Source organism: Ovis aries, chromosome 2 (assembly GCF_016772045.2).
Source record: "Ovis aries strain OAR_USU_Benz2616 breed Rambouillet chromosome 2, ARS-UI_Ramb_v3.0, whole genome shotgun sequence".
NCBI classification, from domain to species: domain Eukaryota; kingdom Metazoa; phylum Chordata; class Mammalia; order Artiodactyla; family Bovidae; genus Ovis; species Ovis aries.
The window spans coordinates 30,156,168-30,444,525 of NC_056055.1; the positions used below are offsets into that span (position 1 = coordinate 30,156,168).

Consider the following 288,358-nt stretch of genomic DNA (forward strand, 5'->3'; position numbering starts at 1 on the left):
TATTTCTCCTGACAATCTTGATTCCAGTTTGTGCTTTATACAGCCTAGCATTTCACATGATGTACTCTGCATAAAAATTAAAGAAGCAGGGTGACAATATACAGCCTTGACGTACTCCTTTTCCTATTTGGAACCAGTCTGTTGTTCCACGTCCAGTTCTAACTGTTGCTTCCTGACCTGCATACAGATTTCTCAGGAGGCAGGTAAGGTGGTCTGGTATTCCCATCTCTTTAAGAATATTCCAGGGTGTTGTGACCCACACAGTCAAAGGCTTTGGTCAAATCAATAAAGCAGAAGTAGATGTTTTTCTGGAACTCTCTTGCTTTTTTGATAATCCAATGGATGTTGGCAATTTGATCTCTAGTTCCTCTGCCTTTTCTAATTCCAGCTTGAAAATCTGGAAGGCCATGGTTCATGTACTATTGAAGCCTGGCTTGGAGAATTTTGAGCATTACTTTGCTGGCATGTGAGCAAAGTGTTCAGTGATGTGGTAGTTTGCACATTCTTTTTGGCACTGCCCTTCTTTGGGATTGGAATGAAAACTGACCTTTTAAAATCCTGTGGCCACTGCTGAGTTTTCCAAATTTGCTGGCATATTGAGTGCAGCACTTTCACAGCATCATCTTTTAGGATTTGAAATAGCTCAGCTGGAATTCCATCACCTCCATTAGTTTTGTTCATAGTAATGCTTGCTAAGGCCCACTTGACTTTGCATTCCAGGATGTCTGGCTCTCGGTAAGTGATCACACCATCATGGTTATCTGGGTCATAAAGATCTTTTTTGTACAGTTCTTCTGTGTATTCAGCTATTTAGGCCTCCTCGGACAACCACTTTGCCTTTTTGCATTTCTTTTTCTTGGGGATGGTCTTGATCCCTGCCTCCTGTACAATGTCACGAACCTCCATCCATAATTCTTCTGGCACTCTGTCTGTCAGATCTAATCCCTTGAATCTATTTGTCGCTTCCATTGTATAATCATAAGGAATTTGATTTAGGTCATACCTAAATGGTCTAGTGGTTTTCCCTACTTTCTTCAATTTAAGTGTGAATTTGGCAATAAGGCGTTCATGATCTGAGTCACAGTCAGCTTCTGGTCTTGTTTTTGCTGACTGTATAGAGCTTCTCTATCTTTGGCTGCAAAGAATATAATCAATCTGATTTCAGTATTGACCATCTGGTGATGTCCATGTGTAGAGACTTCCCTTGTGTTGTTGCAAGAGGGTGTTTGCTATGACCAGTGAGTTCTCTTGGCAAAACTTGGTTAGCCTTTGACCTGCGTTGTTTTGTACTCCAAGGCCAAATTTGCCTGTTGCTCCAGGTATCTCTTGATTTTCTACTTTTGCATTCCAGTCTCCTATAATGAAAAGGACCTCTTTTTGGGGTGTTAGTTCTGAAAGGTCTTGTAGGTCTTTATAGAACCATTCAGCTTCAGCTTCTTCAGCATTATTGGTCGGAGCATTGACTTGGATTACCGTGATATTGAATGGTTTGCCTTGGAAATGAACAGAGATCATTCTGTCCTTTTTGAAATTGCATCCAAGTACTGCATTTCGGACTCTTTTGTTGACTATGATGGTTACTCCATTTCTTCTAAGGGATTCCTGCCAACAGTAGTAGATATAATGGTCATCTGAGTTAAATTCACCCATTCCAGTCCATTTTAGTTCGTTGATTCCTAGAATGTCAACGTTCGCTCTTGCCATCTCCTATTTGACCACTTCCAATTCACCTTGAATCATGGACCTGACATTCCAGGTTCCTATGCAATATTGTTCTTTACAGCATTGGACCTTGCTTCTATCACCGGTCACATCCACAACTGGGTGTTGTTTTTGCTTTGGCTCCATCCCCTCATTCTTTCTGGAGTTATTTCTCCACTGATCTCCAGTAGCATATTGAGCACCTACTGACCTGGGGAGCTCCTCTTTCAGTGTCCTATCTTTCTGCCTTTTCATACTGTTCACGGGGTTCTCAAGGCAAGAATACCGAAGTGGTTTGTCATTCCCTTCTCCAGTGGACCATGTTTTGTCAGAACTTTCCTGCTGACTTGACTACAGTCAGAGCCAAGTTGTGAGATCTTAACTGGAACCAGTCTTGTCATCCACCTTCTCCTCTGCACATGGGTAACTGAGCCCTGATGGAGAAAACCCCACAAATGGGCAATAGGGTTTATGCAGACGTGTTTTCTTCCCGCTTCTGGTGCATCTTCTCTGTGGCCCTAGGTGACTCTCACTGCTGTTTCTTGGTGGCACAACCAGAGTTCACCTCCCTCCTCTGTGCCTCCTCTGGACACACACACCACACACGGTCAGCAGGCAGCTGCCTCCAGCTTCACTGATGGCAGCACTTCCTCCCCTCTCTCCAAATGACTTTGTGTCATAAACTACTTTCCCTCCTTTCTTAGGGCAAAGGGGTCTTCCCTCCTTTATACAAGCTTGATTTTCTCTGATTCAATCCCTGTTCCTCTAGCAATCAGCCCAGGTTCCTCTTTATCTTTCACCTTTCTGGTGGGTTCCCATGTCCCCCTGTGACCCCTAAACTAAGAGCAAACTCATGTTTGTTCCAACTTTTTACTTTAAGGCAAAACAAAATAACAATCCATCCTCAGCCACACAAGACACCCACAGCTATCTTTCATGGATGGTCTTGTGTCTCCTCTACTTCAAAGCTGAGGTTCTAGAATGAGTGGTCTGCACTCTTGGGCTCTTTTTCTACCCTACCACCACCATCCAGCTCTCAATCCTTGGCAGTCTAGCCTCCCCTCCCTGGCTTCCTTGATATTCTAGGGGCCACCACACAGCTGGCTCCACAGATTATCTGGTCTTGTGTGGCTCCCTGTAGCCCTGGACTCTCTGTCAATACCTCCTTCCCTTTGACACTCTCTCCTCATTCCTGTTTGTCTCCTCAGCCCCTTCTGGCTCCCCTACTTCTTCCTATGTGTTCTTGGTCTTTCTGAGGAATCTCACCAACTCATATTACTCGCCCTGGCTTTCTGCAGCTGCGCTTCCAGCCCTGTCCTTGTTAAGCAGCTCACAGCTATTGCTCGTGGCTCTGCTCCCCCTGCATGTCACATGCGAAACTTAACCTTGACACAGTCACGTCTAGACTGATCACATTTCCTCCCAAACTTGGTATCCCTAGGCACTCAAATCAGGACCTAGAAGCCTTCCATCTTACATACATATGACCAATCTATTAAGTAATCTTGGGAAAGAAAACAACAATAATAACAAAAATGTGCTTAGTCATTCAGTCATGTTTGACTCTTTGCAACACCATGGACTATAGCCCGCCAGGCTCCTCTGTCCATGGGATTCTCCAGGCAAGGATATTGGAATGGGTTGCTGTGCCCTCCTCCAGGGGATCTTCCCAACCCAGTGAATGAACCCAGCTCTCCCATATTGCAGGTGGATTCTTTATCATATGAGCCACCAGGACAGCCCAGCTTCCCTTCACAGCTATCTTGGCCAGCTCCTTTCCTACTGGCATGAGCCTCTGCTTCCTCATCAGTAAACTGGGCATAATAACAATATTTACTTGTGCTGGCTTTGTGATGATCCATGTAGTGCCAGAGAGTAAGATCTCAGTAAAGGTTGGCTCTGACCATCGCTGCTTTTCATCCCCAGGGACAGACATGAGCTACTCAAGTTCTGGCCCACAGACTGGGGCCAGTTTGGGAAATATCTGTCATCAGTTTGCAATGGGATAAATTCAGAAGTTGAGAGTAAGCAGTTTAAACTCTTTTAAATTGTTATAACCCTGAAGCATTCTAAACTGTTACAGGGTCTGATGGGTAATTTTATACAGATTGAATCTAAAGAGAAAAAAGGGGCTTCTCCTCACGCTCATAAGGATGTGTGACCAGAAGACCAGGAGATACCAAATGCTGGTGAGGATGTGGAGACACTGGAACACTGTGCTGGTGGGAATGTAAATGGTGCCAGCACTGCAGAAGAGTATTGCAGTTCCTAAAAAATTTTTTAAATTACCATATACTTGGCAATTCTACTTCTGGGTATAAACCCCAAAGAACTGAAAGCAGAGAGTTAAACAGATATTTGCACACCCATATTAATAGCATGGGCTTCCCAGGTGGCAGTCGTTGTAAAGAACCTGCCTGCCAATGCATGAGACATAAAAGATGCAGGTTCGATCCCTGGGTCAGGAAAATTACCCTAGAGGAGGGCGTGGCAACCTACTCCCGTATTCTTGGAGAATACCATGGACAGAGGAGCCGGGCAGACGACATAGTCCATGGAGGTCACAAAAAGTCGGACACAACTGAGGCAACTTAGCCCACATTCATTCATAGCATCATTATTCATTAGCTAAAAGATGGATGAAACACAAGTGCCCACCGTAGGATGAAAGGATAAACAAAATGTGGAATATTATTCAGTCTGGAAAAGGAAGGAAATTCTGCCTTCCTGAGGGCATTATGCTGGGTGAAATAAGCCAGACCACACACAAAAGGACAGATACAGTATCATCTCACTTGAATTAGATTCCTAGAGAAGTGGAGTTCAGAGACAGAAAGTAGAAGGGTGGTTGCCAGGGACTGGGGCAAGAGAGAATAGATAGTTCTGGAGATTGGTTACATAGCAGTGTGATTGTACTTAACACTACTGAACTGTACACGATAAAAAATGGTTAGGATGGTAAATTTTATATTATGTACGTTTGATCCCAAGTTTAAAAACTATTTTGATAAAAAATTAGATCTAGAAGACCTCCTAGAACTAACACCAAAAATAGATGTCCTATTCATCTTAGGGGATTGGAATGCCAAAGTAGGAAGTCAAGAGATCCCTAGAGTAACAGGCAAGTTTGGCTTTGGAGTACAAAATGAAGCAGGGCAAAAGCTAACAGAATTCTGCCAAAAGAACACACTGGTCATAGCAAACACCCTTTTTCAACAACACAAGAGATGACTTTACACATAAACATCACCAAATGGTCAATACTGAAATCAGATTGATTACATTCTTTGTAGCCAAAGATGGAGAAGCTGTATACAGTCAGCAAAAACAAGATCTGAAGCTGACTGTGGTTCAGACCATCAGCTTCTCATAGCAAAATTCAGGCTTAAACTAAAGAAGGCGGGGAAAACCATGAGGCCAGCCAGGTATGACTTAAATCAAATTCCTTATGAATATACAATGGAGGTGATGAATAGATTCAAGGGATTAGATCTAGTGAACAGTGCACCTGAAGAACTGTGGACAGAGGTCCATAATATTGTAAGGAGGCAGCGAACAAAACCATCCCAAAGGGAAAGAAAAGCAAGAAGGCACAGGGATTGTATGAGGAGGCTTTACAAACAGCTGAAGAAAGAAGAGAAGCAAAAAGCAAGGGCGAAAGGGAAAGGTACATGCAACTAAACGCAGAGTTTCAGAGAACGATAAGGGGAGACAAGAAGGCCTTCAATGAACAATGCAAATAGAGGAAAACAATAGAAGGGGAAAGACTGTAGATTTCTTCAAGAAAATTGGAAATATCAAAGGATGGGCACAATAACTGTGGATGTCAAATATCCAAAGATGGGCAAAATAAAGGACAGAAATGGTAAAGACCTAATAGAAGCAGAAAAGATCAAGACAAGAATGTACAGAAGAAGTGTACCAAAAAGAGTTTAATGAACCAGGTAACTACGATGGTGTGGTCAGTCACCCAGAGCCAGACGTTCTGGAGTGTGAAGTCAATTGGGCCTTAGGAAGCACTGCTGTCAATAAAGCTAGTGGAGTGATGGAACTCCAGCAGAGCTATTTAAAATTCTAAAAGATGGTGCTATCAAAGTACTGCACTCAATATGTCAGCAGATCTGGAAGACTCAGTAGTGGCCACAGCACTGGGAAAGGTCAATCCTCATTCCAAACTCCAAGAAGGGTAGTACTAAAGAATGTTCAAACCATTGGGTAATTGCACTCATCTCCCATGCTAGTAAGGTTATGCTCAAAATCCTTCAAGCTAGGCTTCAGCATTACGTGAATCAAGAATTTCCTGATGTCCAAGCTGCATTTAGAAAAGGCAGAGGAACCAGAGAGCAAATTACCAACATTCACTGAATCACAGAGAAAGTAAGGGAATTCCAGAAAACATCTACCTCTGTTTCATTGACTATGCTAAAGCCTTTGACTGTGTGGATCACAATAAACTGTGGAAAATTCTTAAAGAGATGGAAACACCAGACCACTTGACCTGCCTCTTGAGAAACCTATATGCAGATCAGGAAGCAACAGTTAGAACTGGACATGGAACAACAGACTGGTTCCAAATAGGAAAAGGAGTACATCAAGGCTGTATATTGTCACCCTGCTTATTTAACTTCTATGCAGAGTACATCATGAGAAACATTGGACTGGAAGAAACAGACCATCTTACCTGTCTCCTGAGAAACCTGTACGTCAGTCAAGAGCAACAGTTAGAACCCTGTGTGGAACAACCGACTGGTTTAGGATTGATAAAGGAGTACGACAAGGCTGTTCATTGTCACCCTGTCTATTGAACTTATATGCAAAGCACATCATGAGAAATGCTAGGCTGGATGAGTTACAAGCTGGAATCAAGATTGCCAGGAGAAACATCAACAACTTCAGATATGCAGATGATACCACTGTAATGGCAGAAAGCAAAGAGGAACTAAAGAATGATGAGAGTGAAGGACGAGAGTGAAAAAGCCAGCTTAAAATGCACATTCAAAAAACTAAGATCATGGCATCCGGCCCCATCACTTCATGGCAAAAAGAAAGGGAAAAGGTGGAAGCAGTGACAGATTTTCTCTTCTTGGGCTCTAAAATCACTGTGGCTTGTGACTGCAGTCATGAAATTAGAAGAGGGTTACTTCTTGGATTGAAAGCTGTGACAAACCTAGATAGGTTTTTTCTTTTTTTCTTTCCAGTAGTCACATATGATTGTGGGATCATAAAGAAGACTGAGCGCCAAAGAATTGAGGCTTTTGAACTGTGGTGTTGAGAAGACTCTTGAGAGTTCCTTGGACTGCAAAGAAATCAAACTAGTCAATCTTAAAGGAAATCAACCCTGAATATTCATTGGAAGAACTGGTGCTGAAGTTGGAGCTCCAATACTTTGGCCACTTGATGCAAAGAATTGACTCATTGGAAAAGATCCTGATGTTAGGAAAGACTGAAGGCAGAAGGAGAAGCAGATGACAGAGGATGAGATGGTTAGATGGCATCACTGAATGCAATGGACATGAATTTGGGCAAACTCTGGGAGATGGTGAGGGACAGTGAAACCTGGCATGCTGCAGACCAAGGGGTCACAAAGAGTCAGACATGCCTTGGTGACAACAACAATGACATGTGGTACCAATTTTAAAACAACTTTGATAAAAAGTTAGGGTTTATATTTTGTATGTTCTTTTAAATTTTCATTTTTTTTCTGATAACATGTTTTTACAAAAGTATCTGCCCAAGGAGTATTGGAAACAAAATGGGTCCTTCACTGCACACTATATATGCTTTCATAAGCTCTGCCTGGGGTCAGGCTCCTGACCAATCCTACTGGTTTGCCTGCCTGCACTGCCTCACCCCTCTCCAATCCATTTCTCACCCTGAGGCCACAGTAATCTTTCTAAAGGGCAAGTCTAACTTCAGGTCTTTCATGGGGAAAGTTCTTAGTTGCTTTTTGCTTGCTTTGAGAAAACCTTCCAACTCCTCAGCTGACACTCCTCTGAGCTCCAGTCTGTGCCCCTGCCCAGCCTCATGGCTCCTCGCTTGTGGATGGACCTCAGAGCCCCAGGGCCTCTGAATCTCCTGGTGGGGCACTGGCTACCCTTTTGCTCGTAATGCCTTTGCCCTTGTGTCCCACCCACCTAACTGGCTTATCTGTAAAAGACCACCTTTTCCCAAAAGCCTTCTCTGAAAGTCTAGGAAGCCACTAGGAGTATGATTAACCATGGGAAAATGAGCTTCCTTGGCATGGACTCAAATATGAGAAGCTGGAAAGTAAGAGGTCAGGCACTCTGATGTGCCATAGGAGGGAAGCTGCTCCTTTGCACTCCCCAAGTGATGCCTGGAGGGTCCTCTGCCACTTGCTATGCTTTTCTGTGTCTCTGTTTCCTCCTCCAGATACTTTAGCAAATCAGAGTTTCTTCACAGCTGGTGGGATGGTGTCAGACAAAGGGGCCCTGAGGGTGTGAACATCTAGGGCACTCCGAGCCAGGACTCACCCTGTTGCCACTCTGCACCACATGGAGAAGGCAGGTGGTACAGAGTCCCTGGGCCTCTCAGGCCCCCAAAGATTGCTGTCTCTCCTTTCAACTTGGGACGTGAAAGAGAGACTTCAGGCCAGGTTTCCGACGTGCTTCTCAGTGAGCGGGGAACAGCCAGGCAGAGCTGGCGCCCTAACCCAGCAGTTGGGCTGTGTGGACAGCAGGCCCTTCCAAGCCTGCTTCCTGCCTGTGGTCCTGCAGTGGCCTTGACCTCCCAGCCCCATCCTGAGGGGTCAGCGGGGTGGAACCCTACTTCCTGCCAGCAATGGCCCACATCCTGCTTGGGGCACCTGGATTCATATGATGTGCCCAAACCTCCAAATACATTTGTAAGATCTGCCCAAATGACCACTGCAGGCATCTCTTTTATTTCAAGATGACTACAAGAAGGGGCAGTGCTGTCCCGGCCAGACTTCTTTCCTAGCTACCTGGTTCCCAGCCTCCTCTTGTGGGTGGGGAATTTAAAAAAAAAAATCATTATTATATGTAGACCCAATGTAGAAATTAAGAATTATTTATGGTTTCCTGCAATCCTCTCAGGTATAATATGTCAGATTCAAACTGGAAACTATGTCTGGGATGAAATCCTGCTTGAAACAGTTTTTTGTGGTTCATATTAATGACTGGTTTCTGGCAGGTTTACACAAACAAAATGAATATTATAATTTGGTGGGTAAGCAAATAAATTACTTTTATAGGATTTAGGCACTTTCCATGGAAGCTTTGATTTATCCAAAGGCACCTATGCATGCAGGTTGCTAAATAGCCAACTTGTGACCCTTGAAATCTGGTTCTTAGATTAAACAGGAGGCAGGGCCCATGCCTCTGCAGGCTTTCTGCTTAAATAGAGAAATACAGGATGCTTGATAAGTAGAAAGATGCTAAGTTGAATTTTAAGCCAGCTGGGAGCCTTGAGACTTGACCTACATACAAGGGAATGGACATTTTCACAGGCCATCAAGTGCCTGGTAGAGTTTGTGGAGGACAATGACATTTTAGAGATGGCCAGCATTATTTCTTGGCCACACAGAAGCTCTCTTGGGCTCTGCTAGCCCTGGGCTTCCATGAGATCTCTGCTGGTTTTAAATTGCTGCAAGGTATAAGAGGGTCCTTTAGAGTTTTCATGGCTCTGAAGCATGATATTACTGACAGATAAAAAGGCTCCCACAGGACAGCTATCAAAGCTGAAGGGCTGTGTTTGTATAAATACCCAAACAAACCCTCCAGGGAGATATATGACGAGAGACAAACTCTTGGAATCTGAGGCAAAGATAAACAAGCCAGTTGTAGCGACAGAGCCAGAGCACCACCGAGTTCTTAGGGAATGTTCTGTGAGGAGCTGTTGCTGGCGCAGATCCCCAAGGAGAGAGCTGTGGAAAAAGAGCCTGAGTAAGATGCTGTGTAGCTTCCACATAGCAGGCCTCGCTTGGCCCAGCTCCAGTGGCCCCAGGTGAAATGGACCTGCTCTTCCCTGGAGCCTCCAGGGGGAGCCATGCTCTGCTCCCAGTGCCTAGTCCTTCTTTGATGGAGGCAGGTGTATGGAGCAATGGTCTTGGGGCCCAGGGCATGCGTGGAAGGATCCCAAGTGCGGAAGGGCTCAGGCCCAGCCCAGGAGCTCTGAGGAAGGGGAATGTGGGAGCTGCCAGCCCTCCCCACCCTCAGGCAGATATATCCCTCAGCCGCAGGCCTCCAGACAGACAGACCTGCGCCTTGTTGATAATCTGCTGTACCATGCCATTCACGAGTTGAGCGCCTGAGATTTAGTTTTTCTACCCTTCTTTGATTGAAACCTACTTTGATTGTCCAAAGTAAGTTGAATCTTTAAAAAAAAATGGAGGAATGTTGTGTGCTTTTAATGGGGATGGAGGATGGCTAGCGTGCCCTTCCTGGGGTGTGTCTAGGGCAGGGGGCAGGCAGGGAGGCAGTTAGGTCTGCAGTGACCAGGGAAGCCTTCTGTTGCTGCTGAGCTGAACCAGGCAGTGGGTCCTCAGTAACGGGGAGTGAAGAGGGCTCGGGGCTCCACACACTTACTTTTTATTTGCAAACAGTTATGTAAACACATATGCAGGCTGGTTGCTGCCTTGGGGGATCTGGCATGTAACCAACCCATCCCCTGGGTCCTGGTGCTTGGGCGCCTCCACTTTACAGCATTTGGAAGGCAACTTGATTGGAGCAGGCTGTGGACTTTGCTGATGTGGGGAAATAATTTTCTCTTGGAGTCAAGCCCTCCTTTGCTTGTTGAGAAAGGGAGAAGGTTTGCTCTGGATGAGTATTGGCAGGAGATATGTCATTCTTGTTATTTTAGATGCCTTCAGGCACCCAACACCAACCTCCAAGGGTACCCTTGGTGTACAAGCAACTATTGAGGCCAAATGTTTGACCCATTTGCCTGGGTCAAATGTCACCTCCTTAAGGAGAACTTTCCTGACCAGTCTTACTGAAAAACAAACCAAAAAATCCCAAACAACATAAAATGTCTCATCCTGGCCTATTTCATTCATACCATCTTAACTCTATCTGGAAATATTTATTTCTTTGCTTGTTTATTTTCTCTGTCCTATTAGACATGAGCTCTGTGAGAAAATGGATCTTGTTTGTATGATCTCTGATCTATCCTTGGCATGTAAAACTGTTCCTGAAATAGTAGGTGCTTAAAAAAATTGTGAAATGAATGAAGGGGCTTTCAAAAGTACACAAGATTTGTTTTTATCAGGTTGGTAAGACTATGCAGAAATGACTGCCATTGAAGAAGTCTATACTCACAGATCCCTGGAAACCGAAGGCACAACATACCATGCAAGGCCCTGTAGGGAAGCACAAGGGCCCACCAGGAGGCAGAAAGAGAGTAAAGCACGAGCCAAAAGGCTTTACTGTGGCTTCTGTGGGAAGGGATGGATGAATCTGAGTGAACAGCTGAACAGGTTCAAGATTGGCTGGTTTGAATAATTTCCACAGCTCTGGGCTCTAGGGGTGGTCCCTCACTGTCTAGTAGTTGGTTATTAAGGCAGAGGATATTGCCTCCAAGAGTGTAAAAACTAGATAGAGGAGGTGGTTTGGAGTGTAGTCTCTGGATGTGTTTGCATATGAAAGAAACATAAGCAAGTAGTTTGCTGCCTGGAGATATTAGCTAACCCTGGGAGGGGCAGTCCTTCACTGGGTCCCCAAAGTCCCTAGATGGCAAAGTATCATAAAATATAGGAAATAAAAAACATGATTAATGCAGAATGACTCTTTGACATGCATAGAAATGTAAAAGTTGTGGGTATAGATGTTTAGACAAATGTGATGACCAAACACACTTAGAGTGAGCTAAGGCAGGTGGAGCTATCATTCCATTTCTGTTGGTCCTGTAATCAGCATATTTCCCCTGGGTGGTTTTGCTAATAGGATTGTCAGTGGGGAATGATCTTTTCTGACACCAGCCCTCTAAAACAATTTATTGGAGTGTAACATACATACTGCTGCTGCTGCTAAGTCGCTTCAGTCGTGTCTGACTCTGTGCGACCCCATAGACAGCAGCCCACCAGGCTCCCTCGTCCCTGGGATTCTCCAGGCAAGAACACTGGAGTGGATTGCCACTTCCTTCTCCAATGCATGAAAGTGAAAAGTGAAAGTGAAGCCGCTCAGTCGTGTCTGACTCTTAGCAACCCCATGGACTGCAGCCTACCAGGCTCCTCTGTCCATGGGATTTTCCAGGCAAGAGTACCGGAGTGGGTTGCCATTGCCTTGATTGCATCTAACATAAGGTCTGACTCATGAATATTTACAAACTGAACACACCCAGGAAGCCAGCCCTCTTGTACCCTGTTCATTTCCTGTGGTGACCACCATCTTGACCTTTAATAGCATAGGTTAGTTTTGCCTGTTTTTACCTACATATAAGTGGATTAATATGGTGCTTCACTTTTTTTTTCTAATTATATTTGTGAAATTCACACATATTATTGCCCTTGTAGAAAATAGTCCATTCTCATCACTATAAGGTATCCCATTTTGTGTGGTTACACCACAATTTGCTTATTCATTCAAATGTAAGGAGCATTTGGGAAACTTCCAGTTTGGGTCTCTGGCCCCTCCACTGACTTTTTGCCCACTGGTGTGTCAGTCAATAGAGCTGTTACCAATAGAACTTACTGTGGATGGATTGGTTCAGAAGGCAGATTTATTGGAACCATTCTAAGGCGCTCACAGAAAACTATAAAAGGAAGAGAGGGAACAGCCAGGCTTTGAAAAGGATGTGAGTCAAGGCTCCCCCTACTAGGGGATCTTGGTGCCCACAACTTGTGGATGACCTTTTAAGGTGGAACAGTAAGTTAAGTTGCCCCACCTGCATAGAGCAATGTTGCTTATCTGTTGTGTAAACACTAGTGGCTCACAGGAATTTTATAAGTGACATTGAAAAACAAAACAAAACAAAACTAGTGGCTAAGGTAGTTGAGAAACTGGTTTAAAAAGGTTATACTTCTCATGACCTTTAATATAAAAAAATATATTTTAACTTTCCAGGAGGACAATGTTTTCCAAACTTGACTTTTTTTCATGGAGCATCAACTTCTATTATAAGGGGCCCTAGTGTTCCAAGGAAGACAGTTTTGGGAAAGAGCAGAGTGTGAATGAAAGGGGGTAGTGGAAAATACACTTTGGGCTGAATTTTTAATGCAAAGACAGGATTTTTTTTTTTCCCCTCTAGAAAATAAGGAACTTTGGAAATAGATGATCAGTGTTATACTTCAGGAATAACAGTCTGGCTAGTGTTACACTAACAACATTATGTGAGTTTTGCAGTCTGCAAAGTATCTCCAAGTACATTACCCCAGTCAGCTCTGAGGGTGGGAGTTACTAGCCCAGTGTGCTCTTAGAAAGCTGAAGCTCAGAGGGACAGAGGAGGATTCAGATGTGAAACACTGAATCAGGCTGTCTATTGACTCTCTGATAGATGCCAATTTAAGACTTGGTTCTAGATTGCCTTTGTGATTAAGCCATGGGTGTGGATGCGATCACCTGGGAGAATGTGGAGCAGAAGACCCAAGAGTAAGACTTGGACAATACTCATGCATAAAGGCCACGTGGATGAAGATGAACCTGCAAAAAACTGTCAGAAAGAACATCCAGCAACATCTGAGGGAAACCAGGAAAATACCGAGATACAGAAGCCAAGACAAGATCAGGAGAAGGGACCAGTCAACAGTCTCAGTGTTCAGAGAAGTCAGGTGAGACCAAGGCTGGAGGAGGACGCTGGGTTTGTTGGAGCAGTGGCCGTGGCCGTGTGGCAGTGCACCACCCAGATCTCCCTCCCAGAGAGGACCTGGCCCAAGGAGGAGTTTCCTTCTCTTTTTTCTTTTTTTTAGCTGCACCACATGTAGTATCTTAGTTCCCTGACTAGGGATCAAACTTGCGCTCCCTGCATTGGAAGTGCAGTGTCTTAACCACTGGATCACTTAACCAGGGAAGTCCACAAGGAGTGAAGTTTCTGATAGCCCCCAGCTCTGTGTGCTCAGGATCTGCCTCAGTGTTGGAGCAAGACCATGTTTCTTCAGGGCAGCCCTCAGCCAGTGAATGAGCAGACTGGTCATGCTAGGGCTCACATTCCTGGCCAATGTAGTTAAACTTCACGCTACAGCTCCACAGGGGCTGCTCCAGACTGCCCGAAACCCAGTGTCCTTCCTACCCTCTCCCTTTCCTGCCCTCTTTTCTTCACAGCAGTCAGATCCACATCACGGTCTCCTCACTGCTTTATCTTTCACAGGGGTCACCCCTAATGAAGCTCCTGCAACTCTCTTAGAGTCTGCTTCTATTAATAGAAGGACCTGAATTGACACAGTGGTCATTGGTGACTTTAGTGAAGGATGTTTGGATAGAATTATGAGGCTGGAAGCCAAACAAGGGTGAATTCAGAGTGAGTAGAAAATGATAAAACAGAACTAGAGTGTATAAACAAATTTGAGGAGGCTTAGATGAGGATAGAAACTTCTGGTGAGTATCCGGTAGTCCATGAATCATTTTCTCTTTTGTAGGCACATTTTTCTCAAAGTGATATATTTTTTTATGTCTTTGCACAAAGGATCATCCAAAGAAAAATTGGTTGATTTAGCATTGCCTTCTCTCTTCCATTTATTGAAAAGCCATTAACTTCTCAGTTTCTTTACCACCTTTACCAGATGATACAAAGGCTATTCAAAAGCTCTTTAGGATATGAAAGAACCAATACTCCAGTGTCACCTTCCTCTCTGTTGGATGCCGTGAGTTACACTGAATTAAATTTATTTTTAATTAGAGGATAATTGCTTTACAGGTTTCCCAGGTGGCTCAATGGTAAAGAATCCACCTTCCAATCCACCAATCCAGGAAGAAATGAGTTCGATCCCTGGGTTGGGAATATCCCTGGAGAAGGAAGTGGCAACCCATTCCAATATTCTTGCCTAGAAAATCCTATAGATGCGGGGGTGGGGTGTGCTGACTGGTTATAGTCCATGGGATCGCAAAGAGTTGGTCATGACTTAGTGACTCAATAAGAACAACTTTGTTTTACAATGTTGTGTTGGTTTCTGCTGTACAGCAGTGTGAATCAGCCATAAGTATACATATATCCCCTTCCTGTTAAACCTCCCTCCAACCTTGCACTCCCCCTTCTCACCCCTGTAGGTCATCGTAGAGCACTGGGCTGAGCTCCCTGTGTTACAAAGAAACTTCCCACTAGCTATTTATTTTGCACATGGTAATGTATACATTTAAGTGCTACTCACTCAATTCACCCCATCTTCTCCTTCCCTCCCTGTGTCCACAAGTCCATTTTCTACATCTGGATCTCTGTTCTTGCCCTGAAAATAGGCTTTCTCTGCGTAACAGGTTCTAGGTTCACTCACCTCAGTTCCAGTGACTCAAATTTGTTCCTTTAAATGGCTGGGTAATATTCCATAGTGTATATGTACCACAACTTCCTTATCTATTCATCTGTCAATGGATATCTCAGTTGCTTTCATGTCCTGGCTATTGTAAATATAGCTGCAATGAACACTGGGGTGCATGTGTCTTTTTGAATTGTTTTCTCAGGGTATATGCCCAGTAGTGGGATTTCTGGGTTACATGGTAGTGTTAGGATTTGATTTAGGTCATACCTGAATGGTCTAGTGGTTTTCCCTATTTTCTTCAATTTAAGTCTGAATTTGGCAATAAGGAGTTCATGATCTGAGCCACAGTCAGCTCCTGGTCTTGTTTTTGTTGACTGTATAGAGCTTCTCCATCTTTGGCTGCAAAGAATATAATCAATCTGATTTCGGTGTTGACCATCTGGTGATGTCCATGTGTAGAGTCTTCTCTTGTGTTGTTGGAAGAGAGTGTTTGCTATGACCGGTGCATTTTCTTGGCAAAACTCTGTTAGTCTTTGCCCTGCTTCATTCTGCATTCCAAGGCCAAATCTGCCTGTTACTCCAGGTGTTTCTTGACTTCCTACTTTTGCATTCCAGTCCCCTATAATGAAAAGGACATCTCTTTTGGGTATTAGTTCTAAAAGGTCTTGTAGGTCTTCATAGAACCGTTCAACTTCAGCTTTTTCAGCATTACTGTTGGGGTATCAACTTGGATTACTATGATATTGAATGGTTTGCCTTGGAAATGAACAGAGATCATTCTGTCATTTTTGAGATTGCATCCAAGTACTGCATTTCAGACTCTTTTGTTGACCATGATGGCTACCCCATTTCTTCTGAGGGATTCCTGCCTGCAGTAGTAGATGTAATGGTCATCTGAGTTAAATTCACCCATTCCAGTCCATTTTAGTTCACTGGTTCCTAGAATGTTGACGTTCACTCTTGCCATCTCTTGTTTGACTGCTTCCATTTTGCCTTGACTCATGGACCTGACATTCCAGGTTCCTATGCAGTATTGCTCTTTACAGCATCGGACCCTGTCTCTATCACCAGTCACATCTGCAACTGGGTATTGTTTTTGCTTTGGCTCCATCCCTTCATTCTTTCTGGAGTCATTTCTCCACTGATCTCCAGTAGCATATTGGGCACCTAATGACCTGGGGAGTTCCTCTTTTTGTATCCTATCATTTTGGCTTTTCATACTGTTCATGGGGTTCTCAAGGCAAGAATACTGATGTGGCTTGCCATTCCCTTCTCCAGTGGACCACATTCTGTAAAAATAGGGAAAACCGCTAGACCATTCAGGTATGACCTAAATCAAATCCCTTATGATTATCCAGTGGAAGTGAGAAATAGATTTAAGGGCCTAGATCTGATAGATAGAGTGCCTGATGAACTATGGAATGAGGTTTGTGACATTGTACAGAAGACAGGGATCAAGACCATCCCCATGGAAAAGAAATGCAAAAAAGCAAAATGACTGTCTGGGGAGGACTTACAAATAGCTGTGAAAAGAAGAGAGGCAAAAGCAAAGGAGAAAAGGAAAGATATAAGCATCTGAATGCAGAGTTCCAAAGAATAGCAAGAAGAGATAAGAAAGCCTTCCTCAGCAATCAATGCAAAGAAATAGAGGCAAACAACAGAATGGGAAAGACTAGCAATCTCTTCAGGAAAATTAGAAATACCAAGGGAACATTTCATGTAAAGATGGGCTCAATAAAGGACAGAAATGGTATGGACCTAACAGAAGCAGAACATATTAAGAAGAGGTGGCAAGAATACACAGAAGAACTGTACAAAAAAGATCTTCACGACCCAGATAATCATGATGATATGATCACTAATCTAGAGCCAGACATCTTGGAATGTGAAGTCTAGTGGGCCTTAGAAAGCATCACTATGGACAAAGCTAGTGGAGGTGATGGAATTCCAGTTGAGCTATTTCAAATCCTGAAAGATGATGCTGTGAAAGTGCTGCACTCAATATGCCAGTAAATTTGGAATACTCAGCAGTGGCCACAGGATTGGAAAAGGTCAGTTTTCATTCCAATTCCAAAGAAAGGCAATGCAAAAGAATGCTCAAACTACCACACAATTGCACTCATCTCACATGCTAGTAAAGTAATGCTCAAAATACTCCAAGCCAGGCTTCAGCAATACATGAACCGTGAACTCCCTGATGTTCAAGCTGGTTTCAGAAAAGGCAGAGGAACCAGAGATCCAATTGCCAACATCCGCTGGATCATGGAAAAAGCAAGAGAGTTCCAGAAAAACATCTATTTCTGCTTTATTGACTATGCCAAAGCCTTTGACTGTGTGGATCACAATAAACTGTGGAAAATTCTGAACGAGATTGGAATACCAGACCACCTAACTTACCTCTTGAGAAATCTGTATGCAGGTCAGCAAACAACAGTTAGAACTGGACATGGAACAACAGACTGGTTCCAAATAGGAGAAGGAGTACGTCAAGGCTGTATATTGTCACCCTGCTTATTTAACTTCTATGCAGAGTACATCATGAGAAACGCTGGACTGGAAGAAACACAAGCTGGAATCAAGATTGCTGGGAGAAATATCAATAACCTCAGATATGCAGATGACACCACCCTTATGGCAGAAAGTGAAGAGGAGCTAAAAAGCCTCTTGATGAAAGTGAAAGAGAAGAGTGAAAAAGTTGGCTTAAAGCTCAACATTCAGAAAACGAAGATCATGGCATGAGGTCCCATCACTTCATGGGAAATAGATGGGGAAACAGTAGAGACAGTGTCAGACTTCATTTTTTTGGGCTCCAAAATCACTGCAGAGGGTGACTGCAGCCATGAAATTAAAAGACGCTTACTCCTTGGAAGAAAAGTTATGTCCAACCTAGATAGCATATTCAAAAGCAGAGACATTACTTTGCCGACTAAGGTCCGTCTAGTCAAGGCTATGGTGTTTCCTGTGGTCATGTATGGATGTGAGAGTTGGACTGTGAAGAAGGCTGAGCACCGAAGAATTGATGCGTTTGAACTGTGGTGTTGGAGAAGACTCTTGAGGGTCCCTTGGACTGCAAGGAGATCCAACCAGTCCATTCTGAAGGAGATCAGCCCTGGGATTTCTTTGGAAGGAATGATGCTAAAGCTGAAACTCCAGTACTTTGGCCACCTCATGTGAAGAGTTGACTCATTGGAAAAGACCCTAATGCTGGGAGAGATTGGGGGCAGGAGGAGAAGGGGACGACAGAGGATGAGATGGCTGGATCGCATCACGGACTTGATGGATGTGAGTCTGAGTGAACTCCGGGAGATGGTGATGGACAGGGAGGTCTGGCGTGCTGTGATTCATGGGGTCGCAAAGAGTCGGACATGACTGAGCGACTGAACTGAACTGAACTGAACTGAACTGATGGTAGTTTTATTCCTGGCTTTTTAAGGAATCTTCATACTGTTCTTCATAGTGGTTGCATCAATTCACATTACCACCAATAATGCACCAGGGTTCCCTTTTCTCCACATCTTCTCCAGAATTTATTTTTTGTAGATTTTTTTTGGTGATGGCTATTTAAATTATCTTAAGTACATTAATTTAAATTTATAAAACTAAATAAACACAATGAGGATATATTTGATATAATATTATAAAAAATATTACCATGAGATATTTTGAATAAAAAAAGCAAAGGTTCATATGTATATAGTATGGTACCACCTGTGTAAAAGGAGAAGGAAATAAAATGCAGTTGTATTTATTTCCATTTGCATAAAATACCTCTGAAATATGCATTTTCATTTGGGTGATATGACCCACAAAGGGGTAAAAATTGTTTTTGTGTGGGAGGAATCTTAAATTTTATGTATAGAACATTTTTCTATACATATAAGGAGATACACAATACAAAAGGAGATACTCAATATACTTGGGTATGCAAATTAAAAGGGGAGCCAGTAATCAGAAAAAATGTCTCCAAAGACTTCTTAGGAGAGTGGTGATAAAAAAAAAGTTTGAGAAACACTTTTCTAGAAGGATGTAAATAAATGAATCCATATGGTGCCTGAGAGAGCTGAAATGAATTACCAGGAGAAGGAAGTGATGAGAATTAAGACTGTTCAGTGTGTGCTCTTTCATATTTTGGTATTAGAACCATTATTGGAAGATCAGTTCAGTCACTTAGTCGTGTCTGACTCTTTGCGACCCCATGAATTATAGCACGCCAGGCCTCCCTGTCCATCATCAACTCCTGGAGTTCACTCAAACTCATGTCCATCAAGTCGGTGATGGTGATGCCATCCAGCCATCTCACCCTCTGTTGTCCCCTTCTCCTCCTGCCCCCAATCCCTCCCAGCATTAGGGTCTTTTCCAATGAGTCAACTCTTTGCACGAGGTGGCCAAAGTATTGGAGTTTCAGCTTCAGCATCAGTCCTTCCAATGAACACTCAGGACTGATCTCCTTTAGGATGGACTGGTTGGATCTCCTTGCAGTCCAAGGGACTCTCAAGAGTCTTCTCCAACACCACAGTTCAAAAGCATCAATTCCTTAGCACTCAGCTTTCTTTACAGTCCAACTCTCACATCCATACACGACCACTGGAAAAACCATAGCCTTGACTAGATGGACCTTTGTTGGCAAAGTAATATCTCTGCTTTTCAATATGCTATCTAGGTTGGTCATAACTTTCCTTCCAAGGAGTAAGTGTCTTTTAATTTCATGGCTGCAGTCACCATCTGCAGTGATTTTGGAATCCCCCAAAATAAAGTCTGACACTGTTTCCACTGTTTCCCCATCTATCCACCATGAAGTGATGGGACCTGATGCCATGATCTTCATTTTCTGAATGTTGAGCTTTAAGCCAACTTTTTCACTCTCCTCTTTCACTTTCATCAACAGGTATAGTATCTATTAAAATTTAAATTAAAAACAAACCTTAAAAAGGAATACAAGAAATATTTAAGAGGTAAAATTTGGAAGACTTGATTACTGAATGAGAGAAATGGACTCATCCAATGAAAAAGATGGTGCTGAGATTTAGGTAATAAGGTCAAGGATTGACAGTAAAATCACTGATTTGGGAGAAGAACGAGTAGAGCGGTAAAGAATTTCATTCTGGATATGTGTGTGAGGTGCCCATAGATCACCCAAGGCAGTGCACTTACACCAAAGCAATTGGATGTGAGTCTGAAACTCAGAAGAGAAGTCAGAGTTGTGCTGAAGACTTACAATCACCTCCAAATAGATTAATTAGAAGCCTAAAAATGAATGGGGATTGTGTGGTGTGAGACTAACCCTACTCTGAAGGCAGCAGCCTAGGAAACAAAAGGGCAGCTGAGAAGTGGGGGCCCACCAAGGAGACTAAGAAGAGATTGATAGAGAGGTACAGGATATCCAGGAGCACAGCCTTCAAGTTAAGGGAGCTCTGCTGTGTGATGTCATGCCACCTTGACCATGTAGGAAAGCAAAATGTGTACTTTCCTAATGACATTGGGACTGATCAGGCAGATTTTAAACAATCTGATGTCTGACTTCCCTTCATGCACTCTGGTTACACCTTCTCCTCTTCCTGATCACCACTGCCTCCCCCAAAGGATGGAGGAAAAAGTAACGAGACAGGGACTTTGACCAGGGAATGCAAATCTTTGGGATGGCATGAGGTATGCTGCATGGCCTCTCTTTATGAAGTCACTGGACTAGAAGAGCTGAATCAGACTAGTCTCTGCAGCAATAGTTAGTATCGACTTTATAGGTGGTTGCCTCAGTTCATTTCTGGGAAGCAATTAATGTTCAGGACACCTGAGACTCAGATAGTCTCTGGCAGATAAAACTGATATTAAAACACCCCTCCCCAGAAAAAAAATTTAAGCCTATCTTCAGAAAGAGAAGGCCACTCTTGCTTGATTATGTTGCCTGGTTAGTCCTTCATCTGATCAACAGCCAGGTTGTTCGAACATGTGGTTACTGCAGTGATAGATTCTAGCACCCAGCAACTCCTCCCATCACGATTAAGTCTAATCTTGCACATTTCACATTCTCCTGCATTTCTTGTTCTGCAACCAGAGATTATTAAGGAAATCTTTCAGTCTCTATCTGAGGCAGATGCCTCCTCATTCTTGCCATTTGCCATTTGATTAACAGTTTGAACCATGGGCATGTTGAGAATCTCAGCCCTTCATTCTGAAACTCTGTTGATTTTTTTTTTTTCAAAGCATCAATTACTATATGTTGTGGCTCAGACGGTAAAGTGTCTGCCTACAATGCGGAAGACCTGGGTTCAGTCCCTGGATCGGGAAGATCTCCTGGAGAAAGAAATGGTAACCCACTCCAGTATTCTTGCGTGGAAAATCCCATGGATGGAGGAGCCTGGTAGGCTACAGTCCATGGGGTTGCAAAGAGTTGGGTACAACTGAGCGACTTCACTTTCTCTTTCAGTGGGAACACGGAGGTATCCAGGTAAAAAGAAATGAGGCATGGTTATAAATATGTGGACTATTTCCAAAAGAGACCCACAATAGTGATAACAGTGCCAGGTAAGAGTAAAGATGGCAGAGCTTGCCCCTGGGTGATGAGGGAAATTACTCTTTTTTACCCTTTTAATTTCATATTATGAACCTATACAGAAAAATAATTTTAAATTATATAAAAAAGCAATAAAGCCACTAGTAGGACATGTATTACAGAAACTGGAATACATATATTTCCAAAAAGAAAGCAAAAGTATTACATAACAGGCAAATTCACAGAAATTAAAATTGGGGATTCACATGAGCAAATGCTAATATTTACTATCTCTGAATGTCTGTCCATCTTATCTAGGTTATAGAAGGACCGGTGGGGAGGAATCACCTTAATTCCTAGATAAGAAGTGGAGGCTAGGGACACTTGTGGTGCCAGTGTGGCTCTTGGAAAGGGAAGCGGTGCTGACACTTGTATTCCTAGTCACTAATTAATGATAGAATTCCCACCCTCTCCCAGGACAAAGGGCTTCCCTGGTGGCTCAGATGGTCAAGAATCTACCTGCAAAGCGGGAGACCTGGGTTTGATCTCTAGGTTGTGAAAATCCCCTGGAGAAGGGTAGGGCTGGCTACCCACTCCAGTATTCTTGCCTGGAGAATTCCACAGACAGAGAAGTCTGGCAGGGCTACAGTCCATGGGGTTGCAAAGAATTCTACACAATTGAGCCACTTTCGCTAGGAGTCGGACATGACTGAGCGACTTCACTTTCACTTTTCACTTTCATGCATTGGAGAGGTAAATAGCAACCCACTCCAGTGTTCTTGCCTGGAGAATCCCAGGGACGGGGGAGCCTCGTGGGCTGCCGTCTCTGGGGTTGCACAGAGTGGGACATGACTGAAGTGACTTAGCAGCAGCAGCAGAGCCACTTGGAGCTTCCCAGAGCTGGTCTCATTCACTGTGCAAAGGAACTGGCTAGAGGCTGATGCTTGCCTGGTCTGGGATGAGAAGGGGTGGAGGGTGGAAGATAGGGTGTGAAGTGGATTGTGCGGTGGAGGGGTGTGTGTTGGAGATGGAGGGTTCTCGAGCCTGTGTTTGTGGAGAGTGAGGAGAATGGCAGAAGTCTGCTTTGGGGATTGGATTCGACACCTGTGTTGTCTCCAGCATGCTGCCAGGTAAGAGGAGCAGCCTAAGGATGGTAGGTGAGTGTGAGGAAGAGGAGTCAAAAGTGGAGACTCCTCTGAGAAACTGAGTTTCTTCCAGAAACTCAGATCCCTAAGCCACTAACATCTGCCTGCCCTAGCCACTTAGTACTGCTTCCACCCAGCCTCTAGGACACAGCTGGTGCTGCGGGTCACTCCATCCCTGTTAGGAGGGTCAGGGTTTTCTGCAGTGGTGGGGGGTGGGGGCAGTGCAGGACCGCCTGGCTCCAAGTGCCTCTGCTACCCACAAGCTGTGTGATCCTCTGTAATACAGTTTCTTCCTTCATAATAATAGATGATGATGATGATGATAATAATAATAATAGATAATAATACTTAATAATTCCTACCCAGAAGGGTTCTTGGACAGTCAAATGAGAATATGCACTTGAAATGCCTAACGAATGACATAGTAAGTGCTCAATGAATGAGAACCGAAGCCCTCAGAACCTTCATTCCTCAGCCCAAGCACCCTTAGCTTGCTTAACAGAGGAAATACGAGGTTCACCTCCACCGGGGTAACACGCTCTTGGAAGCAGTGTGGAAAGTGGATTAGGGAGGGAGGAGAAGCAAGACTAGAAATCCAAAAAGAAGTCTGCAGGCATCCAGATGGGAGGTGGAGGGGCGGGACCTCGGACCCTTGGCAGTGAGAGACATTATTTCGGAGAAAATTTCTCTAGGACTCTAGGCTGGGAAGGGCCCTTGGCCAAAGGCCGGGCTTGGATGGCGGGAGGAAGATGGAAGGGAGGGAAAGCAGCAGCAGGGAAGATCTTGGGCGGGAGGCGGGGGGTACAGGGGTGCGATACGTGCGGTCTGGGGCTGGAGACAGAAGCTGCAGGGGGAGGCGGCTGTGAGTGCCGCGGTGGAGTTAGAGTAGGAGGTGGAGGAGCAGTTTTGCACGTGGGGGGCCCGTTTCCTGGCGCAGCTGGCCGGGATCTAGGTGCTGTGCGAAGAGGTGCTAAGCCCGATTTCCTTCCTGGACCGTCGGCTCCGCCGCCGTCGGGTGTGCCCCGCCGAGCCGCCCAGGGGCGCTCGCAGGCACCGAGCTCGGGCCCTGCCAGGAGGAGTTCCATCTGGCCGGCTGGCTTCCTTCCTAGCGCCCTCCATACCTCGCGGTCTTCAGTCTGAGCTCGCATTCCGCCCACCTACCCGGCGCCCGCGTCCTCCTGCTTCTCGTGACCTCCGTTAGAGGCGCTGGGGATCAAGTTGAGGCTGATTTTCCAGCCGGCCGCCGGCCAGACCGCAGAAACCTTCGCCGTTCACACCCGGCGGCCTCGCACCCTCCACGGCCAGGGCGGGACGCGCGCGAGCGGCGGGAAGGGGGCCCCCTCTCGGCGAGATTCCCCCAGTCTCCGCGCGGCCCACGGGTGGGCGGATGTCTAACTTTTCACTGCTCACCGAGTTCTGATCCCGCAGGTGTGTGTTCTGAGCCAGGCAGTGTCTGCTTGAGGGGCGATAGCGGGTTGTGCGCACCGAGGGGACCTCCCCCTCCGTCTGTCCCCGGCTGGATCGCAAGCTCCTGCGGGTTCCCCAACCCAGGGTTGGGGATTTTCACGCCTCGCGGCGCCCGTAATCTAGAGGGGAAGCAGGATATCCCCCCCACCACCCCAAAGGGCACCGTCTCCACCTTCCTTGCTTCACTTTTCACGGTGGACGAGATCCCAGGGCCCGGTGGAGATCGGCAACCCAATGCTTGCTGCTCACAGAGGGGCTCGCGGACTTTCTTGAGGTTTGCAGCTAACGGGACATCAGGTGCCCTCGAGGCACGAGGCCCCGGAGTTTGCTTTTCATGTTTTCCATCAATACAGCCAAAGCATAATTTAATTCGCTTTCTTTTTTTTCCCCAAAGGGAGAAGGTAAACCTAATTTGGCGGATGACTCCCCCTTCTTGGAGGTGGTGAATCCTCTCTCCGGTTGTGTGGCACCGCAGCAAGGGCTTCTAGTAACGACCCTCAGCAGCGGCGGGTGGCCTGGAGACTCGCTGAGGAAAATTCAAATGAGCTTTACTTTACTTAGAGCGATTTCTCCATACAGTGTCTAATATATGCCTGCCACGAGGGAGAGAGAGGTAGGCGGAACCAGGAGCGACGTGGATTCCCCTGATGGTGCTCTGGGGGAAGAGGCGTGCAGCGCCCGAGAGAAGCGAGGGAGGCGGTGGTGGTGGGGCGGCGGGGGTCTTCCCTGTTTTGTAGTTAGGAAGCTTACCTTTTCCACCACTCAAGAGAGCACCCTTCATTTGTGCTTTCGTTCCTTGGTGGGTCTTCTTCCTTTACTCACACACCTCCCTAGGGGACACTTCAAGCTTCTCGAGACCTGCCTGCCCTCCCCCAAACGTTTCCCACACACCGGCTGTGCCCTGTGGGGTCTTTTAGGACTACAGGAGTTGTTATGCCTTTCAGGGGAATGTGGCAGCTCTGGGACATTTCAGGCAGTAAATGGCACCTCTGCAAAAGCCCCACTAACTGGTCAGTTTTGCCTTTTTCCTGGCTGGTCAGTGAATTGCTGCCTCTGGGTATGACTTGCCTGGTGATATGACCTCTGCAGTCTCCCAAGTATGACATTCAGAGCTCATTCACTGGTGGCACTTCCCAATAGGTGACGCAGGAGGATGAAGTACCTACTAACCAGGGAACTTGGGGAGTTAAGAAGTCTGAGATGCAGTTGGATGAAGTGTTTGGGGAGGCTGGGGAAAACTGATTGAGGTGGGGAAGATACTAGGTTGCTGGGCACCACACTGGGGGCTCCATTGATACTGGTGAACAGGATGCTTGGTGGGGGCAGATAGGAACTGACCTGGGAAAACCCTGTGGCTTTGCTGCTGCTGCTGCTAAGTTACTTCAGTCGTGTCCAACTCTGTGCAACCCCATAGACGGCAGCCCACCAGGCTCCCCCGTCCCTGGGATTCTCCAGGCAAGAACATTGGAGTGGGTTGCCATCTCCTTCTCCACTGCATGAAAGTGAAAAGTGAAAAGGAAGTCGCTAGGCAGTGCTAAAGGGAGACCATTTAGGGCACTGGCGCTGGGTCTGGAAGGCAGTGAGTGCGCCTTCAGTGAGACGGATGAGAGTGTGACACAGTTGAGTGTGGGAAGCACAGTGAGGGCACTGGCAGGTGAGCAACGTGGGTGGACTCTGATCATGTAAGATCAGAAGTTCTCATGACTACATGTTGACATTTATGTTTTGAAAAATTAAGATTTTGTTCTGTTGTTTTTATCAATACTTTCATAATAGTTTTAGGAAAGAAGAAAATATATACAGATTAGCTTAATGAGGCCTCCTTTGAAGTCCATCTTTCAGTCTAGAGGAATGTCTCACTTTACAAAAACTAAAGAAAAATCCAAAGTTTAAAAGATATCAGTTCTGTTCAGTTCAGTCACTCAGTTGTGTCTGACTCAGCTATCTCACAAACCACAGCACGCCAGGCCCTGTCCATCATCAACTCCCGGTGTTCACTCAGACTCACGTCCATCGAGTCAGTGATGCCATCCAGCCATCTCATCCTCTGTCATCCCCTTCTCCTCCTGCCCCCAATCCCTCCCAGCATCAGAGTCTTTTCAAATGAGTCAGCTCTTCGCATCAGGTGGTCAAAGTATTGGAGTTTCAGCTTCAGCATCAGTCCTTCCAATGAACACTCAGGACTGATCTCCTTTAGGATAGACTGGTTGGATCTCCTTGCAGTCCAAGGGACTCTCAAGAGTTGTCTCCAACATCACAGTTCAAAAGCATCAATTCTTCGGTGCTCAGCTTTCTTTATAGTCCAACTCTCACATCCATACATGACCACTGGAAAAACCAGTCTTGACTAGATGGACCTTTGTTGGCAAAGTAATGTCTGCTTTTGAATATGCTGTCTATGTTGGTCATAACTTTCTATCCAAGCAGTATCTTTTAATTTCATGGCTGCAATCATTTAAGACTGCAAGATCATGTAAGGCAAGATCCTATGGTTGATCTTTAACAGAGAAAAAGTGCAGTGTCCTTTCTACCTGCCACAAGCACTGGGAGAGGGGTGAGGCAAAGGCAGTGTATGGGGCTGTCACCCAGGGCAAACGCAGTGTCACCAGGGCTAAGACCGGTTCCTGAGCTTACGAGCCTTTCCTTTAAGGCCTTTCAGAAAGTTCTGGGTAAAGCATGTTTTGCAAAAGAAGGTGGGATAGAACTGGGAAAGGTCACATCAATGAGGATTAAATCAGAATTAGGTGAGGAGCCTAAAAAGTGCTTTGCATTCTGGGCTCTTTGATGGCAGATGCATCTTATAGTATCTCAGGTTCACTGACATCTTTGAAGATGCCCAATCCACTGCTAACTGGATTTATGACATAGTGACTGTGGAGCTCAGTTGCTTCACATGTGAAAACCGACATTCGAGGGAGGCATTGAATCCATTCTTTCAGATTTGAAGATCAGTTCAGTTCAGTTCAGCTCAGTTCAGTCGCTCAGTCGTGTCCGACTCTGCGACCCCATGAATCGCAGCGTGCCAGACCTCCCAGTCCATCACCAACTCCTGGAGTTCACTCAGACTCACGTCCATCGAGTCCGTGATCTCATCCTCTGTCGTCCCCTTCTCCTACTGCTCCCAAACCCTCTCAGCATCAGAGTCTTTTCCAATGAGTCAACTCTTCGCATGAGGTGGCCAAACTACTGGAGTTTCAGCTTCAGCATCATTCCTTCCAAAGAAATCCCAGGGCTGATCTCCTTCAGAATGGACTGGTTGGATCTCCTTGCAGTCCAAGGGACTCTCAAGAGTCTTCTCCAACACCACAGTTCAAAAGCATCAATTCTTCGGAGCTCAACTTTCTTCACAGTCCGACTCTCACATCCATACATGACCACAGGAAAAACCATAGCCTTGACTAGATGGACCTTAGTTGGCAAAGTAATGTCTCTGCTTTTGAATATGCTATCTAGGTTGGTCCTAACTTTTCTTCCAAGGAGTAAGTGTCTTTTAATTTCATTGCTGCAGTCACCATCTGCAGTGATTTTGGAGCCTCCCAAAATAAAGTCTGACACTGTTTCCACTGTTTCCCCATCTATTTCCCATGAAGTGATGGGACTGGATGCCATGATTTTAGTTTTCTGAATGTTGAGCTTTAAGCCAACTTTTTCTCTCTCCTCTTTCACTTTCATCAAGAGGCTTTTTAGTTTCTCTTCACTTTCCACCATAACGGTGGTGTCATCTGCATATCTGAGGTTATTGATATTTCTCCCAGCAATCTTGATTCCAGCTTGTGCTTCTTCCAACCCAGCGTTTCTCATGATGTACTCTGCATGGAAGTTAAATAGGGTGACAATATACAGCCTTGACACACTCCTTTTCCTATTTGGAACCAGTCTGTTGTTCCATGTCCAATTCTAACTGTTGCTTCCTGATCTGCATATAGGTTTCTCAAGAGGCAGGTCAAGTGGTCTGGTGTTTCCATCTCTTTAAGAATTTTCCACAGTTTATTGTGATCCACACAGTCAAAGGCTTTGGCACAGTCAATAAAACAGAAATAGATGTTTTTCTGGAACTCTTGCTTTTCCATGATCCAGTGGATGTTGGCAATTTGATCTCTGGTTCCTCTGCCTTTTCTAAAACCAGCTTGAACATCTGGAAGTTCAAGGTTCACGTATTGCTGAGGCTTGGCTTGGCGAATTTTGAGCATTACTTTACTAGCATGTGAGATGAGTGCAATTGTGCAGTAGTTTGAGCCTTCTTTGGCATTGCCTTTCTTTGGGATTGGAATGAAAACTGACTTTTCCAGTCCTGTGGCCACTGCTGAGTATTCCAAATTTGCTGGCATATTGAGTGCAGCACTTTCACAGCATCATCTTTCAGGATTTGAAATAGCTCAACTGGAATTCCATCACCTCCACTAGCTTTGTTTGTAGTGATGCTTTCTAAGACCCAGTTGACTTCACATTCCAGGATGTCTGGCTCTAGGTGAGTGATCACACCATTGTGATTATCTGGGTCGTGAAGATCTTTTTCGTAAAGTTCTTCTGTGTATTCTTGCCTCCTCTTCTTAATATCTTCTGCTTCTGTTAGGTCCATACCATTTCTCTCTTTTATCGAGCCCATCTTTGCATGAAATGTTCCCTTGGTATCTCTAACTTTCTTGAAGAGATCTCTAGTCTTTCCCATTTTGTTGTTCTTGAAGAAATCTCTAGTCTTTCCCATTCTGTTGTTTTCCTCTATTTCTTTGCATTGATCGCTGAAGAAGGCTTTCTTATCTCTTCTTGCTATTCTTTGAAACTCTGCATTCAGGTGCTTTTATCTTTCCTTTTCTCCTTTGCTTTTTGCCTCTCTTCTTTTCACAGCTATTTGTAAGCCCTCCCCAGACAGCCATTTTGCTTTTTTGCATTTCTTTTCCATGGGGATGGTCTTGATCCCTATCTCCTGTATAATGTCACGAACCTCAGACCATAGTTCATCAGGCACTCTATCTATCAGATCTAGACCCTTAAATCTATTTCTCACTTCCATTGTATAACCATAAGGGATTTGATTTAGGTCATACCTGAATGGTCTAGTGGTTTTCCCTACTTTCTTCAATTTAAGTCTGAATTTGGCAATAAGGAGTTCATGATCTGAGCCACAGTCAGCTCCTGGTCTTGTTTTTGTTGACTGTATAGAGCTTCTCCATCTTTGGCTGCAAAGAATATAATCAATCTGATTTTGGTGTTTACCACCTGGTGATGTCCATGTGTAGAGTCTTCTCTTGTGTTGTTGGAAGTGGGTGTTTGCTATGCCCAGTGCATTTTCTTGGGAAAACTCTATTAGTCTTTGCCCTGCTTCATTCTGCATTCCAAGGCCAAATTTGCCTGTTACTCCAGGTGTTTCTTGACTTCCTACTTTTGCATTCCAGTCTCCTATAATGAAAAGGACATCTTTTTTGGGTGGTAGTTCTAAAAGGTCTTGTAGGTCTTCATAGAACCGTTCAACTTCAGCTTTTTCAGCATTACTGTTGGGGTATCAACTTGGATTACTATGATATTGAATGGTTTGCCTTGGAAATGAACAGAGATCATTCTGTCATTTTTGAGATTGCATCCAAGTACTGCATTTCAGACTCTTTTGTTGACTATGATGGCTACCCCATTTCTTCTGAGGGATTCCTGCCCGCAGTAGTAGATACAATGGTCGTCTGAGTTCAATTCACCCATTCCAGTCCATTTTAGTTCACTGGTTCCTAGAATGTTGACGTTCACTCTTGCCATCTCTTGTTTGACTACTTCCATTTTGCCTTGACTCATGGACCTGACATTCTAGGTTCCTATGCAGTATTGCTCTTTACAGCATCAGACCCTGTTTCTATCACCAGTCACATCCACAACTGGGTATTGTTTTTGCTTTGGCTCCATCCCTTCATTCTTTCTGGAGTTATTTCTCCACTGATCTCCAGTAGCATATTGGGCACCTCATGACCTGGGGAGTTCCTCTTTTGGTATCCTATCATTTAGGCTTTTCATACCATTCATGGGGTTCTCAAGGCAAGAATACTGAAGTGGCTTGCCATTCCCTTCTCCAGTGGACCACATTCTGTCAGACCTCTCCACCATGACCCGCCCGTCTTGGGTGGCCCCACAGGCATGGCTTAGTTTCTTTGAGTTAGACAAGGCTGTGGTCCTAGTGTGATTAGATTGACTAGTTTTCTGCGAGTACGGCTTCAGTGTGTCTGCCCTCTGATGTCCTCTTGCAATACCTACTGTCTTACTTGGGTTTCTCTTACCTTGGACGTGGGGTATCTCTTCACGGCTGCTCCAGCAAAGCGCAGCCTCTGCTCCTTACCTTGGACGAGGGGTATAGATCAGTAAATGTGAAAATTTGGGGGAACTGAGATATGGTTAGCAACTTTTACATAAAGGATGATGAAATAGGTGAGAATACTATATCATTTTGTAAGATTATTTTATACCATAAAGGAAGAATAACTTCAGAATCTTAAAACTGCATAATCAATGTTAAAAACAACTATACTTCCCTTGGCTTTCTCATATTCTATGGATTGATGAAGTTTATCACCAACTCATCTCTGAAAACTAAGGTTCTGTCACCTTGAACACATGAGGGCAGCTGCACTGCTTGTAGAAGATGTTAATTTACCCAACTAAGTGGTTTCAGGGCTTGCAGGGACCTCTGAGGAATTCAAGTGCAAAGATTTCACAGTATCTTGCCTCAGTTTCCAATAATGACAACTGTGTGTTGAGTGCTAGCAGCCAGAAACTGTCATTGCTTTGAAAAGTAAAAAAATACAGATTGTGGCAAATAGAATCATGGAAACTTGAAGTTGGAAGGTTTTTTAGCAATGATCTTATTCCTTTTCAAACTAATACTCCACGGAGGCACAGTAGTGCTCCTTGAATCAATGGACCTCCATTTTAATTGTTATAATTGAGCCTCTACTTACAGTGGACTTCAATTGCTTAAAAAAACTGCTTGACCCACCACTGATTCAGTCCATCTTCCAATTTAAAGAGGAAACTGAGGCTGAAAGAAGCCCTGTGATTTGCCTGTGGTCACCTACTTAGTTGGCAGAACTTGGTAGCACATCACCAGTGGAGTAGGAAGGAAGGACTGTTGTTATAGTGTCTGTTCCCATACGCATCAATGGTTGAACCAAATTTTCTCATTGCTCCATGGCAAGGAGAGTCAACCTTTACAGTTACCCTTCTGGAATGTTCTGACTGGCTCCTTTCCACACTGATCCTCATCCTCTGCTTGGCATACCATTCCTACGTGATAATTATGACAAAACATTTCACTGACAACTGCTGGAAACTAATTTCTTAACTCCAAGTCTGTATTTTTACTCCCATTTTGACCATGATTGATAAAAATCTCGTTTAATAGCATTTCACTATATTTGAAGAGTACAGAGCTAATAGTTGTATGAACATCATTTTATGTTCCTAAGGTCAAGTCTATGTACAAAAATTAAAAAGTACCTGATTTTATGAAAAATATACTTTTATTAAAATGACTGAACTCTACTGTCTGATATGTAAGCTGAGTTGAAGAGGTAGCTACTTTCTTTCTGAGGTCCTGGTAGAGCTGATCCCACATCAGTCTAACAACATTTATATATTAAGTCTACCACAGACTGAACAGCACATTCATTTTGCAGCAAGCTCTTGGTGGTGAAATGTAGCATCTATTAAGTCTGGATACAATTCTGCTGCCAGTAGGAAAAAAGAAAAAAACCCCAACTAAGTCTATATAACCTAAAACTGAATTTTTTAACTGTGGTTACCAATCATTAATGATCATGAAATCAATTTAGTGGGTTATGAAAACATTAAAAAAAAACATACATATACAAGAGCCAAAATTACAACAGAAGAGAAAATATCGAAGTATGTTGCATGCCTTAAGGGTAAATATTTCATAAACATTTTATTTCAGTCACATATATATAACACATATGTACTGGGTCATGAAGTAAAATATATTTCATAGCTCTCAACACTGCCCTAGAGAGTTAGGCCATTCACTGGCTATTCGGTCCCCTGAGAAAAGAGTTTTCTTTCTTTCTTTTTGTCATTTCTGAGCAACAGCTTGACACTACAATGGCTGGGTACTCCAAAGGGCCTCTCCCCCCCAATACAGTAACAATTCAGTGTTCTCTGAGCACCACCATTTGCTGGTTCACTGCTATTTTCTGGACACTTCCTCCCATCATAGCCCTGCAAGTTCAACTGACGGAAAGTTGCCACAGAGCATCTGTGCGTGGGTCAGTAGAAGGCTCGGGTCTGCTACCATGTGCCAGGGGCTTTATAGACATGACTCTTTATAGACATGGTTTCGTTTGTTTTACTGGTAGCAGTGCCTCACCTGTACATCTAGTGCTCACAGCACAGTACCCACACAGTGAATATTTCCAAACAAGTGAACTCAACAACAAGCACATTTTACTGGTTATAAAGCATATGTTAAATTCAACAAAATATAAAAGTTTTAAATAAAATCAAATGTTTACTCATTTATTCATACTTAAGAGAAATACAAAAATACTATACGAAGTTTTATATACTTTTATAAAAAGTTGAGGCACTGATGTTCTGTGGCTAATGATAATAATTATATTACTTTAGCATCATATATCATATATTGATAGTAAAATTATACAACATTAACTCTTTGCTTTTGAGCAGTTATGAGCTTACTATTTTAATATACATCATATATTTAGTACTCATTATTACTTTTGTATAAATAATTTCATAATGGTAGCACATGATACTGAGGGAAAAGGAAAACAGTTACTAATCTTACAAATGCTAGTAAGAAAGAAACTCATTAATGTACACTTGATTTGAGGGGGTAAGCATAATTTGGTTCTATGACTTAATGGAATCTAGGAAAATGAAACAAAGTGTTTTTAAACTGGAAGATACTCATGTTCATCAATTTCAAGCCCTTCATCTTTCATATGAGGAAATGGCTGCACACTAGCCTAAATGACTTATCTAAGGTCACATAATTATACAATGAGAGATGCCCCAGGTCTCCCAGTAACAAATCTAGGATCTTTTCCATTTCATAATAACAGGTTTATACTATAATATGATCATATTTTTTTTTAAAGATCAAATCAGCTATCAAGGAAAACCAACACATGGTAACATTTGAGACTAAAAAAGAATCCAGAGCAAGGGTTTATTAAAAATATATATTGACAACTTTGTAACATAATTAGTGTGGAACACAGAGTTCTTAACATTGATAGCAGAAATTCATTGGTTGTAGTAATTCATCTATATGTTTATGTATCACTCTTGTGTATTAGCTGTGCTTTCATCTGTATCACTTAAGTTAAATTTTTTCCACAAAAATTTCTCGTTTGATTTCCAAAGAGAAGCTTCGAGATCCTCCTTCCTTTTGGAAGATGCCGCAAAAGGCACTTTTTCACAGAGAGTCTCTATTACTGCCAAGTCGGTGAGTTTACTAAGACTGTCGTCATTTTGGTCATTCAAGATGTCCCAGAAATCTTTTGGTCTCTGTTTTGCTTTTTCTATGGACCCAGAAAGAACCTTCTTTGGCAGTTGTGTGGGACTATTCTCATGACTTTTAAAGAGGTCATCAAGAACAGAGGTGTCACCAAGTAAGCCTACCACAGAAGTGTCTTCTAACACTGGATTTTCTATTGTTTTGTTTTCCACTTTGAAGATGGGTCCATTTCTTGAAATACCCAAACCAGTGAGATCCTGTTGGTCTTTCCTGGCAGTTCTCAACTTTTCCAACTCATCTGCTCCAGACTTACTGTTCAGGGAATAGGATGCTGCAGTGTCTTTGGACGCTTGGCTGCTTTCCCCACTGTCAGTCTCTTGGGTACAGCTTATAGGTAATTTCTTAGTTTCCACATCATTGGAAAGCACCTTTTCTTTATAGGAACTATGATTTTGAAACTTAATTGATTTTTTTTTACATATGTTGGGGCTGAAAATTGGAGAAATTTTTTTGGTAGAATTTTTAAATGACAAAGTTTCAGAATCTGATAGCCGCTCTTTCATAAGAGATTCTCTTTTTTCAGACTTATTCTTGACTCTCTCTCCTTTCTCATAGGCAGACTTAGTGCATTCTGAGGGAGAATCCACAAAAAATTCTCTTACCTCTGGATACTGGGAAGTATAAAAGTCTCTTAGCATTTTCTGTCGTTCTTCTGATGTGGCATTAGTTACATGTTTAGCAAATTCCTTTACAGAAGACAACTTAAAATAAGAAGCCATTTCTTCAAATTGTTTTCTGAAAATTTAATGAACAAATCCAATGGTTATTTTTACTATATTTTATTTTTAAAGAACTTGTCATCAGTGTTATGCTATGTAGCAACAAAGCTATGTAAATGTATTCATTAGCATATATTATCTTAATATCACAATGAACATACATTTTGTACTTAAGAGAATGTGAACTCTTCCCTTACACTACTTTAGTTCATGAAATTACCAACTTTTTAAGTTATTCTGACTTTAAATCAGGTATTTCCTGGGAATTGTATGATCCCAGCATGCTGCTCTTCCATTCAGACAATTTATGACTTACAGCACAATTATAATTTATATAATCTGTGTTTGAAAATCTATATTGCACACAAGATACATGAAATAAAATTGTCAAAGAGGGTATCAATAAATAGAAAAGAGAAAATGCTCAAAAATTAATAGTTTTAAAGAATTTTTCTCTTCTATATCCTTTTTTCTCTTTCTTCCACAAATACAATATAGAAATTTCACATGCCTTTTTGATGAGCCTAAAGGGAAGTTCTAGGAGACCAGGGTTTGATCCCTGGGTTGGGAAGTTCCTCTGGAGAAGGGAATGGCAATCCACTCCAATATTCTTGCCTGGAGAATCCCATAGTAAGAGAAGCCTGGTGAGCCACAGTCCGTGGGTTCACAAAGAGTCAGACATGACTGAGCGACTAACATACGCACACACATACACTCACACACACACACACACACACACACACACACACACACACACACACACACTCTCACACACAAAGGGAAGTTCTAAACTGATAAGTCTAGATTCTTTCTCAGTTTTGATCTGATGGATCTGACTTTCAGTATAGGTAACTAAACTAATGTCAGATGGTATTTGAAGAAATGAGTTTCAGAGTTAGCATCAGATATTAATAAAAGCCACTGAAGAACTGCACCTTCTGAAACCCTAATAAGATGGAGGTGGAAAGCTCGTTTAGGAACCCTGGGCACTAGACTCTGGTCCCTTTCCCCAAGTAAGGGTTCTATAGACTGAACTGTGCCACCCACCCCAAATCCATATGTTGAAGCCCTAAACCCCAATGTGACTATATTTGGAGATGGGGGCCTTTAGGAGGTAATTAAGTTTAAAAGAGGTCATAAAAAGCCACCAGAAGACTTTTCTGGTGGTCCACTGGTAAAGAATCTGCTGCCAATGCAGGAGTCACAGGTTCAATCCCTGGCCTGGGAAGATTCCACATGCTGTGGAGCAACTAAACGTGTGTGCCATTAACTACTGAGGCTGTGCTCTAGAGCCTGGGCTCCGCAACAAGAGATGCCCCCGCCATGAGAAGCCTGTGTACCGCAACTAGAGAAAGCCTGCACGCAGCAACAAAGACTCAGTACAGCCAAAAATTAATAAATAGATGAAATTTTAGGGGGAAAAAAGTCACCAGTGAGCTCTCTCTCTGCCATAGGAGGACACAGTGAAAAGGTGGCCATCTGTGAGCCAGGAAGAAAGCTCTTACCAGGAATCCAATCAGCTGGCACCCTGATCGTGGGACTTCCCAGGCTTCAGTACCGTGAGAAACATATTTCTGTCTTTTAAGCTGCAGCCTGTGGAATTCAGGCCAGGCAGACTAAGAGGGTTTTCCTTTGCTGATGCTGAGTTTAGGCCATGAATCAGGAAAGCTCACTGCTTACAAATGTTTTTATAAACAAAAGCTACAGATGACACTGCAGCAAATGATTAAAAGTCCCCAAATTGAAGACTTACATCCATTTTTATATAATATTTCCTTAAAACTTTGATTTATTGACTGAAAAAATATTTATAGAGCTCTCTTATCTGCAAGGCACTGCAAGAGAAACTATACAACACTCAACAAATCCCAGTTCCCCGTCTTCAAGGAGTTTATAGTCTGGTTGGCAGAGACAGATACGTGAAGATGAAACCAGAAGGGAGGGATACATCCTATGATGGAGGTAAATATGGTACCCTGTTGGTACCCACAAAAGGGGTGTCTAAGCCAGTGACTGGTAGTGGGCTGAATAGCAGGGAAGGCTTCGCTGCTGTCACCTCAAGCCAGTCAGGTAAAGATGAGCCAAGAAGCCCCCTAGAGAGGGAAGATGCACAGGCCCACTTCCAAGAAGACGTGGTGGACAGAGGGACAGGAGGAACTCCAAGGAAGAGGATGAAAATCATGAGGGGTCTGAATGCCAACTTCAGAAGTTTGAATTTCATTCTGTACACAACAGAGAATCCTGAGGGTAAAAAAAAGTGATTTTTTAAATGTACATAAACAGGAGCTTTACTTAAAGCCACTCTTATTTTTGCCACTGAGACCAGGTTGTATAAAGTTTGCGTTTCCTTTGATTTTAGTGGCAATCCATACCATATACTCAGGACTTTTTTTTGTAGTTTCAGATGAGCACCCTGGCTTCTAGTCCTCACCACACTGGTCCTGTTACTTGTTTCCAAATCCAGGTCCTAGCTATGCCTGATCAACAGTCACTCTCACTGCCAAGAGAATATTTAAAGTAACACAAAAACAAGTTTCCAAATTTCTGTCCTGGGTATGGCCAATGTCCTTGTTGTAAAGCATCAAGTATGTTTTTAAGAGGTTCCAGTTTCAACCTCACAGGAAGTAATGACGTATCATTATTTTATTAATCACTTCTGAATCCATTTTCATGGCCTTTCTAATAAATATCTGTGCTGTGAAGATTAAGTTATTAGCAAAGTTACAGGCTAATGTCTTTTATTTATCCGAGACTTGGTGGTATATCAGCAGTTGCCAAAGTACTTTCCCCTTTGCTGTGTTGACCTCACCTATGACCCTGTGCTTCTGTCAGCTCTGGGAGGAGAGGTGCTTCTGATCTTATTCTGTCTGAATATTATACCAGGATCCCAGGCTGTGTGATTTCCCTTTACAGGATGACTTATGATTACAATTAATTTTATTTTCGCTTTCTAAACTTGCTTTCATAATTCTTGGTCTTTAAAAGAGTTTTCTTTAAATACTTAATGACTGCAAGGTACAACCAAGGGATATAAGCTAGCCCCTTTGTGGGGAAAATTTTGTAGACACTCATAAGCCACTTAGGGAAAGGGGTGTGGGTGGGGGAAGAAATCAAAGTTGGGTATCTTTGTCTTTCAGTAAGTAGATGAAGAGCAGCTGTGGAAAAATTCAATTCCTCTCCCTTGTTCTTGAGGAACTGAAGGAGAAGGGGTGGAAACACAGCTAAAAACCATGCTGTTTCTGCCTGAACTTTCTGAAGAGAAGGTAGGACTGAAACTTCCTTCAGATGACCCATGGGACTGCATCATGGTATAAATTCTTGATCCACACAGATTAGGATGGTTAACAGGAAAGAGGTGCTAGCAGTTCGGGCACTGTTCCCTAGCGCACATGTTGGCATTCCAATATTAGACACCCTTCACCTTTTTATGTAGCATGAGACATTTATCCTGAGGCTAAGATAGAGAAAAAAAAAAAAACACGTAAAAAAATAATCATTGTTAATTCTTTCTTTCTTCCTTCCTTTCTTTAATGTTTTGGCCATGTTGCGAGGCATACAGGATCTTAGTTCCCCCACCAGGGTTTGAACCCAGGCCCTCTGCAGTGCAAGTGTGGAGTCTTAACTACTAGACTACCAGGGCAGTCCCAGTACTTTTATTTTTATATACAGTGCCAAAGGGGTAAGATGCTTTTGCTTCTCAAAGATTGGTAAAAATGTATACAGTTGGCCTTCTAGCAAAATAATTGCCCATACAAAACTGCCCCAACTTTACTCCAAATCACTGCTGTAAATATATCTGTAAGGAGCTGCAATGCTATAGTAGTGTGGGATGTTCACTTTTCTGGGCAATGGTGGGCAGCTCAGGGGTGTGATCCAATCTGCCACACCAGGACCTGAGGGGCTAAGGGGCCAGTTGCCTGGGAGTTGCCAAAACCCTGAGGGAAGCATCTGGAACACAAAGAGCAACCAGCACTTTCCCACTGTCTGTAGAAGCCATCAGGACCAACTGGAGCTTGCCTCCTCTCCCTGCTTACCTCAGTCACTACACCACAGTTACCCTGAACACTGGCTTCTCATCCTCCTCCTGGCCTCTACAGCCTTGATCTAATCCAATCCCTCAACCTTCCAGACCATTCCTTGGTGCCCCTGGAATCAGGCTATGATCTACCATCTCTCCCGTATCTTCTACCCAAGGAGTCCCTCTGTCTCCTCCGGATACTGCCTCCTCCTATGCAGCCTTCACAAGTCAAAATTCTTATACCTCCCATCCTTAAGCCTCAGAGTTCAAGCTTCCCACTGCTGTTTCCAGATTATTTTTTCTTAAAAACTCCTCCTACTCTTTAAGGCGCATGCTATCCAGCTTTCCATTCTCACTCCCACCCCATCTTATTAACTGACTTCCTAGTTGCTCCCTGCTGGAGACTGACACTCAAGATCCTGGATTAACGTTGCTTCCTTTCCCATTTTCTGCCATCATTCTTGGTAATGTCAGTTTCCGTGTGGATGTTCCACCCAACTCCTGGCCCACTAGTTTCTTTACCTCACCTCCAAAGACTCAGTTTCACGCAGGTCCCTATTGCCAAGATCATACCACTAATGTCATTACCATTAACTGCACAACTTCCAAATTCCTGAATTCAGTCATATCATGCTTCAGTTCAACTACTCAATTATCCCCATGACAACTATGTTGGATTGTACTTTTCATCTCATCAAGTCCTCCAATTTGCTGATTCTTCTGCTTTCTCACTATCATCAACATCCCTTTGTTGAGTTTAGGTTCAACTTTATAATCACTTCTTTGCAAACATCCTTCATCTTCCTTTCTTTCCTTTCCTTCTCCTTGTAAAGCTCAGCTGTTTGCCTATTCTGTGTCTGCAGCTGAGCAACTGGAACTTGAATGAAGTCTGTACAACTGCACAGAAGGTTTCACTGTAATTACTCTCAAAAAGGGACTTAACATCACTCAGGAATTCTAGCCCCACAAGCGTGCTCTACTACTTTATAAATTACTTCTTTCATAATTTCTCTTTCCCTCAATTTTTCTCCCTCAATACGATGCTTTAATTCTCAACTAATTAAGGAAATACCCACTGTATCTGTGCCTTTCTTTACGCCTCTCTCTTGTTGTCGCTCAGTTGTTCAGTCATATCCGACTCTTTGCAACCCCGTGGACTGCAGCATGCCAGTTTTTCCTGTCCTTCACCATGACCCGGAGCTTGCTCAAACTCGTGTCCATTGAGTTGGTGATGCCATCCAATCATCTCATCCTCTGTTGTCCCCTTCTCCTCCTGCCTTCAATCTTTCCCAGCATCCGGGTCTTATTTTCCAATGTACTGAAGCTTCAGCTTCAGCATCAGTCCTTCCAATGAATATTCAGGATTGATTTCTTTTAGGATTGACTGGCTGGATCTCCTTGCAGTCCAAGAGACTCTCAAGAGTCTTCTCCAACACCACAGTTCAAAAGCGTCAATTCTTCAGCACCCACCCTTCCTTATGGTCCAACTCTCACATCCATACGTGACTATTGGAAAAACCACAGCTTTGACTATACCAACATAGTCATAATATCATCTCTATTGTAATGTCTCTGCTTTTTACTATGCTGTTTAGGTTGTCCCTTTCTCTTAATACCTCTCAAAGGCTAGGCCTTCACCTGTGGTCTGGATCCCACCTTTTTCTGCCTTCAGGACTTCACTCTTTCTGTTGTCACCTCCCTGGCAAAATCTCTTTTTCCTCTATTAGTCTTTTTCCTTGATACACAAACAGGTTCTCGTACGTTGGCAATCTTATAGAAAAACATGAATGAACTTTTTGGCCAACCCAATATTATCTTCTCAACCTAAAAACAAACTACCCTTGATCCCACAATGCCCTTCAGCTACTGCCAGTTTCCCCATCCAGATTTAAGGAGCAGTCCCAGGGGCTTGCCCTCTCACTGCCTGCCCACCTCACCTTGGCATTTGCCTACTTAGAGTGCTCACATGAAAGCAACCGAAGAGTCCTTCAGCTCCAGGGGCTTTCCCGTTCTGCTTCTGGTCCTCAGCAGTAGTCAATAAAGTCAGTGTTCCCTCCTTTCTGAAACTCTCACTTCTCTTGGACTTCAGGGTCTCGCACAGGGCCTCCTACCCAGCAGGAGTACATAGTCACCCTCCAGGCTCAGTCCTGGGGCTTCTCCTTTCCTCTCTGTGTTCTGTTCCTAAGCTGCTCACACAGTCTATGGCTGTAAAGACTATTTGTAATCTATTTCTAATCTCTATGCTGATAACTTCCAAATTTAGATCTCCAGTCCCCAAATCTCAGGGTAGCACTATCCACTGCCTATGTGACATTTCCCCACATCCTCAAATTTAATATGAGTGAAAGAGAACTCTTGATTTTTTTTTTCACTCCAACCTTTTGTCTCTCCTACTTTTCCCTATTCAGTGAGTCCAATCTGTTGTTTAAAATTGGGAGTAAACCTGTCTTCTCCCTTTTCCAACAACCAGTTCAACACCGAACTGAATTTATCCAATTGGCTCTGTCTCCCCGGCAACTACTCTACTCTAGCAAAACACCATCACCTAGTTCCTTATGGTTTCCCCTAGTCTGCTCTGCCCTCTTCCAGGCAGAAGCTGGAAAAGCCTTTTAGAAACATTAACACATCAAATCATGTCATGCTTCAACAATTTCTACTGCGGTTGGAACAAAATCCAAATTCTTTTCTACAATCTACAAGGCTTTGCATGCTCCAGCCTCATATATGTCTCTCCCTTCATCTCATGCCATTCTCTCCTTGATTTATTATGCACTAAGTATACTAGCCTTCTCTCAAAAGCCCCTCCCTCTTCAGAAAGTTCTTACTCTGTTCTTTGCCTGATTATCCTTTAAGTCTTAACTCACATGTCACTTGTGTAGAGAGGTCTTCCCTGACTACCCGCTAGAAAGGAAGTGGTGCCCTTCCTGATCCCACTCTTCTCTATAAACTGTCCACTTCTTTCCTATAACACACTATTTCATAATTACTTATAAGTTTTTTTACTTTTGAAAATTTTATGGTTTGATGCCAAACCTCATCTCACTGTACTGTAAGCTCTTTGTCTCTTTTTTGACACTGTATATCCAGCACTTAGCCCAATGCCTGAGTGCGTATCAGGTGCTCAATAAATATTCAATGACTAAATGAATAGAATGCACTCAAGTATTTCATTTACCTATATAAAATTTACCTATTTCATTTACCTGTATTTCATCTTTTATCAATTCAGGGATTAACCTTCTTAGAACACTAAAACATTTCAGATTTTTTTTTTTTTTTTTGGCCATGCTGCAAAGCTTGTGGAATCTTAGTTCCCCAACCAGTGACTGAACCCAGGCCACCACAGTGCAAGTGCTGAGTCCCAACCACTGGATTATGAGGGAATTTGGGGATTTATTTTTTAAAGTGTACAAATTTAGATTTTTCTGAAATATTCAGATGCTAAATGTAGTTAAAATTCAAATAATTTGTGTATTTAACTAGGTAGTTATATTTCTTTTGAGAACTATTCACAAAGCCAGGTGTTATTATAGATGACATACCTGCGGATCCCCTTCGGTGTTTCTCCAATTATGAAGGTGGTCTGGTCTATTCGGCAGACTTTTTTCTTCTTCTGGCTTACAGGGTGTGAAATGTAAAGAGGAAATGAAATGCTGCCTTCACTTGGTGGCTGGCATTCCTTTGTACGTGTTGATACATCACCCTTCATTTTTTCCTTATGTGTCTGAAACAAGGGATGAGAGCAAAAACTGAAAAAATATTCATTTTTACTCAAATAAGAAGTCTGTCTTACTTTTTCCCAATATTCTTTACAAGCTTGTATATCATATTCATGGGCTTCCCTCGTAGCTCTGTTGGTAAAGCATCTGCCTGCAGTGCAGGAGACCTGGGTTTGATTCTTGGGGTGGGAAGATCCCCTGGAGAAGGAAATGGCAGCCCACTCCAGTATTATTGCCTGGAGAATCCCATGGATAGAGGAGCCTGGCAAGCTACAGCCCATGGGGTCGCAAGAGTCAGACACAACTTAGCAACTAAACCAACAAACCATATCATATTCTCCAAGTGATAATCATTGCCAGATCTTGTTAGATCTTTAAAAAGATACTACATTTAGCAGTAATGTGATGCTTCTATTTTCATAAAGATATATGCTAAAGATATATCTTTCTTAAAGATATACTAAAGGTAATGGTAATATGATGTTTCTACTGTCAAGACTGTGGGTATACTGATACACATGCTGGCATCTACTTTCCTAAATAAGGATACAAATTAGTCATGTAAATAATGGTATAAAATGAGATATTTAAAAACTTTTAATTTAGTAATTTTTCTCAATATTACTAAGCAGACTTTCAGTTATTTAATCTTATATAAGTAGTCAAACTTTTAAAAATAATAATCTTTAATGATAATGAAATAAACTAGTTTCATAAATCCTACTTCAATCTCTATTGAGTTGCAAGAAGTAATTGTTAAGATGTTTAACAATTGAACCTGGGATGGAACCTGGGTCTCTGGCCTCTCCTGTATTGGCAGGTGGATTCTTTACCACTGAGCCACCTGGGAAATATTGGATGTAATTTGACAACAATAAAGTTATATTTGAGCTCAAAAATAAAAAGGAAAATCTCTAGATGCCCAAATTAAAGTAACATAGCAGCAGGTGGGAGCTGAAGCTCAGAAGCCCCCAAGGATGGGTCCTAAGTTCTGGACTGCAGGACTCCATGTGTAGAGGGAAAATGGAAAAGATTTAACTCTCTGAGTTAAAACAATCAACAAACCAAAAACACAGTAGGAATTAAAAGGATATCCAATTTTCAAATTAAAGCTAGGAAAGCCCAAACTGGGGCACAGCATAGAAATAGGCTACTTTTTTGGTCTTGATAGAATCACTGGTGGAAACATGGAATGTCCAGCCTGTGCGATTTGTGGAACACACTTGCATTGTAAGGAAAATCTAAGCTAAAAACCAACATAAAAAACTAGCCCAGAATCAGCGAAAACCATATATCTCAATGGGGGGTAAATACAAAAACATAACATAGGAACACTTTTTAAGTTTAGGGAATGCTTGTGATTCTAAGGGGGAGTGCAGGGGGAAGAGCTCAGGTAAAATTATAAAGAACATACAAAACCCACTACCATGAAAGTGGGCAGATACAACAAATGTGAGAATTTGTATCTGAGGAATTACAGGTTACAAAGCAATGTGAAAGAGACTTTAAATCATTAGCATGTCCAGAAAAATAAAGGAAGTACTAGGTAGTATAAAATATCAGATCTGAGAAAGAACAAGACACAAACTCTAGAAGGGAAATATAGGTTTGGAAAAAAGGATATAGAAACAAACTTAAAATATGTGTTAAGAAGCAGGCTAAATAGCCTTACAATGACAGTTTATAAACTGGTAGAATAAATTACTCAGAATGCTGTGCAGAGATTAAAAAAGAAAAATAAGAAAGAAAAATTAAGAGACAGAAGGCCTGTCAGAAGATAAACCAAATTTATAAAATTTTAGAAGGACAGAATAGAGAAAATAGAAGAGATAACGCCAAAGATATAATGGCAGAGAACTGAAGAAGGCATGAATCTTCAAAGTAAAGAAGGAGAATCTCTAGTGTGAAAAATGAAAATAAATCTATACCTTGTTATATCACAGAAGAGAGAATATCTTATAAACAGAGAAAAAAGATAAGCTCTCCCACAAAGAAGTAATAATCAAACTAAAGGGAGACTTCTCATTACTACTACTAGTATCACCATTGCTGCCAGCAGAAGATAGTGAGTGAGGTTATCTTCAACATGCAGGGAGGGAAAAAACCTACCAACCTAGAATTCTACACCCAGTTAACTACCATTTAAGAAATTTGCAGGCATACAAATACTGCAAAACACAGATTAGTATCAGTAAGACAATTACTCTTTCTTTCATAGGTATGCAATGGGATTGAAGCAGTACATATCATTGAATGTGGCTGGGGAATGGCTTTCATTCCACACATATTTACAAAGCACCTATTATGTTCCTGCCACTATGCAATGTAGTTGAGAACCAAAATATTTACATACAGAAAGAGGCTTGTACTCTTAAGGGACTTAAAAATGCTGAGTTACCCCTCCCTTTTTAAAATGGCGCATTTAGTTTATTCCTTTTTAAAATTAAATCATTTATCTCTTTAATTTATATTCATTTCACTGAAATAAACTGAACAAGAGAAATAACTGTATTATTTTTTTAAAAAGCAAACCATTCCTAATGAAAAGAAACAGACTTCTTCAAAATCTACTGTGATTCAGATGGGCATCACAAAATGCCAGGTTGTCAGATGAACTAGGGCTTTGCATCAGTCAGTAATGCTGAAAGTACTTTCCTCAAATACAGCATTTCCTATATCTTAAAACATTATTAATAAAGAGAGAAACATGTTCATCACTAAAGATAAATTTGAAAGAGAGTTGATGCATTTACTTCACATCACAAGAAAATGAGATGAATTTTAAAAGTTCCTAATAAAAAGGCTCATTATCTTTGATAATTCTCAAGAAATAATTGTCCATTATTATAAGGAGGGATGGTAATGTCTATGTGGGGATAAAGGGAATAAGCCAAAAGAGAAGGAACTGGGCCAACCAGAAACATGCCCTCCTCATATACCGTAATTTCTGAAGTCATGGAGAAATCATGCCAAGCAATGGCAATCTTCAATTATTTACATGATTACTCTGAGTCTTTCTGACTCTGGAAGTATTATAAAACTCATATTTCAAACCCCAGATATATTTTTTCTTAAATTAGTTTTATATATTCTTCAGGAAAATTCAACTTTTCCAATCATAGCTATCAGACATGTGAATTTTAAATTTTAAACTTATGATAAATATTCTATACTTTAAAATCTGATTATTTTAGATAAAAATGAAAAGAGAAAAGTATTTTTCTCTCACATGGGCTCAATATTCCATCTTTTATTTAAAAAAAAGTCTAGGTTCAGATTTCCATTTTAGTAGGGTAGTTTAACACTTACTGAAACAAGGCTGTGAAACAAAATTTCATTTACTAATTTGTTTAATAAACACTTTGATGCCCTGGTTATAAAAGCTGGTGTCACTATTTTGTAGGAAAATAGTATCTATTACAATAGATAATATAAGGAAAGCAGTGACATAACGCAGTTGCAATTCCAGGGGCAGTTATAATTTATTATAAAGCAAAGTACAAGGCCTGCGACCAAGATGATAAGATTCCAAATAATGTGAAATTAGATGCAAACTCGTTTACTACCACTTATGTCAAAGCTGGGAAGTCATGTGACACTGGGGCAACAGTATGAAGTAGCAACAGTAATGAAAGGTCAAGAAATGAAAAATTCAGTAAAATGAGCTGGATTAAGAATTTAAAAGATAATATTATTGCTTTTCAACATTATGGTAGAAGGTAAGACTGCCAGCTCTGGAAAGCAAAATAAATCCACTCTTCTTTCCACCAGAGAACAGAATGGCCAGCAGCTGGAACTCTATGTCTGTATTCAATGGGAAATTTTGAGGTCATTTAACATGAAGGAAGCAGAAAGCCCAGTTTCCATAAAAGCCACTAATTGATAGTAACGTTTCCCTAAAGAGTTTCTTCAAAATTGTCCAAGATTTGCTTTGAGGAATTATCTCTATACTCCATGATGCTGATGTAGGTTTCCTTCCTCTTAAGATTTATGGTTATAATGTCAAGGAGGAAATTATGAAGACAAGAACTTTGCACGGTATTTGTATAATAAAAACATGTCTGCTAATAAGTATTTTACAAAGCTTGACACTGAGTTTAATTTATAGCAGTAACCGCTATGTTCATGATTATTTCCATAAATTATTGGATATTGTTAGGTATTTCTACTATGGTACTTTTTCAAAAATAATCAAATTTAACTTCAGAATATTTATTAAAAATAAAATTCAGTAAGTATAAAGAGTATAGTAATTATTTCTAAATAATGTAAATATATAGTTAAAAAATCCATTTGATGATGAGATTAACTGAATGGAAATGTGGGGTTACTTGTGCTGTGCTGCGCTGTCACTTTAGTCATGTCCAAATCCTTGCAATCCTGTGGACTGTAGTCCACCAGGCTCCTCTGTCCATGGGATTCTCCAGGCAAGAATACTGGAGTGGGCTGCCATGCCCTCCTCCAGGGGATCTTCCCAACCAGGGATCAAACCCAGGTCTCCCGCATTGCAGGTGGATTCTTTACCAGCCGCGCTACCAGGGAAGCTCCATGGGTTACTTAAGAAAGCTAAATCTATTAGAAAATATTGAAAAAATTCCAATTTATGAGTAGTAATATATCTTTCTCCTTTGGCTGTTTCCTATGTGGAGCAGCCAATTGAAAGTTGAAAAAGTAGAGGAAAAATTCTCTCCCTTCAGAATTAAACACATCTAAAAAGGTAAAAGGTGGGCCATGGCTAATTGTGTTAAATCCTAATCTGATTTATATAATTAAAATTTTTTTAATGTTATTGTCACAAAAAGAAATGTTATTAAAAACAAAATTCAGAATATAAAAATTATTTAATTAAGCCAAAAACACTAAATATATATTATTTCTACAAGTGGTAATTATTTTAATATATTTTGGCCAAAATAATCTCCTTATCTATCCACAATTAAGTGTTTACTGTGGAAATGGCTCACTTCAAAGACTTCATAAGTATCTACTTCTTAAAAAATTGAAGCATAGTTTATTTACAATATTATATTAGTTTTAGGTATAAAACATAGTAATTCATTATTTTTTATAGATTATACTCTATTTAAAATTATTATAAAACACAATAATATGCTATGCTGTACAATATATCATGAATATCTGCTTTGACTTAATTTTGATAAAAATATAAAATCAAAACTCATGTCTCTATAAAATACATTTGAAAATACATCATTAAAATTACTACTGAAACACGTATAAAGTATACATTCTGTAAAATAAAAGCTATAATTTTAAGTTGTAAAAGATATACATTAGGATTATAACAAATAAGAGGGTACTTTTACAGGGAAGCATTTCTTCTTTTAGAGTAGCCAAAATGAATATACACTAGACCTAGTCAACTATATACAACCCTGGACAACTTATTTATTTCTTATTGTAAAGTTTCAGATTTATATTGATTCTAGGAGGAAAGTTTATCTTTAGATTAATAGTATGAGACATTCAAAAGACTTCTGATAGTAAGTACTTTTTTCTTTTAATCCCAAAGTGTACTGTCTGTATTACAAGGCATTAGACCTAAGCAGATGGTGATTGCAGCCATGAAATTAAAAGATGCTTACTCCTTGGAAGGAAAGTTATGACCAACCTAGATAGCATATTCAAAAGCAGAGACATTACTTTGCCAACAAAAATCTGTCTAGTCAAGGCTATGGTTTTTCCAGTGGTCATGTATGGATGTGAGAGTTGGACTGTGAAGAAAGCTGAGTGCCGAAGAATTGATGCTTTTGAACTGTGGTGTTGGAGAAGACTCTTGAGAGTCCCTTGGACTGCAAGGAGATCCAACCAGTCCATTCTAAAGGAGATCAGTCCTGGGTGATCTTTGGAAGGAATGATGCTGAAGCTGAAACTCCAGTACTTTGGCCACCTCCTGCGAAGAGCTGACTCACTGGAAAAGACTCTGATGCTGGGAGGGATTGGGGGCAGGAGGAGAAGGGGACAACAGAGGATGAGATGGCTGGATGGCATCACCGACTCGATGGACATGAGTTTGAGTGAACTCCAGGAGTTGGTGATAGACAGGGAGGCTTGGCGTGCTGCAATTCATGGGGTCGCAGAGTCGGACATGACTGAGTGACTGAACTGAACTGAACTGAGACCTAAGCCAACAGCATTATTTTAATTGAACCAGCAGTTATTTTTTGAAAGGCATAACTGAAAAAAGAAGATAAGGTATACATAGATTTTCAATTGAAAGAGTAAGAAGAAATAAAAAATGAAAAAGTTTGCAAATAATCTTTGTTGCCAGTGTACTGAAAAAAGGAAAAAGGAATATTCTCCCTACCTCACAGCCATATGACTACATTAGCATTTTTCTATTTACTCTGCTACATATTAAATTTATCTTTACATAATAGAAAACTTCCCAGGTGGCTTCCCAGGTGACTCAGTGGTAAAGAATCTGCCTGCAATGCAGGAGACACAGGTTGGATCCCTGGGTTAGGGAGATCCCCTGGAGAAGGAATTGGCAACCCACTCCAGTATTCTTGCCTGGGAAATCCCATGAACAGAGGAGCCTGGCAGGCTACAGTCTATGGGGTAGCAAAAGAGTTGGACACGACTTGGCGACTAGACAACAATAACAACAACAAATAGAAAACTTCACTGGAATAGTGCAGAGAATGTGGTCTTTTAAATATATTTTTGTAAAAATTTAAAAAATAAATTAAAAAAATTTTATCTATTAATTAATTTTTGTCTGTGCTTGGTCTTCGTTGCTGCTTAAACTTTTCTCTAGCTGCAACGTGAGACCTTCTCACTGCGGTGGCTTCTCTTGTTGCAGAGAAAAGGCTCTAAGCATGTAGGCTTCAGCAGTTGCAGCGCGTGGGCTCAACAGTTGTGGACCCTAGGCTCTAGAGCAGAGTCTCTAGTTGTGGTGTACACAAGCTTAGTTACTCTGAGGCCTGTGGGATCTTCCTGGATCAGGGATCAAACCTATGTCTCCTGCACCGGCCGGTGGGTTTTTACCACTGACTCATCAGGAAAGCTTCAGTGCAGAGAACGTTTAAGGAAAAAAAAAACCCTCTTTCTTTGAAGTAAAAAATAATTTTGGAGGCAAATTACTAAAGAACTATAGAGTGCATCTAGGTAGGAATAGCAAGGAAAAGGGAAAAGTTGATAGGGATCAGTATTCCCATACACACCCACCCGTGGGCAACAAAGGGGGCAGGAAGCATTACAATCCAGGAGATTGAGTTTCAAAAACAACCATGAACGGCCTCTAGTTTCCATTTTGGCAGGAGAAATACTATTGTAATCTGTGCCATCTTTCTTAATCTCTTTGAGGCTAATTACTGGAGACACATTCATAGCTGGTGCAGATAATGCCGATTCCTATTCTGATCATTGGTACCCCTCATAAGTAGAGGAAGCTTTGAAGGGGATAATGTACGATGAAAAACAGCCTGATAGGATGCGTAGCCTGTCTGTGGTAGGCTACCAGGAGGTAGTGAAATTTTTATTAAGCAATTTTGGAACGGATCTGTCTGCTGAGCTGGTTTTTCTCACCTTAGAAAACGTATTACAGAGCATACATCAGAACAAAGAGCAATATATATTTAACAGCCACATTCACCATTTTTTTTCCATAATCAGATGATTAGCCTTGATTTTTTGCTGTTGTTGTTTAGTTGCTAAGTCATGTCTGACTCTTTTATGACCCCATGGACTGTAGCCCACCAGGCTCCTCTGTCCATGGGATTTCCCAAGCAAGAATACTGGAGTGGGTTGCCATTTCCTTCTCCAGGGGATCTTCCCAACGCAGGGATCCAATCTGCATCTCCCGCTGAGCAGGTGGATTCTTTACCACTGAGCCACCCGGGAAGTCCTTAGCCTTGATTAGTCATTGAGAAAACGGGAATCAGGGAGGACATTTTCAAAGGCAATGGAAGGTCCCAATGGCTCTGACCCACTGAGAACCCTGAGTGTGGATCCTAAGAATCACCAGAGGATCTGCCCCTTCCAGGAAGGTTCACCTGTTCCTGAGAACAGCACAGAGTTTCACAAGGCAGCCTATGCTCACTGTCAGAGCTGGGCACGTTGTGTAGCCAAAGTCCCTCGCATTGGTCTGCTCACACTAACTTTGCCACAAAGACTGTTTTTTTAAGTGATCTTTCACTTTTTTTCTTCATTAAACCTTAAATAGTTAAGTCTGAGAGGCAGCAATGCTTTTGTTTACACATCTGTTCAAACAAAAGATTAAAAAAGAAATCTCTCTTTGGGTAAAGGCCAATCCCTGTAAACACATAAAAAAAAAAAGTCATAAACTTGCTTGTCTTTGCAAAGCAGGGAATCAGGAGTTCTATAAAAACATATAGCACATGTAAATAAATTCATTCAAATGGCATCCGAGAGTCCAAAATGACAAAGAACTTCAAGAATCTTTGCACAATTGTGAAAAAGTCCTTATCCTTCAAGTGATCATTCAAGATTTCTGCCTGGAGGTGGAAAATATTACTGTAAATGCAGTTTTCCAATACTCAACAAAAACCTAAGGCAACTGTGAGATACCCCTGAACTGCCTTCCCTCAGACTCTGGAGAAAAGCCAGCTGGTTAGAGGACCCACCACAAATATACAATGAAGTATAATTTTCTGCATATGTTTAAAAATGTCATTCAAATCTGAAAAAACAAACTTAGATTCAAATCCAAACCTTCCCTCCCTCCCCTTTTTTTAGGTGGTAAAGGGAGATTAAAGTTTGTAATTATGGGTCTGTTTTCCTCCTGGAAGGAGTAACAGTTACAATTCAGTTATATATATATATATAGATAGATATGTATGTACTTTCTTTTTTGGTAGTACTTTGCTTTCAGAGTGAGCCACAAAAGGACAGGCTGTCCTGAGCCTAGCTTCCCTTTTTTTGTGCACAATATCCATTGCTCACTGTCCAAGAAACTCATCTATCTGAAAGAACAAAGTGATGGCCTCGGGAGTACAGCTGACTACTGTGGGCACACACTACAGGCAGAAATGCAGAAGCCCTGTCTCCCTGGGACCTGGGAAGCTGGAGGGACTGCCACAGCAGTCAGCCTGTAGGAAAGGGCCAGGTGAGCTGGTGGCAATCACCTTCAAAAAAGCCTGTGGGCCAGCAACGGGGAGTTTCTGCTAATATAATCTCAGACCTTCATGAGAGGATGGTCAGGCAGTAGATTCCCCTCCATACCTACACACAAAGGCTAGAGCAAGATCTAGGGCCTTTTCGGGTAGCTGTCTGAGCAAGACTCAGCACTACAAGCCCTGGTGTCCAGGCCCTCCTTGGTCATTTACTGTGTAAATTTGGGGAAAGTCTTTTTTCTTTTTTTTAAAATCTTTTTGAGCCTTATTATCCTAAGGAGTAAAAACGGATTTGGAGATCAGGATCTAAGGGATAAAAATTTGGATCCGGGACCCCCATCAGTCTCTTCCATATTTAAAGTTCACAATTCTACTAGTCTTTTTAGGATCTCCAGTAAGTTGTAATGAATAAGTTCCTTAGCATCTTATAATCCTGACTAAATTTTAAACCTTTACATATAATATTTATGTTAATATAAAAATGTCTGTAAAGATTACTTGAAGGTTCTACACTAAATAATACTCGTTAGTGAAAAGACCACGGAAAGGTGGTGCTGATGGAAAAACTTTAAAGTCTTTTCTTGGCAGGCACTCGCCCCTGCTTGCCTTTCCAGTGGCTGGCACTTCCCACAGGGAGCTTAGGCTCTCACTTCCTTCCTCTAGGCCTCCAACTAGAGTAAGCATAGGCTTCTATGTAGGCTGATTCAGTTACAAGGCTATGGCTGGCTCTCCAATGTCTAGGAAAGAACATTTCAAGCACCGTGCCACAAATGACACAGGGACACTGTTACCAGTTGTGAAGTTGGATGCAGATTACTGTTTATAATCAAGTACTGAAAACTGTGAATAATTCTCCTTTTTAGTGAATTAGAGTCGGACACGATTGAGCGACTTCACTTGGTGAATTAGAGTAGGTTTCATATAACCGCTTCATTTTCACTCTCTTCTACTCTGATATGCTTTCAGGAGCCATGTAGCAGAGGAAGTAAAGCGTTCACACAGAGAAAGGCCAACTGAAAGTATGTTCCACTAGAACTGAATTTAATAATCAAGTGACCCTGTCCACATGGTCTAAGGTGGCAATTCTGAAACTTTTTGGTCTTGGGACTGTTGTTTAGTTTAAAAATTAATGAGGACCCCAAAGGGATTTTGTTTATGTGGGTTTTATCTACTGAAAGTTTAAAACAATTAATTTATTAACAATAAAAATAATTACATGTTAACTTAAATAACTCTTTTTACCAACAGAAAGTTAGTATTTTCCAAGGCAAACAAACAAAAAACTAACCAGAAGACTGACTATATTTTACATTTTTACAAATGTCTTTAGTAGCTGGCTTAATAAAAGACAGCTGGGTTCTCATATCTGCTTCTACATTCAGTCTGCTGCAACAATACTGTCTTAGTTGGAGTATATGAAGAAAATCAGCTTCATATAGATATGTAATTGAAAAAGGGAAGAATATTTTCATAGCCTTTTCAGATAACTATAGGTATTCTTTTTTGATACTTTAGATCAAAATTCAATCAAGGTTAGTTTCATGTAATATTTGAAACCACATCAGCATTTTTTACATTATTAAAATTAAAACTCATTGGTATATTTTGTACTTTGGCTGAATTTTTTCCCCATGCATGATTTTGTAATATAATTCACTGTTCATCTGGAAAACAGTCAGTCAGTTATGCATATCTTCAAAATGTTGACACATTCAAATCATACAACATCAAAAAAGCATATTTGTTGTTAAATATTTAAATATTGGGAATGGGTTATGGTCATGTGCTCACGAAAGGCTGATTGCCCTCTCAGTTCTTAGCGGATGAACTGAGATTAATCAAGCCAATTACGTCCTGCCAGAAAGATTTTCCTCCAGAACAAAGAGAGAGACACACAAAGAGAAGCACAGCTTCCTGTCCTTGCATACATCTGTATGAGGAAACCATTTCTTGAGATGTAGCAGTCCTCTTGTAACATGAGGAAAAAGGCCTCATGGAACTAAAAATTAACTCGCTAAGGACAGTGGAGAAGAGAATCAGAGAGGCTGATATCTTATGATGTCACTGGACTGTAGCATTACACCTGGAAATATTTCCCTCCAGACTTGCTGTTATATGAATTAGTGAACAGCCTATTGCATAAATTATTTTCAGATGGTTATTCTATTCTATGCTATTGAATGCATCCTGTGAAGTGAAGTGAAAGTCGCTCAGTCATGTCCGACTCTTTGTGATCCCATGGACTATATAGTCCATGGAATTCTCCAGGCCAGGATACTGGAGTGGGTAGCCTTTCCCCTCTGCAGATATATATAAGGTGTCACATAATATAGGAAGTGCCATAGCATACATACATGCATATACACACACAAGTAAGGATGAATTTGAGGAAAATATTTATATAGCTTTGGAGAAGATAGAGAAGAACTGTCACTAATGATACAAGGAGTTGGAGTTCAACAGGCAGACACAGGTAAAATGGAATTTTAAACAAAAGAAACACAAGAGCAAAGACATGGAAGGGTAAAAATCCATGGTGTGCTTGAAGACTGATTCATAAACTGAAGGATGACTAGGAAGAACCTGTGCAGCTTGCTTATTCTCAGGGTCTAGTACAGTGCCTGGCACTGTCAGCAATTCTGAGTGTCTCAGAATGAGACTGGAAAAGCAGGCTAGCACCAAATTGAGATTGGAACACAGAAAACTACTCCAGAGTGACTGCTTGGATTTGTTACTGCTAGATGAGGAAAGTTCACAAAGGCACACATGGGTGTGGATATCCTTCTGACACCATTCTCCACGTTCTCCCTTCTTGGGCGGGTTTCCTATACTAGAACTATGGTCAGTAGATGACAGACAGTGAGTGAAGATGAAAATACCAGCATTTATGCTGCTCCAAAATGACTAACATCTTCACATCATCTGCTAGAATACCCCTTTTAACATTTAATTTGTGGAGCCTATACTCACAGTGAAAACTGTTGTGGGTATCTGCGTTATGTAGTAATGTCTTGCAGGAATTACTAATAACAAACGTTTTCTGAACTTCCACTCTGTATTGCCTGTTGCTAAGTGGTGATGCTAATGGACATGTACGCTGTGGTCCTGATCCTTAAGAAATGTGTAACATACATGAGAAGAGAGCAAACACTAACATGGTGTCCACCACGTCTACAGTGATGATAGGCACAGAGAATGGGTGTGGAAGGAGCTTGGAAGAGAGTGATCTCCGAAGACTGAGCTTTTATGGAGGGAGTGAAACTTGAATTGGGAGTGAAGGAGCAGCCAGTAGATGATCTGGTTGGAGGTGTAGACTAAGTTTACTGAAGACCATGAATGACAGGCAAACCTGAGAGTACTTCTAATTCAGATAGGGAGGGATTGTTTCCCTTGGCTGATTATAAATACAGTTAGTAGCTCTGAACAATCCCAAGTCATTGCCAGAGGATTTTTAGGAAAATCCTGAGATTTGTTTATAGAAAAGATAGTTTAAACTATTTAATTTTCAGAACATAGGGATGGGGTTCATTATACCCTGACAACAACTGAAAACCTAAATTATTCAAAAAGTATCAAATATACAAGATACTATTTTAGGTCTCCAGAGTTATCAAATGAGAATCAGAGATATATTCTGCCATTTTTAAAGTCCAGAGTTTACTACAAAAGAAGAGGTGTACTTACCTAACTGATAAAAATTTGTAAGTCATATGTTAGAATAACTAGGCCAAAGTACTATTACATGAAGCAGAAAAAGCATAGGAAGGACAGCTTACCTACAGCTTATGCTGGAACTGGGGCAGGCTTTGTGAAAGAGTGGAACATCTGAGTTACATGCTGAGTGGTAAAGAGGTTTGGAGATTTGGGAGTTAGGACAACTAAGGCTGAGTAGATACTGCCAAGTCTTACGGTATTTCTTGAGTCCAGATAGTTTTAACTATCTAAAAGGAAGATTTTTAAAGGGAAAGATACATTCAGTCCACCCAAATTTTTTGTTAATTGCTAAAGTGAGGGAAATTCTTAATAGACAAGTTATCTTGAAAAATTAGACTGATTTGTCATGTTGGAAAAGCAAAATAGAATTAAAAAAAAAAAGGAAAATCTCCAAAGCAAAATAGAAAGTAAAGGAACTGGGGGAAAAACCAGGAGGATTGAAAGACTACAGGGATTTAAGCTGACTGCCACTGTTGAGCCTGAGGGAAGTCATATACCATTTCATTAAAAAAAAAAAAAAATCAGTAAAATAGTATTGTTTGCATTAGTCTCCAAGAATCCTTCAAGTTCTGAAATACTATGATTCCCTATCCTTATAATTTTACTTTATTCATCCTATACAACTCAGAATTCATATGTGTAGAGGCAGGATTCTCAGCCGATAAGGTGATAGGTGTTTCCATTAAGTGGGCATGTCCAAGTGATACCATGGTTTTCATAGAGGGATAAAATATACATTTGAAAAGGGCTGTTAAGTGCTTAACATTCTCTTAAGTCACTAGGTAAAGTCAATCAGAGTTCAATGAGGCTTTATATCTCTAAGCCTTTATATTGTTACTTATGCTCAGATGCTAAGTCATGTCAGACTCTCTGTGACCTCATGAATTATAGCCCACCAGGCTCCTCTGACTATGGGATTCTCCTAGCAAGGATACTGGAGTGGGGTGCCATTTTCTCCTCCAGGGTATCTTACTGACCCAGGAATTGAACCAGTGTCTCTTGCATTTCCTACATTGGCAGGTGGATTCTTTTAGAAAGCACTATTTGAAGAAATACTATTTTTAAACTATTTATAATCTTCCAACCATTCTAAACAGAGAAACTGTTCAAAGACGCCTTATCAATCTTCTAAGCAATTGGAACAATGGCCAGCTAGGAGAAGAATTAGAATCAAGCTATTTCCTAATGAGCAAAGAATATTTTAATTAGCCCAGGCCATTGTCACATTAGCTTCTAATTACTGTCAAATATAATTTTTTTCTATAGTATTCTTTATGATAAACCAGGTACAGTTCAAGGTGGGTCCTTTATTTATAAAATTTGAGGACTGAACTGGATATCTTTTATGGTATTCTAACATATTTTATTATTGGTGCTACTAACAGAGCCTGGCAGGCTATAGGGTCCATGGAGTTGCAAACAGTCGGACAAAACTGAGCAACTAACACACACACTAATAACAAAACTAATAACAGGTCATTGCATAGAATAAGAGAAAGAGCTTCACTCATCACCCCTACTAGTAAGTAATAAGCAATAACCATAAATACAATAATAAACATGTATGCCTTTCTGGAAAAGGAGTATGTCAAGGCTGTATACTGTCACCTGCTTATTTAACTTACATGCAGAGTACATCATGAGAAATGCTGGGCTGGAGGAAGCACAAGCTGGAATCAAGATTGCTGGGAGAAATATCAATAACCTCAGATATGCAGATGACACCACCCTTATGACAGAAAGTGAAGATGAACTAAAGAGCCTCTTGATGAAAGCGAAGGAGGAGAGTGAAAAAGTTGGCTTAAAGCTCAACATTCAGAAAATGAAGATCATGGCATCTGTTCCCATCACTTCATGGCAAATAGATGGGGAAACAGTGGCTGACTTTATTTTTCTGGGGCTCCAAAATCACTTCACATAGTGACTGCAGCCATGAAATTAAATGATGCTTACTCCCTGAAAGAAAAGTTATGACCAACCTAGATAGCATATTCAAAAGCAGAGACATTACTTTGCCAACAAAGGTCTGTCTAGTTAAGGCTATGATTTTTCCAGTAGTCATTATGGATGTGAGAGTTGGACTGTGAAGAAAGATGGGTGCTGAAGAATTGGTGCTTTTGAACTGTGGTGTTGGAGAAGACTCTTGAGAGTCCCTTGGACTGCAAGGAGATCCAACCAGTCCATCCTAAAGGAGACCAGTCCTGGGTGTTCACTGGAGGGACTCATGTTGAAGCTGAAGCTCCAATACTTTGGCCACCTGATGTGAAGAGCTGACTCATCTGAAAAGACCCTGATGCTGGGAAAGATTGAGGGCAGGAGGAGAAGGGGACGACAGAGGATGAGATGGCTGGATGGCATCACCGACTCGATGGACATGGATTTGGGTGAACTCCCGGAGTTGGTGATGAACAGGGAGGCCTGGTGTGCTGCGGTTCATGGGGTCTCAAAGAGTCAGAACACGACTGAGCGACTGAACTGAACTGATGCCTTTCTGGCAAGAACTGAATGTGGTTTTGTCCTCATTAGCTCATCAGTGACATTACTCCAGCAATCCTGGTGACCTCACCTTGAGAAAGGATGACCCAGCTCCTCGTCGCCACCAGCTGGAAGTGGAATATGTGTTTACAGGTAACACCAGATTCTCATTTCTGTGACTAGGTAACAGGTGATTTTCACAAATGACACTGTCTATCTCTCTGAATCAATCCTAGTTCTAAGGATAGAAATACCAAAGCCTTCTTCATGCCAACACTGGTCCCATAATTTTATACATATATACACACAACTTTAAAAATCTGATCTTTACTAAAATCACTTGAAAGAAAAACTTTCTGATGCAAATACTATAAAATTAACATCTCAAGACAGAACAATGATAAGACCATGAAAAATCCCACCCAGCAAGAGTTAATTCCACTGCATGGTGAAACCATACACTTTACTTACTGGACTAGCTCATAAACCAGTCGTTTGTGAACAATTACTTTAAACCATTATGCCATTCACTATCCTGAAAAATAGGCTAATGGAATGCTGTATCTCCCCAAAGTCTGCTTACTGTAAATAGCCTATCTCTCCTTGCTGACTCCAAAAGCTGTATAAACATACTGCAATCAAATCCACCATAGCTCATAAAAATCCTTTCTTTAAGTAACCTACAAAATGCCAATCTAATACAAATACGAGAAAGAGAAGTTCTTACTAAGACAACATTTTGTATTTACAGTATTCTGAACAGTGCTTAAACCTGCACTGGTTATATAAAAGACTCTCTCCCCCATGCCACCTCCGCCCCCAGGCTGACAGCATGCTTAGTTCTCTCATTTACACCACACTGCAGTAACATAAAGAAGGGTTTACTATTAATCCAGGTTTTACTACAAAGCAACCCGTTATTTCTCTGTCAAACACTGGCAAGAGTGCCAAGTGTCTGTCATCCCATTCAGGGGATTAAGTCTTCTTTTATAGTCTGATACTTGTACCAATTTATAAAAATACAGATATAGTTTCTTCGAGTTGGTCACAGTCTATATTTTGGCTTGGATTCAGGCAACAGAGGTTGACTATGACAGCTGGCAGGAAACTGAGGGGAGAATACATCCTCCCCCTTTCCGTCACCACATCTCAGTTGCCATAGTGATTAATCCTTAATTGAATGCTGTCTTTGTATAATCTTTTCAGAAAACTTTAAGTAAGCTTAAGTTGAAAACATAACAGTTGACTGAAAAAATGAGGTACCACATTACACAGGTATAGCTAAGTTTTATGACAAACTTCCATACAGTAGAAGAACAAGTTAACTTTAATAAAGGCACTATCCATTCCTTCCAGTGCTTAAACATTCCTGTTTGGTCTAAGCTTAAACCTAAATCACACAGGTTTTCCCTCTTGTTATCAGACATCTTATCTTTTAAAATAAGCTGGTCTCAGAAATGGTTCTGAAATATCCAAGCACAACTGAACGTAAAGCAAGTTCTTATTTTACATAGTTTTGTACTGCTACACTAAACAGGCACAATTAGAAATTTAAGGTTTTAATTCAACACATCAAATATGTTCTGTAAGTAGAAATTAATTTATAAAAGTATACACTGTAAGAAACCAAAGGAAATATGGGAAAGACAGTATACTTTAGAACTTTTCTTAATATATGGTTGAATTTGATTTGATTCATAGCTTTTGCCATTTTGGTTTCTAATCATTCCATCAAAGGACTGAGAAACTCTGAAAAACTACAATATGTTATTTATAATTGCAATGTACATTATTTCCCCTTTGTAAGTTTTTCACTTAGTATATTCCTTTGCAATTTAGTTAAAGGTTCCCACTTAGACTCAATTACAGTATTCCTTGGAAAGTAAAATACTTGCATATTGTGGCCACTGTCAATCTTGTGTGGCCTTCATACAAATAAATAGGACTTATTTTGTTTTCTCAGGAACTGAGGCAGCACATCTGCATCTGATGCAGACACAAACACATACACCGAGAGACCACACACAGACATAACACACACATACACACACACACAAACTCTTTTCAAACACAAAGGTCTCTAATAAATCTTTGATGACAGACATGAAGCACTCAAAAGAATTCTCAGTAAATCAAAAAGATTCTGGCTGGAAACCCTAGAAGAAAGATACTGTACTGGAGCTGGGAGGTCTAGGGATATTTGGAGATTTCAGAAAGAACAGGGTTGTCAGTACTTCTAATATGATGGCTGAGCCTTTTTGCCTTCATCTTTTTTATTTACCTTTAGTTTATTCTCTTTTCCTTCCATAATGGTTTAAAAGTTTTTTTTTCTAGACTGCAACTCCATCATTGCCACCTATCACCACACAGCAAGCTGCAAAACCTCTCAGTGAGTGACATACACATCTCTAACCAAAGATGGTGGTGTGTTTCAATGATTTACTCATTAAAGGCGTTGAAGTATCATCAACCAGATATGATAAAATCAGTGGCTGTGAACAGTTTTTTCCTTAGAAATTCCATGAATGACTTTGAAATGTCATCAATATTTCAAATCATCTTTACAAATAGTTTTAGTAAAGAGATACTACCATCATTCCATCTCACTGACTTTATTAGTTTCTAGTTTCCAGAAGAATTATAATGAAGAAAACCCAGAGTACTACATAGAGACACAAAACAACTAGTTTGATGGCAGCGTGCAGTCTCACTCATTTGAATGAATGTTGGCAGCCATGGAGATATCATGAATTAGAAGCAATCACTTAAACTGATGAACCTAAGCAGAAACTAGATCTATCAGCTCTAACAGAAAAGTCACTAATAATTTTCATTCTAATACAGAAAAGCCTAAAATAAAATATAAATTATAAAGCACTGAGTGACTTTGTTTTCATAAACAAAAACTAAGTCACATATAAAAATTTGAAAAATACTATATTAATAGCATAAGCATTCTTAGTTTTTTATTTAAAAGGAAGTTCAAAGCCCCAAACGGACTAGCACCACTCATTCTTTTACTTATAGTTAAATATGATTGCAGGGCTTCCCCTGTGGCTCAGTGGTCAAGAATCTGCCTGCAATGCAGGAGATGCAGGTTTGATCCTTGGGTCAGGGAGATCCCCTAGGGGAGGGCATGCAAACCAATCCACTATTCTTGCCTGGAGAATCCCATGCACAGAGGAGGCTGGCAGGCCGCAGTCCATGAGGCTGCAAAGAGTCAGATATGACTAAAGCGACTGGGCATGCAGGGCACGCAGGACTGTTTATAGATTATTTGTCCTTGTTGATTTTCACCTTCTAGGGAAGTTAAAGACCTGACATCAGTCTTATCCACTGGTTGCAATGACAATACTTACTATTCATTAACTGCTTACTTTGTGTCAGATACCGTTCAGAGCATTTTATAGGCATTACCTCATTTAGTCTTCACAAGAACCTTTTGAAGTAAGAACTATAATTACTTGTATTTTAAGCATAAGAAAATTGAGGCAGAGAAGGTAACTAACTTTTTCATGGTCACAAAGGAAGTATGTATCAGGTAGAGTTATAATTCAGACAGACATCTGAATAGATTCCATCTCATAGACCAGTTATAACCATCAAAATTCCTCTGCCTTGAGAAGATTACAGAGCTCAACAAATTGTAGATGTCTCATTATATGAATTCTTTTATTTACTTCTAAATAAACTAAAAGGAGAAAAGCATGAGGTACGTCCAGGGTCTGGGTTTCATGTAAAAAATACAATAGGTTTAGTTTTCAACACTGGTGAAAAACTTAGAACATCCTAAGTATGTATGATCATTATCTATTTTGAAAATGGATTTTCATATACCAAGACCTTTCTTTTTATGAATCTATCTATTCATTTATTTAAATTTTTACTGGAGTATAGTTGATTCATAATGCTGTGTTAGTTTCAGATGTACAGCAAAATTCACTGCTGATTCATCAATTATACATATACACATATCCCTTCTTTTTTAGATTCTTATCCCATACAAGTCATTACGGAGTACTGAGAGAAGTTCCCTGTGCTATACACTAGGTCCTAATTAGTTATCTATTTTATATATAGTAGTATATACCCAAGATCTTTCTTTTTTGATGGTAAGTTTATAATACTGTCCTCAAGTGGTTGTTGTACATAAATAATACAATACAGCTTTCAAGATGCTGAAGTACAATGATACTATTAACTTGATGTATTAAATGATATAGGTCAAATCTGAGGGATTAAATCTTATTGTCAGAATTTTATTGTATCAAGTATTGATTTAAAGAAGTCAGCTGATGAAATGAGTATGCTTATATAGACTGTCCTTGCCCTGCTAGCACTGGTGGCGTGGGATTGGCCTTCCAGCTTAATGGCTTTAAAACTTCCCTGCATATTTTTTATACCCACCATGAATCAGTCATTAAACACTAGATTTCTTCATATTCCTTGAAAAAGTTCTGCTAAATTGGTCTATGTGTGATGAGGGAGATATATGGCCTCAAAAGGCAAATCAGAAACTCCAGGGGCAGGCTATTCCAATTTGTTTCTCCTGGCAAGAAATGCCCCTCACTCTGAACATCACTGTGAAGAAACAAGGTTTCTGATGAGATTGTACTGTCCATCTCAAGAATGTTGAGGCTAAAAAAGGTTGAAAACTATTTGTATTGCTAATGTAAAGATGAAACTCCCTTCCCACCATTCCCAATATAAAAGCAAACTATATTTCCATCAGTGGTTTCCTGGTGGCTCAGTGGTAAAGAATCTACCTGCAATGCAGGAGACATGGGTTCGGTCCCTGGGTTGGGAAGATCCCCTGGAGAAGGAAAGAGCAACCGACTCCAATATATTTGACTGGAAAATCCCATGGAGAGTGGAGCCTGGCAGGCTACAGTCTATGGGGTCGCAAAAAGGTCGGACATGACTTAACAACTAAACAGCAACAACAAAATATATTTCTATCCTGTTTGATTTTACAACTTTCCTTATGAAGGTTCCAAAGGGACTTTTTACTGCTTCTTGGTCCATTTTGGGAGGTATTATATGGCTATAAATTTCTTCCCTGAGAAACATTTAAATAAGCTAGTGACCAATAACCAGTTAAATCACTGTATTAACATGTACTATAGAATTTGCCAAGTTTTCTGACCTTTCACATTAAAGTCTGTTTGGAAAAGAGCATGGTTTTAATAAAAGGCATGGTTTAAAAGAAAACAAAAAACTAATAAAAAAATTAGCTGTCTGTTTAAAAGATTCTGATATGCTCCTCATTTTAATACAGCAAATTTCTGGCAAACCCAGCACATTTCTGCCTTTTTCATATAGCTTCTACAAAGTAGTACAACTGTAGAAATGCTATTTATACTACTGCTTGAGATATGGTATACTCCTAGGTAAAGTGAGAATATAAAAAAGTAGCATACTTGGGTCATGAAAGTGCTTTTATATGATTTGCATTTTGGATTACATCAAAAAATGCTAAAAGCACAGCCTTTCAAAGCCCAATATTACAATAACTCTAAGATATTACAAGACAATGTGGTCAGTCATTTCAGTTGTGTCCGACTCTTTGCGACTCCATGGACTGTACCTTGCCTATGGCTGACACAACTGAGCGACTGAACTGAACTGAACTGAACTGATGGCTGATTCATGTTGAGGTTTGACAGAAAACAGCAAAATTCTATAAAGCAATTATCCTTCAATAGAAAATAAATTAATTTTAAAAATCCTTTTGTTAAAAGTACAAATTCTATATGTAGTTTTTTTTGTGTGTCTTCATTTTAGATGAAAAATTATAGAAGAAATCTAATGATACTCTTTCCTTTTTCCATATGAGCAGGAGTAGTTTTGGTTCTGATTAAAATGATTCCCTCAGAGTCCTCATTTTTGGCAAACATTCACTAAAGAAACTATTAAGCAACTCAACAGTATTAGGCATTTAGATACAGATTTGTCTTTTAATATAAAACATTTTGTGAATACAATGCCCCAAACAGTATTTTGCTTTTTACACTTATTTGTAAGTCATTTATAATCCTGTTGGTACTTTTGAGGGGGTACTTAGAGAAGATCCTATTGAGGAACTTCTGTGAAAATGATATAAAAACTAGAGGTATATTATCTTCTTACCTTAGAAGTGCAAACAGCTATGTTAGCAGGAAGCTGAGAAAACTGCTTCAGTTCAAATACATCATGTGCTGCCCACCGACTCATGTGATTTTCAGCTTTGCTTGATCCAATCACATTCTGGTTTGAGTGAATGTAAGCCACTTCCTGAACACCATCTAAGAAAGAATTGATGTTTATTAACTGATGTCTTATGATGAAACAACATAGTTCAAGATATACTTTAAAAATTATCAGCAACACATTTAAAATAGGTTATGCTTATTTTATTTTTAATCCTCAAGAAAAACACTGAGTTTATATGTCAATATCTCAATATTCTTTTTAAAAAATTGAAAAGAGTTCAAATATATTTTTAAACTCTTAGGTTAACTTAGAAATGACTTTTCCCTCTCATACAAGAATTTCTGATATCAGGTAACAATTTTTAGATTTAAGCGTGAAATGAGGAAAGTCATTGTAGAAGGTTGTTTCTATGAATTTGTCATCTCTGTTGATGTAAAAAGAATGTTTACTACTTTAAAAGCAGTGCTAACCTCATTTGTTCCTTTAAACACGTACTTGATTACAGTTATGAAGTAGGAGCATGGGGTTTATGACCAGGGAGTTTTGTTTGGTCAGCTTTGTTCAGTTTTATTGTTTGTAAATTGTCTTTTTTGTACATATGCCCAGAGATTGTCAAGATTTGGAGGTTTTTAGGAAATGAAAAAAATTAACTTACAGCTTTTATCTAAAAGAAGTTTAAAAATGGCTTTTTTTTTAAATTGCTTTGCTTCTAGGCACCTATAATTTACTTTTAAATTGTGGTCATTAAAAGAGAAGGCTAGAATTGAAGTCTATAAAAGCTCCCTCAAACACCTCTGACAGTGAACCTCAATTATGCGCTTCAACACTTGTGCTTTTTCAGCCCTGAAACTCTCTCAGTCAGAATTGCCAATCATGAGAAAACAAGATGTTGTTAAATGACTAAAAGAGCAACCAAGATAATTTTCTCCTTAAATTTTGAAATATCAGTTAGGGGGTATATAGCAACAGTTTAAAACCATCCAAAGAATTCTTCTGGTAAAAAATTGACTCAGATAGTATTCTTAATTTTAATGACATATTTCATACATTCAAAACAGGTTCCATACAAACTATTACATCTTTTATATAGTAAAAAAGAAAAAAAGACCCAGCTTGGCTGCTCTTTAAAACAGAAGTTCATGTAATAATTCTTCAAACCTAAAATCTAATTGTTGCACACAAACCAAAGGGTAGTCCAGTGTTGGTATCCCCTACTTCTTGAACGTTTCCTTTTTACCACTTAGCTTTTCTGGAAGACTTACATTAGTACCTGTTTTCACTCTAACAGAAAGAAATCCAAAGAGGATTTTCACTTTTATGAAAAAGGGCAAAAAGCAAAACAGTGTTTGTAGCCAGACCTTCAATAGGCAGCATACTCCTTGGCAGCAAGCATGGCACTGCGAAGCTCCTTTACCAGGAACAACACTCAGTATCTCAGCATTAAGCCATCAGAACTTTGAATTGTGTTGGTGAGTATCTGTGCTTTACCTGGATTTACCTCGTGCAGCCATTAACAAGATTTATCCTAAGGTAAAGCTTCTTTGCTTTACGCCATTTCAGTTTATGAAAAATTACATAAGGCGGCTCTACTTTTCCATAGCAGGGCAAAATATGTATGTATCATAATGAACTTTTAAATGAAGACTACTAAAAACCACAAAAGAAAGCTTGTTTTGTCAAACACAATTATTAAGGTTTCTACATCAAAATATCAGATTCTTTCTGGTGACTTTTTTGGGGGAAAAAATCAAGACACTTCTGAAAGCAATGCTAACTCAAAAATCACTGATCTGACTGTCAGCAGATGATGGTAAGGGGAAGCAGTTTTTCCAGCTTTCTAAAACATGACAGCAACTAGACTGCAAAACCAAAAGCCAAGGACAACACTTCCAACAAAATTAGATGACAAGATATTCCTACTAGCTCTGAAATATAAGAAGCTAGGTTCAGCTCACTAGTAGCTACACACTCTGTAGGCATCAGGGCTTGTGTGAAGGAAAAAGGAAGGGGCAGGGTGGCATCTGATGGATTTGAGAACAGGAGATTCTAGCACAATAGGCTACCTGGAGATCAGCAGCTATATTTGGGAAGATGTTCCATTCTCTAAAGCTGAGTACAGAGTACACGGGGCTTGCCTAAGGGGCTAGGGCAGGCTAGCCCTAAGGAACTCCCCAAACTGACTCCCTAGGGCTCCCAGGCCAGGGTTAAATAAGAAGGAAAACTGCTGGGGTGAAGTAAAAGTGAACACAATAGGAAGAACAGGAATGAGGAAAAGAGATGGTCAAGAGCAAAGCAGGAGAAATGGTTAGAAACAAGAAATCCCAATACTGTTTTGAACACTATGCAAAAATTACAAATATGAATCTCTGTGAAATTAGAAAAGATTTCCTAAATTCTGCCTCATTTTAAAAAATTCAGGGGAAAGAATCTGTATAAAAATGAGCAAAGGGTCAAACCTCATAAAACTTATAATAGAAAAGAGAATAAGCAGCAGAATAACATCCCTAAATGCCAGAAAGACAAGCTTACAAAACAAAATTGTAACTAATTTCAAAATTAGGTAAAAGACTTCAAGAAAATGGTAAAACATAGGGATCAGCAATAAAAATCAGACTTTTAACTACAAAGGGCACAAACTGTTATTAACAAGAATCTCAGAGAATATTACTCTCATGAGTACTTTATGGGATCTACTAGAAATAAAGAGACCTATTAGAATATAAGCTTTAGACAATCAAAATGACTAGACAGACACTGACATGAAGACTAATGAGAAGCATTACATTTATAGTTACCTGCAAACCAAGAATAGAAGTCTAAGAGGAGAGAGTATAATGCAGTGTATTCTGACAATGAACACATAACATATCCATTATAAAATCAGGGAGAAATGGGAGAGCATATGGATAGTCTGCCCCAAACATTAATGGTTCCAGGAATCACACTACAATAGTATTGATATTGTTATTATTTGACTTTTGTGTAACATGGATACAAAATGAGTAATTATGGGATATTATAATTAAATCATTCCCTGTATGCTTAAGAACCAGGATTATCAGTAGAGAAGAAAAAGTATGTAAATATGATAGAGAAGAGATTAAGTAAAAGCTCTAGGTGTACTTAGTCACTCAGTTGTGTCCAACTATTTGCGACCTCATGTAGCCCACCAGGATCCTCTGTCCATGGGGATTCTCCAGGCAAGAATATTGGATGAGTTGCCATGCCCTCCTCCAGGGGATCTTCCCAACCCAGGGATCAAACCCAGGTCTTCCATATTGCAGGCAGATTCTCTACCATCTAAGCCACCAGGGAAGCCCAAGAATATTGGAGTGGGTAGCCTTCCCCTTCTCTATACCCCCCAAATAAAGAATAAATATGGAAGCATGAAAATGAACTCATGAAGTATTTATCTCATATATAAAAATACATACTTCACACATATGTAAACTCACATATACATATATATATATACACACACACAATTTATAATAAAATTTATCCACTGAAAAGACCCAGAAATAATAACTAAGCAAGTAGTAGCAATGATCATTTCTAGCACCAGACTGTGGTCTTGAAACACACTTTGTCACTAGAAGAAACCCAGACTTCTTAGAGAAATGACTGATTTTAGGTCTGAGGCAGAAAATGCATGAGATGATCCTGGAGTATTGTGTAATACTAGATCGCTATCAAAGACGACTAGCATCACGTCAAAGATCTAAGGACTCAGAATGCTCATGTTTAAAGGCTCCCACTGTCCAAAGATGGGAAAACTGAGCCTCAATAATGGTACTAATTAAAATGAATTTAGACTTATTAAATGAGCTTGAATCAATTAATTCACAATGATTTTAAGAAAAGAAATTGAAGGATGACTAAAAGTTGGTAAATAAATTATTTTTCCTACCTTATCTATATGAACTGTACCACTGGGTAAGTAATAGTAGATGAGGGGAAGTACTGCCTCAAAAAAGCATTCTAACAAATGAAGAAGAAATGAGAAGTAGAAACCATCATTGTGCTACTCTGAGTGAATAAATGGCTGCTAAGATCGTAAAGAGACAAACCAGCAAACATTTTGTCAAACACTAACATTCAGAAAACTAAGATCATGGCATCCGGTCCCATCACTTCATGGGAAATAGATGGGGAAACAGTGGAAACAGTGTCAGACTTTATTTTTCTGGGCTCCAAAATCACTGCAGATGGTGACTGCAGCCATGAAATTAAAAGACGCTTATTCCTTGGAAGGAAAGTTATGATTAACCTAGATAGCATATTAAAAAGCAGAGACATTACTTTGCTAACAAAGGTCCGTTTAGTCAAGGATATGGTTTTTCCAGTGGTCATGCATGGATGTGAGATTTGGACTATAAAGAAAGCTGAGCATAGAAGAATTGATGCTTTTGAACTATGGTATTGGAGAAGACCCTTGAGAGTCCCTTGGACTGCAAGGAGATCCAACCAGTCCATCCTAAAGGAGATCAGTCCTGGGTGTTCATTGGAGGGACTGATATTGAAGCTGAAACTCCAATACTTTGGCCACCTGATGCGAAGAGCTGACTCATTTGAAAAGACCCTGATGCTGGGAGGGATTGGGGACAGGAGGAGAAGGGGATGACAGGATGAGATGGTTGGATGGCATCACCGACTCAACGGACGTGGGTTTGGGTGGACCCTGGGAGTTGGTGGAGGCCTGGCGTGCTGCGGTTCATGGGGTCGCAAAGAGTTGGACGTGACTGAGTGACTGAACTGAACTGAACTGAACTTTTGTCTTGCCAAAGAGACTGAACCTGAATTTGATACAGTGTCAGAAGTGAACTGCTCTTTTTCAGGAAATACAGAGGGTTGAGGAATACGTTCACCTGCACCAATAGCACACAATCAGCAAAAGACAAACTGCAGAAAATAACTGGCCTGCTTTCTTCAACAAAGAAATCATATAAAGAAGGGGGGAAAAAAAGAAAAAAATCATATAAACTGTAAAGAAATGAAAGGGATGGAGGAAGAATCTTATAAACTATATAAATTTTTTTTAATGAGACTATAATGTTATGGGTTATACATTGTATCAAATGTATACACATTTGATAAAACCATAAAAATGCAAAAAAGTTAAAATAATTAGTTTATAGTGATTCAGATGGGCTACACAGAAGGGGTTCTGATATACATGACAAACTTCTCTATCCTGATCTAGGTCTTCCCTTTATCCTGCCACTACCCACTTCCTCATTTGTATCTCAATATAGCATCTCGAATGCAGAGTTAATTCAAACTAATTCAAGCATCTCTTAAGAGCTATTTGATTGCATACAACAAATATGTAAAGAAAAGTTTTCAGAATGGATTTGCAGTTACCTAAAAATTTATCCATTGATTCACATATCCGATTTTGATTGACAATGCTCTCATTTGAAAATTTCATTGGTTTTCTTGGTATGAAAGTGCTATTTCTTTTACGGTTAGTTAATTTTGAAGAGACACTGATTTTATCTTTTATAGTTTTTGGTCTGTGGTTTTGTTTAGAGAAACTGATGTGGCCAACAGATAAATTATCATCTGAGGATGAAAAATCATCAATAGTCTGAGAGTTACAATCTTCATCTGTTGCACACCGTTGGTTTGCTTTCTTCATTGTTTTTGGAAAAGTGTAAAGTTCCCTTTTATTTTCCTTTTTTCTCTTAAACCTCAGAGAACTAGTAGCTCTTTGCTTTCTTACTCTTGACTTGCAGAAAACTTCAATGTCATCAGATTCATCACTAATATCACTACTACCTTTTCTTTTTGTATTAGATTTTAGGGTCTCAATCTCAAGATTTAATTGTTTTGAAACTAGCCCATTTCCTCTGACATTGGTCTTTGTATCATCACCATTATTTTTTATATTTACAGGATTTTCTGATTCAGAATCTTCAGATCCATCCACAGGTGGCTTAAACCTTATATTCTTCTTAAGGAATCTCTGAGTTGTATACTGTGTGGGAAAGATGATATCACTATCTTCTGATTCTGTGACATTCTGTAACATGCAATGGTGGTCAACTGTGTTTTTAAAGTTCTTCTCATCATCAGATTCAGAAGGAATATTCTCTTCTAAAATTTTCTCACTTTTATCTAAAACACATTTTCCATTTGGATTTAGGACATTAGCTAATTTCTGATGTTTCAAAGTACCAAGAGAGTCTTGGCTCTTCTGACAACCAGCATTTTTGGCTTCTGTGGAAAAGCATGTGGGCTGTCCATCAGAACTTTCATCGTCAGAGGCAATATTTTCATCACCATCCTCAACTGTTTCACATTTTGTCTCAAACAATTTAGAGAAACCACACTGGAGTAGGCTAAGCTGCCCAGGAGAAACTGAAGCTTTCCTTGAGTCAGATGCTTTGTTTTTAGCAGTCTTTGTCACTGAGTTGCTCACTGATTCATCTTCACTAAAATCACTGCAGAGATCACACGCTGCTTCCGCTAGCTGTTCTGGACCTCTGTGTTCCGGACCATCAGGCTCCCTCGCCTATAGAAGAGGCAATGACAGAAACATTAGAAAATGTCAGAATAATGACATCAAATCTATTACACTGCAAGGGAATTAAATTTGGGCAGATAATTTATATACAAGTATATCACTTGGTTTTTTCTAAAAGTAAAACATGTGGTAAACAAATATAAAGGATTTAATATTACAGTCTGGTATACTCTTTTCAAGTTGAATAACTTTCCGAATAAATAAAAGTTAAAACTAGAATATAAAGTGGTCAAATTATTCACAAGGAAAACACAGAGCAGAACTGTTAGCTTCTAAGATGCAGAGATTGAATCTGGCCTTAAAGTGAAAAGCACATAACCTGTTGCTTACTACAGTCCAGCTGATACTTTCAACCATGCTTTAAAAACAAAACAAATGTGCAGGAGTTAAAGAATTCTAGTTAAATATTAAATATTTAACTAATATTAATATAATAATATTCTAGTTAAATATTTCTAGTTCATTAAAAATAAGATTGGACAGGATCTTGACCACCATAAATAAATAAAATATTGAAGCTATTTTGAAGTAAAATTTATTACAAATTTAAGCCTAATATTTATTTTTTTTCACATCAATTAGAGCTAAATATATTCTTCAGTTTCTGTAAACTGAGGCTTTATTAGTGAAAGATTTGGGGAAAGTATTATCCGATAATCTGGTAATATTTCTGCCAACATTTGATATTCATGTATTTCTATAAATTAAAAAAAAGACTCACCACATAATGGGTGATATAAATTTACAGGAGTGTTACAAATTAATAGCTATCACTGCATATAGTTATCATAGTTACATAATACACTGCTGTATCATACGGATGTTATATCATAACAGCTAGTTATCATGTAGCCCACTATATCTTTGGGCTACTATAAATTTAGAGTTAAATTCTTAAAAGAAAAAAGGCAAAAATAGCAACAGCAATTAAAATTTTATACATATTCTTTACTTTTAAAAAGGCTTTATGATGGCAACATAAATTTCTGTAGAATGTGAGATGACACACTACTAAAACTGTCACAAGACAAAGGACTTAAATATCTGCTTGAGTCAGAGAATGAGTGATGTCTGGATTTAATAATATTAAATATATACTGATTGTGATTTTTCCATTTAATTTGTTGCTTATGTTAGACTGGTTACCTACACAGTGCATTTATTTCTGAATTTGTAATTTGGTATAGTTAAAATTCCAGTTTGGATGTAAACACCTGAAGATTGCTCCTGAATTTTTTTAATGATATGAAATATTAGTCTAAATTATTAACTTTACTGACAGTCCTCTAACTTTGTGTCCCTGACTTTTTAAAAAATCCATTTTCTTTACACATTGAGAAATGAAGGAAAAAGAAAAGAAAGTTAAAATCATTATGTACATGTTTCCCAGGAGCTCTAGATTAAAAAATTGCTTACTGTTTCTAGTTTGTGTACTGGAGTTTCCTCGTTCAACCACGTTGTAGCTGTCATGATCCCAGCTTCCACCTTGCCTTCTCTCTACAAAAAATGCAAATCACTGTTTAATATATGAAGTAGAAACAACCAGATAAACTACAGCAATGGCATGATAAAACTTAAGAGTTAGGAAAACTGAACACAAGGAATTCCCTGGCAGTTTAGTGGAGAAGGGAACGGCTAACCACTCCAGTATTCTTGCCTGAAGAATTCCACCAACAGAGGAGCCTGGCGGGCTACAATCCATTGGTTAGCAAAGAGTCTGACATGACTGAGCAACTTTCACTTTCTCAGTGGTTATGATTCTCTCTGCAATTTCACTGCTGTGGGCCTGGGTTCAATCCCTATCTGGGAAACTAAGATCCCTCAAACCACATGGGGTGGCAAAAAAACAAATAAGTAAGTAAACTGAGTACAGCTTGCTTTAACTCTCTAATGCTATTTTTCAATTTGCTAATTCAGGAATTCATATATATATATATATATATATATATATATATTAAAATGCTTATAATTCTTAGATAGTATAGAGGCACTGTGGAAATCTGTTGGGCCCATAAAAAACTCATTCTTATCATAAGCTTACTTTTTCAGATAGAAAATTAATATCATTTTTCAGCAAACTCCACTAAAAGCCCTAGTAGGGAGGGAAGGTGAAAAAAATATTAAAAATTTACCCAGTAGTGATAGCCTATAATAACCATGTCTATATGATAACTACATAACTTGGTATGTAATATAATTATATAATATTATAATAACTCTAAAAATACAGTATCATAGAAAATACTGGGTATTGGGAACTTGATATTTTAGCTTATGTTGCTAGTGTGCTTATATTTCATATTCATTAAAATATGTTTATTGATTTCTTCAGTGAAGCAGATATGAAAATGAAAATATCCATCTTATATAAAACTGAAAAAAATCTTAATACTCTAAGAGGCTAGCTACATCTTTTAGGAAAAGTATGCTTTTACAGCTTTTGGTATATCATTTAGCAGAGATATTTAATGGCCTAGATTCCAGAATACTAAATTCTTCTTCAAAAGGAAATACATTAATTTCTCTTTTCAAGTCTATCTCATGATAGACAAGGGGAAATAACATTATCATTACCAGAGTTACAAATATCAAATTTATAAATACACCAGTGTTCATAATTTACCAAAGATATGGTTCCGGTTACCTGGTACCCAAGGCAAAAAGTGAGAATCTCTCCTACTGAATTTGAAAGAATGATAGAGTTCTTGAATAAGCTCTTTTCTACCAAAGCCCAGAGGCTGTCACGTTAAGGGAGTGAGGAGCCTCCTTCCTAGTACTCCTTTTTTCCTCTTCAACAGAAGTCAAATATGATAGGTGTAACTGACAGCACCAGAATTCTTCAAGCTGTCAGAACCCTCAGTGACAGGTATATGGCAACTCCAGTCTTCTGTTGCTTAGTCCAAACACCCTGGTGTACATGCATTTTAAGGTACTTCAGTCATCTCTGACTCTTTGGGACGCTATGGGCAGTAGCCCACCAGGCTTCTCTGTCTAAGAGCTTCTGCAGGCAAGAATATTGGAGTGGACTAACATGCCCTCCTCCAAGGGATCTTCCTGACTGAGGGATCGAAACAGCATCTCTTGGCGTCTCTTGAATTGACAGGCAGATTCTTCAGCACCAGGGCCACACGGGAAGCCCATAAATACCCTGGGTCAGTTCAGTTCAGTCGCTCAGCAGTGTCCAACTCCTTGTGACCCCATGAATCACAGCACGCCAGGCCTCCCTGTCCATCACCAACTTCCGGAATTAACTCATGTCCATCAAGTCAGTGATGCCATCCAGCCATCTCATCCTCTGTCATCCCTTTCTGCTCCTGCCCCCAATCCCTCCCAGTATTAGGGTCTTTTCCAAAGAGTCAACTCTTTGCATGAGGTGGCCCAAGTATTGGAGTTTCAGCTTCAGCATCAGTCCTTCCAATGAACACCCAGGACTGATCTCCTTTAGGAGGGACTGGTTGGATCTCCTTGCAGTCCAAGGGACTCTCAAGAGTCTTCTCCAACACTACAGCTCAAAAGCATCAATTCTTCGGGGCTCAGCTTTCTTCACAGTCCAACTATCACATCCATAACATGACCACTGGAAAAACCATAGCCTTGACTAGATGGACCTTTGTTGGCAAAGTAATATCTCTGCTTTTCAATATGCTATCTAGGTTGGTCATAACTTTTCTTCCAAGGAATAAGCGTCTTTTAATTTCATGGCTGCAGTCACCATCTGCAGTGATTTTGGAGCCGCAAAAAATAAAGTCAGCCACTGTTTTCACTGTCTCCCCATCTATCTGGCATGAAGTGATGGGACCAGATGCCATGACCTTAGTTTTCTGAATGTTGAGCTTTAAGCCAAATTTTTCACTCTCCTCTTTCACTTTCATCAAGAGGTTTTTTCTTTAGTTCCTCTTCACTTCCTGCCATAAGGGTGGTGTCATCTGCATATCTGAGGTTACTGATATTTCTCCTGGCAATCTTGATTCCAGCTTGTGCTTCTTCCAACCCAGCGTTTCTCATGATGTACTCTGCATGGAAGTTAAATATGCAGGGTGACAATATACAGCCTTGATGTACTCCTTTTCCTATTTGGAACCAGTCTGTTGTTCCATGTCCAGTTCTAACTGTTGCTTCCTGACCTGCATATAGGTTTCTCAAGAGGCAGGTCAGGTGGTCTGGTATTCCCATCTCTTTCAGAATTTTCCACAGTTGATTGTGGTCCACACAGTCAAAGGCTTTGGCATAGTCAATAAAGCAGAAATAGATGTTTTTCTGGAACTCTCTTGCTTTTTCCATGATCCTGTAGATGTTGGCAATTTGAGCTCTGGTTCCTCTGCCTTTTCTAAAACCAGCTTGAACATCTGGAAGTTCATGGTTCATGTACTGCTGAAGCCTGCCTTGGAGAATTTTGAGCATTACTTTACTAGCATGCGAGATGAGTGCAATTGTGCAGTAGTTTGAGCATTCTTTGGTATTGCCTTTCTTTGGGATTGGAATGAAAACTGACCTTTTCCAGTCCTGTGGCCACTGCTGAGTTTTCCAAATTTGCTGACATACAGAATGCAGCACTTTCACAGCATCATCTTTCAGGATTTGAAGTAGCTCAACTGGAATTCCATCACCTCCACTAGCTTTGTTTATAGTGATGCTTTCTAAGGCCCACTAGACTTCACATTCCAGGATGTCTGGCTTTAGGTGAGTGATCACACCATCATGATTATCTGGGTCGTGAAGTGCCGGGAGCCACCACGGGAGATCCCACCCATGACTAAAGTCATGTGGAAGAGAACTGTTAAGCAAGGCTTTAGAACTCAACGGGCTCCCTAGGCTTTCTTGAGCATCTACCCCCAAACCAAAATCTGTCTGTTTTACTATTTCATGACTTTCACCAACTCCTCTGACATTAACAGGGGGCTTTTCTTGACCACCTTTTTCTGGAGAAAATTAACTTAGGGCTATAGCTAATAAGTCTCCTGGACATGAGAGGAATATTTCCAATCAAACCCCCTCTGTTAGCATTTTAGCTTGGTTGGCAGATATATCCAGACTCTTGCAGCTACGCATATGATTATTTACATCCTCCCAACTGTGAGAGGCATGGAAAGCCTAAAACATAGAGCCTTTCAAAGAGTTAAAAGTTATTAGAGTAGTGCTAATGTAGGATTTCATTATTGGGCCAATGCTTGTTGCTAAGTTCCCGTATCTCTTATCCACTGTGCACCTGGGAGTGCATTAGTTAACATAGTAGGAAAGTAAGAAAAACAAGTGTAGCCTTGAAATTAACCACATCAGACTTTGAGCTAATTGGTTCTTTCTTGTAACTCACTGCACCTTTGCTTCGTGAGAATGTTACTCTGTTTAATACTTTTTGAGGCTGACATAGATTAGAAATATAAGAAAAAACATTTCAAGAGAAAATAAGTTTTCTGGTTGAGAAGCCTTTATCAAAAGAGGGTCATAAAATGTTCACAGGCCTCCAAGGCCAGAAGATAATGTACATGATATTGTTTTTGGAAAAGGTTTGCAAAAATAATCCTGGTTTCGATAAAGACAAAACAGATGTAATGTTTGGGTTGACTCTGTATGGCTTTGCATCTTTCATTTCCCTCTATGTATAAGACAAGGTATAAAACTACCTTTTAATAGTAAAGCTATTGGGCCTCACTTAAAGAAGCTTGGTCACCCCGTGTTTTTCTTTTTTTCTCTCTTACTTTCTTTTTCAGGCTGATCCCTTGGAGCATAGAGGCTCCCTGCGTTCACTTATCTGCCTGGGTTTCTAAGACCTGAACGGGAAGACGCTCTGCGTCTTCACTCGGGAGACCGGGAAGGCACCTGTGGCCTCTGCAAACAGGGCAAACTTCTTGTCTCAAAGTTTTATTGGCTTTCTATGTAAACCAAAAAATATCAGCCTCTTTCTCTCCTCTACTTTCTTATCTACAATATTCTTTCCTTATCTCTCTCTAAATCATCCGCAGACGCCATTCTTCCTTCAGGTTCCCCTAGATCCTGCGGGGGCTGGACCCCGGCAGTGAAGCTCTTTTTGTACAGTTCTTCTGTGTATCCTTGCCACCTCTTCTTAATATCTTCTGCTTCTGTTAGGTCTATACCATTTCTGTCCTTTATTGAGCCCATCTTTCCATGAAATGATCCCTTGGTATCTCTAATTTTTTGAAGAGATCTCTAGTCTTTCCCTTTCTGTTGTTTGCCTCTATTTCTTTGCATTGATTGCTGAGGAAGGCTTTCTTATCTCTCCTTGCTATTCTTTGGAACTCTACATTCAGATGCTTATATCTTTCCTTTTTTCCTTTGCTTTTTGCTTCTCTTCTTTTCACAGCTATTTGTAAGGCCACCTCAGACAGCCATTTTGCTTTTTTGCATTTCTTTTCCATGAGGATGGTCTTGATCCCTGTCTCCTGTACAATGTCACGAACCTCAGTCCATAGTTCATCAGGCACTCTGTCTATCAGATCTAGTCCCTTAAATCTATTTCTCACTTCCACTGTATAATCATAAGGGATTTGATTTAGGTCATACCTGAATGGTCTAGTGGTTTTCCCCACCTTCAATTTAAGTCTGAATTTGGCAATAAGGAGTTCATGATCTGAGCCACAGTCAGCTCCTGGTCTTGTTTTTGCTGACTGTATAGAGTCAGCCTTAATTGCTTTTTCTACATACCTTATATCTACTGCATCAGCAGATCCTATCAGTGCCTCAGGGTACACACCACTATCCTCTGGCCCAAACCACCAACTCTTGGCTAGATTGTTGCAGTATCTCCCTACCTGGCTTCTTGCTTCTGTTCTTATACTTCTATAGTCCAATTCTTAATCTTTAGAATAAACAGTATAGATTACACTATGTCATTCTGCTGTTCAGAACTCCAATTGCTTTTGTTCTCACTCAAAGTCAAAGCCAAAGTTCCTACAGGATCTGGCTTCCTGTCATCTCACTGGCCCCATCTTTGGCTCTCTTGTTTACTACACTCTGGCTACTTTGGCTTCCTTGCCATTTTGAAATCATGCTGAGCATGCTCCTCTCTGAGGGTCTTTGCATTGTTTTTCTGTCTAAAACACTTCTTCCTTGTCTCTTCAAAGAGTCAAATGCAATCTCACAGTGAATGCTTCCTTGGCTACTCCATCTAAAATTGTAATGCTCTTTTCTTGGCAGTCTCCCCACTTTGTTTCCTGGCTCTATTTTTTTTTTCTTTTTTTAGATATACTTTACATATTACAGCATGTATATTTAAGGTCTACAAGGTATTAATTTCATATGTTTATATATTGTAACGGGGGGCTTCTCAAGTGGCTCAGTGGTAAAGAATTCGCCTAGCAATGCAGGAAATGCAAAAGACATGGGTTTGATCCTTGGGTCAGGAAGATCCCCTGAGTAGGAAATGGCAACCCAGGGACAAAGGAGCCCAGTGGGCTACAGTCCACTGAGCCACAAAGAGTCAGACGTGACTTGAGTACACATGCACATATGATGTAATATGATTACCATCACAGCTTTAGCTAACACCTCGAATGTATCATATAATATCATTTCTTTCATGTGGTGAGAACAATTAAGATCTGGTCCTTAGGCAGTTTTGGGGTATATAACATAGTATTGTTGACAATACTCACCATGCTGTGTATTACATCTCTAGAATTTATTCATCTTCTACTTGCTCTATATTTATCTTTAGAATCTGTCATCATGATATACTAAATTCAGTTATTTTTTCTCTTTATTATTTGTTTCTCCCAAATAGAATGTAAATTTTTGTAGACAGGACTTTTAATCTATTTTATTAATTTCTGTACGCCTAGCTCTATGATCCAGAGAAAGCAATGGTACCCCACTCCAGTACTCTTGCCTGGCAAATCCCATGGATGGAAGAACCTGGTGGGCTGCAGTCCATGGGGTCGCTTAAAGTCAGATACGACTGAGTGACTTCACTTTCACTTTTCACTTTCATGCACTGGAGAAGGAAATGGCAACCCACTCCAGTGTTCTTGCCTGGAGAATCCCAGGGACGGGGGAGCCTGGTGGGCTGCTGTCTATGGGTTCGCACAGAGTTGGACACGACTGAAGTGACTTAGCAGCAGCAGCAGCAGCTCTATGATCAGAGAAGGCAGTGGCACCCCACTCCAGTATTCCTGCCTGGAAAATCCCATGGATGGAAGAGCCTGGTAGGCTGCAAGTCCATGGGGTCGTGAAGAGTCAGACACGACTGAGCAACTTCACTTTCACTTTTACTTTCCTGCATTGGAAAAGGAAATGGCAACCCACTCCAGTGTTCTTGCCTGGAGAATCCCAGGGATGGGGGAGCCTGGTGGGCTGCTGTCTATGGGTTCGCACATAGTCGGACACAACTGAAGTGACTTAGCAGCAGCAGCAGCTCTATGATGTATAATACTGGACATTTCACACATACTCAATATTTGTGAAATTAGTTATCAATATATATATTTTAAAGGGAAACCATTAAAAGAAAGTCACTGTCAAATAGAACTAAAATGCCCAGAAATCATCATAGTAAAAGCGCTCTATAAATTCAAATTTCTATATCTTATAACATTTAAAAAGGGATTTTTCTACAACCTTGAAAAATTAAAAATGTATCACAGGAAGTAAAACACTTCTTTTACTTTATGATATATGCTTCCCTTATATAGGGCTTGGACTAATAATATTTAAAAATGTAATCTGGCCAAAAGCACAACATGAATCTACTAAATTCTGACTGAAACAAATGAGCAATTTTAATTCAAAATTTAATTTAATAATTGAATGCCAATGAGAGTCCTAGAAAGAAGTTAAGCATATTCTCCCATAAACAAAATATAAGATTATGGAGGGTCCTGTCATTAATAAACAATCCTGGAGGAAAAATAACATATTTTGAGGACAACCTGAGAATAAGAGAACTTTCTGTCTAATAACCTGTCAAATGCAATATCTTACATAACAGTTTTTTAACAGAGGAACAGCGGCTATGCTGATTAAAAACAGAGAACAAAACTATTTGATATATAGCAGAAAACAGGAAGGCTGAGCACAAAGAATTGATGTTTTATAACTGTGGTGCTGGAAAAGACTCTTGAGGGTTCCTTGGACAGCAAGGAGATCCAATCAGTCAATGCTAAAGAAAATCAACCCTGAACATTCATTGGAAGGACTGACGTTGAAGCTGAATCTTCAATACTCTGTCCATCTGACATGAAGAGCCAACTCACTGGAAAAGACCCTGATGCGAGAAAAGACTGAGAGCAAGAGGAGAAGGAGACGGCAGAAGATGAGATGGCACGACCAACTCAATGGACAAGATTTGAGCAAGCTCCAGGAGATAGTGAAGGATAGTAAAAGATAAATGAAGGCTAGTAAAAAATGATGCTGTGGAAGTGCTGCACTCAATATGCTAGCAAATTTAGAAAACTCAGCAGTGGCCACAGGATAGAAGAGGTGTTTTCATTCCAATCCCAAAGAAAGGCAATACCAAAGAATGCTCAAACTACCACATAACTGCACTCATCTCACATGTTAGCAAAGTAATGCTTAAAATTCTCCAAGCCAGGCTTCAACAGTATATGAACCGTGAACTTCCAGATGTTCAAGCTGGATTTAGGAGAGGCAGAGGAACCAGAGATCAAATTGCAAAAATCCAATGGATCATCAGAAAAGCAAGAAAGTTCCAGAAAAACATCTACTTCTGTTTTATTGACAATGCCAAAGCCTTTGCCTGTGTGGATCACAACAAACTGTGGAAAATTCTTCAAGAGATGGAAATACCAGACCACCTTACCTGCCTCTTGAGAAATCTGTATGCAGGTCAGGAAGCAACAGTTAGAACTGGACATGGAACAACAGACTGGTTCCAAATAGGAAAGGAGTATGTCAAGGCTGTATTTTGTCACCCTGCTTATTTAATTTATAGGTAGAGTACATCATGAGAAATGCTGGGCTGGATGAAGCACAAGCTGGAATCAAGACTGCCAGGAGAATAACCTGGCAATATCAATATCCTAATAATCAATATCAATAACCTTAGATATGCAGATGACATCACCCTTATGGCAGAAAGTGAAGAAGAACTAAAGAGCCTCTTGATGAAAGTGAAAGAGGAGAGTGAAACAGCTGGCTTAAAACTCAACATTCAGAAAACCAAGATCATGGCATCTGGTCCCATCATTTCATGGCAAATAGATGGGGAAACAGTGGAAACAGTGAGAGACTTTATTTCTGGGGGTCCAAAATCACTGTAGATGGTGACTGCAGCCACGAAATTAAAAGATGCTTGCTCCTTGGAAGAGGACCTTTTCTTGGAAGAAAAGTTATAACCAACCTAGACAGCATATTAAAAAGCAGAGACATTATTTTGCCAACACAGGTCCGTCTAGTCAAGGCTATAGTTTTTCCAGTAGCCATGTATGGATGTGAGAGTTGGCTATAAAGAAAGCTGAGGGCCGAAGAACTGACGCTTTTGAATTGTGGAGTTGGAAAAGACTCTTGAGAGTCCCTTGGACAGCAAAGAGATTCAACCAGTCTATCCTAAAGGAAATCAGTCCTGAATATTCATGGAAGGACTGATGCTGAAGCTGACACTCTAATACTTTGGTCACCTAATACAAAGAACTGACTCACTGGAAAAGATCCTGATGCTGGGAAAGATTGAAGGCGGGAGGAGGAAGGGATGACAGAGGATGAGATGGTTGGATGGCATCACTGACTCAATGGGCATGAGTCTGAGTAAACTCTGCAAGTTGGTGATAGACAGGGAGGCCTGGGATGCTGCAGTCCACGGGGTCACAAAGAGCCGGACATGACTGAGTGAGTGAACTGAACTGAGTGAAGGACAGGGAAGCATGGCATACTGCAGTCCATGGGGCTGCAGAGCCAGGCAGGACTTAGCAACTGAACAACAACAGAAAACAGGAAAAGTAATAAAATATGAATATATTTTACAGATAATGATCTCAAATTAGAAACACAAATGTACATATGTTGTGCAGTACTCTGTAATGGAGGTACGATCTGAGGGGGACCTGAAGGACAGACAAGGTTATTGATTAGAGAAGAGGAATCAAGAAGTCCATGAATGAACCAGCATATACGAAATAAGAAAAAGGGGAACCTTAAATGGGTCACTCAATTCAGAATCAAATAATTACTATAAAATAAAACTCAGCAGTATACATCAGACATTGTATAACAGTTGTAATATTCACGACATACAAATCATACATACCTTCCTCTTCTCCATCCATTGGTGATCACATTTGAACCTCTACCGAACTGACTTAACATATGCTCACCAATGTTACGTGTACATTATATAAATGTTCTCTTCCATATCCCATAAACATGGTCTAAGCTCTTTAAGGACAGAGACTAATAGCTCCTTGAACTGTTTTTACGGTACTATTAAATAAATGAAGTACATTAAGGTTTTACTACAAAGTCCTGGAAGTTAAGGGAAATATCCTTAAGTTTTTCAAGACTCAGTTTCCTCAGCTTTATGATGAAGGGATTGAAAAAAAATGATAGCCCAAGATTTCACAATACTCATATCAATATTAACTAAAACATAGGCTAATATTCTTAGTATTCTAGTATATTAAAGAATTTAAAAGTTTTTTTAAAGGATATAAATATCCTGTTAAGAATAAGAAACATCTGTATCCTGAGGATGAACACAACTGGGAGAGTCTGAAATATTGGTGTGTAATTTTCAGTGGGAACAGAAAAAGAAAGTCTCCACAAGACATGAGAGTACATCTCAGGGAGTATTTGGTAACTTTTAATCAAAACACATTTTATATTTTTGTTTACTTAGGAAAGTCTCTTTTTTTAGTTCCTGACTTCAACAGCTGTTTTCCAAATGATAAATTTCTCTTTACCAGTCTGAAAATGGCCTTGGAAGGTCATACTACCTTGTATATGTATCTGAATTTAACTATGCATGGGGAAAATCTTAGATTAGAGGTATAATAATTCATTTCCAATTTCTCTAAAAGTAGAAATTCTAAATATAGGACTTTTTTATGAAGAAAACCAAAAATTTCTCTGAAAAGGCACCAGCAATTTTCCTGAGGTAGAAAACCATACTTAAAATACTGAAAAGATCAAAGAAAAATTTCACACCTCCAGGATGTCCCTTGTAAGACAAGACCCTTGGGACCTCAGTTTGAAGAGATTATAGACCCCAAAAAGTTCTCCTCGATGCTCTTTTGATCCTTGAACTGCTTCAAAATATCGCTTGGCATTTTCACTTCCAACCACCACACAGTGAAGTTGCTATAACAGAAAAAACACAAGATATTTTTGAAGTGTTTGCTCCAACAATATGTCAGAATTTCCTGGCATTCCCTGTATATACACAGCTTTAGCTCGAGCAGGCAGAATCTCCGTAGGGAGGAAATTTTATTTTAATTTCCCTGGCAGATGTTGCCATTATGGTGAAATAATCTGTCCAGTCTTATTGAAGAACAAAATCTTAATTTCCTATTTTATCTGTTTTCTAACAACTGACTCAAGATCATTTCTCTATGGCCTAGCCACTTGATGTAAAATGTAAAAGGCACATATTTGAAAACACTTTTCTCCTTTCTAGACTCTTACTTCAATAGAAACTACTAAAACTGGAAAATAGTCCCTACATCACCAAAGTTAAATTATAATCTAAAGTAGTTATACAATAACCACATTGGTATCAAACTAATTGTGGCCATGGTTACACTGTCAACTAATAGCAAAAATCCAACCATTGTTTAAAGACACTGCATCCCTGAAACAATGGTGAATTCAGCAAGAACACTGACATGGAACCCTTAAGGACATACACCACTTTAGTATCAACGTAATGTGTCTCCTAACTGATTAGATATTTTACTGTATATAACTAAATACACTTCGACTAATCCCATGTGCACTCTAACATTTCTTAAAAGAAACAAAGAGTGACAAATAACCTCAATCTATTGCTGATGGAAGGATTAGTAAGAAGGGATGCTTTGTGATTTTCACCAGACTGATTGGTAGTATCAGTTCAGTTCAGTTGCTCTGTCGTGTCCCACTCTTTGCAAGCCCGTGAACCGCACGTGCCAGGCACTATAATTCATTGTTTTAGGGGCTTCCTTGGTGGCTCAGTGTAAAGAATTCACCTGCCAAGGTAGGAGATGCGGGTTTGATCCCTGAATTAGAAGTTCCCCTGGAGAAGGAAATAGCAACCCAGCTCCAGTATTCTTGGTATTCCCTGGTGGCTCAGACAGTAAAGAATCTGCCTGCAATGTAGGAGACCTGGGTTCGACCCTTGGCTTGGGAAGATCCCCTGGAGAAGGGAATAACCACCCATTCTAGCATCCTTGGAGCTTCCCCAGCGGTTCAGTGGTGAAGAATTCACCTGCCAATGCAGGCAATGCAGGAGACTCAGGTTTGATCCCTGGGTTGGGAAGATCCCCTGGAGGAGGAAATGGCAACCGACTCCAGTACTCTTGCCTGGAGAATTCCATGGACAGAGGAACATGGCCAGCTACAGTCTACGGAGTCACAAAGAGTCAGACATAACTTAGCAACTGAACTACCACCACCGGTATTCTTGCCTGAGAAATCCCATGCACAGAGGAACCCGGTGGGCTAGAGCCCAGGGGGTCGTAAAGGAGCCAGAGCCTGAACGACAACAGCCAAAGCTGCTTTAGGTAACTAAAATTATTCTTACTAATGGCAGCTTCTGTTTATTGGATGTATGTGCAGCATTTTTATATTCTCATTTAATTCCTACAATCCTATATTATCTTCTCCCTTCTAGAAATAAAAGAACTTAAATTTAGAGAAATCAAGTGTCTTTCTCACAGCTGCCCCACTAGGAAGCATCATTTGTAGAATTTATACCTGAGTTTGGCTGAACACGAAATTTATACTTGTATCAATTTCTCATCGCCAGATGTCCCTCTTAAAACAAGACCCTTGGGACCTAAATTTGAATAAGTTATGGATCAATACACTGATTTGTTTTATATGTGTCCCCAAAATACAGGTTATAGTCCTGGAAATACATAATCACAACAGCAACTGACTTACTTGATGGACCGGTTACTGATGATTTTACCCTTGCTACTGACACTTCCTTAAACACTTCCTTAAAGTCTGTGTTGTCAGACTGTTGTAATTTGTAGGCATTCATCTGAATCTCTGTCTCCTACCAAAGCTTTATCACAAAATTTATAAAAGACACATTATTTTGTACTTAAAATTTAAGTTTTCCAAAGTGGCCCAAGTAAAACTGAAGGCCAGACGCATCCATCTCTAGGGTAACTATAACAAAACCATTGTTACAAATCAAGAGAGTAAGGGGGAAAATATCAGTATTTGGAAAATGTAGTTTCTAGCTTAAGAAAAAACTCATGCAAGGCTATGAAATGCTTAGATTTCTTCACAATATACAAGATATGCAAGAAGTAAAAATGGACTATTCACCGTGTTAAAGAGTACATGACCCCATCCTCTATCTTCAAGGCCAGTAATGAGGCATCTTCACATCATTCTCTCTGACCCTCTGTTTCTGTCGTCTTGTTGCCGCCTTCTTTCCTTTTTCTGACCCAACTGCTACCCCCTCCCTTTATAAGGACCCTTGTGATTACACTGGGCCCACCCACATAGTCCAGGTGTGTTCAGGGAATTAGAATGCAGGTGTATGTGGAGGACCATTACTCAGCCCACCACAGTAAGGAGGTGCAATAAGCATGATGACAGCTTACCAAAATGAGACAGAAGCCCCCTTGAAGGGGTTCTCACTGGTAAAAAAATGAGTCTGAACATAAAAACAATTCATGATATTCAGTGTATTCCTAAAATTTGTTACTAAAATACTAGCCCATGAGTCCACACAGATTAAATCAATGGAAGAGAAAGGAAGGCTCTCTTTTTGGTAGAATGCCAACAAATATAAAAGAAGTAATAATAAATAGAAAAATCACCATCTGACAAACCATCACAGTGGTAGCTGATTCAGGCAGGAATCACCAATGAACACTAAAGCTGATGAGGAACAGGGTACAGTTGTCCCTCAGCCCTTGGTATGGTTCCAGGACCCCCATGTATATCAGAACCATGCATGCTCAAGCTGCTTTTATGAAATGGCATCGTATCTGCATATAAGCTAAGCATTACCTTCCTATATGCTTTAAATCATCTCTAGATTACTTATGACACCCAATACAATGTAAACTCTGTGTGCTATGCTGTGCTGTGCTTAGTCGCTCAGTTGTGTCTGAGTCTTTGCAACCCCACGGACTGTAGCTTGCCAGGCTCCTGTGTCCATGGGGATTCTCCAGGCAAGAATACTGGAGTGGGTTGTCATGCCCTCCTTCAGGTATCTTCCCAACCCAGGGATCGAACCCAGGTCTCCCGCACTGCAGGTGGATTCTTTACCATCTGAGCCACCAGGGAAGCCCAAGAATACTGGGGTGGGTAGCCCATTCCTGCTCCAGGGGATCTTCCTGACCCAGAAATCAAACTGGGGTCTGCTGCATTGCAGGCAGATTCTTTACCAGCTGAGCTACTAGGGAAGCCCAAACTCTGTATAAATACACGTAAATACAATGGAGAGGGAAGCTTGGTGCAGTCCACGGCGTCGCAAAGAGTCGGACACAACTGAGTGACTAAACTGAACTGAACAACATAAATGCTATGCAAATAGCTAGCACAGGGCGAATTCAAGTGTCACTTTAATCCACAGTTGTTTGAACCTGTGAAAGAAGAACCATGGAAACAGAGGGCTGACTATATTGGCATGGTCTCTGGTGATCTTCTCATAATATATATATCAACTTACAAATGAAAAAAGTGGTAAGTCTGCAGTGGAGAAAGCTGGTAGACACAAACTTGACAGGTGATCAAGATTAATATCACTGGCAGGTCAGGTCATCTAGGCACTGGGTGCCTTCTTTCAATGCGATCAGAAGAGCACAGCACTCTGTGCCATTCTTGTGAAATCTGCTTGTCTTGAGTTGGGACATGAGGGGACAGCAAATGGACATGCTGAGAGAAAGTATACACAAGGAAAGGCTTTACTTTTTAAAACTGTCAAGGTCAGGAAAGACCAGGAAAGCCTGCGTAACTTAAGGTTGAAGAAAACTTAGGAGACACAAACAGAAATGTAATTATGATCCTGGATTGGATTCCGAGCCAGAAGGAGAAAGGAGACGTTGCCAGGAAAGCTGATGAAATCTGCATGGGTTCTATGAATTATAAGGTAATGCTGTAAGTGTTAGTTTCTTGATTTGGATACCTACATTTTTGAGAAGAGAGTAGGGGATGAAGGAGAAGTAAGCTGCAGAGAAATATGTAAAACTGAGCGTTTATAATGCATAAATCTATTTTTATATGTACATATAAACAGAGAGAAATACAGAGAATGTAGAGGTGGTAAGTTTACAACTTGCAAATGGTTCAGAAAAAGAATAAAGATCATGGCTGAGTGAGAGAAAGAAAAAGCAGATGTGGTAAAATGTTAACAACTGGAGTAGTTGGGTGAACTTAATTGGGAGTTCTCTGTGCTGTTCTTGCAACCCTTTTGTAAATACATATTTACTTCTAAATAAATTACATATATGTGAAAGATGAATTTCTGAATGTCAAACTAGATTATACGCAATGCTCCAAACCAGAAGGAGCACAGTCACTGTATCATTGTATAAGTGTTTTCTTTTTTTTTAAGTATAAAATACCTGAAGACTCTTATTGTAAACAAATGTAAACAAAAACATCAAAGGGCAAGTCTTCCTGAACAATACAGATTATCCCTTATCAGTCTAATCAACACTGTAATATTTAGGTTTATCCTTCCTAGAGATTTTTCAATGCAGTTAGAGCTATTTTTATATATATAAAATTTGATGTATATTTATGTAAATTTTTATATACATAAATAGTTTCATAAACCAACACAATTGGTATACATGTTCTGCAAGTTACTTTAAATGTCTTAAAGACTGTGTCACATAGGTACATCTGTTCTATAATCTAAAAAATTTTTTGCTGTTCCAAGGTATTCCATAATGTGGTATATCAGAATCTATGTTATTCTGTTACTGTTGTACATTTAGGCTGTTCTTTTTTTCCATTTTTCAAACAAATAAAATTCTGAACAGAAATCCTTGTCATTCTTCACTGTGCATATGTGAGAATATTTCTACAAGGTAAATATGGAGAAAGTGCATTTAAAAATGCTGTTAAATTAACTTCTAAAATAAATGCTCACTGTATTCCAAAAACAGTAAATGAGCATCTCTTTAAAAGTATCTTCACCAATAACAAGCAACATTAATCTCCCCAGCTCCCTAAAAAATACCCCACATAACAAAAAGTCTTTTGCAGAACATGCAGAACGCAATCTTATTTTTTTATTTCTCGATTATAAGTGTGGTTAAGCATCTTTTCATATGCATTATGTACACATTAGTATTTTTTCTTCACTAAAATGTCTAATCATAGTCTTTTTATTGATTTGTAGGAGTTCTTTATATATTATAGATGCTAATCCTTTATTATATTTATGGCAAATATTTCCTCCTGTCTGTCCTTTAATTTGGCTTGTACTTCCTTTGTCATATAGAAGTTTTATATAAAAATGTAGTCAGATTTACAACATTTGCCTTAGAGGCTGCATCAGTTTCCTAAGGCTGCTGTAACAAAGTACCATAAACCATGTGGTATAAAACAACAGAAATTTATTCTCTCTCAGTTCTGGAGGCTCAGCCTGAAATCAAGATATTGGCAGGGCCATACTCTCTCTGAAAGTTCTAAGGGAAGGAAAGTCCTTCCTTCCTTTTTCCTAGTTTCTGGTAGTTGCTGGCAATCCTACGCATTCCGTGGTTCACAGCTTCATCACGCCAGTCTTTGCCTCTATCATTACATGGCATACTCCTTCTGTGTTAGTCTGCATCCAAATTTCCCTTTTGTAAGAATATCAGTCATACCAGAATTAGGGCCCACCCTAACAGAGTATATCAGAGAAGGAAATGACAACCCACTCCAGTGTTCTTGCCCAGAGAATCCCAGGGACGGGGGAGCCTGGTGGGCTGCTGTCTATGGGGTCGCACAGAGTCGGATAGGACTGAGGCGACTTAGCAGGAGCAGCAGCAGCAGCAGCTAATAGAGTATAACATCATTTAACTTGACTACATCAGCAAAGATCTTACTTCCAAATAAGATCCCATTCACAGCTACCAGAGGTTATGGACTTCACCATATTTTTCATTCATTTTTTTGTGGCGGGGGTGGGGGGGCGGGGGGGGGGCCCAATTCAACTTCTAACAGAGGCTTTGTTAAAGATTTTTACATTTATGTTCATGAGACATATTTGTCTATAATTTTCTGTTCTTTTAATGTCTTCGCCAATTTTGGCTTCAGTATTCTTCTATCTTTCTTAAGTAGGCTGGAATTGTTCCCATCTCTGTTCTCAAGAAGAATATTAAATGTTTGGTATAATTCACCACTGAAAGAAAAGTTTCTACCACTGTGGAAAACTTTTGAATTAAAAATTCATTCATTTTCTCTGGTAATACAGAGCTATAATTTCCCCTCATTTTAAGTTACTGCTCCTAGATATCCAATACTGCTAATAACAATTAGACATCTACCTAATTCTAGTACTTTCATAATTTTTTTTTCCTCTCCATAAAGTTTATCTCTGGGTATTTTAAGGATTTATCTTTTTATCCTTGGTATTTTACAACTATAAAAAGACAATCTAAGTGTGGATCTATTCTCATTTATCCTATTTAGCACTTAGTAGGCTCACATAATCTGTGGACTCTTATTTTCTACTACTTAAAAGTTTCATCCTTTATTTGGGGCTTCTTTCTTCTGTTAACTTCTTCAACTTTAAGACTGACACTGGAATTCCTAGGTCTAACCTTCATTCCTCCTAACTGTTCTTACATGTATTCTCTCCCTGTCTTTTTGCTCTATAATCTAGAAGAACTGTGTGGCTTGTTCTTTTAGATGAAACTTTGCTCTTTGATATTCAGCCTATTGCTGGAGTTTTTCATTTTCTGGATCTCTAATGGATTTTTTTCTAGTAGTCTTTTCTTATTTCCAGGATCCTACAACCTCACTTACCTCTTGAATATTTATAGTTTTAAAAAAAAATCTTCTACTCTTTTCTATTACTTTTGTTTTCTCTGATGTTATTTTTTCAATGCCTATAATAGTTCCTAGGGGATTCCCAGGTAGAACAGTGATAAAGAACCTGCCTGCCAATGCAGGAGATACCCAGAGACATGGGTTTAGTCTCTGGGTTGGGAAGATCCCCTGGAGGAAGAAATGACAGTCCACTCCAGAATTCTTGCCTGAAAAATTCCATGGAGAGAGGAGTCCGGCAGACTACAATCCATGGGGTTGAAGAGAGTCAAACACAACTGAGCACACACGCACATATTAGTTCCTGTATCTCTTGTAACAAATTATCATAAACTTGATGGCTTAGAACAATAGAAACTTATTCTCTTACAGGAGGCTGTAAGACTGACAGCAGTATCACTGGTAAAATCAGTGGTTTTAAAATCAACTGATTGTAAAATCAAGTTTTGCAGAGCCATGTTCTCTTCACAAGCTCTAGAGTAGGATCCATTCCTTGCCTCTTTTCACTTCTGGTGGCTGTCAACATTCCTTAGTTTTGACTGCTGCTGCTGCTGCTAAGTCGCTTCAGTTGTGTCCGACTCTGTGCAACCCCACAGATGGCAGCCCATCAGGCTCCGCCGTCCTTGGGATTCTCCAGGCAAGAACACTGGAGTGGGTTGCCATTTCCTTCTCCAATGCATGAAAGTGAAAAGTGAAAGTGAAGTCGCTCAGTAAGTGTCCGACTCTTCATGACCCCATGGACTGCAGCCTACCAGGCTCCTCCGTCCATGGGATTTTCCAGGCAAGAGTACTGGAGTGGGGTTGCCATTGCCTTCTCGTAGTTTGTGACTGCTGCTACTGCTGCTAAGTCACTTCAGTTGTGTCCGACTCTGTGCGACCCCACAGACGGCAGTCCACCAGGCTCCCCCATCCCTGGGATTCTCCAGGCAAGAACACTGGACTGGGTTGCCATTTCCTTCTCCAGTGCATGAAAGTGAAAAGTGAAAGGGAAGTCGCTCAGTCGTGTCCGACTCTTCGAGACCCCATGGACTGCAGCCCACCATGCTCCTCCGTCCATGGAATTTTCTAGGCAAGAGTAGTGGAGTGGGGCGCCATCGCCTTCTCCTAGTTTGTGACTACCCAGGTCTAGTCTCTGCCTCTGTGGTACGCTGCCTTCTCTTCTGTCTGTGTCAGATTTCCCTTTGCTTCTTATTTATAAGTCACGACTTAGGGCCCACCTGAACAATCAAGGCTAATCTTCCCATCTCAAAAAACCCTTAATCACATCTGCAAAGATCCTTCTTTCCATATAAAGTAACATTTACAGGTTCCAGAGATAAGGACCTGGTATCTCTGAGGGACACTTTCATAGTGTTTTTATTTTCCAAAACTGTTCCATACTATTTGGTGGGGGGGGGGGGGTGTGTTTCATCTGACTTCAAATGTCTTACATGCTCATCTAGGCCAACTGCAACAATTATTTAAAGCAGAGAGCAGGTGGAGGGGTTTGCAGGCATTTATTGTTTTGGACTTTCTTCTCTATTTCAGCAAAAATTTGGAGCTTTGCTTCTTTCCTTCCAGTATTTCTATGTTTTGTTTCTAGTTGAGAGCAGACATTTCCATTGGCTGCAGTTTGGTACAATGGGGGAAAGATCATGTTAGATTATTAATAATACCCCAAAGAGGGGGCATTATATTTAACCCAAGGCTCCTTTCTTTTTTTAGTATCTATGACTCTAAGCTTGGAATATTCATAAGTTGCACCTACTTTTTCCAATAATCTTCTCATGACTGATTTCTTCCTTCAATCTGATCTCAGTTGCCCTTTGTCTTTCAGGGTTTCTTATCATTTCTAGCCCACAGAGAGAACTCTTTTGTTTTCCAACATTTTTATAGGTTTTTTTAAAAACATCATTTTAGATTCCCTTCCCACCCCAAGAGATTTGAGAACACTTGTGAGGCTACAGTGTGTCTGTCATTTGCACCCTTGGTTCAAAATCCAATCAATCTTTGAAGTCACATGTATGCCATTTCTCACATAATGGCCATCTTATCTTTATTTGTGCCTACCAAGCTGTATGGCTGAATGTTCCCTAAGGTTTATTTTAATAAGCAATTAGATCATACAAACTTCTGAAAACTTTAATTACTTTCATGTTCTGAAGACTTTTTTTATTACATATTATTATGTAACAGGCCAAATAGGCAAAAGGAAATAATAAGATTGAGAAAAGAGTCTTACTTGTGACAAGTCAAAGATAGTATTTTAAAGAGCTGCTCCAAGGATGCAAAAAATAATATTCTACTTTTCCCCCAGATTACTTAAATATGTCTGAAAAAGATAATTTTCAGGCATTGTGCTATACCAAAGAACAAAAAGATTACAAGTTTCTTACAGAGCTAAATGCTTTAAGAAAAATAAAAATTTCTGTGTTCAATTCTACTTTTAGAATTAAGAAAATAGCATAAATTTAAGGTTGGATCATTCTTAGGTTAACTACCACCACATGTGGCAGATGTTTGCTCTTAAACAGATTCCAACTAAATATATAGGGAGTAATTCAAATTTAACATTTATAATTAAACTTGAACCTCATTCCAGATCTTCTCAAGTGGGCAGTTATAGACTAAATAAACTTTGTTTAGAGGCATAAATGGAGCAGTGATTGATACCCTAAGGATATCACAGAGTTACTGCAATTTTAGATGAATATTAAAAACACCAGCACAGTAGTTAACTGCACTTGAGTTCCATTCCTATGATTCCATTTATTGGGGCATCCTGGGTCCTGATTTCATTATACACAACCTGAAACATTTGTATTAGATATCTCTATGGTATTCCTTTCCAGTCTTCTTCATGGCATATACAGAAAATGGTAATATGTGAATGTCTACTCTGAGAGGAGGCTATCTTGCTGTCCAGAGAGCGCAGGCTGTCTGGGTGCACCGGTACCACATCTGTGGCATACACTTAGCTGTGACCTTGCTACTCAAACTGTGGTCTGTAGACTAGCAGTGCTAGCACTTCCGGGAGTTTGTTACAAATGCAGAATCTTGGGCCCTACCCAGTACTACTAAATGAGAATCTGTATTTTAAAGGTCCCAAGATGATTTTGTGTGTACAGTAAAGTAATGCTGTAAGAAAATTTCAGCTCTAAAATTCAATGAACCTAAGAATGTTTTATAGAAGTGTATTCTAGAGTATATTCCATCATCTTATTAAATTCATGATTATAGCTAGAATAAAATAAAAATATATTTGTATAAAAATTTATTATTAATTCCTTAAAACTGAAAAAGATTAACTTTTAAATAGAAAAAGGGAAATACATTCACCTGCTTGTATACTTGTCGTAAGTACATGATCTCCTCCACAGTTCCCAAGGATATCAGCCTAAGCACTTTGACATCTCTGCACTGCCCGATCCTATATGCTCTGCAGAAAAATGAAAAACAAAAGGCGACCAAGATCAAGTGAAACAACTTCAAGTTCAGGAGGCAGCTTTATGGATATAAAAATGAAACATTACTAAAATTTTAATTGAAAAAAAATCTTATGTTTAGGTATGTGCTGTGCTTTGTGCTTAGTCGCTCAGTCGTGTCCGACTCTTTGCAATCCCATGAACCGTAGCCCGCCAGGCTCCTCTGTCCATGTTTAGATAGGCTGTATTATTTAATAATAATGTAAAAACAGAAATTCATATAAAAAGGAGTAGAAAACATATACATATAAACTTCATTTCTGTTATAAACATCACTTTCTACTGTGCAAAACTTTCCCTAAATTCAGATTTTTCTTTTATGGCAGTCTTAAGCTTATGAAGGACTCCATTTATATAAAACCTCTCAAAAACACAAACTAATCCATAGTGACAGTAAGCAGATCAGTGGTTGCTTGGGAATAGGGGCCTCAGGAGAGGAAAGAGGGATGGATTACAAAGTGGCACAAAGAAAATTTGAAGGGTGATGGATATGTTTGCAATTTCGATTGTGGTTATGGGTTCATGCTATATTCTTATATCAAGACTTATCAACTGTACACTTGAAATATGTGCAGTTTATCGTATGTTAATCATACTTCAATGAAACTGTTAAAAAAAACAACAACCCTGAGGGAAAGCAGTTAATCAACTGGCAAGCCTACAGAAATGCAGATTTATACCCTTCATCTACTGAGATTTCCACACAGGCTGTCTGACTGGATCACTCAGTTGATTAGTACCCTAGGTGTTTTGATACGGACTGCAGTGCTAATTAAAACTCTGACCTGACTCACCACACTGGTTAACTATAGGTACAATCCCTGTAGCTTCTTCCAGGTGGAGGTTTTATTGGATGTTCTGAATGAGATCACCTGCTTCTAAATACCTGTTACAGTCACGGGGGATCATGGGCAAGGCCATATTGCCTCATGGTTGAAAATGTTATAGATTGGGGTAAATTTAATTTTGACCTTATATAGCCACACTATGTTGTTATATTTGGTGCTTCCTCTGCCTCCTTTGCCCATTCCTCCTCCCAGAGAAGGGCTTTTACTAGAGGACATATTGGGGTACTGAAAATCTTGCCTTCCCAGAAAAGAATGAGTGCTCTTGTGACACAGCAAAGCCAGATAAGTTACTGCATTGTTACTTGCATCCTGCAGCCTGGATAGAGAGGGGCTCATAATCCCTTTCTCTCTCACAAGGCATTTGGGTCTAAGGATAAATACAAATGGATCTAAGAAAATGTCCTTTGGTGTAAGTCAACTGTTTGCTGTATGATAGACTGTGTTAGAATATTTACTCTTACAGATAAAGCCTTCTAACATGTTATACTGGACCCATGCGTCATCAATTTCTAAGTCTATGAAGTACAAATGTGTAAAAGGTCTTTAATCACATAAAGATGAGTGTCAAGAAACTGTTATACAGTATGGAGGTCAGTATCTTCACTTTTCTTCTCGGTTCCTCCAGTCAGAGTCAACAGAAGGAGAGGGAGAAGAAGAAGAATCCTGTTCATTTAGTTTTATCATCAACTAACTTTCACTGAATGCCAAAGCAGAGTGAACTGTATTTTGAGGGACCACTGGGATAAATAAGATAGGTCCTGATGGCCTAGATGAAAAAGAACATCATTACAACAAGTGTTGTTAAGTCAAAAGGAAACGGAAATTTTTCTGTGGTTTCCATTTGACCATTTTCCTGAGCAGCTGTCACTGGGAAGAGGCTGGTTGAAAGTCTAGGCTCTGCAAGTCAGACTGCATGGGTTCAAATTTATCCTATCTTAAGCTGATACCAACTTAATTTCAATTGCACTAAACCACCTTTACAGCTCTCCTATCACCCTTTATTTTATTGATGTTACAAATTATATCTTTATATGCCATGTATTCATTAGCAGAACAATTATAATTATTTTATGCACTTGTCTTTTAAAATTTATAGAAAACAAAAAGAATTATAACAAAGTTAAAATAATACTGATTTTGATATTTGTCTCTGTATCAATGGGAATGGGTGAATTTAATTCAGATGACTATTATATCTCTACTGTGGGCAAGAATCCCTTATCAGAAATGGAGTAGCCCTTGCATTACACAAGAAACCAAAATGCAGTACACAAGAGTCTGAAACGCAGTACTTGGGTACAATCTCAAAAACAACAGAAAGATCTCAGTTTGTTTCCAAGGCAAATCACTCAGCATCATAGTAATCCAAGTCTATGCACCAACCACCAATGCTGAAGAAGCTGAAATTGAATGGCTCTATTAAGATCTAAAAGACCTTCTAAAACTATCACCAAAAAGAGATGTCCTTTTCATCATAGCAGACTGGAATGCAAAAATAGGGAGTGAAGAGGTATCTGGAGTAACAGACAAGTTTGGCCTTGGAGTACAGAATGAAGCAGGGCAAAGGCTAATAGAGTTCTGCTAAGAGAACATACTGGTCATACCAAACACCCTCTTTCAACACCACAAGAGAAGACTCTGCCCATCACTAGATGCTCAGTACTGAAATCAGACTGACTATATTCTTTGCAGTCGAAGATGGAGAAGCTCTATACAGTCAGAAAAACAAGACTGGGAGCTGACTGTGGGTCAGATCATAAACTCCTTATTGCCAAATTCAGACTTAAATTGAAGAAATCAGGGAAAACCACGAGGCCATTCAGGTAGGACCTAAATCAAATCCTATGATTATACACTGGAAGTGACAAATAGATTCAAGGGATTAGATCTGATGGACAGAATGTATGAAGAACTATGGATGGAGATTCCTAATACTGTACAGGAGGCAGTAATCAAAACCATCCCCAAGAAAAAGAAATGTAAAAAGGCAAAATGGTTGTCTGAGGAGGCCTTACAAATAGCTAAGAAAAGAAGCGAAGTGAAACACAAAGGATAAAAGGATAGATAAACCCATCTGATTGCAGAGTTCCTTAGGAGAGCAAGGAGAGATAAGAGAGCCATCTTAAGTGAACAATGGAAAGAAACAGAGGAAAACAACAGAATGGGAAAGACTAGAGATCTCTTCGAGAAAATCCGAGATACCAAGGGAACATTTCATGCAGAGATGGGTATAATAAAGGACAGAAACGGAATGGACCCAACAGAAGCAGAAGACATTAAGAGGAGGAGGCAGGAATACACAGATGAATTGTACAAAAAAGGTCATAATGATCCAGATAACCATGATAGTGTGACCACTTACCTAGAGGCAGACATCCAGGAATGTGAAATCAAGTGGACCTTACGAAGCATTACTACAAACAAAGGTAGTGAGGGTGATGGAATTCCAGCTGAGCTATTTCAGATCCTAAAAGATGATGCTGTTAAAGTGCTACACTCAATATACCAGCGAATTTAGAAAACTCAGCAGTGGCCACAGGACTGGAAAAGGTCAGGTTTCATTCCAGTCTCAAAGAAGGGTAATGCCAAAGAATGCTCAAACTACAGCACAATTGTACTCATCTACCATGCTAGTAAAGTGACGGTTGCTTACTTGTGTCTGACTCTTTGCAACCCCACGGACTATACAGTCCCTGTTATTCTCTAGGCCAGAATACTGGAGTGGGTAGGTTTTCCCTTCTCCAGGGGATCTTCCCAACCCAGGGATCGAACCCAGGTATCCCACATTGCAGATGTATTCTTTACGAGCTGAGCCACAAGGGAAGCCCACCATGCTAGTAAGGGAATGCTCAAAATCCTTCAAGCTAGGCTTTAACAGTACACAAACTGAGAACTTCCAGAGGTAAAAGTTAGATTTAGAAAAGGCAGAAGAACCAGAGACCAAATTGCCAACATTTGTTAGATCACAGAAAAAGCAAGGGAATTCCAAAAAAAATCTGCTTCATTGACTACATTAAAAGTTTTGACTGGGTGGATCACAACAAGCTATGGAAAATTCTTCAAGAGATGAGAATACCAGACCACCTTTCCTGCCTCCAGAGAAACCTGTATACAGGTCAAGAAGCAACAGTTAAAACCGGACATGGAATAATGAACTGGTTCAAAACTGGAAAAGGAGTATGTCAAGGCTGTATATTGTCACCTGGCTTATTTCATGTCTATGTAGAGTATATCATGTGAAATGCTGGGCTGGAGGAAGCTCAAGCTGGAATCAAGATTGCTGTGGGAAATATTAATGATCTCAGATATGCAGATGATACCACCCCAATGGTAGAAAGTGAAGAGGAACTAAAGAACCTCTTGATGAAAGTGAAAGAGGAAAGGGGAAAAGCTGGCTTAAAACTCAACATTAAAAAACTAAGACCATGGCATCCAGTCCCATCACTTCATGACAAACAGATGTGGAAAAAATAGAAACAGTGACAGACTTTATATTCTAGGGCTCCAAAATCACGCAGACAGTGACTGCAGCCATAAAAATTAAAAGATGCTAGCTTTTTGGAAGAAAGCTATGACAAACCTAGACAGCATATTAAAAAGCAGAGACATCACTTTGCCAATGAAGGTCCATAGGGTCAAAGCTATAGTATTTCCAGTAGTTATGTACTGATGTGAGAGCTGGACCATAAAAATGGCTGAACCAAAGAATTGATGCTTTTGAACTGTGGTGCTGGAGAAGACTCTTGCAAGGAGATCAAACTAGTCAATCCTAAAGGAAATCAACTCTGAATATTCACTGGAAGGACTGATGCTGATGCTGAAGCTGAAGCGCCAATACACTGGTCACCTGATGTGAAGAGCTGAGTCACTGGAAAAGACCCTGATGCTGGGAAAGACTGAGGGCAATAGGAAAAGGGAGTGACAGAGGATAAGATGGTTGAATGGTATCATCAACTCAGTGGACGTGAATTTGAGCAAACTCTGGGATATAGTGAAAGATAGGGAAGCCTGAAATGCTGCAGTCCATGAGGTTGCAAAGAGCTGGACAGGACTGAAGGACTGAACAACAATATGACTTTGACTTACCAGAGTCCCTTCATCTGAAATTGAAACTCTCTCCCAAACACTTTACATATCAATAGAACAGAATAAAGAGCCCAGAAATAAACTCATGCACCTGTAGACAACTAATCTATGACAAAGACGGCAAGAATATATAATGGACAAAACAGTCTCTTCAACAAGTGGTTCTTGGAAAACTGGACAGCCACATGTAAAACAATGAGAACAGAACATTTCCTCACCAACAACAAAAATAATCAAAATGGATTAAAGACCTAAATCTAAGTACTGAAGTCATAAAACTCCTAGAAGAGAACAGAGAACAATCTACGACATAAACTGTATCAACTGTTTTTAGATCAGTTTCCTAAGGCAAGGGAAATAACAGCAAATATAAACAAATGAAACCTAAACTTACAAGGTTTTGCACATCAAAGGAAACCACTGAGAAAATGAGACAATGACCTAAGGAGTGGAAGAAGATATTTGCAAATGATATGATCAACATGGGGTTGCTGCTGCTGCTGCTGCTAAGTCGCTACAGTCGTGTCCGACTCTGTGTGACCCCACAGACAGCAGCCCACCAGGCTCCCCCGTCTCTGGGATTCTCAAGGCAAGAATACTAGAGTGGGTTGCCATTTCCTTCTCCAATGCGTGAAAGTGAAGTCGCTCAGTCGTGTCTGACTCTTGGCGACCCCATGGACTGCAGCCCACCAGGCTCTTGTGTCCATGGGATTTTCCAAGCAAGAGTACTGGAGTGGGGTGTGTAGGGAACTAGGTTTAAAGAAGGTTGAGAAGTGCTTGCAAACGAGACTCTCAACCAGGGCTGAACATTCTTGCAAACGAGATGTTCTGCCCAGTGTAGGGAACTAGGTTTAAGGAAGATTGAGAAGTGCTTGCAAACGAGACTGTCAACCAGGGCTGAGCATTCTTGCAAACGAGATGTTCAGCTAAAAATCCTGTTTGTTCCCATGGGAAAAGAACATTGCTTGCACACAAGGATGTTTCTCTGATTCCTCAAAAGGAACAGACCTTGGGACAAAACGGATTCTAAGTTGATAAGGAAGTTCCCCAAAACAAAGTCTTAGCTGCAGTAAATAAGCCAAGGTAAAGGTTATCTCGCCCTGCGCCTGCGCACTGTATAGTCTCTGAATCATAGTGCTTGGTAGCTTGCCCTGTAGGGGGTTGTGCAAAAGATATAAAATAAAGCAGCTGTAAGAAGCAAGTGTTAAAAATATAAAGATTTAAACCACTCTGCAGTGTTGGTGTGTCATTCCGTCGCCGGCAGGGTGCCACTGTCTTCTCCAACATGGGGTTAGTATCCAAAAAATATAAATAGCTCATAGAACTCAGTATCAAGAAAATAATGTCAAAAAAACACAAACAACCCAATCAAAAATGGGGCAGACAACCTGAAGAGAAATCTTCCTAAGATGCTAACAGGAACCTGAAAGGATGGTCAATGTCACTAATTATTAGAGAAATGCAAATCAAAGCCACAATGAGTTATCAGCTATCACATCTTAGAATAACTGTCATCACAAAACCACAAACAACTGTTAGCAAGGATGGAGTAAAAAAGGAATCACCGTACACTACTGGTAGGAATGTAAATCGGTGCAGCTACTATGGCAAACAGTACGGAGATTCCTCCAAAAACTAAAAATAGAACTATGATATGATCCAGCAATCCCACTTTTGTGTATATATCTAAAAAAATGAAAACACTAATTTGAATAGATTCACGCATTTCAATGTCCACAGAAGTATTAACTACAATAGCCAAGACATGGAAGCAATCCAGTGTCCATCAACATACAAATGGATAAAGATGTGGTATACATATAAGAATAGATTATTGTTGTCGTTCAGTCACCCAGTCATATCCAACTCTTTGTGACCCCATGGACTGCAGCAAAACAGGCCTCCCTGTCCCTCACTATCTCCTGAAGTTTGCCAAGTTCATGTCCATTGCATCAGTGATGCCATCCAGCCATCTCATCCTCTGATGCCCTCTTCTTCTGCCCTCAATCTTTTCCAGCACCAGGGACCTTTCGAATGAGTTGGCTGTTCGCATCAGATGACCAAAAAACTGAAGCTTCAGCTTCAGTATCAGTCCTTCCAACGAATATTCAAAGCTGATTTCCCTTACGATTGACTGGTTTGATCTCCCTCCTCTCCAAGGGACTTTCAGGAGTCTTCTCTACCATAGTTTGAAGGCATCAATTCTTTGGTGCTCTGCCTTCTTTATGGTCCAGCTCTCACAACCATACATGACCACTGGGAAGACCACAGCCCTGACTATACAGGGCAGGCAGAGTAATGTCTCTGCTTTTCAACACACTGTTTAAGTCTGTCATAGCTTTCCTATGGATTATTTCTCAGCCATAAAAAAGAATGAAATTCTGCCAATTACAGCATCATGGATGAACCTAGAGAACATTATGCTTAGTGAATTAAATCAGAGAAAGATAAATACTATATGATATCACTTAGACGTGGAACCTAAGAAATAAAACAAATGAATACATATATAGGAAAACAGAAACACAATTACAGAATAGAAAACAAACAAGTGCTTAACAGTGGGGTCAGGGAAGGGGATAGGGAAAAGATAGGGTAATGGGATTAAGAAATACAAACTACTGTATATAAAATAGATTAGCAACAAGAAGATATTGCATAGTGCAGGGAGTTATAGCCATTGTCTTACAATAACTTTCAATGAAGTATAATCTGTAAAAATACTGAATCACTATCTATATACCCAAAACTAATATAATACTGTAAATCAGTAATATTTTGTTTACAAAACACTATAATGTTATATGTCAGTTATATTGCAATAATAAAAATAAAAAATACAACTTTAAAATATACTAAAATGAATTAACAGTTGATCATATGATACAGAAGAACAGATCAGTGAGCTGGCAGACACAGCTGTGGAAATCACTGAAGCTGAACAGAAAAAAGAAAAAGAATAAAAAGTTAAGAAGGACAGTTTGAGACCTCTGGAACTGTATGAAACATACTAGCATTCACATTATAGGGGTCCCAGATAAAGGCACAGAGGCCATATTTGAAGACATAATACTGAAAACTTCCCTAACTTGGAAAAGGAAAGATATTCAGGTCCAGAAAGCACAAAAAGTTCCAAACAGGACCAACCCAAACAGGAGTACACCAAGAAACGTGTAATTAAAACATGAAAAATTAAAGATAAAGAGAAAAAGGAAAAGCAACAAGTTATATCCAAAGCAAATCCCTAATGCTATGAGCATTGTGGAGAAACTGTGCAGGCCAGAAGGGAGTGACACAATATACTTGAAGTGATGAAAGGGGAAAACCTACAAGCAAGAATATTCCAATTAGCAAAGCTTCATACAGATCTGGAGAGATCAAAAGTTTCACACATAAGTAAAAGTCAAGAGTTCTGTGCCACTAACTGAATTCCAAGAAATGTTACAGAAACTCTTCTACGTGAAAAAGAAAAGGCCACAACTAGATACATGAAAATTACGGAAGGAAAAAAATCTCACTGGTAAAGGCAAATATACAGTAAAAGTAGTAAATCCACCATGTATAAAGCTGGTAGGAAGGTTAAAAGACAAAAGTAGTAACATTATGTATATCCATAAAAGTAGTTAAGGGACACACAAAACAAAAAGATATAAAATAAGATGTAAAAAATAATAAACATTCTGGGGGGGAAGAGTAAAAATTTAGGGTTGATAAGTATGTGTGAACTTAAAAGATCAGTAACTTAAAATAATCAGGTACACAGACAGTTGTTGTTGCTTAGTCACTAAGTCACGTCTGACTCTTTGACTGCAGCCTAGAGGCTCCCTTCTCTCCATGGGATTTCCCAGGCAAGAATACTGGAGTGGGTTGCCATTTTCTCCTCCATGGAATCTTCTTGACCCAGGGATCGAACCCATATCTCGTGCCTTGGCAGGCAAATTCTTTACCACTGAGCCATCAGGGAAGCCCTGTAAATAGAGCGCTATATTATATTTTACAGTAGCCACAAACCAAAAATCTAAACAAACAGAAAAAAAAAGAAAGGAATACCAACATAACACTAAATATACCTATCAAATCACAAACAAGATAACAGAAGAAGAAAGAAATAAAAAAGAACTACGGAAACAACCACAAAACAAGAAAATGTAAAGGAGAACATATCTATCAGGAACTACGTAAAAAGTACATGGACTAAATGCTGCAATCAAAAGACACAGAGTGGCTGAATGGATACAGAAACAAAAGCCATCTATATGCTGCCTACAGGAGGCTCACTCTTGAGTTACAGACACGCAGACTGAAACTGAGGAGATGGGAAAAGACATTCCTTCCAAATGCAAAGGAAACGAAAACTGGGGTAGCAACACACACCAGAGAAAACAGACTTTAAAACAAAGACTGCAGAAGTGACAAAGACAAGGGATCAATTTAAAAAGGAGGTATAACAATTGTAAATGCATATGCATCTGGCAAAGGAGCACCTACATACATAAAGCAAATATTAACAGACATAAAAGGAGACTGATAGTAGCACCATTAATAGTAGGGAGCTTTAAGACCCCACTGACATTACTGGGGTTAGTGAACATCCAGAGAGAAAATGAATTAGGAAACACTGGTCTTAAACAACATATTATACCAGATGGACTAAATAGATAAAGATAGAATATTTCATCCAAAAGCAGAAGAATGACCTTTTTTTCAAGTTCACATGGAATACTGTCCAGGAAAGACCATATGTTAGGCAACAAAACAAGTAAATTTAAGATTGGAATGATATCAAGCCTCTTTTTCTGACCATAACTATAGAGACGAGAAATTAACCAGTTAAAACAAATCTGCAAAAACACAAATATGTGAGTTTAAACAATACATTCTTAAAAAACAATGAATCACTGAAGAAATCAATGGACAAATAAAAATATACCTGCAGACAATGAAAATGGAAACACAATGATCCAAAATGTATGGGACTCAGTAAGAGCAGTTTCATGGCTTATACCATTACAAGCCTCTGTCAAGAAACAAGAGAAACGGGGAAAAAACCCAAATGAACAAACTAAACTTAACTTACACCTCAAGAAACTAGAAAAAGAACAAAACTGAAAGTTAGTGAAGGAAAGAAATAAACATCAGAGCAGAAATAAATGACATAGAGACTAAAAAATTTGAACAGATCAATGAAACTACGAGCTGGTTCTTCAAAAGGTAACAAGAATTAATTTAACCAGATTCTTCAAGGAAAAAAGACAGAAAACTAAAATCAATAAAATCAGAAATGAAAATGGAGAAGTCACAACTGACATCACAGAAATACAAAGGATTGTAAAAGATTACTAAAAACAATTATACACCAATAAAGTGAATAACTAAGAAATGAACAAATTACTAGAAATGAATCTCAAGATTGAACCATGAACAAATAGAAATTTTTAACAGACTAATTAATAGTAACAATATTGAATTGGTAATCAAAAAACTACCAACAACAAAGTCTAGGACGAGACAGCTTCACAGATGAATTCAACATTCAGAGAAGAGTTAACACTATCTTTCTCAAACTAATCTCATTTTGAACTCATTCTATGAGGTCAGCATTGTCCTGATACCAAAACCAGACAAAGATATCATAAAAATCACAGGTAATATCACTGATGAACACAGAAGCAAAAATTTTCAACAAACTGAAATTGAAAAACACATTAAAAGGATCATACGTCATGATCAAGTGAGATTTTATCCCAGGGATGCAAGGGATTCAATATCTGCAAATCAGTTGATGTGATATACCATGTTAACATATAGAAGAATAAAAGTTATATTATCTTAATAAATGTGGAAGAAGCTTTCAACAAAATTTAATATCCATTTATGATTTAAAAAACCCAAGAAACTGAAAATAGAGGGAACATGCCCCAATATAAAAAAGGCCATATATGATAAGCCCATAGCTAACAACATACTCATACCCAAGTTAGAGGGGAAGAAGTAAAACTCAGTGTTTCTACATGATGACACTATATACAGAAAATCCTAAAGATGCAAGAAAAAAAAAATATTAGAGCTCATCAATGAATCTGGTAAAGCTGCAGAATACAAAATTAATATACAGAAGTCTGTTGCATTCTATATATTAACAATGCTCTATTAGAGAAATAATAAAATCCCATTTATAATTGTATCAAGAAGGATAAAATATCTAGAAATAAATTTAACTAAGGAGGTAAAAGAATTGTATTCAGAAAACTTTCAGACAATGACGAAACGGACTGTTTAAGAAAGCTGGGTTTCCATGCTTTATGATCTGGTGCAAACAACCACTGTAAGAATATTTTGTCAGTCTGATTTCCCACTTATTTATAAAATTTATGAAATGATTCTTTCAGTTTTGATCAAGAAGCACATGTTATAGGTTAATCCCTCTTTATGTACAAAGTATGGGACAGGAATCTGTTTTAGAGTCAGCACATTAATCTCCTGGAATGATGTACTCTGGTCTACTCTCATATTCTGAAGTTGCTGATCCCATGCTTGAAAATTCTCTATGCTCTCCTATTGACTTTGGATTGTGGCTTTTCTCTGCTGGTCCCTTCATCATAAAAATTCTTTCATGAGTTTCTTAAAACTTCTGGTCTACCAGTAGTGGCCTTTTCGACTTTCCTGCAGGAGTAGGGATTTATTCTCTCTTCTAAATTAATCTTGTTCCAATAATGAGATCTTGAGATGGAGGGGAAATAAATGACTAACAGCCTGCCATTTGGATTTAAAAGTTCAGAGTTATCTTAAACAAAAGTTAAAAAAAATTTTACAATGGTTTCCTTATCTTCTAATCACAGTCACATTACAGGCAACCTAAAAGATTCAGGAGCATTTTTAGATTAAAGCTTTTACAGGTCACATCAAAGTTTGTCACTATTGTACCTGTCAATTGCTTGAAGATCATTGGCTGGATTCCATGTAGGGTCAAATAATACAACCACATTGGCACCAACAAAATTAAGGCCTAGTCCACCAGCCCTGGAGTAAATTTAGAAAAAAAGCACATTAAAACAGTAAAAACAAATTTTGCTCTGTAACTCAATGATGCCAGGTTTCTATAACAAAATAAATATAACATTACATTAACATTATAAAAGTAAGGTAATTAAAACACAAATATGCCACAAGGAAAATTGCTATGGAACATTTTTTTTTTTTTTTTGGTACCACTCTAGAATATTCCTGAAGAACTATGGACAGAGGATCATAACACTGTACAGGAGGCAGTGATCAAAACCATCCCAAAGAAAAAGTAATGCAAGAAGGCAAAATGGTTGTCTGAGGAGGCTTTACAAATAGATGAGAAAAGAAGAGAAGGGAAAAGCAAAGGAAAAAGGGAAAGATATACTCAAGTGAATGCAGAGTTCCAGAGAAGAGCAAGGAGAGATAAGAAGGCCTTCTCAAATGGACAATGCAAACAAACAGAAGAAAACAACAAAATGAGAAAGAGTGGAGATCTCTTCAAGAAAACGAGATACCAAGGGAACATTTCATGCAAGAATGGACAGGATAAACGACAGAAATAGTAAGGACCTGACAGAAGCAGAAGAGATTAAGAAGAGGTGGCAAGAACACAGAGAACTACACAAAAAAGATCTTAATGACCCAGAAAACCACAAAGATATGGTCGCTCACCTAGAGCCAGACATACTGGAGTGTGAAGTCAAGTGGGCCTTAGAAGCATTACTAAGAGCAAAGCTAGTGGACATAATGGAATTATAGCTGAGCTATTTCAAATCCTAAAAGATGATGGTGTTAAAATGCTACACTCAGGATGTCAGCAAATTTGGAATACTCAGCAGTGCCCACAGGACTAGAAAAGGTCAGGTTTCATTTCAATCTCAAAGAAGGGCAATGCCAAAGAATGTTCAAACTGCCATAAAACTGTGCTCAGTTCACACGCTAGCAAGCTTATGCTCAAAATCCTACAAGCTAGGCTTCAGCAGTACATGAACTGAGAACTTCCAGATGTACAAGCTGGGTTTAGAAAAGGCAGAGGAACCGGAGATCAAATTGCTAACATTTGTTGGATCATAGAGAAAGTAAGGAAAATCCAGAAAAACATCAATTTGTGCTTCAATGACTATGCTAAAGCCTTTGACTGTGTGGATCACAGCAAACAATGGAAATTCTTAGAGATGGGAATACCAGACCACCTTACCTGTCTCCTGAGAAACCTATATGTAGGTCAAGAAGCAACTGTTAGAACCAGCCATGGAACAACGGACTGGTTCAAAACTGGGAAAGGAGTATGACAAAGCTCTGTATTGTCACCCTGCTATGCAGATTACCTGATGTGAAATGCTGGGCTGGATGAAGCTCAAGCTGGAATCAAGATTGCCAGGAGAAATATCAACAACCTCACATATGCAGATGATACCACTCTAATGGCATAAAGTGAACAGGAACTAAGGAGAGCCTCTTTTTGAGGGTGAAAGAAGAGAGTGAAAAAACTGGCTTAAAACTCATCATTCAAATACTAAGATCACAGCATACAGTCTCATGAATTCACAACAAACAGAAGGGTAAAAAGTGGAAGCAGTGACAAATTTTCTTTGCTTGGGCTCCAAAATTACCATGGACAGTGACTGCAACCATGAAATTAGAAGACGCTTGCTCCTTGGAAGGAAGCTATAACAGACCCAGACAGTATATTAAAAAGCAATGAAATCACTTTGCCAGCAAAGGTCCTTATAGTCAAAGCTATAGTTTTTCACAATAGTCATGTATGGATATGAGAGCTGGAGCATAAAGAAGGCTGAGCACCAAATAATTGATGCTTTTGAATTGTGGCACTGGAGAAGACTCTTGAGAGTCCTTGGAACTACAAGGAGATCTGACCAGTCAATCCTAAAGGAAATCAACCCTGAATATTCACTGGAAGGACTGATTCTGAAGTAGATGCTCCAATACTTTGGCCAACTGATGCAAAGAGATAACTCACTGGAAAAGATCCTGATTCTGGGAAAGACTGAAGGCAAAAGAAGGGGGAAGCAGAGGATGAGATGTTTAGGGACCATCACTGACTCAATGCACATGCATCTCAGCAAACTCTGGGAGACAGTGAAGGACAGGAGAGCCTGGCGTGCTGCAGTCCATGGGGTTGCAAAAAGCTGGACATGACTTAGTGACTGAACAACAAGAGTAACAGAATATTTCTAAGAAATTTGAGCATTAGAGCTCATTTAAGTAGGCTGTGCTACATTTTTTGGAGTTTACATTTTTTGTTTCTACATTTTTTGGATACTCAAATACTATTATCTATGATTTTCCTAACATAACTTTTAAAAACTGCTAATTTACTGTAGCTAAATAAATATACACACTTAAAAAATGTACTTGTCTTTATTTCTCTAAGTGCAGCTGAAAACCTTGGACATTATATATAAAATGAAACACAAGATTATGAAAGCTGGAGGGAACACAGAATGGTTACAGACCACAAGACAAACAACATGGCAGTGAGTTTTCTGGCTGTATTTCTGCCTAATATATCCCAGATTGGAATACCAGAGTAGGTTTCCATGCCCTTCTCCAGGGAAATCTTCTCGACCCAGGGATCGAACCCAGGTCTCTTGCATTGCAGGCAGATTCTTTACTGTCTGAGTCACCTGGGAAGTTCCTTGGGAGAAGCCAGTGAACTGGAAATGCCAAGAGCAGTCAACAGACCAAAAAAAAAAAGAAAAGAAAAGAAACCTAAGAAAAGCCTCTTCCTTTAGGCAAAGAAGCAGGGAAGGCATAGAGTTTTAAGACAGAAAACTGAAGACAATAACCAGCCTATTATTGCAAACACCATAGAAAAAAAAATATGTGGCCCTAACCCTAACTTTGTCATCCAAGGCTGAGTGGGGAGACTAAATTACCACCTTTGCCTGACAGTAAAGAGGTGCCTCTCATTCTCATTCAGGTGGTGTCAGGGAAGACTGATAAAGGAGCTTGAAATTTTGACTTCTGTCAAGCTATAACCAAGGTCCCCTCTGTGGTATGAGGAAAGCCATGCAGAAGTAGCAATAAAGTGCCTCAATCTCAGGATAGCAACATAGGCCAAGCAAGAGACACGGATTTCTAATCTCATGTGGCTGGCACGGTGTCTGGCTAAAACAGAAGTTTTAAATAAGATACACAGTCTCATAACATAATACTCAAAGCATCGAGTATACAATAAAAAATTACTACTCTCACCAAGATCTAAGAAACTCTCAATTTTTATGAGAAAAGACAATTAATATTTGACAACACTGCAAAGAATCAGATGTTTGAATCATCTGACAAGGATTTAAATGCAGCCACAATAAAAATGCTTCAAAAATGCTTGAAATATGCTTGAAACAAATTAAAAATATTAAGTCTCAGCAAAGAAAGAGAGGATACCAAAAAAAAAAAAAACTTTAGAACTGAAAAATAACTGAATAACAAAACTTGCTGGTTGGATTTGATACTACAGTGGAGATGACAGACAACAGAATCAATAAACATAGGAGCAGGTCAATATTATTTGCCCAGTCTACACAACAGAAAGGAAACGTCCAGGAAAAAAGAAGTCTTAGAGGCCTGAGGGACAGTAATAAAAGAGCTAATACTTGTATCATAGTAGTTCCAAGAGAAAAGAGAGAGTAACACTGAATGAAAAGGTACTGAAAGAAATACAGCTGAAAACTTCCCAAATTTGGGGAAAAAGATAAACCTATAGAATGCAAAAATTGCATGAACTCCAAAATGATAAACCCAAAGAAAACTATATTTAGATATAGTGTAATTAAACTTCCGCAGACAGGAGACAAACTCTTGTAAGCAATCAGAGAGAAATTGTATCAACATGCTACTTTTAAGGGAACATAAATTCAAATAACAGTAGATTTCTCATTAGAAACCAAGGTGGCCAGGAGGAAGCAGTGCATTTTTCAAGTGCTAAAAGAACTATCAACACAAAATTTTATATCCAGTAAAAACACCCTTCAAGACTAAAAGGGAAATCATGACATTGTTAGACTAAGGACAGTTAATAGACTGTCACCAACAGACTTAGAAGCAAGATAAAACTACTAAAAGAGCCAACCAATATCCAGTCCTATCAAATTTATCTCAAAAAAGTATTTTTCTTTTCCTTTTCATGAGTCCCTTCTTTATTTCTATTTTCCCTTTCCCCTATTTCAAACCTTGGCATCATACCTGTATGTATTACTTCACTGGCCTCCAGTCTTCCCTTACCTTTGACCTCAGATCCATTCCCATATTACATAAAATAATTTTAAGCACAGAATATAGAAAACTAGGGGCTTTCCAGGTGGCCCAGTGGTAAAGAATCTGCCTGACAATGCAGGAGACACTGGAAATGCAGGTTTGATCCCTGAGTCAAGAAGATCCCCTGGAGGAAGAAATGACAACCCACTCTAGTATTCTTGCCTGGAAAAATCCCATGGACAGAGGAGCCTAGTGGGCTACAGTCCAGGGGGGTCACAAAGAGTCAGACATGACTAAGCTACTGAGCACACTTGCAGAGAAAACTAAGTATGCCATTCCTCTATTTAAAACTTCTCAACTCTTTGGAGAGTCAAAGTTTTGTCTTCATTTAATTTGACCTCTGTTTAAAATATACAGTGAAAAGATGCCACAAAAGATATATGCATATTTTGACAGTTTTAAAATAAGAAATTGTTTAATGGATCTGACAAATTCATTTTTCTACCAGCCAAAACATATCAGAAGACAAAGAATTCATTCTGGAATGAAGTTATTTATAAAGATTTTTTTTCTAAATATATCTAGCAAACCTTAATAATAAAATGTTTGTCTACTGATTTAAAGATTTCAGCTGCCTACAGCTTTTTAGATTTTACCTAATAACAACAGTTATCCTCTCATATTTTGAACTTTCAGCGTCTAAATACCCTACATTTAGCGATTATTTATTATATAATGATCATAAAATTCTGTATTTTTAAAAAGTAAAACTTAAAATTCAAGAATAAAATAAGTTTTCTTTATATTCTACACTTTGCTAATCTCAACCTTCATAGCCTCACACTGAGGCTTTCTCTTGCTGTTTTTCCCTTTTCAGAATCTTTATACTAGATACTATTCATCCAGGGAGAGAAAATGTTAATAGTCTTCTCTTACACAGTTTCTATCAAAATAGAAATAAATGAATATTTATACAGCATCTACTATATACCAGGAATGGTGCTAGAAATTTTCATATATCCTGTACTTTCATCCTCAACACAGTTCTATGAGCTATTATTCTCATTTTACAGATGAGAAAATTGAGAATCAGAAATATTAATTTACTTGCTTAAAAGTCATTGACGTGGCTAGCGTCTGGATTCAAACCCAGGTATTCTGACTTAAGGTTCAGTATTCAATAGAAATTGAATTAGCTCCTTTGGAAAATAACTTATTAGAGGCAACAGCAAAAAGTTATCACAGAGACTTAAACTCAAAGAAAGGAATGAGGTGGGATAAACAGTAAGGTTTGGAAAAAATTCTAAAAATAAGTAAATTAGGGGAGTAGGTGATTTAGATGCCAAACAAGCAGAAGAAAAGTTAGAAGTTTACCTGTCTACTATTGTGATGGGGAAATTTTTGAAAAATCAAGGTTCATAAGATTACATAATTAGACTATTATGTGAAAAATCAACTAGTTATGATTAAAATAAAATTGGAGAGTAAGAAACATTTTCTAACACTTAACACCAAAAGTAAGTCTAGTCAACTGTTCAGTAAGTTGTGACATGAATTTACCTCAGATGTCCTAAATAAGCCACAGGAAGGTCACCACTAGTTGACGTAACAATCTTCAAAGATACTTTGAAGACTGTCCAAGTTAATTCAGAGGCAATATTCCTTTTAGAGAAAAAAAGAATCTCTAAACTCTGTCTCTAGAGACGAGATGATTCTCTATTTGATGATAATACAATTCAGAACTGCAAACATTTTCAAACCTGTCACTCCTCTCATATGGCTAAGCGCAAAAGCTTACTCTTTAAGCAATAAAATACAAAAAGAATACAGCTCTTTTCAACCTGAGAAATGGTATTAAGACAAACCCATAATCAACATGCAATCAACATTCATTCCTTAGGTCTTTCATGTTCTATTTTGTATCAAAAATATATAAAAATTATATTTAACCATATCTTAATGTTACACAAAAATGCCATCAATGAATTAAATTTTATTGTTATGTATTAACTACTATATAAATCCTGCATGCCATATAAAGATCGAAGATACTGCATGCCACAACAAAGACCTGGCACAGCCAAATAAATATTTGTTTTAAAAGGTCGAATAAACTATTCACTTACCGAGAAGCCTAAATATATTTAACCAATACCATGCTCAGAGATAGGAAGGTTCAAAAGCATTAAAATGTCATTTTTCTACACAAAGTCATTTATAAATTCAGTGATTCCAATAAAAATTCCAACCCAAGGAAAAATGCCAGAAAACTCTCCTTTGATGAACTGAATGAGATGATTATGGAAAGCTAAGCTTTAAGGTATTGACATTCCAGAATAAAGATTCACAGAATGAGAGTTTAAAGCAAAAAAATAAATACATAAGTTAAAAGACAAAAATTAGTTATTGAAAATAAAATAATAAAATTGGAAAATGCCATTTTTTTCAGCAATAGATCCAAGAAAGATAAAAACACAAAGTAAGAGATCAAAGTTCACAGGTTTAAAGAATCATTCTAGGGGAATTCCCTGGTGGTCCAGTGGTTAGGACTCCGAGCTTTCACTGCTAAGGGCCTGTGTTTATCCCTGTTTGGGGAATTAAGATTCTGCAAGCTACGCAGAGCAACTCTGTCCTCCCCGCAAAAGGAGTCATTGTAGGAACACTAAAATCAGACAACCTAGTGACCAGGAGAGACACTAGAGAAAACTGAAGAGAAGCCACTGTCAAAGAAATAATCAAAGAGAACCTTCCAGAGTTCAGAAATACAAGCCTTCAGATCACACCCAGCAAAATAAACGAACAAAAACTCACATCAAGACTCAAATATCGGACTTCCATGGTGGTACAGTGGGTAAGAATCTGCCTGTCAATGCAGGGTACATGGGTTCAATCTCATCCGGGAAGCTTTCACATGCTGCAGAGCTACTAAGCCCACGCATCACAACTGCGGAGCCACACTTGACAACTCTGAAACCTGTGCATCTTAGAGTCTGCACACGGTAACTATGGAAGCCCATGTGCCTAGAGTTTGTGCTCTGCAACAAAAGAAGCCACTGTAATGAGAAGCCCATGTACCACAATGAAGAGTAGCTCCTCATGCCACAACTAGAGCAGGTCCACGCAGCAACCAAAAGACTCAGCACAACCAAAAATAATCAATTAATTTTTAATTAATTTATAAAAGAGTCAAATATCACTGTGAAATTTCAGACTAAAACAGGTTGATTGGCATTAGACAAAATTTCAGAAATACTAAATACCAGAAAATGTTGAAGAACCAAAGAGCCTCTTGATGAAAGTGAAAGAGGAGAGTGAAAAAGTTGGCTTAGAGCTCAACATTCAGAAAACTAAGATCATGGCATCCGGTCCCATCACTTCATGGCAAGTAGATGGGGAAACAGTAGCTGACTTTATTTTGGGGGGCTCCAAAATCACTGCAGATGGTGACTGCAGCCATGAAATTAAAGATGCTTACCCTTTGGAAGGAAAGTTATGATCAACATAGATAGCATATTCAAAAGCAGAGACATTACTTTGCCAACAAAGGTCCATCTAGTCAAGGCTATGGTTTTTCCAGTAGTCATGTATGGATGTGAGAGTTGGACTGTGAAGAAAGCTGAGCACAGAAGAATTGATGCTTTTGAGCTGTGGTGTTGGAGAAGATGCTTGAAAGTCCCTTGGACTGCAAGGAGATCCAACCAGTCCATTCTAAAGGAGATCAGTCCTGAATATTCATTGGAAGGACTGATGTTGAAGCTGAAACTCCAATATTTTGACCACCTGATGTGAAGAGCTGACTCATTTGAAAAGACCCTGATGTTGGGAAAGATTGAAGGCAGGAGAAGAAGGGGACGACAGAGGATGAGATGGTTGGATGGCATCACCGATTCAAAGGACATGAGTTTGAGTGAACTCGGGAAGTTGGTGATGGACAGGGAGGCCTGGCGTGCTGTGGTTCAGTTCAGTTCAGTTCAGTTCAGTCACTCAGTAGTGTCCGACTCTTTGCGACCCCGTGAACTACAGCACGCCAGGCCTCCCTGTCCATCATGAACTCCCAGAGTTCACTCAAACTCACATCCATCGAGTCAGTGATGCCATCCAGCCATTTCATCCTGTTGTCCCCTTCTCCTCCTGCCCCCAATCCCTCCCAGCATCAGAGTCTTTTCCAATGAGTTAACTCTTCGCATGAGGTGGCCAAAGTATTGGAGCTTCAGCTTCAGCATCATTCCTTCCAAAGAACACCCAGGACTGATCTCCTTGCAGTCCAAGGGACTCTCAAGAGTCTTCTCCAACACCACAGTTCAAAAGCATCAATTCTTCAGCGCTCAGCTTTCTTCACAGTCCAACTCTCATATCCATCCATGACTACTGGAAAAACCATAGCCTTGACTAGATGAACCTTTGTTGGCAAAGTAATGTCTCTGCTTTTGAATATGCTATCTAGGTTGGTCATAACTTTCCTTCCAAGGAGTAAGCGTCTTTTAATTTCATGGCTGCAATCACCATCTCCTGTGATTTTGACAGACTGGTTCCAAATAGGAAAAGGAGTAAGTCAATGCTGTATATTGTCACCCTGCTTATTTAACTTCTATGCAGAGTACTTCATGAGAAATGCTGGGCTGGAAGAAGCACATGCTGGAATCAAGATTACCGGGAGAAATATCAATAACTTCAGATATGCAGATGACACCACCCTTATGACAGAAAGTGAAGAGGAACTAAAGAGCCTCTTGATGAAAGTGAAAGAGAAGAGTGAAAAAGTTGGCTTAAAGCTCAACATTCAGAAAACGAAGATCATGGCATCTGGTCCCATCACTTCATGGGAAATAGACCGGGAAACAGTGGAAGCAGTGTCAGACTTTATTTTGGGGGGCTCTAAAATCACTGTAGATGGTGATTGTAGCCATGGGGTCACAAAGAGTTGGACAAGACTGAGCAACTGAACTGAACTGAATACCTACAAAGATCTGAAAAGAAATTCTCTACAGCTGGCCAAAGCAATTACATGAGAGATCACATAAAAGATATTTTTGATATTCAAAAATACATAAAATTTATTTTCTATATATTCTGGCATACAAAGTTATTTGTTAAAATAGCTGAGAGATAATATAGACAGATGACAACAGTAGAAGAAACGGTGGATGTGTGCTAATGTTAATACCACACATTACAAGTACTTAGAAGATACTGTAGAAAGTTGCTGGACTGAAAGTCAAAAATTAAAGTATATTATTTAAGGCTAAAAATTAATTAATAGACAAAAAATAAAAAGAATAAAGACTACATGGAAAACGGGGCTGCTGCTAAGTTGCTTCAGTCGTGTCTGACTCTGTGTGACCCCATAGATGGCAGCCCACCAGGCTCCCCGTCCCTGGGAGTCTCCAGGCAAGAACACTGGAGTGGGTTGCCATTTCCTTCTCCAATGCAGGAAAGTGAAAAGTGAAAGTGAGGTCACTCAGTCATGTCCGACTCTTCATGACCCCATGGACTGCAGCCTACCAGGCTCCTCTGTCCATGGGATTTTCCAGGCAAGAGTATTGGAGTGGGGTGCCATTGCCTTCTCTGGGAAAATGTGGAGGGGGAAGTAAAAGAAAACTAAATTTCCCTTTAACATAACACAAAGTCCAAGCTGTTGATAAACTAAAAGATAATGAAGAATTAGGATTCTGGCAAAAATAATGAACTGAGCCAGTGTGAAAGTCTTTTGTTTCAACAGCCAGAAATTAAACATAAATTTCTGCAAAATGAGAAAAACAAAACAAAAACTGAGTGTATCTCTTTTGAAAAATATAGCTGATGAATGTATTTATTATATTTTGTAAAGTTTTTTATATAACAAATGTAAGGACTTAGGTAACAAATCATTCTTTGAATTCAGTCACAGGAAAACAGGAATCCAAAACTTCTCGTGCCCTGGTTGGGATACCTAACAGAGAAGTCAAAGTAAAACCACAGTAATGGAGAACTCCTACAACCAGTCTCCTAAGGATTAACAGAGGAAGATAAGTTCAAAATAAAAAATTACAAAATGTGTGAAGAAACCATCTACCATGAGCAAGAGCCAGAGGGAAGAACAAATAGAAGGATTAGCATCCCCCCAAAATAGGAGTTAAATAGAGTAAAAATGCCATTCAAAAAGGTATTTTAAAAAATGACTAAAACTACTAAAGAAATAAAAGCTAGAAACCATAAAAAACAAAAAATATAGATCAATGATCAGCCAGATTTGAAAAATATAAGGAAGACCTTTTAAAAAATTTGAGTATATTCCTATGCTGTACGCTGTATCCACATGACTTTATATTGACCCTCTCAATCCCCTGTACCTTTTAACCCCTTCTCCCTACTCCTTCCCTTTGAGCAACCACTAGCCTATTCTCTGTATGAGTCTGTTTTGCTATGTTTGCTCTTTTATTTTTTAGATACTGTATGTAAGTGAAATCATATAGTACTTGTCTTTCTCCATCTGATTTATTTCACTTAGATTATACACTGTAGATTCACCCATGTTGTCACAAAGGACAAGATTTCATCCTTTTTATGGCTAAGTAATATTCCACTGTGTGTGTGTGTGTGTGTGTGTGTGTATGTAAATATATCTATGTATGTGTGTATAATCATTATCCATTTCATTTATCAATAGACACTTAGGTTAGGTTGTGTCTGTATCATAGTTATTATATATACTGCTGCTTTGAACATACACGTATCTATTCAAATTAGTGTTTTTCATTTTCTTTAGATAAATGACCAAAAGTGAAATTGCTAGGTTGTATGCCAATTGTACTTTTAATTTTTTGAGGAACCCCCATACTAGTTTTCATAGTGACTGTATTAGCGTAGATTCCCACCAACAGTGCAGAATGGTTGCCTTTTTCCCATTGCCTCAACAACAGCTGTTATCTGTGTTTTGGTTTTTTTTTTTTTTTCGTAAAAGTTACCCTGACAGGTGTGAGGTGCTATTTCTCTGGTTTGAGCTGCATTTCCCTGATGATTAGTGATGCTGAGCACCTCATCATGGGCCTGTTGGCCATCTGTATGTCTTCTTTGGAAATATATCTATTTAGGACCTCTGCTGATTTCTTGGATTATTTGGCTTTTTTATATTGAGTTTTAGAGTTCCTTATATATATTGGATATTAACCCCTTATTGAACATATCATTTACAATATCTTCTCCCATTCAGTAGGCTGCCTTTTTCTTTTGTTGATAGTTTCCTCCACTGTGCCAAAGCTCTTTAGTTTGATGTAGTCACATGTTTATTTTTGTTCTTACTGTCCTCGCTCAGAAAGATTTAAAAAACATTACAAAGATCAATGCCAAAGAGCTCACTGCTTATATTTTCTTCTAGGAGTTTTATGGTTTTAGGTCTCACATTAAATGTTTAATCCACTTTGCATTTATTTTTGTATCTGGCATTAGAAAAGAGTCTACTTTCACTCTCTTACATCTATCTGTCCGATTTTCCCAACATCACTTATTGAAAAGACTCTTTCCCCCACTGAATATTCTTGGCTGCTTAAAGATAGATCAGTTCAGTACAGTTGAGTCGCTCAGTCGTGTCCGACTCTTTGTGACCCCATGAATCGCAGCACACCAGGCCTCCCTGTCCATCACCAACTCCCGGAGTTCACTCAGACTCGCATCCATCGAGTCAGTGATGCCATCCAGCCATCTCATCCTCGGTCGTCCCCTTCTCCTCCTGCCCCTAATCCCTCCCAGCATCACAGTCTTTTCCAATGAGCCAACTCTTCACATGAGGTGGCCAAAGTATTGGAGCTTCAGCTTCAGCATCATTCCTTCCAAAGAAATCCCAGGGTTGATCTCCTTCAGAATGGACTGGTTGGATCTCCTTGTAGTCCAAGGGACTCTCAAGAGTCTTCTCCAACAGCACAGTTCAAAAGCATCAATCCTTTGGCGCTCAGCCTTCTTCACAGTCCAACTCTCATATCCATACATGACTACCGGAAAATCCATAGCCTTAACTCCACAGACCTTAGTCGGCAAAGTAATGTCTCTGCTTTTGAATATACTATCTAGGTTGATCGTAACTTTTCTTCCAAGGAGTAAACATCTTTTAATTTCATGGCTTCAGTCACCATCTGCAGTGATTTTGGAGCCCAAGAAAATAAACTCTGACACTGTTTCCACATCTATTTCCCATGAAGTGATGGGACCGGATGCCATGATCTTCGTTTTCTGAATGTTGAGCTTTAAGCTAACTTTTTCACTCTCCTCTTTGACTTTCATCAAGAGGCTTTTTAGTTCCTCTTCACTTTCTGCCATAAGGGTGGTGTCATATACATATCTGAGGTTATTGATATTTCTCTTGGCAATCTTAATTCCAGCTTGTGTTTCTTCCAGTCCAGTGTTTCTCATGATGTAGTTGACCATATAAATGTGCTCTATTCTATTCCACTGATCTGTGCGTCTGGTTTCATACCAGTACCATATTGTTTTGATTATTATGGCTTTGTATACCACACAAATTTGATTTTGAAATCATGAAGCAAGACAACTCTAGCCTTGTACCTTCTCAAGCTCTCTTTGGTTGTCTGGGGTCTTCTGTGGTTCCACACAAATTTTAGGACTATCTGTTCTGTGAAAAATGCAATGGGTATTTTGACAGTGATTGTATTGAATATGAAGATTACTTTGGCCTATATGGACATTTTAACAATGTTAATTCTTTCAATCCATTACCATGGTGTATCTTTCCATTTATTTGTGTTCAGTTTCTTTCATATTTGTGTTATAGTTTTCAGTGAACATGTCATTTACCTCCTTGGTTAAATTATTCCTATTTTATTATTTCTGATGTAGTTGTAAAAGAACAACTGTAATTTCTCTGATAGCACATTATTTGTGTATAGAAATGCAACAGATTTCTGTATGATAATACTGTCTCCTGCAACTTTGTTGTTTAGTTTCTAAGTCATGTCCAACTCTTTGCAACTCCATGGACTGTATGCTCACCAGGCTCCTCTGTCCATGGGATTTTCCAAGCAACGATACTGGAGTGGGTTGCCATTTCCTCCTTCAGGGGATTTTCTCAATTCAGGGATTGAACCTGCATCTCCTGCTTGGCAGGCATATTCTTTACCTCTGAGCCACCAGGGAAGCATCCTACAACTTTACTGAATTCATTTATTAGTTCTTATCGTTTTCTGGTATTGTCTTCAGGGTTTTCTATATATAGAATCATGATATCTGCAAATAGCAACAGTTTTGCTTCTTCTGTTTCCTATTTGGATGTCTTTTATTTATCTTTCTTACCTGATTACTGTGGCCAGGAATCACTGTACCATGTTGAATAAAACTGGTAAGAGTGGGTGTCCTTGTTTTGTTCCTGATCCTAGAGGAAAAGTTTTAAGCTTTTTACCACTGTGTATATTATTAGCTGTTGGTTTTTCATATATGGCCTTTATTATGTTATGTTCCCTCTATAACCACTTTATTGAAGGTTTTTATGATAAAGACATTGAATTTTGTCAAAATCTTTTTCTGTATCTATTGAGATGATCATACGATTTTTCTTCTTCAATGTGTTAATGTGATCTATCACATTGATTGGTTTGTGGGTACTGACTCCTACTTGCATCCCTGGGATAAATCTTACTTCATCATGGTGTTTAATCCTTTCAACTGTTATTGAATTCCATTTGCTAATATTTGTTGAAGATTTTTATATCTCATCAGGTATCACTGCCTTGTAATTTTCTTTTTTGTGTGATATCTTTGTCTGGTTTTGGTATCAGGGTTAATGCTGGCCTTGTAAAATGAGTTTGAACGTATTTCTTTTGCTTCAATATTTTTGCAATAGTTGGACAAGACTAGGTATTATCTGTTCTTTATTTGGCCAAGCCACTTGACTTATGCGATCTTAGTTCCCCAACCAGAAATCAAACCTGGGCCCCCTGCAGTGGAAGCATGAAGTCTTAACCACTGGACATCCAGGAAAATCCCAACTGGTACTTTAAATACTTGGTAGAATTCCTCTGTGAAGCCATCTGATTCTGGACTTTTGTTTGTTAAGAGTTGTTTGACTACTGATTCAATTTCATTATAGCAATCAGTCAGTTCAGATATTTTATTTCTTCCTGATTCAGTCTTTGAAGACTGTATGTTTCTAGGAATTTATACATTTTCTTCCAGGTTGTCCAATCCATTGGCACATAATTGTCTACAGCGGTTTCTTATGAGTGTTTGTATTTCTTTGATATTGGTTGTAACTTCTCTTTTATCTCTGATTTTGATAGGTGTATGCTGCTGTTGTTCAGTTGCCCAGCTGTGTCTGGCTCTTTGTGAACCCATGGATTGCAGCATGCCAGGCTTCCCTGTCCCTCACTATCTCCTGAAGTTTGCCCAAGTTTCTGTCCATTGCACTGTTGATGCCATCCAGCCATCTTATCCTCTGACACCCTCTTCTCCTTCTGCCCTCAATCTTTCCCAGCACCAGGGACTTTTCCAACGAGCGAGCTATTTGCCATCAGGTGACCAAAATACTGCAGCATCGACTTCAGCATCAGCCCTTCCAATGAGTCTTCGGGGGTTGATTTCCTTTAAGATTGACTGGTTGGATTTCTTTGTTGTCCAACGGACTCTCAGGAATCTTCTCCAGCACCACAGTTCAAAGACATCAATTCTTTGGCATTCTGCCTTCTTTATGGTCCAGTTCTTACAACTGTATGTGAGACCACTGGGAAGACCACAGACTTGACTATAGGGATCTTTGTCGGGTGAGTAATATCTCTGCTTTTCAACACACTGTCTAGGTTTGTCATAGCTTTCCTGAAAAGAAGCAATCGTTTTCTGATTTCATGGCTGCGTCACCATCTGCAGTGACTTTAGAGCCCAAGAAGAGGAAATCTGTCACTGCTTCTACCTCTTCCCCTTCTATTTGCCATGAAGTAATGGAGCCAGATGCCGTGATCTTAGCTTTTTTAATATTTAGTTTTAAGCCAGCTTTTTCACTCTCCACCTTCACTCTCCTCAAGAGGTTCTTTAGTTCATCTCCACTTTCTGCCATTAGTGTGATATCATCTCATATCTGAGGTTGTTGATGTCTCTCCTGCCTATCTTGATTCTAGCTTAACTCATCCAGTCTGGCATTTCTCATGGTGTGCTCAGTTTATACTTTAAATAAACAGGGTGACAGCAGACAGCCCTGTGGTATTCCTTTCTCAATCCTGAACCAATCAATTGTTCCATACAGGGTTCTAAGTGTTCCTTGCTGACCCACATACAGGTTTCTCAGGAGAGGTAAGATGGTCCGGTACTCCCACCTCTTTAAAAACTTTTCACAGTTTGTTATGATCCACATAGTCAAAGGCTTTAGCGCAGACAATGAAACAGAGGTAGATATTTTTCTGATATTCCCTTGCCTTCTCTATGATCCAGCGAACGTTGGCAACTTGATCTCTGGCTCTTCTGCCTTTTCTAAACCCAGCTTGAAGATCTGAAAGTTCTTGGCTCATGTAATGCTGAAGCCTAGCATGAAAGAGTTAAAATAGGACCTTACTAGCATAGCATGGGAGATGAGTGCAACTGTCAGATGGTTTGAAGATTCTTTAATACTACTATAGGTGTATACTTACTGACAGTTAACATTTTGTCAACTGTTTTCTGCTTGCTTTTGTAATACTTCTACGCTCTTCCTTTAGTCTCTTTCCTTGTGGTATGATAACTTTCTTTAATGTTATGTTTGGGTTCCTTTCCCTTTTATTTTTTTTTATCTATTGCAAATTTTTGGTTTAAGATTACCATGAAGTTCATATATATTGACATGTGTGTATATATACATATATAAATATAAAATACATAAATATGGAACCAGTCTGTTGTTCCATGTCCAGTTCTAACTGCTGCTTCCTGACCTGCATACAGATTTCTCAAGAGGCAGGGCAGGTGGTCTGGTATTCCCATCTCTTTCAGAATTTTCCACAGTTTATTGTGATCCACACAGTCAAAGGCTTTGGCATAGTCAATAAAGCAAAAATAGATGTTTTTCTGGAACTCTTTGCTTTTTCCATGAAACAGCAGATGTTGGCAATTTGATCTCTGGTTCCTCTGCCTTTTCTAAAACCACCTTGAACATCAGGGAGTTCACGGTTCACATATTGCTGAAGTCTGGCTTGGAGAATCTGGAGCATTACTTTACTAGCATGTGAGATGAGTGCAATTGTGTGGTAGTTTGAGCATTCTTTGGCATTGCCTTTCTTTGGAATTGGAATGAAAACTGACCTTTTCCAGTCCTGTGGCCACTGCTGAGTTTTCCAAACTTGCTGGCATATTGAGTGCAGCACTTTCACAGCATCATCTTTGAGGATTTGAAACAGCTCAACTGGAATTCCATCACCTCCACTAGCTTTGTTTGTAGTGACGCTTTCTAAGGCCCACTTGACTTCACATTCCAGGATGTCTGGCTCTAGACTAGTGATCACATCATCATGATTATCTGGGTCGTGAAGATCTTTTTTGTACAGTTCTCCCGTGTATTCTTGCCACCTCTTCTTAATATCTTCTGCTTCTGTTAGGTCCAGACCATTTCTGTCCTTTATCGAGCCCATCTTTGCATGAAATGTTCCGGCTGTATATTGTCACCCTGCTTATTTAACTTTTATGCAGAGTACATCATGAGAAATGCTGGACTGGAAGAAACACAAGCTGGAATCAAGATTGCCAAGAGAAATATCAATAACCTCAGATATGCAGATGACACCACCCTTATGGCAGAAAGTGAAGAGGAGCTAAAAAGCCTCTCAATGAAAGTGAAAGAGGAGAGTGAAAAAGTTGGCTTAAAACTCAACATTCAGAAAACTAAGATCATGGCATCTGGTCCCATCACTTCATGGGAAATAGATGAGGAAACAGTAGAAACAGTGTCAGACTTTATTTTTGGGGGCTCCAAAATCACTGCAGATGGTGACTGCAGCCATGAAATTAAAAGACGCTTACTTCTTGGAAGAAAAGTTATGACCAACCTAGATAGTATATTCAAAAGCAGAGACATTACTTTGCTGACTAAGGTCCACCTAGTCAAGGCTATGGTTTTTCCTGTGGTCATGTATGGATGTGAGAGTTGGACTGTGAAGAAGGCTGAGCGCCGAAGGATTGATGCTTTTGAACTGTGGTGTTGCAGAAGACTCTTGAGGGTCCCTGGGACTGCAAGGAGATCCAACCAGTCCATTCTGAAGGAGATCAACCCTGGGATTTCTTTGGAAGGAATGATGCTGAAGCTGAAGCTCCAATACTTTGGACACCTCATGTGAAGAGTTGACTCATTGGAGAGGACTCTGATGCTGGGAGGGATTGGGGGCAGGAGGAGAAGGGGATGGCCGAGGATGAGATGGCTGGATGGCATCACAGATGCGATGGACGTGAGTCTGAGTAAACTCCGGAGACGGTGATGGACAGGGAGGCCTGGCGTGCTGCAATTCATGGGGTCGCAAAGAGTCGGACAGGACTGAGCGACTGAACTGAACTGAATTGAACTGATACACACACACACGTTGTTGTTGTTATTCAGTCACCCAGTCTTGTCTGAATCTTTGAGACTCCATGGACTGCAGCACACCACCTCTCTGTCCCACACCATCTCTCGAAATTTGCCCAAGTTTGTATCCATTGCATTGGTGATGCTATCCAGCCATCTCATTCTCAGATGCCCCTTTTCCTTTGCCCTCAATCTTTCCCAGCATCAGGGACTTTTCCAATCTGAGTCAGCTGTTTGCACAAGATAACTAAAATACTGGAGCTTCAGCTTCAGCTTCAGCATCAGTCCTTCCAATGAGTATTCAGGGTTGATTTCCCTTAAGATCAACTGGTTTTATCTCTTTGCTGTCCACGGGACTTTCAGGAGTCTTCTCCTATACCATAATTCAAAGGCATCAATTCTTTGGCATTCTGTCTTATTTATGATCCAGTTCAATATATATACACATACATATATGTATTCTTACATATATATTTATATATACACATATACACAATTTTATATATTTATATATATACACACATTATATAAATCTGTTTTAAAATGACAGTTGCTTAAGTTCAAATGCTTTTAAGCACTACATTTTTACTCCACAACCCATGTTTTATGTTTTGAATACCATATTTTGCATCTTTCTATTTTTTGTATCATCTAATTCTTTAATGTAGTTGTAGTTATTTTTACAACTTTTCCTTTTTTAAAAAAATCAAAACATATTTGATTTAGAATGTTGTGTTAGTTTCTGATGTATAGTAAAGTGATTCAGTTATATTGTTTTTCAGATTCTTTTTCATTTTAAATATTGAAGATAGTTCTACAACTTCTGTCTTTTAATCTTCATTCTACCCCTTTTTAAGGGTTTGAACTGCTGCCTTTACTACATATTTGTCTTTATTAGTGAGATTTCTTTCTTTCATATATTTTGTTATTTCTGGTTATGGCCTTTTCCTTTCACTTGAAGAAGATCCTTTCACATTTGTTATAGGATCCATTTTGTGATGATGAACTTTCAGCTTCTGCTTGTGTGGCAAACTTCTTCTCTCCTTCAATTCTGAATGATAGCCTTGCTGGTAAAGTATTCTTGGCAATAAGTTATTTTGTTTTTTTTTTTTGTTTGTTTCAGTACTTTAAATATAATGTGTTACTCCCTCCTGTCCTATAAAGTTTTGCTGAAAAATCAGCTGACAGGACTTCTAAACACAAAAAATAGATTTTAAAATTAAAAAGTCAATAGACAGATTAAATAGCAATTTGCAATACAGCTGAAGTGATAATTAGGGACTTTATGGCAGAGGTTATCAAATTAGACTACAGGTGAGCAGAACAGGAATGAAAGATAATTGGTTGTCATGATAAATTCTGAACTATCTGAACTACTGTTGAAGGTATTTATACCTTTAAAACATTATTTTAAAAGTTAAGAATGCTTATGTGTGTTTGATAAAACTTAGCTGAAGACAGTGTTCTGTCATTTAATACTGAGTATTTAAGGAATCGTGTGAAATTCTTCTTGAATTCATTCACAGGTACATGGAAATCTAGAGCTTCTCAGGCCTTAGCTGCAAGAATTCAAGAATAATTTTAGTCCTCAGCAGTTAAGCAGCTCACTCACCATATATATTTGATTTCTCACTGTAATTTTTCTGTTTTTTGGCCATGCTGTATAACTTGTGCGATCTTAATTCCTTTACCAGGGACTGAACATATCCCATGGCAGTGAAAGCACTAAGTCCTAATCACAGGACCTCCAGGGAATTTCCAAAGCAATTTTTTTACTTACTTACTTTTCCTTTCTTGTATTTTATATGTTTTTTTTTTAAAGTCCCTTGAGATTAATTTCAAAAATATACAAACAGCTCATAAAGCTCAATATTAAGAACAACAAACAATCCAATCAAAAAAATTGGCAGAAGACCTAAACAGACATTTCTTCAAAGAAGACATACAGATGGCCAACAGGCATATAAAAAAATGTATATAAAATCACTAATTATTAGATAAATGCAAATCAAAACTACAATGAGGTATTGCTTTACTCCATTCAGAATGGCCCTCATCAAAAAGTCTATAAATAATAAATGCTGGAGAGAGAAAAGGGAACCCTCCTACACTTTTGGTGGGAATGTAAACTGGTATAACCACTATGAAAAACAGTAATAACTACCATATGATCCTACAATTCCACTCCTGGGCATATATCTATAGAAAACTATTATGATCCTACAATTCCACTCCTGGGCATATATCTAGAGAAAACTATTATCCATCCCAGTGTTCACTGCAGGACTATCTATAAGAGCCAAGACATGGAAGTAACTTAAATGTCCATCCACAGATGAATGGATAAATACATATATATACACAATACAGCAACATGAATGGACTTTGAGGTTATCTAACTAAGTAAAGTAAGCCAGATAAAGATAAATATATGATATCGCTTATATGTGGAATCAAAAAAAAAGATACAAATGAACTTATATTTAAAACAGAAGACGCTTTTAATTTTAATTAGGTCCCATTTGTTTATTTTTGCTTTTATTTCCAGAATTCTGGGAGGTGGATCATAGAGGATCCTGCTGTGATTTATGTCTGAGAGTGTTTTGCCTATGCTCTCCTCTAGGAGTTTTATAGTTTCTGGTCTTACATTTAGATCTTTAATCCATTTTGAGTTTATTTTTGTGTGCGGTGTTAGGAAGTGATCTAGTTTCATTCTTTTACAAGTGGTTGACCAGTTTTCCCAGCACCACTTGTTAAAGAGATTGTCTTTACTCCATTGTATATTCTTGCCTCCTTTGTCAAAGATAAGGTGTCCATATGTGTGTGGATTTATCTCTGGGCTTTCTCTTTTGTTCCAGTGATCTATATGTCTGTCTTTGTGCCAGTACCATACTGTCTTGATGACTGTGGCTTTGTAGTAGAGCCTGAAGTCAGGCAAGTTGATTCCTCCAGTTCCATTCTTCTTTCTCAAGATTGCTTTGGCTATTCGAGGTTTTTTGTATTTCCATACAAATCTTGAAATTATTTGTTCTAGTTCTGTGAAAAATATAGCTGGTAGCTTGATAGGGATTGCATTGAATTTGTAAATTGCTTTGGGTAGTATACTCATTTTCACTATATTGATTCTTCCAATCCATGAACATGGTATATTTCTCCATCTATTAGTGTCCTCTTTGATTTCTTTCATCAGTGTTTTATAGTTTTCTATATATAGGTCTTTAGTTTCTTTAGGCAGATATATTCCTAAGTATTTTATTCTTTTTGTTGCAATGGTGAATGGAATTGTTTCCTTAATTTCTTTTTCTACTTTCTCATTATTAGTGTATAGGAATGCAAGGGATTTCTGTGTGTTGATTTTATATCCTGCAACTTTACTATATTCATTGATTAGCTCTAGTAATTTTCTGGTGGAGTCTTTAGGGTTTTCCATGTAGAGGATCATGTCGTCTGCAAACAGTGAGAGTTTTACTTCTTCTTTTCCAATTTGGATTCCTTTTATTTCTTTTTCTGCTCTGATTGCTGTGGCCAAAACTTCCAGAACCATGTTGAATAGTAGCGGTGAAAGTGGACATCCTTGTCTTGTTCCTGACTTTAGGGGAAATGCTTTCAATTTTTCACCATTGAGGATAATGTTTGCTGTGGGTTTGTCATATATAGCTTTTATTATGTTGAGGTATGTTCCTTCTATTCCTGCTTTCTGGAGAGTTTAAGCTTCTGCACAACAAAGGAAACTATAAGCAAGGTGAAAAGACAGCCTTCTGAATGGGAGAAAATAATAGCAAATGAAGCAACTGACAAACAACTAATCTCAAAAATATACAAGCAACTTATGCAGCTCAATCCAGAAAAATAAACAACCCAATCAAAAAATGGGCCAAAGAACTAAATAGACATTTCTCCAAAGAAGACATACGGATGGCTAACAAACACATGAAAAGATGCTCAACATCACTCATTATTAGAGAAATGCAAATCAAAACTACAATGAGGTACCACTTCACACCAGTCAGAATGGCTCCAATCCAAAAATCTGCAAGCAATAAATGCTGGAGAGGGTGTGGAGAAAAGGGGACCCTCCTACACTGTTGGTGGGAATGCAAACTAGTACAGCCACTATGGAGAACAGTGTGGAGATTCCTTAAAAAATTGCAAATAGAACTACCGTATGACCCAGCAATCCCACCGCTGGGCATACACACCGAGAAACCAGAATTGAAAGAGACACATGTACCCCAATGTTCATCGCAGCACTGTTTATAATAGCCAGGACATGGAAACAACCTAGATGTCCATCAGCAGATGAATGGATAAGAAAGCTGTGGTACATATACACAATGGAGTATTACTCAGCCGGTAAAAAGAATTCATTTAAACCAGTTCTGATGAGATGGATGAAACTGGAGCCGATTATACAGAGTGAAGTAAGCCAGAAAGAAAAACACCAATACAGTATACTAACACATATATATGGAATTTAGGAAGATGGCAATGACGACCCTGTATGCAAGATAGGAAAAAGACACAGATGTGTATAACGGACTTTTGGACTCAGAGGGAGAGGGTGGGATGATTTGGGAGAATGGCATTCTAACATGTATACTATCATGTAAGAATTGAATCGCCAGTCTATGTCTGACGCAGGATACAGCATGCTTGGGGCTGGTGCATGGGGATGACCCACAGAGATGTAAGGGGGAGGGAGGCGGGAGGGAGGTTCATGTTTGGGAACGCTTGTAAGAATTAAAGATTTTAAAATTTAAAAAATAAATAAATAAATAAATAAAACACACACACACACATACACACACACACACACACAAAAAATAAAAATAAAAATAAAACAGAAGACGACTCACAGATCAAGGGAGCAGAGGGATATGTTAGGAGGATGGGATTAACGTATATACACTACTATATAAAAGACAGATAACCAACAAGAACCTATTGTATAGCATAGAGAACTATACTCAGTATTTTGCAGTAACATAAAAGGGAAAAAACCTGAAAAATAATATAGGTTACTGAATCTTTCTGCTGTACACCTGAAACTTACATGACATTGTAAGTCAACGATACTACAATCTTGAATAAATAAATAAATAAATAAATCTCCTTTGAAATTCTTTTTGAAAGACAGTGGGAGTATATCTATAAAATACTTATTATATTAGATGTTAAAAAGTTACAGATTTATTACCCCTGCCAAAAGAGACTAATCTTCTCAGGTGTTTATATCAACTTAAATTTTTCTCTAAAGTATGTGTATGTCTTAAAAAGTTCACTGAGATTCATAAACAGGTGTTAGAACTGATTTAGCTTTATAAAACCTATAAATGTTCAGCTGCTCTCCTTGAGACCAAGTAGAGACAGAGGAAGGAAACTCCTGGTCCATTAAGCCTTCCTTATGGGTTCTCAAGGGTTCCTTGACCACAGTTTGAAAATCACTGCCACATGTGACTCTCAACTATTCAATTAATAACTTGATTATTCAATTAAGTCTGACTGTTCTAACCACAATACACGAGACAAAAAACTACAGAATATTTTGATGAAGAAGCATCCACTTTTCGGATATTTTAAAAAATAAAGCCAGACGTATAAAGAGGATGGAAATAATGGAACTGACAGAAAAGTTTAGATAAAACTCAATAATGTTATCCCAGTCAAAATTAGCATTTTTGTTGCTTCTCCTTAAAGCTAAATGAAACACAGCAATAGAAGCATAATCACTGAAAATCCAGTAATAGGTTAAGGATTATCTTAAATCTTAAGAGCAATTAGATAGAAATCAAGCTATAAAATTTTATTTTCTTACATTGTAGAGACAAGGCAAATGTTTACATCTTGAGTGCTGTTGAATTCTTTCACAATCTTGATTCTTTCCTCTGATTTTGTACTTCCATCAAGTCGTCGGTAATCAAGTCCAGATGCCATACAGTATTGCTGCAGCACATCAAGCAACTAGAGGAAAGATACAGAGACATGCAAAAATAAACTCATGGTTTAATAAGTTTCATACCATTATACAGATGAGCTTTATTAAGTATTAACATTGCTGTTCACAATTTCCTTCTTATAATTACAAGAGCAACAAATATTTTCTATTTTCTGACTCATACATCTTCCTACTATTATGCTGAAACTGACTTTAACATTTGGCAACCTTTGTGTTAAAAAAAAGAAAAATCAATATTTCAACGGAAAAAATCAATCTTTAGCTTTCTAAACTAAAAAAAAAAAGGAATAAAAAGAAAAGTATTGGCCAACTCATTTATCTAATTATATTAATTATTTTTGCTATAGTCCACATTCTTAAATATCTTAAAGAACATTTTAATTATTAACAAATACATCTAAGTAGAGAATTAGAAATCTATCTTTATGTTTGCTATCTGATAGTAAGTAATTCTGATATCGGAGAAGGCAATGGAGATTTAAGTATCTGTTTTAAAAGCTGTGAACCTCATTACCATTTCCCACAGAAATTATTAAGAAGCAGAAGATATCTGGAAGAGGTGGTAAGAATATACAGAAGAACAAAAGATCTTCATGACCCAGATAATCACGATGGTATGATCACTCACCTAGAGCCAGACAACATGGAATGTGAAGTCAAGTGGGTCTTAAGAAGCATCACTACAAACAAAGCTAGTGGAGGTAATGGAATTCCAGCTGAGCTATTTCAAATCCTCAAAGATGATGCTGTGAAAGTGCTGCACTCAATATGCCAACAAATTTGGAAAACTCAGCAGTGGCCACAGGACTGGAAAAGGTCAGTTTTCATTCCAATTCCAAAGAAAGGCAATGCAAAAGAATGCTCAAACTACCACACAACTGCTCATTTCACATGTTGGCAAAGTAATGCACAAAAGTCTCCAAGCCAGGCTTCACCAATATATGAACTGTGAACTTCCAGATGTTCAAGATGGATTTAGAAAAGGCAGAGGAACCAGAGATCAAATTGCCAACATCCGCTATTTCATTGAAAAAGCAAGAAGAGTTCCAGAAAAACATCTACTTCTGCTTTACTGACTATGTCAAAGCCTTTGCTGTGTGGACCACAACAAACTGTGGAAAATTCTTAAAGAGATGGAAACACCAGACCACCTTACCTGCCTCCTGAGATATCTGTATGCAGGTCAAGAAGCAACAGTTAGAAGTAGACATGGAACAACAGACTGGTTCCAAATAGGAAAAGGAATACGTCAAGGCTGTATATTGTCACCCTGCTTATTTAACTTATATGCAGAGTACATCATGAGAAACGCTGGACTGGAAGAAACACAAGCTGGAATCAAGATTGCCAGGAGAAATATCAATAACCTCAGATATGCAGATGATACCACCCTTATGGCAGAAAGTGAAGAAGAACTAAAAAGCCTCTTGATGAAAGTCAAAGAGGAGAGTGAAAAAGTTGGCTTAAAGCTCAACATTCAGAAAACAAAGATCAACACTTCTGGTCTCATCACTTCATGGCAAATAGACGGGGAAACAGTGACAGACTTATTTTTTGGACTCCAAAATCACTGCAGATGGTGACCGTGGTCATGAAATTAAAGGATGCCTGCTCCTTGCAAGTTAAGTTATAACCAACCTAGACAGCATATTTAAAAGCAGAGACATTACTTTGCCAATAAAGGTCTATCTAGTCAAGGCTATGGTTTTTCCAGTAGTCATGTATGGATGTTAAGAGTTGGACTATAAAGAAACCTGAACGCCAAAGAATTGATGCTTTTGAACTGTGATGTTGGAGAAGATTCTTGAGAGCTTCTTGGACAGCAAGGAGATCCAACCAGTCCATCCTGAAGGAAATCAGTCCTGAGTATTCACTGGAAGGACTGATTCTGAAGCTGAAATTCCAATACTCTGGCCACCTGATGCAAAGAACCTACTCATTTGAAAAGACTCTGATGCTGGGAATGATTGAAGGTGGGAGGAGAAGGGGATGACAGAGGATGAGATGGCTGGATGGCATCACCAACTCAATGGACAGGAGCTTGAGTAATTTCCAGGAGTTGGTGATGGACAGGGAAGCCTGGCGTGTTGCAGTCCATGGGGTCAGAAAGAGTTGGACACGACTGAGCGACTAAACTGAACTGAACTGAACTCACAGAAGATACATAAGCAGTAAATGTGGCTCGATGTTTTTTTAAATCTCTTTAAGATACAGAGACCTCTTTACAGACTTTTAGGCCTCAGGAACTAGACCTGAATCAATCGAAAATATGCTTCACACAAAACTCACCTTGGTGGAAAAGGAGAAAAGAAGAACTTTATCTTTGTTTTTCCTGCAGTGATTTAAAAGCTGCTGAAGAACCTGGAAGAGAACCACAAGAACATCAGTGAACCAGTTTCAATAAAAAGTATACTTTATATACATAAACAACACTTAAGAATTTTTTAAAAAATTATTTTATACAATATAATCTCAGTAAACTTTGATAATTCCCTTCATCTTTTCCAAGTTTAAAGTATTAGATATTACATGAGATGGTGATGGACAGGGAGGCCTGGTGTGCTGCGATTGATGGGGTCGCAAAGAGTCGGACACAACTGAGCTACTGAACTGAACTGAACTGAACTGAAATTCATCATCATATTGTTAAAAATGAGGTAAATTAAATTGCTCAAGGACTTAGTTCATCTCATCTGGATTAATAAAAAGAAAGCATTTTAGATTATGAGATGCATTTAAATTGATTAATTTCCAAAAACACTTTTTTTATACTTATAGTATGTTCAGAAACTAAATTACAGAACAGTACTTCTTTTAGGACTTGGGCCTAGATATCTATCTAATATCAAGAAAACTAGAGATATCAAGAAAACTAGAGATATCAAGGGAATATTTCATGCAAGGATGGGCACAATGAAGGACAGAAATGGTATGGACCTAACAGAAGCAGAAGAGATTAAGAAAAGGTGTACACAGAAGGACTATACGAAAAAAGGTCTTAATGACCCAGAAAACCGCAATGGTGCAGACACTTACCTAGAGCCAGACGTGCTGGAGTGTTAAGTCAAGTAAGCCTTAGGAAGCATTACTAATTACTACAAACAAAACTAGTGGAGGTAACAGAACTACAGCTGAGTTATTTATAATCCTAAAAGATGATGCTGTTAAAGTGTCAGAAATATGTGTGTGTGTATATATATATATATATACACACACACACATATATATGTCAGATATACATATTGTACCATTCTAATGGTATAAACTGAAGAGGAACCAAAGAGCCTCCTGATGAGGGTGAAGAGGAGAGTGAAAAAGCTGGCTTGAAACTCAGTTCAGTTCAGTTCAGTTCAGTCGCTCGGTTGTGTCCGACTCTTTGCGACCCCATGAATCACAGCACGCCAGACCTCCCTGTCTATCACCAATTCCCGGAGTTCACTCAGACTCATGTCTATCGAATCCGTGATGCCATCCAGCCACCTCATCCTTGGTCGTCCCCTTCCCCTCCTGTCCCCAATCCCGCCCAGCATCAGAGTCTTTTCCAATGAGTCAACTCTTCACATGAGGTGGCCAAAGTACTGGAGCTTCAGCTTTAGCATCATTCCTTTCAAAGAAATCCCAGGGTTGATCTCCTTCAGAATGGACTGGTTGGATCTCCTTGCAGTCCAAGGGACTCTCAAGAGTCTTCTCCAACACCACAGTTCAAAAGCATCAATCCTTCGGTGCTCAGCCTTCTTCACAGTCCAACTCACATCCATACATGACCACAGGAAGAACCATAGCCTTGACTAGACGGACCTTAGTCGGCAAAGTAATGTCTCTGCTTTTGAATATACTATCAAGGTTGGTCATAACTTTTCCTCCAAGGAGTAAAGCGTCTTTTAATTTCATGGCTGCAGTCACCATCTGCAGTGATTTTTGGAGCCCAAAAAAATAAATCTGACACTGTTTCTACTGTTTCCCCATCTATTTCCCATGAAGTGATAGGACCAGATGCCATGATCTTCGTTTTCTGAATGTTGAGCTTTAAGCCAACTTTTTCACTCTCCTCTTTTACTTTCATCAAGAGGCTTTTTAGCTCCTCTTCACTTTCTGCCATAAGGGTGGTGTCACCTGCATATCTGAGGTTATTGATATTTCTCCTGGCGATCTTGATTCCAGCTTGTGTTTCTTCCAGTCCAGCGTTTCTCATGATGTACTCTGCATAGAAGTTAAATAAGCAGGGTGACAATATACAGCCTTGACGTACTCCTTTTCCTATCTGGAACCAGTCTGTTGTTCCTTGTCCAATTCTAACTGTTGCTTCCTGACCTGCATACAGATTTCTCAAGAGGCAGGGCAGGTGGTCTGGTATTCCTATCTCTTTCAGAATTTTCCAGTTTGTTGTGATCCACACAGTCAAAGGCTTTGGCATAGTCAGTAAAGCAGAAATGGATGTTTTTCTGGAACTCTCTTGCTTTTTCCATGATCCAGCAGATGTTGGCAATTTGATCTCTGGTTCCTCTGCTTTTTCTAAAACCACCTTGAACATCAGGGAGTTCACGGTTCACATATTGCTGAAGTCTGGCTTGGAGAATCTGGAGCATTACTTTACTAGCATGTGAGATGAGTGCAACTGTGTGGTAGTTTGAGCATTCTTTGGCATTGCCTTTCTTTGAAATTGGAATGAAAACTGACCTTTTCCAGTCCTGTGGCCACTGCTGAGTTTTCCAAACTTGCTGGCATATTGAGTGCAGCACTTTCACAGCTTCATCTTTGAGGATTTGAAACAGTTCAACTGGAATTCCATCACCTCCACTAGCTTTGTTTGTAGTGATGCTTTCTAAGGCCCACTTGACTTCACATTCCAGGATGTCTGGTTCTATATTAGTGATCACATCATCATGATTATCTGGGTCATGAAGATCTTTTTTGTACAGTTCTCCCGTGTATTCTTGCCACCTCTTCTTAATATCTTCTGCTTCTGTTAGGTCCAGACCATTTCTGTCCTTTATCGAGCCCATCTTTGCATGAAATGTTCCCTTGGTATTTCTAATTTAAAAACTAAGATCATGGCTTAGTTGGGGCTTCCCTGGTTGGCTCAGAGGGTACAGCGTCTGCCTGCAATGTGGGAGACCCGAGTTCGATCCCTGGGTTGGGAAGATCCCAATGGCAACCCACTCCAGTATTCTTGCCTGGAAAATCCCATGGACGGAGGAGCCTGGCAGACTACACCCCGTGGAGTCGTGAAGAGTAGGAGTGAACAATTCACACACACATACACAAGATCATGGCATCCAGTCCCATCACTTCATGGCAAAATGAAAGGTAAAACGTGGAAGTAGTGACAGATTTTCTTTTCTTGGGCTGCAAAATCACTTCAGTGACTGCAGCCATGAAATGAGAAGGCACTTGCTCCTTGAAAGTAAAGCTATGACAAACCTAGATAACATGCTAGAAAGCAGAGACATCACCGTGCCTACAAAGCTATGGTTTTTCCAGTAGTCATGTACAGTTGTGAGAGCTGGACCATAAAGAGGCTGAGTGCTGAAGAATTGATGTTTTTGAATTGTAGTGCTAGAGAAAGAAGACTTTTGAGAGTCCCTTGGACTGCAAGGAGATCCAATCAGTCAATCCTAAAGGAAATCAATCATGAATATTCATTGGAAGGAATGATGCTGAAGCTGAATCTTTGGCCATCTGGTGCGAAGAGCTGATTCATTGGAAAAGACCCTGATGCTGGCAAAGACTGAAGGCAAAATGAGAAGGTGACAGAGAATGAGATAGTTGGAGAGCATCACCAACTCAATGGACATGAATTCGAGCCAACTCCAGGAGACAGTGGATGGCAGAGGACCATGGATTGCCGCAGGTCCATGCTGTTGCAAAGAGTAGGACGTAACTTAGAGACTGAACAATAACAAATTTCTTTTAGTAAGTATACAAATTTTCTTTAAGTATATGTAATAAAATGTGTTTAATTACACCTACTTTCTAAAAACTCTGATATTTATTTTCTACAACAATCAGTCAGATATATACCTCTTCTCATTTAATCCCCTCTGTTTCTCTATTACAGTAAGTCCTGAATTCCAGATTTGATTTTGATGCCAAAATGCCAATAATTTGCCCCCATATGCAGTATGTTTAGAGAGGAAGCAAATAATCCAAAGCCTGTGTAATAGTAGTAATACTGTTATTTTTAAAACAGGCACTTATACATCTGGCAATGACAGCTCCAAACACTGTGGAAAAGAAAACCACAAAGGAAAGAAAAGAAATTTTCTGTACTAAGCATAAGGTTTTTCTGAACTATATAATAAAGACAACCTATTTTATTTCAGTTCAGTTCAGTTCAGTCACTCAGTCGTGTCCAGCTCTTTGCGATCCCATGAACCACAGCACGCCAGGCCTCCCTGTCCATCACCAATTCCCAGAGTCCACCCAAACCCATGGCCATCGAGTAGGTGATGCCATCCAACCATTTCATCTCTGTTGTCCCCTTCTCCTCCTGCCTTCAATCTTTCCCAGCATCAGGGTCTTTTCAAATGAGTCAGCTCTTCCCATCAGGTGGCCAAAGTATTGGAGTTTCAGCTTCAACATCAGTCCTTCCAATGAACACCCAGGACTGATCTCCTTTAGGATGGACTGGTTGGATCTCCTTGCATAAATATTAAAACTTTTAAATACATCATCCTTGCATGTATGCAAACTGAAAGAGTTAACAACTTACCTTCATTTTTCCACTGTATTTTGGGTCAGAAAGTGTTTCAAAGGCTGCATCTTTGCTTTTTTGCACAAAATCTGGGAATCTGGAAAATACCTGATCACATATCCTTTTGATAAGTGTTTCCTTAAGGGGAAAAGGAAAAAGAAAAAAAATCTCAGCACTTTTAATCCTGTATAATTTGAAAATATTTATAAAAAATATATTTAGAAGGAATGTATTAGGTTGAAAGTTTTACCTTCTTTAATTTAAAATACCTTAAAGTGATATGTTAAACATGTAAGGTTTTGATGAGTTCTCAGATAGTGATATGGTTACTAATTTTACTGTTACTTTTTTACGATTTTCAAAATAAGGAATTGGATACTTCTCAAAGAGTAGTCTTTTAAAATTACATTTTAACAGCCTCAAGCCTATCACACGAAAGCAAAATATGAAAACATTATACAGAAAGCTTTTAAAAAGATCTTTTTATTTACACTGTGCTTTAGACACAGCTGACATGACTAAAGTCAATGATTCCATGTGTGTCTAAATTTTTAAATTACTGATTTTTACTAAATATTTAATATACAGATTATTATAAAGCCTCATTTAATACAATAGATTAGATAAACATAATTAGATACATTATTAGTGGAATTAGGATGGACTCATCAAATATGTTTAGTTGGTAATATATCAAAAGTTATTAGGAAAATGAAAATAATATGAACGTATCAGAGGCATAAAAAAAGATTTAAGGTTAACTTTTCTCACTTTGATTAAAAATTTAAATACATAAACTTCTCTGACATCTAAATTAAAAAACAAGCAAGTCAGTTACCTCTTAAATTTCATACAAAGATAACTTAAGGATATTTGGCTAAGAAATTTTATACCAAATACACTAAATAGGATCACAAAGAAATTTAAAAAGCCAACCCAAACCTGTTGTTTAGAGGTGCTAGCAGTCTGCAGTAATGCCACATGGTTAGCTACCTTCTGAAGGACTGCAAGGTAACTGAAATACAAGGTTTTCACTGTTTCACCCTGTGAATTGGTCTGTAACCATAAAAGTACAGAAAATAAAAATAAGCAAGGGACTAACATGGTGATATAACTAACTACACCAAAAATATATCACTTACAGTAATATTTATTATCTGGTTACTATCAGCATAATACATTATGAGAAAATAATGGTCAAATGATACACAAAATATCCATGAATCACTAATATGGAATTGTACTTTTGGTAAACCATGACACAATGGTGTTTTTAATAAAAGAGCAGAGAAAGTCCTCATTCCAGGAAGTATACACGGTGACACAGCTTCTACAGATAAAAAACCATGAGGAAAAGTTATATTATGTGCTACTTATCTGATACTAGAACTGAGTACTGTGTAATCAAAAACAAGACAGTAAAGATATCATGTAATGTGCTTACTCACTCAGTTGTGTCGGACTCTGCAACCCCGTGGATTGTAGCCCATCAGGCTCCTCTGTCCATGGGGATTCTCCAGGCAAGAATACTAGAGGCATTGCCATGCCCTCCTCCAGGGGATCTTCCCAGCCCAGGGAGTGAACGGAGGTCTTCTGCATTGCAGGAGGATCCTTTATCATCTGAGCTACCAGGGAAACATACCATACTGAAATACTTACCTTATAACAACAATTTCTCCTTCTCTGGCCACTGCTGCAGGTACAGGGCTCAGAAGATTGAAGTATCAAAGACACATCTTCGGTTTCTAATACTGTTTGATAGACAGCTTTTTGAAAATCTGTCAGAGAACAATATACCATCTGTCAAGATAAAATAGAAGGTAGTTATTAGTATTTTTACATCAATGATAACTACAATGCACATCAGGTTTCACAGACTGTAAGAGTGAAAACTGCTCATAAACTGTAATTTTTCTTACATGACTAGCCCATGTAATCATTATATGGGCTTCCCAGGTGGCGCTAGTGGTGAAGAGCCTGCCTGCCAACGCAGGAGACGTGGATTCGCTCCCTGAGTCGGGAAGATCCCCTGAAGGGCATGGCAACCTACTCCAGTATTTTTGCCTGGTGGATCCCATAGACCGAGGAGCCTGGGGGGCTATGGTCCGTAGGTTCACAAAGAGTTAGACACTACTGAAGCAACTTAGCATATATGCACACACATCACTGTATAATAGAAAAATACAAGAAAATCTCTCCTAATTCTATGCTATCACCTTTCCTAAACTATACAAATTATACTTTCCAAATAAATCTCACAGTTTGTTCTTTAATTTTAAAAACTCAAAATGTGAAAAAGCCAAGCATGTGATTTCCTAATAAATTTCTCAACATATTATTGTGGGTCTTTTCAGCGTTCCACATTATTAGCTCATCATGCAAATAAGTGATTAAAGTTTAGGTCAAATAAAAAACTAGAAAAGGAAAGATTTTTAGAACAATGACACAGATAATACTTAGTGAATTACTTGAAAATTTGGAAAAAAAAATTTAAAACTCCCTATTACTGAAGATAGGATAAAGTATTTTTGCTATAAATTCCCAAAATTAGTAAATATAAGAATTAAACAAATACACATGAAGGCAAAACTTGTAAAATTGCCACCTTGTGCCCAAATTCAAGAAAAGAAGAAAACACAGAAAATAATGCCAGTAAGTAATCGGGGATACATTTTGCTTATATTTCTGGTAGTCTGGAAACTGGTAAAGTTCTTCGAGACACAGCTGTATGTAACCAGGGTCATAAAACTAAATATATACATAGTAGGACTTTGAGGAATGTGAATAAGAGGGAAAGCCATCTATTTAAAAATATTTATATGTGTGTATCATTACAACAGAACATTACTGCAAAAAGAAGACAAATTGCAGACATAAGAATAAAAAGAGAATATTGAAGATAGGGTCAATGATTAAGATACAGGGGGAAATTCTGAGTTATTATTTTACCCCAAGTTTATTAAGATATAATTAACATATAAGTTTACAGTGTACAACATTATGATTTGATATGTGATTTTATTGTAAAATTATAAACACAGTGATATGGCTAGTTAACACATTCATCATGTCACATAACTACTTTTTGCGTGTATGGTGAGAACATTTAACATTTATTCTCAGAGGCGGGGACTTTTAAGATGATGGAAGAATAAGACAGGGAGATTACCTTCCCCTCCACAAACAAATCAAAAATTCATCTGCGTGTGGAACAACTCCTACAGAATACATTCTGGATGCTGGCAGAAGACCCTGGGGATTTCCAAAAAGGCAAGTCAATCTCCACAGAATGAGACAGGGCAGAAGATAAGGATAAAAAAAGAGACAAAGGATTTCAGGATCAGGACCTGTGCCATAGGGGAGGGAGTTTGTGAAGGCGGAAATGTCTCCACACACTCAGAAACCTTCTCGCAGGCAGAGTCTGGGAGGAGCTTTGGAACCTCAGAGGAGAAGGAGCTGGCAAGGCAAAATGGAGAGAGTTCCCCACAGAGACTGTACCAGACAGCACTCCCCAGGCAAGAAGTGGCTTACATGCCCACAGCAGCGAGCGCAGGCTCAGCGCTCAGGCTTTGGGATGAGACCCCAGGGAAAGGACCGGCATTGGCTGTCGTGAAGATATTCTGAGGGAACTAGCAACACACAGCTGAGGGAGTACAGAGAGAAGCCTGGGCCCACCATAGAGGCAAGAGACTACTGCCACGGGAATGCTCTAACTCTGCACATGGAGAATGCAGGACTTCACCTTCACCAGTGCCGGAGGTGGGATAAGCCAGCTGCAGTCTGGGACCCCAGAAGAAGAAAAGCAGGTGTGAATGCCAAAGGCAGAAGACAGGAGGCCACTACAGTTTCAACTCCAGAGGTCACAGCTGCCACCATGCTGTGAGTGAGCACGGGTCATTGACCATACCTTCCTGGGAGCCTGAGCAGCTTGGCTCTACTGAGGGACCCAAAACCCAGGGCCAACCCCCCTGGGGAGCACACAATCCACCTCAGACTTAAGGGATTTCCTGCACGTCTCAGTCACAGCGGGCACTCTCCACACACCCCAACTGTGTCTGCCCTACCCCTCTCTCTCCCCAGCCCAACTGAGCAAGTGAGCCTCAATAAGCTGCTACTTTCGCCCCCTCCTGTCTGGGCAGGGAACAAACACCAGAGGGCAGCCTACAAGCAGAGACAGGGCCAGAACCAAAGTGGAACACCAGGAGCTCTGTGAGCAAAGGAGAAAAGGGGAAATCACTCCTGTAGCCGCAGATGCAATGGATTAAATCCCCACAATAAGCCTGAGACTGTGAACTCTAGGGGCAATTGTGGCTTTGGGGAGCAAGTATAAGCTGGAGTAAGGGAAGATCTGAATCTGAGCTAACCTCACACTGACAATAACAGATCCAGAGATTTTCCTAGAAATACTGGAGGACTTTCTGAGTAGGCAGATTGACTAGAGCACACTGTGTGGAGAAGTCAATGGAGAAATCATGAGGACATTCTTCTTAACATCATTCTATTTTTGTTTTATTTTCCATATTGTTCTAACGTTGTTTTTCTTCATTCAGTTCAGTTCAGTCGCTCAGCTGTGTCTCTTTGCAACACCATGGACTGCAGCACATCAGGCTTCCCTGTCCATCACCAACTCCCAGAGCTTGCTCAAACTCATGTCCATCCCGTTGGTGATGACACCCAACCATCTCATCCTCTGTCATCCCCTTCTCCTCCTGACTTCAGTCTTTCCCAGCATCAGGAGGATGCTTCCTCCTGACTTCCAAGCAGTCAGTTCTTCACATCAGGTGGCCAAAGTATTTTCTTCATTACTCTTTTTTCTTTTTTAAAATATACTTTTTCCTATTTTTGAAACATCTTATTTTTAAATAAAGTCATTTTATTTTCCTACTTTTACAGTACTCTTTAGTTATATTGTATTTTCCCATGTTTTTGATTTTGTGTTTTTGCTAGTTTTTCGTATTCATTTTCATTTATAAGTTTGCCTACTGGTTTGACTACTCTCTTCTTTTTTAACTCCTGATTTATCCTTTCTGGTTTTTTCTCTTCTCTTTTTTCTCTCTTCTTTCTCTTTTGTAAGTATGTGAGTTTCTTTGGGTGCTATGGCCTGTTGAGTGTTGTTTTCACCATTATTCTTGGGGTTTTGTTTTCTGTGCTGTGTAATCTGTGAAGTCCTGGTGCTACAGTAAGGAGCTGGACCTGAACTTCCTAGGTGGGAGACCTGAGTCCAGGACTCTGGATCACCAGAGAACTCCCAAACCCATGGAACATTAATCAACAAGAGCACTCCCAAAGGCCTCTATCTCAAAGCTAAGACCAAGCTTCCCACAAAGGCCAAGCAAGCTTTAGAGCTGCACATGTCAGGCCAAACTTCAGCGAAACAGGAACTCAATTCTGCCCACTAGCAGACACGCTGTCCAAAGCCATACCAAGCCAGTAGACACCCCAGCACACTACTGAATATGGCGCTGCCCTTCAGAGAAACAAGATGCAGCTCAATCAACCAGAACAGAGGCCCAAGTCCCCCAAACTAGGAAGCCTTCACAATCACTGGTCCAACCTCACCAATGGAGGCAGCCTCCACAATTATGAGAAACTATGACCTTCCAGTCTGCAGAAAGGAGACCCCAAACACAGTAAATTAAATGAAATGAAAAGACAGATAAACATGCAGCAGTTGAAGGAACATAGTAAAAACTCCCAAGACCAAACAAACAAGGAGGAAATATTCAGTCTACCTGAAAATGAATGCAGAATAATGCTTGTAATGATGACCCACATCTTGGAAATAAGATGGAGGCACCGATGAATATAATGGAGGGGGTGACTGAGAAGATGCAAGAAATGTTTAACAAGAACCTAGCAGGAATGAAGAACAGACAGTCAACAGTGAACAATAACTGATATTACAATTAGACTAGAGGGAACCAACAGCAGAATAACAGGCAGAAGAGTGTCTATGTGAGCTGACAGACAGAATGGCAGAAATAACTGAAGCAGAGCAGAATAAAGAAAAAAAGACTAAAAAGGAATGAGAAGAGCCTCAGAGACCTCTGGAACAACACTAAGTGCACCAACATCCAAATTATAGGGCTTCCAGAAGAAGAGAAAAAGTAAGGGTATGAGAAAATATTTGAGGAGCTTATAGTCAAAAATTTCCCAAACATGGAAAAGGAAATAGCCACCCAAGTCCAGGAAGCCTGGAGAGTCCCATATAGGATAAACCCAAGGAGAAAGATACCAAGACACATATTAATCAAACTAACAAAAATTAAACACAAAGAACAAATATTAAAAGCAGCAAAGGAAAACCAACAAATAACATACAAGGGGATCCTTATAAGGCTAACAGCTGATTTTTCAACAGAAACTGCAGGCTAGAAGGGAGTGGCAGAATACTTAAAGTGATGAAAAGAAAAAGGTACAACCAAGAGTACTCTACCCAGCAAGGATTTCATTCAGATTCAGAGGAGACATCACAAGCTTCACAGACAAGCAAAGTTAAGAGGATTCAGCAACACCAAACCAGCTTTATAACAAATACTAAAGGTACTTCTCTAGACAAGAAGCATAAGTGAAAGAAAAGGCCTACAAAAACAAACCCAAAACAATTAAGTAAATGGTAATAGGATCATACATATCAATAATTACCTTAAAAGTGTAAATGGATTAAATGCTCCAACCAAAGACACAGATTGGTTCAACAGATACATAGACAAGACCCCTATATATGCTGTCTAAAAGAGAACCACCTCAGATACGGACACATACAGAATGAAAGTGAGGGGCTGGAAAAAGATATCCCATGCAAATGGAAATGAAAAGAAAATGGGAGTACCAATACTTATATGAGACAAAACAGACGTTAAAGACCATTATCAGAGACAATGAAGGACACTATATAGTGACTGAGAAATCAACTGTAAGAAGATACAAGAATCATAAATATATACATACCCAGCACTGGAGCACCTCAATACATGAGGCAAATTCTAACAACTATTAAAGGGAAAATGGACAGAAACACAATAATAGTGGGGTACTTTAACACCCCATTGACACCAATGGACAGATCATCCAAACAAAAAATTAATAAGGAGAAACAAGCTTTAAGCGATACATTGAAACAGTTGGACCTAATAAATATGTACAGGGGATTTCATTTAAAAACAGTAGATTTCACTTATTTCTCAAATGCACATAGAACATTCTCCAGAATAAACCACATCTTATGTCATAAATCAAGCCTTGGTAAATTTAAAAAAACGGGAGGTCATTTCAAGCATCTTTTCTGACTACAACACTGTAAGATTAGGTAACAACTACAGGAAAAAGGCTATAAAATAAACTACAAACACATGGAGGATAAACAACATGCTTCTGAGTAACTAAGAGGTCACTGAAGAAATTAAAGAGGAAATCAAAAAATACCTAGAAGCAAACAACAATGAAAACAGGACAATTCAAAATCTATGGGATGTAGGAAAAGCAGGCCCGTAAGAGCCAAGTTTATAGCAATACAACCCTACTTCAAGAAACAGGAGAAACATCAAATAAACAACCTAACTCTACACCTAAAGCAACTAGAAAAAGACGAGTGGGGGGGGAAAAAAAAAGCCCCTGAAGTTAGTAGAAGGAAAGAAATCATAAAGACCGAAGTAGAAATAAATGAAATAGAAATGAAGGAGATAATATCAAAGATCAATAAAACTAAATGCTGGTTCTTTGAGAAAATATAATTGATAATTCATTAGCTAGACTCATCAAGGAAAAAAGTGAAGTGAAGTGAAATGTTAGTCGCTCAGTCATGTCTGACTCTTTGCGACCCCATGGACTGTAGCCCACCAGGCTTCTCTGGGATTCTCCAGGCAAGAATACTGGAGTGGATTGCCATTCCCTTCTCCAGAGGATCTTCCCGACTCAGGGATCAAACCTTGGTCTCCTGCATTGCAGGCAGATTCTTTACCGTTTGAGCTACAGGGAAGTCCTACCAAAAAAAAAAAAAAAAAAAAGGAGAAGAATCAAATCAAGAAAACTAGAAATGAAAAAGGAGGTTACAACAGACAATGCAGAAATGCAAAGGACAAAAATACTATCAAAACAAAAAATTTTCACAATGTGTATGGAAACACAAAAGACCTCGAACAGCCAAAGCTACCTTGAGAAAGAACAATGGAGCTGGAAGAATCAACCTTCCTGACTTGAGACTATACTATAAAGCTACAGTCACCAAGACAGTATGGTACTGGCATAAAAATAGAAATATAGACCAATGGAACAATATAGAAAGCCCAAAGTTAAAGCCACACGCCTATAGGTACCTTATCTTTGACAAAGGAGGTAAGAACATACAGTGGAGAAAAGACAGTCTCGTCAATGAGTGGTGCTGGGAAAACTGGACAGTTACATGAAAAAGAATGAAACTAGAACACCTCCTAAAAATATATACAAAAATAAACTCAAAATGGATTTAAGACTTAAATGTAAGGCCAGAAACTGTAAATCTCTTAGAGGAAAACACAAACACTACAGTCCTTGACATAAATCATAGTGAGACCCTCTGTGAACCACATCCTAGAGTAATGGAAATAAAAATAAACAAACGGGACCTAATTAAACTTAAAAGCTTTTGCACAGCAAAGGAAACTATAAGCAATGTGAAAAGACAACCCTAAAATGGGAGAAAATAATAGTAAATGAAAAACTGACAAAGAATTAATCTCCAAAATATCAATCAGTTCATGTAGCTCAATACCAGAAAAACAAACAATCCAATCAAAAACTGGGCACAAGACCTGAATAGATATTTCTCCAAAGCAGACATATACATGGCTACTAAACACATGAAAAGATGCTCAAATCAGCTATACGCCCATACAAAATAAAAGGTTTAACATTTGAAAAAAATAAAAAAGATCCCGTTAAGAGTCAAGTCTTCAAATTTTCTCACAATTAACAGAATTTAATTGTAATTTTCATGCAAACTCTTAAAATTAGTTGTGCAAATATACACTGCATTCTACAGGAAATGTACCTATTAAAAAGAAGCTTTTAACTACTTTGTTCTGTAGTGAGAATTAAAATACCAAAGAACATACTGGGTTATGGGCTTCCCTTGTGACTGAGCTGGTAAAGAACCCGCCTGCAATGCAGGAGACCTGGGTTCAATCCCTGGGTTGGGAAGATCACCTGGAGAAGGAAAGGTTACCCACTCCAGTTTTCTGGCCTGGAGAATTCCATGAACTGTATGGTCCATGGGGTCACAAAGAGTCGGACATGACTGAGCGACTTTCACCTTCACTTTTCATACTGGGCCTCCCAGGTAGCTTAGCTGGTAAAGAATCTGCCTACAGTGCAGGAGATTGCATTGACCTGGTTTGATTCCTGGGTCAGGAAGATTCCCTGGAGAAGGGATAAGCTACCCTCTCCAATATTCTTAGGCTTCCCTGGTGGCTCACTGTAAGAATCCTCTTACAATGCAGGAGACCTGGCTTTGATCCCTGGGTTGGGAAGATCCTCTGGAGGAAGGCATGGTAATGCACTCCAGTATTCTTGCCTGGAGAATCCCCATGGACAGAAGAGCCTGGCGGGCCACAGTCCGTGGGGGGACAAAGAGTCAGACACGACAGTGACTAAGCACAGCACACCACATACTGGGTTATAGACAGTACACAGTATAAGATGGGCAAAATATGAACAGAAAACACATTAGGGCAAGAAGTTCTTTCCTCTTTGAGGAAGAATTGTATCAAAAGCCTTCGTGTTCTAAAATAAGAGAAATGAGTTTAATGTATACTAATAATAGACCTGTTAGATAAAACGTTAGTAAAGTTAGTGAGGAAGATTTCTCAGGCTCGATTAATATTTTATGAAATTCTGCACATAACAATTTTTTTCACACTGAGTAAAATGCAGAAAACTGTATTCATAAAACACCACAGGAGACAGATTTCCTCTTCAAAAGAAGTATTTTCAGAATAAATAAAACATGACAAGGAATTCCTAATATACACAAAAGCGGTTCTCACCCGATCTTCCTTCTTAGGCAATTGATCCTTGATTAGAGTCTTGGTTCGTCTGAGAAACCACCCAGACATCTTCCTTGCAAGCCTTTGCATGGCCTTTCGGCCAGTAGCTAGTTCCCTTTTCGTTGCTGTGTGTCTCTGACCATGTTCTACTGGGTCAGAAAACTGCTTCTTGAAGTGGATCCTGCTACCTAGTAGTCCTGGCACAGCCCTTTATAGAAGCAATAAGAAAAATGTTAAGGCTTTATTAAACTAATAAGAAACAGACTTCTTTTTGCTCTCAAGAGATACGCTAAGTCACGTGTTTATTAAGGATAACAGTAACAAAAGGCAAGAAAGCAGAATGTTCTTTATGACAATTTCAGTGAATAACTATAAGATGATGGGACTGGTAAATAACTTCAGATATTTAATTCAGGGACCAAGAGTAATATATAAAGCTGGGTTTTCATGGGACTCTTTACTGTGCATACTATGTTAGGGATAAAACACCTCTGTAAACAGACAACTAATTTTTTTCAGAAGCACATAATTAGGAAAAAAGGTTAAGAAAGGAGAAAATAATTTTCTAAACTCACCAGTCCATAACACACCACAATTCTTTCATGTTGTTCTGAAGAATGGTTCCAGTGAGGCCAATTCGGACATTACATTTTAAAGCTTTCATAATTTCTGTTACTCTAGCCTTTGGATTCTTGATTCTATGAGCTTCATCTACAATGATAGCTGACCATTCCAAACTACAAAGTGAGACAAAAAGGAAAAAAGGTTGAAAAAATGTCCCTTTCTTAGTCTATATAATTTTAGCCAGTTTTCTCTACCAAAGTTTTGGAGTTTTTCTTCTTTACTCTCTGATGATTCCACAGAATTTTCACTTAGTTGTTTAAATGATCACAAGTTTGGACAACCCATGAAAATAAAAGGTATAGGGAGATAGAAGGGTAGAGATTCTGTTTAGGGACAATGAAAAGAAATAACTCATTTAAACATGACTAAAAGCACAAAAGGAATCTTTTAAAAGTAATAAAAAAGAAAAATAAATATAAAATAAGCAAAACTTATAATGCTAATTATGAATAAAAAATATCAATATAAACTCATGATTTCTACAAAGTTGCACTACATAGCTCTGCCTGCTAAAAAGGTTTAGGATTGATTATTACCCCAAAAGCAATGAACAACCACAGTCGTCAATCCACTAAAAGGGAGCAGGATCCCACGAAGAAATAGTTGGTTTCAGGTATGCAGCAAGGGAAATACTGGAGACTGAGAAAGCACAGATGCTTTCAAAGACAAATGGGGGCATGTCCAAAGAACACAGGAGGAAAACTAATTTAAAAATTAAAGCATCATTAATAATGACTATAGGGTAGTGTAAAACACTGACTATATAAAATCCAAGGGCTGTATGAAAAAATTCACTTTAGATTCTTATCTCATGCCATATACAAAAATTAACTCAAAATAGGTTGTAGACCTAAAAAAAGAGCTAAATTATAAAAGTTATAAAATGCAGGAAGAATTCTTATGATTTGGGGTTAGAGAAAAATTTCTTAGATCTATGACACCAAAAGCACGGTCAATAAAAAAAATCTGGTAAGTAGAACTTCATCAAAGTTAAAAAAAACTTTTGCTCTTCCAGACATCATTAAGAAAATGAAAAGACATAATATAGCCATGCTACAGAGAAAATATTTGCAAATCATAATCTGATAAAAGAATTTGCATACAGAATTATATAAAGAGCTATTATAACTCAACAGAAGTTAAAACAATCCAATTAAAAGATGCTAAAATATTTTAACAGACACTTCACCAAAGTGATATATAAAGGCCAATAAGCACATAAAAAGTTCATAATTAGAAAAAAAAAAAAAAAGAGAGAGATACCACCACACACCTATTTGACTGGCAATCAGGAAAGACTGACAAAATTAAGTATTTTCAAGGAAAACTAGACACACTGCTTTTGGCAAAGTATAGACATTTTTAAAAAACACTTTGGCTGTTTCTGAAAATGTTAAAACTCCTTACACCACTCAGCAATTTCATTCCTAGATATCTTCCCCAGAGAAATAAAAAATTTACATTTACTCAAAGATTTGTACATGAATGTTCACAGCAGCATTATTCATAATAGCCTCAAACTGGAAACAATCTAAATATCACCCATTAGATAAACAAAATGAGGTATATACAATAGTACTGTTCAACAATAAAAAGGAATAAACTACTGAAACGTGTTATAGGAGGAACCTCAAAAATGCTAAGTGAAAGAAGCCTGATACAAAAGACTACATGTTATATGAAATTTACATGAAATCTCCAGAAAAGGCAATTCTATAGAGACAGAAAGCAGATTAGTGGGGTCGCGAAGAGTCAGATATGACTGAGCGACTTCACTTTCACTTTTCACTTTCATGCTTTGGAGAAGGAAATAGCAACCCACTGCAGTGTTCTTGCTTGGAGAATCCCAGGGATGGGGGAGCCTGGTGGGCTGCCATCTACGGGGTCGCACAGAGTCAGACACGACTGAAGCGACTTAGCAGCAGCAGCAGCAGAACTGGAGATGGGATCAAAGACTGACTGAAAACAAAAAGCTGTTTGAGGTGATGAAAATGTTCTTCAACTGTGTTGTGGTGATAACTGCACAGCTTTATAAATTTACTAAAAACCATTCTATGCTTAAAATGGGTACATTCTATGGCATATAAATTGCACCTCAATAATCTATGAGTCCACACTGATAATCAAAAAAAGTGGGTTGGGGAATGGGAGAGAAACTTTGTGGATGACCACCGTATCAATGCGCCAGTCTGAAAATTGGAAATGGCAGCAAAAGAATCAAGCATTCACCTTGCTATGTCAGTTGAAACTGCAGATAATTTCTAAATGTAGGAGAATGCTGTTAATAAGTGTAAAAGAAATGATAAATTTAGGAAAATATTATTTTGAAAACCCAGTAAAATAACTGATTCAGACAACAATAATTTCTGAATGTTAATATCACTAAGCAAAAGGACTGAAGGACCAGAATATTTAACTAGTAGAAAACGATAACCCCACAATTTACTTCTAACTGTAAAAGGAGAAACATATCTTTAAAATGAAGAGATCTGATGATCATCTCCTTAGCCTATAGGACAAACTTTGCAACCTTAATACTAAAACATGACATTAACATTTTCTGATGTAACATAATATGAAGTCCATAGTATCATTTATGAAGTATTCTAGTCAAAAATGTCTGATCTGAATCTAATTAAGCCTTTAGATCAAAATCAGCTTACCAAAATACATATGGTAGAGGAATACATAACTCTTTGAAAAAGCCATCAGACAAATCTGTGAGACACCCTAAGAGACAACTGGCCTGGTCTCCTCAAAATGTCTTATATTAGAAAATTAAAGTCAAGGGAATGCTCTACATTAGAAGAGACTAAATGGATTTAATAGTCAACATACATGTAAACTTATATCTCCCCCCCCCCCAAAAAAAGCACACATACAACCAGTGAATATAGGGATTGAGTATATAGATATTCATGTACTATCACTTCAATTTTTCTATAGGTTTGATCATTTTCTTAATATAAAGCTGAATAAAGGACAAGAGATTAAGAACGAAGGAAAAGAGGAAAAAACAATCACAAGATTTTAAAAGCAGGGAAGAAGATGAACAAAACAACTTATGAAACAGAGGAAGGAGTATCCCATGCCAGTAGCAGAGAAAGCCAAGAAACAATCTGATTAATGTTATTGAGTTCTTAAATGGTACGACCAGATGCCAATGGAAACTGGATTAGGTGAGTGTTCAACACTGACAAAATGTGGTTCACTGGAGGAGGGAATGTCTGACCCCTCCAGTATTGTGAGAAACCCATGAACAGTATGAAAGGCAAAAAGATATGATGCTGGAAGATGAGCCCCCCAGGTCAGGTGTCCAATATGCTACTAGGGAAGAAGGCAATTACTAACAGCTCCAGAGAATGAAGAGGCTGGGCCAAAGTAGAAATGATGCTCAGCAGCAGTTGTGTCTGGTGCTGAAAGTAAAGTCAGATGTTGTAAAGAACGATATTGCATAGGAACCTGGAATGTTAGGTCCATGAATCAGGTAAATTGGATGTGCTCAAGCAGGAGATGGCAAAAATGAACATCGACATCTTGGGAATCAGTGAACTAAAATGGACAGGAATGGGCAAATTTAATTCAGTTCAGTTCAGTCGCTCAGTCGCGTCTGACTCTTTGCAACCCCATGAACCGCAGCATGCCAGGCCTCCCTGTCTATTACCAACTCCCAGAGTCCACCCAAACCCATGTCCATTGAGTCGGTGATGCCATCCAACCATCTCATCCTGTGTCGTCCCCTTCTCCTACCTTCAATCTTTCCCAACATCAGGGTCTTTTCAAATGAGTCAGCTCTTCGCATCAGGTGGCCAAAGTATTGGAGTTTCAGCTCCAACATCAGTCCTTCCAATGAACACCCGGGACTGATCTCCTTTAGGATGGACTGGTTTGATCTCCTTGCAGTCCAAGGAACTCTAAAGAGTCTTCTCCAACACCACAGTTCAAAAGCATCAATTCTTCGGCGCTCAGCTTTCTTTATAGTCCAACTCTCACATCCATACATGACCACTGGAAAAACCATAGCCTTGACTAGACAGACCTTTGTTGACAAAGTAATGTCTCTGCTTTTTAATATCCTATCTATGTTGGTCATAACCTTCCTTCCAAGGAGTAAGCGTCTTTAATTTCATGGCTGCAATCACCATCTGCAGTGATTCTGGAGCCCAGAAAAATAAAGTCAGCCACCATTTCCACATCTATTTGCCATGAAATGATGGAACCGGATGCCATGATCTTAGTTTTCTGAATGTTGAATTTTAAGCCAAACTTTTCACTCTCCTCTTTCACTTTCACCAAGAGGCTCTTTAGTTCTTCTTCACTTTCTGCCATAGGGTAGTGTCATCTGCATATCTGAGGTTATTGATATTTCTCCCGGCAATTTTGACTTCAATTTGGGTTATCGTTGTATCTGCTACTATGGTTAAGAATCCCTTAGAGGAAATGGAGAAACCCTCATAGTCAACAAAAGTCTGAAATGCAGTACTTGGGTGCAATCACAAAAACAACAGATCTTGGCTGTTTCTAAAGCAAACCATTTCAACATCATAGTAATCCAAGTCTATGCCCTAACCACTAATGCCAAATGGTTCTGTGAAGACCTAAAAGACCTTCTAGAACTAATATCAAAAAATGATGTCTTTTTCATTTTAGGGGATTGGAATGCAAAAGCAGGAAGTAAAGAGATACCTGGAGTGAAAGGCAAGTTTGGCCTTGGAGTACAAAATGAAGCAGGACAAAGATTAATAGAGTTTTGTCAAAACAACACGCTGGTCATAGCAAACACCCTCTTCTAACAACACAAGAGAAACTCTATACATGGACATCACCAGATGGTCAATACTGAAATCAGATTGATTATAGTCTTTGCAGCCAAAGATGAACAAACTCTATACAGTCAGCAAAAACAAGACCGGGAACTGACTATGGCTCAGATCATCAGCTCCATATTGCAAAATTCAGGCTTAAATTGAAGAAAGTAGGGAAAACCACTAGGCATTCAGGTATGACCTAAATCAAAACCTTATGATTATATAGTAGAGGTGATGAAAACATTCAAGGGATTAGATCTGATAGAGTACCTGAAGAACTATGGACAGAGGTTCGTAACATTGTACAGGAGGCAGTGACTAAAATCACAAGAAGAAATAAAAAGAATGAAAAAAGGCAAAGTGGTTGTCTGAGCAAGCTTTACAAATAGCTGAAAAAAGAAGGGAAGGCAAGGGAGAAAGGGAAAGATATACCCAACTTAATGCAGAGTTTCAGAGAACAGCAAAGAGAGATAAGAAAGCCTTCTTAAGTGAACAACGCAGAGAAAGAGAGGAAAAGAACAGAATGTGAAAGACTGGACATCTTGCCAAGTAAATGACATACTAAGGGAACACTTCATGCAAGGATGAGCAAGATAAAGGAAAGAAACGGTAAGGAACTAACAAAAGTAAAAGAGATTAAGCAGAGGTGGCAAGAAGAACTATACAATAAAGGTCTTAAAGATTGGGATAACCACAATGGTGTGTTCACTCACTTAGAGCCAGACATCCTAGAGTGTGAAGTCAACTAGGCCTTAGGACACTTACTACAAACAAAGCTAGAGGAAGTGATAGAATTCCAGCTGAAGTATTTCAAATCCTAAAAGATGATGCTGCACTCGATATGCCAGCAAATTTAGAAAACTCAGCAATGGCTACCAGACTGGAAAAGGTCAGTTTTCATTTCAATCCCAAAGAAGGGCAATGCCAAAGAATGTTCAAACTATTATATAATTGCACTCACTTCACATGCTATCAAGGTAATGCTCAAAATCCTTCAGGTGAGGTGTGAGCAGTACATGAACCAAGAATTTTCAGATGAATAAGATGGGTTTAGAAAAGGCAGAGGAACCAGAGATCAAATTGCTAACATTTGTTGGATCATAGAGAAAGCAAGAGAATTCCAGAGAAACACCTACTTCTGCTTCATTGACTATGCTAAAGACCTTGACTGTGTGGATGTCAATAAATTGTGGAAAATTCTTAAAGAGATGGGAAAACCAGACCTTACTTGTGTCCTGAGAAACCTTTATGCAGGTCAGTAATCAATCATTAGAACTGGAGACGGAACAACAGAATGGCTCAAAATTGGGAAAAGAGTATGACAAGGCTGTATGGTGTCACTCTGCTCATTTAACTTCTATGCAGAGAACATCAAGCAAAATGCTGGGCTGGATAAATCACAAGATGGAATCAAGATTGCCAGGAGAAATATTAATAACCTTAGATATGCAGATGAAACCATTCTAATGGCAGAAAGTGATGAGGAAGCAAAAAGCCTTTTGATGAGGGTGAAAGAGGAAAGTGAAAAAGCTGGCTTAAAACTAAACATTCAATAAACTAAAATCATGGCTTCTGGCCCCATCAGTTCATGACAAACAGATAAGGAAAAGGTGACAGATTTAATTTTCTTGGGCTCCAAAATCACTATGGACAGTGAGTACAGCCATGAATTAAAAGACACCTGCTTCTTGGGAGGAAAGCTATGACAAATCTAGACAGTGTATTTACAACCAGAGATATCACTTTGCCAGCAAAGGTCCATATTCAAAGCTATGGTTTTCCATTAGTCATCCACCTATGTCAGAGCTGGATCATAAAGAAGGCTAAGCACTGAAGAACTGATGCTTTCGAACCGTGGTGCTGGAGAAAACTCTTGAGAGCCCCTTGGACAGCAAGGAAATCAAACCAGTTGATACTAAAGGAAATTAATCCTGAATATTCATTTGAAGGAATGATGCTGAAGCTCCAATATTTTGGCCACCTGATGGGAAGAGCTGACTCACTGGAAAAGACCCTGATGCTGGGAAAGACTGATGGCAAAAAGAAAGGGTCAGCAGAGGATGAGATGGTTAGATAGCATCACTGATTCCCAGGACTTGAATTTGAGCAAACTCTGGAAGACACTGAAGGATAGGGAAGCCTGGAACACTCTAGTCCACGGGGTTGCAAAGAGTAGGACATGACTTAGTGACTGAACAACCACAAAATGTTCAACAGTCTGTTTAAGAAGTTGTTGGATCTCCTATATACTATTCCCTATTACACAAACTATCCCAGCCAGGACACTGTGAAGCAAGCAACAGAAGTGCAAAATACAACAAAATCATCATTTCTCATTATAGTAAATCAACAAGTGATGCTGAAAACTGAAATAAGTTTAAGTTGCAGCATGAATGTGATCTTTGAGATATAAAAGTAAACACTAAAAAGGTAAGTAAAAGAAGGTGACTGTCTCTGAAGAAAAGGCAATGGTTGTGGCAGACAGGAATGAACTATGTTCATATTTGGCTCTTGAAATAATATGTGTATACAACTTTGATAAAAATAAAGTAAAACATTAACAGTAATAACAAAAAGAAATACAGCTCCACTCCTATAGTGTTCATCTACTCTGTATACTGTCTATGATAAATCCTGGTCTATCATTTAGAACAGTCTCACAAAAATTACTTAGTATTTACTCAGATTGAATATAAATTATTTTGAATATTTGTCAAATAAAACTATTCAAACAAAGGAAAGCTGAATACCACAAAAACTGAAACACTTTACATTTCTTATTTTACAGAGAAACTTGATTTATATTTACATAACTCGACTTTGGAATTCTTATTTAATATTTATAACAAACAGAAAATAACCATCTAATGCAATTATATGCCTGGAAGTGTAATAACCACTAAAACACAGAAATTATCCTGTATCGAAGACCTCACAGTTTAAAGGGGTAGACAGTCAAACAAAAATTAAAATATGACTGGTGCTAAGATAAATAAACTTATTACATTTATCTAAATGTAGAATATCTCTTACATACTGAATTCAAAGTCAAGGTTTAAACCTCTTGTTCACCCCAACTTACTTGTTGCAGGCTTGTACAAGTTACTTAACTTCATGCCTCAGATTGTTCCTATCTTCTGACAGCATATAGGGTATACTAACAGGCAAAGTTATGAGTTTGTAAATGGACTAAAATAAAATCCTAGAGCTTACAAAAATGGTAGCTCTAAATCCACCACATTAAGTATAAATGAACTAAACACTCCAAATAAAAAGGCAGAGATCATCCAAATGGATAAAAATGCAAGACCTGATAATATGCTAACCACAAGAGACTCACCTTAACGAACAGATAAAACTTAAAAGCTGGAAAATGATAAACATACAGTAAGGATAAGATTGTATTGTCTATATTAACATCAGAGAAAATTTCACGATTCTAGACATAAAAGGAGCATTTTTAATGATAAAAGGGTCAATTCATAAGGAAAAAATACTAATCATCGATATGTGTGTGCCTGCAGTGCAGGAGACCCGGGTTCGATCCCTGGGTTGGGAAGACCCCCTGGAGAAGGAAATGGCAACCCACTCCAGTACCCTTGCCTGGAAAATCTCATGGACAGAGGAACCTGGTGGATTGCAGTCCATAGGGTCGCAAAGAGTCGGGCACGACTGAGCGACTAACACAAACACACAATACCTAAGTACAGAGCTTCAAAATATATGAATTGAAAACTGACTGAAATGAAAGGAGAAATAAACAAATCTATAATTGTAATTGAAGATTTCAATATTCCTCTCCTAGAAACTGTAAACCAACTGGGGAGAAAATCAGAAAAGACAGAGAATGCTTGAACAACACCTAACCAAACTGACTTTACTGATATTTGAAAGTGAAAGTAAGTCACTCAGTCGTGTCCGACTCTTTGCGACCCATGGACTGTAGCCTACCAGGCTTCTCTGTCCATGGGATTCTCCAGGCAAGAATACTGGAGTGGGTTACCATTTCCTTCTCCAGGGGATCTTCCCGACCCAGGGATCGAACCCAGGTCTCCTGCATTGGAGGCAGACACTTTAACCTCTGAGCCCTACAGAACAGTATATCCAACAATTATAGAACAAACACTTTTTTCAAGTGTATATAGATCAGATAAAGGCAAATTATATTGTAATGGGATACCAGTATACACACTAAAAACAAAAAGATTATACCAAATATTGTTGAGTATATGAAGCAAATGAACTCTAATAGTTTGCTAGTTGGAGTAAAATGATACAATCACTCTGGAAAAATGGCTTCTCAGTTTCTTCAAATTTAAACTTATACTCACCATATAATCCAGAAATCCCACTCTCAGGAATTTATCCCAAGAGAAATTACAATGTATGTCAAAGAAGTCTTACACATAAATATTACTTAAATGTTTACTTTTAATAACCAAAACCAGAAAACCCAAATATCTATCCTCAAATGAATAGGTAACAAAGTGTGATATATTTATAAAATGCAATACAATTCAGCATTAAACAGAATGATCGTTGATACATTCAATAACACAGCAGATTCTCAAAAACATGATGATGAACAAAAGATTCCAGACACAACATTTCTGGGGGCTTGAATTCCAGAATCAAAGTGTTGGCAGGTTTGGTTTCCATTGAGGTCTCTCTCCTATGCTTGGGCTTCCCTGGTGGCTCAGCTGGTAAAGAATCTGCCTTCAATGCAGGAGACATGGATTCAATCCCTGGGTTGGGAAGATTACCTGCAAAAGGCAACAACTACCCACTCCAATATTCTAGCCTGGAGAATTCCATGGACTATATGGTCCATGGGGTCACAAAGAGGCTGACATGATCAAGCAACTTTCACTTTCTTTTCACGCCTATGCTTAGAGACTACAGCCCTCTTGCTACATACAGTTCCTGACATATCCTTCTCTTCCAACGATAATCAGTCAGACTGGCCTCAGTCCCCACCTTAATGTATCATTTTAACCTAATTACCTTTAGTTACATTCCAAGGTCCTTGGAGTTGGGACTGGAACAAGTCTCTTAATTGGAATTTCACCATTCAATTTGGCTCTATTCTGCACAAACAGCAACATGATGACTTGTAAAATGCAAATCTGATCATTTTTTATCATAATAGTAATCCCCTGAAAACACTTCAGGGAGACTCTTATTGTTCTAAGAATAAAGATCAAAATCCTCTAAAAAGCTTTAAATAGTCTTATGATCTGTTCCTTGCTTACCACACTGGTGTTGTCTCCTGGCCACTATCCTTTTATGTTCTAGGTATAGTCATTACATGCACAAAGCATCAGAACTGCTTTCATTTACTAAAAAGTGCTGTGACCTTTGTTGTCAGGAGGCCTCTGCAATGTTTGTTCCCTCCTGCTCGATTCTCCTTCTCGTACTCATCGTTCAGTCCTCAGTAAGCTCATAGATAATCTTCTGTGCGAAGCTCTCTGACTGCTCTCCTCACTCTGCAGCAGTCAGGCTCCTCACGTGCTCCCACAACATCCTCTATTCCACATCATAGCACACACATGACTTCATAATTGACTGTATCTAGATTTCCCGCTAAAATCTTAAAATGTAGTTCATTTCTTCTGGGTACCTATAGTACCCACTTGTTATAGTGGTTCTCAATATGTATATGTATTTTTTGCCACTCTACATTAACAACAGACTCCCTTAAGTAAAATCATTCATGAAACTCACTATTTTAGTCTAGAGGCATCAAATACACAAAACATTGTACATGAGATTTAGGACAAGTCTTATTCATTAATAGGCACTACTTGGAGAGGTAATAGAGGAAATAAAATAAGGAACTGTAGAAACCCTGACTCAGGTTTTCCTTCTTAGAAAATGAGTTAATTACTATAAACTGTCTATTTCAATAACTTTGAAATCAAATTAAATAATGCTAAAGAATATTTACAGCTTAAAAAAATTTACAATATAAAGTGTTCAGTTGCTCAGTCATGTCCAACTCTTTGTAGTCCACCAGGCTCCTCTGTCCTTGGGATTACCCTGGCAAGAATACTGGGTAGGTTGCCATTTCCTCCTCCAGGGTTTCTTCCCAACCCAAGGGTCAAACCTGTGTCTCAACTTTGCAGATTCTTTACCACTGAGCTGCCTGGAAAGCCCCACAATACAAAGGCATAAATACAGCTGATGTAAGCAGAATACTAATGCAATCACTCCCATTATTCTGATTACCTGTTAAGTTCGTCCAGACATAAGCGCAGTGTTTCGTAAGTTGTTAGAGCAATTTCACATTTCCTCTGTTTCACACGAATCAGTTCACTATCCTTTTTGTTACCATGTAAAATAGTGACTCTGAAATATCCCCAGGTGTCCAGCTCATCCTTCCAGTTGTAGAGGACAGAAAGAGGAGCAACTATTAAGAACATCTATAAAAGAAGAAGAAAAATCTATGCCATAATTTTTTTAATGACAAAGAACCCCAAAGTTAAAACAGAATATCAACTATCCTATTCTTTGTTTTTTAACACTGTAGTTAATAAGTATAAATACAATTGAGCAACTGAATATATCTAACTTAGAAGACCATCAAACATTACTTTATTGTTATTCTTAAGAAAAAAAAATAGATACCCAGCCCTGTCCAAAGTAACAGCTATTTTTTATTTTCCCCTCAAAAGGAGCTGAGGAATAAGGAAAAAGTAATTCTCTGAAACAGAGAAGAGTATACTCATGATCCCAATATTAACTTCAAGGGCCACACTGGTAATAGAAATATGCAAAGCAGGCCAGGTTGTTTTTCTTGAAATGTATGCTCTTCCAGAGCTCTCTTTCCGTTTCACTTTCCTAGTCCATTTCTTTCCCCCCTCTTTCAGATACTATCAGTTGATGACCTGGAAAATTAAAGCAATTAGAAGAAAACCTCCTCTTCTCTTACCACTAGATCAATAACCTACCTATATTTACTTCCATATATGCTGCCCTCCCATCTATTACCATGGGTGTACTGCCCATGTCCTTATTTAAAGACAAACTCTGAACTTACATAGTGGCTCCCATTACTTCCTGTCAACCTGAAGTCAATGCTGAAGAAACTGGCCCCAATCTTCCCAACATGATTAAATTTTGCTTTTTAACAGAACACATATAAACACAACATGTTCTAATATTTCTCAATAAATAAAACAAATCAAATTTACTGTTCTCAATAAAACAAAACAAATAAAAAAGACTTCTTCCTACATCTCTCTCAAGCTATTAAAACTTATATCTCTCTCAAACTATCACCCATTACTTTACTTTCTTTATAGCAATGATCCTCAGGAGTTATCAGTACTTACTGTCTCTACTTACTCTCTTCCTATTCTCTCTTAAAACTCATGTAAATCCTAACCCATTGAGATTAATAACATATATCTGTTTAGTCTTCAAATAAATGTTTTGGGGTTTCACTGACCTTTCCTATACCAATCCAAAATCCTGCTGGCATCAACCATTTTAATTTCTAATGTTTTTATCTCTTACTGTTACCACTGTTCCTGAACTATTATCTTTAATAGGGTTTAAGTAAGTTTCTTTCCTAAAGTTTTATACTTGGTCCTACTGATAAAGATGAACTAATTAAATATACTGAAAATTTTCAGTTTAACAAAAAATAATATAATATTACTCTAAATCCTACATTCTCTTCTGTGAAGCATTTCAGCTGGGCCATTTATCAGCTGTAAGATATCAAGTCTGTGACTTTCTTTCAGAAACAGAAAAAAGAAAAAGAACAGAAGATTAATTCTCAAATAGTTTTGTCTTCTACTTGGAATTCACTCTATGAATTCCATTTTTCTCCTTCAATAAAAAATGGGGGCTACAAGTAAAAAGCTTCTGTTCCTACCCTCTTTTCAATATTACACAATGAAAATGTTATCCAAACACCATCTGAGCACTTTGAGTAGTTTTCCACTTGAGAGGTCATTCACCAAAGGTGTCAATGAATGTAAAGATTTCTAGAACCAGCTTTAAGATTCCAATAGAAGTTTAAAAATTAAGACATTCCTTATGGACATTACTGATCTTCAAAACTATGAAAAGTAAATCAAATAAATCAATAACTAATTTTAATACTAAAAGAGGAAAGAGAACTGAGCTACACCATTTGCAAAGTCCTGAGAAAGTATAAAAGAAGAATAACTTGAAGTATTTACTACCATGTTGTGAAAAATTCTTAACTCAATAAGCCTTATTTAAGCAAAGAATGCCAAAACAATAAAATGGAAAGAACTGTCCAACTGCTAAGTCACTAATTACAAAGCAACTCCATTTTTTCTGAAGTCAATAAACAATTTTACAAAACTAGGTCTAAAATGTAATATAAATAAAATTTAAATTTGCCCACTCAAAGTTATTAAGAAGTCAACAGAGGCCACATTTAACAGTACAACTACAGAGTACTAAATTACTTTAATCTCTTTCAAAAAAATTAGTTCAATTATTAGGGTACATGCTTTTAAATTTTCATTCTTTGTATACTATTGCTTTAGAAAAATGATGTGTTATGTACTGTGACAAAATACCCAAAGATGTTTTCCATGTGTGATGATTTTTGTGGTAGGAGTACTTATAGTATTAACAATTACCAGAACCAATTCTGAGCACTTACTATGGGCTAAAGACAGTGCAAAGTAGTTGACAGACCTTACCTCAAGAATTTTACATAAAAGAGGCTATAAAGTAGAAATATTTTATATTTCCTTTTTAAAGATGATAAAACTAAGGCACAGAGCTGTTAAATAACATGCCCAATGCCACAATGTTATTAAGCAAGATGAACCCATGCCTGTATAATTCCAAAGCTCTTAACCGATAATAATATATCATGTTCACATCTTAAATCCACTGTAACTACAGTACTTTGTGCTGTGCTTAGAAAATAAAGGTGTTCAGTTGATAAATTAATGAATGAAGGCATGTGTCAATGGCAAGGTAGGAAGAGGACTGTATATTCAGAGGACAATGACCAAGCACGATAGCCAAAGTAAAAATTTCATACTGGAGGAAGTGATACATCAAACTGAAAAATAAAATGTACCTATATTGAGAGAATTTACAGATCATAAAATTGGAATTTTTACTACTTAACTCAAAGTTCTAAAGCATATAACCTAATTCTTTCAAAAATGTCAAATCTAATTAATTTACATGCTAACTATGCATAATCTTTCCCTTGGTATATTCTGGTGATTTAATATATGAAAATTTAAGTTAAGAATCTACTCTAGGAGCCTCTCCAAATCCTTTTTAGAAAAGCAGCATAATAGTAATACTAAAATTTGACAAATATTCTAACAAAGTGGCAAGTTACAGATGGATATCAGATCAATTTCATTCTGTGCAGATCAATGGTTAGCAAAACAATCACTATCACCTGTTTCATTAAATAGAATAATTAAAACATGAGAATGGAAATGACAAGTAAAATTACTTCCAATTAAACACAACAACAACAAACTGTGGAAAATTCTTAAAGAGACGGGAATATCAGACGACCTGACGTGCCTCTTGAGAAACCTGTATGCGGGTCAGGAAGCAATAGGTCGAACTAGACGTGGAACAACAGACTGGTTCCAAATAGGGAAAGGAGTATGTCAAGGCTGATATGCAGAGCACATCATGAGAAACAATGGACTGGATGAAGCACAGCCTGGAATCGAGATTGCTGGGAGAAATATCAATAACCTCAGATATACAGATGACACCACCCTTATGGCAGAAAGCAAAGAAAAACTAAAGAGCCTCTTGATGAAAGTGAAAGAGGAGAGTGAAAAAGTTCACTTAAAACTCAACTTTCAGAAAACTAAGATCATGGCATCTGATCTTAGTGATGCCATGGTCCCATCACTTCATGGCAAATATGAGGAAACAGTGGAAACAGTGGCTGACTTTATTTTTCTGGGCTCCAAAATCACTACAGATGGTGACTGCAGCCATGAAATTAAAAGATGCTTGCTCCTTGGAAGAAACGTTATGACCAACCTAGACAGCATATTAAAAAGCAGAGACATTACTTTGCCAACAATGGTCCATCCTGTCAAAGCTATGGTTTTTCCAGTGGTCATATATGGATGTGAGAGTTGGACTATAAAGAAAGCTGAGCGCCAAAGAACTGATGCTTTTGAACTGTGGTGCTGGAGAAGACTCTTGAGCGTCAGTTGGACTGCAAGGAGATACAACCAGTCAATCCTTAAGGAAATCACTCCTGAATATTCATCGGAAAGACTGATGCTGAAGCTGAAACTCCAGTACTTTGGCCAGCTGATATGAAGAACTGACTCATATGAAAGGACCCTGATGCTGGGAAAGACTGAAGGTGGGAGGAGAGGAAACAACAAGAGGATGAGATGGTTGGATGGCATCACCGACTCAATGGACATGAGCTGGAGTAAATTTCGGGAGCTGGTGATGAACAGGGAGGCCTGGTGTGCTGCAACCCATGGGGTCATAAAGAGTCAGAAACAACTGAGCGACTGAACTGACTGAAAACATAATAAAACACCAGAATGGAAACGACAAGTAAAATTATAACTATTTGAAGAAAATATAAATAAAGCAAATAAATGAATAGTAAATCAACTACCAAGAATATTCAAGAATGAAGCAAAGTCAAATCTATAAATACATGCAGCACCTTAAATGACTCAGACCAGACTGACCTAAAACTTACATACTGAACATTCCAAAAGCAGCATAATATATGCTTAAATTCACATGGGACATTCTCTAGAAAACATCATATGTTAAGCCACAAAAAAGTCCTAATTTATTTATGAAGGTTGAAGTCATGTCAAACACATTTCCTGACGACAATGGTATGAAACTAGACATCAATTCTACGAGGACTGCTCAATTCTATGAGCAACTCTATGAGGAAAGTTCAGTGATAAAGAACTACCTCAAGAATTAAGAAAATTTTCAAATATGCAACCAAACTCTACACCTTAGGGAACCAGAAAAAACACACATTACAAAATGAAGCCCAAAGTCAGTAAAACGAGGGAAATAATAAACATCAGAGAGGAAATAAATGAAATAGAGACTAGCAAGGCAACAGACAAGGTTAATAAAACCAAAAGCTGATTCTTTAGCAATACAAATAAAATTAGACAACCTTTAGTTAGATATAACAGAAAGAAAGAAGGCTCAAATAAATAAAATCAGAAATAAGAGAATTTAAAGCAGATCAGTTCAGTTCAGTCGCTCATTCATGTCCAACTCTTTGCGACCCCATGAACTGCAGCACGCCAGGCCTCCTTGTCCATCACCAGCTCCCGGAGTTCACCCAAACTCATGTCCACTGAGTCAGTGACATCATCCAACCATCTCATCCTCTGTTGTTCCCCTCTCCTCCCACCTTCAGTCTTTCCCAGCATCAGGGTCTTTTCAAATGAGTCAGCACTTCACGTCAGGTGACCAAAAATTGGACTTTCAGCTTCAACATCAGTCCTTCCAATTAACACCAAGGACTGATCTCCCTTAGGATGGACTGGTTGAATCACCTTGCAGTCTAAGAGACTCTCAAGAGTCTTCTCCAACACCACAGTTCAAAAGCATCAATTCTTCGGCACTCAGCTTACTTTATAGTCCAACTCTCACATCCATACATGTCCACTGGAAAAACCATAGCCTTTACTACATAGACCTTTGCTGACAAAGTAATTCCTCTGCTTTTTAATATGCTGTCTAGGTTAGTCATACCTTTTCTTCCAAAGAGTAAGTATCTTTTAATTTCATGGCTGAGGTCACCATTTGCAGTGGAGCCCCCAAAAATAAAGTCAGCCACTATTTCCACTGTTTCCCATTCTATTTGCCATGAAGCGATGGGACCAGATGCCATGATCTTCGTTTTCTGAATGTTGAGCTTTAAGACAACTTTTTCACTCTCCTCTTTCAATTTCATCAAGAGGCTTTTTAGTTCTTCTTTGCTTTCTGCCATAAGGGTGGTGTCATCTGCATATATGAGGTTATTGATATTTCTCCTGGAAATCTTGATTCCAGTTTGTGCTTCCTCCAGCCCAGCGTTTCTCATGATGTACTCTGCATAGAAGTTAAACAAGCAGGGTGACAATATATAGCCTTGACGTACTCCTTTTCCTATTTGGAACCAGTCTGTTGTTCCATGTCCAGTTCTAATTGTTGCTTCCTGACCTGCATACAGGTTTCTCTAGAGGCAGGTCAGGTGGTCTGGTATTCCCATCTCTTGAAGAATTGCCCACAGTTTATTGTGATCCACACGATCAAAGGCTTTGGCATAGTCAATAAAGCAGAAATAGATGTTTTCTGGAACTCTCTTGCTTTTTCCATGATCCAGTGGATATTGGCAATTTGATCTCTGGTTCCTCTGCCTTTTCTAAAACCAGCTTGAACATCTGGAACTTCACAGTTAACATATTGCTGAAGCCTGGCTTGGGAGAATTTTGAGCATTATTTTACTAGCATGTGAGATGAGTGCAATTGTGCGATACTTTGAGCCTTCTTTGGCATTGCCTTTCTTTGGGATTGGAATGAAAACTGACCTTTTCCAGTCCTGTGGCCACTGCTGAGTTTTCCAAATTTTCTGACATATTGAATGCAGCACTTTCACAGTATCATCTTTCAGGATTTGAAATAGGTCTACCATAATTCCATCACCTCCACTAGCTTTGTTCATAGTGATGTTTTCTAAGGCCCACTTGACTTCACATTCCAGGATGTCTGGCTCTTAGGTGAGTGATCACACCACTGTGATTATCTTGGTCGTGAAGATCTTTTTTGTATAGTTCTTCTGTGTATTCTTGCCACCTCTTCTTAATAAAGCAGATACCACAGATATAAAAAGGATCATAAGAGACTACTATGAATCATTTTATACCGACAAACTGGACAACTAGATGAAATTTATCATGTATCCTTTTTAGAAACATACAACCTACTAAGGCTGAATCACAATCTTAGTGATTCAGTTTTCTATTTTTTTCTATTTCCAAGAAATAGAAAATGTGAACACAAACAGCTCCAAGTAAGGAAATTGAATCAATAGCCCAAAACTTCCAAATAAAAGTTCAGGAACAGACAGCTTCACTGGTAAAATCTACCAAACATTCAATGAAGAATTAACACCAATCCTTGTCAAACTCTTCAAAAAAAATGTAAGAGCAGGACATGCATTCAAACTTACTTTATGAGGTCTGATAGCAAGATCAGATCAGGATACAACAAGAAAGGAAAATTATAGGGTAGATCCCTGATGAACATAAATACAAAAATTCTCAGTGAAATATTACCAAACTGAATCCAACAGTACATCAAAATGACCTTACACTTTGGAAAAGTGAGATTTATTCCATGGATGCAAGGATGATTCAACATATGCAAATCAATCACATCATACACCACAGTGACAAAATGAAGAATAAAAATCCTACAGTCATCTCAATGGAGCAGAAAAAGCATTTGAGGAAATTCAACATCCATTTATGATAAAAACTCAACAAATTTGGTATAGAGGGAACATGCATCAATATAATAAAGGCTATACATAACCAGCAGACAGGTAAGATTATACTCATTGGTGAGAATTAAAAACTTTGCGTGTAAGACAAGGAAAAGAACAGAGATGCCCACTTCTACAGCTTTTATTCCCATTGTACTGAAAGTCCTAGCAAGAGGGAAGAAAAAATCCAAACTAGGAAGGAAGTAAATTGTCGCTATTTCCCAATGACATAGAAATACATAGAAAACCCTAAACACTCCACCAGAAAACTGAAAAAACTGATAGAAAAACTGAGCAAAGTTACAGGATATTCAATTCCATACAAAAATCTGTTTTATTTTTATATACTAACAAGAAACTATTAGAAAGAGAAACTAAGCAAACAATCCCATTTATAATTGTATCAAAAAGAATAAAACAACTAGGAATACATTTAAACAAAGAAATAAAAGACTTCTACACTGAAAACTATGAGATATTGATTAAAAATTTTTAATGTCATAAATAAGTGGAAAGAAAATCCATGCTCATGGACGAATAAATATTGTTAAGAAATCAATAAATGGTGCTAAAAAAACTGGATACCACATGCAAAAGAATGAAACTGGGCTACTATCTTATACCACACACAAAACTGAACTCAAAATGGATTAAAGATTCAAAACTAAGACCTGAAACCAAAGAACTTCTGAGGAAAACATAGGCTGTAAGCTCTTTCACATCTTGACAATAATTTTTTTTAATTAACACCAAAACCAAAAACAAAAAAGCAGGACCACATCAAACTAAAAAGCTTCTGCCCAGCAAAGGAAATCAACAAAATGAAAATGAAACCTACTGAATGGAAGAAAATATTTGCAGATCATGTATACAACAAGGGGTTAATATCCAAAGTATATGAAGACTGCAACAGCAGAAAATCAAACAAGCGGCATCATTTGCAAGACAATAAACTAAAGAAATAGTGTATAGTAAGTAAAACACTGGAAAAATTTTTTGTCTAATCATCAATGAAGTTGCAGCTGATTCTGGTATTATGATTGCTAGAAAAATCATCATTCTCTGCCTTAATCTGATTATGAATTTTATACAGAATGACTAAAGGTTTACCACACAAGATTATAATATTTTTAAAGTTTTGCCAAACAAGATAGTAGTATTTGATTCATCTTCGTAAAGACTGAATTTCAATCTTAACAGCCTAAATCTAAATAATCATTCCAAGCATTAGTATCTGATGCAAAGTTTGTATCTTTTCCTCTAGGGATTTATTCTTGGCACAAAACCTCTATTTCACACATTCTTAGATGATTTATTCACCCCTGAAAATGTTAAAAAAATATATAAGATGTATCATGTAACACACATACATAACTCAAACTCATCACTCCTTAACTGATAGCATTTAAATTCATTAAAAGGATATTTTTTAAGTGGTTCTAACATTAATTTTTCAGGATTCCACTGCAATTTTGGCATGAGCATAATAAATACAGCTATTTCATAGACTATGTTTTAAAAATGCACGAAGTTTTAAATCACTCAAAACAAATTTATCTTTCATAAATTTCATCACAAAAAATTGTAATTTTTGTTCACATAGGCTTCTGAGGGATATTGTAGGATATCACTGGTAATCTCATCAAAACCTTCTTTATAGAATTCCAGTTCTAATTACCAACTAAATTCATTTATTGATGCCATTAAAACAAAAGAATGTAAAAATATATATCTAATAGTGGTAAAATGCTTAGAAGGGCACTACCAAATACCCTTCATAACATTTTTGAAGACATATTTGAGGACCTGAGGAATTCATCTTTTACCTATGTAAGAAAAAACTCCTCCCTACCCCCCAAAAAACCCCACAAAGTGAATTTTCCTAGAAGAAACCTAAATACAACAACAACCAACAAGATAAAACAATAATATAAGCTCAACAAAGAACAGGCAGTTGGAAGGACTGGGTCATGGAAAGTAATGGCATGTTAAATGTAAATAGATTAAATCATCCAACTAAAAGACAGTGCAGTCGATTAGATTTAAAAAAAAAAGGGCCCAAATATATACTACCTACAAGAGATTCACTTCAGCTTTAAAAACACATGTAGACTGCAGATGAGTGAATGGAAAATGATATTCCATGCAAATGGAAACCAAAAAACAGCAAGCATAGCTCTTTTATGTCATACAAAATGGGCTTTAACCCAAGCACTGTAAGAAGAGTGCTTGAATTGACAAAGAGTCAATTTAAGAGGATGTAATAACTATATTTATATACTTAATATCAGAATATCTAAATATAGAAAGCAAATTATTAACAGACCTGAAGAGAAAAAAAGTCAGCAATAAGAGACTTCAACACTTCACCTTCAGCTATGGGGATCACTCAGAGAGGAAATCAGTAAAGAAACACTGACACATACAAGATGCATCTAACAATACCAGAATACATATTCTCAAGCACATATGGAACATTCTCCAGGGTAGACAAAATGTTAAAACACAAGACAAATCTTAATAAACTTAAGAGGACTAAAATCATATCAACCATCTTATCTGACCTCAATGGTATAAAAACAATCAAAGGGGAAAACTAAAATATTCACAAATAAGTGGAGATTAAATAAAATACTCCTCAACAACCAGTGGGTTGAAGAAGAAATAAAAAATGAATTTAGAAAGACCTAAGACAAATGAACACTGAAATAGAACATACCAAAACGTATGGGACACAGCCAAAGGAGTTATGAGAGGAAGTATACAGTGATAAGCGCCTACATTAAAAAAAAAAAGATATCATATAAACAACTAAAATTTACACTTCAAGAATTTATAAAAAGAACAAATCAAGCTCAAAGTTAGTAAAGGGGAAGAAATAACAAAAAATCAGAAAGTATAAATGAAATAGAGAGTAGACAATAGAAAAGATGAATAGAAAAACTAAAGGCTGTTTTTTTTAAGACACACAAAACTGATACCTTTACCTAGACTAAGAAAAAGAGAGAAGAGTCAAATAAATATAATTAGAATGAAGGATACATTACAAATAATAACCCAGAAATAGAAAGAATAATAAAAATTACTGTACATAATTATATACCAACAAATCAAATAAGCCAGAAGAAATGGTAGGTAGAAATAAATTCTTATAAACATACAAACTACCAAGACTGAATCATGAAGAAATAGAAAATCTGAACAGAAGAATTACTAGCATGAAGATTCAATCAGTAACCAATACCTCCAAACAAACAAAAATCTAGGACCAAACACCTTCACTGGTAAATTCTACCAAATAAAACCAGAAGAATTTGCAAATTCTTCCAACAACAAAAAGGAGACGATGCTTTCAAATTCATTCACAAAGCCAGCATTATCCTGATATCAAAACCAGATAAGGATACCACAAGAAAGGAAAACCGGCTAATATGTCCAATGAACATCCTCAATGAAATATTAGCAAGCTAAATTCAACAATACATTAAAAGGATCATATACCATCAAGTGAGATTTATTCCAGGGATATAAGGATGGTTCAACATACTCAAATCAATCTGAAAACAAAGTGAAAAACAGTACTTGAACTCTTGAAAACTTAAAACACAGTAAGAATTATAATGTTTCATTAGGGTCAAATTAAATTTGACACTAAGAATGTGTTTATGCTACTGAAAATAATAGGAAATTTAAAGTAACAATAATTATTACTAATAATACCTTAGGCCAATGTTTCTCAAAAGTTTACACTGAAATGCCCCGAATTATAGACAGGAGTAAACTTGACCTTCTCAGAAATTTTATGTATGAGAATTATATAAAAGATACAGTTTTAAAACTTGTAGAAAGTAGTTTATTACCATAATATGATAAGGATTTCATAAAGTCACTTCAACTTTATTTTTATCCAGTTTCCTGGATGCTGAGGACAAAAGTCAGACACATACCTCCGTGTCTGTGTGTGTGTGCGTGTGCGAGCACGCACGCTCGCAAACTCAGTTGTACAGTCATGTTCAACTCTTTGCGACTCTGTGGACTATAGCCCATTGAGCTCCTCTGTCCATAGAATTTTCCAGGCAAGAATACTGGAGCAGGTTGCCATTTCCTACTGCAGGGGATCTTCCTGACCCAAGGATTGAACCCACATCTCCCCCGTCTCCTGCATTGGCAGGTGGATTCTTTACCACTGAGCCACCCAGGAAGCTGCCCACATACCTACAATACACCTTTTTTTGTGGATTTCATTTTTTTAAAGAAATCTCTTATTTTTTTATAAGAATTATGTATAAGACATTCATAAATGTATGTTTACAAAAGAGAAAGCTTAAGAAGGGTTATGAATAGCATTAGCAGTCACATGGTCACAGAAGGGCAAGCCTAGATCTGAGCTTTTCTGACTCAAGCTTCAGTGGTCCTTGTTCAGGGAAGATTTGTTTCATATTTTCAGCAGGCGGCTATTTTGCTAAGCAACTTCATCAGGACATACCTTTGTAAGAAATATCTACAACTGTTTTTCATTCTCAAATAAATAAAAACCAATACAATGGACTTCAATTAACTTTACATACACATTCATGGAAATTTAACAAATTAATCAAATTAACTGAAAATCTTGACAAGAAAAAGATTCAAAGCCTCCCCAAAATTCAAACAAATTATATTTTACTATTTTCAGAGTAAATCAAATCTAATTTAAGGATGAAACTGGTACTCCTTCAGTAATTAGGTTTATAAAACAAACATTTAGTGTCTATAAATTCTTGTTTTAAATTTATACTATAATGCGTAATGTTTCAAAGTTTCCACACACCTTTGCAATACCAGCTTCGTGAAGTTTATATTTCTAGATATTGTACCTTTTTTGCTGTAGAAGGGGGATCCTTTTTCATATTTCTCAGTAAAAATTCTGGCATGTTATTTTCAATATCTTCACGAGTTCCCTTTTTACCCAAAACTGCAGCTAAAAATGAAATAACCTAGGGAGGAAAAAAATCCAACAGTTTTAATCACTGTGTATTGTGATGGACAAAATTTTACAACTCACATGAATAGCTACTCAATTAGTGAGAATATGAGTGTGTACAAACAGATTTGCTAGGAAGAAAAACAATATGAACCACTAGTATAGGTTTTCTTTATTTGCATTAATAAACAAATAATAATATAAAAGTTACTACTGAATACAGTAAAACGAAAATCCTCACATCGCCATCTCTCCCTTGATAATTTTTTAAATAGATATATTTTATTGAAGTATAGTTGACTTGCAATGTCGGGCACTCTACAAATTCTTTCTCAGTCTCATTAGCTGAGATATTATTTTCTTATGTATTTATATTCATAGAATCTATCTCTTCATTATTGGCTATTACAATAAACTATGTACATTCCTTTTTCCTTGTAGAAAATAAACTCCTTAAGGGAATAATATTTGGTTAATAAGTTTGTCTATTTTTCTGTATCCAATAAATATAGGTAACTCAAGGATGCATATTATAATATCTAAGGTAATCACTAGAGAAAAATACAACAGTGTGTAACTACTAATCTACTATGGGAAGAATAATAAAATAATATGAACAATTTATATGAAAAGAAGACAAAAATGAATAGATGACATGCAATAAATAAAAAGCATATAGTAAGTAAAACAGTAGGTTTAAATCTAAATATATTTAGATGGATATATGTATATGTATAATTGAACCACTTTTCTGTACACCTGAAACTAACACGTCGTAAATCAACTATACTCCAATATCAAATAAAAATTTTAAAATAAATAAATCTAAATATATTAGAAAGTGGAAGTAGACTAAATAGTTTAATTAAAAGACAAAAGATTTTCAGAAACATAAAACATGTGTGCTTTACACACAGAAAACCTAAGACATAGAGAAAATTCTAAGTGAAAAAATGAAAAAAGACAGACCATGCAAACAAAACCAAAGAAAGTTAATATAGTTATATTAATATCAGATAAGACTGAGGCAAAAAGCATTACTAAATTACAGAGGGACATGATATTGATAAAAATTATTTCATTTGCAAGTTATAAGAGGTGTAAATTATTAAAGAAAAAAATCTACTGAAACAAAATAAGTAGACAAATTCATAAGCACAGTGGTGTATTTTGAAATAACTTAATAAGAGAAAATAATCAGTAAAGATATAGACTGTATTAGTAAAATGATAAACAAACTTGACCTAATATACATCTGACAGACGATGGTAAACTACAACCAAACGTACTTTATTCTTAAAGTACACATAAAATATTTACCAAAATTGACATAGAAAGTCATAGAACAAATCTTAATCCATCCAATAGACAAGAATCATACAGAATATGTTTTTTGGTCACAGCATAAGAAATTAAAAAATATAAACAGAAAATCCCCAAATATTTGGAAAGTAGGGAATGTATTTTAAACTAGAATTCACAACGGAGATTATAAAATATTTAAGATGAATAACTGTGTAATAATCACATATTCAGCTTATGAAATACACTTAAATCCATGCCTTATGGACTTAAATGCATATAGACACACATTAGGACATAAGAGGAGCTGTTAATAAAATACCTAACCATAGATCTGAAAAATTTATAAAAAAATTTAAGAAAAGTTAAATACACAAAAATAGAATTATAAAACATGAAAAAGCATAAAATAAAAAGGATTAACAAAGCCAAATGATCATACTATGAAAACATTTTTTAAAGTGATAACTCCCTAGAAAATTGATAAAAGGAAAAAGAGAAACTAAGAAAACAGGCAAACACACAAAAAAATATGTATAGTACACAATAAACAATGTTATGCTAATACCTGTGCAATTTTAGGTGAAATGGAAAACCAGAACTTAGCAACAATGAAACAAGAAACACATAGAAACAAGTTCTCTATACTCAACTAACCATTAAAGAAATCTAAATACATAATTACAAACCTTCCACAAAGAAAACTAAGGATCAAATAACCAGGGATAAAGTCTACCAATGCTTCAGAGAGATATAATGCCAATCTTAAACAAACTCATCCATATTTTAGAGAAAGGGAAAAATATTCTCAACTCATTTTTTGAGTACAACATAATCTTGATAAGAAATTCTAGCAAAAATACTGTTTCATAAATTTACAGGCCAATTTCTCACACTCACATAGGAGCAAAACTCTTAAATATTAGTAATGGAACACAGAAATGTAAAAAATAAGTATATACCAAAACCATCTTGGGTTGATTCTGAATATGTAATCCTGGTTTAACCTTCAAAATAGTATTAAGCAGTATCTTAGATATTACACTTAGCTTTCCTCTTAAGTCCATAAAATAAAAATAAATAAAAATAGGACAACTTATTTCATTACAAGATACTTACATTTTACATGAAGTGATACATTATTAGCTTTAAGCACATTATGAAACATCAGGACTGTATATCTTTATTACTAGCGCAAACATCAAAATATGATGCAAAGAAGTACAGTTAACAATCAATAGAAGAATTAAAATGGAATTTTTAAAAATACCCTGTCAACCCAAAATAAGGCAGGAAAGGAGAACAATTAAAAGAGAAAGCAGTCTGTTCAAACAGAAAACTAATAACAAAACAATATGCCAAATCGAAACATAACAGAAATTATACCAAATGTAAATGAACTAAACGGTCCAATTAAATATCAGAGATTGCCAGAATAGATAAAAGATTTATCTATGAGACATATTTTAAATATAAAGACACAGATAGCTTGAAATAAAGGTTTAGGAAAAGACAAGCCATTCAAATATTAAGCATAAGGATACTGAAGTAGTTATCAAAATATCAGATAAAGTATTCAAAAAGTATTACCAGAAACATAAAAACATTTAATAATGATAAGCAGGTCAGGAAGACAAAGTGATCATAAAGATTATGACCTAATAACAGAGCTTCAAAATACATAAAGACAAAATTGACAGAATTAAATGGGGAAAGAGACAAACCCACAATCACAGCAGGAGATTTTTAACTTCCCACCCTCACCCATTAGGTGGTAAAGAATCCATCTGCAATGCAGGAGCCACAGGAAACATGGATTCAGGTTTCATCCCTGGGCTGGGAAGATCTCCTGGAGGAGGGCATGGCAACCCACTCCAGTATTTTTGCCTGAATAATCCCATGGACAGAGGAGCCTGGCAGGCTATAGTACATAGATTCATGAAGAGTCAGATACAACTGAAATGACTGAGCATACATGCATTCACCTATTAATATTAAAAACATAGAAAATCTGAACATTATCACTTATCTTGATCTGCTAATTGGTATTTATATGCAATAGTACATCCAACTGCAGAAATGACTGCAAAATAATTCAGAAATCAATGAAGTACCAAACAACAGAGAAAATTAACAAAGTTAAAAGTTGACTCTTTGAAAAGGTCAACAAAATCAACATGCCTCAAGTTATGCTAAGTAAGAATAAAATAGAATATAAAAGGTCCACATTAAGATGCAGAGAGGTATCACTTACATCCCACAAATACTAAAAGAATAAAAAAGGAATATGGAGAAGTATTTTATGCCAATCAGTTTGATGACATAGATAAAATGGATAAATTCTTTGAAAAATACAATTTACCAAAACTGACACAGCAAGAAACAGAAAATCTGAATGGTCACATATCTATTAAAGTAACTGAACTCAGGGCTTTCCTGGTGGTTCAGTGGTTAAGAACCCATCTTGCAATGCGGGGGATGTTGGTTCGATCCCTAGTCTGGGAAGATCCCACATGCTATGGGGCAACTAACTCTGTGCATCACAACTACTTAGCCTGTGATCCACCACTCCTGAGCCCACCTGCTGCAAATCCTGAAGCATATACACCCTAGAGCCTGTCCTCAACAACAAGAGAAGCCACTGCAATGAGAAGGCCATGAACTGAAACTAGAAAATAGCCCCACTCTCTGCAACTAGGGAAAGCCTGGGAAAGCAATGAAGACTGAGAGCAGACATAAATAAATAAATAAAATGTTTTAAAGTAATTGAATTCAGTGTCAAAAAAAAAATCTTAAAGAAAACTCTAGGTCTAAGATTTCACTAGTAAATTTCATAAAATATTTAAGTATAAAATAACTTAAATACACAACGGTTTTAGAAAAGAGAGAGGAAACACTTCCTACTTTATCTTGAATCTTGCGCAACCCAGATACCAAAATCAGACAAACACATTGCAAGAAAAGGAAATTATAGTTCAATATCCATAATAAACATAAAAGCAAAAATTATTCAAATATAAAGCAACTAAATCCAGCAATATAAAAAAAAATCTCATGATCAAACTGGGTTTATCACAGGAATAGGAAATCGGTTTAACATTTAAAAACCAACTAACATAAATCATATTAGTCCATATAATAATTTATTAACTTAATAAATGGGGAAAAATATGGTTATCTCATACCAAAAAATTTTGATAATATTCACTATACATTGTTTTTTAAAATCTCAGAAAATAAGGACTAGAAGGAAACATCCTAAATCTGATAAAAGATACTAAGAAAATCCTACAGCTAATATACTTACTGTTAAAATATTAAATGCTTCTTTCCTAAAAGTAGGAATGAGATAAAGATGTTACTCCCACTGTGTTGTGTGGTGTGTGTCTGTATGTGTGCGCATGCTCAGTCACTTCAGTCGGGTCACACTCCTTGCAACCCTATGGACTGTAACCCGCCAGGGTCCTCTGTCCATGAGATTCTTCAGGTAAGAATACTGGAGTGTGTTGCCATGCCCTCCTCCAGGAGATCTTCCTGACCCAGGGGCTGAACCCATCTCTCCAGCATCTCCTGCACTGCAGGCAGATTCTTTACCACTGAGCCATCCCAGAAGCTCCATCACTCCCACCACTGCTGTCCAAACTGTACTGAGATCATACTTAGATAGCGAAATAAGGCAAAAGAGAAAGGAAGAAAAGGCATAAAAGGAGAAGAACTGAAACTCTACTTGTGGAGGGCATAATTGTTTACACAGAAAGTCCTAAAACATCTACAAGGTAACTACTAGAAATAATAAGTGAAGAATTTAGCAACATACAGAACATACAAAAACAAATTTGATTTTGTATCAGTTCAGTTCAGTCGCTCAGTCGTGTCCAACTCTTTGCGACCCCATGAACCACAGCACGCCAGGACTCCCTGTGCATCACCAACTCCCGGAGTTCACTCAGACTCATGTCCATCAAGTCCGTGATACCATCCAGCCATCTTATCCTCTGTTGTCCCCTTCTCCTCCTGCCCCCAATCCCTCCCAGCATCAGAGTCTTTTCCAATGAGTCAACTCTTCGCATGAGGTGGCCAAAGTATTGGAGTTTCAGCTTAAGCATCAGTCCTTCCAATGAACACCCAGAAATGATCTCCTTTAGGATGGACTGGTTGGATCTCCTTGCAGTCAAGGGACTCTCAAGAGTCTTCTTCAACATCACAGCTCAAAAGCATCAATTCTTTGGCGCTCAGCTTTCTTCACAATCCCAATTCTCACATCCATCCATGACTGCTGGAAAAACCATAGTCTTGACTAGACGGACCTTGGTTGGCAAAGTAATATTTCTGCTTTTCAATATACTATCTAGGTTGGTCATAACTTTCCTTCTAAGAAGTAAGCGTCTTTTAATTTCATGGCTGCAATCACCATCTGCAGTGATTTTGGAGCCCGAAAAAATGAAGTCTGACACTGTTTCCACTATTTCCCATTCTATTTCCCATGAAGTTATGGGACCAGATGCCATGATCTTCATTTTCTGAATGTTGAGCTTTAAGCCAACTTTTTCACTCTCCTCTTTCAATTTCATCAAGAAGCTATTTAGTTCTTCACTTTCTACCATAAGGGTGGTGTCATCTGCATATCCAATGTTATTGATATTTCTCCTGGAAATCTTGATTCCAGCTTGTGCTTCTTCCAGCCCAGTGTTTCTCATGATGTACTCTGCATAGAAGTTAAATAAGCAGGGTGACAATATACAGTCTTGATGTATTCGTTTTCCTATTTGGAACCAGTCTGTTCCATGTCCAGTTCTAACTGTTGCTTCCTGACCTGCATACAGGTTTCTCTAGAGGCAGGTCAGGTGTTCTGTTATTCCCATCTCTTGAAGAGTTTTCCACAGTGTACTGTTATCCACACAGTCAAAGGCTTTGGCATAGTCAATAAGGCAGAAATAGATGTTTTTCTGGAACTCTCTTGCTTCTTCCATGATCCAAGGATGTTGGCAATTTGATCTTTGGTTCCTTTGCCTTTTCTAAAACCAGTTTGAACATCTGGAAGTTCACGGTTCACGTACTGCTGAAGCCTGGCTTGGAGAATTTTGATCATTTCTTTACAAGTATGTGAGAGGAGTGCAATTGTATGGTAGTTTGAGCATTCTTTGGCATTGCCTTTCTTTGGGATTGGAATGAAAACTGACCTTTTCCAGTCCTGTGGCCACTGTTGAGTTTTCCAAATTTGCTAGCATAATGAGTGCAGCACTTTCACAGCATCATCTTTGAGGATTTGAAACAGTTCCACTGGAATTCCATCAACTCCACTAGCTTTGTTCACAGTGACGCTTTCTAATGCCACTTGACTTCACATTCCAGGATGTCTGGCTCTAGGTGAATGATCACACCATCGTGATTATCTGGGTCGTGAAGCTCTTTTTTGTACAGTTCTTCCGTGTATTCTTGCCACCTCTTCTTAATATCTTCTGCTTCTGTTAGGTCCATACCATTTCTCTCCTTTATTGAGCCCATCTTTGCATGAAAAGTTCCCTTGGTATCTCTAATTTTCTTGAAGAGATCTCTAGTCTTTCCCATTCTGTTGTTTTCCTCTATTTCTTTGCGTTCATCACTGAGGAAGGCTTTCTTATCTCTCCTTGCTCTTCTTTGGAACTCTGCATTCAGACGCTTATATCTTTCCTTTTCCCTTTGCTTTTTGCTTCTCTTCTTTTCACAGCTATTTGTAAGGCCTCCTCAGACAGCCATTTTGGTTTTTTGCATTTCTTTTCCATGGGGATGGTCTTGATCCCTGTCTCCTGTACAATGTCATGAACCTCCGTTCATAGTTCATCAGGCACTCTGTCTATCAGATCTAGTCTCTTAAATCTATTTCTCACTTCCTCTGTATAATCGTAAGGGATTTGATTTAGGTCATACTTGAATGGTCTAGCGGTTTTCCCCACTTTCTTCAATTTAAGTCTGAATTTAGCAAAAGGAGTTCATGATCTGAGCCACAGTCAGCTCCCGGTCTTGTTTTTGCTGACTGTATAGAGCTTCTCCATCTTTGGCTGCAAAGAATACAATCAATCTGATTTTGCTGTTGACCATCTGGTGATGTCCATGTGTAGAGTCTTCTCTTGTGTTGTTGGAAGAGGGTGTTTGCTATGACCAGTGTGTTCTCTTGGCAAAACTCTATTAGCCTTTGTCCTGCTTCATTCTGTACTCCAAGGCCAAATTTGCCTGTTACTCCAGGTGTTTCTTGACTTCCTACTTTTGCATTCCAGTCCCCTATAATGAAAAGGACATCTTTTTTGGGTGTTCGTTCTAAAAGGTCTTATAGGTCTTCATAGAACCATTCAACTTCAGCTTCTTCAGCATTACTGGTTGGGGCATAAGCTTGGATTACCATGATATTGAATGGTTTGCCTTGGAAATGAACAGAGATCATTCTGTCGTTTTTAGGATTGCATCCAAGTACTGTATTTCGGACTCTTTTGTTAACCATGATGGCTACTCCATTTCTTCTAATGGATTCCTGCCCGCAGTAGTAGATATAACGGTCATCTGAGTTCAATTCACCCATTCCAGTCCATTTTAGTTTGCTGATTCCTAGAATGTCGACGTTTACTCTTGCCTTCTCGTTTGACCACTTCCAATTTGCCTTGATTCATGGACCTGACATTCCAGGTTCCTATGCAATATTGCTCTTTACAGCATTGGACCTTGCTTCTATCACCAGTCACATCCCCACCTGGGTATTGTTTTTGCTTTGGCTCCATCCCTTCATTCTTTCTGGAGTTATTTCTCCACTCTTCTCTAGTAGCATATTGGGCACCTACTGACCTGGGGAGTTCCTCTTTCAGTATCCTATCATTTTGCCTTTTCATACTGTTCATGGGGTTCTCAAGGCAAACTCTAATTTTGGATTAGCTTAATTCACTAAATACATTAGTGATTTTAAAGAAAAATCTCTACATCCCTTTAATTTATTTATTGGCCATGCCACACTACTTATGGGATCTTAGTTCCCTGAGCAGAGATTGAACCCAAGCCCTTGGCAGGGAAAGCATGGAAATCTAACCACAGGGAATTCCCATACTGAATTCACTAAATACATTTAAAATTTTAAAGAAAAATCTTTGCATCCCTTTTAAATAATCCACACTCCTTCCTAACAGATTAGTTACCTATCCCCAAAAAGTGACTTGAAATGAAAATAAATTTGAATTTATTTGAGAATACACACTAACAAGAGGAGTTAACGTAAAATCACTGACAAACTTTTTACCTCATTATTTTAAGGTAATGTAACAGTAGTGTATCAACATCCAAAAAGCAGACAGACATAGGGAGAATGGAAAGAACAGCACAGGTGGAGTTTATGTACCAGGAGTGTTCAGTTCAGTTCAGTCACTCAGTCGTGTCCGACTCTTTGCGACCTCATGAATCACAGCACGCCAGGGCTCCCTGTCCATCACCAGCTCCTGGAGTTCACCCAAACTCATGTGCATCAAGTCAGTGATGACATCCAGCCATCTCATCCTCGGTCCCTTCTCCTCCTGCCCCCAATCCCTTTCAGCATCAGAGTCTTTCTCAATGAGTCAACTCTTCGCATGAGGTGGCCAAAGTACTGGAGTTTCAGCCTTAGCATCATTCCTTCCAAAGAACACCCAAGACTGATCTCCTTTAGAACGGACTGGCTGGATCTCCTTGCAGTCCAAGGGACTCTCAAGAGTCTTCCCCAACACCACAGTTCAAAAGCATCAATTCTTCAGCGCTCAGCTTTCTTCACAGTCCACCTCTCACATCCATACATGACTACTGGAAAAACCATAGCCTTGACTAGACGGACCTTTGTTGGCCAAGTAATGTCTCTGCTTTTGAATATGCTATCTAGGTTGGTCTGTAAACAGCACTAATTACTTCGACCCTCATCTTTGTTGACAAGTGCAAGAGAAGAAAGGGGAACTGGGAAACCAGTCATTTGGGACTAAGAACAGGAAGCTGGGAAACTTTGTCATTTGGTCACAACTCCAAGAGGGCAAAGGTAACACATCATTTTGTGTAGATGTAGCACTTTCACTTTTCACTTTCATGCACTGGAGAAGGAAATGGCAACCCACAGCAGTGTTCTTGCCTGGAGAATCCCAGGGATGGGGGAGCCTGGTGGGCTGCCATCTATGGGGTTGCAAAGTCGGACACGACTGAAGCGACTTAGCAACAGCAGCAGCAGCAGCCCTCTCTATCACTCATACTAGCACAGAAGAGGTCTATCAAAACCTTAATTCACAGAAGGTGAACAACATATTTACAATGCCAATTTACAAAACTAATCTGAAAAAAAAGACCATCTGCTTTAATGTGGAATACAGTAGTTCTAAAGTTATGGTTAAGGATGAAAAGAAGAAAAAACTATTTAATCAGCCACCTACAGAATAGAAAAAGGGGAAAAACTGCATTTCAGAAATGATGCATCACTCTGGAAAAGCTTTGTTTTTACAGACATTCCTCTGAAACTCTGTCAGGCAAACGTTTTTATAGTCTATTTTTTCTCACACACACTCATGATATACAGCATAAATCAGACATGGGGCAATAAGGCAACAAACATTCTCTCAGACCAACAGAAAGCATGGCAAAAATTATCTATTTCTTATATAATTTTTTAAAACCTACATTCCTTATTTTTCATCTTCCTGGGAGATAAAAAGGTAAGAGAGTATTTTGGAATCATACTTCACAAAGTACGATAATTTTTGCTTGGTTTAAACAACAACAGAAACAACAGTGTGTTATTTTGAAAGGGAACCTAGCCCATTTAGCCTTACGAAGTTCTATTCCTAAAATCTAGACTATTAATACATGCCAAAATGAGAAAAGCAATTTACCTTCAAAATGCTAGGACATTTTTGTTTCTGCTTTAAAAGCTTTGTGGCTCTGGAGGTTAATTAACCTTTCACATTGGGTACTATGGCATTTTCTCCATGAATGAAAATAAAGAAAATATGATTATTTTCTTCATTACTATGTTCTTGAGGGAACAACATGACTTATGATCTAAATAAGTTTTAAATTGTTGTATAGCTTTTGAATCAACTAAAGATCATATTATGCAAAAAAATGGTATTGATAATAACCAAAGAAAGCTGTAATTATCAGCAATCCCACCATTTGTCTCAGGGTTGAGGTTTCCTATACCTATATTTTGAAAATGTATAGTAATGACATTTTTTATAATATCAATGAATATAAAATCAAAGATTCAAAGACAATTTTTACAGTTTGAAAAATGTTCTTTCCTCTGCTGCTCAAAGGCATAATACCATCTTCACATAGCAGATGTAGCACCTCATGTTTCTGATATTGAAGATGACCAGGCATTGACTAGTCAAAATCATGTTGGAAAGAACATTCTAGCATGGGAAAAACAGTAAAAGTATATGTAAAGACAGTCACAGAGGAATTATTATTTATTTTCCTCTAGTAGTCATCGGCATATCAGTCACAGCTGGTAGTTTCCCAAAGGCTCTTTTCTTTTTTCTTTGAACCTATTCTCCTGAGAAAGTAAATTCATTTATTCCACAAGCAATTACTTAACACCTTCAATGTGCAAGTCTCAAACTATGTGCATTGCCTGAGATTAAAAGAAAATAGAGTATGGCTAAAAGTAATACACCATGATTACTGAGGGACTTAATTTTACCCTAACTTTTTACACCAGAACTTTAAACATAGCCATTATTTGGTATTCTCAACTGTTAATTTGAAAGTAAAAGTTAATTTAATTTTTCACTTACCTCTGAACTCCACTAACAATGGAACTGTCATGAAGAAAAAATAGCTTAAATTCAGTTGTAAAGAAGGAAACACAAAAAGACTTAATCACACACTAGACAAACACTCCTGAAAATTCAGAGTGACTGTTTAGTATAAAGTCTAGATTCAGAACTCTAGTCCTTCTGAATTACTAACCTTTGTGGTATACAGCTTCTGACAAGGCTCCCCCAAATTCCCACCTCTTGGTATCCATGACTATATTTCATGCCCACTATGGCCCAGTTGGCAAGCAACCAAGAGAGGGCTTTGCTAATAGCTCATGCAGAAACAGTGGCCTCAGTCTAACAACACACAAGGAACTGAGCCCTGCAACAGCCACACAAGATAGGAAGTGAATCCCCCCTAGTACAACTTTGAAATAACTATGGCCTTAAGAGAAACTCAGCCAAAAGACCCAGCTAAATGGTACCCAGATTCCTGATCCACAGAACCGTAACATGATAAATGTGTATTGTTTCAAGCTGCTATATCTTTAATAATTCGTTATACAGCAATAGATACCTAACATAAGCCTATCTGAAGAAAAGTATATTCATGTGCTAATTCTGGTACATATTTTAGAGAAACAAGAGGCCTCTCTAAAGTCCACCAACTGAATTCCTAGTGGCCCAGAGATCCTAAACTAAGAAACCTCTGCTATGATAAACTCCAAACAATATGTTCAAAAGGCCTGCAGAAAATTGAACCATGCTGTGTAGCTTAACAATTGTCAGAATACTTTCCTTCCATAAGGTATCATTAAGAAAGTTAAATTAATCTAAATATAAATACTAACTATCCTAGTATTAACATTATCAAAGGTAAAAACAAGTCAAATTATACTAAAACATTACTTTAAATAACGTATTTCATAGTACTAAATAAGTACTGAGGTTAAAAAATTGACTAAACACCATCCTTAAGTACTGTGTGAGACAAACACACACACAAAATAATTATAATAAGTTCTGGGATACAAACAGAAATTTGCAGATGGTATCCATTCATGTATGTAATACACATGACATATATGCATGACTTTATTAAATTTTAATTATAAAGTAAATAAATACCTGTACAGTTTTTCCAAGTCCCATATCATCACCAAGAATACACCCTCTTCCTTGGATGAAGTGTCCATAGAGAAACTGGGCTCCCTCCCTTTGGTAGTCTCTTAAATACCTATTGATAGTATAAGGAATGGAGTCTCCATTTTCAGATAGTTGAAAAGGAACAGCTGACGATGGAAATTTTCTGTCTGGGAAATAAGGTTTTTCCAAATCTTCATCATCAAATATAAAATTCCTGGAGCAATCTTTAACAGATTTTACTTCTTGAAGTCTTTTAAGAGGTACTCTCCTTTCTTGAAAATCTGAATATAAGATGACTGCAAATGACTTCCCATTTTCATCCACTGTGATAGATTTTATGCTTGCTTCACAAAGTTTTTCATTATCTGGAGAAGGGGCAAGACATCGTTCTCCTGGATGCCATATATCTATAATAATAAAGGAGAAAATAAACTTTCCAAATCTAACTTTTAAAGTAACACCTCATTTATCCACTTCTATGAGAAAAAAATATTCCTCACATAAATACCCTTCCCAAAATTTGAAACAAGACAAATCATAGGTATCTTCCTAAAGTATATTATCATAATAAAGGGGATATAATTTATTTCTAGTTTTTCTCACCCTATGTGTCATAATCTCCCCATACATGCTTAATCTATTTATGCTGATTAGGTTGATATGGGTCATGGGCATTTGGTTTTATTATTGTGGGCAAATGACTCATGGGCATTTGGTTTTATTATTGTGGTTGGTTATTATTGCTAAATTCAAAAGGTGATTCTGATGCACAGCCAGGATTAAGAACCACTAAGAATCACCTGATGACTCATGAACATTATGTATAGCATTCATACATATGGCAGAATAACTGTGAATAGGACTCGGTAATAGGTAAGCTAAAGTCCTCTGAACAGCTATATTTTTGTGATTCTTCTGTCTGCTTTTTTAGTTATTCCATGTCCTTTTTCTGAACAAAGCTATTTCGTCTCACTGTCAATACTGCTGTTTCTAAAACGTTCCTTGAAGCTGTATACAGCTAATCAAGGGAATCCCCAGTTCAACAGCAGAGTGACATGCACCAGCTTTATCACAGCTTTTTCCATTCGAGGTTTTTAAAAGCTGAGGTTCTTAAAAACGAGATGAATTCTAAGATCTCCTTCTGCTATCATTTCACTATCCTTTGAAAAGTCTGACTTCTCTCTATGTATGAATTCATTCTGTGCTTAACTGTACAGCTATTTTATTTTGTATTCAGAAAATACAGTACTATGGAGTGGGGAGGGAAGCCTCTACAGAGTATAATATTGGTACAATTAAAAGGTACCAAATAGAGGAAATTAAATAAAAATAATTTTCCTAATGGGATTTCATGTAACAAGAATTCCAGAGGAATTGTATGGCTACAATTGTAAGAATACTAGGAATTATTTTTTCCACACATTTCTCACAGAGATCATATGCTCATTGGTAGTTTCCCAGGGTCTTTCTAATGATTCTGAATTAGGCTTTTATAACATTCATGATTATAACTAGTATGTCTATATTCTCCAGTAAGAATAGCTCATTATGCTATTCCCCATCAGTTGTTCCTCAAAAGTAAAACCATTATTCTAACTTTGATAAAGTTGTTTTTATATAACAATCAGAAGCACAGCAAAAAAAAAAAAAATCTGTTCTCCCACTCTAATTTTGTTTTCAAACTGTTTGAGAATTATTACACTCTTCTAAAAATGTTCTAATGTGAAAATAACACTCCGATTCACTGTACAGAGATAAGTCAATGGACCCTATTTTCAAAACAGTACTATCTGAACCTTAAAACCTATGTAAAGCCTTAAGGTAAGTCTTAACACATTACTTGTTTCATATGATTTGTCTGCCTATCCAGCATATGCCTTGTAATTTTTTAGAGCTTTAATTCATTAACTTATTATCAATGTATATGATTTAAAACCAGCTATTCACCAGATACTGTACCACACTATGAGTATAAAAATGAAGAAGAAAAATGTCAAAAATGATAGTCATTAAACCTTGCTTGAAACTAGTCTTTCCCAATTTCATTAAAAGGAATCACTGTCTAGCCAACATTTCAAGGTAGAAAACCTTTCAGTTCAGTTCAGTCGCTCAGTCATGTCCGACTCTTTGCGACCCCATGAATCACAGCACACCAGGCCTCCCTGTCCATCACCAACTCCCGGAGTTCACTCAGATTCATGTCCATCGAGTCAGTGATGCCATCCCGCCATCTCATCCTCTGTCGTCCCCTTCTCCTCCTGCCCCCAATCCCTCCCAGCATCAAAGTCTTTTCCAATGAGTCAACTCTTCACATGAAAACCTTTAGTCAGTCCTTATTCCTCTTCTGATATTACTCCCTACATTCAATCCATCAGAATGTCCTGGTGGTTCTACTTCAAAAAAAAAAAAAAAAAGCCATCACTTTCCTCCATGCCACCAACTCTTCAAAATAACTATTGGCAAACTTTTTCTGTAGAGTCAGATTTTAGCTGTTTATTATTTTAGATTTTGCAGGTTTTATTGTCGCTTGCCTTTGTAACACAAAAGTAGCTACAGACACATAATCAAATGGATATGGCTGTGCTCCAATAAAACTTTATCTACAAAAAAAAAGTGTCAGGCTGAATTTGGTTCTGACTGTATTGTGTCAACGTCTGGCTTTCTCCTAAATTACTGCTCTAGACTCCATTCTTTACCCATTCTCTCCACTGACATTATCTCCCCCTACAATCCATTTTCCACATAGCTGCAATATCAACTACTTAAAAATATTTATTAGTAAATCTTTAATTTAAAATCTTTTAATAATTACCCACTACAGAAAGAATAAACTCCAAGCTCCTTACTATGGTCTACGTGACCCGTATCATTTCCCCCTACTTACCTCTCCAACTTAAAATCTATCAATATTCCCCTTGACTCAGCATACTAGGCAGGTCTTCTCTCACTTATTGTTATGTCATCGCCTCATAGATTTTGTTTCTGATCATCTTATTTAAAGTACCCCACTATTCTGTACCTGAGTATTTTACTGCCTGTATAGCACATATCACAATGTTTAATTATCATGTTTACCTTTTAAAAATCTTTCACTAGAGAATAGTATCTTTTCCGAAAAAATGTCTGTATTGTTCAAAATTTTATCCCCGGGGCCAGCACACAGGAGGCACTCAATAAACGTGCTGAATATATTAACAGAAACACATTCCGAACCTAATAGAACCTTGTTATCTAGTGAGAGAGACAAATACTAAAAAGTTCACACATGTGAAATTGTTGCTTTAAGAGTGCTGTAAGAAAGAAGGACTAAAGAACAGTTTAAAAAGGAAGGAAATCTAGGCAAAGAATGTCAGTCGGGGGGTACATATAGCAGGTGCAAAAACCTCATGGGCTTCACACAACAATCTATAGAAATCTATTAAAATTTGGTTTCTGAGTTTGGGTAACTTGTAGGACTAAGGAGATTCAGTTAAGTTTGATCTAGGGCAGTATCTCTCAGCATTCAAAGTCCAGAACAAATAGTTTAAATTAGGACGATTTCTTTTTGGACTGAATGGGGGGTAAGGCTCCTTACAATCTGGTCCCTGTGTCCGCTTTAACTTCATTTCCTCCCTTTCTCCCGATTTCATCCCAAACTTGCCTTCTAGCTGTTCTTCAACCATGACAAGCATACTCCCATCTTCGGTCCCTGAGATTTCTGTTCCTTCCACCAACCCTCTCCCTAAATCCCAATGTGACTGATTCTCTCCCTTCATTCAGGGTTCTGCTCAAATGGCATCTCCTCAGAGGTATCTCGGAGAAGGCGATGCCGCCCCACTCCAGTACTCTTGCCTGGAAAATCCCATGGATGGAAGAGCCTCATAGGCTGTAGTCCATGGAGTCACAAAGAGTCAGACACCACTGAGCGACTTCACTTTCACTTTTCACTTTCACTCACTGGAGAAGGAAATGGCAACCCATTCCAGTGTTCTTGCCTGGAGAATCCCAGGGACAGGGGAGCTTGGTGGGCTGCCGTCTATGGGGTCACACAGAGTCAGACATGACTGAAGCGACTTAGCAGCAGCAGCAGCAGAAGTATCTTCTCTGATCACTCAATCTAACATAGCACTCCCTGCCACTCTCTCTTCCTTTACCCTGCTTGATTCCATTTTCAGAAAAAATTTGAAATATCTGTTATTGGTTATCTACTTCAGTTCCCCTGAGTAGAGACAATTTGTGTACACTGCCATATTCTGGACACTGAGGACAATGTTTGAAACTCAAATACTTATCAGATTAACAAATATTTATGTAGCGCTAACATTTTGAGGTTTATGTGTGCCACACATGCAAATTGCACATAGTAGGTCATTTAAGCCTTACAACAACCCTACTTCACTACGTTCACTACTTCATGTAAATACTATTATTAGTTCCCTTTTATAAATGGTGAAACAGATAAAGGTTAACCACAGCCACACAGCTAGAAAGTGTCAGAGCCTGGATGTGAATCAAGCTATCTGAACTTGTAGCTACCATGCTGTACCAGTATACTCATGAATGAACAATTCCTTGGAACTGAGCAGCCCTCAGTTCAGTTCAGTTGCTCAGTTGTGCCTGACTCTCTGTGACCCCATGGACTGTGTAGCACGCCAGACTTCTCTGTCCATCACCAACTCCTGGAGCTTGTTCAAGCTTATGTCCATCAAGTCAGTGATGCCATCCAACCATCTCATCCTCTGTCATCCCCTTTTCCTCCTGCCCTCCACCTTTCCCAGCATCAGGGTCTTTTCCAATGATTCAGTTCTTCACATCAGGAGGCTGAAGTCTGAGTAGCCCTGCCCCCTTTTAAATGAGATATGAACATCCCAGTTACTATAATCTCCACTCAGCAGCTTCATCTACTTATTTTACCTGCCAGGTTTCTAAAGATATTTGTATTTGTGGTCCCTGAGTGATAATGTCATCAATTTCTAGTCTTCAGAGCTGAGGCTTGTTACTTAAAAGTCTCTGAAGTTTGGTTCTATATTCCTCATCTATTTAATCAGATCAGTATCTTCCTCAAAAGAAAACATGTAAACAATCAGAATATTTCTAGGCACAGAACAAGCATTCATTCAATATCTGTAAGTTTTTGTTATATCACTATTAATAATGAAAACGATTAATTTGGGGGCAAGAAGACATTCCAGATGACTTGTGGCAAATAACCATGTTCTCCCTAAACCACTCTTAGTGACCCATTAAAGGTGACCCTGACTCAATAAATCACATATAAAGCTCTTTGTGTAATAAACTGAACTAATCTCAATCTATATTCACCACTTAATAATGAACCTACCATTCACTAAGGACTGAGGCATACAACAGAATAAAAATACCAAACATTTAGTGTTTACTATGAGCCAGACACTGGGTCACGTTAAGTGCTTTGCATGACACCGTCTCAATTAATAGTCAAAAGAACTCAACTTGATTGAACTCAGCAATGATTTCAATTTTACAGATGAGCAAACTACACAAAGTTGCTCAGCAAATGACTGTCAGAGCCTGCACTAGATCCAAGGGCAGTCTGACTTCAGAGTTTCTCAACACTGAATCACAAAGAACTAGTCCCAGCTCTAGAGGGGGTACACTATCTCCATCTGTCACTCACAGAGGCCACAGGGTAAAACCCCGACCCCAAGGGAACTGGCATGAACAGGTCCAATCCTACACAGTCAAGACAGGTGTCTGGGCAGAGAGGCGAGCTCGGAGCTTATACCTTTGCCGTTGGTTTCCGCGCGGGGCTTCGGGGTAGACTGATCCATCTGGCCAGGGGGAAGGGCTTGGCAGCCAGGTTGCATTTAACACCCCACGGGCGGCGGACCGCCAGGAGGAGGCGGGCAGGCGGAGGGTGGCAAACTCCACCTTCCGCCACCCTCGGTACATCGCCCTCCCCTGGAGCTCGACGTCACGGCACGGCGGGAGCAAAGGTGGAGCCTGTTGGGGTCCAGGGAGAAGGGACGGTGGCCTCTGCGACAGCGGCAGAGCTGGAGGACGCTATGGAAGCTGGCAAGGCAGCGCTCACCTACTAGCCTGGCGCTCCGCCGGCGGGGGAAGACAACAGGCTGGCTACTCGACCCTTTACCCTCCCTCTCACTGTTAGGCCTCCCTTTGCAGCCCGGCGTAGCTTCTAACCCGAACTCGGAAAATCCCGCGAGAACTGGCTCCGGTACAGTCCTCGGGATCTCACGATAACCAAAATCTTGGTTTACAGGGGCGGAGCGATCTTCCGGCCGTCTTTCCTCTAGAAAGCGTGCAACACAAAGATCCGCGATAGTTGCAAGTAGCGCGGGGGTTTGTATCGTTTACCCGCTCTGTGCGGCTGTTGTGGCTGCAGAGAGAGTCTGGAAGGTGGCCGTGGGCGTGGACCTGCTGAGGGTCTTTTAAGGACCAGTAAGAAAGGTGACGGCCTAGCAGGAGACCATCGTCCCAGCGCTCCTTTGTCCATGGGATTCTCCAACCAAGAATATTGGAGTGGGTTGCCATGTCGTCCTCCAGGAGGACATAGTCACGTCTCCAAGTGCAGCTGGGAAAGATTATTTGGTTTTAAGGGCTCATACGATAAAACTGGGTCCTCCAGTAATCCAGGATACTCTTCCCTTATCAAGATCTATACCCTCAAGCACATCAGTAAGATTCCTTTGCCATAGGATTAAGATATGAACATCTTTGGAGATCATTATTCTGCCTACCCCAGCTTCTTAATGAGGAAAACTATGGCTATTTCCTCTGCAAATAGATATCTATTTTTGACAGATACTAAAAATCAGCATGTTTTCATAAAATGCTTCATCTAGAATAGCACTTGTTTCTGTTTACCAGCAGGTAGAAATTTTGTATTGAAGAGAAACATCTAATTCATCCGTTAACTATGTGTTACATGGCCCTCAAACATGGTTCAGAGATTAGACATTTATCCTCACTGCTTCAAAGTCCTCACCCATAACAGACTCATAATAGTGATCCACCTAAAAAGGATTATTGTAATAATTAAATAAAATAAATACAACACCTAAAACAATACCTACTCATAGTAAGAATTTAGTAAGGAATAGTATTGCAATATACTGTTGTTATCAATGGAATTTGTCCACTTGAATGTTGCATTCTGCATAGCAATTACTTCAGTTTAATATTTTGGCCAATAGTTGATAATGCATTATTACTTAGAATTTTAGACTAGATTCTAACTTAAACAGCACGAATTGTAAGGCATATTTTCTAGGTACAGCTGAACAAAACTTATTACTATCATTACATGCGTCTTGATATTAGAAATTTTAAAATGTAGAAAAAAACTTGGACTTGATGAAATATATCTATTTTACTTAAATTCTGTAAATTTTGTCCCTAAAATCAATAGCAATTGGAAATTCCAATCTACCTTATTTTTTTGTCCTACACCTATTAGAGAAGACATTTGATTTTTCCCTCCACTGAAATGACTAGTTATGTAATGTCATATTTTTCCAGAGGTCCACTGATTTAGCAAAAATTTTAGAAGTAAATATTGATTTAAATGAAAGGGATCATCTGATTGATGGAATACTCTTGTGACTAACGAAAGCAGTTGTTTTTGTTGTTCAGTTGCTCAGTCATGTCCGGCTCTGTGCAACCCCATGGACTGTACTATGCCAGGCCTCCCTGTCCCTCACCAATGGAAGCAAAGGGAACCTCAATTTCTGAATATTTCTTATTTAATCTCACCACCATTGTTATGATACATGGTGGAGTAGAAATAATCAGGACATAAAAATATGTTTTAGTGAATGAGATGCCTCACAAAATTAGACATCCTCAAACATTCCTTTCCCCATTTAACTATAGTGTTTGTCTCAGCCCATTACAGTGATGTCTTTGTCTAGGTGCTAATATTGTAAACATCTAACAAGATAATAGGACACTGCAAAGTGAAATTAAAAGACTTGCAAAACATTGAGGAATTCCTGAAGTCAATATAAATGATATTGGATAGCTACATCACATGTAAAAACTGTTGGCAAAGTCATATCTAGCAAAATTAAGCATGTAAAAACTACAAAAAGAGAAAAAACACAGATGATGGTAGCATAAACATTTCAAAAGACTATTACTTGACTATCAAAGAGACCCTTGAGAAAGATGATTAAACCTTGTAATGTTTTACAAAAAAGTAGTCTTTCTTTATGTTCCCACTCAGGAGTCAAAATTGTGACCTCCAAATTGTGAGTTAAGCAGCAAAAAGGTGCAAGAAAAAATAGGTATATGTTTTAGTCTATTTTGGTTGCTATGACAAAATTCTAAAGACTAGATAGCTTATAAACAGCAGACATTTATTTCTCACAGTTCTGGAGGCTGGAAAGCCAAAGATCAAGATGTCAGCATGGTTCTATTCTGGTGAAGGCCCCCTTTTATTCATAGCTGGCCCCTTCTTGCTGTGTCCTCACGTGGTGGAATGGACTACAGAGCACTGTGGTATCATTTTTTCAAGAGCACTAAAAATGGCAACCCACTCCAGTATTCTTGCCTGGAGAATCCCAGGGACAGAGGAGCCTGTTGGGCTGCCATATATGGGGTCGCACAGAGTCAGACGTGACTGACGCGACTTAGCAGTAGCAGCACCAATCCTATTAATGCAGATGACACCACCCTTATGGCAGAAAGTGAAGAGGAACTAAAAGCCTCTTGATGAAAGTGAAAGAGGAGAGTGAAAAAGTTGGCTTAAAGCTCAACATTCAGAAAACGAAGATCATAGCATCTGGTCCCATCACTTCATGGGAAATAGATAGGGAAACAGTGGAGACAGTGACAAACTTTATTTTGGGGGGCTCCGAAATCACTGCAGATGGTGATTGCAGCCATGAAATTATAAGACACTTGCTCCTTGGAAGGAAAGTTATGACCAACCTAGATAGCATATTCAAAAGCAGAGACATTGCTTTGCCAGCAAAGGTCCATCTAGTCAAGGCTATGGTTTTTCCAAAGGTCATGAATGGATGTAAGAGTTGGACTGTGAAGAAAGCTGAGTGCTGAAGAATTGATGCTTTTGAACTGTGGTGTTGGAGAAGACTCTTGAGAGTCCCTTGGACTACAAGGAGATCCAACCAGTCCATCCTAAAGCAGAGCAGTCCTGGCTATTCATTGGAAGGACTGATGCTAAAGCTGAAACTCCAATACATTGGCCACCTGATGCAAAGACTTGAGTCATTGGAAAAGACCCTGATGCTGGGAGGGATTGGGGGCAGGAGGAGAAGGGGACGACAGAGGATGAGATGGCTGGATGGCATCACTGACTTGATGGATGTGAGTCTGGGTAAACTCCGGGAGTTGGTGATGGACAGGGAGGCCTGGCGTGTTGCAATTCATGGGGTCACAAAGAGTTGGACACAACTGAGCAACTGAACTGAACTGAAATGAATCCTACTAATGAGAACTCCATTTCATGACCTACTCATCTCCCAAACCTCACATTGGGCATTAGAATTTTGATATTTGAATTTTGAGGGGACACACATTCACCATAGCAGTATGAAAATATAAGACAATGCAAGAAATTGAGTCTCAAGAGTTCTAGTTACTTGATTTTCAGTTCAGTTCAGACAGTTCACATATTGTTGAAGCCTGGCTTGGAGAATTTTGAGCATTACTTTACTAGCGTGTGAGATGAGTGCAATTGTGCGGTAGTTTCAGCATTCTTTAGCATTGCCTTTCTTTGGGATTAGAATGAAAACTGACCTTTTCCAGTCCTGTGGCCACTGCTGAGTTTTCCAAATTTGCTGGCATGTTGAGTGTAGCACTTTCACAGCATCATCTTTCAGGATTTGAAATAGCTCAACTGGAATTCCATCACCTCCACTAGCTTTGCTCATAGTGATGCTTGCTAAGGCCCACTTGACTTCACATTCCAGGATGTCTGGCTCTAGGTGAGTGATCACACCATTGTGATTATCTTGGTCATGAAGATCTCTTTTGTACAATACTTCTGTGTATTCTTACCACCTCTTCTTAATATCTTCTGCTTCTGTTAGGTCCATACCATTTCTCTCCTTTATTGAGCCCATCTTTGCATGAAAAGTTCCCTTCGTACCTCTAATTTTCTTGAAGAGATCTCTAGTCTTTCCCATTCTGTTGTTTTCCTCTATTTCTTTGCACTAATCACTGAGGAAGGCTTTCTTATCTCTCCTTGCTATTCTTTGGAACTCTGCATTCAGATGCTATGTCTTTCCTTTTCCCCTTTGCTTTTGGCTTCTCTTCTTTTCACAGCTATTTGTAAGGCCTTCTCAGACAGCCATTTTGCTTTTTTGCAATTCTTTTTCTTGGGGATGGTCTTGATTACTGCCTCCTGTACAAGGTCATGAACCTCCGTCCATAGTTCATCAGGCACTCTGTCTATCAGATCTAGGCGCTTAAATCTGTTTCACACTTCCACTGTATAATCATAAGGGATTTGATTTAGGTCATACCTGAATGGTTTAGTGGTTTTCCCTACTTTTTTCAATTTCAGTCTGAATTTGGCAATAAGGAGTTCATGATCTGAGCCACAGTCAGCTCCCGGTCTTGTTTTTGCTGACTGTATAGAGCTTCTCCATCTTTGGCTGCAAAGAATACAATCAGTCTGATTTTGGTGTTGACCATCTGATGATATCCATGTGTAGAGTCTTCTCTTGTGTTGTTGGAAGAGGGTGTTTGCTATGACCAGTGCGTTCTCTTGGCAGAATTCTATTAGCCTTTGTCCTGCTTCATTCTGTACTCCAAGGCCAAATTTGCCTATTACTCCAGGTGTTTCTTGACTTCCTACTTTTGCATTCCAGTCCCCTTTAATGAAAAGGACATCTTTTTTGGGTGTTCGTTCTTAAAGGTCTTGTAGGCCTTCATAGAACCATTCAACTTCAGCTTCTTCAGCGTTACTGGTTGGGGCATAGGCTTGGATTACTGTGACATTGAATGGTTTGCCTTGGAGACGAACAGAGATCATTCTGTCGTTTTTGAGACTGCTTCCAAGTCCTGCATTTCAGACTCTTTTTTTGATTATGATGCCTACTCCATTTCTGCTAAGCGATTTTTGCCCACAGTAGTTGATATAATCGTCATCTGAGTTAAGTTCACCCATTGCAGTCCTTTTTAGTTCGCTGATTCCTAAAATGTCGACATTCACTCTTGCCATCTCCTGTTTGATCACTTCCAACTTGCCTTGATTCATGGACCTAATATTCCCGGTTTCTATGCAATTTTGTTCTTACAACATCAGACCTTGCTTCACAGCATTTGAACTTGCCAATAAGTAACCTAAACCTTTAAGTTTACAAGTCAGTATTATGCAACTGTATGACTGTACTTAACACAAATTGTACACTTTAAAATGGGTGAAGAAGTTAAATTTTATGTGATAGGTCTTTTTTTTTTTAATATACTATCATTAAAAGACAAAATAAAACACTTGGGTCAACAGAAGGACAGTTTGCTTTTTAAGCCAGGTATGATGAACGATACATAGTGAATGGAGGGTTAGTGTTAGGAAGGTGATGAGTATAACCTCTTGAACCTTACCAATGCTGTTTTTACTTCATAGACTCATTAAATATTAGAACTTGAAGAAATCTTAGGGATCCCATGATCCTGCACTCTAATTTAAAGAAAAAGTAGTTAGAATATTTGTTCCAGGTCACAAATAGAAATAACAAAATCAGGATGAGAATATGTTTCCTGATATTTATTACAGTATAATAAGTATATAAAAATTTTCACAGATGGTATTTTTATATTTGAAAAATTAAATCCTGTGATGTAATTTCATGTAATATTTTATATTACATGTCACATAGTAAGCCTAACAAATCTGCAACAAAACACGAGGAACTTCATGTTGAAATAACTTTATAAAAATACTCAAAATGATAGCTGACCTTGCAAAAAATATGTAAAACACTTATAGGCCAAAAGTAAGGAGGGAGGTGAAAACTAACTTGTTAAGCTGGCACTTATGCCACTGTTGTCATGAGGCATTCACCCATCTCAGTTACCAAAAAGTCTGTGTTTTAATGGTCTTGTGATAACAGAAGACAAGGCCCCCAAATGAAACTGAAACTCTCATTTGAAATCTGAAAACTTGAAAGGTAACATCCTCAAAGAAATGGTAGAGTAGAAGAAAACTGGAGAGCAAAAAACAGGGAGGATGAAGAACACATTTTTTTTTTTGCACAGACTCCAGACAAGTGTGTGTGTGTGTGTGTGTGTGTCTCCTGACATTTTGAAACCACAATCATCCCCCAAATGGATTATGATTTGAATTCACATAATCTGCATGATCTAGGAAACCCCAAGGTGCAGTAATAGCATAATGTAGTGCCAGGTTCATTACATCCAGATTGGTAAAAGGAAAATAGCATATCCTCTCTCAAAGAAAACATTTTAAATCTCAAATTTCTCAGAGATAAAGTCCTATAAAACTCTTCATAATCTCCAAACTGAAAAACACAGAAATGAACTTCCATGGGCAAAATTCAGTAGGAAAAACATACAACAAAGATAGACCCTTAGTAATTTCAGTTATTAGAAGTATTGCCAAAAAGTATACGTGTATATAGATTAAAAAATTTACTGATATATTTTTTTAAGTTTTTTATTTTTTTAATTTTAAAATCTTTAATTCTTACATGCGTTCCCAAACATGAACCCCCCTCCCACCTCCCTCCCCACAACATCTCTCTGGGTCATCCCCATGCACCAGCCCCAAGCATGCTGTATCCTGCGTCAGACATAGACTGGCGATTCAATTCTTACATGATAGTATACATGTTAGAATGCCATTCTTCCAAATCATCCCACCCTCTCCCTCTCCCTCTGAGTCCAAAAGTCCGTTATACACATCTGTGTCTTTTTTCCTGTCTTGCATACAGGGTCGTCATTGCCATCTTTCTAAAGTCCATATATATGTGTTAGTATACTATATTGGTGTTTTTCTTTCTGGCTTACTTCACTCTGTATAATCGGCTCCAGTTTCATCCCTCTCATCAGAACTGATTCAAATGAATTCTTTTTACCGGCTGAGTAATACTCCATTGTGTATATGTACCACAGCTTTCTTATCCATTCATCTGCTGATGGACATCTAGGTTGTTTCCATGTCCTGGCTATTATAAACAGTGCTGCGATGAACATTGGGGTACATGTGTCTCTTTCAATTCTGGTTTCTCGGTGTGTATGCCCAGAAGTGGGATTGCTGGGTCATACGGTAGTTCTATTTGCAATTTTTTAAGGAATCGCCACACTGTTCTCCATAGTGGCTGTACTAGTTTTCATTCCCACCAACAGTGTAGGAGGGTTCCCTTTTCTCCACACCCTCTCCAGCATTTATTGCTTGCAGATTTTTGGATCGCAACCATTCTGATTGGTGTGAAGTGGTACCTCATTGTGGTTTTGATTTGCATTTCTCTAATAATGAGTGATGTTGAGCATCTTTTCATGTGTTTGTTAGCCATCCGTATGTCTTCTTTGGAGAAATGTCTATTTAGTTCTTTGGCCCATTTTTTGATTGGGTCGTTTATTTTTCTGGAATTGAGCTGCATAAGTTGCTTGTATATTTTTGAGATTAGTTGTTTGTCAGTTGCTTCATTTGCTATTATTTTCTCCCATTCAGAAGGCTGTCTTTTCACCTTGCTTATAGTTTCCTTTGTTGTGCAGAAGCTTTTAATTTTAATTAGACCCCATTTGTTTATTTTTGCTTTTATTTCCAGAATTCTGGGAGGTGGATCATAGAGGATCCTGCTGTGATTTATGTCTGAGAGTGTTTTGCCTATGTTCTCCTCTAGGAGTTTTATAGTTTCTGGTCTTACATTTAGATCTTTAATCCATTTTGAGTTTATTTTTGTGTGGGGTGTTAGAAAGTGATCTAGTTTCATTCTTTTACAAGTGGTTAACCAGTTTTCCCAGCACCACTTGTTAAAGAGAGATTAAAGAGATTAAAGAGATTAAAGTCAACACATAGAAATCCCTTGCATTCCTATACACTAATAATGAGAAAGTAGAAAAGAAATTAAGGAAACAATTCCATTCACCATTGCAATGAAAAGAATAAAATACTTAGGAATATATCTACCTAAAGAAACTAAAGACCTATATATAGAAAACTGTGAAACACTGGTGAAAGAAATCAAAGAGGACACTAATAGATGGAGAAATACACCATGTTCATGGATCGGAAGAATCAATATAGTGAAAATGAGTATACTACCCAAAGCAATTTACAAATTCAATGCAATCCCTATCAAGCTACCAGCCATATTTTTCACAGAACTAGGACAAATAATTTCAAGATTTGTATGGAAATACAAAAAACCTTGAATTGCCAAAGCAATCTTGAGAAATAAGAATGGAACTGGAGGAATCAACTTGCCTGACTTCAGGCTCTACTACAAAGCCACAGTCATCAAGACAGTATGGTACTGGCACAAAGACAGACATATAGATCAATGGAACAAAACAGAAAGCCCAGAGATAAATCCACACACATATGGACACCTTATCTTTGACAAAGGAGGCAAGAATATACAATGGAGTAATTTACTGATATTTTAAAAAATGAAACTGAAAACATGAGAAAGAAAAAAGATAGTGTCAAAAAACAGCAAGTAGATTTTTTTAGAGGACTAGAACTTTTGGAAGTGAAAATTTTAGTTATTGACATTAAAAACTCATTAGTAAGTTACATATCAGATTAAACACACCATAATATACCATATAGCACTAGGAACTATATTTAGTATCTTTTAATAGTCTATTTCTGCTTTATTGACTATGCCAAAGCCTTTGACCATGTGGATTGCAATAAACTGTGGAAAATTCTGAAAGAGATGGGAATACCAGACCACCTAATCTGCCTCTTGAGAAATCTGTATGCAGGCCTGGAAGCAGCAGTTAGAACTGGACATGGAACAACAGACTGGTTACTTCAAGGCTGTATATTGTCACCCTGCTTATTTAACTTATATACAGAGTACATCATGAGAAACGCTGGACTGGAAGAAACACAAGCTGGAATCAAGATTGCTGGGAGAAATATCAATAACCTCAGATATGCAGATGACATCACCCTTATGGCAGAAAGTGAAGAGGAACTAAAAAGCCTCTTGATGAAAGTGAAAGAGGAGAGTGAAAAAGTTGGCTTAAAGCTCAACATTTAGAAAACGAAGATCATGGCATCTGGTCCCATCACTCCATGGGAAATAGATGGGGAAACAGTGGAAGCAGTGTCAGACTTTATTTTGGGGGGCTCCAAAATCACTGCAGATGGTGATTGCAGCCACAAAATTAAAAGACGCTTACTCCTTGGAAGAAAAGTTATGACCAATCTAGATAGCATATTCAAAAGCAGAGACATTACTTTGCCGACTAAGGTCCGTCTAAGTCAAGGCTATGGTTTTTCCAGTAGTCATGTATGGATGTGAGAGTTGGACTATGAAGAAGGCTGAGTGCCGAAGAATGGATGCTTTTGAACTGTGGTGTTGGAGAAGACTCTTGAGAGTCCCTTGGACTGCAAGGAGATCCAACCAATCCATTCTGAAGGAGATCAACCCTGGGATTTCTTTGGAAGGAATGATGCTAAAGCTGAAACTCCAGTACTTTGGCCACCTCATGCGAAGAGTTGACTCATTGGAAAAGACTGTGATGCTGGGAGGGATTGAGGGCAGGAGGAGAAGGGGATGACCGAGGATGAGATGGCTGGATGGCATCACTGACTCAATGGACACGAGTCTGAGTGAACTCCGGGAGTTGGTGATGGACAGGGAGGCCTGGCGTGCTGGGATTCATGGGGTCGCGAAGAGTCGGACACGACTGAGTGACTGAACTGAACTGAACTGAATAGTCTATAATAGGAAAGAATTTGACCTGAATCACTTTGCTGTACACCTGAAACATTTTAAATCATATATACTTCAAAAATATTTTGAAATAAAAATTTTAAAAAGCAGAGTGGACATATCCAAAAAAAGAAGCTATAATAGAAAAAGCCAAAATAGAAAATAGTAAGATCTAAAGAAATGACCCCAAATGGAGGACTAAATGTCAAGTAGATGTAAAGTATAAAAGAAAGCTTAAGGAAAATGGAGGTTAGAATTGGATTTTCAGAAGTATTGAAAGGTGAGATTGAACAACAAAAATTTGCAAAGAAATGATAGCTAAAATCCTCAGATTCAGGAAGCACAATGAATTGAGTGCAATATAAAAATATATATGCAAAAAGTTAGACACACTGAAGTAAAATTACAGAAGACAGTAACAAAGAATCTTGAAAGCAGCCATTAGAAAAGACAGATTACCTATAGAGAAAAGAATGACAATTTAGCTGATAGCAAAAGACTTCTCTGTAGTAAGGAGAAGACTAAGAAGCCAGGAGACAATGGAATAGTTCAAAGAGAAAATAACTTTCAACCTAGAATTTTATAATCTGCTACACTATGAAGTGAATGAAGTCGCTCAGTCGTGTCCGACTCTTTGTGACCCCATGGACTGTAACTTACCAAGCTCCTCTGTCCATGGGATTTTCCAGGCAATAGTACTGGAGTGGATTGCCATTTCCTTCTCCAGGGGATCTTCCCGACCCAGGGATTGAACCCTTCCCGGCATTGTAGACAAATGCTTTACCATCTGAGCCACCAGGGAAGCCCCAATAATGACAGCAAAATAATATTTTCAGACAAAAGCATAGAACCATTGGACTCTCACTACAAAAACTTTTTAAGGATTTTGAACTCAGAAAACATCTGAAATGTAAGAAGAATGATTAGCCTAACAAAATTAGCAAACAACCATTTACCATAGTAATGATAATAATGTAATTTGAATATATAAAAACCTGGGTCAAACTCAGATCAAACCTGGGTCTCCAGTATTGCAGGCAGACTCTTTAACATCTGAGTCATAGAATAGGAAAATAGTAAAGGGGGGAAAACTATCAGAGAAGCTCAGAATATTAATATCAGATAATACATGTCTTCCCTGGTGACTCAGCAGTAAAGAATCCACCTGCCAATGTAGGAGATGCAAGAGAGGCAGGTTAATCCCTGGGTTGGGTAGATCCCCTGGAGTAGGAAGTGGCAACCCACTCCAATATTCTTGGCTTGAAAAATTTCATGGACAGAGCACCCTGATGGGCTACAGTCCATGGGGTTGCAAAGATTTGGACACAACTAAGCACACACACACACAAGGGAAAAATAGAATAACTCAGAATATTAACATCAGATAATATAAACTTTAATGTGAAAAGCCATAAGGACAAAGAAATTAGCCACAGAAATGATAAAAGGCATAGTTGTACCAAAGAGACTGTGGGCTTCCCTGTTGATTCAGCAGTCAAGAATCCACCTGCCAATGCAGGAGACCTGGGTTCAATCCCTGGGTTGGATATATCTCCTGGAAAAGGTACTCTTGCCTGAGAAATCCCATGGACAGAGAAGCCTCTGGGCTATAGTCCATGGGATTACAAAGAGTCAGACATGACTTAATGACTAAACAACCACCGTTAAAGGGAAAACGTTATAAGATTTTTTCAACTGACGCCCTAAAATGACAAACTTCACATTTAATGTAAGATAGTCTTCCATGTAAGATACCCAAAGGAAACCATCAACATAGATTTTATAATCCTAATTTCTCATCTCCATTGAGTATATAAAAGTATTGGATGGAAGGGATTAGAGCATAGGGATGGGAGGTTAGAGAAAGAGAAGAAAATGTTTTTGATAGAACTATTGCAGAGATAAGTTCCATACCTCAAGACAAGCAAACAGAGATTCAGAGGAATCACATGGAATGTTTAATATGCTTCCCTTGGAATTTGTGGAACATGATGGACTATTTGGCTTGAACCTTAAGAATCTGAAGGGCAACTACTGTGGCTGGCTAATTGCCCTGAAGTCAAGTAAGAAATGTTAAGGTATTTGGGCACCTTACTCCCAGAGTTATTGTGACAAAAGGATGCACATTTCTTCAAGACGTGGGCCTTCGGTGACAGAAAGCCAGTAGAGATTTCAAGGTGACCCCAAAAGGGATCCTGGAACAACTGGATACATAGGGGTAAATTAGTGACTCTGCAGAACACGGCAAATCACCATATGGGAGACATCCAAAGAAGGTCTATGCAGTCTCATGGAAGTACTACTTAAAATGTCTGTTCTCGTTTCTTAATTTTTCCCATTACCCAAACAATTCTGCAAAAGTCAGGAGCAGCCTAGTAAGTAGGAGAGGAAGGCAGAAGCATAAGTCATATAAAAGAAGTAATTATCCCTACTTTTTCCCCTTATTGTAACTTTGCTTTGTAAGTCCAAATGTTGTTTTCAGCCTAACTTACTAGACTAATTATTATTATTAGTTTTCCATGTTGGTGGGCATACAGTGTATGCACATGTAATTTTCTGACATCAGAAACTGAAAAGGGTGGGGACAAAGCTTTAAAGGAGCAGAGTTTTTGTATATTATGAAATTAAGCTCATCTAAATTCAAATTAAATGTTTATAGCATTAGCATGTTAAATGTAATTCCCATGGTAACCACAAAGTAAATAGCAGCAAAATATATACCCAAAAAATGAGAAATAAATTTAAACATTTCACTAGAAAAAAATATTAAAACACAAAAGAAGATAGTAATGTAGGAAATGAAGGACAAAATAGCTATAGAGCATATAGAAAACAAATAACACAATAAAAGAAGTCCTTTCTTGTCAGTAATTGCTTTAAATGTAAATGGGTTAAAATTCTCCAATCAAAATTAGAGAAAGAGATTGATAGAGTGGAGAAAACCACATGAACCAACTACATGCTGTCTACAAGAGACACATATGAAATCCAAACACACAAACAGTTAACAGGGAAAGAATGGAAAAAGACATTTCATGCAAAGAGTAAACAAAAGAGATTGGGGGAAGCTGCTTCCCTGGTGGCTCAGACGGTAAAGCGTCTGCCTGCAATGCGGGAGACCCGGGTTCGATTCCTGGGTCGGGAAGATCCCCTGGAGAAGGAAATGGCAATCCACTCCAGCACTCTTGCCTGGAAAATCCCATGGATGGAGGAGCCTGGTAGGCTACAGTCCGTGGGGTTGCAAAGAGTCGGACACGACTGAGCGACTTCACTTTCACTTTCTTTCATCCTAGTATCAGGCAAGGTACAGTTTAAATCAAGTAAGTTATAAGTGACAAGGAAGGACATTATATGAGAGAAAGATACCCTGAAGAAGGGAATGGCAACCCATTCCGGTAGTCTTACCTGGAGAATCCCATGGACAGAGGAGCCTGGCAGGCTATAATCCATAGTGTTGCAAAGAGTTGGACATGACTGAAGTGACTCAGTATGCATGCATGCACACAGGAAGAAGATATATAACTATTATAAACATTTATGCACTTCCAGTGAAGAAATCTGAGCACCAAAGAATTGATGCTTTTGAACTGTAATGTTGGAGAAGACTCTTGAGAGTCCCTTGAACTGCAACGAGATCCAACCAGTCCATCCTAAAGGAGACCAGTCCTGGGTGTTCATTGGAAGGACTGATGCTGAGGCTGAAACTCCAATACTTTGGCCACCTCATGCGAAGAGTTAACTCATTGGAAAAGACCCTGATGCTGGGAGGGATTGGGGACAGGAGGAGAAGGGGACGACCGAGGATGAGATGGCTGGATGGCATCACTGACTCGATGGACGTGAATCTGAGTGAACTCCGGGAGTTGGTGATGGACAGGGAGGCCTGGCGTGTTGCAATTCATGGGGTCGCAAAAAGTCGGACACAACTGAGTGACTGAACTGAACTGAACTGAACTGAGAGGATCGTCCCAATTCAGGGACTGAACCCGGGTCTCCCAGATTGCAGGATTCCTTCCCATCTGAGCTACCAGGGAAGCCCAAGAATGCTGGAATGGGTAGCCTACCCCTTCTCCAGGAGATCTTCCCAACCCAGGAATCAAACTAGGGTCTCCTGCATTGCAGGTAGATTCTTTACCAGCTGAGCCACCAGGGAAGCCCTTTTTGCACCTAATGACACACTAGCAAAATCTGAAGCAAAAGCTGACAGAATTGAAGGGGAAAACAATTCTATAATAATAGTTGGAGACTTTAATACTCCAATAATAGATAGAATGAGACCGAAAATAAGTAAAGAAATAGAGAGTGTAATACAATATACCAACTAGATCTAATAGATATACAGAACAATCTTGCTGTTCAGTTGCTAATTTGTGTCTGACACTTACAGAACAGTTTACCCAATAACAATAGCACACATATTCTTCTCAAGTGCAGATGAGACATTTTCCAGGATAGACCACACTTTAGACCAGAAATCAAGTCTTACAGATTTAAAAATATACAAAACATACAAAGTAAAAAGTATCTTCTCTGACTACAATGGGATGAATTTAGAAAATAAAAACAAAAGTAAAACTGGAAAATTCACACAATTGTGGAAATTAAACAATACACTCTTAAGCAACTATAGCTCAAAGAAGAAAAACAAGGTAAATTAGAAAATACTTAGAGACTAATGAAAACAAAAACATGATGTACCAAAACTTATGGGATAAAGCAGAAGCAGTGCTAAGCAGGACATTTAAAAAGAAAAAAGCTCCCAAATCAACAACTCTACAATTTAAGGAATTAGAGAAAGTACAGTGAAAGTGAAAGTCACCCAGTCATTTCTGACTCCTTGAGGCCCCATGGACTGTAACCTGCAAGGGTCCTCTGTCCTTGGAGATTCTCTAGGCAAGAGTACTGGGTTGGGTTGCCATTCCCTTCTCCTGGGGATCTTCCCAACCTGGGGAGCGAATCCAGGTCTCCTGCATTGCAGGCAGATTCTTTACCATCTGAGCCACCAGGGAAACTCATAAGGAACTAGAGAAAGAAAAACCTAAACCAAAAGCTAGCAGAAGGAAATAATAAAAATAAGAGCAGAGACAAATGAAATACAAAATAGAAAAACAATAGAGAAAATCAATTTAAAAACGAATTTTTAGAAAAGAGTAACAAAACTGACAGACCATTAGCTAGATGGACTAAGAAAAAAGAAGACTCAAAATTACTAAAATAAGAAAAGGAGGAACACTACTATATTTTTTACAGAAATCAAAGATTATGAGAATATGATGAACAATTGTATGCCAAAAAATTGGGTAGCACAGATGAAATGGACAAATTTCCTAGAAACATAAAACTAACCAAAACTAAATCCCAGAGGAAGAGAAAATCTAAGTAGACCTATAACCAGTAATGAGGTTGAATCCGTAATCAAAAATTTGCCAACAGAGTAAACCTGGACCCACGTGTTTCATTTTTGAATTTTGTCAAACAGTTAGAGAGGAACCAATACCAGTACTTCTCACACTTTTATTAAAAGTTGAAGAGGAAAGAACACTTCCTAGTTTATTTGAATTTACTTGAGGCCAGCATACCTTAATACCAAAGCCAGGTAAAGACATTATGAGAAAAAATTATATGCCAAATCCCTATGAACACTGATGCAAAAATCAACAAAATACTAGCAAACAGAATGCAGCAGCATTTAAAAGAATTTACACCATGATAAACAGAATTTATTATTGGAATGCAAAGATGATTCAACATACAAAATTTGATTAATGTATTATGCCACATGAATAAAATGAAGGATAAAAACCCATATGATTAACTCAATGCAGAAAGTTATTTGATATCCTTTCATGATAAAACACTCAACAAACTAAAATAGAAGGAAAATTACTTCAACATAATGAACATATATGGAAAACTTTTTTTTCATACACTGAACACTTTTTTCCAAAACTGAACACTTTTCCTTGAAGATCAAGGCAAGGATGCCGACTTTTACCACTTCTCAAAATACTATTAGAAGCTCTAGTCAGTCTAATTAGGCAAGAAAAAGAAATAAAAGACATTCAACTTGGAAAGAAAAGTAAAATTATCTGTTTGCAGATGATATTACATGTAAAAAGAATTACACCCACACAAAAGTTGTTCAGTTCTGTTGCTCAGTTGTATCTGACTCTTCATGACCCCATAGGGCAAAGACTGCAGCACACCAGGCTTCCCTGTCCATCACCAACTCCCGGAGCCTACTCAAACTTGTGTCCATCATGACAGTGATGCCATCCAACTATCTCATCCTCTGTCGTCCCCTTCTCCCCCCACCTTCAATCTTTCCCAGCATCAGGGTCTTTTCAGATGAGGCAGTTCTTCACATCAGCTGGCCAAAGTATTGGAGGTTCAGCTTCAGCATCAGTCCTTCCAATGAACATTCAGGACTGATTTCCTTTAGGATGGACTAGTTGGATCTCTTTGCAGTCCAAGAGACTCTCAAGAGTCTTCTCCAACACCACAGTTCAAAAGCATCAATTCTTCAGTGCTCAGCTTTCTTTATAGTCCAACTCTCACATCCATACATGACTACTGGAAAAACCATAGCTTTGACTAGATAGAACTTTGTTTAAAAGTTCAATGCCATAGAAAAGAAAATGTGTATGTGTGATGAAGGATAGAGAGTACTGGGGAGAGAACTGTTCTAATTAAAAGAGACTAAGGAGACACACAAAACCCCAGTTGTACAAAATATTACATAAAATGTATTTGGGGAACAAATGAAGAAATTTTCATATGATCTGGGTATTAAATAATATAGAATTCATTTTCTTGGATGCGTTAATGATGTGATCTATAGTGAAATGTCCTGTTTTTAGAGGATGCAACTGAAATACTTAGGGAAGAATATCATGAAGTCTATAGGGCTTCCCTGGTGGCTCAGTTAGTAAAGAATCTGCCTGAGATGTAGGAGACCCAGGTTTGATCCCAGGGTTTGGAAGATGTCCTGGAGATGAGAATGGCTACTCACTTCAATATTCTTGCCTGGAGAATCCCATGGACAGAGGAACCTGGTGGGCTATAGTCCATGAGGTCACAAACAGTCGAACATGAATGACTGACTAACATTTTTTTGATCGTGAAGTCTCCACTTATGTTGAAATGGATTCAGCAAACACACACACACACAAGCTTATAAAGCAAAATAGTTAACAATAGCTGAATCCAGATGATACATGTATATGTGATATGAGAGTTTGTTGTGTTTTTCTTCCTGATTTTCTATATGCTTGAAAAACATTCATAGTAAAAAGTTGGGAAAACAAAAATTACTTAAACGTTTATAAAAGACAGAACTGTTAGAATTCTGAGAAAAGAATCTAAAGGAATTCTCTATTAAAAATACAGAGCTGAGCTCAAAAATGAACCAGCACTGTTTACAAAGAATGCCATTAACCCATTACTAAATAAGTGCCAAGAAAATAATGGTAATCATCCTTAAGATATGGGCAGTTGAAGTCACAATACCAGTTATCTGTATTTCTAAACATTGTGCATGTTCTCTGGATAAATACAGATGCTAATGGCTACAAGCATTATACAACTTGAAACTCATAGATGTCAGTATATTTTTAATTATTTCCAGTACCATAGACATCCATCTTTGCCAAGGTTTTAATTAACAGATTGATGAAATTCTGACTTAATATAAAATCTAACAATTTTTGTAAGCAAAATGACTAAGTAAATAGTTTACAATTTAACTAACATAGCACATGAATTTACCTGTATAAGTATGGACCTCACTGAAGTTGTGTCTTGGCATCTCTGAAATACTGCATTAATTGCAAAGCTTCCCAGAAAATGCTGTGTTTTTACAGTCCAAGTTGGAGAAACAAACTTAGTAGCAAATTGATTTATCTGTTAAACATAAAAATGAAATATTGAGCTGAAGAAATATCTGTTAGTGTTGTGCTATGGTGATAAAAATTACTCTTTTAGTATCTGGCATTGACATTTGTTTGTACAATAGTAAGCAGTGTGATCAAGGTTATATTTCTTACTAATTCAGGGTCTTTTGACAAAAATGTAAAGATAATCATAAGGTTTATGCATCAGTTATATCATATTCTATGACCTAAATTAACATGAAAAAGCTAAAATATTAATGTTAAAGAGTTTTAATTATCCTTGCTATCATTCTGCAATTAATATTCAATTTTTCTTTTTTTTTTCTAGTTATCTTTTATTCTACCATCCAGGATACCTTTCTCTTCCCCTCTCTTTCCCTCTTTTCTTTAATACATGTGTTGAAAATCTGTCATGATATCCTATGATTTCCAACAAGCCCTGGAAGCATCAATAAGCACTAAATTATGGGCCCTCCATCATATTTTCAAACCCAGAACTGAAACTTCATCTTATTCTAGAGCTCCCATAACTTTTAACCCCTTCTCAAATGCCATGATGATCCAAGTCTGCTCCGAAATCCACCATGGATAATATACAAGGTTCTCCAGGATGGTTAGGAAGATAGGATCTGGAGCTTATGGCAACTAATATTAAATATTTAAATATTTTAAATATTTAATATTAATTTCTAATTACCTTCGGCTGAATGTAGATTTTCACCTTGTGTGCAAAATCCCGCATTTCAGTCAGCTACATACAGATGACAGCTTCTTAGGAAGAGTGTTCTTACATTTTTCTGAAAAGAAAAAAGTTTTACTCTTGGGTGCCAGGTAAAAAATTCTTTAAAAAATCCCTAGAGCAACATAAAGTTGTCTTCTATCATTTTGAAAGGTAGAACTTGGCAGCAGTAAGCAATTTGCATTAATAAAACTTTCTGATCTCACGAAGAGAAAGTTTTCCTTTATAGATTTGATTAGTTGTTTGTCATTGAGGTTAAGGCCACCTGAAAGGAAACTCCTACTCATTTCTTCTGCAGAAAAATATCAAAAGTAGAAGTTAGTTAGTCATAGTGAGGTTGCTTATCACCAGTGAACATGTCAGTTGAGTCATACAAGGAACATCTAAAATGGACTTTTGAGAAGTAAAAGTTTCCTTCTCTTAATCAGTAGTGCAAGGAAGGGAAAAATAGGCATTCCGTGACAAACAGGAAAACATCCTTTCCCATGGACTAAGGACAGCTGAAGAGCCCATGAATGAATAAATCAGGGAGGAAAGAGCCAGTGCCAGTATAAAAGGGAGTCGTCTCTCGTTTCTATGAAGAATGTCTCTTTGCTAATCCTTATCACTGCAACAATCCAGAGAATAGAAGAAGTTACACCAAAGATTAAAGTAAAACTTTAAGAATGACATTAAGTGTATAATTATGCTTTTATAAATTATCATCTCAATTTGCTGGAAGTTTAGATTCAAGTCTTTTGCAAAATTGTTAAATAGGGGCAGTTTGTAACAATCTTTCCTTCTTCCTTGTGGTTGCTCCTGTAGACCTTGTCCCTCCCTCGCTGGTATCCCTTCCGTCACGGAACATCTGTGTGCTCCCAAGGGTGTACTAAGTGGCTTGATAATCTATCCCACAGAGGATGTGAGACCCTCCATTTGCATTTCATGGCATGGTTGCTAACAGACTACATGAATTTTGATTTTAAAATAGTAAGGCATATCTTTCAAGTGAATTCAATTTTGTGATGTGGTTGATGATCATTATAAAATTAAAGATATATTTTCCTAGAATTAATTGGATAAAGAATTAATGGATAAAGCTGTTAATGCAACAGCTGTTAAAATCACACATTTAAATAAACTGTTATAGATAAAAATATGAATCATTCTCAAAAATGTTAATAATTTCTAAACCATTAAGAAAATATCATCCAATAATAACTGAAAATAAGATGTCTCAAGTACAATATTTGTAAAATACCTAAAGTTTGGTGTGTGCTTCCCTAGTGGCTCACAGTAAAGAATCTGCCTGCAATGCAGGAGACCCGAGTTTGATACCTGGGTTGGGAAGATCCCCTGGAGAAAGGAATGGCAGCCCACTCCAGTATTCTTGCCTGGAGAATTCCATGAACAGAGGAGCCTGGCGGGCTACAGTCCATGGGGTCACAGAGTTGGACATGACTGAGTGATTAACATTAAAGCTTGGTACTTTAACATTAAAGCTTGGTACTTTTCATACATTGTTCACATGATTATGGCAATCCTTTATCTTTAAAACTTGACAGCAATTTAGTTCACTCTATCCCAACTTGAAATGACCTAAGCTTTTATTTTCTCTATGAAAGCATGCGCCTTTGTGAGCACATTGAGATTTTTTCCTGCTTCATAACTGGAGCCCTACCCCAGAAGATCTGAATAGCACTCTTCTCCCATTTTAGACAAGAGAGAGGCTGGGTTTGACTTTTCATTGGAGGATCTAGGGGTCGCAAAGAGTAGGACACGACTGAGTGACTGAACTGAACTAGCTGTCCAGGTGTTTGATTCCCCGAGTATGTATCTTCTCTTTCTACACAGACCTACCTCAAAGGAAGAAGGAATACTCTTTTTACAGTCAGTCACCCTGGGGCAAGATTCACCTAGAATTGTGAAAATTGCATTCTGATCCAAATACAAGGCTGCCGTTTTATTTTCTTCTCATGGACAAAAAAAAAAAAGTCGTTTTTTTTCCTGTTGTCTCCTCATACCCTCTCAGGACCCTGACATATGTGATGACCACCACATGTCATTGCAGCATGTCCTACATTCAGGGTGTGCCTTTTTTTTTTCTTTTTTTGCAACATAATTCCAAGACCATACAATCGTCTGACTAAAAACAGACCATAGTGATTGTAGCCCTCTATCTGCTCATATTCCTCGAGCTGGAAGGCACTCAGCTCCCACTCCTGAGGTTTCTAGGTACAGCACAACCATTTGTGTGGCACAGTGCTGCCTCACTCTGTCCTCCTCTGAAAGGAAGTACCTTATCTGAATAGGGAGCTTCAGATAATGAACTTACAGCTTAGCTCTTTCCTCTTTCTTTATTACTGGTGTATGCTTGCCTGTAGAAGGCACATGTTTTAGGCTGCTCTTGATCATGAAGTAACTGATAAATCTTTGTCTTTACAATGGAGCAGGGGGCTGTGGTTTTCTAGCACTGCCTCTAATTCTGAGGTTAAGTATTGGGAATCTAATTCTTCTCATGTTTCTATACCTTCTTCTCCCATTGATCTATCAATAATGAGGCCAACATTTGCATTCTATCTGTCTGGTTCCAGTTTTTAATCTCAAATGGTTCAAAAGTCTAGTTGAAAAGGGCGTAAATACATTGACCTCCTTGTGGACAGCAGTCTTCAGAAGCAGTGGGCTCCATGAACTGGTTTCCTTGGCAACCCCAAAGTAGCCTTCATCTTTCTTCTCCACCCCAGTAGTGAAATCTTCAGTGCTTGTGTATATCAAAAACAGCTGTGATTACGCCAATGTCACAGCAGCTTTAACTAATGGTGCTGCTCCTGCTGTCCATGTAGGAGTCACAGCTGTAAAAGCCTGAAGGTGAGGACACTGCTGTCTATACAGAAGGCCCTCTCCATCACTGCTGGCAGTGCTACCTTCTGTTATTAGTAAATCAGCTTGCACCTTGGTCTCTCAGTGTCCTACAGGATATCAGCTGATAAGCTCCATATATTCTTCATCCTGGGGCCCAACCAAAAGAATATGAGAACCAGACTGAAGGACAATCTGAGGGAAAGAATCCATGCTGTACAGCAAAGTGCACAAATCTTAAGTATGTATATATGTGGGTTAGTCACTCAGTCGTGTCCAACTCTTTGTGACCCCGTGGACTATAGCCCACCCAGGCTCCTCTGTCCATGGGATTCTCCAGGAAAGGACACTTGAGTGGGTAGCCATTCCCTTCTTCAAATATTAAGTGCACAGTCCAATAAATTTTATATATCAATACATCTGTGGAAATACTGCTCAGATCAAAATACAGAATGTTTTCAGCACTCCAGAGACGATTTTCTCATGCTTCCTCTTATTTCAAACCTCCCCACAACCAAAGGTAATTATGATATTGATTTCTATCATGTTCTTAAACTTGATGTAAATGGAATAATAAAATATACATTCTCTTGTGTCTTTTTTTTAATTTATTTTTTATTGAAGGATAATTGCTTTACAGAATTTTGCTGTTTTCTGTCAAACCTCAACATGAATCAGCCATATGTATACATATATCCCCTCCCTTTTGAAACTCCCTCCCATCTCCCTCCCCATCCCACCCCTCCATGTTGATACAGAGCCCCTGTTTGAGTTTTCTGAGCCATACAGCAAATTCCTGTTGGCTATCTATTTTACATATGGTACTGAAAGTTTTGATGTTACTGTTTCAATACATCTCGCCCTCTCCTCCCCTCTCCCCATGTCTGTTCTCTATGTCTGTTTCTCCATTGTTGCCCTGTAAATAAGTTATTCAGTACCATTTTTCTAGATTCCATATATATGTGTGTTAGAATATGGTATTTATCTTTCTCTTCCTGACTCGCTTCACTCTGTATAATATGTTCTAGGTTCATCCACCTCATTAGAACTGACTCACGTGTTCTTTTTATGGCTGAGTAATATTCCATTTTGTATATATATCACAACTTCTTTATCCATTAATCTGCTGATGGAAATCTAGGTTGCTTCCATGTTCTAGGTATTGTAAATAGTGCTGCAATGAACAATGGGATACATGTGTCTCTTTCAATTTTGGTTTCCTCAGCATATATGCCTAAAAGTGGGATTGCTGGGTAATATGGTGGCTTTATTCATAGTTTTTGGATGTATCTCCACACCATCTTCCATAGTGACTGTATCAATTTACATTCCCACCAGCCGTGCAAGAGTGTTTCCTTTACTCCATATCCTTTCCAGCATTTATTGATTGTAGACTTTTTGATGAGAGCCATTCTGACTGGTGTGAGGTGATATCTCATTGTAGTTTTGATTTGCATTTCTCTAATAATGAGCAATATTGAGCATCTTTTCATGTGTTTTGTAAGCCATCCATATGTCTTCTTTGGAGAAATGTCTGTTTATGTCTTTTTCCCACTTTTTGATTGGGTTGTTTGTTTTTCTGATATTGAGTTGTATGAGCTGCTTTTATATTTTGGAAATTAATCCTTTGTCAGTTGTTTAATTTGCTATTATTTTCTCCCACTCTGAGGGTTGTCTTTTCACCTTGCTTATCACTTCCTTTGCTGTGCAAAAGCTTTTACGTTTAATCAGGTCCCACTTGTTTACTTTTGTTTTTTTTCCATTACTCTAGGAGGTAGGTCATAGAGGATCTTGCTTTGCCGTATGTCATCGAGTGTTCTGCTTATGTTTTCCTCTAAGAGTTTTATAGTTTCTGGTCTTACGTTTAGGCCTTTAATCCATTTTGAGTTTATCTTTGTGTATGATGTTAGGAAGTGTTCTAATTTCATTCTTTTACACGTAGCTGTCCAGTTTTCCCAGCAACATTTGTTGAAGGGGCTGTCTTTGCCCCATTGTATATTCTTGCCTCCTTTGTCAAAAATAAGTTACCCATAGGTGCATGGGTTTGTTTCCAGGCTTTCTATCTTGTTCCATTGGTCTATGTTTCTGTTTTTGTGCTTATACCATACTGTCTTGATGACTGTAGCTTTGTAGTATAACCTGAAGTCAAGAAACTTGATTCCTCCAGCTCCATTCTTTCTCAAGACTGCTTTGGCTATTCATGGTCTTTTGTGTTTCCATATGAATTATGAAATTCTTTGTTCTAGTTCTGTGAAAAGTGCCATTGGTAATTTGATAGGGATTGCATTAAATCTGTAGATTGCATTTGGTAGCATACTCATTTTGACAATATTGATTCTTCCTACCCAGGAACATGGAATATCTCTCCATCTGTTTATGTCATCTTTGATTTCTTTCATTAGTGTCTTATAATTTTCTGTGTATAGTTCTTTCATCTCTTAAGTTTATTCCTATATATTAATTCTTTTTGTTGCAATGATGAATGGGATTGATTCCTTAATTGCTCTTTCTGATTTTTCATTGTTAGTATATAGAAATGCAAGAGATTTCTGTGTATTGATTTTGTATCCTGCAACTTTGCTAAATTCAAATACTATCTTTAGGGTTTTCTATGTACAGTATCATGTTACCTGCAAACAGTGAGAGCTTTGCTACTTCTTTTCCAATCTGGATTCCTTTTATTTCTTTTTCTTCTCTGATTGCTGTAGCTAGGACTTCCAGAACTATGTTGAATAAGAGTGGTGAAAGTGGACACCCTTGTCTTGTTCCTGATCTTAGGGGGAATGCTTTCATTTTTTCACCATTGAGAATAATGTTTGCTATAGGCTTACCATATATGGTCTTTAGTATGTTGAGGTAGGTTCCTTATATGCCCATTTTTGAAGAGTTTTAATCATAAATAGGTGTTGAATTTTGTTAAGGCTTTTTCTGCATCTGTTGAGATGATCATATGGTTTTTATCTTTCAATTTGTTAATATGGTGTATCACATTGATTGATTTGTGTATATTGAAAAATCCTTGCATCCCTGGAATAAACCCAACTTGATCATGGTGTATGAGCTTTTTGATGTGTTGCTGAATACTGTTTGCTAAAATTTTGTTGAGAATTTTTGCATCTATGTTCATCAGTGATATTGGCCTGTAGTTTTCTTTTTTTGTGTTGTCTTTGTCTGGTTTTGGTATCAGGGTGATGGTGGCCCCATAGAATGAATTTGGAAGTGTTCCTTCCTCTGCAGTTTTTTGAAAGAGTTTTATAAGGCTAGGGATTCAGGAAAGTCAGGAAAGTGAAGTCACTCAGTCGTATCTGACTCTTTGCAACCCCATGGGCTGTAGCCTACCAGGCTCCTCAGTCCGTGGAATTTTCCAGGCAAGAGTACTGGAGTGGGTCGCCATTTCCTTCTTCAGGGGATCCTCCCAACCCAGGGACTGAACCCGGGTCTCCCACATTGCAGGCAGACATTTTACTGTTTGAGCCACCAGGGAAGGCTAGGCATTAGCTCTTTTCTAAATGTTTGATAGAATTCTCCTGTGAAGCCATCTGGTCCTGGGCTTTTGTTTTGGGGGGAGATTTTGATCACAGCTTCAATTTCAGTGCTTGTAGTTGGGTTGTTCATTATTTCTATTTCTTTCTGGTTCAGTCTTGGAAAATTGAACTTTTCTAAGGATCTATCTGTTTCTTCCAGGTTGTCTATTTTATTGCCATGTAGTAGTCACTAACGTGGAGAAGGCAATGGCACCCCACTCCAGTACTCTTGCCTGGAAAATCCCATGGATGGAGGAGCCTGGTAGGCTGCAGTCCATGGGGTTGCTAAGAGTCAGACACAACTGAGCTACTTCACTTTCCCTTTTCACTTTTATGCATTGGAGAAGGAAATGGCAACCCACTCCAGTGTTCTTTCCTGGAGAATCCCAGGGACGGGGGAGCCTGGTGGGCTGCCATCTATGGGGTTGCACAGAGTCGGACACGACTGAAGCGACTTAGCAGCAGTAGCAGCAGCAGTCGCTAATGATCCTTTGTATTTCTGCATTGACTGTTGTAACCTCTCCTTTTTCATTTCTAATTTTGCTGATTTGATTTTTCTCTTTTTCCCTTGATGAGTCTGGCTAAGGGTTTGTTAATTTTATTTATCTTCTCAAAGAACCAGCTTTTAGTTTTATTAATCTTTACTATTGTTTCTTTATTTCTTATTGGATCTTTATAATTTCTTCCCTTCTACTAATCTTGGGGGTTTTTTTTCTTCTTCTTTTTCCAGTTGCTTAAGGTGTAAAGTTAGGTTGTCTATTTGATGTTTTTCTTGTTTCTTAAGATAGGATTGTATTGCTGTAAACCTCCCTCTTAGAACTGCTTTTCCTGCATCCCATAGGTTTTGAGTTGTCATGTTTTCATTGTCATTTGTTTCTAGAAATCTTTCAATTTCTCTTTTGATTTCTTCAGTAACCTGTTGGTTATTTAGAAACATGTTGTTTAAGTCTCCATGTGTTTTTGTTTTTTACAGGTTTTCTTTTTCTTTGTAATTGGTATCTGGTCTCATAGCATTGTGGTTGGAGAAGATGCTTGGTACAATTTCAATTTTTAAAAATTTACTGAGGTTTGATTTGTGACCTAAGATGTGATCTATCCTGGAGAATGTTCCTTGTGCACTTGAGGAGAAGGTGTATTCTTTTGCATTTGGATGAAATGTCCTGAATATCAGTGAGACCCATCTCATCTAATGTGTCATTTAAGACTTGTGTTTCCTTATTAATTTTCTGTTTTGATGATCTGTCCATTGGTGTGCATGGGGTGTTAAATTCTCCTACTATTATTGTGTTACTGTCAATTTCTCCTTTTATGTCTGTTAGTGTTTGTCTTATGTATTGAGGTGCTCCTATGTTGGGTGCAAAGATATTTACAATTGTTATGTCTTCCTCTTGGATTGATCCTTTGATGATTATGTAGTGTCCTTCCTTATCTCTTGTAATCTTTTTTATTTTAAGGTCTGTTTCATCTGATATGAGGATTGCTACCCCAGCTTTCTTTTGCTTCTCATTTTCATGGAATATATCTTTCCATCCTCTGACTTCCAGTCTATATGTGTCTTGAGGTCTGAAGTGGGTTTCTTGTAAACAGCATATATATGGGTCTTGTTTTGTATCCATTCAGCCAGTCTGTATCTTTTTGTTGGAGCATTTAATCCATTTATATTTAAAGTGATTATTGATATAGATGTTCCTATTGCCATTTCCTAATTGTTTTGGGTTGATTTTGTAGATCTTTTTCCTTCTCTTGTATTTCTTGACTATATAAGTCCATTTTACATTTGTTGTAAAGCTGGTTTAGTGATATTGAATTCTCTTAACTTTTGCTTCTTTGAAAAGCTCTTTTTTTCACCATCAATTTTGAATGAGATCCTTTCTGGGTACAGTAATCTTGGTTGTAGATTTTTCCCTTTCAGTTCTTTAAATATATCCTGACATTCCTTTCTGACCTGCAGAGTTTCTGCTGAAAGATCAGCAGAAGATAGTGTATGGGGGTTTCCCTTGTGTGTTACTTATTGCTTCTCCCTTGCTGCTTTTAATGTTCTTTCTTTGTGTTTAGTCTTTGTTAGTTTGATTAGTGTGTGTGTTGGCATGTTTCTCCTTTTATTTATCCTGTATGGGACTCTTTGTGCCTCTTGAACTTGATTGGCTATTTCCTTTTCTATGTTGGGAAATTTTTCAACTATAATCTTTTCAAAAATTTTCTCATACCCTTTCTTTTTCTCTTCTTCTTCTGGGACCCCTATAATTCAAATGTTGGTTCATTTGATATGGTCCCAGAGGTCTCTGAGACTGTCCTCAGCTCTTTCCATTCTTTTTACTTTATTCTGCTCTTCAGAAGTTATTTCCACCATTTTATCTTCCAGCTCACTGATTCATTCTTCTGCTTCAGATATTCTGCTATTGATTCCTTCTAGAGTATTTTTAATTTCAGTACTTGTGTTGTTTATCTCTGTATGCTTATTCTTCAATTCTAGTTCTTTGTTAATTGATTCTTACATTTTCTCCATTTTGTTTTCAAGATTTTTGATCATCTTTACTATCATTATTCTGAATTCTTTTCCAGGTAATTATCCTATTTCCTCTTTATTTATTTGGACTTCTGTGTTTATAGTTTGTTCCTTCATTTGTGCAGTATTTCTCTGCCTTTTTTTTTGTTTTGTTTTGTTTGAGGTCTTCTTTTCCCAGGCTTCAAGGAAAGTTGAATTCTTTCCTTGAAGAAGGTTGAATTCTTTCTTCCTTTTGGTATCTGCCCTCCTAAGTTTGGTCTAGTGGTTTGTATGAGCTTCACATAGGGTGAGGTTTGTGCTGGGTTTTTGTTTGTGTGTTTGTTTGTCCTCTGATGGGCAAGGCTGAGTGAGGTGGTAATCCTGTCTGCTTATGATTTGGTTTGGATTTTTGTTTTATTTGTTGTTTAGATGAGGCGTCCTGAACAGGGTGCTACTGGTGGTTGGGTGATGCTGGGTCTTGTATTCAAGTGGTATCCTTTGTGTGAGTTCTCACTATTTGATATTCCCTATGGTGGGCTGCCATCTATGGGGTCGCACAGAGTCAGACATGACTGAAGCAACTTAGCAGCAGCAGCAGGGTTAGTTCTCTGGTAGTCTAGGGTCTTGGAGTCACTGCTCCCACTCCAAAGGCTCAGGGTTTGATCTCTGGTCAGTGGCAAAGATTCCAAAAGTGGTTTGTTATGCCATTAAGGGAGAGTAAAACAAATATCCAGAAATGAGAAACCAAAGATGAACCCTAGGCAAATGACAGTTACAAAATCAGGCAAAATGGAACATACACATATACACCTGAGAGCAAAGTGGAAACAGTCCAACAAAAATAAAGTACAATAGATTGATCTGATGAACAAAACAAATAAAAAATTATATTTACCAGTTAATACCAAAACTAACTTAAACAAAGTTAACTTAAGTTCAAAGATTTTTTAACTTAAGTTCAAAGTTTTTGAAGAAAGTAGGGAAAACCACTACTATTCAGGTATGACCTAAATCAAATCCCTTATGATTATACAGTGGAAGTGAGAAATAGATTCAAGGGCCTAGATCTGATAGATACAGTGCCTGATGAAGTACGAACGGAGGTTCGTGACATTGTACATGAGACAGGGATCAAGACCATCCCCATGGAAAAGAAATGCAAAAAAGCAAAATGGCTGTCTGGGGAGGCCTTACAAATAGCTGTGAAAAGAAGAGAAGTGAAGAGCAGAGAAGAAAAGGAAAGATATAAGCATCTGAATGCAGAGTTCCAAAGAATAGCAAGAAGAGATAAGAAAGCCTTCTTCAGTGATCAGTGCAAAGAAAGAGATGAAAAGAACAGGAAGGGGAAAGACTAGAGATCTCTTCAAGAAAATTAGAGATATCAAGGGAACATTTCATGCAAAGATGGGCTCAATAAAGGAGAGAAATGGTATGGACCTAACAGAAGCAGAAGATATTAAGAAGAGGTGGCAAGAATACACAGAAGAATTGTACAAAAAAGATCTTCACGACCCAGATAATCATGATGGTGTGATCACTCATCTAGAGCCAGACATCCTGGAATGTGAAGTCAAGTGGGCCTTAGAAAGCATCACTACAAACAAAGCTCGTGGAGGTGATGGAATTCCAGTTGAGCTGTTTCAAATCCTGAAAGATGATGCTGTGAAAGTGCTGCACTCAGTATGCCAGCAAATTTGGAAACTCAGCAGTGGCCACAGGACTGGAAATGGTCAGTTTTCATTCCAATCCCAAAGAAAGGCAATGCCAAAGAATGCTCAAACTACCACACAATGGCACTCATCTCACACACTAGTAAAGTAATGCCCAAAATTCTCCAAGCCAGGTTTCAGCAATACGTTAACTGTGAAGTTCCAGATGCTCAAGCTGGTTTTAGAGAAGGCAGAGGAACAAGAGAGCAAATTGCCAACATCCACTGGATCATCAAAAAAGCAAGAGAGTTCCAGAAAAACACCTATTTCTGCTTTATTGACTATGCCAAAGCCTTTGACTGTGTGGATCACAATAAACTGTGGAAAATTCTGAAAGAGATGGGAATACCAGACCACTGCCCTGCCTTTTGAGAAACCTATATGCAGGTCAGGAAGCAACAGTTAGAACTGGACCTGGAACAACAGACTGGTTCCAAATAGGAAAAGGAGTACGTCAAGGCTGTATATTGTCACCCTGCTTATTTCAGTTATATGCAGGGTACAACATGAGAAACGCTGGGCTGGAAGATGCACAAGCTGGAATCAAGATTGCTAGGAGAAATATCAATAACCTCAGATATGCAGATGCCACCACCCTTATGGCAGAAAGTAAAGAGGAACTAAAAAGCCTCTTGATGAAAGTGAAAGAAGAGAGTGAAAAACATGGCTTAAAGTTCAACATTCAGAAAACTAAGATCATGGCATCTGGTCCCATCACTTCATGGGAAATAGATGGGGAAACAGTGGAAGCAGTGTCAGACTTTATTTTTGGGGGCTCCAAAATCACTGCAGATGATGCCTGCAGGCATGAAATTAAAAGACGCTTACTCTTTGGAAGGAAATTTATGACCAACCTAGAGAGTATATTCAAAAGCAGAGATATTACTTTGCCAACAACGGTTCATCTAGTCAAGGCTATGGTTTCTTCAGTGGTCATGTATGGATGTGAGAGTTGGACTGTGAAGAAAGCTGAGCGCTTAAGCATTGAAGCTTTTGAACTGTGGTGCTGGAGAAGACTCTTGAGAGTCCCTTGGACTGCAAGGAGATCCAACCAGTCCATTCTAAAGGAGATCAGGCCTGGGATTTCTTTGGAAGGAATGATGCTAAAGCTGAAACTCCAGTACCTGGCCAACCTCATGGGAAGAGTTGACTCATTGGAAAAGACTCTGATGCTGGGAAGAATTGAGGGCAGGAGGAGAAGGGGACAACAGAGGATGAGATGGCTTTATGGCATCACTGACTCGATGGACATGAGTTTGAGTGAACTCAGGGAGTTGGTGATGGACAGGGAGGCCTGGCATGCTGCAGTTCATTGCGTCGCAAAGAGTCGGACATGACTGAGTGACTGGACTGAACTGAACTGAGCTGTACTTAAGCACAAACTGGAAATCAAAACTAAAACAAGGTACCAAGTGGGGAAAAAAAAAAACAATGAAAACAAAACTAACAAATATGTTGAGAGGAAAGGAAAAAAGAAAAGAAAGAAAGAATAGACATGCACAGTTAAATAGAGATAGATGAAAATTTGTTAAAGATTAACTGCAAGGGGAAAAGAACAGTAGGAAAGGCAAAGAAAACAATAAATGTAGAAAAAAGATAATAGGTTTAAAAAATTAAGGAGTAAAATTATAAAAAGGGGAAAGAGAAAAAAATGAAAAAAGAAAGAAAAGGGGGAAAAAAGGAAAACTCCACAGAACTGCAAAAGCCCAATGTAGAGGTGGTGGTTTATAATAACAATAGAAAGTGTGACTGAATAAACACATATAAATATACACCCTTAAGCAAAATCAAAACAATCTAACAAAAATTAAGTACAATAGATTAACCGAGAAAACAAAGGAAACCAAAAATTATATCTACCAGAACAAAACTAATTAAAGCACAAACTGGAAAACAATTGGCGAAGAAAGTAATGAAAATAAAACTAACAAATATGTTGAGAGGAAAGGAGAGAAAGAAAAGAAAGAATAGATATGCAAAGTTAAATGGATGTAGATAAAGAAGATTTATATGTGTTAAAGATGGACTGCAAGGGTAAAATAACAGTAGGAAAAGCAAACAAAGGAATAAATGTACAAAAAATAATAATAGGTTAAAAAAATTTTAATTAAAAAAAGAATAAAGAAAAAAAAAGAGGAAAACTCCACAGAACAGCAAAAGCCCAACAGAGAGGCAGAGGTTTATGACAACAATAAAAAATGTGACTGAGGATAAAGGAAAAAAAAAAAAGCTCAAAAGCTTAATTGGATTTCTTAGTGCCAATAAAATCAACAACTACAACAGAAGAGGGAAAAGGGGAAAAAAGAAAAAATCCAAACGAATCTACAGAACATGTCAAAAAATAAGAATAATAATTGTTTTTCTTGAGTCACTGCTGTCAGAGTCCTTTTCCGCACTGGGAATCACAGTCCACCTTACCTCCCTAGGATGCCCTCCAACGCTGTACTGATCTCTGGACCTGCTGTGGGGTCTGCTCAGATTCTAATCTGGTCCTGCTCCTGTGTGTTCTTGCCTCCAATGTGCACAACTATCGGAGCTAGTGTGTTTCTTTTGTGGGAGCTCTCAATGGCCTTTTATATATTCCATAGACACAGAGTCTACTTAGTTGATCGTGTGAATTTAATCTGCAGCTGTACAGGTGATGAGAAGGTTTTGGGCCTTCTTCCTTAGCCACACTGCCCCTGGGTTTCAATTGTGGTTTTATTTCCACCTTTACATGTGGGTTGTCCACTGGGGTTTATCTCCTGAGGCTGTCCTGGAGGCCTTGAGTTTGCCCCTGTGAGGGCTAGGTGTGGAAGTGGTGCAGCTGCTTGGGTCACTGGGGTTCTGGCAGCACCAGGTACTCAGGGGGGTTGGCGGCTAGGGTAGTAGGAAATACAGTGCTCTAGAAGGGTGTGGCAACCAGCATTGGCCACTATGCTCCAGTATCCTTGCCTGGAGAACCCCCTCTCTGGCAGAGAAGCCGGGCAGGCGACAGTCTACAGGGTTGCAAAGAGTCAGACAGGGCCCAAGCGACCCTGTGTGCATAAGCACAGACTTTTTTTTTTTTTTTTACCTGTGGCAGCTCTGCCCCAATGAGAGCTGAGCGTGAAGGTGGCATAGCTGCTTGACTTGCGGGGACCCTGGCGGCACCAAGTGTTCAGGGACACAGACTGGCTCCACAGCAGGAGTTATGGCCCTATCAGAGTCTTTTTTTTTAATATAAATTTATTTATTTTAATTGGAGGTTAATTACTTTACAATATTGTATTGGTTTTGCCATACATCAACATGAATCCGCCACAGGTATACACGTGTTCCCCATCCTGAACCCCCCTCCCTTCTCCCTCCCCATACCATTCCTCTGGGTTGTCTCAGTGCACCAACCCCAAGCGTCCAGTATCATGCATTGAACCTGGACTGGCGATTCGTTTCATATGTGATATTATACATGTTTCAATGCCATTCTCCCAAATCATCCCACCCTCGCCCTCTCCCACAGAGTCCAAAATATGTTCTATACATCTATGTCTCTTTTGCGGTCTTGCATACAGGGTCTTTTTTGGAGCCTCTTGTAGCTGGCGATCAGAAGGCCTCTTCGGCCAGTCTTTCTCCGTGGCTCCGCCCATTCCGGCACCTCTCTTATGTCTTTTACGTGAGACTCATCGATTCTGTTGCATGCAGCTAAGGTTTGTTCTTTTTCATTGTCACATGGTATTGCATTGTGTGCAGCTGCCACCATTTATGTTTCTATTCTGCTGCTTTGAATGTTATAAAATATGTTTTTTGATGATCATATGTGTGTTATTTGTTTTGTTTTATTACACTTTATTTTTCATAGCAGCTTTAGATTTACAGTAAAATCGAGCAGAAGTTATAGAGAATTCTTGAATACCTCCTGTCTACATCCCCCCTACCCTGCAATACGCACAGCCTTTCCACTATCAACATCTTCGCCTGCGGTTGTACATTTGTTACAATTGATGGACCTGTACTGACACATCATTATCACCCAAAGTCCATAGTTTACACTAAGGTTTACTCTCGGTGGTGTACATCCTGTGGGTTTTAATGTGTGTATAATGGCATGCATCTACCATTACAATATCATACAGAATAGTTCCACTGCCCTGAAAATCCTTTATGTCTGCTTATTCATCTTTCCTTCCTCCCTAATACCTAGCAACCACTGATGATTTTATCATCTTCTTACTTTTGCCTTTTCCAGAATGTCACATGATTGGAATTATACACTATATAACCTTTTCCCATTAGCTATAAAAGACATGGTAATATGCATTTATTTCCTCCATATTTTTTCATGGCTTGTTGGCTGTTTTCTTTTAAGCACTGAATAATTTCCCATTGTCTGGATGTACCACAGTTTATTTATCCATTGATCTACTGAAACACATCTTGGTTACTGCTAATTTTTGGCAATTATGGGCAAAGTTGCTATAAACATCCCTGTGCAGGCTTTTGTGTGGAGATAGATTTTCAACTTCTTTGGGTACATACTAAGTACAATAGCTGGATTATATGATAAGAGTATATTTAGTTTTGTAAGAGTTTACCAATTGTCTTCCAAAATAACTACCATTCCTACCAGCACTGAATGATAGTTCCTATTGTCCTACCTCCTTACCAACATTTGGTTCTGTCAGTGTTAGGAATATGGGTCATTCTAATAGATGTGTAGTGGTATATCATTGTTGTCTTATTTTGCATTTTCCTAATAGCTTATGGTGTGGACTACCTTTTCATATGCTTATTTGTCATCTGTATATCTTTGGCTTCTCAGGTGGTGCTAGTGGTAGAGAATCCATCTGCCAATGCAGGAGATGTGGGTTCAATCCCTGGGTTGAAAAGATCACCTGGAGTAGGAAAAGGCAACCCACTCCAGTATTCTTGCCTGAAAAATTCCATGGACAGAGGAGCATGGTGAGTTACAGTCCACTGGGCCAAAAAGAGTCAGACATGACTGAAAGACTGAACACACACACACACATATCTTCTTTGGTAAACTGGCTACTAAATCTTGGCCCCATTTTTTCAACTAGTTGCTTGGTTTTTTTTATTGTTAAGTTTTTTGAGAGTTCTTTGTATCTTTTAGATAACAGTCCTTTATCAGATGTTTCTTTTGCAAGTACTTTTTCAAAATCTATGGCTTATCTCCTCCTCTTAAGAGTGACTTTTACAGAACAGAAGTTTCTAATTTTTATGAAATCCATCTTATCAATTCTTTTTCTGATGGATTGTGACATTGGTGTTGTTTATGGGAGGTCATTGCAGAACCCAAGTTCACCTAGGTTTTGTCCTGCTTTATCTTTTAGGAATTTTGTATTATTGTATTTTAAATGTAGCGCTATGATTCAGCTTGAGCTAGTTTTTGTAAATGGTATAAAGGCTGTGTCTTGATGCATTTATTTACATGTGGACGTCTAGATGTTCTAGTACCATTGGTTGAAAAGGCTATATTTTCTCCATTGCATCGACTTTGCTCCTTTGTCAAAGATCAGCTGATTATATTTGTGTGGGACTATCTCTGGGGTTTCTGTTCTGTTCTATTAATCTATTGTCTGTGATATTTGTCTTTTCACCAAGACCACACTTGATTACTATTGTTGTTCAGTCACTAAGTCGTGTCCAATTCTTTGCGACCCCATGGACTGCAGCACACCAGTCTTCTCTTTCAGTATCTCCCAGAGTTTGCTCAAACTCATGTCCATTGAGTTGGTGATGGCATCCCACCATCTCATCCTGTCACCCCCTTCTCCTCCTGCCTTCAATCTTTCCCAGCATCAAGTCTTTTCCAATGAGTCTATAGCTTTTAGTAAATTTTAAAGTCAGGTAGGGTCAGTCCTGTAAATTTCTTCATCTTCAATATTGTGTTGGCTATTCTGGCTGCTTTGCCTCTAATAAAAGCTTTTAAATCTCTTTGTAGATATCCACAAAATAATTTTCTAAAACTTTGGTACTGAATCTATAGATTGAGTTGGAAAGAACTGACATCTTAATGATATTGAATCTTCCTATCCATAAACATGGAGGATCTCTCCACTTATTTAGTTCTTTGATTTCTTTCACCAGAATTTTGTAGCTCTCCTCATATATATTTGGACATCTGTATGGGCTTCCCTGGTGGCTCAGACAGTAAAGAATCTGCCTGCAATGTGAGAGACCTGGGTTCAATCCCTGGGTTGAGAAGATCCCCTGGAGGAGGACATGGCAACCCACTCCAGTATTCTTACCTGGAGAATCTCCATGGACAGAAGAGCCTGGTGGACTACAGTCCAAGGGATTGCAGAGTCAGACATGACTGAGAAACTAAGCACACACAGTACATTAGATTTATACTTAAGTATTTTTTCTTAAGGGGCTTCCCAGGTTGCTCAGTGGTAAAGACTCTGCCTGCCAACGCAGGAGACACCAGAGATATGGTTCTATCCCTGGGTCAGGAAGATCCTCTGGAGGAGGAAATGGCAACCCACCCCAGTATTCTTGCCTGGAAAATCCCCATGAACAAAGGAGCCTGGAGGGCTACAGTCCATAGTGTCACAAAGAGTTTGACATAACTGAGCTCATGAATCATGAACACATTTCTTAAGAGTTCTAATTTAAATGATATTGTGTTTTTAATTTCAAATTCTATCTGTTTATTGCTGGTATATAGAAAAGTGGTTGACTTTATATTATCCTTGTAACTATCAGGCAACCTTGCTATAATTAGTTATTAGTTCCTGGAGTATTTTTATCCATTCCCTCATATCTTCTGTATAAATGATCTTGTCATCTGTAAATAAAGACAATTTGATTTCTTCCTTCCCAATCAGAATACTTTATATTCCTTTTCTTTCTCATTGTATTAGCTGATACTTCCAGAACAGTGTTGAAAAGGAATGGTGAAAGGACCTAATCTCAGCAGGAGTTTTTATTTTTTGCTGCTAAGTATGATGTTACCTATAGACTTTTTGTAGATAATCTTTATCAAGTTGAGGAAATTCCCCTCTATTCCTACAGTTTTCTGAGTTTTTTTTTTAAATCATGAATGATATTGAATTTTGATAAATGTTTTTCTGTATTTAATGATATGATTATGTGATTTTTTCTTCTTTAATCTGTTGATGTGATGGATTTACATTAATCGCTTTTTGAATGTTGAAACTTGAATACCTGGGATAAATCCCACTTAATTGTGGTGTATAATTCTTTTCATATATTGTTGTATTTGATTTGCTAATAATTTGTTGAAGATGCTTGCATCTAGGTTTATGAGGGATATTGGTCTGTAGTTTCCTTTTCTTGTAATGCCTTTTTATCTGCTTTTGGTGTTAGCGTAATACTAACCTCATAAAATAAGTTTGGAAGTAATTCCTCTGCTTCTACATTCTGGAAAAGATTGTAGAAAATTGGTATTTTTTTCCCCCTTAAATCTTTAGTAGAATTTACCAGTGAGTCCATCTGGGCCTTGTGCTTCCAATTTGAAAGGTTATTACTAACTAAACTTATTAATAAATATAGACATATTTAGATAGTCTATTTCCCTTGTGTACATCTTGACAGATTGCATTTTCCAAGGAAATAGTTCATATCATTTAGGTTATCAAGTTTGCAGGCACTGAGTTGTTCATAATATTTATTATTCTTTAAATTTCCATGGACTCAGTAGTGATGTCCTCTTTTTCCCTTCTGATATTAGTAATTTATATTTCTATCTTTTTTCTTAGTCAGCTCAAGTAGAAGCTTATTAATTCCACTAATCTTTTCAAAAATAGCAGATTCTGGTTTCATTGATTTTCTCTATTGATTTACTACTTAAATGTTATTCATTTGTGCTCTAATTTTTATTTATTTTCTTCTGCTAATTTGGACTTAATTTGCTCTTCCTTTTCTAGTTTCTTATGATGGAAGTTTAAATTATTGACTTTAGATCTTTTCTGACATATGTATTCAATGCTATAAACTTCCTTCTAAACACTGCTTTTGCAAATCCCACAAAATTTGATAAGTTGTATTTTCATTTAGTTACAATTATTTTTAAATTTCTCTTGAGAGAAATTCTTTGACCTGTGTTTTACATAGTAGTGTGTTATTAAATTTCCAATTATTTGGGGATTTTCCCTCTACCTTTCTATTATTGATTTCAAATTTAATTCTATTGTGGTCTGAGAGCAGACATTATATGATTTCTCTTCTTTTAAACTTGTTAAAGTGTCTGTTTATGTGCCATAATATCTGTTTTGGTGAATGTACCTTGTGAGCTGGAACATTTATTGTTGTTGGATGTGGTAGTTTATAGATGTTAGTTATGTTTGATGAATGGTCGTATTGAGTTAAGCTATGTCCTTATTAATTTCCTGCCTACTAGGTCTGTTGCTTTTTGTTAGAGGAATGTTGAGTCTCTAAATATAAGAAAGGACTCACTGATTTCTTCTTGTATTTCTACCCGCTTTTGCCCCCATATATTTGCAGCTCTATTGTTAAGTACATACATGTTAAGGATTGTTGTGTCTTCTTGAAGAGTTGACCCTTTATTATTATGGAGTGCCTCCTTGTAGTTCAGTTGGTAAAGAATCTGCCTGCAACTCAGGAGACCTGGGTTTGACTCCTGGTTTGGGAAGATCCCCTGGAGAAGGAAATGGCAACTCACTCCAGTATTCTTGACTGGAGAATCCCAGGGACAGAGGAGCCTGGCAGGCTACAGTCCATGGGGTCGCAAGAGTCAGAGATGACTTAACGACTAAACCACCACCATTATGGAAAGCTCGTCTTAATTCCTGATTATTTTCTTTGCTCTAATATCTGTTCTGCCTGAAATTAATATAGCTACTCTTGCTTTTTTTAAATTACATAGCTCTTGCCTTACATAGCTCACAATACAGTGGAGTTTCTTCTAATTTTAAAGTCAGGTTCTGAGTAAATGTGTAATGTTATACATTGAATGTATATGTGATGATATATATGTATATCTTTGGAAATACCTTTAAATTTCCCATTGAATACATCTTTTATTAAACCCAACACAAAAAGGTGAAGGCCTAGACAGTGATTTCTTCCTGGAAAGTTGGCATCATGATTTATTGTAACGTCTTTCAGGTCCATGAGGTTCAAATTCCCTTCTACCACCAGGAAGGGATGCTAAGTATGGTAATAGTACAAATCCACCTCAAAGACACAAGAGTAATTTCAAATTAACTTTCAAACATTTATGTAAACTGTTGCATCCTGTTTCAGAAAATAATCCATGAATAAACAGAAAAATTGCAACAGATGTTTTTCTTTTTGAAAATATTCTTGAATTCTTAGGCAGACCTTTGCCTAAACTGATGAATTAGTTTGTTTGGGCCATATTTCACAAATCCTCTAATAAATTTCCCCTTTACACATATCGACCTTATTTTTTAGATCCAAAGCATGTGGTTTAAATGTTTTAATTTTTACTACTTTAATCAGCTAACATTTATTTCAGGGTTGGATGATGACCAGCCTTTGAAAGATACAGGTAACTATGGTATTAAGTCCAATTTGTCAGTGAAACAAACCTAAATAATAAGTAGAAATCAGTCTATGTCTCTGAATTTTGAAATATTTGATGTAACACCTCTTCCAGGGCTGCGTTAAAGATAAACTTCTAGGTATTGCTACAAACCTTGGACATACCTATCATTGCCACACTTAGATGTGGCTGGTTTAGCTTGACTATATACAAGCAGTCTTTTAACTATTTAAGTAGATTTGTTCATGATGTGTTAGATTCTTTTTTCACTAATACATGAAAGCTAACTACCAAGTTAGCATGGTTTAAACCAGGCTTCAGTACAAATTCTCCAGAGCTTTTTAAAATTTTAGTCTTGTTAACTCACTACACTAAACTTGAGGTGCATATTTCTTAACATAAACAAGTTTAAGATCAAGTTTGGTAAAAATCTTCCAAAGACTGTATGGTTTTTTTGAGTGTTTACTAGAAAACTGTATTTCTAGAGCCCAGTTAACCAAATGTCATGGGTTTTTTTCTTATGATTAATTGTTATTTCTCAAAGGGAGAGAAATTCAACAGGTCACTTACTGGTCGTAACAAGTATGGATTTAAGTTGGTAACATTAGCTCTCTCATTGTCTAGGATTCCTATTAGATTATTGCAGTGAAATTGGTAATAAGTTTCAAGATAAAGTGCTTTCTATGCATTGGGAAGACTAGTTTATGACTGTTTCAATCTTAGGTTGGTTAAGTGTAAGATAATGGATAAAGCACAGTTAGAATGACTTTGCTTTAGAGTTCAGCTCAGTTTAGTCACTCAGTTGTGTCTGACTCTTTGTGACCCTGTGGACTGGAGCACGCCAGGCTTCCCTGTCCATCAACTCCCGGAGCTTGCTCAAATTCATGTCCATCAAGTCGGTGATGCCATCACACCATCTCATTGTCTGTTATCTCCTTCTCCTCCTGCCTTCAATCTTTCCCAGCATCTGGGTCTTTACCAATAAGTCAGTTCTTCACGCCAGGTGGCCAAAGTATTGGAGTTTCAGCTTCAACATCAGTCCTTCCAATGAATATTTAGGACTGATTTCCTTTAGGATTGGCTGGTTGGATCTCCTTGCAGTCCAAGGGACTCTCAAGAGTCTTCTCCAACACCACAGTTCAAAAGCATCAATTCTTCAGCGCTCAGTTTTCTTTATGGTCCAACTCTCATATCCGTACATGACTACTGGAAAAACCATAGTTTGACCAGATGGACCTTTGTTGGCAAAGTAATGTCTCTGCTTTTGAATATGCTCTCTAGGTTGGTCATAGCTTTGCTTCCCAGGAGCAAGCGTCTTTTAATTTCATGGCTGCAGTTACCATCTGCAGTGATTTTGGAGCCCGAAAAAATAAAGTCTGTCACTGTTTCCATTGTTTCCCCATCTATTTGCCATGAGGTGATGGGACCAGATGCCATGATCTTAGTTTTCTGAATGTTGAGTTTTAAGCCAATTTTTTCACCCTCCTCTTTCACTTTAATCAAGAGGCTCTTTAGTTCTTCTTTGCTTTCTGCCATAAGGGTGGTGTCATCTGCGTATCTGAGGTTATTGATATTTCTCCCAGCAATCACAATTCCAGCCTGTGCTTCATCCAGTCCAACATTGCTCATGATACTCTGCATATAAGTTAAATAAGCAAGGTGACAATCTACATCCTTGACGTACTCCTTTCCCCATTTGGAACCAGAACTATAAAAGTTCTTAAAAAAAGTAAGTGGAAAATTTCACAACATTGGATTTGGCAGTGATTTCTTGGACATGACACCAAAAGCACAAGAAACAAAAGAAAAAATAGATAATTGAGCTTCATGAAAATTTAACATGTTTGTGCATTGAATGATGGTTCAAGAGAGTAAAAAGGTAACCTACAGAATGGTAGAAAATACTTGCAAATACTTGCAAGTAATCTGATAAAAGATTACTATCAAGAATATATAGAGAGGAGAGTGGGGAGGAGTAAACATTTTTTAAGGAAGAATATATAGAGAACTCTTAAAACTCAACAACAAAAAATTAAAACCCCAATTCAAAAAATGAGCAAAGGATTTGAATAGATATTTCTCCAAAGGAGATATACAAAGGACCAATGAGCACATTAAAAGAAGCTTACGTTACTGGTCACTAGGGAAATGCTTATCAAAATCACAGTGAAATACTGATTCATACCTACTAGGATGGCTACTAATTTTTTTAAAAAACAAATAGCAAGTGTTAATAAGGATGTGGAGAAATTAGGACCTGTGTACATTGCCGGTGGAAATGTAAAATGGTGCAACCCCAGTAGAAAACCATCTAGCAGTTCTTCAAAGAGATATAGAATTACCATATGATCCTGCAATTCCACTTCTCAGTATACACTCACAAGAATTGAAAGCAGAGACCCATATACCATATACTAATGTTCACAGCAGCATTATCCACAATAGCCAAAAGATGAAAACAAACCAAATATCCATCAGTAGATAAATAGCTCAACAAAAGGTGTTCTATAAATATAATGGAATATTATTCAGCTGTAAAAAGAATGAAGTTTAGATACATGGTCCAACCAACACAAATGAACTTTTAAAACATTATGATGGAGCATTTTAACAAAACATGGTCCACTGGAAAAGGGAATGGCAAACCACTCCGGTATTCTTACCTTGAGAATTCCATGAACAGTAAAACAGGTAAAAAGATATTACACTGGAAGATGAGCACCCCCAGATCAGTAGGTGTCCAAAATGCTACTGGGGAACAGCAGGGAAATAGCTCCAGAAAGAATGAAGAGACTACGCCAAAGGAGAAACATCCCCTAGTTGTGTATGTGTCTGGTGGTGAAAGTAAAGTCTGATGCTGTAAAGAACAATATTGCATAGGAACCTGGAATGCTAGGTCCATGAATCAAGGTAAATTGGACATGGTCAAGCAGGAGATGGCAAGAGTGAACATCAACATTTTAGAAATTAATGAACTGAAATGAACAGGAATGGGTGAATTTAATTCAGATGACCATTATATCTACTACTGTGGGCAAGAACTCAGACGAAATGGTAGCTTTCATAGTCAACAAAAGAGTGTAAAATGAAGTACTTGGGTGCTATCTCAAAAACTGAATGATCTTGGTTCATTTCCAAGGCAAACCACTAGGCCATTCAGGTATAAGCTAAATCAAATTCTTTATGATTATAGAGTGGTAGTAACAAGTAAGTTAAAGGGATTAGGTCTGATAGAGTGCCTGAAGAACTATGGACGAAGGTTCGTGACATAGTACAGGAGGCAGAGATCAAAAGCATCCCTAAGAAAAGAGAAACACAAAAAGGCAAAATGGTTGTCTGAGGAGGGCTTACAAATAGCTGAGAAATGAGGAGAAGCAAAAGGCAAAGGAGAAAAGGAAAGGTATATCCATCTGATTGCAGAGTTTCAAACAATAGCTAGGAGAGATAAGAAGGCCTTCCTAAGTGAACAATGCAAAGAAACAGAGGAAAACAATGGAATGGGAAAGACTAGAGATCTAATCAAGAAAATTAGAGATACCAAGAGAACATTTCATGCGAAGATGGGCATGATAAAGGACAGAAACATTAAGCACCTAACGGAAACAGAAGATATTAAGAAGAGGTGGCAAGAATACACAGAAGAACTATACCAAAAAGGTCTTAATGACCTGGATAACCATGATAGTATGATCACTCACCTAGAGCCAGACATCCTGGAGTGCAAAGTTAAGTGGGCCTTAGGAAGGAAGCATCACTACAAGCAAAGCTAGTTGAGGTGATGGAATTCCAGCTGAGTTATTTCAAATCCTAAAAGATGATGCTGTTAAACTGACACACTCAATTTGCCAGCAAATCTGGAAAACTTATCCGTGCCCGTGGGCTTCCCTTGTGGCTCAACTGATAAAGAATCCGCATGCAATGTGGGAGACCTGGGTTTGATCCCTGGATTGGGAAAATCCCCTGGAGGAGGGCATGGCAACCCACTCCAGTATTCTTGCCTGGAGAATCTCCATGGAATGCATAGTTCATGGGGTCACAAAGAGTTGGATACAACTGAGCAACTTTCACTTCACTATCTGTGGCCACAGCATTGGAAAAGGTTAGGTTTTATTCTAATCCCAAAGAAGGGCAATGCCAAAGAAGTTTCAAACTACCACACAATTGCACTCATTTCACATGCTAGCAAGGTCATTCTCAAAATCCTCCAAGGTAGGCTTCAACAGTATGTAAACCAAGAACTTCCACATGTACAAGCTGGATTTAGAAAGGGCAGAAGAACCAGAGATCAAATTGCCAACATTCGTTGGATCATATAAAAGCAAGAGGACCCCAGGAAAACATCAACTTGTGCTTCATTGACTACACTAAAGCCTTTGACTGTGTGTATCATAACAAACTATGGAAAATTCTTAAAGAGATGGGAATACCAAACCACCTTACTTACCTCCTGAGAAACCTGTATGCAGGTCAAGAAGCAACAGTTAGAACCAGACATGGGACAATGAACTGGTTCAAAATTGGGAAAGGAGTACAATAAGGCTATATGTTGTCGTCCTGCTTATTTAACTTCTATGCAGAGTACATCATTAGAAATACTGGGCTGGATGAATTACCAGCTAGAATCAAGACTGCTGCGAGAAATATCAACAACCTCAGATATGCAGATGATACCACTGTAATGGTAGAAAATGAGGAGAAACTAAAGAACCTTTTGATGAGGGAGAAAGAGGAGTGAAAAAGCTGGCTTAAAACTCAATATTCAAAAAACTAGTATCCTGACATCTGGTCCCATCACTTCAAGGCAAATAGATGGAGAAAAAGTGGAAACAGTGACAAATCTTATTTTCTTGGCCTCCAAACTCACTGCAGACAGTTACTTCAGCCATGAAATTAAAAAACACTTTCTCCTTGGAAGAAAAGCTATGACAAGCCTAGAGAGCATATTAAAAAGCTGAGACCACTTTGCCAACAAAGGTCTGTTTTTCCAGCAGTCATGTACACAGATGTGAGAGCTGGACCATAAAGACTGACTACTGAAAAATTGATGGTTTTGAATTGTGGTGCTGGAGAAGACTCTTGAGAGTCCCTTCAGCATCAGGAAGGACTGATGCTGAAGCTGAAGCTCCAATACTTTGGCCACCTGATGCAAAGAGCTGACTCACTGGAAAAGACACTGATGCTGGGAAAGATTGAGAGCAGGAGGAGAAGAGGGCAACAGAGGATGAGATGGTTGGATGATGTCACTAACTCAATGTACTTGAGTTTGAGCAAACTCCAGGAGTTACTGAAGGACAGGGAAGCCTAGTGAGCTGCAGTCCGTGGTGGTCACAAAGAGTCAGTAAGGACTTAGTGACTGAACAACAAAGTGAAATAAGCCAGACACAGAAAAGACAAATACTATTGTAAGGCAGGCAAATTCATAGAGAGAGAAAGTGGTACAGCAAGACTGGGGAGTAGGATGGAGGAAATAGCGAGTTGCTCTTTAATGAGTCTAGAGGGTTTTTTTTTCAATGATTGAAGAAGTTCTGGAAATAGATATTCGTGGTGTTTATAAAACCATATGAATGTGCTTAACACTACTTAATTGAACACCATGCAAATGGTTTTAAATGTGTACTTATCTCAGGTATATTTTGTCATACCACACAAATACCCTACAGATTCCTGGGTCCTATCCCCAGAATCTCTGACTCTATAGATCTGGATTGAAACCAGAGAATTTACATTTCTAACACGTTCCCCAGTGATGCTCATGCTGCTGGCCTAGAAACCATACCTAAAGAAATCTCTCCTTTAAAAACTAGTTTTTCCCATGCAAAAAGAGAAGTTCAAAAGAGGATTTTTTAAAAGTTGCATAATCCTCACTCAACTTTTTAAAAAAATCCAACCACTGTGGAGAACATTGGAAGGTTCCTTTAAAAACTAAAAATAAAACTACCATTTGACCCAGCAATCCCACTACTGGGCATATACCCTGAGAAAACCACAATTCAAAAAGACATATGGCAAAACGAAGACAATATTGTAAAGTAAAAAACTAAATAAATAAATAAAACTGAAAAAAAGGCAAAAAACAAAAAGACATATGTACCCCAATGTTCACTGCAGCACTAACCATAAAAAGAAATGAAATCGGGCCATTTTTAGTGATGTGGATGAACCTAGAAACTGTCATACAGAATGAAGTAAGTCAGAAAGAGAAAAACAAATTACGAATATTTACGTATATATATGGAATCTAGAAAAATGGTACTAATGAACCTATTTACAGGGCAGAACTAGAGACACAGAGGTAGAGAACAGACTTGTGGACACGAGGAGGGGAGGAGAGGTGGGACGAATTGAGAAAGTAGCAATGACATATATACACCACCATGTTTAAAATAGATAGTGGGAAGCTGCTGGATAGCAGGGAGCTTAGCTTGGTGCTCTGTGATGCCCTAGCAGGGTGGGATGGGGAGGGTGGGAGGGAGACTCCGGAGGGTGGGGATATATGTATACATATAGCTGATTCACACTGTTGTACAGCACAAACTAACACAACATTATAAAACAATTACACTTTAATAAAAAAAGTGGAAGCTGGTAGATACTGGAAACTCAGGGTTAGGAAGGATTCTTGAGTCATATCCAATCTCAGTGGAACAGTCATCCAGGAGAGAGTGATAACGCACAGCTTAGGTACAGGAGGAGCCTCTGCCAGCACAAGCCCCACAGTTGTCATCCACAGGGTCGACTGGTTTTAATCTTGCTCTTGTTTACAGTACAATCTCACTCTCACACTTGAGATTCATTCATATCACAGAATTCGATTTCTTTGGTCTAAGACCTCAGCAAAAGTTAAGTCAATGTGGCCTAGCCAGGATGTCAAGTTTTTCTTTTCGGGGAATGGGGTGGGGAGAAGTGTGAGGTAAGGAAATGGAGGAAAAGAGGAGAGGACTAGAATAAAGTGAAGAAGGCACAAGGGCAAAAGCTGACAGAATCTAGTTGGAGTGGCACACAGCAAAGTGTGTGCCAAAGATTTCTTGTGGATTTCCAAGTATTCAATTAAAAGCAGGCTGAAGCTTGAGAACTGAGTTGAAGGCTTTAAAGACTGTGAGGAGGGTAAGGGTGGGTGATATATTTTTCTGGGACCAGCCCCATCACTGGCTCAGAATCTTAGACATGGGTTCTCTTAGGCAATTTGTATTGGAAGCCTGGATTTCATCTGGAATTTAAGAACTCTTCATGTTTTGAATATACCCTAGAGAACACATGTGGTCCACAGGCTGCATTTTTGCCACCCACAAATTTGGGCCACACTTATAGAAGTCAGTGAAAGAATCAATATGCTGAGTCAGAATAGAATCTAATACTTAAAAATATTATCCAAATAGGAATTTATAAATGTTGCCATATTAAGCATTCAAGGGGTCCCATTAATAATAAACTCTTTAGGCACAAAAGGCATTTATGTCACAAATTGTGTTACAAGTCATAAATAGAGGGCAAAGCAGCTGAGACTATAGAGCCAAGAATCCTAAATTCTGTTGCTAGCTTAAGCACAGGACTGGAAAAAAAAAAAAAAAAAAGGCATTCACCTCTCAATTCAGTTTTAAAAGGTGTTCATGTCTCAATTTAGTTTAACAGTTTTTCTCAAGTATCTATGAGGCACATAAATGGTATACAAATGAGACCAAGTGTCTGTCTTGAAAGTGTTTAAAATCTAATGAAGGGGGTAAGAGAAATACACAAATCAATGAATGTAAGACATGGTAATAAAGATAGATACAAGCAAAACATTGACCAAGGTTAAAAAACAACAATGATAAGATGTTAACTTCTCCATATTCCACTAGATGACTCTTAGCACATCCAGTTCCCAATACAAAGGAGACCTTTGATAAATGGCTTTTTGAGTAAACTAAATGATCCATGTCTCTTCCCAGACCTAAACAGTCTGATGGCCTAGTTTACAATTTATTCTCTCAACATACATAAGTAGACTCAGTATCTGCTTTTGAGTAGATATTACTTCTTTTTTAAGAGGTGACTTTAAGGCAATGTGCTCAAAGTTATGAGGTTCTAAACATGTTTCAGCAGCTTTTTTTTTTTTAAAGGAAAAGCTCAAGACTGATTAACTTATTCCCGTTCTACTGAAGAATACAATAACTATGTTATGGTTCTTATTCTTTCTAGGCAAAATTAATCTTGCTAATTCCATGAGCAAACATGAATACAGACAGAGCTAGTGAAACTGATGCAGCAAAGCAATGAATGGAGAGAAATCAGGCCTTTTGGCAGTACTCACACCAGGAATCAGCAGGTGTCACATATCAAGGCTGTTTTTCTTTTGTTTTTCCTTTTCCTTTGTGCTTTGAGCACCAGTTTACCAGCACAACATTGGTAGAAGAGAAACAGTAGCAGAGTGAAGTAGTAAAATGGGATTCAGTTCAGTTTAGTTCAGTCACTCAGTCGTGTCCGACTCTTTGCAACACCATGAACTGCAGCACACCAGGCCTCGCTGTCCATCACCAGCTCCCTGAGTTCACTCAAACTCACGTCCATCGAGTCGGTGATGCCATCCAGCCATCTCATCCTCTGTCATCCCCTTCTCCTTCTGCCCCCAATCCCTCCCAGCATCAGAGTCATTTCCAAGGAGTCAACTCTTTGCATGAGGTGGCCAAAGTACTGGAGCTTCAGCTTTAGCATCATTCCTTCCAAAGAACACCGAGGACTGATCTCCTTTAGAATGGACTGGTTGGATCTCCTTGCAGTCCAAGGGACTCTCAAGAGTCTTCTCCAACACCACAGTTCAAAAGCATCAGTTCTTTGGCACTCAGCTTTCTTCACAGTCCAACTCTCACATCCATACATGACCACTGGAAAAACCATAGCCTTGACTAGACAGACCTTTGTAAGCAAAGTAATGTCTCTACTTTTGAATATGCTATCTAGGTTGGTCATAACTTTCCTTCCAAGGAGTAAGCGTCTTTTAATTTCATGGCTGCAATCACCATCTGCAGTGATTTTGGAGCTCAAAAAAATAAAATCTGATAGTCTTTCCACTGTTTCCCCATCTATTTCCCATGAAGTGATGGGACCAAATGCCATGATCTTCGTTTTCTGAATGTGGAGCTTTAAGCCAACTTTTCACTCTCCTTTTTCACTTTCATCAAGAGGCTCTTTAGTTCCTCTTCACTTTCTGCCATAAGGGTGGTGTCATCTGCATATCTGAGGTTATTAATATTTCTCCCAGCAATCTTGATTCCAGCTTGTGCTTCTTCCAGCCCAGCGATTCTCGTGATGTACTCTGCATAGAAGTTAAATAAGCAGGGTGACAATACACAGCCTTGATGTACTCCTTTTCCTATTTGGAGCCAGTCTATTGTTCCATGTCCAGTTTTAACTGTTGCTTCCTGACCTGCATATAGGTTTCTCAAGAGGCAGGTTAGGTGGTCTGATATTCCCATCTCTTTCAGAATTTTCCAGTTTATTGTGATCCACACAAAGGCTTTGGCATAGCCAATAAAGCAGAAATAGATGTTTTTCTGGAACTCTGTTGCTTTTTTGATGATCCAGTGGATGTTGGCAATTTGATCTCTGGTTCCTCTGCCTTTTCTAAAACCAGCTTGAACATCTGGAAGTTCACAGTTCACGTACTGCTGAAGCCTGGCTTGGAGAATTTTGAGCATTACTTTGCTAGTGTGTGAGATGAGTGCAATTGTGCAGTAGTTTGAGCATTCTTTGGCATTGCCTTTCTCTGGGATTGGAATGAAAACTGACCTTTTCCAGTCCCGAGATGATGAACTCCTTATTGCCAAATTCAGACTTAAATTGAAGAAAGTAGGGAAAACCACTAGACCATTCAGGTATGACCTAAATCAAATCCCTTATGATTATACAGTGGAAGTGAGAAATAGATTTAAGGGCCTAGATCTGATAGATAGAGTGCCTGATGAACTATGGAATGAGGTTCGTGACATTGTACAGGAGACAAGGATCAAGACCATCCCCATGGAAAAGACATACAAAAAAAGCAAAATGGCTGTCTGGGGAGACCTTACAAATAGCTGTGAAAAGAAGAGAAGTGAAATGCAAAGGAGAAAAGGAAAGATATAAGCAACTGAATGCAGAGTTCCAAAGAATAGCAGGAAGAGAAAGAAAGCCTTCTTCAGCAATCAATGCAAAGAAACAGAGGAAAACAACAGAATGGGAAACACTAGAGATTTCTTCAAGAAAATTAGAGATACCAAGGGAACATTTCATGCAAAGATGGGTTCGATAAAGGACATAAATGGTATGGACCTAACAGAAGCAGAAGATATTAAGAAGAGGTGGCAAGAATACACAGAAGAACTGTACAAAAAGATCTTCACAACCAAGATAATCACAATGGTGTGATCACTCATATAGAGCCAGACATCCTGGAATGTGAAGTCAAGTGGGCCTTAGAAAGCATCACTATGAAATAAGCTAGCGGAGATGATGGAATTCCAGTTGAGCTATTTCAAACCCTCAAAGATTGTTATAATAGTTGAGCCTTTAACATTCAGACAGAATGGAAAGAATTCCAGTGAGCAAGCCAATTTTTGTTTGTTTTTGAGGGGGAAGAATTCAATTCCAACAGGCTATTATTATCCTTAAAAAGATATCAGATAGCCAAAAATGTGTATATATTTTTTAATGCCCAAAGTTAGTGCATTAGTTTGCAATGGGAGAGACCCAGGTTTGATCCCTGGGTTGGGAAGATCCCCTGGAGAAGGGCATGGCAACCCACTCCAGTATTCTTGCCTGGAGAATCCCCATGGCAAAGGAGCCTGGTGGGCTATAGTCCATGGGGTCGCAAGAGTCTGACATGACTAAGTGCTTAAGCACAAACATACAAGAGTGATATTTGGTCTTGAATCAGAATTAAATAAGAACAAGTTTTAGATGTGAAAGGTAAAACCTTAATTTGGGTCTGATTAAAAGTCAAGCTTATATTTGACTTTTTGTTTTATATTATTTTTTACATAGATTCACCCCTCTTAATAACATTTATAATTAGTATAATAATAATTCCTTACAAGGATTGGTCCATTTTAATACTAATAAATTGCATATTTAATCATAAATAGATATAATTAACAAGCACTTCTTCTCAGTCTCAAAAGTTTATACTTGATGTGGGAAATAGAAAATTATTTTTTCAGTGTCATATCTATGTCAATATTGCTGTCCCACCTTCCATTTTAATACCATGTATTAAACTGACACACCAAGGCTTCCCTGGTGGCTCAGGTGGTAAAGAATCTGCCTGCAATGCAGGAGACCGAGATTCAATCCCTGAGTCAGGAAGATCCCCTGGAGAAAGAAATGGCAACCCACTCCAGTATCCTTGCCTGGAGAATTCTATAGACAGGGGAGCCTGGTAGGCTATAGTCCATGGGGTCACAAAGAGTCAGACACATCCAAGTGACTACCACAAACTGTCACACAGAATGGGTAATAATATACCTAGGGAAACATAGATGCCTCTCTCCATCACCCCGATCATAAAATTCAATTGAAAAAAATCCTTAAGCACCTATAACATTAGGCAATACTCATTGAAATCTCATGAAGAACAAGGTACTTTAGATTAAATAATGTTTCTGAGGGTCCTGGTCGTAAAGGGACAGCCTCATTTATGGAACACTGGATCCTGTGCTGCTCATTTGCCTAATTTCTTTCAATTCCATTCCTCACTCTTTCCCAACTTTATTTTCTTTCACTGAAAGCTGATCCCCATAAGCTTCCTTTCCCAAATGCTCCCTCACCAAAGAGCTTCCTTTTGAATCTGGACAGTGAGAGACACTGGTTGGAGATAGGAGGGCAGGAAGAAGGAAAATAACAGAATACTGCTCCTCTTTCCTCTCTGCTTGGCCTGCATTTCCTCTGTGTCCCTACCTAGTTCCATATACTGGGCTCTGCTCCTAGCAGTGGATCACCCCTCTGTTAAAAGTCTGATAACACCACCTCCTTCCTATGTCCTTCCTTCCTTGGAGGCAATAACAGCTTCCTAGTGTTGCTAATATCTGACCTTTCCTCACTGTCTTCTGTATCCTTTCAATTCTCCAAATACCTTTGTAACCAGCATTTTATTCTCTCTGTTGAGCTCCTTGTTTTCTATAAAACTCTGATTGAACCCCTTGGCGTGGTTATTGTTTTCCTGCATGTGGGTGTGCTAAGCTGTTTCAGTTGTGTCAGACTCTTTGCAATTCTATGGACTCTAGCCTGCCTGGCTACTTTGTCCATGAGATTCTCCAGGCAAGAGCACTGGAGTGGGTTGCCACGCCCTCCTCCAAGGAATCTTCCTGACTCAGGGATCGAGCCTGAATCTCCTGCATTGCAGGTGGATTCTTTACTCCTGAGCCACCGGGGAAGCTATTGTTTTCCTGAGTAGACTCCAATTTATATGATTCCCATCCACAGTCTAAGCTGGGTTCATATGAGAACTCAGCCAAATCTAGTGGCCTGGTAGAGTGTGGAGATGTCTATTCCTCTGAAGACTCAATGAACTTTTAAGAAAGCACTTAGCCTCAGAAATGAAAAAAAGGACATTGGATCCAGGTTAGAGAGAAACGGTTTTATCCAGGTTATCCCCAAATAGAGCTTTATTGAAGGTACAGTTCCAGGCAGCAGGAGGAAGAAAAGAAAGATGAGGAAAAATAGAACTAAATAAAAAGTGAAACCTGACTGAAATGACTACATCTGCACAGTAAGATATATAGATTTCTTCCAGATCGGAACCCCTGTGCCTTTTAAAAAGTCTGTTGATGGAGGTAGAGAAAGGAAGAGAAAGGTTTTATTTATGGTAAGGAATTTATCTGCTGGCTCCTTTCCTTCTACTTCTTTTTAAAATTAAATCAATTTTTTATTGAGGTACAATTGACACATAACATTATATTAGTTTCAGGCATATAACATAATGATTCAATATCTGTATATATTGTGAAATGATCATCAAATAAGTCTACTTAACATCTGTCACCATACATAGTTAACAACTTTTTTCATGTGATGAGAATGTCTAAGATCTACTTATTAACCTTCAAATATGCAACACAGGATTATTGACTATAGTCACCATGATATACATTGCATCCCTATGATTTATTTATTTTAAAACTAGAAATTTGTTTCAATTTTGACTGCTTCCCAAACCCCTGCCTCTGGCAATCATCAGTATGATCCCTGTATCTTTGAAGGCTATTTTATTTTTTTGTTTTTATTTGATTTTTTACATTCCACAGATGAGTGAGGTCATAAGGCATTTGTCCTTCTTTAACTTATTTCTCTTAGCATCCTGCTTTCACGGTCCATCCATGTTGGCAAGATTTCCTTCTTTTGTATGGCTGAATAATATTCCATTGTGCGTGTGTGTGTTTGTACATGTGTGCATGTATGTATCACACTCTCTTTATCCACTCATCTATCAATGGGCACTTGGGTTGTTTTTATATCTTGGTTATTGTAAATAATGTGGCAATGAGCACAGGGTTGTATATATCTTTTCAAGTTAGAGTTTTTGTTTTCTTTGGATACTCACCAGTGTAATTTCTGAATCATGTGATCGTTCTATTTTAAATTTTCTGAAGGATTTCCATATTGTTTTCCATAGGTACTGCACCAATTTACATTCCACCAACAGTGCACAGGAGTTACCTTTTCTCCACATCCTCACCAACACCTGTTATTTCTTGTTGTTGTTTTTTTTTTTTTTTTTTTTTATAATAGCCATTCTAACAGGAGTGAGGTGATATATTTCATTATAGTTTCAATTAGTGAAATTATGCATCTTTTCATGTACCTATTGGCCATCTGTATATCTTCTTTGGAAAAATGTTTATTCAGACTCTGCCCATTTTTTAATCAAATTAATTCTTTTTTTGCTACTGAGTTCTATATATGTTTTAGATGGTAACCCCTTATTAGATATACAACCTGCAAATCTTTCCTGGTAGGTTGCCTTTTCATTTTGTTGATGGTTTCCTTTACTGTGCAGAAGCTTTTTACTTTGATATAACCCTTATTTGTTTATTTTTGCTTTTGTTGCCTTTGCTTTTGGTGTCAAATCCAAAAAATTATTGCCAACAAATCACTGCAAAGGAACTTACTGGTAATGGGTTCTAGGAGTTTTGTGGTTTAAGATCTTACTTTCAAGCCTTTAATCCACTTTGAGTTAATTTTTGTATATGGTGTAAGATAGTAGCCCAGTTTCACATTTTCACATTTGGCTGTCCAGTTCTCCCAGCACCGTTTATTGAAAAGACCGTCCTTTCCTCATTGTATATTCTTGCCTACTTTGCCATAAATTAGTTGATTGTATATGTGTGGATTTATTTCTGGGCTTTCTATGCTGTACCACTGATTTAAGTGTCTATTTCTATGCCAATACCATACTGTTTTGATTCCTACAGCTTTGTAGTATAGTTTGCAATTAGGAGGCATGGTGCCTTCAGCTTTGTTTTTTGTCAAGATTCCATTGGCTGTTTGAGTTCTTTTGTGGTTCCACACAAATTTTAATATTGTTCATTGTATTTCTATGAAAAATTCCATTGAAATTTTGATAGGAATTATATTGAATCTGTAGGTTGCTGTGGTTAGTCTGAATATTTTTAACAATACTTATTCTTCCAATCTGTGATTACCAAATATCTTTCCACTTTTTTGTCTCATCTTCAATTTCTTTCATCATGTCTTATAGTTTTCAGTGTACAGGTCTTTTACTTCCTTGGTCAGATTTATTCCCAGGTATTCCATCTTTCCACCTCTTGTGGAAATTTAAATTTTGCCATGTAGCTGGTTGCTGGTATCAGAGAAGAGGTGAGGATGCTTAGGGCTCTCCTTCCAGCAAGGATCTGAGACTAGGGAGCAGGTGGAGCTGAGCAAAGCGGGGTTAGCAACAGTGACAATCGCCAAGTACACTATAGTGTCTGTTTCCTGGATTTTCCTCCACTTTAGTTCCCATGGGTTCAGGCTTGAGTTATAAAAATCAGATGCGATAGCAAAAAAGGATATGGAAACGAAAAGCTGTTCAACTAAAACCTCTGTGGGTATCAGCAGCTTTAGCCCCAGTGGCACGGCAGCATCAAGAGATGGCACTGGTGGCATGGAAGAGATGCCAGTTGCCGGCTTCTGCAGACACTGAAGATGGTAGCATCTGTTTTAGCTGCAGTAGGAAATGAATTTCTAGATGTTGGCCACAGCAGGGTGTTGACAGGAGACATGAACCAGCCACCCAGTGCAGAAGGTCTCTGTGTCATTAGTGCTTCAGTGGCATAGCTGCTGCTCTGGGCATTGGAAGCAGGAAAAGACATAGCCACAGTGAGGCTGAGTGGGAGAGGAGGCAATGCTGATGCCAGTGGCCTTTGAATAGAGCATTCCACAAAGTGACTGGTATAATCACCATACTTTACCCTTAGGCAGGGTGGTTATAACATATGTGAGCAAGATTTTGCTTTTTGCCATCAAGAAATGGATCTACTAGGGTGATTCAGAGAGAGATCTCTGCAGCCCACCAAACCAAACACATTCTTCCTATCAGATATTAATTCTTTTACTGAAAAGTAAGTTGCTCAAGAGCCACATCTCCAGCATCAAGTAGAAGAAATATGGACATAAACCTTATCATGTTAAATCCATGTTCTTCTTTTCTGATTCTACTGTGCTGCAGTTTCTGCATGATTTGACCGTAACTGACTGACTTTAAATAATGTCCAAGAAGGGCAAGTACATGTTAGGCGTGGAAGCAGACTATTCTGCAGGATTTCATCTACCCATTCCAGATCCAGATCAAAGAGAGGGGCTTCTGAGCAGTTGGGCAAAATGCCAATGATAGGAACACTGAAATACACATGGAAATGCACAGGATGTACAAGTGTACTTCTCAGAGCTCCTCAAGGAGAGTGTGACATGTGGCCAGAAGGTGGGGTGTGTGTGGGAAGACCACCCAAGTGTTATCTCACAAGGAAAGAGATGGCCAGGAATTTGCCTTCTAAAATGGCATAGACTTTACCTAAAGAACTCTGGCTCTGGCACCATCACAGCTCCTTTAGTCTTCATCTACATAGTTTCATCTCCAGCCACATTGCTTCATCCACATCCCTCTTATAGGGAATTTTCAAGTAAGTGGTAAAGGGCAATTATAGAAAACTATCAACATTTGGGAACTGACAAATGATGGTGTGATCTCTCCCCACTTTCCTCTCAACCCTGGCACTATCAGGCGTCTCTGGCTCTGGTCCTTCCGGCCTCTCCGTCAGACTATTGTTATGGCTTTCAGCCTGCCTGCTCTGATTCTTCTTAAGCAATGTCTCAAGACTGCACTTCCTGAAGCTACTCATCTCATGTTCATGTATCAAAGCCCCCAATGGTTTCCCACCTACAACCCAATGAGACCCAATACCTTAGTAGTGAGTTCAGGTGTGTCCAGAACCTGATCCCATCACAATTTTAACTTTGTTTTCTGCTATTCCCTTTGCTTCTCTCTACTCTGGTCAAACCAAAATATTCACTACTTTCTTTTATACCGTGTGCAGAATCTTTTCATGCCTCTGCTCATGAAATTCCCTCAAGTTACATTGCTCCTTCCTCCCCTCCCTCCATCCCCCCACATCCAAATCCATTCCAGCCTTTAAGGCCCAACTCAGTGCTATCTCCTTCCTGGAGTCTTCTCTGATTTACCAATCTAACAGTCAGACTTCAGGAGCGTTTCATCTCTTCCACACCTGAAGAATGGATCACTTATATAGCTGACCGTCATAGCTGACTGATGTACCTCTTATTTTCCCTGTAACAAACCTGTCAATTCCTGGAAGATCCCCCCAGGGGCTTGTCTGACTTCTCTGTACCTATATAGTCCAGGGCTAGTAAGGCATCTTGCATCCACGTGCTGGAAGTATATTGACATTCTTAAAATGTTTAAAAGGAAATGATTGTGTGTAGTTCCTCCTCTTCTACCACCGAAATGTTTATCATAGTGAGAAACAATGTAACCTTGTTTAATAATATATAAGCATCATTTAAAAAGCAAACATAACCATAGGCATAATCATGCGATTATGCCTGAGAGATTAATGATGTTTAAAATGTATTGGTCTTGCTCAGGTTTGAAACTATATGCACAAAAGGAGTGGGGGGAAAGTTGAATGCAGTCAAGAAAGAACTAATTGGAATATTGATATTTTTTAAAAAGTGATTTATGTGTAAAAAGGAATATTTTCCATCATCAATTGGGACAATCAGAAGTGCAGTTCTTGGGAGGTCCCTGGTGAATCCTTCCCAGTAAGGATTCAGCTCTTTCACTGCCATGGTCTAGCTCAGTCCATGGTCAGGGATCCCAAAAGCCAAGTGGCCAAAATTAAGGAAAAAAGTATGATTCTGATATCCAGGTAGGTGAATGGCCAATAGATAAAGCAAAGTAACAAGCCCCTAATGAATAGGGAAAACCAGTAATGAACTATTTCACACTAGTGTAGGAATTTAGTAAACACCCGGTGCCTTATCCTTATCCATTCATTCATTGTACACATAGTTATTGAGCTCCTGCTAAGTGTCAGTCATTTCTCTTAGCACTGGAGACATAAAGGTGAACAAGATCCCTGCTTTCATTGTGTTCCATTCATATAAGAGGAACCAGTGAACACTTAAGTGAAAAAGTTAATCTCAGGTGGTGAAAAGTGTAATGAAGAAAATAAAATAGGATGATATAATGTCAAATGACTGGTTAGGGGTACACTGATAGAGTCAGAAAAAGCGTATACAAGGAAGTAACTTTTATTCTGAGAACTGAATGTCAAGGAACTAGCCATGAAAGGCACTGATGGAAGAGCATCCTAGGAGCAGAGAACAGGTGGGTTGACATTTTGGATCAGATAATTTTTTCTTTTTGGGCAAAGGTCCTGGGCATTGCTGGATGCTACTTAGCAGCATTCCTAGATGCTACCCACTAAATATCATTAGCAGCTCTCTCAATCTACCCGCACTTGTGACAATCTAAATGTCTCCAAACTTTGTTGAATGTATCCTGTGAGGCAAAACTTGTTTGAGAATCACTGTGCTGGAGTAAAGGCTCAGAGTCACAGTTAGGCTTGAGGTGTCCAAAAGTCAGGAGGCATTTTTAACACTTGCTCCCCTACATGACAAAATTATTTTCCATAATAATTGTGTAGCAATCCATAACAATCATTTGTATTCACTCTAATGTTGTCGAATAACTAGCAACTAAAAAAGAAAATTTGCCTGCAGTGCCTGGGAGAACTCTGAATTAACTTCCATGTTAAATACAATTTTATTAAAAGATAATAAAACTGTGCTCATTTAACTTCAGTTCAGTTCAGTTCAGTCGCTCAGCCGTGTCCGACTCTTTGCGACCCCATGAATCACAGCACGCCAGGCCTCCCTGTCCATCACCAACTCCTGGAGTTCACTCAGACTCACGTCCATTGAGTCCGTAATGCCATCCAGCCATCTCATCCTCTGTTGTCCCCTTCTCCTGCCCCCAATCCCTCCCAGCATCAAAGTCTTTTCCAATGAGTCAACTCTTTGCATGAGGTGGCCAAAGTACTGGAGCTTCAGCTTTAGCATCATTCCTTCCAAAGAAATCCCAGGGCTGATCTTCAGAATGGACTGGTTGGATTTCCTTGAAGTCCAAGGGACTCTCAAGAGTCTTCTCCAACACCACAGTTCAAAAGCATCAATTCTTCAGCACTCAGCCTTCTTCACAGTCCAACTCTCACATCCATACATGACCACAGGAAAAACCATAGCCTTGACCTATATATTATTAAAACTCTACAGATTTTTGGCAGTTGTTCAGAATTCAGACCAACAAATGCTTTCTTTCAAGGAAGTATTTTATCCTGATATAGTTTGGAATTGCTGATTCAGGTTGGTAATAAAAAGCTGTCCAAGTGGGTTTTACCATAGTTTTGCATTTTTCTGTAGCCAATGCATCCCCTTCTTGGTGCACCCAGAGCTGACCTCACCCATCATTCTGCCCTTGATTGACCAATGATGAGAGGAGGTTAGCCCAGAGGGGCAAGTGAAGCCAGAGAATGAGCAACTATGGAAGCTACTGGTAAGGATTTGGGGTTTTTTCACTTGAATTTTATGTGCAGAAGAAAGTGAGTGGAGGGTATCGAGCAAGAGAGTAATTTAATCTAAATTTTTTTCTAATGTAATCATTCTGGCAGGAAGGAAGAGTAGAGGCAGGAAGATGAGTGAGGAGTCTGAAGAGCTCCTATGAGGAGCTCAGGTGAGCATTTACAGTGACAGATGAGGCAGCTGTAGCAGGTGGAGCAGTATGAGCCTAGCAGGGTAATTTTGAAGGTGAAAAGCACATGGCTGAGCTATGCCATTGGCTTTTTCTGTACTTCTGGCCTCCCCAAGAGATCTGATGCATGTTAGTCTGAACCAGGAAATTAAAAGCCATCAAAAAAGAAAAAAAAAAAAGGGAATTAAGGGATAAACTGGGAGTATGGGATTAACATATACACATATATAAGATAGAAAAAAAACACAAAGACCTACTGCATAGCATAGGGAATATATTCAATATCTTATAATAATTATAATTGAGAAGACTCTGTTAAACAATATATATATATATATATATATACATACACCAAAGAATCACTTTAAAAAGGAATTAATATTTATGAAATCAGTCAGAAATGTGAAAGGATAAGCAGCCTGAAAGAACCTACATTTCAGGATTATCATATATACTCCACTATATATAAAATAGATAACCAACAAAGATCTACTGAATTGCCCAGGGAACTACACTTAATATTTTGTACACTTAATATTTTGTACTACACTTAATATTTTAATATAAGATAAAATAATCTGAAAAAGAACACATATATATAAAAAACATGAAATTATAAATCAATGATATTTCAATAAAATAAACCCTACAATGATGAACCGAAGTAGAGACTCTGAATTAATATATCATTGTTAGAGCTTGTATCTCTCTTTGGGGGGATTGCACTGTTGGGATTACAAAATATTTATTTTGCAGTATCAAAAATAAACACCTTGGGAGTAGTCGAGAAGTTTAAGAATTCCTGTGCCAATAATAAAAATTAACATGCAATAATTGAAGCTATGAAAATGGGAAGATTCCTAAAATATTGCTGATTTTGAAAACCTGGCCTCTAGGCACTAGTACCGAATCAAATCCCAGAGACAAAGATTTTGAGTGAAATAGCAAAGAATAGTTTTATTACTTTGGCAGGCAAAGGGATAAACAGTAGGCTCCTGCCCTCAAAAACTGTGTGGCAACTAGGGAGGATTTGGTAAGCACTTTTGTAACAACAGTTCAAAGGTGGGGTTGCTGATAAGGTCAGGGTGTGTCAGGGCCTCCAATCCTTTCATCAGGCCTGAGGTGATCTTTTCTGGAATATAAAATGCCAACTCCATTTGTTGGAGGTTTTAATTCTGTAAAGAGCTCAAAGATATTATTGTGCATCCCTTGAGGCAGAGCCAAAACCCTGCCCCAAGGTTCAGTTTAGTTCGGTCACACAGTCCTGCCTGACTCTTTTGCGACTCCAGGGACTGTAGCAAGCCAGGCCTCCCTGTCCATCCCCTACTCCCAGAGTTTACTCAAACTCATGCTCATTGAGTCAGTGATGCCATCAACCATCTCATTCTCTGTTGTCCCTTTCTCCTCCTGCCTTCAATCTTTCCCAGTATCAGGGTCTTTTCAAATGAGTCAGTTCTTCGAATCAGGAGGCCAAAGTATTGGAGTTTCAGCTTCAGCATCAGTCCTTTCAATGATTTCCTTTAGGATGGACTGGTTGGATCTCCTTGCTGCCCAAGGGAGTCTACACTCTGTAAGGGAGTCTTCTCCAACACCACAGTTCAAAAGCATCAATTCTTTGGTTCTCAGCTTTCTTTCTAGTCCAAATCTCACATCCATACATGACCACTGGAAACACATAGCTTTGACTAGATGGAACTTTGTTGGCAAAGGATTGTCTCTGCTTTTTAATATGCTGTCCAGGTTGGTCATAGCTTTTCTCAAAGGAGTCTTTTAATTTCATGGCTGCAATCACCATCTGCAGTGATTTTGGAGTCCAAAAAAATAAAGTCAGCCACTGTTTCCACTGTTTCCCCATATTTGCCATGAAGTGATGGGACCAGATGACATGATCTTTGTTTTCTGAATGCTGAGTTTTAACCCAACTTTTTCACTCTCCTGTTTCACTTTCATCAAGAGGCTCTTTATTCTTCTTCACTTTCTGCCATAAGGGTGGTGTCATCTGCATATCTGAGGTTATTGATATTTCTCCCAGCAATCTTGATTCCAGCTTGTGCTTCTTCCAGCCCAGTGTTTCTCATGATGTACTCTGCATATAAGTTAAATAAGCAGGGTGACAATATCCAGCCTTGACATAACTCATTTCCTGATTTGGAGCAAGTCTGTTCCACGTCCAGTTCTAACTGTTGCTTCCTGACCTGCATACAGGTTTCTTAAGAGGCAGGTCCGGTTGTCTGGTATTTCCATCTTTTTAAGAATTTTCCACAAGTTTGCAGTGTCATTTCTTGGCTTCTCCTCCCTTGTCTCTCTATCCCCTCCCTTCCTTGGTTAGCAACTGTTCAAATCTGTCCTTTTAAACTCTGGAAAGGTCATGGAGTCTGGAGTCTGCTCCCTATAAACAAAGAACAGGGGACACAGTAGGCCCACGAGGTCCTGCTCAGTTTCAATTTTAAAAAAATAATATGTTTTATATGAGAGTCATGTTCCCAGAAGCAAAAACTAAGGAAAAGGCCAAAAAAAGCAGACAATATAGATTTTAAAAATAATAAGCATCTACACTCTGTAAAATCCATACCCTTGAAGGATGGTTTACATGGAAATTTTGATTTGGAGCTGGAGGAGAAGGTGTCTGAATGTGTTCGCATCTTGAGGTCTCAGAGTTTCTAAAATGAGGAAAAAAACTGGGAAGTTGATAATATCTTTAAAAGCATACTGCTCCAGAAAACATAAGCAATGAAAATTCATTATATTTAGCATAGTTTTCAGGGAGCTCTTCAATATAGCTCCTGCCTACCTTTTCAGTCTCAAGTCTCCTTCCATCTTTCCCAGCCTTTCTTTCAAGACTGTCAACTCATTTACAGACTATGCCTTTTTTTGCTTTGTATCTCCAAAGCTTCTGTGCCTGGGCCAGAGAAGGCCTACAATAATATTTGTTGTGGAGAAGGCAATGGCACCCCACTCTAGGACTCTCGCCTGGAAAATCCCATGGACAGAAGAGCCAGGTGGGCTGCAGTCCATGGGGTCACTACTAGTCGGACACGACTGAGCGACTGAGCGACTTCACTTTTCACTTTCATGCCAATGCATGAGAAGGAAATGACAACCCACTCCAGCGTTCCTGCCTGGAGAATCCCAGGGTCGGGGGAGCCTGGTGGGCTGCCGTCTCTGTGGTCGCACAGAGTCAGACACAACTGAAGCGACTTAGCAGCAGCAGCAGCAGCAGTAGCAGCAGCAGCAGCAGCAGCAGCAGCAGCAGTATTTGTTGAACAGAGAGATGAATAAATGGAAGTTGGGGTGGGTTGCTGTTTTCCTTCTCCAGGGATCAAACTCTTATCTCCTGCATTGGCAGGTAGCTTCTTTACCACTGAGCCATTAGGGAAACCCTCAATATAGATGGGATCCCGCTTATTCTTTCTGATTTCCTCGTACCATAGAGGAGAGAATTGTCATGATGGAAAGTAACAAAAATCAGTGAAAATAAAATAAAATGCTTCATTTTCTGAGAGAATTAGGACATGTCCAACCTTCTCAGTCTGGTCTTGTACAGAGCTCCTTAACTAAAAAATTGAAGAGAGAAGAGCAAAATGGAAGGCCTTGGGAATTTGGAATCACTGACTCCTAATTGGAGCTAAGAAACTCACTCACACTTTACCACATTTGAACATTTATATAGCATCTGGTGAAGAATGAGCTCAGAAATCCTTTTCTAAATCTTTAGTCCCACCTACATGATATTTATACTAGTGAAATTTTATTGCTCTTATTTCCCAGGGGCTGTGTGCTTAGAGAATAGGAAAGCTCAGCTCCTTTGCTGCCAGGTGGGACAAACTCTGAGATGTAACATACACTCCTGAGTACCCTTGCAAGATCAGGCTGTTGCCACCACCCCAGGACTCAGCCTGAGATAGCATCTTTGCTTGACTTCCTCCCTCATGTTACCCAAAAAACTGGATTCGCCTTTTAGTGGATGTCGAGCCAAAAGACACAACCAAGCCAAAGATAGGGAGAAGGATTTATTTACTGGCAGCAGGTAAGAAGAACACCAGGGATCTTTCCCAAAGCAGTGTCCCCTTGAACAGCAAAATGGAGAAAATTTTGTTAAGGGTTATGCACATATTCATGAAGGGACTTGGGGGGTCCACAGAGTTTAAGCTTTAGTTGACTGAAGTCTCAGGGGTCAGAAAAGGTCAACATCATCCTCCCTTAGGTTCCAGCTGATCTAAGTACTTCAGGCTAACTTTAACATTAAAACAAAACCAGAAGTCTTTACAACTGATACATTATCTTTGCTATTCTTACTTCTCTGCCTGATAACAGTTATTTGTTTCTGTATTCTTTTGTTTACGTAAATCATTTATTACTGAAATCTGTGCTTGGACTAGTAATGTGGTCAGGCTTAGATAAACAGCACAACACAAGAGAAGACACTACACATGGACATCACCAGATGGTCAATACCGAAATCAGATTGATTATATTCTTTGGATCCAAAGATGGAGAAGTTCTATACAGTCAGCAAAAACAAGGCCAGGATCTGACTGTGGTTCAGATCATGAACTCATTGCCAAATTCAGACTTAAGTTGAAGAAAGTGGGGGAAACCACTAGACCATTCAGATATGACCTAAATCAGATCCCATATGATTATACAGGAGAAGGAAATGGCAACCCACTCTAGTATTCTTGCCTGGAAAATCCCATGGGCGGAGGAGCTTGGTGGGCTACAGTCCATGGGTCACAAAGAGTCGGACACGACTGAGCGACTTCACTTTACGTTAACACCAACCTTTTGGACTTCCCTGGTGGCTCAGATAGTAAAGCATCTGTCTACAATGCAGGAGACCAGGTTCGATCCCTGGGTCGGGAAGATCCCCTGGAGAAGGAAATGGCAATCCACTCCAGTACTATTGCTTGGAAAATTCCATGGACAGAGGAGCCTGGTAGGCTACAGTCCATGAGGTTGTAAAGGGTCAGACACGACTGAGCGACTTCACTCACTCACTCACTCACTCATGATTATAGAGTGGAAGTGAGAAACAGCTGTAAGGGACTAGATCTGATAGACAGAGTGCCTGATGAACTATGGATAGAGGTTCGTGACATTGTACAGGAGACAGGGATCAAGACCATCCCCAAGAGAAAAAAAATGCAAAAAAAGCAAAATGGCTGTCTGGGGACGCCTTACAAATAGCTGTGAGAAGAAGAGGAGTGAAATGCAAAGGAGAAAAGGAAAGATCTACCCATTTGAATGCAGAGTTCCAAAGAATAGCAAGGAGAGATAAGAAAGCCTTCCTCAACTATCAATGCAAAGAAATAGAGGAAAACAATAGAATGGGAAAGACTAGAGATCTCTTCAAGAAAATTAAAGATACCAAGGGAACATTTCATGCAAAGATGGGCTCGATAAAGGACAGAAACAGTATGGACCTAACAGAAGCAGAAGATATTAAGAAGAGGTGGCAAGAACACAGAAGAACTATACAAAAATGACCCAGATAGTCACAATGGTGTGATCACTCACCTAGAGCCAGACATCCTGGAATGAGAAGTCAAGTGCCTTAGGAAGCATCCCTATGAACAAAGCTAGTGGAGGTGATGAAATTCCAGTTGAGCTATTTCAAATCCTAAAAGATGATGCTGTGAAAGTACTGCACTCAATATGCCAGCAAATTTGGAAACTCAGCAGTGGCCAAAGGACTGGAAAAGGTCAGTTTTCATTCCAATCTCAAAGAAAGGCAATGCCAAAGGAGGCTTAAACTACTGCACAATTGCACTCATCTCACATTCTAGTAAAGTAATGCTCAAAATTCTCCAAGCCAGGCTTCAGCAATATGTGTGATCCACGAATTTCCACATGTTCAAGCTGGTTTTAGAAAAGGTAGAGGAACCAGAGATCAAATTGTCATCTTCTGCTGGATCATTGAAAAAAGCAAGAGAGTTCCAGAAAAATATCTATTTCTGCTTTATTGACTATGCCAAAGCCTGTGACTGTGTGGATCACAAAAAACTGGAAAATTCTGAAAGAGATGGGAATACCAGACAACCTGACCAGCCTCTTGAGAAACCTAAATGCAGTCAGGAAGCAACAGTTAGAACTGGACATAGAACAACAGACTGGTTCCAAATAGGAAAAGGTGTACGTCAAGGCTGTATAATGTCACCCTGCTTATTCAACTTATATGCAGAGTACAACATGAGAAACGCTGGGCTGGAGGAAGCACAAGCTGGAATCAAGATTGCTGGGAGAAATATCAATAACCTCAGATATGCAGATGACACCACCTTTATGGCAGAAAGTGAAGATGAACTAAGAGCCTCTTGATGAAAGTGAAAGAGGAGAGTGAAAAAGTTGGGTTAAAGCTCAACATTCAGAAAACTAAGATCATGGCATCTGGTCCCATCACTCTATGACAAATAGATGGAGAAACAGTGGCTGACTTTATTTTTTAGGGCTCCAAAATCACTGCAGATGGTGATTACAGCCATGAAATTAAAAGACACTTACTTCTTGGAAGGAAAGTTATGACCAACCTGGACAGCATATTAAAAAGCAGAGACATTACTTTGCCAACAAAGGCATCTAGTCAAGGCTATGGTTTCTCCAGTGGTCATGTATGGATGTGAGAGTTGGACTATAATGAAAGCTGAGTGCCAAAGAATTGATGCTTTTGAACTGTGGTGTTGGAGAAGACTCTTGAGAGTCCCTTGGACTGCAAGGAGATCCACCCAGTCCATCCTAAAGGAGATCAGTCCTGTGTGTTCATTGGAAGGACTGATGTTGAAGCTGAAACTCCAATACTTTGGCCACCTCATGCGAAGAGCTGACTCATTTGTAAAGACCCTGATGCTGGGAAAGATTGAGGGTAGGAGGAGAAGGGTACGACAGAGGTTGAGATAGTTGTATGGCTTCACTGACTCAATGGACATGAGTTTGGGTCGACTCTGGGAGTTGGTGATGGACAGGGAGGCCTGGCATGCTGCAGTTCATGGGGTCGCAAAGAGTCGGACACAAGTGAGTGACTGAACTGAACTGAACTTAGATCACAAAATGCCTTAGCCTAGAAATGGCTTCTCTTTTGTCAAGCCTGGTTCTCTTTCTCCAGGTACTCGCCCCTGCCCTAGCTCTTTGTACTTACTGCCCAGCTTCCCTTACTCGTGACTGGTCTCACTGTCAGTACTTCCTTAGTAAATCCCTCACACATCAATCTTCACCTCAGAGACTAGTTTCTGGAGAGTCTGACTTTACATGAGTGTTTACTAAGTGGGGAATATGACATGTATAAAATGCAGTAACAATTTTCAAGGCATTTTCAACCAAGTTGAACTTAATTTGAAACTGTGTATGTATTTCTCATTGGAGGATAAACCTCCAATGGGCTTAGAAACAGCATGATTACACAGACATTCTTGGAATCTTGAGGACAATCCTGTTTTTACAAAAATTGCCTGCCTTTGCATAGCAGTTGGTTTGACTATTTGGCCTTACTTCACTAAGTTAAACAAAAACAAGAATTATCAAATGTTTAGATTTACTGGAGTCTTTGGCTCTAGTGGCTTGATGAGTCATTCCTGACAAGCTCACAAGCAGACCTGTAGCTGTATTAAGGCCATAACCTTTGTGGTGGTAAGGTGGGTTTCCTTAGTTTTATTTTTAATCTAACAACACAAGCCGTGCTGCCCACATCAATTAAAACAAGTAAAGAGTCAGCCTTCAAAATGACCAGAGTCCAGACGGCAGCATGGAAGCTATCAGTCATTTAATCTTCGAGAAGATTTATCACTATTGCTACCCAAGTCTTTCATGTGGTTTCTGACAATCTGACTGTGGACACACAAAAAGAATCCAGCATTCATGGGTATAGCACAGCACATGAACACAGATTTGTGCCATGAACAGGTCCCTTGAGTCAGAATGGCTGCCAGGAGAAGCATGCAGCCTCCGCCGACAGGCTTTATGAAGATGGTCATGTTGGTGACAAGGGTGTTCAGAGTTCTTGGTGTTACTTCACATCCACTGCTTGCTCTCACTCTTACCTCTTATCCTGTTCTCATTCTTAGCTTCTGCCAAACAAATAAAGCAGCTATATATTCTCCTTTCTTCTGGTTCTGCCCAGATACTTTCCCTTGCTCTATTCAAAAAGCCTCAGTTTCCCCGCTCAAAAGTTGTTCCTCAAGAATTATCATTTCCCCACTCGGCCAACATCCCACCCAAGAAATCCAAGTTTACATTGTTGCACTGAAAACCTGGAAAGGAGGGTCTGAATGGGTTACCTGACTCCCTGGCTGGAAGGCAGGGCCCCCATGTCTTCACACTCAAATCTTGTTTTCAGTTCAGTTCAGTCACTCAGTCGTGTCCGACTCTTTGCAACCCCATGAATCGCAGCACGCCAGGCCTCCCTGCCCATCACCAACTCCAGGAGTTCACTCAGACTCACATCCATCGAGTCCGTGATGCCATCCAGCCATCTCATCCTCAGTCATCCCCTTCTCCTCCTGCCCCCAATTCCTCCCAGCATCAGAGTCTTTTCCAATGAGTCAACTCTTTGCATGAGGTGGCCAAAGTACTGGAGCTTCAGCTTTAGCATCATTCCTTCCAAAGAAATCCCAGGGCTGATCTCCTTCAGAATGGACTGGTTGGATCTCCTTGCAGTCCAAGGGACTCTCAAGAGTCTTCTCCAACACCACAGTTCAAAAGCATCAATTCTTCGGTGCTCAGCCTTCTTCACAGTCCAACTCTCACATCCATACGTGACCACTGGAAAAACCATAGCCTTGACTAGATGGACCTTTGTTGGCAAAGTAATGTCTCTGCTTTTGAATATGCTATCTAGGTTGGTCATAACTTTTCTTCCAAGGAGTAAGCGTCTTTTAATTTCATGGCTGCAGTCACCATCTGCAGTGATATTGGAGCCCCCCAAAATAAAGTCTGACACTGTTTCTATTGTTTCTCCATCTATTCCCCATGAAGTAATGGGACCGGATGCCATGATCTTGTTTTAGGCACCCTGAAATCAGGTTTCAGAGCTAATTCTCTATGGTCTTGAAAGTTTACAAAATGCTACAAAGAGTTGAATTTAGATGATATAGCCACTTTATTTTCAATACAATGTATTTTTAGCTGAAGGGGGTTTTCAGAGGAAAGCCATATCTTTTACAGGGTGTCATGCTTGTCAAAAGCAATTGAATACTACACAGAGCTCTCAAAGAAAGGCTCAAGTGTAATCTGGATATGGTTTGGGTATCTGAAAAAACATAAATTTGACCAAACCTTCTTGTATATGAAATATAACCTAAAACATATTACTTCTGAAAAAAAAAAAAAGTGAAGCTATTCAAATGCTTTGATTTAAAATTGCTTCCAGCAGCCATTGACTTAGAAATGTCGTTTGCCATGTAATGACTTTGCAGACTACAGAACATGGACTTATTGATTTAAAAGGAGATTTTAATGATCTTACATAAGCCAAAAAGGCTTCATTTAAAATTTATGTGAAAGATATATCAATTGTTGGCCCAAGAACATCTTGTTTCAGACAGACACCTATCATTTAAATAACTGGACTTAACAGAATACACGATATTTAAGAGAATACATACCAGACCAAGGTTATAGCAATCAAGTATCAACTTGTCTCTATAGTCAAGATAACTCAAAACCATGGCACATATTGTTTGTTCCTATGACACATTTGCTCTCAGACCCATTCACACCATCAAGTCAGTCCAAGTCAAAATTATTAGTCTCATTGCCTATTGCTGCATAACTAACTCTCCCAAGTTTAGTGACATAAAACAGCAACTATCAGACTGTGGGTCAAGAATTTGGAAAGGGCACAGTAGAACTGGCTTGTCTCTACTCTGTGATGTCTGTGGCCTCAACTGAAAAGGTTGGATAGCTGAGCCTGGAGGGTTCACTCCCAACATGGCTTCTTCACTCACATGTCTGGCTCCTGGGCTGGGCTGCTCCAAGCTGGGCTCAGTGGGGATTTTAACCAGGGCACCTATATGCGGTCTCTCTGTGTGCCTTGGGCTTCTCATAGTGTGGCTGATAGGATACAAGAGGGAACATTCCAAGAACAAGAGTTCCAAGAGAACCAGATGGAAGCTGTCTGGCCTTTTCTGACCTTCTTGGAAGCTACACAGCATCACTTCTGCCACACTCATGGTTTAAAGCACTCATGAGCCCACACAGATTCAACAGGAGGGGACAATGAGAGGAGGGTCCAAGGATACGTGGTCATTTTTTAAAATCGCCACTGTTATGGTTTTGGCAAGATGGAAAAAATACAAGCTTGGCTTTAAGTCCTGATTCCTTCATTTCTAAATGAGTGACCTTAGGCTCTTTTCTCTTTCTTTACTTTTCAAACTTAAATCATGATCAATCATAAGGTTGCTACGACATACAAATCCACATTAGAGTGCATAGGTATTCATTAACAATTGGCTGGTTTTAAGCCTCTTTTTTTCTTAACCACATTTACCTCCTTTCTCAGGCAGGAGCATCCTCAATCTCCTCCCGTAATTCCATCAAGCCATTATCTAGAAAGTAGAATCTCCTGGTTTCCCTTCAGTGGCTAATGAAGGACATGGTGACATGCTCACAGAAGTTGCACCTTGCAGAGGTCACCTACTCTACTACTCAACCATGCCTAAGCACCCACCCCTGTCTTGGGTTTGGTTAGAATTTCAAATCTCCCCTCTTGTGACTCCTGTAGGAGCCATTGAAAGACTTTAAGCTCTCAGGAATTTCCTTTTCCTTTTTTCCCCTCTAACTTTAAACATTTTATTTCATATTGGGGTACAGCCAATTAACAATATTGTGGCAGTTTCAGGTGAACAGCAAAGGGACTCAGCCATCGTACACATGTATCCATGCTCCCCCAAATAAAATGAAATGGAATTCCAGATCAGAGACCCACAGGACAGAATTTTTCTGAAGTATATTCTATTCTTTCTACTTCCTATCCCTGCCTGGTGTCAAATCAGCTGAGGTAGAGGTGAACTGAGAAGGTTATTGTCAGTCGCAAAGTTTTGTCTGACTCTTTTTGACCCTGTGAACTGCAGCACGCCAGGATCCCTGTCCTTCAGCGTCTCCCAGAGTTTGCTTAAACACACGTCCATTGAGTCTGTGATGCCATCTAACCATCTCATCCTCTGTCTCCCCCTTCTTTTGCCCTCAATCTTTCCCAGCATCGGGGTCTTTTCCAATGAGTTGGCTCTTTCTCGGCTCTTTGCCTAAGATGGCCATAGTATTGGAGTTTCAACTTCAGCATTAGTCCTTCCAGTGAATATTCAGGGTTGATTTCCTTTAGGATTGACTGGTCTGATCTCCTTGCTTTTAAAGTACATGTTCAGCCTGGCTTCTCCTTCTACCCAGGTTCTTTACCCAAGCTCATTACCCACATCTGCTCCAGCATCCAGAGCAGATTCACTTAACCTCAGAGCTGAAGAACACAGAATATTTCAAATGTGAGGGGGTGGGGAGGACAATATTGTTTCCAACTATGTTGAGAGAATACCACACAGAGTTATTTCTTCAATGTCATTGTTACAATTCTTTAGCAACCTTGCTGGCCTCCCTATTGTCATTCCTGGTTTTCCCAGGTTCATCTCCACAAGAATCAGAGCTCTTTTTAGCACCATGTCAGGCCACATACTTACTTACTTAGAACCTATGATGCATTCCTATTGCAGTTCAGTTCGGTTCAGTTGCTCAGTTGCATCTGACTATTTGCGACCCCATGAACCGCAGCACGCCAGGCCTCCCTGTCCATCACCATCTCCCAGAGTTCACTCAGACTCACGTCCATTGAGTCAGTGATGCCATCCAGCCATCTCATCCTCAGTCATCCCCTTCTACTCCTGTCCCCAATCCCTCCCAGCATCAGAGTCTTTTCCAATGAGTTAACTCTTCACATGAGGTGGCCAAAGTACTGGAGCTTCAGCTTTAGCATCATTCCTTCCAAAGAAATCCCAGGGCTGATCTCCTTCAGAATGCACTGCTTGGATCTCCTTGCAGTCCAAGGGACTCTCAAGAGTTTTCTCCAACACCACAGTTCAAAAGCATCAATTCTTCGGCGTTCAGCCTTCTTCACAGTCCAACTCTCACATTCGTACATGACCACAGGAAAAACCATAGCCTTGACTAGACGGACCTTAGTCGGCAAAGTAATGTCTCTGCTTTTGAATATGCTATCTAGGTTGGTCATAACTTTTCTTCCAAGGAGTAAGCGTCTTTTAATTTCATGGCTGCAGTCATCATCTACAGTGATTTTGGAGCTCAAAAAATAGTCTGACACTGTTTCCACTGTTTCCCCATCTATTTCCCATGAAGTGATGGGACTAGATGCCATGATCTTCATTTTCTGAATGTTGAGCTTTAAGCCAACTTTTTCACTCTTCTCTTTCACTTTCATCAAAGGCTTTTTAGCTCCTCTTCACTTCCTGCCATAAGGGTGGTGTCATCTGCATATCTGAGGTAATTGATATTTCTACTGGCAATCTTGATTCCAGCTTCTGTTTCTTCCAGCCCAACGTGTCTCATGATGTACTCTGCATAGAAGTTAAATAAGCAGGGTGACAATATACAGCCTTGACATACTCATTTTCCTATTTGGAACCAGTCTGTTGTTCCATGTCCAGTTCTAACTGTTGCTTCCTGACCTGCATACAGATTTCTCAAGAGGCAGGTTAGGTGGTCTGGTATTCCCATCTCTTTCAGAATTTTCTGCAGTTTATTGTGATCCACACAGTCAAGGATTTAGCATAGTCAATAAAGCAGAAATAGATGTTTTTCTGGAACTCTCTTGCTTTTTCCATGATCCAGCGGATGTTGGCAATTGGATCTCTGGTTCCTCTGCCTTTTCTAAAACCAGCTTGAATATCAGGGAGTTCACGGTTCATGTATTGCTGAAGCCTGGCTTGGAGAATTTTGAGCATTACTTTACTAGCATGTGAGATGAGTGCAATTGTGTGGTAGTTAGAGCATTCTTTGGCATTGCCTTTCTTTGGGATTGGAATGTAAACGGACGTTTTCCAGTCCTGTGGCCACTGCTGAGTTTTCCAAATTTGCTGGCATATTGAGTGCAGCACTTTCACAGCATCATCTTTCACGATTTGAAATAGCTCAACTGGAATTCCATAACCTCTGCTAGCTTTGTTCGTAGTGATGCTTTCTAAGGTCCACTTGACTTCACATTCCAAGATGTCTGGCTCTAGATGAGTGATCACATCCATGATTATCTGGGTCGTGAAGATCTTTTTTGTACAGTTCTTCCATGTATTCTTGCCACCTCTTCTTAATATCTTCTGCTTCTGTTAGGTCCAGACCATTTCTGTTCTTTATCGAGACCATCTTTGCATGAAATGTTCCCTTGCTATCTCTAATTTTCTTAAAGAGATCTCTAGTCCTTCCCATTCTGTTGTTTGCCTCTATTTCTTTGCATTGATCGCTGAGGAAGGCTTTCTTATCTCTTCTTGCTATTCTTTGGAACTCTGCATTCAGATGCTTATATCTTTCCTTTTCTCCTTTGCTTTTTGCCTCTCTTCTTTTCACAGCTATTTGTAAGGCCTCCCCAGATAGCCATTTTGCTTTTTTGCATTTCTTTTCCATGGGGATGGTCTTGATCCCTGTCTCCTGTACAATGTCACGAACCTCATTCCATAGTTCATCAGGCACTCTATCTATCAGATCTAGGCCCTTAAATCTATTTCTCACTTCCACTGGATAATCATAAGGGATTTGATTTAGGTCATACCTGAATGGTCTAGCGGTTTTCCCTATTTTCTTCAATTTAAGTCTGAATTTGGTAATAAGGAGTTCATGATCTGAGCTACAGTCAGCTCCTGGTCTTGTTTTTGTTGGCTGTATAGAGCTTCTCCATCTTTGGCTGCAAAGAATATAATCAATCTGATTTCGGTGTTGACCATCTGGTGATGTCCATGTGTAGAGTCTTCTCTTGTGTTGTTGGAAGAGGGTGTTTGCTATGCCCAGTGCATTTTCTTGGCAAAACTCTATTAGTCTTTGCCCTGCTTCATTCTGCATTCCAAGCCCAAATCTGTCTGTTACTCCAGGTGTTTCTTGACTTCCTACTTTTGCATTCCAGTCCCCTATAATGAAAAGGACATCTTTTTTGGGTGTAAGTTCTAAAAGGTCCTGTAGGTCTTCATAAAACTGTTCAACTTCAGTTTCTTCAGCATTACTGGTTGGGGCATAGACTTGGATAACTGTGATATTGAATGGTTTGCCTTGGAGACGAACAGAGATCATTCTGTTGTTTTTGAGACTGCATCTAAGTACACTGCATTTCAGACTCTTTTGTTGACCATGATGGCTACTCCATTTCTTCTGAGGGATTCCTGCCCACAGTAGTAGATATAACGGTCATCTGAGTTAAATTCACCCATTCCAGTCCATTTTAGTTCGCTGATTCCTAGAATGTCAACGTTCACCCTTGCCATCTCTTGTTTGACCACTTCCAATTTGCCTGGATTCGTGGACCTGACATTCCAGGTTTCTATGCAATATTGCTCTTGACAGCATCGGACCTTGCGTCTATCACTGGTCACATCCACAACTGGGTATTGTTTTTGCTTTGGCTCTGTTCCTTCATTCTTTCTGGAGTTATTTCTCCACTGATCTCCAGTAGCATATTGGGCACTTAATGACCTGGGGAGTTCCTGTTTCAGTATCCTATCATTTTGCCTTTTCATACTGTTCGTGGGGTTCTCAAGGCAAAAATACTGAAGTGGCTTGCCATTCCCTTCTCCAGTGGACCACATTCTGTCAGACCTCTCCACCATGACCCACCCGTCTTGGGTTGCTCCGCAGGCATGGCTTGGTTTCATTGAGTTAGACAAGGCTGTGGTCCTAGTGTGATTAGATTGACTAGTTTTCTGTGAGTATGGTTTCAGTGTGTCTGCCCTCTGATGCCCTCTTGCAACACCTACCATCTTACTTGGGTTTCTCTTACCTTGGGTGTGGGGTATCTCTTCACGGCTACTCCAGCAAAGCACAGCCGCTGCTCCTTACCTTGGACGAGGGGTATCTCCTCACCTCCGCCCTTCCTGACCTTCAACGTGGGATAGCTCCTCTAGGCCCTCCTGTGCCTGCTCAGCCACCTCTCCTTGGGTTGCTCCTCCCAGCTGCCGGCCTTGGCCTTGGGCGTGAGGTGGCTTCTCCCGGCCGCCCCTGACCTCGGATGTGGGGTGTCTCCTCCTGGCCGCCACTGACCTCGGACGTGGTGTAGCTCCTCTTGGCCACCTCCCCGACCTCGGACACAGGGTGGCTCCTCCCGGCCGTTCCTGCGCCATCACAGCCTGGCACTCTGGGCCGCTGTCCCTGACTTCGGACATGGGGTAGCTCTCAGCGCTTAGTGCACTGGCCCGCCACTGCTGCCTAAACTCCTTGAAACGTCTTACAAGGCCAAGCATGATCAGTCATAAATATTTCTCAGATCTCATTTCCTACCCTAGAGCCAAGCAGGCCTGCTCTTGTCCAGATCCTGAGCTTAGAAGGGCCTTGTACTTGGTTCAATGCTCTAATGATGCTGTTTTGAAGGTTTTAATAAGTTTTGAACCAAAGGCCTTGCATTTTCATTTTGCACTGGGCCCTGCTATCATGTGGCAGGCTCTGACTCCAGCCATACAAGCCTCCTCCTGTCTCAAACAGGCCTGACACACAGCCACTCCTGCCCCAGGAGTTGCCCAGTGGCTGCTCCTTCCTTCTTCTGAGAAAGCTCACTTGTGAGAGGTTTGCTTGGCTGCTTCCTTCTCTTGAGTCTCCCCAGCAGAGGAGCTTTCTCTGACCATCATGTCTTCAGCGTCACCTCTCCCCAGACACCAGAGCATTTCTTCGGAGTCTGCGTCTCTGCCCAGTGTTATGCTGTAGATTTACTTGAGTGCAACTGGTTCTTGTCCCTGTAGAAGTTCTTCCCAGGGATGGGACATTACCTGGGTTGGCAATTTCTTTATCTCTGGGACCTAACATACTTCCTGGCACTCAGATATATCTCAGTTCATTTCTGTTGAGTTAACACGTTCCTCAGTAAAACAATGAAAGTTGCCTACCTCACCAGCACATCTTAATCCTATGAACTTGGTTGTGAGAAGAGCTTAGACAACACATTTAGAGATGTGCTGCTTTGCTTTAATTGTGGTCCCCTGGCTTTTCTCAGATTGCCACGTATTCCCATTCATCTTCTGCCTTTCTCCCTCTTTCTTTTCCCTTTCTCTGATTTTCAGTGACTCTAGTTCTACGCTTTAAACATTCAAGGTATGGAAAGTTGAGATTAATTTTCTGACTTTGGAGAGAGAAACAAGATAAATCTGAGGAAGCATCAAGATAATCCCCCAATTCACCCTGAACTGGACAGTCTCAGCTGGGGGAAATGCAACTGCCTTGGATCCTGACTGCTGGCCCATGGCCTGGCCACAACTCACACAACAGTATGGACCTCAGAGCCCAGAGGTGCCTTTGAGATCAGCTAGCCCAACTTATTAACATTTTGTGCTCTTTCCGGGTGGAATGGATGTCTCCGGTTAGCAGCTAAAACATGAAGAGAGGAGGGCAAGGGAGGAGCTGTAAAAGGTATACTTTATTTTTTCTGGCTCGTGAGAAGGAATTAATTTCTTGAGACTACAAGACTAGTTACATGTTTTCTGACTTTCTCTTTGATATTAAATGTCTTTTAAATGAAGAAATGATTGTTGATATGAAAATTTCTATTATAGTCTGGTATTACTGTCATTCTCCTTGTTCATTTTCAATGAAGCTTTCCACCATTGCTCACTTCCCAGCTTTTAGTCAACACCTATGCTCTCTCTAGATGTGAGTTACTGGTGGTCCTGTGTACCAAGAAGGCAGCAGATGGCAGGTGCCAGGTTATCAGGCTGCACACTGACGCCTCCAGCAAGGTAAGATGTTCAATGGTAAGAATGTTCAAAGCCTAGGTGTTTTAGAATAGGGGTCCTTTGGCAGAGTTCTGGCAACATCTCATCTTTGGTTTTCTGTCCATTTCGTACCTCAGGGGAACAGAAATGTATTAATTATAATCTTAGGTTCTTGATGTGCTCTCATCATTGGTCTGCACATGATCCTCTCTGGTTTACATGTGGATTTTTTGGTTTTAATAATTTTATCCAATTCCCATGAACTCACCACCTGACTCAGAAACGGGAACACTGACAACACCCGAGCCGTCCAGGTGATCCTGCCCTTCCTGGCCCCTTGCCTTCCCAAACCCCAAACCTTCAGTAGCTACTCATTGCCCTAAGTCTTGTGTTGTTTCCTCCCTTTGCTTTTAAACACATTTCTTTTTTGGAAATGTATGACATTCCTATATGTGTTGTCAAAAGCACAATTTGTTTGGGTTTTTCTTAGTGATGCACAAAGGCATCAAATTGTAAGTAATGTTTGGACACTTGAACTTACACCAAACCAGATCCTTCTGCACTAGGTTGAGTGGACAGAGCTCTCAACCAGTAGTTGTTTATGGCACTAAAATGACCTGTCGAGGTGGAGAGGACTGGGGGGGCCCTCATCCCTCTATGGAGGGGGACTGAAAGCATCAGAACACTCGAGCCTCTTCCTGGGTTTGCCTTTCGTCCAATAGCCCACCTGTGTTCAGGGCAGGGATTCCAGCCACCCACTTTGTGAGGCTGCTGGATCCCCCACCTGTGCAAACACAGAGCTTCCTGTCACCACGTGGCCGGAGCTGTGCAAGGCTGCGGATGCGGAGTTTTGAGTTTTTAATTTCCTAATGAGAACGACTGTAGACCTGGAAAACAGCTGTTATCCCAGGGGCCACGGCACAAAGTAATTCAATTGTGCCTTTATGATTTCTGTCTTGTCCTTTGCAATTTCCCACAAACCTGAAACATGTTTCGCTACTCACTTTCCATGTCAGGGCGATCACAGGACTGGGCCCTTGGGGAGACGCTACAGCATGCAGTGGTTTTTTACTCTGCAAATTTCAATTGGAAAGAAGAGGATATTGAATAACTCACAAAATTATGGTACAACACAAAGATACTGAGGTTGCAAGGATAACCCAGTTCTAAGTAGGGTCCCTGCCATGTCCTCTTATCACTGCTGTGATGAACCATTATTAAAAACAGGAGGCTGATGTGTCATAGTAGAAAACACATAGACTTGAACATCAGAAAAAATATTAACTCAAATCCCACCTTGGTCATTTACTTGTTGTGTGCCCTTGAACCTCTTAGTTAGTTTCCTGATCTCAGTTACTTCCCTACTCCACAGGATGTCGTGAAGTTTACCTCAGATAAGGCGTGGAGCTCACAAAGCCTGTGACATAGATTGCAAGGTGCTTAATAACTGGTAGCCTTAGGCCAGAGAAGGCAATGGCACCCCACTCCAGTACTCTTGCCTGGAAAATCCCAGGGATGGAAGAGCCTGGTAGGCTGCAGTCCATGGGGTCACCAAGAGTCGGACACAACTGAGTGACTTCATTTTCATTTTTCACTTTCATGCATTGGAGAAGGAAATGGCAACCCACTCCAGTGTTCTTGCCTGGAGAATCCCAGGGAAGGGGGAGCCTGGTGGGCTGCCGTCTGTGGGGTCGCACAGAGTTGGACATGACTGCAGTGACTTAGCAGTAGCAGCAGCCTTAGGCCAAGCTCTCATTTCCTCACCTTGAGTCTGCCGCAGCCCCTAACTCCCAAGCCTCATTTCTTCTCCGTTCTGATCAGTCACACTTCATGGTCAGATGAATTATCCCAAAGCAGTGCATGTATATATCACATATTCTCCCCTCCCCTAACCAAACCCACACCCCTAAATAACAACAGAAACTTCTGTGGTTTCCCAATGCCTTCAAGATGTTCAAATGCCTTCAGTTGGCATTTCACCTCAAACACACAGTTTAGAATGAATATACATACCCCATTCACAGTTGTCTTTTATTATTCCATACCTGAATCCTGTGTTCTAAGCAATTTGTTGCTCTCTGAACATGCCAGATTCATGGCAGGCCCATCTCTAGCTCTGTACCTCATATTCATATTCTCCCCTTTACACAGATGGCTTGCATCCTCCTTCTCATTGGTATACACTCTGTCCTTTCTTGGAGGTATGAATTAAGTCCCCACCTCTCTACGTCCCCTCCTTCCCTTCTTGTTGGCTGTTTAATGTGTTTCACATTGCTTTGTCATTAGTCATCTGTGGCAGCCAGCACCTGGCTTTGGTCCTACAGAAGATGTTCAAAATGTGTGGTGATGATTGCAAATATAGAAGCTCGCATTTCAAAGATATATCCAGTTAGAAATGCCTTCTTAAATTCACCTGAAATTCAACTCAAAATAATTTCCTTCCAAACTTTTCCAAAATTTTTATTAACAGCTACATGAAAATTTTCAGGTTGAGTCTGTGTATTGCTTTTTTGTGTATTTGTATTTTTATTGTTAGTGTGTGTTTGTGTAGGAGTGCACATACATTTGAGTGGTTTAGCTTCACACTTCTGACACTAGTGGGAAATAGTCACTTCATTCCCTTCTCTATGGCTGCTCTCAGTTGATAAGCTTTTATCAGATCACACTGGTTACCGAAAGATCCAAAATCATACTGGAGTTTGGGGAAGATAACAGAAATAAGAATGAACCTGACAATTGTTGGCAGTGTCTGCCCTTTAACTTTTCTCCCAGCCTTCCTGCATGGTTTAATCTTGTAATAAAATATACCAAGGTGAGCTGTCTTCCTAGAATTCTCTGAGAGTTGTAGGGGGTGGGTGAGTATGGCATGGGGGGTATCTGGCTCTGTTGGCAGTTAAACAGACGTTGAGGAAGGGGGAGTTGTTTAAGCTCTAAACTTGGCTGTTCAGATTCCAGGCATTTTCAGTAAGAGTTATACCTAAACTTGAACTTGGACAAAGACCAAAAGATTATATATTAATACTATACCCCAAATATTTGAGAATTCTGTCAAATTTAAGGTTGGCCAGTATTCATGTGCAGAATGGTTTAAAATGATTAAAGAGTGGTATCTTGAGTTAAAGGGTTTGGGGGTTTTTTTTGTAGGAAGGTGTTAATTGGCATTCATTTTTTTCTGCCTAATGCAGGAAGAGTTCAGATCTGAACTCCAAGAAAGAAGACATTGATCCAGCTGAGAGACTTGCAATCTTTTCATTGTGCAGAAAATTGGTAAATGTTCTCAGGAGAAAGCTTCCAACAAGAACGCTTACATGTGGGGCCTTCTCTTAAGGAAACTTGCTGTGTCACATAGCTAGTAGCCCTTGCAGGGGATTAAGACTTGCTTAGCAATCCAAAGTTACAAAACTGGCCCCAAAGTACAATTAAAGATGGCAGGTCAAACACACACATCAGGCTTAGTAAACAATAAGTCCAGATGGAGCCAGTCAGAAAGCTCTGGGAATATTTCTTCAAATAAATGAAACTGATTGCATATCAATTACTTTTGAATGTATTTAGAGGAGATCATGCAACAATGTTTAGGTTTGAATTAATGATAAGTCAATAGGAAGCTAAGAAAATTTAAAAAAATTAAATATCATCTCCAGGGAAAAACAAAATGTTTTCAAAGAAAGGATAAAGCATGCATAGTGCATTGCAGAGGTCAGTTTTATATACCATTTGCATTTGGACTGCAAGGAGATCAAACCAGTCAATCCTAAAGGAAATCAGACCTGAATATCCATTGGAAGGACTGATGCCAAAGCTGAAACTCCAACACTTTGGCAACCTAATGCGAAGAACTGACTCACTTGAGAAGACCCTAATGTTGGGAAAGATTGAAGGCAGGAGGAGGAGGGGACAACAGAGGATGAGATGGTTTGATGGCATCATTGACTCGATGGACACGAGTTTGAGCAAGCTCTGGGAGTTGGTGATGGACAGGGAAGCCTGGAGTGCCGCAGTCCATGGGGTCAAAAGAGTCAGACATGACTGAGTGATTGAACTGAACTGAGCTAAAATATCTTATCTATCCAAAATGACAACATAACCATTATATCCTTGGAAGATGGAAGAGTGGATATTAAGTGTGCACTTGGTATTGTGAGGGTGGGGGAGAAGGAGAAAAAGAGTAGAATATTCATCTTCCAGACTGGTAACTCAATTAACAATGCCCAGGGATGAAATATCAGATAGAAATATGTTAAGAATGTTTTAGCTGCTTCTGGAAAAAAGAAAAGCGGATGGGCAAGATTGTCCTTTAAAAAAATATCTATATGAGTGAACATGCAGGCTAGGTTGCTTTAACAAGAAGACCTCAAAATACAGAGGCTTAATTAAATAAGATAGGTATATGTGCCTTGTTTGATATGGTCCAGAGAGAATCAATCTGGGTTGGAAGGTTAGCTTTATAACCCTCAAAGTCTAGCTTTCATCTCTGGGAGAAAGGCAGCCATTTGAGTTTTTATCATCCCAGCCAGTGGGAAGGGGGAATATTTCAAGGGAATTCATGTACATACTTTGGCAGGAACAGGCCCAGAAATAGCACACAGCTATTGATCAGACTGGTTCCAAATAGGAAAAGGAGTCCGTCAAGGCTGTATATTGTCACCCTGCTTGTTTAACTTCTATGCAGAGTACATCATGAGAAACGCTGGGCTGGAAGAAGCACAAGCTAGAATCAAGATTGCAAGGAGAAATATCAATAACCTTAGATAGGCAGATGACAGCACCCTTATGGCAGAAAGTGAAGAGGAACTAAAAAGCCTCTTGATGAAAGTGAAAGAAGAGAGTGAGGTGTTGCTGAAAGGCCTGCTCACAGCAGAACTCCCAGCAACTCAGGGAACAAGTCTTTTATTGCTGAAGGGGGGTCTGTGCAATGTATCAACACATCTGCTACATATGGATCCAAGTAGCTTGTCTCTGGATCCCTGTGAAATCAGTCATTTGAATTTGGATTCCAGCAGTGGGGTTTTTGTATTTCTCTATAGTAGAAATTCATCTATTTCTATTCTCCATCTATTTCTGCTTTATTGGCTATGCCAAAGCCTTTGACTGTGTGGATCACAATAAATTGTGGAAAATTCTGAAAGAGATGGGAATACCAGACCACCTAACCTGCCTCTTGAGAAAACTGTATGCAGGTCAGGAAGCAACAGTTAGAACTGGACATGGAACAACAGACTGGTTCCAAATAGGAAAAGGAGTCCATCAAGGCTGTATATTGTCACCCTGCTTATTTAACTTCTATGCAGAGTACATCATGAGAAACGCTGGGCTGGAAGAAACACAAGCTGGAATCAAGATTACTGGGAGAAATATCAATAACCTCAATAATATCAATAATATGCAGATGACACCACCCTTATGGCAGAAAGTGAAGAGGAGCTAAAAAGCCTCTTGATGAAACTGAAAGAGGAGAGCAAAAAAGTTGGCTTAAAGCTCAACATTCAGAAAACTAAGATCATGGCATCCGGTCCCATCACTTCATGGGAAATAGATGGAGAAACGGTGGAAACAGTGTCAGACTTTATTTTGGGGGGCTCCAAAATCACTGTAGATGGTGACTGCAGCCATGAAATTAAAAGACGCTTACTCCTTGGAAGAAAAGTTATGACCAACCTAGATTGCATATTCAAAAAGCAGAGACATTACCAACTAAGGTCTGTCTAGTCAAGGCTATGGTTTTTTCAGTGGTCATGTATGGATGTGAGAGTTGGACTGTGAAGAAGGCTGAGTGCTGAAGAATTGATACTTTTGAACTGTGGTGTTGGAGAAGACTCTTGACAGTGCCTTGGACTGCAAGGAGATCCAACCAGTCCATTCTGAAGGAGATCAGCCCTGGGATTTCTTTGGAAGGAATGATGCTAAAGCTGAAGCTCCAGTACTTTGGCCACCTCATGCAAAAAGTTGACTCATTGGAAAAGACCCTGATGCTGGGAGGGATTGGGGGCAGGAGGAGAAGGGGACGACCAAGGATGAGATGGCTGGATGGCATCACGGACTCGATGGACGTGAGTCTGAGTGAACTCCAGGAGATGGTGATGGACAGGGAGGCCTGGCGTGCTGCGGTTCATGCGGTCGCAAAGAGTCGGACACGACTGAGCGACTGAACTGAACTTAACTGATGGTAGAAATTCAACAGTATAAGTCTCATTAGGATGACAGAGGGGTTGGGAAGTGCTAGAGGATGTGCACGAAGGCTGCACATAAATAGATAGCAAGCATGCTATTTGACTTAGGTTATATTTTTCCTAGAGGTTGCTTTAGGACAGCTGTTAGGGATTAAAGGGAGGGAGTACCTAGAATACAGGCAAACCAGATGATATCTATATTTATACTTAACTTTCACCTATGCCTTGGGGTGATTTGTCAACAGTTGTTGATTAACATATAAAGAACTCTTATCAAGAATCTAGGCTTCAGAAGAGCCCAAGGCAAGGGCTTCAGATCATATCTCCATCTGCCTCAGAGAGTTTATTATGTATCATGGGGAGTGTTAGAAGTAAATTTTCACTGGAGAAACGAGTAGTGTTAAGGCATGTTTTCTTCCAAAAGTCTACTTCCCAGTCCTATGTAAGTTCTGGCAGCTGTATAGTGGGGTTAATGGCGACCTCCTCCAAGAAGACTTATGCCATACCTACACCCAGAGCCCCTTTCCCTGTGGCAGACCATTGCCGACCCGTACCTGCACAGGAAACATTATCAGTATAAGACGCTATCAATGGGAGAAAAATCAATAACCTCAGATATGCAGATGACACCACATTTAATGGCAGAGAGTGAAGAAGAACTAAAGAGCCTCTTGATGAAAGTGAAAGAGGAGAGTGAAAAAGTTGGCTTAAAGGTCAACATTCAGAAAACTAAGATCATGGCATCTAGTCCTATCACTTCATGGCAAATAGGTGGAGAAACAGTGGAAACAGTGGCAGACTTTATTTTTTAGGGCTCCAAAATCACTGCAGATGGTGACTGCAGCCATGAAATTAAAAGACACTTACTCTTTGGGAGAAAAGTTATGACCAACCTAGACAGCATGTTAAAAAGCAGAGACATTACTTTGCCAACAAAGGTCTGTCTAGTCAAGGCTACGGTTTTTCCAGTAGTCATATATGGATGTGAGAGTTGGACTATAAAGAAAGCTGAGAACCGAAGAATTGATGCTTTTGAACTGTGGTGTTGGAGAAGACTCTTGAGAGTCCCTTGGACTGCAAGGAGACCCAACCAGTCCATACTAAAGGAAATCAGTCCTGAATGTTCATTGGAAGGACTGATGTTGAAGCTGAAACTCCAATACTTTGACCACAGGATGTGAAGAGCTGACTCATTTGAAAAGACCTTGATACTAGGAAAGATTGAAGGTGGGAGGAGAAGGGGACGACAGAGGATGAGATGGTTGGATGTCATCACCGACTCAAAGGACATGAGTTTGAGTAAACTGCAGGAGTTGGTTACGGTGGTGCAGTCCATGGGGTCACAAAGAGTCGGACATGACTGGGTGGCTGAACTGAACTGATGTGACAGAATTTGATCTTAGATGTGCTTTTAAAAGTATTTTCCTCAAATTGGGACTTGAACCTGTCACATGAGTGTATGTTCCTCGGTTCTTTGTCTCATCACAACAAAGATTTGGAGCGACGGACATTAAAGCCCACGGCACGTCACAGCTCTCGGGTCTTGGACAAACCGTGTTATAGCTCTTAAGCAAATCAATGTTACAGCTCTATTTTATTTAGAAGATAGCAGGAGAATCCATCCTCAAAGCATGAGGGCATGCCAACCCAAAGACTTGAAGAGAAGAGAGTGGAGGAGCGTGTAGGGGAGGGAGAGAGAGAGAAATGGAGATAAATGGAGAGAGAGAGAGGGAGAGAGAGAGAGAAAGAGCGCACGCACATGGGAGAGAAAGAGAGAGAGAAATCGCTTTGGCTCCTCCTTTTATATGTTTTTCCCTCCACCTGGGCCTGCCCTATGCAAAGTGGGCTTAGCCAGGAGTGCTGTTTTTTCTACCTGAAGTCCTCACTCTGGTCCTCAGACCTTCTTTTGTTCTATTTTCGTGGGCTTTTCCCTTCCTTGTCTTTTAGCCACCACCATTTTGGACTCCTTTTCCCTATTCTACCTACCTAACATTCCCCTCTCAAGAGATGGGAGGCCCAATTCTTTGGAAATATGGGCGTTGAGGTCTTTCTGGCTACTTCCTGCTGAACTGGGACGGTGAGGGGTATTGGGCCTCCCCCTCTTGCTAGTCTCAAGCCTCAGAGTCCTTATAGCGGTGTCCATCTAAGGGTGTGTGATATTTTTCATGGTCAGCTGTAGTTTTATATCTTTGTTGAGCTGGCACTGCATGTTGTAGCTTGTTGACCTGGGCAGAGACAAAACAGGTTATACAATTGACAGTACATGGAATAATCATAAGCATCATCAATATAGCATAACAAGGACTAGTAGGGGCATTAGTCAATTTTAAATTCACTTCGCCAGGATGGCTCAAGTCCCTCCTTGTTCAGAGATCAGAAGATCTATCTCCTGTCTGTTTTGGAGTACAATCTCTGTCAAGCTGTGTTGGCTGTTTAGAGCTATCATGAGAAATCTTATCCCCAGAAACTAGATTTTGGGGGTGTTCATTAGAATGGCACTCATTGGTAGTCCTGAATAGGTATCTGAGATCTCCCAGGGGCTCACAGGTGTATTAAGTGTCCTCTTCTGTTTTCTTCCATGGCTTGACTCGTGAGTAGTGAATCCAGGAGTCATGTCCTGGTACCTTGACTGCTGTGGGGGTAGAAAGTATTACAGGGTAGGGGCCCTTCCATGTGGGCTGGAGTTGAGCCTTTGGAGACCCATCTTTCCAGACTTAAATTAGGACTTGAGTCCCTGGAGCATATAGTGGTGACTCCTTAGAATCTTTTGGGTCCTGGTTTATACCCTACAAGCGTATATCCGGTTGGAACTGCCCAGTGGCCATGGCTTAAGACTGGAGGGTCTGAACGTCTGGATCTAGGAAGAGGTCATTGACATAAACAAAAGGTCTCCCATATAGCATCTCATAAGGACTAAGACCAAGCTGTTCCTTAGAGGCAATGCAGGTGCGGAAGAGAGCTATTGGTAAAGCCTCCTTCCATCCCAGGGAGGTCTCCTGGGTTATCTTTTTTATCGCTGATTTTAAGAATTGATTGGCTCTTTCTACTTTTCCCAAAGATTGAGGCTTCCAGGCACAATGGAGACAATAAGTAATGCCCAATGCTTTCGAGACTCCTTGGGTGACCTTAGAAGTAAATGAGGTCCCATTGTCACTTTGTAATGACCTGGGCAGACCAAATCTTGGAATGTTTCATGGAGCAGATTTTTTACCACTTCCTCAGCCTTCTCAGTCCAGGTGGGAAAGCCTTCAATCCATTCTGTGAATGTATCTATCATGACTAATAGGTATGTATACCCTTGAGAAACTGGCATCTGGGTGAAGTCCATCTGCCAGTCCTCTCCCGGGTAGGCCCCATGTTGCTGGATGGACTGGGCCAGCTGGGGTCTTCTAGCTCCTTGGGGGTTGTTTAAGGCAAGTGGGACAAGAGGAGACACCTATCTTATAGTTGTTTGGAGGCCTGTTCCTCTGAAGGACCTTTCTAGTAATCTTTGGAGGGCCTTTTCTCCTAAATGAGTAGTGGCATGTAAGGAGTTAACCAACTTCCATTGGAGGTTTCCAGGCAGAAAAAGGAGTCCCTCCTTTTGGAACCACCCCATATAATCTTCTTGAAAACCCTCACTCTTAGCTTTAAGAGTCTCACCTTCAGTATATGAAGGAGTTTCTGGCAAATTAGTCTGTGGAACTAAGGTGGTAATCCCTATTAGGTCATGGTTCTGTAATGCTGTTCTCCTAGCTGCCTGATCAGCTGCTTGGTTCCCTCGTGCCACTTCTGTGCTCCCTTTTTGGTGTCCTTTACAGTGGGAGACTGAAACCTCAGTGGGCAGGTGGATTGCCTCCAAGAGTCAAAGAATCTGATCACCATATTTGATTGGGGACCCTCGGGTTGTCAAGTGGCCTCTTTCTTCCCAAATAGCCGCATGTGCATGTAGCACCAGAAAGGCATACTTGGAATCCGTGTAAATGGCTATTCTTTTTCCTTTTCCCAGCTCTAAAGCTCGAGTCAGGGCTATGAGCTCAGCTAACTGGGCTGAAGTACCTGGTGGCAGAGGCTTAGCCTCTATGGTCTCAAAACTGGAGACTACTGCATACCCGGCTCTTCTTTTTCCATCCAAGACAAACCTGCTTCCATCAGTGTACCAGATTTCCTCAAGATTGGTCAGAGGATCTTCTGAAAATCCCTCTTGGGGTTTTGTCCAGTGGTCCAAGGTTTCTAGACAAGACTGAAAGGGGAGAGAGCCCTCGGGGGTAGGCAGGAGGGTGGCTGGGTTAAGAACGTCACAAGAAGATATAGTGAGGCCTGGATTTTCCATCAGCATTACTTGATATCTGAGGATTCTTTGATCAGACATCCATAAATGGCCTCTCCCATTTAGGAGTTGTTTTTCTTGGTGGCTGGTAAAAATAGTTAGTTTGCCCCAAAGGAGACTTTTAAAGCATCTTCTATCATGATTGCAATAGCTGCAAGATTTCAAAGGCAGGGGGGCCAGCCTCAAGTAGTTGGATCGAGCTTTTTGGATAAGTAACTACAGGCTTACCTGAAAGCTCATGCTGTGAAAGTGCTCCACTCAATATGCCAGCAAGTTTGGAAAACTCAGCAGTGGCCACAGGACTGGAAAGGGTCAGTTTTCATTCAATCACAAAGAAAGGCAATGTCAAAGAATGCTCAAACTACTGCACAATTGCACTCATCTCACATGCTAGTAAAGTAATGCTCAAAATTCTCCAAGCCAGGCTTCAGCAATACGTGAACCGTGAACTTCCAGATATTCAAGCTGGTTTTAGAAAAGGCAGAGGAACCAGAGATCAAATTGCTAATATCCGCTGGATCATGGAAAAGGCAAGAGAGTTCCAGAAAACATCTATTTCTGCTTTATTGACTATGCCAAAGTCTTTGACTGTGGATCACAATAAACTGTGGAAAATTCTGAAAGAGATGGGAATACCAGACCACCTGACCTGCCTCTTGAGAAACCTGTATGCAGGACAGGAAGCAACAGTTAGAACTGGACATGGAACAACAGACTTGTTCCAAATAGGAAAAGGAGTACGTCAAAGCTGTATATTGTCACCCTGCATATTTAACCTATATGCAAAGTACACCATGAGAAACACTGGACAGGAAGAAACACAAGCTGTAATCAAGATTGCCAGGAGAAATATCAATAACCTCATATATGGAGATGACACCACCCTTATGGCAGGAAGTGAACAGGAACTAAAAAGCCTCTTGATGAAAGTGAAAGAGGAGAGTGACAGAAAAAGAAGATAATGGCAACCGGTCCCATCACTTCATGGGAAATAGATGGGGAAACAGTGAAAACAGTGTCAGACTTTATTTCTTTGGGCTCCAAAAACACTGCAGCCATGAAATTAAAAGACACTTACTCCTTGGAAGAAAAGTTATGACCAACCTAGATAGCATATTCAAAAGCAGAGACACTTTGCTGACTAAGGTCCGTCTAGTCAAGGCTGTGGTTTTTCCTGTGGTCATGTATGGATGTGAGAGTTGGACTGTGAAGAAGGCTGAGCGCCGAAGAATTGATGCTTTTGAACTGTGGTGTTGGAGAAGACTCTTGAGAGTCCCTTGGACTGCAAGGAGATCCAACCAGTCCATTCTGAAAGAGATCAGCCCTGGGATTTCTTTGGAAGGAATGATGCTAAAGCTGAAGCTCCGGTAGTCTGGCCATCTCATGCGAAGAGTTGACTCATTGGAAAAGACTCTGATGCTGGGAGGGATTGGGGGCAGGAGGAGAAGGGGATGACCGAGGATGAGATGGCTGGATGGCATCACTGAATTGATGGACGTGAGTCTGAGTGAACTCTGGAGATGGTGATGGACAGGGAGGCCTGACATGCTGCGATTCATGGGGTCGCAAAGAGTCGTACATGACTGAGTGACTGAACTGGACTGAAGCTACAGGCTGGGGTCAGATCCCAACCTTTGAGTTAACACTCCCATAGCTATTCTCTCTCTTTCATGAACATAAAGTTGGAATGCTTTTTCTGGGTCTGGCAACCTCAGGCAAGTGCCTGAGTTAGGCATGTTTTAGTATAGCCTCTGCCTTCTTTTGAAGAGTTCCTCACAAGTGGGATTGAATCATCTCGTCCCTTTAAGCTTTCATATATTTCAGTTCAGTTCTCTCACTCAGTTATGTCCGACTCTTTGAGACCCCATGAATCACAGCACGCCAGGCCTCCCTGTCCATCACCATCTCCCGGAGTTCACTCAGACTCACGTCCATCGAGTCGGTGATGCCATCCAGCCATCTCATCCTCAGTAGTCCCCTTCTCCTCCTGCCCCCAATCCCTCCCAGCATCAGAGTCTTTTCCAATGAGTCAACTCTTAGCATGAGGTGGCCAAAGTACCAGAGTTTCAGCTTTAGCATCATTCCTTCCAAAGAAATCCCAGGGCTGATCTCCTTCAGAATGGACTGGTTGGATCTCCTTGCAGTCCAAGGGACTCTCAAGAGTCTTATCCAACACCACAGTTGAGAAAAAAAGCACCAATTCTCTGGTGCTCAGCCTTCTTCACAGTCCAACTCTTACATCCATACATGACCACAGGAAAAACCATAGCCATGACTAGACGGACCTTAGTCAGCAAAGTAATGCCTCTGCTTTTGAATATGCTATCGAGGTTGGTCATAACTTTTCTCCCAAGGAGTAAGCATCTTTTAATTTCATGGCTGCAGTCACCATCTGCAGTGATTTTGGAGCCCCCCATAAAGAGTCTGACACTGTTTCCGCATCTATTTCCCATGAAGTGATGGGACCAGATGCCATGATCTTCGCTTTCTGAATGTTGAGCTTTAAGCCAACTTTTTCACTTTTCACTTTCACATTCATCAAGAGGCTTTTTAGCTCCTCTTCACTTTCTGCCATAAGGGTGGTGTCATCTGCATATCTGAGGTTATTGATACTTCTGGCAATCTTGAATCCAGCTTCTGTTTTTTCCAGTCCAACGTGTCTCATGATGTACTCTGCATAGAAATTAAATAAGCATGGTGACAATATACAGCCTTGACGTACTCCTTTTCCTATTTGGAACCAGTCTGTCTTTCCATGTCCAGTTCTAACTGTTGCTTCCTGACCTGCATACAGATTTCTCAAGAGGCAGGTTAGGTGGTCTGGTATTCCTATTTCTTTCAGAATTTTCCACAGTTTATTGTGATCCACACAGTCAAGGATTTAGCATAGTCAATAAAGCAGAAATAGATGTTTTTCTGGAACTCTCTTGCTTTTTCCATGATCCAGTGGATGTTGGCAATTTGATCTCTGGCTCCTCTGCCTTTTCTAAAACCAGCTTGAACATCAGGGAGTTCAAGGTTCACGTATTGCTGAAGTCTGGCTTGGAGAATTTTGAGCATTACTTTACTAGCATGTGAGATGAGTGCAATTGTGCAGTAGTTTGAGCATTCTTTGGCATTGCCTTTCTTTGGGATTGCAATGAAAACTGACTTTTCCAGTCCTGTGGCCACTGCTGAGTTTTCCAAATTTGCTGGCATATTGAGTGCAGCACTTTCACAGCATCATCCTTCACAATTTGAAACAGCTCAACTGGAATTCCATCACGTCCACGAGCTTTGTTTGTAGTGATGCTTTCTAAGGCCCACTTCACTTCACATTCCAAGATGTCTGGCTCTAGATCAGTGATCACATCATCATGATTATCTTGGTTATGAAGATCTTTTTTGTACAGTTCTTCCATGTATTCTTGCCACCTCTTCTTAATATCTTCTGCTTCTGTTAGGTCCAGACCATTTCTGTCCTTTATCGAGCCCATCTTTGCAAGAAATGTTCCCTTGATGTCTCTAATTTTCTTGAAGAGATCTCTAGTCTTTCCCATTCTGTTGTTTTCCTCTATTTCTTTGCATTGATCGCTGAAGAAGGCTTTCTTATCTCTTCTTGCTATTCTTTGGAACTCTGCATTCAGATGCTTATATCTTCCCTTTTCTCCTTCACTTTTCGCCTCTCTTTTCATAGCTATTTGTAAGGCCTCCCGAGACAGCAATTTTGCTTTTTTGCATTTCTTTTCCATAGTGATGGTCTTGATCCCTGTCTCCTGTACAATGTCACGAACCTCATTCCATAGTTCATCAGGCAGTGTATCTATCAGATCTAGGCCCTTAAATCTATTTCTCACTTCCACTGGATAATCATAAGGGATTTGATTTAGGTCATACCTGAATGGTCTAGCGGTTTTCCCTACTTTCTTCAATTTGAGTCTGAATTTGGTAATAAGGAGTTCATGATCTGAGCCACAGTCAGCTCCTGGTCTTGTTTTTGTTGACTGTATAGAGCTTCTCCATCTTTGACTGCAAAGAATATAATCAATCTGATTTCGGTGTTGACCATCTGGTGATGTCCATGTGTAGAGTCTTCTCTTGTGTTGTTGGAAGAGGGTGTTTGCTATGCCCAGTGCATTTTCTTGGCAAAACTCTATTAGTCTTTGCCCTGCTTCATTCTGCATTCCAAGCCCAAATCTGTCTGTTACTCCAGGTGTTTCTTGACTTCCTACTTTTGCATTCCAGTCCCCTATAATGAAAAGGACATCTCTTTTGGGTGTTCGTTCTAATAGGTCTTGTAGGTCTTCATAAAACCGTTCAACTTCAGTTTCTTCAGCGTTACTGGTTGGGGCATAGACTTGGATAACTGTGATATTGAATGGTTTGCCTTGGAGATGAACAGAGATCATTCTATCGTTTTTGAGACTGCATCCAAGTACTGCATTTCAGACTCTTTTGTTGACCATGATGGCTACTCCATTTCTTCTGAGGGATTCCTGCCTTCAGTAGTAGATATAATGGTCATCTGAGTTAAATTCACCCATTCCAGTCCATTTTAGTTCGCTGATTCCTAGAATGTCAACGTTCACCCTTGTCATCTCTTGCTTGACCACTTCCAATTTGCCTTGATTCATGGACCTGACATTCCAGGTTCCTATGCAATATTGCCCTTTACAGCATCGGATCTTGGTTCTATCACCAGTCACATCCACAACTGGGTATTGTTTTTGCTTTGGCTCCATCCCTTTATTCTTTCTGGAGTTATTTCTCCACTGATCTCCAGTAGCATATTGGGCACCTACCGACCTCGGGAGTTCCTGTTTCAGTATCCTATCATTTTGCCTTTTCATATTGTTCATGGGGTTCTCAAGGCAAGAATACTGAGGTGGCTTGTCATTCCCTTCTCCAGTGGACCACATTCTGTCAGACCTCTCCACCATGACCCACCCGTCTTGGGTTGCCCCGCAGGCATGGCTTGGTTTCATTGAGTTAGACAAGGCTGTGGTCCTAGTGTGATTAGATTGACTAGTTTTCTGTGAGTATGGTCTCAGTGTGTCTGCCCTCTGATGCCCTCTTGCAACACCTACCATCTTACTTGGATTTCTCTTACCTTGGGCGTGGGGGGGGGGGGTATCCCTTCATGGCTGCTCCAGCAAAACACAGCCGCTGCTCCTTACCTTGGATGAGGGGTATCTCCTTACCGCCACCGTTCCTTACCTTCAACGTGGGATAGCTCCTCTAGGCCCTCCTGCGCCCGCGTATCCCCATCTCTTTCAGAATTTTCCACAGGTTATTGTGATCCACACAGTCAAAGGCTTTGGCATAGTCAATAAACTTTCATATAAGGGCTGAGCAATTAGACCATAGTTTGGTATCCAGATTCTACAATATCCAGTTAGCCCCAGGAAAGCTCGCAATTGTTTTCGAGTCGTGGGGGAGGGCAACTGGAGGATTCCTTGTATCCAATCAGAGGGCAGCCTCCTGGACCCGTGTGTAATCTGAACTCCCACGTTAGTGATCTTTGTCTCGACCTTCTGTGCCTTAGCACGGGAGACTTTATATCCCCTTTCTGCCAAGAAGTTTGGAACCTGAATTGCATGTTGTTGGGCACTTTTCTCATCTGGAGAACAGATTAGTAAGTCATCTATGTATTGTAATATTTTCCCATTAGGTCCTAGGTCCAGATCTAGGAGATCCTGGCTAAGCACCTGTCCAAACATGTGGGGGCTATCTCTGAACACCTGAGGTAATACTGTCCAAGTCATCTGTTGGTGTTTTTCTCCTGGGGCCTCCCACTCAAACACAAAAAGGTATTGGGATTCTTTAGCCAGTGGTATGCAAAAAAATGCATCTTTGAGATCCAAGACTGTAACCACTTGGCATTCGGTGGGATTTCTCCCAAGATTACATAGGGATTGGGTACTGTGGGATGGAGGGGGACTACAGCTTCATTTATGATCTTGAGATTTTGAACCTTTCACCAGGTTCCATCTTTTCTCTTTACTGTGAGGATTGGAGTGTTACGTGGTGAACTGGTGGGGACCAATATCCCACAAGCAAGGAATTTATTTATTAAAGGCTGTAGTCCCTCCCGAGCCTCTCTTTTGAGAAGGTATTGTTTCCGGTTAGGAAACCAAGTGGGATCTCGGAGGACAATGATGACCAGTTCAGCTTGGTGGGCTCGTCCAGGAATCCCCTGGTCCCACACCTGGGGGTTAATTTTGTCTTCCCATAGTTTTTGGTCCCTCTCTGTTGAAGGTGTAATGGGTTGTTCAGTAGTAATCAGGAGCTGCAGGGCTCTAGGAGCTGAAAAACTTCCCATCACAAGGGTGGTCCCCAGTTTAGTGAGTATATCTCTTCCCATTAAGGGAGTAGGACACTCAGGGACCACCAGAAACTGGTGGGAAAATATTTGTCCATCCCAGCAACAAAGAAGTGCTTGGGTGAATCTTTTAGTAGTTGCTTTTCCTGTAGGTTTGGGAGGAGAAGGCTCCAGAGTAGATCAAGACAGAGTAGGTAGCCCCTGTGTCAACCAAGAAATTCTTGGACCTACTTGCCACATCCAGTTGCACCCTTGGCTTCAGCCCCGTGATGGTTATCTGTGACAGTCTGGCTGGAGTGGGCTTCTTCAGTCCTCTTGAACCATCATGAGAGTAGGCTTGGCGCTTGACCTTGAGGCTCTTGGGTCCCGAGGGCAGAGTGCCACCCAATGTCCCAGTTGATAGCACTTGTGGCAAGCCATTCTAGGAGACTTGTCACAGTTTGGACACTCTGGCCCAAGGCCCCACCTGTCTACAGATCAGGCATTTGTCTCGTGCCTTGTCTTTCAGGGACTCGGGGTTTGTTATACGGCTTCTCTGGAGGGCGGCCAGCATCTGGGCATGCCGTGTCTCTTTCTTTTTCTCCTTCTCCTGAGCCTTGGCCTCCTTCTTCTGTTCTCTGTTATAAAAGGTATTGGTGGCTGTCTGGACCATCTCATCTAAAGAGGCAGCAGGGTCCTGCTGTTGTAGCTGTTGTAACTTAATTCTGATATCTGATTCTCATTGAGACAGGAATTTGTCCTTTAAAATCACCTGTCCCTCGTAAGAGTCGAAGTCCAGATTGGTAAACTTTTGGAGTGCCTCTTTTAGCCTTTCCAGAAAAGCAATGGTGTTCTCATTGGGCTCCTAGTTATTGCTGAGACTGGGCACAGTCCCACAAGTAATAGGCTTCCTTCTGTTTCCATGGGTGGACTTCCTTAGGGCTGAGTCTTTCTGAAGCTTATCCTACCCAGAACAGTTGCAACCTGAGAGCCAGGCATCCCTGGGTCAGGGTGCAGATACTCAGGCAGGCTAAGGCGTGACAGCCTCCTAGAGATTGAATCCCCAGGCAGGTCGAGGCATGACGGCCTCCGAGAATTGGGTCCCTGGGCAGGTCAAGGCATGACGACCTCCTGGGACCCCTGGGACTGGTGGATCCCTGAGCAGGTTGAGGCGTGACAACCTTTGGAGGACTAGATCCCTAGGCAGGTCAAGGCGTGATGACCTTCTGGGACCCCAGGACTGGAGTTTGGGCATCCCCAAGGTCTCCAGCGTGACCAGTGCTGGGTAGAATTAAGGGGTTTGTAACTCGTTGCTAGTTTGCCCACCGTGGACGGGAATAGATATGGTGTAAGCTCATCCTACCCAGTACTGTTGCAACCTGAGAGCCAGGCATCCCCGGATCAGGGTGCAGATCCCCAGGCAGGTCGAGGCTGACGACCTCCTGGGACCCCTGAGACTAGTGGATCCCCAAGCAGGTTGAGGCGTGACAACCTTTTGAGGACCAGATCCCTAAGCAGGTCAAGGCATGATGACCTCCTGGGACCCCCAGACTGGAGTTGGGCATCCCCAAGATCTCCAGGGTGACCAGTACTGGGTAGGATTAGGGGGTTGGATATTATAGAGTATTTCCCTCCCAAGGCCAGCTATTTTCTGGTTGTCTCTCCAGAAGGTGGTAGAGGAAACCTTGTGTGTCTGGATGGGGCTCAGGAAAAGAGCATGAAACAGGAGGGAAGGGGGCAGAGCACAACCTTTGAAAGAATGACATAGCACAAGGGTATCAGTTCAGTTCAGTTCAGTTCAGTGCTCAGTTGTGTCCAACTCTTTGCGACCCCATGAATCGCAGCACACCAGGCCTCCCTGTTCATCACCATCTCCCAGAGTTCACTCAGACTCAGTCCATTGAGTCCGTGATGCCATCCAGCCATCTCATCCTCAGTCGTCCCCTTCTCCTCCTGCCCCCAATCCCTCCCAGTATCAGAGTCTTTTCCAATGAGTCAACTCTTCCCATGAGGCCAGAGTACTGGAGTTTCAGCTTTAGCATCATTCCTTCCAAAGAAATCCCAGGGCTGATCTCCTTCAGAATGGACTGGTTGGATCTCCTTGCAGTCCAAGGGACTCTCAAGACTCTTCTCCAACACCACAGTTCAAAAGCATCAATTCTTTGGCGCTCAGCCTTCTTCACAGTCCAAATCTCACATCCATACATGACTACTGGAAAAACCATAGCCTTGACTAGACAGACCTTAGTCGGCAAAGTAATGTCTCTGCTTTTGAATATGCTATCTAGTTTGGTCATAACTTTTCTTCCAAGGAGTAAGCGTCTTTTAATTTCATGGCTGCAATCACCATCTACAGTGATTTTGGAGCCCCAAAAGATAAAGTCTGACACTATTTCCACTGTTTCCCCATCTATTTCCCATGAAGTGATGGGACCGGATGCCATGATCTTCATTTTCTGAATGTTGAGCTTTAAGCCAACTTTTTTGCTCTCCTCTTTCACTTTCATCAAGAGGCTTTTTAGCTCCTCTTCACTTTCTGCCATAAGGGTGGTGTCATCTGCATATCTGAGGTTATTGGTATTTCTCCTGGCAATCTTGATTCCAGCTTGTGTTTCTTCCAGTCCAGCGTTTGTAAACTAATTAAAATCAACTGGGCCCAAGATGACAAGTCAAATTCAAGTAAACCTTAATTTCCAATCTATAAGCCAACAGACACACCCAGAGGTGGCAGGAAAGCTCCAAGTCACTGTCAAAAGATGGAGGAGTGGGTGGTTCCCCAACGATAGGGATGATCCTCCCACTCATTAGCATATGAATCCCCCACCCACCCACCCACAAAACCTAGCCAGGCCTCATTCCATAGCCGGTACCCTGTAGAGTGGGCACTTCTCTTTGAATCTTAACAAGTCTATGTCTTATCTATCGCTTTGACTCTCAGTGAATTTTTGCAAGGAGACTTCAGAGCCTGAGCTTTATTAGGTACCCGAGGCCATTCTGGGTGTTGTTCGGGCTCAAGTCCCGGGAGAGGGCTGAAGGACAGGAGGAAAAAGCAGTGGGAAAAACGTGCTGAGGAATCACCTTCATAGCCCGCTGGAAAATTTGCTAAATATCTGACTGGTACTCAGGTTTTTTTGGTCTGATCCTTGGCACAAAGAAGAGAAAGGACAGAAGAACCCCCACCAGCTTGTGCAACAGCTACTGGGGCTCAGCAGATAGTGCCTTTGGGACATGCTGAGGAGTAGCCTCTCCAGAGTCCCTCAGTTGCACCCCCCTGCTGCCCGCCTGTTCACAGGAAGTTTGAGGAAATAAGAAACGAGAGACTGTAAAGGAATTAAGATTTCATTAGGCATGTCCCTCCAGCCATAGGAGCGAGGACCTCTTACCTTAACTGGAAGTCTTCTGGAATCTGAGACTGGGCCACGTGAGCTTTCTGCTGAGTTCGTTTTTCACTGTCCTGGTTTCTAGCACGATGGGCCTTCCCCTGGGCTGGATTTCTTCACCTTCTGCTTCTAGCGTGGGAGCTTTGCTGAGTTGGGATTCTGCTGTGCTTGGCCTCTTCTGCATGGAGTTTGTTTCAGCCAGGTTAAATCCAAGTCACGGCACCATAGATATCACGTGAGTGTATGTTCCTTGGCTCTTTGTCTCATCACAACAAAGATTTGGAGCAACGGACATTAAAGCCCTCGGCGCGTCACAGCTCTCGGGTCTTAGACAAACAGTGTTATAGCTCTTAAGTAAATCAATGTTACAGCTCTATTTTATTTAGAAGATAGCAGGAGAATCCATCCTCAAAGCGTGAGGGCATGCCAACCCAAAGACTTGAAGAGAAGAGAGTGGAGGAGCACGTGGGGGAGGGAGAAAGAGAGAAGGAGAGAGAGAGAGAGAGAGAGAGAGAGAGAGCGCACGCACACGGGAGAGAAAGAGAGAGAGAAATCGCTTTGGCTCCTCCTTTTATATGTTTTTTCCTTCACCTGGGCCTGCCCTGTGCAAATTGGGCTTAGCCAGGAGTGCTGTTTGTTCTACTTGAAGTCCTCACTCCGGTCTTCGGACCTTCTTTTGTTCTATTTTTGCTGGCTTTTCCCTTCCTTGTCTTTTAGCTACTGCCATTTTGAACTCCTTTTCCCTATTCTACCTACCTAACAAACCCACATGCCTGCATTTGAACCTAGCCAAAATCCACAGTCTTCCAACTGAGATCACAGACCTGGTTTCAGGTGTAATGAAGCTCAGGTTTTTGATGTGTCATCACAGAAAGAATTCAGTGAGAGACAAAGTGCTAGGTAAGAAATGGATTTATTCAGAGAGAAATACACTCCACAGAGTATGGGCCATCACAGAGGATGAGTGCGGCTTAGAAAGGTGGCATGGTTAGATTTTGTGTGAGTATTGCCTGAGTCTTTGTGACCCTATGGGCTGTATGTAGCCCACCAGGCTCCTCTGCCCTTGGAATCCTCCAGGCAAGAATACTGGAGTGGGTTGTCATTTCCTTCTCCAGGGGATCTTCCCTACCCAGGGATTGAACCTAGGTCTCCTGCATTACAGGCAGATTCTTTATCATCTGAGTTACCATGGAAGCCATTTTATGGACTGGGTAATTTCATAGGTTAATGAGTGGGAGGATTATTCCAACAATTTTGGGGAAAGGGTGGAGATTTCCAAGAATTGGGCCCATCACCCACTTTTTGGTCTTTTAACAGTTGGCCTTAAAACTGTCATGGTGCCTCTGGGTACGTCATTTTGCTTTCTGATTGAGGATCAAGGTCTAGTTAAGTTGACTTGTCTGCCATCTTTGACCCATTTCATTCTAATCCATTTATGTTGTGTCCTTGGGCTTGTCATTCTTTCAAAAATTGTGCCCTGGCCTTTTCTCGCCTGTTGTTGTTGTGGTTGTTCAGTCGCTCAGTCATGTCTGAGTCTTTGTGACCCCATTGACTGCACCACACCAGGCCTCCCTATCCCTCACCATCTCCTGGAGCTTGTTCCAACTCATGTTCATTGAGTCAGTGATGCCATCCAACCATCTCATCCTCTGTCATCCCCTTCTCCTCCTGCCTTCAATCTTTCCCAGCATCAGGGTCTTTTCTAATGAGTCAATGCTTTGCACCAAGTGGCCAAAGTACTGGACTTCAGCCTCAGCATCAGTCCCTCCAATGAATATTCAGGGTTGATTTCCTTTAGGATAGAATGGTTTGATCTCCTTGCAGTCCAAGTGACTCTCAAGAGTCTTCTCCAACACCACAGTTCAAAAGCATCCTTGTGGTGAGTTGGATAAGGGAGAGGACATAGACCTGTAGCTACTAGAAGCTACCAGTATTTTTCAAAGGAACCTCATAACTGTGAACAGCCAAATTAGCCTAAAGGCTAAGAAAGTGAATGATGCCTCTTTGTACTGCTGGTTAAGTGTTCCAACAATTAACTGTTAAATAATCATACCTGAGATAAATGTGATTAACAACACATTAGTGCAATGATTGATCATGAAAATAAGCTATCCTGCCCTAGAAATTCAGTGCATGGTATATGATGTAAACCTGAATTGACTATTCCAGATATTCATTTGGCATTTACATTGTCTCTTCTGTTAGACTTGGCCTTGGGCAACTCATATATGGCTCAAGCTCTAGAGTGAAGTCTTTCATGTGCCTGATAGCATGGCTGTGGAAAGGCCTCCTAGGTGTGAAAAGCCAGAGGATTCTAATGGGAGAACACCACAGAAAAGTAAATCTAAAGTCTTGCTTTGGTTGATATGGTCTGGAGGAGGAATGCTTTGGCAGTGCAGTTAGACAAAAATCACATCATCCAAATACTGAATACGAGAGTATTAAAAGGAGACAAAAACCACTGTCAGTGTGAAAAGAATCTGCAATTCCTGAAACTCCTTCACACAAACCCTGCTACTCAGACAAGGCTCCCCCCATCTTGAACCCCCAAGGACCTGCCCACAGTTTTACGTCTTGGCTCATGTATCTTTGATTGCCTTTCTCTATTCACAATCCCTCCTTACCCTTCAACAATCCTTTCCTCATATATGAAGATGCCTCCCCAGCTTTGTTGGCCAACATTGACCCCTTGGTTCAAATTCCCTTAACTTTGTCACTAATATATTTCCTGCTTTGTCTTCTTGAGATCCTAAAGTGAAAAGTGAAAGTGTTAGTCGCTCATCTGTGTCTGACTCTTTGCGACTCCATGGACTATAGCCCACCAGGTTCCTCTGTCCATGGAATTTTCCAGGCAGGAATATTGGAGTGAATAGCCATTCCCTTCCCAGGGAATATTCCTAACCCAGGGATCAAACCTAGGTCTCCTGCATTGCAGGCAGATTCTTTACCATCCAAGCCCCAGAGAAGCCCCTTTTGAGAGTCTAAGTCCCAGGAAATTTTACTATGAAGAAGTTTGTGGCCTTTGCCTCATCTGTCTAAGGCATCTCTGCAATGCCTAATGCAGAGCTGAGAACTCAAAAGTTCCTCAATTACTATGCTTGTTAAGTCCAAGGGTTATATCAATAACCTCAGATATGCAGATGATACACCATCCTAATGGCAGAAAGCGAAGAAGAACCAAAGAGCCTCTTGATGAAAGTGAAAGAGGAGAGTGAAAAAGTTGGTTTAAAACTCAACATTCAAAAAACAAAGATCAGGGCGTCCAGTCCCATCACTTCATGGCAAATATACAGTGAAACAATGGAAACAGTGACAGACTTTATTTTGGGGGGCTCCAAAATCACCGCAGATGGTGACTGCAGCCATGAAATTAAAAGATGCTTGCTCCTTGAAAGAAAAGCTATGACCAACCTAGACAGCATATTAAAAAGCAGAAACATTCCTTTGCCAAAAAAGGTCTATCTATGGTTTTTCTAGTAGTGATGTATGGATGTGAGAGTTGGACTATAAAGAAAGCTGAGCGCAGAAGAATTGATGCTTTTGAACTGTGGTGTTGGAAAAGACTCTTGAGAGTCCCTTGGACTGCAAGGAGATCAAATCAGTCAATCCTAAAGGAAATCAACCCTGAATATTCATTGCAAGGACTGATGCTGAAGCTGAAACTCCAATACTTTGACCACCTGATGTGAAGAACTGACTCATTGGAAAAGACCCTGATGCTGGGAAAGATTCAGGGCAGGAGGAGAAGAGGACAGACAACAGAAGGTAAGATGGTTGGATGGCATCACCAACTCTATGGACATGGGTGGAGGTGGTGATGGACAGGGAAGCCTGGCATGATGCAGTTCATGGGTTCGCAAAGAGTCAGATAACTGAGTGACTGAAATGAACTGAACTGAAGTCCAAGGAAGTGTAAACTTAAAACACTTGAGGATAAGCAAGTGTTATCTCCATGCTAAGGCAAACTGGAGAAGGCACTGAAATTCAAATGATTTTTTTTTTTAAGAAACTGTGCTAGAAAACAATACTGTGGTTGATTTGTATGCATCAGGTTTGCAATTCCGGGTCTCTAAGTGATTAGCAAGCAATTTCTGCTTACTTACATTGGGAAAGCAAATTGGTAACTGAAATAGCGGAGAAGCGTTATTTGCTCCATTCTAGACTTCTGCTCTAAATTCAGGTCTGCTCCTGGACAAAGAGACTATCCCCAGACTGTGCAAATGCATCCACCATAAAGGGCCTGTTATGCTCAGAGAAATAGTATCTTCAGGTTTCATCTAGACCCTGAGCCTAGCTCCTTTCCCTCTAGAATCCATGCCAGGCTCTGCTAGGATGTGGTCTGCCACACAGCTGTGGGGGCATGTGTTGGAGGGTAGGTGGGTAGAAGAGTGGAGATCAGTGGACCCCTTCTCTCCATATTATGCTGTTTAGAGGCAGAAACCTACTTGTGCTCCTTTCCTGAGGATTTGGGGTGGGGGTATTGGCATTTGGGAGAGTAGAGGAATCTAGGTCAAAAACTAGCTGAGCAAAAGATAGAAAAAGCTTCTTCTGAAAGAAGGCTAAAGATAGAGACACACTTCAAAGACATGAGGAAATGAGAGTCTTTATGGTGGTTCAGACAGTAAAGAATCTGTCTGCAATGTGGGAGACCCAGGTCTAATCCCTGGGTCAGGAAGATTTCCTGTGAAGGGAATGGCTACCCACTCCAGTGTATTAAAAAGCAGAGACATCACATTACTGACAAAGGTCAATATAGCCAGCTATGGTTTTTCCGGTAGTGATGTATAGATGCGAGAGTTGGACAATAAAGAGGAAGAATTGATGCTTTTGAACTGTGGTATTGGAGAAGACTCTTGAGAGTCCCATGGACTACAAGGAGATCAAACCAGTCAATCTTAAAGGAAATCAATCCTGAATATTCATTGGAAGGATCGATGCTGAAGCTGAAGCTCTAATACTTTGGCTATCTGAAGCAAAGAGCCGATTCAAGAAAAGATCCTGAAGCTGAGAAATATTGAAGGCAGGAGGAGAAGGGGATGACAGAGGATGAGATGGTTTGATGGCAACACCAACTCAATGAACATGAGTTTGAGCAAGCTCTGGGAGATGGTGAAGGACAGGGAAGCCTGGCATGCTGCAGTCAACAGGGCTGCAAAGAGTCAGACACTACTGAGCAACTGAACAACAACCCACTCCTGTATTCTTGCCTGGAGAATTGCATGAATAGTGGAGCCTGGCGGGCTACAGTCCATGGGATTGCAAAGAGTCAGACATGTCCAAGCAACGAACACTATACTTGGTGATAACAAACAATGGAGATAATTGAAAGATGAGGGCAAGTTATCTGTCAACTTGCTCTTTTGAAGATGTTCATCTAAAAACAAGATCATTTGCAGGAGAAGAAATGACATCTGATTGTTGTTAGTCATTCGGGGGCCAGGAGATGGGAAGCAAAATGAGTTCAGAAAGAGATTTTTCTCTGAAAACCATTACTCACTGCCCTGTTGCCAAGGTTCTTGAGAGATAAAGTTTTGCTGCTGCAAAACTGTTAACATACAAAGATACACAGGGACAAAATGTCATGGGAGGTAAGCAAGCCTGGTGTCTTCAAAGATAATAAACATACCTACTTACAAGACTTTTAAAGAGACACAAGCGGTCCGAGCAAACTCCCACTTTGGATGCAGATTCACAACATCTTGTGGCAGATGGAAACAGGACTGGGGCAGGGGTTGGCTCAAAATGAAGTAATGTTAAGTTTATCAGAACCAAGATAGGCAACACAGGGTTAAGGCCTAGAACAGTACTTCAGTGTGTCTGAACTAGATTTAAAATTGAACTCATTGAGGAGAGGATCAAGGTCAGAAACAAGGTTCCAGGCAGACCACCAAGAACCAGAATGAGAAAAACTTTTTTCTGAAAATTCATGAAGTTTAATGAGGTGCCTCTCTGATGCAATGAAGAAAACATTCAGTGATGTGACTAGTAGTGGACTTAGGGTCTAACCTGTAGACTCCCAACTGTGACCTGAGCTGGTATTTCATCAGGAAGTGTTTGGTGTTTCATCTCTTTGCAACCCCATGTCCATGGGGTTGTACAGTCCATGGAATTCTCTAGGCCAGAACCCTGCAGTGGGTAGCATTTCCCTTCTCCAGGGGATCTTCCCAACCCAGGGATTGAACCCAGGTCCCCCACACTGCAAGCAGATTCTTTACCAGTTGAGCCACAAGGGAAGCTCATTTCATATTTAATGAAATGCATTTGTAGCAAGTCAACTCGTATAAAACATTGTTAAAATATTCTCTCTGGAAATAACAGAGACTTTTGTCCTAAATTTGACTACTCATATTAAGCAATCTGAAAA

The 288,358-nt window shown here is 39.4% G+C and overlaps 2 protein-coding genes across 11 annotated transcripts; one reads left to right on the forward strand and one right to left on the reverse strand.

Annotated features, from left to right (window-relative positions):
• Positions 1 to 23,335: 23,335 nt before the first annotated feature.
• LOC121818500 (collagen alpha-1(III) chain-like) lies at positions 23,336 to 31,686 on the forward strand. Its single transcript, XM_042242680.2, has 3 exons — positions 23,336 to 23,764; positions 23,824 to 24,455; positions 24,576 to 31,686. The coding sequence occupies exons 1-3, from the start codon at positions 23,336 to 23,338 to the stop codon at positions 24,625 to 24,627; spliced, it is 1,113 nt and encodes a 370-aa protein (XP_042098614.1). The 3' UTR covers positions 24,628 to 31,686.
• A 390-nt stretch (positions 31,687 to 32,076) lies between these two features.
• Positions 32,077 to 187,335, reverse strand: ERCC6L2 (ERCC excision repair 6 like 2). Of its 10 annotated transcripts, none has more exons than XM_027964231.2 (19): positions 187,218 to 187,335; positions 181,151 to 181,575; positions 168,883 to 169,002; positions 156,742 to 156,935; positions 145,657 to 145,818; positions 145,082 to 145,289; positions 136,719 to 136,859; positions 136,002 to 136,115; positions 135,078 to 135,197; positions 130,655 to 130,726; positions 128,225 to 128,370; positions 104,613 to 104,708; positions 92,609 to 92,708; positions 82,292 to 82,444; positions 71,597 to 71,677; positions 69,016 to 70,168; positions 63,589 to 63,743; positions 41,996 to 42,177; positions 32,077 to 34,451 (listed from the first exon to the last, which is right to left on the reverse strand). In XM_027964231.2, exons 2-19 carry the CDS (start codon positions 181,172 to 181,174, stop codon positions 33,479 to 33,481), a joined length of 4,194 nt encoding a protein of 1,397 aa, XP_027820032.1. In that variant the 5' UTR covers positions 181,175 to 181,575; positions 187,218 to 187,335; the 3' UTR covers positions 32,077 to 33,478. The 10 variants fall into 10 exon arrangements, with proteins under 10 accessions (XP_027820032.1, XP_027820031.1, XP_060265054.1 ...); XM_027964230.2 differs by having other exon boundaries at positions 186,912 to 187,335; XM_042243050.2 differs by lacking the exon at positions 32,077 to 34,451 and adding an exon at positions 34,948 to 35,050 and having other exon boundaries at positions 186,912 to 187,335.
• Positions 187,336 to 288,358: the final 101,023 nt, after the last annotated feature.

Excerpts from the sequence above, each read along its gene's own strand:
- LOC121818500 (XM_042242680.2), top strand. The coding sequence starts at position 23,336 with ATGGGAGGTGGAGGGGCGGGACCTCGGACCCTTGGCAGTGAGAGACAT. Across the intron at positions 23,765-23,823 it reads CCGCCCAGGGGCGCTCGCAG|CGCCCTCCATACCTCGCGGT; the intron begins GCACCGAGCTCG and ends CTTCCTTCCTAG. Across the intron at positions 24,456-24,575 it reads GGCTCGCGGACTTTCTTGAG|GGAGAAGGTAAACCTAATTT; the intron begins GTTTGCAGCTAA and ends TTTTCCCCAAAG.
- ERCC6L2 (XM_027964230.2), bottom strand. The coding sequence starts at position 186,993 with ATGCAACCTGGCTGCCAAGCCCTTCCCCCTGGCCAGATGGATCAGTCT. Across the intron at positions 82,445-92,608 it reads TACGACAAGTATACAAGCAG|CAACTTCACTGTGTGGTGGT; the intron begins GTGAATGTATTT and ends TTTCTGTTATAG. Across the intron at positions 42,178-63,588 it reads TAGCTGTTTGCACTTCTAAG|ACACATAAGGAAAAAATGAA; the intron begins GTAAGAAGATAA and ends CCCTTGTTTCAG.